At 39.5% G+C, this 288,358-nt stretch overlaps 9 protein-coding genes across 10 annotated transcripts in view; 6 read left to right on the top strand and 3 right to left on the bottom strand.

The window, feature by feature from the left end:
- The window catches only part of tusc3 (tumor suppressor candidate 3), a 67,856-nt gene extending 34,942 nt beyond the window's left edge, over positions 1 to 32,914 (top strand). The window contains exons 5-10 of the mRNA XM_054603891.1: positions 3,640 to 3,780; positions 4,181 to 4,270; positions 17,615 to 17,678; positions 21,244 to 21,318; positions 31,169 to 31,259; positions 32,666 to 32,914. Of these exons, the coding sequence (XP_054459866.1) occupies positions 3,640 to 3,780; positions 4,181 to 4,270; positions 17,615 to 17,678; positions 21,244 to 21,318; positions 31,169 to 31,259; positions 32,666 to 32,681 (477 nt within the window). The 3' untranslated portion in view covers positions 32,682 to 32,914. The remainder of the gene's footprint in view (positions 1 to 3,639; positions 3,781 to 4,180; positions 4,271 to 17,614; positions 17,679 to 21,243; positions 21,319 to 31,168; positions 31,260 to 32,665) is intronic.
- Positions 32,915 to 97,807: 64,893 nt separating this feature from the next.
- On the top strand, positions 97,808 to 104,576 carry LOC129096235 (erythroblast NAD(P)(+)--arginine ADP-ribosyltransferase-like). 2 transcript variants are annotated; one of them, XM_054604955.1, is made up of 3 exons: positions 97,808 to 97,895; positions 98,016 to 98,113; positions 103,577 to 104,576. In XM_054604955.1, exons 2-3 carry the CDS (start codon positions 98,039 to 98,041, stop codon positions 104,402 to 104,404), a joined length of 903 nt encoding a protein of 300 aa, XP_054460930.1. In that variant the 5' UTR covers positions 97,808 to 97,895; positions 98,016 to 98,038; the 3' UTR covers positions 104,405 to 104,576. The 2 variants fall into 2 exon arrangements, with proteins under 2 accessions (XP_054460930.1, XP_054460931.1); XM_054604956.1 differs by lacking the exon at positions 103,577 to 104,576 and adding an exon at positions 98,510 to 99,447.
- Positions 104,577 to 110,451: 5,875 nt separating this feature from the next.
- tppp2 (tubulin polymerization-promoting protein family member 2) lies at positions 110,452 to 112,165 on the bottom strand. The gene is made up of 3 exons (XM_054605153.1): positions 111,975 to 112,165; positions 111,146 to 111,299; positions 110,452 to 110,643 (listed from the first exon to the last, which is right to left on the bottom strand). The coding sequence occupies exons 1-3, from the start codon at positions 112,163 to 112,165 to the stop codon at positions 110,452 to 110,454; spliced, it is 537 nt and encodes a 178-aa protein (XP_054461128.1).
- A 2,836-nt stretch (positions 112,166 to 115,001) lies between these two features.
- Positions 115,002 to 118,185, top strand: ftr84 (finTRIM family, member 84). Its single transcript, XM_054605113.1, has 7 exons — positions 115,002 to 115,574; positions 115,701 to 115,796; positions 115,990 to 116,223; positions 116,821 to 116,977; positions 117,078 to 117,134; positions 117,362 to 117,415; positions 117,644 to 118,185. The coding sequence occupies exons 1-7, from the start codon at positions 115,002 to 115,004 to the stop codon at positions 118,183 to 118,185; spliced, it is 1,713 nt and encodes a 570-aa protein (XP_054461088.1).
- Positions 118,186 to 127,694: 9,509 nt separating this feature from the next.
- LOC129096236 (NAD(P)(+)--arginine ADP-ribosyltransferase 1-like) lies at positions 127,695 to 129,035 on the bottom strand. Its single transcript, XM_054604957.1, has 3 exons — positions 128,982 to 129,035; positions 128,705 to 128,804; positions 127,695 to 128,611 (listed from the first exon to the last, which is right to left on the bottom strand). The coding sequence occupies exons 2-3, from the start codon at positions 128,768 to 128,770 to the stop codon at positions 127,868 to 127,870; spliced, it is 810 nt and encodes a 269-aa protein (XP_054460932.1). The 5' UTR covers positions 128,771 to 128,804; positions 128,982 to 129,035; the 3' UTR covers positions 127,695 to 127,867.
- An 8,405-nt stretch (positions 129,036 to 137,440) lies between these two features.
- On the top strand, positions 137,441 to 146,172 carry vwa10.2 (von Willebrand factor A domain containing 10, tandem duplicate 2). Its single transcript, XM_054604581.1, has 18 exons — positions 137,441 to 137,667; positions 137,835 to 138,247; positions 138,811 to 139,018; positions 139,136 to 139,221; positions 139,350 to 139,443; positions 140,018 to 140,146; positions 140,245 to 140,431; positions 140,812 to 140,981; positions 141,189 to 141,301; positions 141,467 to 141,583; positions 141,700 to 141,903; positions 141,992 to 142,127; positions 142,279 to 142,431; positions 142,574 to 142,666; positions 142,789 to 142,898; positions 143,065 to 143,229; positions 144,446 to 144,769; positions 145,171 to 146,172. The coding sequence occupies exons 2-18, from the start codon at positions 138,059 to 138,061 to the stop codon at positions 145,600 to 145,602; spliced, it is 2,910 nt and encodes a 969-aa protein (XP_054460556.1). The 5' UTR covers positions 137,441 to 137,667; positions 137,835 to 138,058; the 3' UTR covers positions 145,603 to 146,172.
- Positions 146,173 to 152,545: 6,373 nt separating this feature from the next.
- Positions 152,546 to 218,634, bottom strand: LOC129096021 (cytoplasmic phosphatidylinositol transfer protein 1-like). The gene is made up of 10 exons (XM_054604665.1): positions 218,333 to 218,634; positions 166,786 to 166,934; positions 163,832 to 163,920; positions 162,406 to 162,413; positions 160,898 to 160,969; positions 155,696 to 155,791; positions 154,923 to 155,078; positions 154,530 to 154,593; positions 153,114 to 153,253; positions 152,546 to 152,637 (listed from the first exon to the last, which is right to left on the bottom strand). Exons 1-10 carry the CDS (start codon positions 218,378 to 218,380, stop codon positions 152,632 to 152,634), a joined length of 828 nt encoding a protein of 275 aa, XP_054460640.1. The 5' UTR covers positions 218,381 to 218,634; the 3' UTR covers positions 152,546 to 152,631.
- A 9,005-nt stretch (positions 218,635 to 227,639) lies between these two features.
- Positions 227,640 to 234,269, top strand: psmd12 (proteasome 26S subunit, non-ATPase 12). Its single transcript, XM_054604424.1, has 11 exons — positions 227,640 to 227,905; positions 228,098 to 228,157; positions 229,107 to 229,235; positions 229,569 to 229,676; positions 230,059 to 230,163; positions 230,409 to 230,558; positions 230,762 to 230,896; positions 231,358 to 231,470; positions 231,682 to 231,856; positions 233,509 to 233,586; positions 233,952 to 234,269. Exons 1-11 carry the CDS (start codon positions 227,783 to 227,785, stop codon positions 234,159 to 234,161), a joined length of 1,386 nt encoding a protein of 461 aa, XP_054460399.1. The 5' UTR covers positions 227,640 to 227,782; the 3' UTR covers positions 234,162 to 234,269.
- Positions 234,270 to 237,115: 2,846 nt separating this feature from the next.
- Positions 237,116 to 288,136, top strand: helz (helicase with zinc finger). Its single transcript, XM_054603906.1, has 33 exons — positions 237,116 to 237,188; positions 245,243 to 245,488; positions 245,932 to 245,968; positions 246,319 to 246,443; positions 248,117 to 248,173; positions 248,515 to 248,563; positions 248,798 to 248,873; positions 250,121 to 250,319; positions 251,023 to 251,130; positions 251,310 to 251,451; positions 251,627 to 251,782; positions 252,077 to 252,347; positions 254,450 to 254,576; positions 254,742 to 254,954; positions 255,420 to 255,550; positions 258,291 to 258,470; positions 260,781 to 260,882; positions 262,535 to 262,713; positions 266,844 to 266,962; positions 268,849 to 268,994; positions 269,865 to 270,012; positions 271,393 to 271,576; positions 272,377 to 272,605; positions 273,370 to 273,670; positions 277,150 to 277,195; positions 278,107 to 278,294; positions 278,786 to 278,990; positions 279,114 to 279,196; positions 279,310 to 279,826; positions 280,398 to 280,653; positions 280,912 to 281,692; positions 282,687 to 282,978; positions 283,776 to 288,136. The coding sequence occupies exons 2-33, from the start codon at positions 245,261 to 245,263 to the stop codon at positions 284,249 to 284,251; spliced, it is 6,351 nt and encodes a 2,116-aa protein (XP_054459881.1). The 5' UTR covers positions 237,116 to 237,188; positions 245,243 to 245,260; the 3' UTR covers positions 284,252 to 288,136.
- The last annotated feature ends 222 nt before the right edge of the window (positions 288,137 to 288,358 follow it).

Raw genomic sequence — 288,358 nt, 5'->3', positions numbered from 1 at the left:
TTGCTTCGCCTTTGCACCTCAAATGAACTGCATCAGATTCTGCTCGGAGGTGGTTAGAGACCCACCTTTTTAAGGTGGTTTAGGCAGGGTTGATTAGTCCATAACACCGTTTGATGGACAGCTTCCATACAGCCCTTAAAGGTAACTCCACCAAGTTTAGAGATCAAAGTCTGTTTACAGGCCTTGGGGAGTGCTGCTGCATGTTATGGGAGTCCAATGCTAAATCTGTGGAGTACTGCTTTAACAAACCGATCCAAACTGCCAAACCCATTAGAGTCCTTTTTTTTTGTACCAAACAGGTAGGTCTGAAGGAATCAGTATTCTTTTTTGAGGGCAGATACAATGTTGACCATGTCATAGGAACACTGTGTATCACAGGAGGGCGTTAGATTCTTAAGTTACTGGCACCTGAAGGATCAAACCTTCGACCGTCAGACTACAATTTCTTCTCTCCTGTAAGACTTATCAGCCAAGTACCGGCAGACAGAGTCCAGGCTTCCTGCTGGCATCCTGCTGATGGATTGGGATTCAAAAAACTGCCTTTCACTGAAGGCGATGGGGAGCACTTACACAAAGTGCTAGCTTTCAGGAACTTCAATGTGACTTAAACACGTAAATTAAGATTAGAACAGAAAAGGAGAAGAGAAGGACACATATTCAATAGACAAAATGGTCAGACTAATACCTGTGTGGGATGGAGTAACTCAAATGAAATCGGTAGGAGAAGTCAGTGTTTACATGTAATGCCTATAAGGGGTGTCGAGATTGAAAACGATTGAAATGAGCTTTCGATTTCGACCTTCGAAGTCAAAACCAGGCGATTCTCACTGTATTTTTTTCTACTTGTGGACATTAGGAAAAGAAAAACACTCAAAGACAAAACTGCATAGTTTACCGGTAGCCTATGGCTGCACTTTTCGTGACACCATGGCAACTGCCAGAGACAGAGATGACGGAGAAACAAGTCAGTTAAAAACATAACAACTTAAAGTAGATAGTGTTTTTATTGATTCATTATAAACAAGCCTTTTTTATGTTTGTATGAAATCATTTTAAATGAAGAAAAAAAAAAGGAAATATTGTGCCAATACATGTACCTTGTATAACTGGAGGAGATGTATCTTTACATATTTCCTCAGTCTCGGGCTAGGCTGCTGACTCGAAACAGTATGTGGCAGAGACTTTTACCAAATCTCTTTTTCTTTCTCCTTTTCTGCCTGAATTCTGCCGACTGAAGTTTTAATTCAATAACACTTAGCAGAAGCAGATGGTCAACACATTTTCATCTGTGAAATGATCGGTGTTGGTGACACACGTGTTCAGTCTACTGGACCATTTTACCCTTGCATCTGTTAATAGCAAACACACCATGTTGTCAGTTTGGCTTTATGGCCTCACACACACACACACACACACACACACACACACACACACACACACACACACACACACACACACACACACACACACACACACACACACACACACAGATGGACGGAATAAGAGAGTGATAAAAATACACAAAGGATGTCATATAAGGACGAGGACTATGGTTGTTTAAATCAGTAATTCTGCAGTCATTTATTTGTTTATTTTATACCTTCTTAAAATGTTTCTTCCCCTCATTTTCATTTAGTTCCCATTGTGCTTCAGCTTATCCCTGATTAAACACATTATAGTTGAAAAATAGTTTTTGGTTTTGATAAGAACTAACAAATCACTTTTTTTTAAACCGTTTATTGAAGTTATTAAGAAATGGCTGCTAGCCATACGTTCATCATGTGATTTATTGAAATGAACTTTGCTAATCATTTTTTGCCATAATGACCACTTCAGGGTTCATAACAAAACCAAATGAACATTTTTTTCATTTCTGTACTTCTACTATAAATGGGATTATAAATATATTTAAACTGTCTTTTTAAGATGTATTTTACTTAGGAGTGTGGAAATCAATTGAATAGTTCTTTCAGCCACCTTTGTATTTACAACCTAAAGATTTAATTCGGGCAGCTGTGGCTCAGTGGAGAGCAGGGTCGTCCTCCAATCAGAGGATCGGCGGTTTGATCCCTGGCTCCGGCAGTCCATGCCGGTGTGTCCTTCGGCAAGACACTTAACCCCAAATTGCTCCCGCCGGCTGTTCCTGTGGTGTGTGTGTGTATGTATGTGTATGAATGTTAGTTAGGGTTCTGATGGGCAGGTGGCACCTTGCATGGGAGCCCCTGTCATCAGTGTATGAATGGGTGTGAATGGGTGATTGATTGGTAATGTCAAAGCGCTTTGAGTGGTCGGAAGACTAGAAAAGCGCTATACAAGTACAATCAATTATTATTATTATTATTATTATTATTAATGGTACTGAATTTGCTCTTTAGTTTACAGTTATCACATTTTAACATGAAATAAAAGAGATCTTATGATTTGTTGGTGTGAATTGCATCTGAATTCCACTAAGCCAATTGTTTTTATTACAGATGAATGTCTTTTTAAGGTACTTTAGCAAGGCAAAGGTTTTTTGATTCCAAATTCAGTCTGTCAAATGTGCCTGAAAGTGAATTGATGTCTGTTCCTGTGATGCTCAATAGTTCACCTACTTTATTTTTAGAGCTTTCAACCACATAGGGGACCTTTGACTTTATTTCCTGCTTTTTCTAATAGCTCAGCTCATTTTGATAGCTCATTTAATGTCCAATAACAAGAGTTTTAACATTTAGTTACTCAGAGCCTTTGGGGGAAAAATTTCATTCATTTTTTTGCTTTGAGGCTGTACTCAAAAGTTATTTACTTATTATGCAGGCTGGGACACACTGTGACTGAAATTCAGCTTGAGACTTGAGATGTCAAGGCACGAGCTGGAATTTTTTTGGCTGTAAATTTTACACTTATTCAGTTTTTGTGGTATAAAGGGAATCTGTTGATACTGAAGACCTTCAAAACACGATCCAGTTCCACACATTCACATTGAAAATGATAAATGGAATTTCAACCTTGAACGAGTCGGCAGTTTACTATTTGTGATTTCTGAATTTATTTCACAGGTTCAAGATTTAGACCCTTCGTTGAAAACACATTTGCCTTGGCATTTTGTAAACGGCTTTGACATTAGACATTTTAAGTCATTCTTCTTTCTATGTGAGGCCAAGGTTATTGGAAAATCTGAAGCTAAACAAATAAAATAACACAAGTACAAAAATGTCTCAGTATATTTATATGTATATACAGCTCTGGAAAAAATTAAGAGACCACTTCAAAAGTATCAGTTTCTCTGCTTTTTACTATTTATTGGTATGTGTTCGACAATATGTTTATGTGTTTTTGACAATATTTTTATTTGAAATTTGGGAGAAACGTTGTCAGTAGTTTATAGAATAAAACAACAATTTTCATTTTATTCAAACACAGCTGTGTATATATATATATAAAAAAATACATAAATGCATACAAAGATTCATTGATTTTTTTCTTATTTTTATTCAGTCGTCAAGTTAAAAACATGAATGCGGGATGTTCATTTTGCAATCGTATTGACATAATCAAATATAAGTATACATTTATACAATCGGACCATGATATATACAGTAATTTAAGAAAGGAGATTGATATGCTCCTCATCTGTCTCTCTCTCTCCGTCTCCTCCAGATCCGTGTCTTCCGTCCTCCTAATTATTCAGGCACTATTGCTTTGGCTCTGCTGGTGTCACTGGTTGGAGGTCTGTTGTATCTGAGGAGGAACAACTTGGAATTCATATACAACAAGACTGGATGGGCTATGGCTGCACTGGTATGACGCACCAATACACACAAACACAAACATTGGGTTTAAGGTGGGAACCTTTTTTAATCCACCGTGAGAAGTTAAATAGTGTATATGCTCTACCAAAAATATCCACCATTACAAGCCAGGGACATACTGTAAGTCAGGCAAAACTGCTCTGGAAACCTATTGAGTGGAGTAATGTCTCCTCATTAATAGAATTTTCTGCCTTTTATAACATGACTTACATTTTTAACTCTCAGTCTTACGTTGAGAGGAATTAATATCACAAATTCATTTAAGAATCAGGTTTATGTTACTAGCTTATCAGTGCTAAATTCAAACACTCTCCTGTCTGTCTTTGTTATCTCTCTCTCTCTCTCTCTCTGACTCTCACTCGATCTCTCTCTCTCTCTCCCTGTGATAGTGTGTCGTTTTTGCGATGACATCCGGTCAGATGTGGAATCACATCCGAGGTCCTCCCTACGCCCACAAGAACCCCCAGAATGGACAAGTGGTATGAGTCACATCCGTCTATGCATTTCTTTTAGTCCTTCAACCAACCTCCCATCTTTGCTGTTCTCTTTTTAGCCCCTCCTCTATTTCCTTCTTTCCTTCCTTTCTCTCCTTGGTCGCTGTCCTCCTTTCTTTTTTCTTGCTTTCTATCATTCTTTTTTCTTCTTTACAATTGGTTTGTGTGTTTTCAACGAAAAACTTATTTGAAAGGGGTAAGATTAATCTGTTTTACAGTGTGGTGAGTGAGGCTGTATTAGATCAACGGTAGGAACATCTGTAAGGCGGTTGGCCCAGAGTAAATAAACTCTGTACCATTACCACCTGCTAACAGGTTAGTGCTGGAACAGTGTGTGTGTGTGTGTGTGTGTGTGTGTGTGTGTGTGTGTGTGTGTGTGTGTGTGTGTGTGTGTGTGTGTGTGTGTGTGTGTGTGTGTGTGTGTGTGTGTGTGTGTGTGTGCTTGTTTTACTGGACAGCTTTGAGCACTCATTGTGTGTTAATATCAACTCAGAGACATGTCTGTGTCATCTTGAAACCAAACAGAGAGGACCAGATAAAGTTTTTTTCTTTTTTTCTGTCTGTCTGTCGTTCTGTATTTTTCTCTTTCTCCTTTTCTTTTTTTCTTTCTGTCTGTCTGTCTTTCTGCCTGTTTTTCTTTCTTCTGGTCGTTTAAGTTTGCTCATAGAAAAACTGAGCAAATAAGGGAGGAGGGAGGGGAGGGGATGGGACGAGTTAGAGAAGGATAGAGGAATAGAGTAAATTAAATTTGCCATAGAGAAACGTATTTATGTTTCTCAAATATTATGTTGTCTGATCTGTGATGTGTGCCTTTGCCTACACACTCAAACATACCCTTCCACAGTGAGTGATGCATGGGTCGTAGGAAAAGTCAACTCAGCTCATGCAGAGACTGAAAAGGATTGCTATTCCCTGTAGCCAGCACAAATACACAAACACACAACAGAGTCAAAAGGAAAATCATCACAACCCTTCTCCCATCCTCTTCTCCTTACAGCATGCTCCCTCTCTCTTGTTCCGTGTACAGGTCACTCTATTTGTCAGGCTCTGTTGGCTCTCTGTCATGTTGTCTGTTTGACAACAAATAGGTTACACCCTCATCCTATGTAGCTCCCAACTGGAGCTCCTCCGCCTTCACCCCGTCTCTCTCTCCTCCCCTGTTACTTCCCTATCTCTCCACTCCCATCCCTTTGCCACCTTCTTGCTTCTGAACCACTTTTATTATGCAAAGAGAATCGTCTACAGGCGAAGAGGCTGATGTTGTTTTGATAGAAATTATGACTACTTAAATCCTAATTGATTTTAAAAATGCATGGACTTGCACACAAGAGGCATCCTTTTTTTTTGTTTTTGACCTGATCAAATCATACAATCACACAAAGAATCACACTCTTCACACTAAATCGGAGAATGTCCTGCCGTGTCCTTTTTCTATCTGCTCACCAGTTTTTCTCCCTTTTTCACCTTCCACTGCTTCCCCTTCTTCTCTATGTCTCCCTTATCCTCTCACTTTCACACCTCAGTCTATCTTCAAACCATGTTATAGTCTTCATAGGAATGAGGTGCAGTCAGCTACTTTCCTACCTGCATGCCACTTCTGTTCTCTCTTCCTCTCTTCTCCTTGGCTTTGTTCGAGCTGAGCAGAGCGATGAGAGCAGCATTAAAGCTTTTGACAAAGTGAAGTGTCGAAACAGCATTTTAGCTAAAGACAGAAAATGAATTCCCTAACTGTGGGGAGCAATAGCAATATGCATCTGATTCAAATGTAAAGGTGAGCAGGTCATAAAAGATGTATTACTGAGCATGCAGAAAACAAATTATACCACTAAGGAGTAGAAAGGATGAAGAGCTGGAGGGGCCTTTGTTTGGTCTGTTGAAGTTTGGAGACAACTAGTTTACCCAGAAAGTTAAGGTTTTATAGGTTGGGACAGAAAAGGTTGTTTCTCAAACTGGCCTTTGTCCTCTTTCAAATACTTTCCAGGAATCCTATGACTGATGGTACCCATTGTCAGGTTAACAGAGGTTATCAACTTTCCTACCAATAAGCCGCCTATATATGTTAACCACACCACGTTAAACCCACACTCCCTTTTGTCAATATACCACTGCTTATTTGAATATTTTTGTCCCGATAAAAGGCAATACAAATAAGTGGGAGATAAAATGGAAAAGCTAGTGACCCAATGACATTCCCCGAATCATAGTGTGGCGAACTGCAATAAAGCAACAAAATGGACGGTGTGGAGAATCACCATTGCAACACTATGTAGTATAAGCTTTTTGGGGACAGTGCCTGTGGAGTGGCAGACCGGGTTGGTGGTTCCCATGTTTAAAGAAGGGGACCAGAGAGCGTGCTCCAATTATCGGGGTATCACACTGCTCAGCCTCCCCGAGAAAGTTTAATCCAGGGCTTCGACCAATTGATGGACCTCGGATTCAGCAGGAGCAATGCGGATTCCGTCCTGGCCGTGGAACAGTGGACCAGCTGTTAACCTTTGCTGGTCTGTTGGACGGGTCATGGGAATTAGCCAGTCTACAAGTGTTTTGTGGACTTGGAGAAGGCCTACAACCGTGTCCCTCCGGGAGTCCTGAGGGGGGTACCGCAGGTATGCAGAGTACCTGGTTCCATGCTACGAGCCATACCGTCTTTGTATGACCAAAGTGTGAGCTTTGTCCAGATACTATAAAATCCTGTTTGTGATTCTCATGGACAGGATTTCCGAGCACTTCTCCGGTGTGTGTTGCACTCGTGTTGTCCCTTGTCACCAATCCTGTTTGTGATTCTCATGGACAGGATTTCAAGGATAAGTGCAGTAAACAAATACAAATTCAATAAGTGGGGGTAAGTGCAACAACTAATACGAGTGCAATATTGTCCGATTTGGGAACAGGAGAATTGCATACCTGCATTTTGCAGATGATGATATGGTTTTGTTGGCTTCCTCCTAACCTTACCATCAGCAGGCCCTGGGGCAGTTTGCAGCTGAGTGTGAAGAGGTTGGGATGAGAGTCACTACCTCCTAGTCTGAGGCCATGGTGGTGTAAAACAGTGGATTGCACCCTCTGGGTTTGGGGAGATTCACTGCCCCAAGCAAGGGCGTTCAAGTATCTCGGGATCTTGTTCACGAGTGAGGGTAAAATGGAGCTTGAGATGGACAGGCGGTTCGGTGCGGCGTCAACTGTGCTGTAGGGGTTGTACCCGACCATTGTGGTAATAGACCGTTGTGGTGAAGAGGGAGCTGAGCCATAAGGCGAAGCTCTCGATTTTACCAATCCATCTACGTTCCTACCCTTACCTATGGTCATGAACTTTGGGTAGTGACCGAAGAATGACACCGTGGATACAAGCGGACAAAATGAGCTTCCTTTGGAAGGTGGCTGGGCTCAGCCTCAGAGATAAGGTGAGGATCTCAGACATCCGGAGGCAGCTCGGAGTAGAGCCGCTGCTCCTTTGCGTCAAAAGGGGACAGTTGAGGTAGTTCGGGCATCTGATCAGGATGCCTCCGAGACACCTTACTTTAGAGGTGTTCCGGGCATGTCCAACTGGTAAGAGGCCCCGGGGTCGACCCATAACACGCTGGAGTGATTACATATCTCGTCTGTCCTGGGAACACCTCAGGGTTCCCCAGGAGGAGCTGGGGAGTAGGGGCGTCCCATATGCTTATTAGGTACACTTGTACAGTCTAATGCAATCCAGTACATACATACACACACCTACAAAAATGGCCAAGCTGTCGTATTGGATTACATTGGATTTTACTGCTGTACATTATGAGACCACTGAGTCTATGTGAACCTATTATAGGAAATTATAGTATGCAAAACCATTGAGGGCTGGCTTTATTATGCTATAACGTCCTGTTTAGCCCCCTACAGCCCCATCCTCCTAGGCCTTATAGCCTTACCTTAATCATTCCTCTTTAACCACACTAGGCTCATTGATAACCCCAGTGACTTACATGCTTTAACCCAACCACATTTTCTTCATCTTCTAGGCCAGATTGCTATTTTGTAGCCACTCAACCAAAGTAGCTGCGGAGATAGCCTCATTAGAGCTTGTCTAAATGGCCCTCATCTCTGTCTTATGTCCTCGCTCCCTTCACACCTTACCCACCTTTGTCTCCCCCCCCCATCCTTTAAATCCTTCTTTTTCCCTCTCCGTCATCCAATCGTGAATAGCTTAAACTGGGCAGATGATATTGAATAGATAACAACCTTATCTTTGCTGTTCTACTTCCCTCCTCTTTTCGTGTTACTGCCTCTCAATGCCCTCGCTAATCTCCCACTCTCCTCCTCTCTTTCTCTCTCCCCAGACAGTGTAATTCCTTTAAAATGATGAGCGAGCGAGGCCAGGTAGACTATATTGAAAGGATTTGTCAACTGATGAATGGCACGACGAAGCAGATGAAATTGTAGTCAGCGTCACACTGTGCAGCCAAGAAAATACTGCTCGCTCATTTTTGCTGAGACGCTTCAACACATACAAAATGGGACATAGATACAGTTGTGCTTTAAAAACCTATACACATACACACATTGGCCAAGCCTACATACACAGTAACTACATACATGCACACACAATTCAGCCAAACTCATACATATTTCAAACACAATCATCTACACAAAAAAGCAAAAGAAAGAAAGTTTTTCAGGATAAAAGTTGTCAAGTGTTATCTTGAACAAGTTATAATAATAACAAACTGTCTGCCTAAAAGGAAGGCGCTCTTAAGGAAACAAATGGTACTTCTCTTTTTTTAAAGCATTTCAGCCAGTATTTCTTTTTTAGCATTCACCATGACCAACCACTTACTTATTTCCATACTAATTGCTAATAACATTATCATATTTCCAGCTAATTTCACATCGATGGCTTTTGGCGGCTGTCCCCTTCTATATTATTGCTAATCTTTCATATTTTAAAGAAAAACAGCTGTCACTTTTATTGGTTCTCTGCAAATATTTGACTTTTGGCTTGCAGCGGGTGTCATTGTGTGGTCGATGTTGGTCTGTGTGAGTGCTGCTTTAGATATTGCTTTACATGCACACCTCTGTGTGTGTGTGTGTGTGTGTGTGTGTGTGTGTGTGTGTGTGTGTGTGTGTGTGTGTGTGTGTGTGTGTGTGTGTGTGTGTGTGTGTGTGTGTGTGTGTGTGTGTGTGTGTGTGATTTGATTGAGTGAGGGGATGCTTGTGTGTTTATCTGGGTGTTTTGAGCCGGTATGGAGAAAATTGAACAGTGTACTGAAGCAGAGAAATAAATGATCCTTTAGGCTGGATATTTGTTCACATATATTCATTCAGATTTGTGTTTGTTTATGTTATCTTAGCAGAACACTGTAATTAACAATGGTATAACCATTTAAACATACCATATATTTAACAAATATGTCTTTGGCTAGCAGATTGTTTGTTTGCAGGCTCGGTCTCTAATGGGACATGTTCTCACACACACACACACACACACACACTTTATGTAAAGGACATATTTGTACATTGACGAGACATTCCTTTTTTTGTTGAACATTTTTACTCCAAAAAGGGTTTCAAAGACTGCTTGCCATTTGTAAACAGCGCAGATTCCTTGGTCAAAGTTGACCTCGATGACCCATAACAGAGCAGCAGCAGCTCAGAAATTAATTTTGGCCCTAAACTATCCTGAGCTATAAAAAACTAACACTAATACTTAAAATTATATTATTTGACACACAAGAAGCCGGTGTTTAGATCCAAGAACTGGACTGATGTGATCCACTCCTCTGGTCAGCCAAATAGGCTGCAGCAGTCTAAACAAGTTTGAACCTACTGAAACTCTTACAAGTTTAAGTCCTGAAGAGAATGAAGCCCTTTAATTCTAGTTGCTGAAAGCAGTGGTTACAATTCAATTAAATGGGTATACTTTTAACAAGACATGCGTTACAACCTAGTATAGCTTTTTGTGTGTGTTTTCCCACCAAATAAGTTCTATATTAAAAAGCACACAGTTTTATAATGAAACTGTGCAAAATGTCCTAGCTTTACTTTCCTTGAAAAGTCTCTTGAAATGTACCTTGCCTATGCAACCCAAGGTCTAACAGAAGGACATTTGGGCAAAATCCAATTATGGATTTGTTTAATGCACCAGCTTGGGACTGTAGTCACCTGGTGATGTCGTTATATAAATCAGTGTGTTGTTTGCATAATTATGGTAAGATTTACTTTACCCTCAAAAACAAATCCACTGTTGTTCCACTTTTTTTTAAAGAAAGAAAACAGGTTTTAAATGGTTTTAAATGGTTTTAATTGACTCATGGGTAATTAAACTGAACTCTCCATGGAGTATGCAAACATTGAACTGCATAAACAGTGAGTAGATAATGAGATTTTAAAGCATCACCTGAATCCCTAAAATAGACTACCATACTTGTTCAAAAGAAGGGTTCAGTGAACCTGCCCATAGTCCCTTTGCTGTACCGGATAAATCACCCCACCATATGCTCTCAAGTCTGGTTAGTTAGACATTTAATCATTGATGTGTTGCAGCCTATTTCTCTTTTAACTCAGACATATTTAAATTCTTATATCAGATACTAGTTATCAATCGTAAATAATGAATTGCTTTTTTGTACACTGTATCATTTTCTACAACTCATTTTTCCCAACATTTTCCATTGACTTATGACTTAGCTCCATGGTGCATCAGTTTCAGTGCTGTGTGTCGTGTAAAGGTCTAATTCAGTCTAGCTGTATCATCCTGCAAACAATCATTCTCAACCTTAGTTTTCACTTTCATGCTCTTGCTCTCATTCTACACTGTAGGTATTTAGCCGGAGTACCTTGCAAGGTTCACTTCCTAGATTGCCTATCATTGTATCCAACACACACAGACATACCTATCCTTTGTTTGTATAAACGAAGAACATGTCTCCACTCCATCTCTCTTCCTCTCTGTTACTTACTCTTTCTCCTCTCTGTTCTTTCTGCTTTGTTGACTTTTCATTTATCCCTCTTCCTGTCTGAGTGCCTCCTGACCTTTACCGAACAAAACACACACACACGCACACACACACACACACACACACACACTATACCCATACACACATGATACAGGATAGAAAAGGATGAATATAGCTATTTATAAAGGTTATCTGGCCCACAGCTATTAACAGCTAACACTACAACAGTTTGGTGGTTTTAGAGCGAGCATGGTCAAGAGAAGAGAAGTATGCACAAGGTATGGTCATTGCTCATATACTTTGTGTTATCAGTGTTGACATAACTTGCCATTGATGCCAACTATTACATTTTTATTGCTACTTAACGTTCCTGTCACGTATGTTTTCCGTGACATGTAGCACACTGGGATGTGAATCATTGAGGGAGTCAATGACGGCCACTTGTAAAAGCCCGTCCTCATCCTTATTTTAATACAGTAATAAACATGTGAGATGCCTATGACCTTCCCCTGTGTGTATGCATGTGTAAATGTAAATGCATAGTGCATGCCTGCATTGGTGCAAAGACCTAATGTGCTTCAAGGTCTGACAAATGGGCTTATTTCATGCAGGTCTTATATAAACAAGGCTTTTTAATGTCAAGGTATTCAAATGAGTGCATGAACGCACACACACACACACACACACACACACACACACACACACACACACACACACACACACACACACACACACAGGCAGTTCCCATCTTTGTTCTTGTATAAGAAAGAATGTAAATAGTTATTTTCCCGAGATCTTGAACTTAGAGCACACTAATGAAACAAATACTACAGTAAATTATCCTCAGGGGAGGTGTTTGGTAAAGGTCTGGACATATTTTAGAGTTCTATCGTTGATATTTAGATTTTTGATTGAGTTAACCTTTTACCATTTATTTTCTTGAGACCCTCTGGAGGACTAATCTCATGACTGAGTTTACATTTTGCATAGACCTTTTCTTTAAGTTATTCAGTGCATTCAGTGTATTATACCCAAGGATGTGGTAAATAAATTGCCTTAGACAACCCAAAGTAAACATGCTTTTAAGGAAATTAACAGTTTTCCCCTGGCATGCAGTGCATTTTTACTGTTATTTATGTTGATAATGAATAGCATAATAATTCATATTAGCCTTAATAAGTGGTAAAATGTATGAATGCATTGTTGTGTAAACTGACTAACATCCCCAACAAAAGAGGAAACATCTATTTTATTTACCATTTGGTCAGATTCTTTCACATATACATGATTCCTTGTTTTTGGTTTTTTTTAAGAAAAACAGACTTGATGTTTTAAGCTCATTCACAGACATGGGTCTCTTAAAACACTAATCCATCAGATAAATTGTAGCAGTAGCCAGACATCTGCACAGCGTGAACCTGCCTGAATTTATGAAGGTGAGCCATAGTGAGGCTATTTCAAATAGGAAAGACATATACTTCTATATGTCAGCATGCTGTGTGGTAAAATGACATAAAAAAACGGTGACATGTAACAGCATTTATAAGTAGTTAAAATGTCAAAGACAGACAAAATACTGTTGCTTGTGACTGAGGAAGCATTTTTCCCACTGGCAACTTTAGTAAACTATTTTCATCATAAAAAATAAGGAATATATCAACCATTTCTGCAATACACTGATCAAACACCTTCCCAAAAGGCAACAGGTTATACAATCAAAAAAAAATCTTATACTATGGAATTGAAGTTTTAAAACACCGTTTGCATTTTCCTCCTTCCATCTGGATGATGCCGTCAAATGTGCATTAGCATGTTCAATGTGTTTCCATTCCCCCTAAAATGGTAGATTTTTCACACATTTTTCACACAACTTGCCACAGTGTGACTGACTCACAATCAACCTGTTTATACACTTTGACACTAAAACGGCTGTTTAAGGCAAACACATCACACACATTGTTGGTTTACATCAGTGAAGGCTCTCTTGTTTAATGGTTAAAGTTAGCCTTAAATGTTAAATGTTTTCGAAGTATTTATATTCAGTAGCAGAAGCATTGGAAGCTGTCTTCATCTATATGTTATGTAGATCCATTTGTCTCAGTCCATTGTAATTCAAATACATGTAAAATAGGTCATTTGTGGCATAATATCCTGCTATATTCAGCACTAAACCAGATTTCAAAGGCTGCGTGGGCTCATTCACAAGTGTCTAAGTTGGTCTGTGTAGGTAACCTGTGTGTTAGAGAGAGTTATAGAGTGTGACTATTGCGTTAGCTTCCATTCAGCTCCATGTTAGCTTAACGAGCTGTGGCTGCTTTTACTTCCAGACCACCACCATGTCTTACAACTTTCTAATGAGCACACACTTCTTTCACAAAGACAAATTCTCCCTAAATAGTCTCATTCACAAACACGCATTTACTTACTGGTTTTCAGTATACACATGCAAAGCTACATACACCGAAACACACACACACTCTCAGCTCTGCACACTAATGAATAGAGCTCCTGCATTCTAATCCATCAGATTAATTGGAAGTGCCTGGCCATGGATTGAGGAATTTTTCATGCCCCAAGCACTGCTGGTGCTCCCAGCCTCTATCTGCAGTTTCTAGTTTATATAACATGCAGAAAGCAGCGCCTTGGAAAATAGTATGACGTTGTGTTTGTCCAATTTAAGTAATGAAAAAAAAATACACCCTTGGATACTGATGCAGTTGTCTCTTATTAATCTTTTTTTTTTTTTTCCACGCATTTTTACATAAGTTATGTTTTTTGCAATACATATTTTTTTCCCCACTTCCTCTTAACCTGCTTCATCTAATCATAGTGTACTTTATTTAGCAATCGTTTCCGAGAGTGACTTTTCAAAAATCTCCTTAAAAGGGGACTGAGCTTGTCTCATTCAATTAAAGTATGGATATGGGCCTTTTGTAATGTGGCACAGCCGTGCCATTTTCTCAAAGTACTTGTCTTTCATTGCTCTGTATTTTAAAAAAAAATCCGGTAAAGTTATTGAACATTATACAAAGATACCCTTGCACATTGAATCTTGGATACCATTATGGATAAATTCACACAATTCCAGTTAGAATCATGATGTTTAAGAGATTTCAACATCTCATCTCGAGCCTAGTTCCTGTTTGCTTGTTTCAAAATGGGGCATCTTACTCAGTGTTTCCCACAGGATCGTGTGAGATTGTGGTGGGTGGACCTTGGACCCTCTAGGGTGCATGTTGATTTAATTTTGTTTAAATCAACATTAGTTGATTAATCAAATGTTGATCTTTTCATTATGAAACTGTGGCAGGACAAATTACAACTAAATGTTTCTTTGCTCATAATCTTTTAAACATCTACTGTCTCAATCCTTGTTCTAGCGGGTTAGGGTTAGGGTTCCTCATTACATGACATATGTATATATGCATATTGTTGATGTGAATGACAAAATATTGAGTACAGTGTACATGATACACCCCACATAGTAGACATCTGATCAGAATGTGACATAAGTCACCAAATTCTATTCAGCAGTGATGTTAAGCACCTTGCCTTCAAGACTGTATATGCCTGCACTGCCATATTCAGGAGGATTCTACAGCAATATTTCTACATCTCTGGCCTCTACACAGTTGAATTGAAACGTACAGTTTTTGCCATCCATTATTTCATTATCAGTTCACAATGGTTAGAATCAGTACCACCTAGACTCTACCTCAGATTGTTTACCGTATTGATATATTGAAATAGTTTTTAGCAAAAAGTGCAGTTGCACTTGCAGTTTGTCATTTCATGATAAGGAGTGCAAAAACAATCACTCACCAACTTCAGAAAAAAGTGCAGTGCAACCAAAACAAACTTTTTCATGACGTTAATACAGGAGCCTTGATTCATCCCCCCCCAATGCAAAGCAAGAGTTTTGTCCTGAAGACAAAAGGATCTGTTTCAGCATTGAGCCTTTGTCGTTTTTATGTCTGCTTTCAAGTGAAAGAATTCTTCATTTATCTCCACTGAAGCAAGAACAAGCTGTCCACCCTTTACTCCTCCTCCTTTGTCATCTTCTATTCATCTTTCAGTCCTTATTCCTGTCTGATAGGGAAAGAAATGAACACTGGGGCAGTCAAGTGGAAAAACAGACCCTAGATGTGCCGTAAACCTAGACGCTAATAATCTGCTGGGATTCAACAATGTGAAACACACCGAAAGACCTTCCTATTTGTTTCATTGCCACAAGACTTCCACTTTGTCTTCCTTTGTCCTTCTCTCTGCTTTTCTCCCGTCACACACAAATGGATGCCACTCGAATTGGGCCTCTGACGTCTTATCAGAGAAGCTTGCTTGTGCAGCGTTTGAGCTTTAACCATTGTGTGGGAGACTTTCTTCAAAGGTTGAGACAATGGGTACTGACTGGAACAGAGATCTATACAGAGCAAATTGACACCTCAACTGGGTTTGTGCCAGACTGGTTGGCTAGTTGGAATGTATTTACATAAAAATACATTGTTACAGTCAGGTTTCAAGGGTTATTGTTGAGATTTAGGAAGACTAAATTGATGTCCATGTCCAAACTGTAACCAAATACCAGTTCTACTTTGAATCCTCTCAAAAACTCTCAAAAGAAGTGTGGAGTGACTAAAATGAACTCCCTTTGCAAAACGCCATTAACTTTAAGGTGATAATGACACTCAGACTGGTAGCGACAAACACCCTTGCTTATACATGTTAATACTAAAACAATACTTTGGAGTTTAATGGTGCACACAATTCAGGGTTGAGTACATAGTGGTGCAATGAAGAAATGTCTCCGCTTAACAGAAAACAACAACATTGTTTTGTGAGGCTAGTAAATACATTCATTACTAATGTTGAAGTACTTGCATCAAGCTTGCTAGCATCGAGTTTATCTTGGTTCCCCATCTTCAACTAAATCTCAACAGAGTATGTGCTGTGGTTGCATCATCAGTCCCTGCAAATAAACATAAGGAGCTCTAAGGTAGTAAAACAGGGGGGAGAAAAAAAAACAAAAAAACACAGCACTGGGAAATAGGAAAGTTTGGGATTCGCAGTGGAAAGGATCATAGCGATATGGGGGCTTAGTTTTGCTGTGATTTATTTGCACTAATTATAAGCATTCTGTTTGAAAAGACTTGAAAGCAACCTGTTCAACTTTGGTTGTTGGCAAGTAAAAAGAGGTTTTATATGTTGGGAGTATCTGTACATGAGTCAGTCATACAGCAGGTCTGGAAATGTATTATCTTAAATCACTTGACGGAAACTGTTGGTACACTCTACTCCCTTCTTCCTTCACTTTTGCTCCTCTGCCATCCGCCCTCAGACCGGCTCATATTTACTTAACGACTGCACTCTTAAGAATCGGCAAACAATCAAAGATGACTAATGACAACCTGTGACTGCGGCATTACTGACTTCCGGTGAATGAACGCTATCCGTTTCTTCTGTAACAAAACGGATGTTATGAGATCTCTTTGACTGACTTTGTCTACTATTTTTTTTTTTTCTCTGAAAGATTTGAAAGCAGCGATCGTGCTGAAAAGATGCATAAAGAAATGGTTGTACGCTACCTACAAGTTTAACAGTTCTCCATTCAGAGTTTCGGCAGTGAATGAGGGTTAATATAACCTTTTCTCCGTCGAGTGTTCCTGTAAGGTTAGATTGACCTCTTTGCCCACTCAGTGAAAAGGTAGCACCTGTACTACACCTACGCACTACAGGGGAGACATCTTTATGACTCGCAATACAAAAGCAAGCACTCATGCATCATGCAACTGATGTGCACGCACACATAAATGACATATTTGAACGTTTGAAAAACCATTTGTGCTTGTCTCAAACACACACACATGCACACACACAAAATAATATTGTTGCATTGCTGAATATAAGACATATCCTCTCATAAAAAGTATTGACCACTCTAGATCTTCAGTGTCCATTAAAGCAAAACATGAGAACAAGCCAGATACTGGATGCCATTTTGGCTCCAACCAAGCCCAGTTTTGTTTATATTGGGGACATTTATGAGAAATACATTTGAGAAATATTTTATGCCAGGTTCATAAGTCTTTAAAAGTTTATCTCTCAGGATAGTTGCCGGGTTACTCTTTCTGTAACTTAATGTTCAAGCAAGAGGTTTTAAAAAAAAAAAAATGGACCTCTTTATTGAAACTTTTCCAGATCCCTTTCTCTTCTTTCCTGGTTTTGCCTACTGCACAATACTGTTTTTCACCATTCCTAACTCAGCTCTCCATTTCCTTTCTGGATTGTTCTTTATTTCTTTAATTCAGAAATTTCACTAAGGGTGTAACCTACTGTGACCTTTTTTCAATTGAAATGAACAATGTTAATCTAATATGTCTGTCTCTCTTTCTCTCTTCAACAGAGTTATATTCATGGCAGCAGTCAGGCTCAGTTTGTGGCTGAGTCTCACATCATCCTTCTTCTGAGTATCCTTTCACCAACGCGATTGTGTTTGATTGTTTCACGTGTTGGCATAAATAGAAATACGGTGCAAATAAAATGCTAATCATACACAGCAATTTAACTATCTGAGAAATCTCGGGGTACTAATTCCTTTAATTCTCCATTTGCTGACACACACCACATTGGAAGCCACCTTATACGTGTCTGCATTGTGTAAATATATGTGTCTGAGCACCGTATGTTTTGTCATCTGTGTGCATTCTCCATAGGGAGGCTGCCCACTGAACTGAACAAACAGACAATACAGAGACCGGGGATTGTCCTCGTTTAACTTCACCTCCCTGCTTGAGTTGTCCCAAATGCAACCCATGATGATTGTGTGTGTTTGTGTGTGTTTGTTTGTGTTCTTTTGGCAGGATAGATTTTTCTGTTCTCTGTTTGTCTTATTTTCTGTCTGCTTGTATATCTGTGTGTTCTTGCACTGGTGCTTTCGTATCTGTGTGGGTAATGATACCGTTCATTGCTAGCTGTTGTGTTTGTCCCGGTGGGAAATAGCAGGTCCAAGGTCGCACCTGCTGCAGAGCAATATTTGTTTGTCCACGCTAACACGGTTTATTTTTTTATTTTCTGCCCATCTGATTACATCTAAATGAAACACACATTCACACCTGCTTTAACGCTGTTGTCTGTGCAGGTGGTGTAAACTCATTTTACGACTGTCGTAGATGCAGTTTCCCAATGGATGTAACCTTGTATAATTCCTCACACACACACACACACACACACACACACACACACACACACACACACACACACACACACACACACACACACACACACACACACACACACACACACACACACACGTACCTAGTGAAGTTGCATCTCTATTTTAGGATGAAATAGAAACAGATAAATGTATTTCTCTCATCCTGACATGTAGACTGACTGTTGCTACTGTTGAGATCTTGCAGGAGTTTGTTTGGTTATTACCAAGTATGAAACTTAAATTATTGACATTAATGCAAGGTTAAAAACACACTATGATCTCTGCCCAGGCAAAAGCATCCTACTTGAGATGGCTTAAAGGTGCATTCTTCAGTCTTTTAAAGCAAGTCTTGTTGGGTCAAGCAGCAAACAAATCCTCTGTGTGGCAGCAGGGGTTTGTTCTTCAGATTTGTAGGCGGGATTTCTCGAAGCCTTGATCCAGGGACCATACCTCTCCAACGGTGGGTTGTCCAGCACGCTGAATCCTTTATGGCTGCAGAGAAAACCGCAAATGTCGACTTAAGCAATCAGGGAATTCAGCATTCTTCCTTCTGCAGGTTAAAATGCCGGAGCAGGGGGAAAGTGATCCGCTCCTCTTTCGGGATCCAAACCAGTCTGTTGTTCGTCCAGCGAAGTTTAGACCATGACTTAGGATTTATTTATTTTAAAGGCAGCAACGTTGTTTTTACCTCTTTTTACCCAACCCACAGTGAAGGTAGCACAGGTTTATATAGCCTAGGTGACATCATGGCCGTGTCACAGGGACTCCCTGGGGTTCCTGTGGCTCTGGTCCAATGAGGAACCAGTGTTTTGGTTTGAACCAAATCTCACACATAGGGGAAGTTTTGACACCTGACAGGGGTTTGCACAGTTTCACCCAGTTCTGGCCTTCCACTTTACATGCAGGCCTCTTTCTTTGTTAAAGCTTCGTTATGGCTGAACCGTCTGCCATGGTAAAATCCCAGCTGGTAAAGACACATAGGGTGGGATTCTCTCTCAGGAAAATGTCTATATCCTATCAGCCTCTTACCGTATAGCTAATGGACTGTTTTTATCTAAGTGTCTTCATAATGGAAGCTGCTCTCTGTTCCTTACAGGTCTTCAAACTCCAGCAAAGATTACATCAAACGACATGTTTCTGAGGAAAATGTTGCAAAAATGGCTCACAGAGCAGCTCACATGAAAACATATTATTTTTTGAAATGATGAAGTTAGACAGCATTAGCAATTATCTGAAAAACTTTCTTAATACGGCGGATTGAAAATGTCTGAAATCCACCATAGAGAGAACACCGTTAACTGTATACTTATCAATGTAAGAATATCGATATTAGCTTTAAAGCAGAATATTAAACATTGAGGGCTAATATTCGTTTGTGTTTCAAAGGACACAATGCTCTAAAAGCGTATGAATTTGAACAAGGTGGGCTTGTAGCCAATCATGGTATTTCGTGTCAACATGCTAGAGTTGAATTACTTGCAGATTCTTTTTTGCTTCGTGCCAATTTGGTATTTTGATGAAATCTCCAAAGCAGAGCAGTTTCAATGAAGTGGTTGGAAGCACTTGGTTGAAATGTTGGTCTCAAGGAAAACAAGTATGAAAGCTTTTGAAGTTTTTGTTTTGGTCATGTGCACATAAGCCAGTGCTGTCCTGTTGCACTTTAATATAAATCAGCCTCACAGGATCAATATATATTTTATTCTAATGATATGCATGTGGATGTAGTGTAATTTCCCAGAGTGGTTATGGTGCACCACGACAGATATAATATATGCCTGTGGTGTATGAATGGGTGTGAATGGATGAATGACATGTAGTGTGAAAGCGCTCTTAGTGGTCATAGAACTAGAACAAGTCCGTTAACTATTTATCATTCGTGTCACGGCAGCATATCATGTCTTTCGCATATAGGCCGATGCCTGAGTTTTAGCTCTGCATCCCCCCATGCGGCAGCCTTTGTTTGTGCACCCCTTCAGGTTTTCTACAGTCATGTTGATTGGTATGCAGCGCACGCTGAAGAAAGGAATCTGTAATTATAAGCCACCTGAGACTGTGCTTTGCAGTGATTTTAGAACAGTGTTGAAGTGTTGAATGGAGCGCTGCTTGCTACAAAATTGTCTGAACTGTTCATCATTAATGGTTTATGTAACACTTTCAACAGGTCATATAACTTAAACAATAGCTAAATACTACAAGTGCATAATACAATGACCGATTGATTTTTTCGGTAAATGGCACACAATATCTCAATGGGCTTTACAGGCCCACGACAGCAGTGTAACCCCACCTCGTCCAAGCTCTCTACATAGACGAGGGGAAAACGCTTCAAAAACATCAAAGAAATTAAGAAAACCTTGCAGAGGAAATATGTTCTCCACCTCTCTATTGTCAGCTTTATCAGCAATAACCACTGCAGTTTTTTTTTAGTGATCTCTTGCCCTCTCACAAAACTGTTTGTGATCCATTTAAAAACACCTTTTCTCCCTTTCATAATACTGTTCAACTATGGCTCCTCCACATTTGCAGCTTAAGGATCTCCTCTCTGACACAGTCCCAACAAAACATGATGGTTGTGAGATTTAATTGAAAAGTATTTATTGTAGGGATATTGTACTGGATTGCCAAACCTTTTATATAAACTCAGTGCGGTCATACGGAGACTGATGTTCTGGCTAATCTGTTTGAGTGCTCTCATGCACATATGTGTGTATCTGTAAGTGCATATATGTGTCCAGCCCTTCTTCCTGGGTCAGTGTGTACTTCCAGCTTCTCCCACTCCTGTATCCAAGTATGTTGTTACCTTGACAACCTTGTCCCAGATGCTGCAATCACCATGGGGATGGTGCTGCTAAATGAGGCTGCCACCTCCAAGGGAGATGTTGGCAAGAGGAGAAGTAAGTAATACTTTTTGTTTCCCTTTTCGAGCTCAAGTTCTGAGTGAAGCAATTCTCAGTAATGTAACAAGGTATGTGTGTATGTGTGTGTGCGGCATTGATGCCAAGGCCACCTTGTGACTAACAGGTAGGTGATTTATCGTTGCAACACCCAATGTTGGAAGCACATGGTTTTTCATCCTATAAAGCCTTAAGTCTTTTTACTGTAACTGAGAAAAGCTAGGGTCGTCGATCAATTGACAAACAGTAACTAATGCGATTCATCGTGATTAATATTTTTTGTTTTCCATAACAGACTGAAGCTTTTAATGGACAGTTAATTGTAAAATGATGGAATTAATGTAGAATCAACTCATAAGAAATATATTTAAACTCAAATGCTATTTTTTGATAGCATCATTTAAACTTCTTATATGCACTAACAGAAGTATTATTAAAAACCAAGCCTATGAGTTAAAATGCCAGTTGAATTTCAGAATAGGTCACTATAGTCCATTCACATATGAAAAAAACCAAGGTATGATTTCTGTTCATAATGTTGAATCTTCTACACGCCATCCTAATAAACAATAGGGCTTAGTCCTTGACATTCAGCCAGTAGCTGACACAGACCAGTCTGTCTGAACTATCAGGGGAAATGATCAGCACATGCCTCACTATTGTGTCGCTCTTCTGTCTTACTCACAATAAGTGCAAGCAATGGCAGGTCCCATTCATTATCTATGAAGGCAAATCACTGTCAGTATCCACGAGCACAAATGAGATCCATGCGAGCGCTTTCACATCACTACGCACAGAATATCTCTGCTCTCGCGAGCAAAATTGAAGTCTGCGTGAAGAAAACAAGCTTTGAGCGTAAGGAGCGCCCCCTGGCTCACAACTTCTATCGCTGCTCCTCTGTTTACAAGCTTTCACATGCTCGCTCGCTCCAGTAAGTGGGCGGAGCCATCGCAATAAGTCACAATCAAATCTAGTGACATCTTTGGATTGGCCGGACATTACCCCCTACACAGAGGCTAGGTGGCGGTATAAAAGTGGATTTCAATCTGCCACTAAACACTACAGCACTACATATCAGAGGTAAATATTGTACTTTTTACTGTACTACATATCAGAGGTAAATAATGTACTTTTTACTGTACTACATCTCAGAGGTAAATAATGTACTTTTTACTGTACTACATCTCAGAGGTAAATAATGTACTTTTTACTGTACTACATCTCAGAGGTAAATAATGTACTTTTTACTGTACTACATCTCTCATACTATCAACAATAATTTGGACCTGGTCAACGATCTGGAGATAAGGTTAGGAACAACTCTTTGTACATTAACTGTTTGCCAAGTGGGTTCTAAAACTTAAATCAGTGACAAGTAATGAATGGATGAAAAATAAGTCAGATATTTTCCTGCAGTAAAAGTACTTATACAATAATAATCCACTATGCATAAAAGTCCTGCATTCAAAACCTTTGTTAAGTATGTTATTATCAGGAAAATGTACTTATTGTAAAAGTTCCTGTGCAGAAAAATGTTCACTGTCAGTGTTTTACTATTACATCTGATGTTTCAGGATATATATTATTGATGCATTAATGTTTATGTTGCATGTTTGTAACTCCTTTATATACTGTTGGCTAGTTTAATCTACAGCAAGCATCATATTCTATGAGATCATCGTATGTTTGTAGTGTCACTATAGTACAGTACTATATTTACCTCTGAGATGTAGTAGAGTAGTGTTAAGTAGCGGATTTAAAACCACCTCATACCAATGGTCACAATGGTGAATGGGTCCGCCCACTTACTGTCAAAGCGCAAAATCGTGAGCGAGCAGGTAAAAGCTTTGTGAGCAGAAGAGCAGCGATAGAAGTTGTGAGCCAGGGGGCGCTAGCTCAAGCATGTTTGTCCACCTTGCTCTTTTGCCTCCCAATGCAATTCTAATAATTCCTCTCAGTCCATCATCTTTGACTGTGTTAAGCTTTCCATTTCAGCCAAAAGCATTAGTTAACGTACCTTCTCACTGCAGTTTTTTCTACCACAAATACCATATTGCTGTAATTTAGATTGGTGAAGCTCTGTAGTTTGAGTAGTGTGTTTGGCTTTGAGGTGAAGAGGAAACTTTCCCGCCATCATTGTCCTTATCCATCTTCAGCCAGGTTGGTTTGGTTTGGTGGGTTGACTCAGTGTCAGTTGTAAGAGAAAGTAAACGAAACACAGCTGCGTTAAATAGATTCATTTCAAATTCATCACAAAAAAATGAACAAGTTCATTTTGACAACACTAAGAAAAACACATTTCCTAAAGTAGAAGGCAAACCACAAGTTCAGATATTAATAAGAAATTCTCCCGGCTGCTGTTTACAGTTTGGCCTCATTGATCTCTTAGAAAAGGCCGTCATCTGCTCTAACATTAACCTCAGATATAAATAATTTTTCCTCTCAGTATCTTATTATCTGTTAGACTTACCGTGAGTGCTGAGAGGATTTCTTTTTTTTGAGATTGGACTTTCACACTGCAACCTCATAATCAGTTATTTCTTTGCAGGGCCCCTTGCTTCTACTTTCGCTCACTGGAAAATAACATTTCATTACTTTCCTCCCCAACCACTCAAGGCTCCACTGATTAGGACAAAATGTGTTTGAGTCACCGCTCAATCTTTCTGCTCAGTAGCCTATGATTTGTTGGAATACATGCCCTATTTCTTGAGCGTACTGCAATTTGCACAAGACAACACAGAGGGAACCAATATGTAGAAAAACTGCTCCACAATACTACTTAGAGATCGAGAACTCCACAGGCTACTTTTAAAGTTGTTTGTGTTTTATTTCAAAGTAGTTGTAATACTACGTTGTGAGTCTGCATGTGAGTTGCCAGGTGTTTATATTTCTATTTTCTGTCGACAGCTTTTGCCTTAATATTGAGATGGGACTCTCCTGCACACATGTTCTCACACACACTATGTGTAAATGGACCATCATCGCAGTAGCTTCATTAGTATGAAGTGTAATTGCATAACTGCCAGTTAGCTGGAGCAGCTCTAAAAATGAGAAGCACTTGTTTAACTTCCCAGTAAATCACTGAGATGACCCCTCATCTGCCCCATACCTGCCTCTGAAGACACAACTACAGTATTTAGTTTTAACATTTAGATGTGCTCAGTGAATGCTTAATGATTGATACACTTTAACTAGCAGGTAGATGTATGTGGTATAGTCAGAAAGAACCTGATATGCTCTGTCAAGAAAATGATTTAGATAGCTTGTAAATAGTCAAGATAAACTTAAAATATTTAAAAGTTGATTATCAAACACTCTCTAACTGGCAGGCTCTCATTTTGTTCTGATAATCAAAATTGTTCCTTTTCTAAACAAATACCACTTAAAATCCCAAATCATGTTTCTGTGCAAATCAAACTCATTTTGCACTCACACTCTGCGTGAAATTAACATCTGATTTAATAATGCAAGAATTAATAATGCTAGTCACTAACTAGTCACAATTTGGAAGTGACGGAGAGCTTAAACACACTGTTAGCTCAGAAATCAAGGAGTCAAATTTTAGTCATACCTCACATTTAAATAGTCTTATTCTTATTGAAGGAAAGAGATTCTGAAACATTTACCAAGGCTGCACTTCAGCTGAACCATGAAAAAATGATATGTGACTGTTACTCACAAAATTGTCAGAATATTTCTTTAATCTTAAAATGTATTCTATTGGGGAATAGTACCCTTGAAACATTAGTTAGCTACTTTATGCTTGACAAATGGAATGACAAAAAAACTCAATGCTCAAAAGTAAGGAATAATACAAATCATCTCAACAGGTGGTGGACCACCACAGTAGAGGCAGCAGATCAGCTCTTCTGAGTCCACATACCACACATACCAGAGCAGGTGGAAGATATAATGCATGTGGCTAATATATCCCCGGATTACAACATTACCAGGAGTCAAATGCACTTTTGTAAAGGTCTCATCAAACGCGTTAAAATCCCACTTGTGCAGTAGCAGCTCTTTTAACATATGCATATTCATTCATGCTCCTCCCTATGTTTGTTTGTCATGAAATAATTATTTTGCCTATTCATTATCTCTGCTCTTTTACTTTCTCAAGAGGCTTTTTTTTTTTGTTTATTTACTTTTAGAATATAAATGTCACTCAGTGAATTAATGTTGTCTTACGTACTTATATAGCTCAGAGCATTTTATGATAATAATAATTTTACATTTTATTTGTAAAGTGCCGGAAGACAAGTAACAAAAACAAAAAGGATACAAATTTGGCATGAAAGCAAAGAACATTGCAGGCACAGGAAGTGGTTGCTTACAAGATTCCTTGGGTGACATTAAAAACGTGTTTTTAAAAGGTTCATTTTAAGTTTTGTTAAAACAATGGAGAATGGCTGCATTCCTTAGTTCCTCAGGCAGGTCATTCTAAAGTCAGAGATACTGCAGCAGAAAGGCTCTGGCAGCCATAGTTTTCATTTTTACACCTGCTCTTGAAAGTCGAAGAAATTTCGATGTAACCTGACCCCCTGTAAAGGCATAGTCAGTCCAGCATAGTGCACATTCAACCACAGGAACGGTAAGTGGTAGATTTTGCACAAAGCTGATCACAGTGAAGGTGAATCTCAGATATCATTCAGACTTCTAAGCCAGTGTGTCTCTGGCAGCAGAATGTGACTGGAAGTGAAACAACGTTGGCTTATTTTACCATAGTTATTTTACATGACTATGATACTTATTTTAACCCAAACCAGGAACCTTTCCTAAACCTAACCAAGTAGTCTTGATGCGCAAGTACATCTAAGAACTAAGTAAACATATGTTTGAAGTCTTTTTTATTTAAAAAGACTATGCATGTTACAACTATGCTGTCGCTCACATGTTCAAATTGGCGCTAGAAGTGTATGTGTAGCGTTTGAAGCATAAGGCCACTGACCAAGCGGCGGTATTTGACGAGTTGGGACTGAGAATATGTTGACAGAGAACTTTAAAATTCTTCATGCAGGACCATTGACCTGCTGTAATTTGTTGGTCCAAAGGAAATACAAATGTGTGAATCAAAAAATCTCTTGATTGAAGGACAGACGGTCCCTGAGCGTCGAGCCTGCAACCCAGTTTATCATTTGAAATAGGCGGTGGTCTCTTAACCACACTAATGGGATTCTTGCTTTCAACCGTTTTTCTTTACTGCCCAAGCATAGTTTCTGCATAATCTCTAGATTACTCGAAGGGGAGTTAGATATTAGATGGCCCGTACTGATAATTACCTCAAACACAGAGACACTGTTACACACAAGTGGATTTTAATTAGAGGGAGTCTGATGAAAAAGAAACTCCAGAAGCCTTTCAATGCCTCTGTGAGGCCACAAACTCATGCACACACACCCAAAAAAAAACTGAAGGCAAGATTATCAACTTTTTGTTCCACTTTACGCACAAGTTCTCCTTGAGATGTTAAAGCTTGGCAATTAAAATGATAATGACTTTATAACTACCTCAAGACTTGTTCCTCAGTATCGGGCTGAAAAAGAACACTTGAGTACCTCCACACACACACATGCATACGTGCTCGCATAATTGTCACCTGTGTAAGGCTGACATATCACGTGTACATCAAAGATTACTCATTTATCAATTCTCTGTCTGCTCCATCATTTACAACAGGTCTCTCTCTCTCCTTTCCCCTTTCATCCAATTATTCTCCAGCTCACTCCTTCTCTTGACCCGTCTTTCCCTTCTCTTTTTATCTGCAGAAATGTCTATTTTGTTGTCTATTTGTATCAGCTACTTTAATTGAACCTCTTTGTTTGTGTAATTTCTGCCTGCTATTTTAAATATACTGAAGCAAAGACATCATGCAGATAAAATGTTAAGCGCAAGCATGCTAATGCTTACAGAGGCCTGTTACGTAAAGCACACACAATATCCAGACACGAGCCTGGATAAAATAAACAGTTATATATCCCACACGCCGCTGTCACTGAGTTGACACACGCACATACGGACACACAAATTAAATAAGTGCATTCTAAAGCAGCACAGCGAATAGTCGCCTGTCAGTAATGGAGAGAGGATTAGGCTTGAATTGTAGTGTAATCACTGAATGTGGGTGTTAAATCCCTGGCATATAGCTTCCATACTGCTGAGTGCAGCTACAGGAAGTTATCTGCTGCTTCCATGAGCATCTGCCCCAGAAATCACAGCGCACACGTGGCTTCTCAGCAAGGGAGTCACTGAACTAGTAAATGGAGTTACAAAATGACTACATATGCAATATCAGTGGATGATGGGGGGGGGCTGTGATAGACAGAAGGAAGCTGGAAGTGTAAAAGGAGTGAAACATAAAGGAGGGAGACAACGGAATGGGAAGGAGAAATTGAAGAGTCAGGAAAAAGTGAGATGGTTCTGTGAAGGAACAAAATACAGTAGAGGAAGGTAAAGTAAAGCAAGGCCAGAACTCAAAATTTACCATATATGCCTGGCGAAATGCCAACGTGCTGTATAGCACAAAAGTTAGTACCTAATTTCAAGACATGGGAGAATAGGATTGTCAAGAGGTCTGATACTTTGTTACCGAGTCAATGCCAAAAATCGGAAAATGTGACGGCACTTTCTTATGGTACTGTAGGCACCGAGCATCAGGGCATCGTCTCGAGGAACGTAGATATTTTCCCTGATATTGCTTCATTGTGAACAACAAATTTTGGTTGAAATCAGCAGGAGGGCTAGTAATCTGTACCAGGTCAATGCCAGAAATCGGAAAATGTGACTGCACTTGTTTTCTTATAGTACCGCAAGTACTGTAGGCACCGAGCAGCTGTTAGCTGCCGGTTGGCGACACCAAAATCGCAAAAATTCTGCTTGGCTAAACAGCGGAGCTTACAGCATATGTACGGAGGATACATTGAGTTACATTATGATGTGTTCAAGCTCTATTCAGTAAAAATAAGTATTGGGTCAAGGTCAATTATAATGTTATCATGATGTGTCAAATGTAATCATGTATAATGTAGCTCTTGGCCAGACATTTTCAGGATTAATATTAAATCCACAAAGACCAGTATGCAAACGGTAATAAATAAGTGTATATTAAAGCTATGGGATTTATTGTATTTGGTTTTTTTACCGTGCTTTTGAATTGGGTATCGAGAATCGTGGAATTTTACTGGTATTTGTATGGGCTTCCAAATTCATGGTTGCATGACATCCCTTATGGAAATATATTGGCGACCCAATTAAATCCAGCCAACTATAAGACATGACCCCAATATGCAAAGACTCAAAGTATTTTTTTATTATCTGTCTAGCTGTGATAAGTGATAATAAAATGCCCCAAGAAAAAACACAATTTACTATCAATGTAGAGTTATTTCTTCATTTGTTTTCTTTAATAGGGAGAGCTAAAGGGGGAGTATTAGTTTTCACAGCCTGCACATATAGATGTGCCTCACTTCAATGTGCAGTATGTGTGATACTAGTTTGTTTTTCTGGTTGGAATAGTAAAGAAACAGGTTTACCAAGAACTTGAGCCCATTAAACATTTATCTACAAGCCCTTGTTCAATTCTAATTGGGTAGTGTGGACATTAATAATCCAAACAAAAGAGGCAGCAGCTTTTCTGTAACAGTTTTGCATAAATATAATCAAACAATTGTGGGTGGTCGTATCCAGAGGCTGAGTCAGTTGATGTCTCTTGAAGCCAGTTGCTAACCAAATAATTAACTGTGAAGAACCATTTAGCATCTATTCATATTTGTCCTCCTAATGAGGTAGGCTTAACTTAATATGTTTATTGGCTCCCCCGTGCTGGGGAAAGGTACATTTATTTCTACCATGCCAATATATCAGGATTCGAATGGAGCCAAGTCATACAGTCAAAAGACGGATTACCACCTTTGTCACTGAGGGAAATCATTGGGCTTAAACAACTTGTCATTTCGCCAAGGTCATAAATCACTTTCATTAGCATGCTTAGTGTGTCTGTGTATCTGAGTGTCATTATCCATGGAAGCATACTAAGATAAAGATGCCTCTCAGTCATAACTGATGAGCTTTGGGAAATACATCCCACTATACTTAATGAAGATGCACAGACTCACGTCCTCGCGGGCACATATGTAGATGTGGCAACTCAGGGGAACACAAGGCCATAAGGGCCCTCCCTGGAGACGCACACTCAAATATGCAGTGCTCTCAATCAAGTCACTCGGTCAATGTCACACACACACACACACACACACACACACAGGTTTGTATTGCATGTCAGGACATTGTCTTGAATTAGTCATCAGTGTAACCTTTATTTAACCCCAGATCTGTCCTCTCACCTCTCAAAATTCTTCATTCAAAGTCAAATTTGACAAAGTATTTCCAACAATTTACCCTCTTGGCTGATGCCCTTTGATCCTCATATGACTAGAAGGAAAAAGAAAGCGCACACATACGCTGATTGCTGAGTGGGCCCTATTGTGTATTTGAGTATGTAAGTGTGTGTGCCTGTTGTAGGTGCATTAGGACTTGATTGTCATATTGATTGCTGCCATTCTCTCAAACACACATACAAGCAGCACAATACAGCCGCTGAGGTTCGTGTGTGTGTGCGTGCGTGTGTGTGTGTGTGTGTGTGTGTGTGTGTGCAATAATTCCCAAATTTGATTGTAAATGTGTGATTTGTTTATAAAGTGACAGAAAGAAAGTAGAACAGTCATGTTGGAACTGACACTGAGCAGGGACAGTCTTATACACACACCCCAAACAGATCATAGGACAACACACACACACACACACACACAACACACAAACCATTGGAGCCCATAAATATGAATGACAGCACATACACACAAGCCAAACCTTTTGTTCTGACGTTGCCTCCTCGCTCTCGCTTTCTCCCTTACACACATAACTTTACACACACATCGAGAACAAGCACATATCTCACTATTTAGTCTCCAGGAGAGGTCCTCATCCTAATCCCTGATTAAAAATATCAGTCGGTGGTGACAGTTTAATTTAACACAGTCCCTCTCAAGGATTAGCCGCTACATGAGGGTATGTGTACACACACTCATACACCCACACACGCAGACACTCACAATTCCCCTGCAGATTAAAGATCATGCTTATGTATATTTCACTTTAGAATAGCCACTGAGGAATTAAGAAGATAGTAGTTGCAAACACACTTTTCTGCAGCACAGCAGGGTTGGTGATGAAAAAGAGGCAGTGGCACATACATATAGTGGATTGTTTAAATCAAATAAATATTCAAATGTGTTGCCATGATGAAGAGCCCCAGGAAACGGTTGAGACGTCCTTTCAATCAGCGTTTTAGCAAATGTCAAATATTAATTTTCTCATAATTTGGCTGTGTGTATGTAGGCCTGTGTAGGTGCTTACATGTGTGTGTGTGTGTGTGTGTGTGTGTGTGTGTGTGTGTGTGTGTTTGTGTGATCCACCAACATGAAGAAAAGAGGATGTTTTCAGTGTGTACCATGTCTAAACCTTGCGAGCACATTCAATTTGAACAGAGATCAAACAGAGAGTTGCATCAGCGGTTATAATGTGCATGAAATGATTTAAATGCTTTGCCTTTAGCCAGGAATCAAACATTCTCACGGGCCATTGTCTAATAATTATTATGCGTATATCAGGGTGTCTGCAGGACCTGCAAAAAGTTGGAAAATATGGAAGCTCAAAAGCATCGAGTGTAATTGTAGTAACTTTTACGTTATAAGACGTCACAGAGACCATGTCGAAGTATCTTATTTTATTGTTTTTTTTAACTTAATGACAATCTGTATGTGTGTGTGTGTGTGTGTGTGTGTGTTTCTCTTTCCAGTCATCTGCCTGGTTGGCCTTGGCCTGGTGGTGTTTTTCTTCAGCTTCCTGCTCTCCATTTTCAGGTCCAAGTACCATGGATACCCCTACAGGTAACTATAGCAACCGTACAGTAGCACTGTACAGATGCTCACACAAGTTTCATCCAACTTACTCGACGGTTTTTCAAACACAATATACAATGAATCTTAAAATCATTGAAGTTGACATAAAATCGCTACAAAGTTATTGCAGACACAGTGAAAAAAGTCCAGGCCAAAACCGGATCCATCCATTCCCATTATTTCATTGATCCTAAGACAGCTGTCCGATTGGAAACACTCCCTTGAAAATGTACAAGCCACATCGCCAAGGTTCTTTCTCTAAAGACCAATCGGCCAGCTAAACCTTCAACGGGGATTTGCAGTCTGTTTTATCGCTGCAGTACACTCACATTCACATATATTTTCTTCTTTAATCCTGAATATCAGAAATCATGGAACTATCATGGGTGTTTTCTGTAGGTCATCATATAGTGAATGTGTTTGGACACTAAAGCCCTTCATCTTGGCGAGCCAGAACAGCAGCAATTTGGTCCCGCTTTGAGCTAAAGGTCGCCACTACATAAAAAAGATTTAATGTGTGACAGAAAACACTCCACAAGTCCTCAGAGTCTGGGTCCAAATCATCCCCTCTAGTGCAGCTGTAGGATATTACGGCACATCATCAGAACACCTTCGGCTGCAGAAACTCACCTCTGGAGCTGGAAGGGATTCATGCTGTTGGGGGCAATTCACCGGGGCAGATGATTCTCTATCATGGGGGCTTTAACCCTGTTGCGACCTGTAGCTTGAAATAGGATCAAATTGCAGTGTGCCAGCTCAGTGGAGGGTCTTAACGTCAGATGATTGTTGTCTAGTGACTTTGATAGTACGTATTTGTGTGGTATGAAACTGGTAATGCTTTATTTTACAGGTACGTATTGACTGAATATTTTTCTGATTTTACCGGATGTTTCCTGAAAAGAAGTCTGTCAATTCAACTAAAAAGATTTATAGAGCAGTAAAGTTGTGAATGGCTCTTGAAATGAGAATACAGCTTCAGAATAACTGATTGATGCATTTTTAATTACTACAAACCAGGCCAGTATGGTGTTTGTTTTTTAATTTGAAACATAGAAACATTTGGGTCTGTTTAGCATCAATAAAAACAAGACAAACTGTAATAAGGAAGCACTCAGTGCCTTCTTAGAAGTCTATTGACAGATGAATAATCAGCAAGTATTTAATCTATTTTTCCTGATTAAATGCCTCCAGAAACTGTCTGAGCCTTCAGTATCTAGCAGGAAAATCAACAACAGCCACGGGTTTTTATTTTTTTTGTAGCCTCTGCTAAAAACGTGATGTTGTGCAACACAAGCCACAACTACAAAATGCCTTTTTTTCTTCTCTCCTTATTATCTTCTTTGTTTCTCTCCTGTCCTCTTCCCTCCTTCCTTTAATGCTCCTCTGTCTCTCAGCTTCCTTATTAAGTGAAAAAAAGGCTGAAGAGGAGGTCAGCAGATGGCGAAGAGGCGAGAGGTTAGAAGAAGAGGAGTCGACAAGATACTTGAAGAGGAGGAGGCAGCGTCAATATTAAGTCTAGAGGGCATGGTGGAGTTTCTTTTTTTGTGTGTTGTTTTTTATTCACTCCTATCATAAACTCTGCTAGTTGAATAGAAAATAAATTATTCCTTCTTACACTGGAAAATAAAGGTGTTTGGCATGTCTATGTATTTGTTGTCATTTTTTATGGTCCCCTTTGGGGGGTGATTGAATATTCTGTGCTTTCTTTACCTGTGATTGTGCGATGCTGTTTTTAAACCATGTATTGTATTTTATTTATAAAAACTCTGTTGCAGGTTTAGGGAGAGACAGAGACACCTGAAGTCACAGAGAGTGAAGTGTGTGCTGAGAGAGGACAGGAAGTTAAGCAGCAGGTTAGAAAGACGGTGTATGTGCTAAAACTTGAACACAGAGGCAGAGAGCTAAAGTTTATTCATTAGAATGTTAAAAATCTTATTAACGAGGTGTAAAAACCTCTGTTAATTAGATCTTCCCAGGTGTGTTAGTCACATATTTGTCTCTAATTTCAAAGATAAAGATGCTAATCCCCAATTGGTAAATTCCTGCTGTGGGTTTTGAGCTCAGTCAGACTCAGTTTCACGCTTCAACCAGTTTTGTATTGATAAGCTAAAATATGTATGGCTCAAAAAATGAACAGTGTGCAGATTTATACACATATAGAGTAAATCCAATCAGGTAAGACTTCTTGAGCTTTCTCTCTTAGACTGCATGTTTACACCCTTTGAACTCTGTGTTGTATATATTTTATTTTGTATATCACTTTAAAAAATGATCGTTAGGTGTCTCTAAAACCCTTGGATGAGGTTGTGCAAAGACTTTGGTCAATGTTTAATACCAAAAAATAGTCAAAATTGACCAATATGAGACCTAAGATGTAAGTTTTATACAAAAACTCTGCGTTCACAGTCTTAACTTTTTGCTACATTAAATGAGCACTCACTTCTCCCCGAAATTGCACATATCTTAAACCACTAATGCAAAATAGTAGCACATGAACTGAGTTTACAGAAGGCCGGCTGCGAGTGCTGTAACTTTTCTCGCTGAATGTGAGAAGCATAGGTCATTTAGAGAATACATACATTTCTAATTCTTTCACTTGTGGACTGCCCACTATATCACTGAGTGGGCTGGAGCATTGAAACAATTTATGTAACCCATCTATGCGTGGGCAGACAGAGGAATGGTGCCGCACATAGACCAGTTTTGAGAAATGTAATAAAAATATTCCCTCTTAGAGATCCCATTCTTGTCTATTTTTGTTTCACTGTTGGAAGACTGAACCGTTGTGAGCAAGCTGATCTTACCAAAACACAAGCTGTTTGAGGAGCTTAAGACTTTAAAATGAGTTGGTCACTGTATTGAACTTGAACAGAACTTTAAGTTTTTCATCCTTTTCTTCCTTCTTTTCATGTAATCAGAAACTGCAATACACTGACCATACTGAATATTAGTACATTCAGATGGCTGTTGACTTGCTGACTAGAGTGTTTTTGCCACTACATGCAGGAAATGGAATTGACTTAAAGGTCGCAAAGAACTCTTTCTATTTTCTGAAGAGAGTTACTATAATAAGAATGACTGCCTAGTAATCAGTTTAGCCGCTTTGTAAGAGATGAGATGTTATCATAAAGGGTACCACCTGCCCTCCTTATGCTTGTAGATAATGTACTTTCTTCAAGTGAGTAGAATAGTCACATTAATAACCAACTTCAGCTTATTGATTGGCCCAGGGTAAGATATTTATTTTTGTTTCCACTATGTACAATTGCCGAATAGTGTTTAATCGTCAGTGCTGAGAACAGAATTTCCCATCTGTTTCCCCTGAAATGTTGGCCTTTATGGTGTGGAGGAAATAAACAGAACAAATGTCACCTTCAGTGGGGGATAAGTATTGGCAAATTAGGCGAAATCAATGTGTATATTAGTAAGAGGGAGGCTGTAGTACAGAATACATAATGACATATAAAACAATCTCTCCAATGCTTCAAAAATATTCCTCTTTTTTAAATGAATTGCTTGTCACAACTAATGTTCAATTTATTACACTTTTTAGTCTGAATTGCTTTACAGTTATATTAATCTGGCTTGCTTAAAGGAATACTTTTTTCATATTTTTTCAACCTGCACCCTATTTTTCCATTTCTTTGGAGCATAGTTTTGTTGTTTTGGAGTACGGAACGCGTAGCTTAGTGTTTTCTGAAAGATTTTCAATGTCACTGCCGGATATCTAGATGGTTTCAACAATGTGGTTGAGGTCTTTGAAATAGATGGCCGTCCTTATTAATATGAGCCCGAGTATATCCAGATATCACAACAAGACTTTTCCTTTAGCCCCTTCCCTTTGCTACAAACTGAGCTTGCACATTTGATGAAGGTGGCGTGACTTATGTTTGTGGTGAATTACACCTCAGAGAGATCGCACTCCATTTTAGACTTCCTCTGACAAACTCCAGCAACAGAAATCCAATCTGGGAGGAGTAGTGCTGCATACAACTTACTTGGACTTGAACACATTCATATATTTTAAATTCTAATTTTAAAAAGATTATTTAGATACAAAAAAAATGGATTGTATAATGCAAAGGCAATATCTGTCCCCCTGTATGAGCACAGTGGCTGGTCCAAAATGAAATCATCTTGGTTAAGTAAAAATAGATAGGCTTTCAGAACAACAGAGGAACAAATTCACAAGAGACAGAACCTTTCCAGAGTGCTTTAGTACTGTGTGCTTAGTTGTTGTCGTTCTTTTGTCCCTGCTAATGTCTATTTCCATGCTTCCGTCGGAAGAAAATACCCAAAGAAATGCAATTGTTATTTGGATGGTAACAGCAGGACTGGCATTTGTGTGGGTCATGGTGGAAGTGTTTTACAGATATGCAGGAGCCTCTTTGACATTTCTAATATCCTGTTAAGGAGCTTCTCTTTTACAGTCTGACTTAATCACAGCCTTTTTAGTTTGGTTTTTAAACCTTTGCTTCCATCTTAGTTTTAAACTTCAAATAGGCGCTGAGGAAGCTTTGCAGTGTCACAGCACTTATTCAGTGCTTCATACTTGTAACTTGCAGTATATATTGGTTTGTGCATTTGGGTATTTAGTGACCTTTAAAAGTGCTCCAACCCATCACTTACTCAGAGCACTGTCATTCATGAACTGTTGAAAATAAGCGTTGAGGAACCTTTCAATTTCCATCCTTCTCTGACTTGATATTTTTTGGTAAATCTTGAATAAATCACAGCTACTGGTGCGTTGTTTCTCAGCAGTGCTGCTGAAACCTGCTGTCTGGTCTGATGTTCCTGTCTTGCCTGACCTCTGTGTCGGCGTCCTGCTGTGCTGCGACAAATCTTGAAGAAACTCTTCTGCTGCCTGTCTGTTTGGGGCATGATGCCACCTCACTGTGGACCAAACCTCCGCTCTCTTCTGCAGTCCACAAACATTTTCTCCAGGCATCCACACCACAGCTACTGCTGCTTCAGTTGTTGCTGTTTTGTTGCATCAGTGTCTGTATTTGCTCGTATACATTTGGGCTTGCATGTGTGTGTACATGTGTCCGGGAGTACATGCAGGTTTTTTATAAATTGGATGTGTTTGTGTGATTTTAGAGGAAACAGTCATATGATAGGAGAGAATAAGACAACATGGTCACATCTCTCCGTGTCCCTCTTGAACAACTTTTAGTTAACATAAATGGAGATTACGTCCAGTCTCAGTTCTTTTCTCTCCTCTGATGATGCCCGGCTGCCTCTGTACAGCAGATCTATTCTCAACATAATATGTGGATGCTGTCTACGGTGGCACAAAGTGAAATAAAATGTGATGCAAGGCCCTCTAGGGTGCTCTTCCAGTGGAGAAAACGTGATGCAGTGCATTGATAGGTTCCCTTAAAACTCTGAAAACTATATGCAAGGACCTCTCGGGTTTCCATGTGGAGAAAATGTAATGAAGTGTCCCCGAAAGGGCCCTTCTAGTGGAGAAAACATGATGCAGAGCCATAAGGCTGCCCCACCACATGCGGTTGACACCACTTATATTTTCTTTGCCACTCTGTGGAGGTCAGGTTTTTATGTGACCGATGATTGATGATCCTTGTTTAAATGCATTTTTTTGTTATACTTGTACCTGTGAACAACACTTTCAATCTAAGTTAAATGTAATTCAGTAATTTATTTTTTTGGTAACAAAATTGAACAGATGAACAACTGTGTTCCTTATAAAACATGTGAGGCTTTGAGTTAACTCATGAAGGCATCGGAATGTGTCGTGTACAACATCAGTCCTAGCCGTGTTTGAAAACTCATTTACTTTTATTTGAACCAATCTCTGAAACATCTTCCAGGGCCTGCCAATACCCTCTACAACTGCCTACAATAATCATGCCACTGATGAGAAAAGGTACTTCAGGAAACTCATTGCAGGAAGGATAATTCAGCAAAGTATTTCCCTGATTCCACCCCCTACCCGACGCCAGCCGCTTACGCCGACATCACCGTAGAGCCAGCCTGTGGATAAGCCGCTCTGTGCCCTGAAAGGAAATAACTAAGATTTACAGCAATCACAGCAGCATTACTAGAGAGAGGGGGAGGCAGGCAGGGGGCATGCAGAGACTGCTAAGGGAACAAAAAGGGCGTAAATAAAAATGATGCGTTTACTGTTAATACTTGATCATTCTGTGGCGCTGAGGTGCAAGATTCAGAAGTACCACCTACCACATATGATATTACCACTTCTTTTTGCAGGGGAACTCATTTTAAGGAGAGATTCAGCTCAGATCTGTTTTTCTGATGAAAAATACATCAGAATCTTAAGAAAAAATCTGCAACTGTGCATGTGGGTGTGAAATAGAGGCAGGAGGAAATGTAATCTATTTTTTCTGAAACTTTCATTATCATTCATTATTCACAAAACATCTGCACGTTGCATTGAAACATATCATAGCTTTAACCTTCTCGAAAGTTCAACTCATGTTCCACTTTCATAAGGCAACAGGGACATTTATTTATTTTTATAACCAACTGTGCAATCAGGCAAGATTTGTACAATGCTGTTTGTCTTTGTACTGAAACATTCTTCAAACAGTGCACCAGTGTCTGCCAAACACTGAGCCTGCCCAGGTTTTAGTGTTTATGTGTCAACGCATAATCTCATTAAGATGTGCTGAGAACATACATTTGTAATAATAAGCTTCCAGACAAAGCCGGCTTTGCTTGGACGTGAAATAGTAAAGAAAAAGCATGTTAAATTAAATATAAATATAGTCTAAGAGTTAAGTGCATTAGATATGCAAAAATAACAGCAAACAGGGAGTCAAAACAAGCAGGAGTAGAGCTGCCGGTTCAATGTGCATGTTTGACTTTTAATAAGCTACAATTTTAGTGAGTCTGTTGAAGAAGTTTAGTATTGAATTGTCTGGTTTGCAGTTGTAGAAAATGACATTCTTAATTGTGCCACTTTAATGGAAAAAAGTTAAACGTCTATTGGAAATAATTACTTTTGGTAGTCTGAGGTACACCGTTTTTTCTGCAGTACTTTTAATTTTAAAACTGGCAATTTGTACTATCACGATGCATACCCTATTCCTACTGTGTTTTGGACACATATGGTTTAAAGTCATAGGAATATACAGAACATACAGAATGTGCATTATTCTCTCAAAGCACTGTTGTTGTCTTAAACCAGCTTTACCCGTCACTTCTTCACCAAACAGCATCCTGAACCTGTCAGAAGAGACAGCAGTCAACTTCCTCGGCAAGTCTGAAAGTTTCCTCTCGCAGAGATCTGAAGAGCTGCTGTCAGTCAAGGGCTTCCACCTTGTAACGCCACAACACTGTCTCCATGGCAACAAGTACCCTCAGACCTATATGAAGTGCATTTATATCATGGAAACAGCGTATGAGAATAAATAAGTGTGTCTGTATATTATTTAATTGATGTGTACGTGAGAGACGCAGGGAGAAAGTCTGGGGATAAACAAGGTAGTTACACAAGTTGCCTGACCAAAACACCATTTGCATTTTCTTCAAATGTTTGCTAAATATAACTTTTACAGTTTTAATTATGTTGTGTTTAAACAGGATTTCTCTACATGTTTTTAATTTTCTTCCTTTCATTTTTTTAAAACACAGCCCATTTTTCTTTGCTGTCTCAGACTTGCAGGGGGTCCAGTGTTCAACCCATCAACACATGCTTTCAGACTGTAATTACATGCTGTTACAGTGACGGCCTTACAACTTGTCAGGCTGGCGTAAGATGCAATACTTCAAGTAATCACTCAGAAATACAAGTCTTACACACACAGTCTCACTGATACGAAGATGGAGCGTGAAAGTTAGGTTTCAAACTTAACCTGTTTCATTTTCAGTGAAGCGTACTTGTCGTACTGCAACATGTAATACACAGTAATTGTCTCTCTTTACTCACTCACTCTCACTCTTCCCACTATCACTGTCTCTAAATCTCTCTCTCGACACGTCTTCTTTCCTTCCCTTTGAGCATTCGGAAGAAGACAACAATCAAGACTCATCAAATCCCCATCAGCTCCCAATTAACGTTCTAATTGTGTCTAATTAATCAATTGATTAAAGTTCCTGGGAAAGAAACCAAACAGACTCCACCCTTCGTTTCTCATAGGGCTGACAGCGTTGAAGCCTCCGCCACCACCCAAAACACAAACAGACGCTTTCTCCATGACTTCAAAGGGAGGAATTAGATAAGTCAGTGGCCATCATGCCAGGGAGCAACAAGCTAATTTTCTCTCACAAACAAACTGTCAAAAGACGCGTTTTATACGACGACCGGAGGGGTCTGAGATCATCATCAACATTACAACTATAAAAAGGGAAGTGCATTTTTAGCTGCGCAGTGGCTGGGTGTTGGGAAAAGAGCCCTTCAAAGGGTAGCCTTCAAAGGGGGTTTTAATTATTACATGAATACTCTCAGTTTCTGTTGTCATCTCTCTCTCTCTCTCTCTTTCGCTCTTTCTCTCTATATATATTTTCCTGTTTCTCCCTCAGCAACAAGCTGCCACATTTAGATTAAATCAGGTGAAAACGCAATAACCCTCAAAATGTGTGTTTAATTATATCAACACGCTGTATCTCTTGTCACCAGCCACCACCTCCTTCTCTCACAATTGCCAGATTCACTAACAAGGTGGAAGAAATATAGTGACACTTAAATGTATCCAGCCACACTATCCACAAGTCTCACTCTCTCTTGTTCACTCGCAGTGCAAGAATAAACTTTCAGAGACACTTGCTTGAGAAGAAATATAACGTCAATTAATTAAGTTAATTACATTTTTTTGCCATCAGTTATTATTAGTAAGTTATAAGAGCTGAATTACAATGAACTTGGGAATTTTATATGACAGATTGATGGATTGATGCTCACCATACCTGGCTTGTTAGCTTAGCTTAGCTCATTAAAAGAAACCCTAAGAGTCAGCTGTTTATTTTGTTCTTAGTAGGTACATTATAAACTAGCGTGTGCTAGCGTTAGCTGCTCACTTAGCATTTGTTATGCTAACGGGACCTGCCCCCACCAAGCCTCGCTCTTCCCCAGCTCCAACCCATTTGTCCATATATGGTCACTTCTGGTTCAAAAAGACCAAGATGGCGTCAACCGGAGCCACTTCACTTTGAGCTTCACTTTGGCCCTTCAGACACTTAGGTGACGTCAAGGAGAGAACGTTGATATGTGATATAGATCGTTTGGTCTAACTTGTAATGGCAACAACCAAAAGGTTTGTTGACGCGTTTGGGAAGAATATGAAGAGTAGCATTTTCAATGACGGTCAAAATACAATTTCTAAGCTACTGGATTCAATTTCATAATATTCTATACCTTTTCAATATACTAACTTCTATTTAGATTCAGTTTATGAATGCAACTATTCAAGTTGAGCAATTCATATTCAAATATTTATGATTCAAATTCAGTGACTTGTTACACATATTTCTGCCTATACAAGGACCTTTACTTACAGTGCAGTGATTTCAGACTGTTCTTTAACATCTACATATATCACATTTTAAGAACATATTTATCTTACTTTTCTGACAACAAACAATGTCTCCCTTCTGTCCCTCAAGTGTCTTCCCCAGGTCTTTTCCTCATCTACTCCTACTTTAGAAAACATTTCTGAACTCTCTGGAACCCTACCCTCATGCCTTCCTAGCTCTTTCCTCCGGTTTCCCTGGAGATGCTTCCTTAACAACCCCCTGAGGCGATGGTAACCGAGACAGCTGTGGTTGCAGAGACAGTGCAGGGACAGTTGCTGTGCACCTACAGCGAGATGCTGAGCAAAAATTGTTTATATGCCAAAGAAGTCAAATCCAGTTAAGGCCACATGCTCACCCACACGCACACACAACGTATAAAGGAACACCCATGGTGTGTCACCGCCTAGTGACCACTTTAAAAAAAAAATAGTTGTCTCATAGGTTACCACAGTTACAGGAAGCCCTGGCTAATCAGGCTCATTTGCATTTGTTTGTAATTTTCATATCACCCGTGTCATTTACTTTTGATGCTGATGAGTATGAAACTGTTTCTGCTGCTTAACACACAAAATAACACACAGGAACACACATAGGCTAGAAAGAATTAAGACAGACTCAGAATAACACACACATAGACAATCACACAAATAAATAAACAAACTCATGCAACGGAAGAAAAATAACCACATACGGTACATAAGAACACACAGGCAGAGGAAAAACACATCCACAACCATCTTGGCAGTGATAACACAGCCTAAGCCAAAAGTGGGCAAAGACATGGAAAGTGGGTGGAGCTGGGTTGGGCAGAATGAAGCCTGATTGCTGAAACATTGCCCAACTGGCTCAAAACTACCAACCTTAATAAGGCTAACAAGCTTTGAAGTAGCCTGGTGTGAACACACACGATTGTTTACTTAGGATGACATTGTAGTGACTTACATTCATTCTCTGGTGACTTATCCAAACCTTAACAACTACAAATCCTGCCTTACCATAACCTTTACCCTAACTTTAACTTAACCCCTCCAATTGTAAAAGTTGTGGGGACATAAATCTGGTAACATAGACACATTGTGGATACGTCTTCCTTTTCTGGACGATCTTGTAAAGTAACAAACAATCTCACTATGGTGGCTGTCACTCAAATAAATTACAATCATTCCAGAAAAAAATATGGCAAAAATCTGTCTGCAGTGAAGAAAATCAGACATTTTGTTATAATCTAGTGGTGATTTGTGTTTGTGTGGACAAAAAGAAGCATGAGTACAAACACATTAAACCCCATTGATGAACAGAAGCTAGAACTCTAGAAACAAATGAAAATGACACACACAAAAACGAGAAACAACAAGGAAACCACAGGGATACCATCTCATACTCCACATTAATGATCATCCACCCACACACAAACATACACATACTGTGGAACGTTAAACACAGGCTAAGAATATCTATATGAAACTATATAAATGAATTAAATTTACATAGAAAAACACACTGTGGATATGATAATCTTGACACAGGCCCAGAAATACATAAAGGTACACATATACACTCGGAAAAATTGACTAAACCCACACAGTGCACACATTTCACACTCAGGAGTATATATGCAGACTCATTATGGAACGAATACTGCATCATCTCCTGACTTTATATCATTCTCATTAGTTCAAATATCAGTTCAGTGAACAGAATGGTAATGGAGGATATAGCAAGTAGGTGAATGTCAGATGAGTGGGAAGCGAGACAGCAAAGAGTGAAGGGGCCTCGAGAGGGGAAAGGAGGGGGAGAAAATGGCCCCTGCTGGTAATTTAACACCTGTTGGCAGCCATATTCCTTGACAAGGATGGCTTAGATGGGCTTGTTGCATTCATAAACATAGCCTACTAATAGGATGTCCTCACAAAACCCATCGTAAATGCAGACATATGTGCTTTTATTTGGGACTCATATCTCACAAGTGATTCTGTGTGGAGGAATTGTCCAGTTGTATCTGGTTAGGTATGTCTATCTACCTACCTAGGATGCATGTCGAAAAAAGTCATAGTATAGTATGTCGAAAAAAGTCAAAAATAAGTCACAGTATAGCATGTCGAAAAAAGTCAAAAATAAGTCATAGTATAGCATGTTGAAAAAATGTCAAAAAAAGTATAAAAAGTCATAGTATAGCATGTCGAAAAAAGTCAAAAATAAGTCATAGTATAGCATGTTGAAAAAAGTCATAAAAACCTCAAAGTATGGTTTGTCGGAAAAAAAAAGTCATAAAAACGTTATAGCATATCCAATAAAAAAGTCACAAAAATTCATAGCTTAGTAAATTAGATAGTCATAGTATAGTATTTCAAAAAAAGTAATAAAAAAGCCATAGTTTAGCATGTCCAATAATGTCATAAAAAAGTCTTAGTATAGTGTATCAAAAAGAATAGTAAGACGTAAAAAATCATTGTATGTCGAAAAAGACAAAAACATAAAAGTTATCGTTTGGAATGTAAAAAAAACTCCACAAAAAAAGCATTTTGAAAAAAACAATAAAAGTCAAAGTTTTGTATGTAAAAAAAAAAGTCTGAAAATTTAAATCATTGTATAGTATGTCGAAAAAGTCATAAAAAAGTCATGGTATAGTGTTCCTAAAAAAGTTATAAATAAAGTCATGGTACAGTAAGTTGAAAAAATTCATAGTATTGTCTGTCGAAAAGTCATAAACACTTCATAGTATAGTATGCAAAAAAAAGTATAGTGTTGTATGCTAAAATAGTTAATTATGTCAAAAATTATTTGTGTAGAGCATCAAAAAAGTCCCTTAAAGTAAAATTATAGTTTGTAGAAGAAAATCATGAAAAAGTCATAGTATGTCAAAAAAGTCATAAAATAAAGTCATAGTAAAAAGTGTCAATGAAGTCAAAAATGTAAAATATTTTAATTCAACAAAAGTTATAGTATAGTACGCCGAAAAAGGTCATAAAGAAATCATAGTATAGTATGTAAAAACGTGATGCAATTATATTGCGTCGAAAAGAACTCAGATAAAAGTCATAACATAGTATGTCGAAAAAAGTTATAAAAAAGTCAGTATTGTGTGTCAACCAAATAAAAGCCATAGTATTGTTTGTCAAAAAAGTCATAAAAAGTCATGCTATAGTATGTTCCAAAAAATCATTATAAAGTCATGCTATAGTATGTTCCAAAAAATCATTATAAAGTCATCCCATAGTTAGTCAAAAAAGTATAGTATGTTTAAAAAAATCAAAGTAATTTTATTGTGCGTCGAAAAAAAGGCATGGAACGGTGGGCCTAAATAAGTCAGTATATTATGTTGAACAAAGTAATTGTGTAGTATGTCATTAAAAGTTTTAAAAAGAAGTCTTGAAAGTCTATGTTGAAATAACAGCATCAAAAACTCTTAGTTTAGTATGCAAAATAAAATATTGTTATTGTATGTTGAAAAGCCATTATTATAATGTCATCATAAAGTCATAGTATAAAAGAAACCATAGAGGGTGCGGGAGGGAGTTTTTTGTTCTAGAAATATAGAATGCGAAAAAAATATAATTAAACATTCATAGTATAGTATGTTGACAAAAACAGTAAAAAAAAATCACAGTATCGGGTGTCCCAATATTTTTTTACAAAACATAATTAAAAAAAAAAGTCATTGAAAACCTGTTGTAGTTGTTGTTGTACTTTTATTTGATATTGTATATGTTGTTGTTTTAGTAGTAGGTAAACACATAAGTGAAGTTATCTTGTCCTTCTCTTCTTCTCTTCCCAGATGAGTGCAGAGTTCTGGTAGACATCTGAGGATGGAGTTTCTTCACTACTTCCACATCGTCCAACGTCTTCTAATGTAATGCTCTCTGAAACTAAAAGTAGACTTCTCCATTTATTAATTTAACTTTTGAAAGAAAACTGTCTGATCTTTTGTACTGAGGATTTGAAGTTTTAAAAATCCCCTAAATAATATTGTTCAATAAACAGGATTTTAACTGGACTCTGACAGAATAAAACATTACTTTGTGTTGTGATCCAGAGTTGGTAAAACTGAAGTTATTAGTAACTTCTTGTTTACTATTTTGTATGAATGATTTGTTTGGCGAGAACATCAGTGCAATATAATTTCTTACAATATGTAATTCTATGGAAAAATTGTGAGGTAAACTTACTTTGTTCTCTTTGTTTAACACATGCAAGGCTGGCACACATTGCACACAAGTAACCGTCAACCCCTGCAACTACAGTGCCTCGTGAGAGGTTGTTCTCACTCTCAGGCCACATCATCCGAAAGAAAAGAGCTGCTTGATACCCTTATAATGTTTGGTATGCCTCACTAACTGGCTGAATGTAAAGGAATTAGCACAGTTGTTATGGAGTGAAAGAGACTCAACATTCTGAACGCTGCAGAATACTTCCATTTTTTTTATTTTTTATATAGTTTGAATGGACTATTGTGTTGCCATTTTTGGGCCTTGACACATTCCTAAAACACTTAAAATTTGGTTTGAAGTTTTGTTATTATTTCTTGAAATGCATGCTAGAAATATGCCTTTCACACTGACAGTTATTTTCGATGGCCTTGATGGTTTTATTGTAAATATGCAGTTAACAGGATTTAATCTGTGCTTAAAGAGGGTCACTTCCCTATCCCATTTATCATCATGAAAATATAATAAACATTAGTAGCATTAGGTACTTAGGACTAAGGGTGGAGTAATTGCTCTGCCTTAGCCTCTCATCAAGAACAAGTGTCGACTGTAGTATTACATTATTACTGTAGTAACATTATAGCACAACTAGTGTGTTTTTATTTTATTTTGTAGACTAACGGGACAGATAGTATGAGGATGTAACATAGTTAAACACAGAATGCCAACAACGGCTCTGCTGTCACAAACTAGTGTCTTAATTCTAGGTTCAACATATGGACGTTATGTGAGGTAGAAAGCTACTCATAAATCGAGAAGAGCAGTGTCGGATGAATATGAAGTTCAAGTGCCGCTGCTACCCAAGTGAGGAAGTGACGTCCCCATTGAGATGACTGACAGACTGCGTTCATGTTTTAATTTGACCGAAAGAGAACGTGGTGACAATGTAAGTGTAAATGCAATAGACAGGGGGCGCTGTTTGGTTTATTGAGTTGAAATATAGTCCACTGTACAGCAGGTCTTTGAAAATTGAATGTTGCATGTCGCAAAAAAGCAACATTAGGCTACATTGTTTATAGTGCATTTTCATTTGCAATTTTTACTTAACATTTGAGTATTGTCCGCTGTACAATAGGTTAAGTAATTAAAAATGAAATGCCAAAGGCTCTTTTCATTTTCACAATATTAGAACTTTATTTATTCATTTTGAATTGCTTTCATAAATGGAAACTGTGGTTTAATTGTTTTATATTTCATTTTCATGTGCAAATTTTAAATACCATTTGAATATTGTTCACTTTACAGCTTTGAAAATTAAATGTCTCATGCCATTGTCATTTTCATTATCATTTCAAAATTGTTTGAAAATTGCATTTTGCACGATTCAAATAGTGTCCACTGTACCTGGTATGCCTTTGAAAATGAAATGGCAAACAGCTTTCTGTTTTTATTTTATTATGCTCTTAGAAAGTAAGTGAAAATGAAAATTGGCTTATTGTATTTTCAATTAAATTTGTATTCAAATAACACAAACATATGAGAAAGGGTGGTAATAGTCCATTGACTCCTGTGCCCCTCATGGTTATTTTACTTTGGCATTTATTAACTGACTTAAGAGTTGCCTTAATTAGGAACAGGACGTTGTTTTGTTTATTTGCAGGTGGCAGCAGATCTATCAGCTATCAATCAATCACTTGCTAGGTGGCCTATGGAAACTAAGCCCACCCACATTTTCATGAAGTTATGTTTTTCATTTACAGGAGCATTTTCCTGCCTATGATTTGCAGATTTATTTTTAGTTTATTATGTATTTCTTTAAGGTATAATTTGCGGCCTCCCCTGGAGATTATCATGGCGATCTTGACAATATTAACCTCATAGTTCATTCATACATGGTAATAAAAAAGTAGATGTCTGCACTACATTTGGATGGGAACATATATGGTCATTCCTCCACCTTGTCAATCAAGGTAAGTCCAATTTCGCACGCAGGTGATACACCAATCCTTCCGATTACTGTAGCTTCTGTGGAGAGCAGTTGCATCCAAAAAACACATTTATAAAGAAAGACCTATCTGTTCTCTGGACTGCCATGAACACAGATTTCAGAAAGTAACGATAATAAAGATGAAATCACATAAACAGTAGATGTCAGTGGAGATCCAGTACAGTATGAGAAAACATAGTAGATACAAATTGTTGTCCAAATTAAACATTCCCCTAAAATGTTTCTGTTCATGGAGTTTGAGCAATTAACAAAGCTTAAGTGTGTTTTTCCTTTTTTTTTTTTTTTTTCTTTCATTTAGGTTAATGGTTTGCATCAAATCACCCTTTGTGTGCATTTGTCAGAGGAAGCACTAAGTTTGTTCTTTAATGTTTAATGTTTTCATTGCTTCACAGACGATGTCAACATTCACACCAAGAAAAAGCTCATAACTTATACCTTGCGTTGGAGAGAAGAAAAGCAAATCCTTTTAAAGGTTGAGTCAGGACCTCAAGGACGCGCTAGCAAAGGTCCAGTTACTGCTGCTGCAAGTTTCAGTGATCACACAGAAAGGAAAGTGTAGTCAGACTGTTTCTTTATGCACTTTTAAAATGCATAGGTCAAACCATTTCTAAGTGATAAATCAATCATGCTTGTATTGGCTCAAGAGCAAAAAGCAATCCAATAATTACTTGTCTAATTTGACTTTGTATTCAAAACCTGTCTTAACATAAATAAGTTATCTCTGAAAAAATATTTTGTGTGGCGGTAAAACCATTACTCTTCATTCATCATCATCTCTTCTTGTGTGGACTCTATAATTTATAGACCCTCCGTACGGATTCACAGAAGAGGGGTCCAAGGGCCTCATTGGTCTACTTTAGAGAAGACTGTAATACCTTTTTTAATTTGCAAAATGATCTTTTCACAACCAAACAGAAACAGGCTTAAACACATTGTTACCCCTCTTCATATAATGAGGGACAGCTAGCTGAGTAGAGTCGACATTTTTGACATTGTTTCTCCTGAAACAACATCAACTTGTGTAAATGATTTGATAATTTAAATATGTCCATTATTACAATGCAAATAATGAAGCATTTTTAATTTTTCTAAAGATTTTGGGTTCATGTTCTGATAAGATAATATTTACACAATATATATACATATATATATATATATATGTATATATAAATATATATATATATATATATACATATATATATATATACATATGTATATATGTGTGCTCTTCTCAGTTTGTTGCCATAGCTATCCCTGCTCTCCCACCACTTCTGCGCCATGGTAATAACTAAACTCCTATTTTTTGTGAGTATTTCTTTTTCTCTTACCTTCTCCTCTTTACATTTATTTTTCAAACATTCCTAAAACATTCACTTTTTCTTCTTTTTGATCTTCCTAACCTCCCAGCTGGCCCTGTGGCCTCTCATTGTGGTCTTTCTTTGTTAATATTCTGAGGAACCCATCAGGTTTGACCTCAGGGCTAGCCTCTGAAAAGACCTCATTGTGACTGGGAGGTACCAATAATGCCCTCCTAGAGTTGTAAAGTAGGGTCGGTAATAAAAAAAATAGTCTAGGCACACACCACATACATGCCCAGCATACAGGGCAAATAAACATGTTTACACAAGCTTACTGAATGTGCACACATACAGACGGGGGCATTGAGCTGTTTAAATATGATTGCAAGGACATGTCAGAATCAATTATGCCCTGTTTGTGTGTGTTTGTCAGTATGTTTCTGTGATGATACAGGAAGCGTGTGGGCGGATGGTGGTGTTTGGGGATGTTGCATCAAAATCCCTTGCCTGGGTATGGTAATCACTAACAGCTCTCAATTATCAGGCTGTGGTGTTGCCAGGTTACTAAGCCTAACATTTATAGGTTTTATAATTGTTCTTCATAACTACAACCCAGGAGATATAATCAGTAATCTATACGATCATTTTTGGTATACGACCAGATCTCACTACCAATGTGTCAAATACTGCAGTTTGGTCAATGTTCCTTGGCGTCTGACGACAAAGCACAGAGGCACCTTTTAGCCATGCAACAGGCTTTCAACCAACTCAAATGTAAACACACTGAGGTCCTTATTACATTAGTGTTGTTGTGCTTAGTGCTTAGTGACAATAGCATTGTTGGCTACGGACACCTGGGGGCTCGTCTCTGTCATGTTGTATACACCTGGGTGTAACTAGCCACATTGGCTATTTTGCCGAGGGCCAAATAATATTGTTGACTTCTGACATCTTGTTGCAAATATCATCTGCCTAATAATTCTGAAACCTTTTGACATTAGACATACATTTGATCCAAAGTCTATCAAGAAATTTCAATGAATGCGGATGTAATTGAACAGATTTTTTACCACAAGAGAAAAAACAGATAACAAATTCCATTAAATTATTTTTTTATTTTATTTTGATCAGTCCAACAAATTTTCCAATCTCCTATTTTTAAAAAAAAAATTCTTGAAGCACGATCTGAGAAAATTAGCGTCAGTCAATTATTGCAACTTGTCCAAAAAGGAAAAACAAAAAGAGAAAACATAACAGCTTCAGTCTAAAGAGGATATTCCCATCAAGTCTGTAGCGTATTGGTTTGGAGATGCAGTGAGAAGAGAGAACTATGTGTGTATGTGGGCGTTGAGATGGGTATCACTGTAGGCCATGAAGGTCTGGGCCGTTTATTTAAAGAGCCACTAAAAATGTTGAAGCAGTGATAATGGCTGCGGGGCCGAGGGATGACATTTTGACAAACACAGCTTATTATAGAAATGGTTTTATCAATGTGTTTATAGCGCCATCCACGTTTCTGATCGTGTGTGAGTGCGTGCGTGTGGATGTGTATGAAGGGCTGTGTATAAGTGAAAATGTATGTGCTGAACTGTGATGGAGTACCTCTGCTTGTGTGTGTGTGTGTATCATGCCACAAGCCCATTGAATTGCTAGAACGGGGAGTGAGAAAGACAATAACCACTAAATGTGCTTGTTTTCCCTCATTTATTTCCTGAAGTGGGAAGATGGAGGGGGAGGAGATGGAGTGAATAATCTAATGGCTAAAAACTAAAGATAAAACGAGGGAGGGATGGAGGAATGGAGGAGGAGGGACGGCCAATTGAAGCATAATAACTTTTATAAATCTTGTTTTTCTTTCTGTCTGCAACTTTTCCACTCTTTGTTACTTGAGCTATAAGAGGCATTGATTGTACAGACAGTCCTCTAAGTACATACACACACACACACACACACACACACACACACACACACACACACACACACACACACACACACACACACACACACACACACACACACACGTACACAGCCTCACAAACTTTTAGATAGACGTGCAGGCAGTCACGTTCCCACATACACAAACACTGCATGGATCTTGCAGTAACTGCTATGGCAACGTAAATACAGAGCCATTGCTGCCAGCTCTGTTAGTGAGAGTGTCATATCGTTTTAATGTCTTCTCCATTGTGTGTGTTTATAGGAGGTGAGGTAGCATTAGTATTGTTATCGCCACATTATTGAAGCATCATTACCAATTATCACAGTGCAATGTCAGGGCGTTGCAGAGTGCTTGTGTGTGTGTGTGTGTGTGTGTGTGTGTGTGTGTGTGTGTGTGTGTGTGTGTGTGTGTGTGTGTGTGTGTGTGTGTGTGTGTGTGTGTGTGTGTGTGTGTGTGTGTGTGTGTGATAGCACACACATGAATTAGTCTCCCATCTCTGTGGAATGGCTGATCATTCATTTGTGTTGTGACTGTCATGATTTCCCCTGTTGAGCTGTCAAATGATGTCAAACACAGTCAGTCACAGGTGTTTGGGCTCCTAATACTGACAGTGTTTTTTTATACTGGGGCTTTTTCGGGGCAATTAACCTGTCTACGTCTTTGTCTTTTTTCTTCTTCTTCTTTCTTCTACCTGTCACTATCGCTCATCCACCTGCATTCACTTCCTCTGCATTCCTTAAAAAAGTTCAGTAAACACTATTATTATGTTAGTTAGTTCAGGATCAGTGATGGTCACTGGTGGCAGACAGATCACTTTCAGCATTTCAGAAACGACCATTTAACAGCCTCTGGCGTTAAATTAGAATAACTGAAACATATCTGCACAGAAACAGTCCTCAAGGCCAGAATGCATCGCTTGCAGAGGTCAGACAAGAATGGAGAGAGTTGTTCAGTGAACAGGTGGCCTGCAAATATTAAAAGAACAGCTATATACAACAATGATGCTCTGAAGGGCATCTCAACGCACACAGCTCATTCAATCTTAAAGGAAAGGGGACACAGCAGAGTTCTGGTCCGTTCAGCGAGCAACAATAAGATGATGCTTAACGGGATACACAGGAACTATGGCTAAATTTATTTTTGTTATCCTATCTGGTGTAATAATTATTTTCTAGGAACACAATAGGTGCATGTGTTCTATTTAATTTTTCGATGCACTGCTCTTTAAAACAGGATTGCACCAAAAAATTGTGTGGATATGATATCTCATTACAAAGAAAAATTTAATGGGGCAGCTTGACCGCCCTTTACAGTTAGTTTAGTTTGTCCAGCCTGTGAGATAAGGCTCTTAGACGGTAAGGAGAATGTGGTAACAATTGTTGGCTTTGGAAGGCCAAAACCCTGATAATATGTGAGCTAGTGCATTGCAGCAAGCAAAGAAATAGACTTCAAAGCAGGAGAAACCAGACTAAACCCAGCAAGGGGTCAAATGCTGAAATCTTTTGAAAGGGTTAAATGGGAAAACAACTTACTAAATGATACGTGTTTAATTTGTAGAGCGAGTTGATATTTTGATTTGAGTATCCCAATAGGATTAATAATCTGGGGAACATGAAAAGGCTAATTTCAACCATTTCATATAAACTTGTGCAGTGCCCATTGGCGGCATGCCCATTTGGAACAACCCTATAGCTTGGCTCCCGTAAATGCTGCTTAGACCCTTGTTGGAGGGGCGTGGCAATTCAATGACATGGAAGTCCGCCCCCACTGGTGCACAGAGCGCTGTTGACTTGTTTATTGATATTTATATTTCAAACAACTCATTTTATAGAAGTGGACATTGCACCTCGTCAAGTGTTCATCGATAAAAATATTTGACCTGACAGTGACCTCAGAGAAAAGCTTAGACTGGTCACCAAACACTCTTTAGGTACTATGATTATCAACAGTAAATTTGATGGCAGTTGGGTCAATACCTTCTTGTTTTACAGACATGCGGATCAACATCATTATCTTAAAGAATTTTCATGAGCATTAATAATAAGGAACACAAGAACTGGATGCTTTTAAAACTAAATGACTAATAAAAAAAATAAAAAATGTTAATTCCCCATTTTGGATGTTAAAGGTAAGCTTGTCCAAAACTGAAACCATAAAGCTTCAAAATTGCTGTTTCTTTTGGCAAAAGTGCAACTCAAGTGTATCACATAAGGGATTTCAGTAGCATCACATAGCACAGAACATAGTTAAACAACACTTTAGCATTTGTGTTGAGTGGTTCTGTATGTATTTCTCCCCGCCTCTCTCTTTCAGCTCTCATCCTCTCTGTTGTACATACACACAAAAGCACATGTGCGCACACACACTACAGAAGTATGATTAGCTGTCAATTCTTCTTTTCCCATTAGATTATTAGAAATAGATTTGCATTTCCCTGCAGACCACTTCCTGTCACAGTGTCCCACAACAGTAGCAGGATAGGGGTTTGATTTGAATTTAGTGTACTGCCTGTAGCTCTTTTTGTGTATGTGCTTGACATCAATGTTTTGTTTGATGTGTTTTTGACATCGGTTTTTTTTTTAGGGTCTCACCTCATCAACACACTTGTGGTTCCCAAGGGTCTTTGCCAGATGCTACAGGTAAAATACCCCCAATGCAGCCAAATCACAGCTTTATACATCTGTCACTGCTGGAGGCTACAAATGTCGTTGTTTGACTTGCAACTAGAAATATAACTTGATGGGGGAAGTAATGCAGTTATGTGCTTTTCAATGCAATTGCAAATACAAATCTGCCTTTCACACACACACATACACACGCAAGAGCAAAATTAAATGAAACTTTGGCCTTTGGACTGTAAAATATAAACTGTCCTCATTGATGACACAAATACATTTGTCTATAAATTTTCACCTCCAAATCAAAAATACCATGTTGAAGTGATTTAGCTCAGGTTGTTCGAGAGCTGCTGATAATTACAGAAAATCCATAGACAGAATTTATTTAATTCGAGAAAACAAGGTTGTGTAATAAACGTATTGAGCCAATTACAATCAAACAGAGGAAACATTTCGGTTGTTTCAGGATTTAATGCTGTGAAATACTAGCTTATGGACCACAGTGGAGCTATAAGCTTTTAATAAGTGTGTGGGCTTATGTGATTGCTTCCAACACTGGTTGCAATGAAAGTCTGTTAGCAGCACAAACACCTGGATCAGGTTTTGGTTTATTTTCTAGTAGCCAGACCTATCTCCACACTTGGTTTTAGCGCTGTGCAAGTGCTTGAGAAAGGGCTGGCTGAACCCATCATAATTCCACAATAAGGGGAAAGAAACGCTCTCTGTTATTTGTATTTCAAAATCATCTGGGGTGGTGCTAAGCCCAGGATGCAGCCACGGTACCCTTGCAAAATATTGTGGGGAGGAACATTTGCAAGTTGGAAGGCAAGCACTAGGATGGACTAAAATGGCTTAATCCCCTAAAAATAAAATGCCACATAAAATGTGTTTGTCAACTATGTGATACAACTTTTGCTGTTAAAAAAAAAGAAAAACATAATTCGATCATCGGTGCCCTAGAGATGAAGCAATCCTATATTTGGACTCATTAAAACAATTGAATGGCAGTATGTGGCTCTTTACAACCACTGACGCAAAAGACCAAGCAGGCTGGCCTTATTGCACAATCCAAATCTTTCTCAAAACTTTCCATTTTCAGTGTTGTTTCTAGCTCGGAGGCTGTTGTTGTTGTTTTTACATAGCAAAGTGAAAATGAGAACACGCAGATAAAGCAAGAAGATGAAAACTATGTCTGAAATATGGCTTATAGGCACAGTCTATTCATCCTGTGAGTCAGACTAGGGTATCTGTAGTCATAACACTGGCTTCACAGTGACCCAAAAGTAGCAAAATAGCAGCACAAAACCTCAAGGCTTGACTATGCGATTGCATGTCATCATGTGAATGCACATCATGGTAGTGGCTTCTACGCGGTAATTCTGGGGTGTTGAAAAGATTTCCTCATCTCCCCGAGAAGGGGACATTGTTAACCTATGGATTTAGACACTGAACCCATTTGAACCATATGTAGTATAGGAAGACATGAATTTATCTTGTTTTCTATGAATGTTCTGAGAAATTAATATATCATGTGTTTTATGATTGTTCAATGTTGTTTCATAAAAAGTTTGAATATTTCAATAATATATTTAGAGAATGTTTTAAATGTATTTATGTTGTGATAAAAATGTCATAGGCTAGATGTTAGCATAAAGCTATTAGCTGGTTGCAGGAATCTTAAACAACTTCACTACCACTGCCTCTTCTTACTGGACATGTTTTACATTGAAACCTGACTTGCTGAACCTGATCAGAAGCTCTTAACCCCTATGCTCCAGATCTCATCTGTCCAGATCCTGCCTCAGTTGTCCTGTCTGTTGAAACACCAGGTTGACCTTTAAATCGGCTGATTTTCGGAGAATCCTTCACCTTCGCCCTGTAGAGATTTATCCTGGTAATAGGCTTCAATAAAATTAAGAAAGCAGTATCCAAGATTCTAATGATTTATTTAACCTTAAAAAAACAAAAGCCTTTGCTGGCAAAAATGTTGCTATGAAGGATTTGGTGTTTTTATTTAATGTGAGAATATTTTATCCACTTGCAAGTCTACCTGTGGCCCATCTGTTTGACCTGAGGTATGGTGGGTTTGAGAACTTTTTTTTGCGTATGATAGGCATATCAAGCTGTTTTTTAATGGTCATCATTAGCTCTGACTTTTCATCACAAAGTTGACATTTACGGTTTTCTGTAAGATGTCCTAACAACTAGTGGATGGCACTCCAATCCGCCTCAGTTTTACTTTGTGTTACGTGATTAATTAGGAAAATGTTAGCTTTATTAAGATGGTTAGCACCACAAACATTATATGCTAAAGATCAGCATATTAGCATTGTCCTTGTGGCCATTCAAGCCTGCTCACATTATCATTTCACACAAAGCACCACAGCCTCACATAACTGAAAGCATGGTTGCAGAATAGTGTCTTGTTGTTCAAGGGCTATCCTTGACATTCACTTTGCCATGTAAATTAACAATGTTCAACTTGAATGAGACACTTTAAATTGATGTTCAATTTAAGTGCAACTAGTAAAAAAGCCAAATTATTATCTGACAGTGTTAAAAGAAAATTGTTTTCAGACTCAAGCACCAAACTCATGTTAATTACCATATTGAGAATATCAAAACAGACTAAATTAGATCCCTGTCTAAAGAACAGAAACTACTCTATGATTATTGAATGTCACCAGTGTAGCTGGCAGTGGAATAATGCAACAAAAGATGAATAAAAAAATAAAAATCATAATGTATATATATATATATATGGCGACTTACCAATTGAACATGTATTGGTTTGACTGAATGTGCCATAACTTTAACTGAACCTGTTAACCCTTATCTCAGACAAGCCAACGGATCACTGCTATAAACATTTTTATAGCAAATAGCAGCAAGGTAGAGGAACAGAGGGAGAGAAAAAGTGTCTATTTTGCTTCACAGGTGACTGCAGTTCCCCCTTTGTTTCCTGCTCAAAGCCTGGTGGATTGGAAACACATTTTCACCCAAAGTCTGCACCTCATCCCTGAAGGCTCACACACAAGCACACCCACACACCCAGACACACACAGGCTGAGACCCACACACACAAATGCACAGCAAAAAACACACACACACACAAATTTACTTGACTCTCTTCTTTTCTCACACAGACTAAAACAGCCAAAGGCCAGTGGTAAACAGACATTTGCATTGGCCCGCCGTCCTGATAATCAACCTCGAATCAAGGGCTTATAGGATCGTTAAGGCTCGTTAGGGCTCGTTAAGCACTGATTTATACACTGCTTATGGATGTTCCAACCCACTGCCTTATATTCATTGGGACATTAGGAGATGGACATTGGCATTTGTATTGATATATTGCTCTTACATCCGCTAACTAGTTCATTTGGTCTGTATATGTGTGTGTTCCTGTCTTCTTCCTCAACAGCTCTGTGTGGAATAGTAATCTTGATCTTATCCTGTAATTTGCTAATTGCCATAATCACCCAAGACACCATGAAACACACACACACACACACACACACACACACACACACATGAACATTTGAACAAATTTTTTGAGGTGACATGAGGGCAAACTTTGGATTCTAGAACCAGGAGGTACTCTTGTCAGATCCAACAGTCCTACATATGTAAAAAGCTATGTATAAACCGTACGATTAACAGTTACAATTAAATCTCTAAAAACTGCTTTTATTTAACCCCTTTATATGCTACTTGCAAATCACTATAATTGGTCTCAACATGAAAATAGCACTGTGATGAAAAAACTGGTTTGCCATTTTCAGATTGAAAAAGATCACTATGTAGTTAAAAGTGGGACCCTAACATCGTGCCAACTTTTTTTATGAACTTTGTCTAAAAATCCATTTTGGCTTTGGTATCAAGAGACCTAAACTTAATGCTAACTGATGTGTATCACATTGAGGCCTGGCCAGTGCACTCAGGGGTGCTCTAATGGCCTTTTAAGCATAATGACGGAAACCAAGCATAACTGAATGTTTATAAAGCCCTCATTTATCAGTGGAGTTTATTCGGGCGATCCTAATGGATGTCTTGTAAAGGCATGCTAAATGAGGTGGTTGTTCTTTAAATGTGCTGGTTAAATGGTATTCGCATCTTCCGTTAAATGCAAAGTGGCAAAGTGAGGGAGATTTTGTTTTATTTGTTTGCTCTGTTTGTTTTTCCTCCCATTAGTTTTTCAACAAGAAATTTCTCAGAGTAATGAGGTTGTAGAAGCAGGTGAAGAAAGTGCTAGATACAGGTAAAAGGGAGAGGGAAACACTCCCGTGAGTTGAAAACCTAAAATCTACAATGATAAAAAATAAAAAAGCAGCTGAGCGTGCTAGCAATCCCAACATCATTTTGGAGTGGGCGTCACAAGGGTCCTGGGGTCACAAATCGTACCCAGCGCCGTTCCACTCCCCGAGGACTACCTAACCTTTTTATTCATCAAGAAAAATCAAAAAACCATGCTCTTACCAAGCAAAAGGGGATAAGAGAGATGTATGTCTGAGAGAATGTAGAAACCCACGGAGAAGAAAAGCCCTTTCCTCCATAGCTTAACAGGATTGCATTGATTTTAAGCCACTCTTCTGCGAGGTGCAATCACAGCAAGGAGCTACGAACAAGTTACTTCTTTTTCACTTTCCTTTTAATGGAGTTTCAAAGGGTAAGCAGGTAAATCAAAGGGGGAAAAAAGGTTGATAATAAAAAAGTTGTAATAAAGCATTTGGGGGAAAAATAGAAGGCTTAATTGGCTGGATGATTCATTGTTGTTCTCAGTTCTGTTTCTCTCTGTTTCTGTCTATCTCCCCAACATGATACAGATAAACAGAGCAACAGAGACATGGACAGGGAGTTACATAAGGAACTCCAGTCTGTCATGAGTTTTTAAAGCTCCCCAGCTGTGCTGTCTATGTCTCCATCTCTGCCTCTGTCTGAGCGTTCCAGTCAATCAGTCGCTGTATGATTTTTGCTCTCCTTTCTTCATGCTAGGGGTAAGACAAAGAGAACATGACCAATAAAAAAAGTATACAATAATTATTGGTCTCCCTGTGCAGTTGTATTCCTCTAAAACAGCATTAAGACTGTTATGAGACACTGAAGTATATGGATGTATCAATGGATATCTGCAATATGATGGATGAAAGTGAGGTTGTAGTGTTTTGTGGTGCCAAAGTACTTCAAAGCCTCAGCTTGTTACATTGCCTCTCCTCTGATGTTTACTGGGTAGTGTGCTCTCTGTAGGTGCAATAATGATGAGGTTTTGAGGTCAAGTTTGGACTGCACCAAGGTATGAAGTGGCTAATAGTGAAAGTCTTGCTTTCTATCAAGCAGCACTAGAACTGCAGTTATAAGTACAGAGCATAAACAGGTTGTTTATTATGACTAAAATATGTGATGTAAAATATGCAATTGGTCACTGACATAAAAATAACACGTGAAAAAAGCAGTGAGTTGAGGGTCATCTAAAAACCATGATTAGTATATTATTGTGTAGCCAAACGGCTTCTATTTCTTTGTCTGCTTGCTTTACTATCTTGTTAATCATCTTGCAGCCCTTCAGATCCGAGGCAGTCAGCTATTAACACAAACAAACAGTCCATAATTCATACTTGCAATCGGATATTACCAAATGTGAACCCATGCAAATATGAATGTATGTTTGCTATCCACAAATTTTTATTATTTCAATAATGTTTGATTATTGATTGATTGATTGATTGATTGATTGATTGATTGATTGATTGATTGATTGATTGATTGATTGATTGATTGATTGATTGATTGATTGATTGATTGATTTGATTTGTATCTACAAATACTACTGCTTCGTATTACTCTCATGCTATTGCAGTAAACGTGTGAAGTGAAAAAATCCTATTGCTGAGACCCTGTGTTTCATAGTGATTGTAATTAATTTGCTACTGATTGAACAACAACAGTGTCTCAGGCTGCTGCATTTTCAGACTGCTGTCAAAAAATGGATTCCAATGAAACACAAGACTCAAACCCATTTTAGTTTATTTGACAAGAGAAGTAAGGCACCACAGGCACTTTAGCTTAATTGGCAAGTTAATAAAATCAGGTTTGTATCAGTTTTGGTCTTTTACCTTTCAGTAGCAATGGTGATACTAGTGGCAATACCAGAGAGATTTCACAGCAAGCTTCTTTGTTCAAACATAAAAGCTAACACCACTTTTAGTGTGCAAATATGACATGCTCTAGATCAGGGGTCTTCAATGTTTTTCAGGCCAAGGACCCCCAAACTGATAGAGAGATGGAGCAGGGACCCCCTACTATATATATATTGTATAAAATTGTGTTTTATATTAAACTGGGCCTAGTGCCATGTATAAACATACCTTGTTATTGTGCATTCAATACTAAGCTATTCAAATACATATTCACTGAATGTGTGCATTTCTGACTGAGAGATAACTTCTTCTGCCTCCATTTATCCACTCCTACAATATGTTGGATTCATGTTAATGTGTATTTAAAGACATTTAAATTTGTGGGAAGAAATATTAAAAAAATATGAAAAATTGTCTAATCAACCAAATATTTCACGACCCCCCTGCAGGACCCCCTGTTGAAGACCTCTGCTCTAGATCACAGCTTCACTAAACCTATCATAGAACATTTATTTCATGTTGGTCCTAAGTCTGTAAACACAAGTCTACCATGCCAGTATGTCATGTGTAAAAGCCCTTTGAAAATGATCCTTCAGGCAGCTTGAGGTGCAAGTAGCAAATGGACTCACCTCACCTCTCCCTGTACAACAGTCTGAGACTAGCAGCATCAAATGCACTTCTTAGCTGAACATGTCCCCCTAATCCCCCTAAACCATACTCTCATCTCCCAGGACCTAACAATTAATTCTGATTTGGCCATATGAAGAGCTCTTACTGTCTATGAGTCAATTTCATTCTCGTCAAATATGTCTCAATGTCCGGATAGCTTGCAATATAATAGCATCCTTGTAAAAACTATAACGATTGAATCAATTGACAAATTGCATTTTCACTGAAACCCAGCCATCTTCGTGTTAAAAAAAATTAAAACAAAAAAATGACCCAAGACACTCTTGCAGCATTATAGATTCGGACCTTTAAAAAATGTTTTTGTTGGCAACATGCATCACTCATCCCATGTCTATGAGTAAAAGCAGTTCCATTTGCACATGCTGTAGTTAACCTATCGACTTTGTCACTGCTGCTCAGTATTTTCTCCTATTCCCTGCCATTAGAGGTTTCATAGTGACTTCCAGTATTTATCTCTGATGACTCTGCAATAGTCGGCCTCATCTCCGCCGATGACGACAGGGAATACAGAGAACTGAACCAGGACTTCATTGGATGGTGCCGGCGGAACCGCCTCCAGATCAACTCTGGTAAAACCAAAGAGCTGGTGGTGGACTTCCGCCGGGGAAAACACTGTCCTCCGGAACCAGTGAACATCCAGGGACTGGACATTGAGAATGTGAAATCTTACAAGTACCTGGGTGTTCACTTAAACAATAAACTGGACTGGACTAATCATTCAAAGGCACTTTATAAAAAGGGTCAGAGCAGACTGTATCTGCTGAGGAGACTGAGGTCCTTTGGAGTGCAGGGAGCACTCCTGAAGACCTTCTTTGACTCTGTGGTGGCATCAGCCATTTTGTATGCAGTGGTCTGCTGGAGCAGCAGCATCTCGACAGCCGACAGGAAGAGAATAAACAAACTTGTCAAGAAAGCCAGCAGTGTGCTGGGGTGTCCACTGGATACGGTGGAGGTGGTGGGAGACAGGAGGATGATGGCCAAGCTATCATCCCTGATGGACAACACCTCCCACCCCATGCGGGACACCCTGGCAGCTCTGTGCAGCTCCTTCAGCCACCGGCTGCTTCACCCCCGGTGTGTGAAGGAGAGGTACCGCAAGTCCTTCCTTCCTGCTGCTGTCAGGTTGCACAACCAACTCTGCTCCCAGCAGACCACATGACAATAATACACTAATACACTAATACATCAATACACTGTGCAATACAACATTTATAATAATTTCTGTCTGTATATACATTTTTACTGTGGATCTCTACTGTTCTTACTGTTTTTTACTGTTTTTATTGCTCATTTGCGTATTTATAATACTTATTTTGATCTTGTGTTTTTTATTTTAATTTTATTTACTATGTCTCTTGTTTTGCACTATCCTCTTTGCTGCTGTAATCCTGTAAATTTCCCCGCTGCGGGACTAATAAAGGATTATCTTATCTTATCTTATCTTAATTCTTTAAGAATAGACACTCACTGGTAGAAAATTAAGCAAAATAGGCACCGACTTTTTCTTCAAATACAATCGAGGCTAATCTAACCTCTACTTCAGCTCTCAACAGTTTTGTTTTGCCTTTCATCTGTCCAATAGTTGTAAAGCTAATGATACAGTAATACATGTATATGCACATGTATATTGCCTCTCTGTGTTTGTTTACATAGTTGAACCATGTTAATGAAAAGGGTCTACACTGGGAAGCAATGAAGTTACTTTAGGATGTACATCTAGAAGATGGGCATATACCTGCAACATATAAAATAAAGTATTACACAAATGTTTCCCATATTGCAAAAGTATTTTACTTATCAGCCTGATGGCTTAAACAAATCAGGTCAGCCACATGTGTTTGATATCTCTGTTACATTGAGCAGAACCTCTATCATAAATAAATAACCGTATTTAGTTCCATGCTCCAATTACACTGCCTCTTTGTCCTTTTATGTGATATATACGTCTGGGATCAATCCATCAAGGATGCCCCAACTGTCCTGTGTGTCTGAGTGTGGATCTTTAAATAACACAGTTGTTAATGTGATTGGTGCTAATGACTGCAGGAAATATGGCCAGGCCGAGTCTAGACCCCTGGGAACAGAGGACATGCCTTGTCCTCAACTGTAACCATGAGAGTTAACAAAGCTGAAAGGAGGGGAAAGCTGATATACACATGCTTAAGATTTTTTTTGTTCCCCTCGGATGGCCTTTCTCTCTCCTCACACACACTGACTCTCTGCCCCACTTTCACCCATGACCTGAAAAAAATCTATTAAATAAGGAGCTATAACATACCAGTACTCAAGATTATACTGCATATATGATCTAAGTGGCTTATGGACATAATTATGCATTTAGCCACTAAAGAAACAAATATTTCCCTCAGAAGTTGGAGGAGACCAAAACTGAGCTAAAAGGAGAGTAAAATCTGGACTTAAAATTGTCAAGAGGCCAGAAATACGACTCTAAATAAATGCTAATGTTGTTCTCTCTGCTGTATGTATGTTTCATACAGGCAAACATGGTCTTCTTGGTCTTCAGTAAATTTAAAATACATGTCACTGGCATTTGAAACCTCTGACTAATTAAATTATATAGGTAGGTTAATAATACAGTGAACTCTATTTGCAATCTACAACTTGTCAGTGGTGTAAAATTTTCTTTTTCTCCACCCATTGAGGCTAAATCCCACTCTGCAGTTTGTAGACTTTAAGGCCAAGTGTAGCAAAAGAGAACACTCACACATCTTTTACCCCGTTGTGGCAGACTGGTGTCAGCACTAAATCTCAAATCAAAGTTGCTCTGAAACACCCCCAGCAGAATGTATCTACCATAACCAGAGAGAAAAATGGGGATGTGACATTGTTGTCACTGGGGATGTGACTAAGGGTTTGATGTATCCCTGAAGGAGTATGGAAAAGTAGTGGGATGCAGCAGGCATGAATACTGGGCTAGAGAGATGCCTGATTGGTGATACGGGAAGAGAAATTATGACATGATTGGATTTTACCTGCCTGGTGTCTGTATTAAAGTGAGCACCCCACCCAGATGTTCTAATACAGCAGTTCAGTACGGAAAAGGACTGCACACACTGACGCACATGATTCACACACTGACAAATATACACATTTTTCCCAAAAGCCCCACTATGATATATTAATTCTGGAGAAAACACTGTTGATTCCATTTTTCAACTGTAGAGCTGATGAATTCTGATGAAACCTTCACAACTGTGAGCCTGACACACTAGATAAATATCTGCACATCCAATACACAGACACCCAACCACACACAGGCAAATGTGTGAACCGTAAAAGTCTAAGCCAAAGCCGAGAGCCTCTGTTTAGAGTCGTATATCAAATAAAGATGGATTTATCGTGAAACCATGCAAATGTGAATATGTGTTTCTGCATTCATGCACAAACAAGCACACCACAAACATTAAAACCATGCTGCATACCCATATCCATCAATCACCATAATGTGGCACGCCACTCTCCAAACAATATTACACCATCACATGGTCTTGAATGGAAGGCTCTGATTGGTTTCATCTCTTGGGTTGCCATTTATTTCATGTTGAGATATGACCTTAAGCCATTGCATTATTTGCATTATAACAAAGTAATTCAGAGCCAAGACGGGAGAAAGAAATATTGCTAGATTGAAGCGTATGAGTAAGAAGTGATTCGAGGCAGGTGACGTGGCTGACATTTGTTGAAGTAAATTATATTAGAGGATTCACTGGCCATGGTAAGAGAGAATTGGACAGTAATCACCTGGACTCCATTTAAGATGCTACATTTGGATAAATTGCCCATTGTGTAAGAATAATAGAGCCATTTGGATAACAATGAGCATATTTTAGGCCTCATTACAGGCCGACCAGGGTGGCTCTGTAGGTACCAACCATCAACCCAAGGACCCCCATGTATCAGCCAACATCCACCCTCTTTAAGCACTGCCAGATCATTGTAACAGATGGGAGGTGTGACATCAAGTTATTGTAAATTGGCAAAGCAGGTTGGAGTGTCACATGATTTTTATAAGAATCATTCAACCCCCAACGGACATTGACAAGCCAAAGACTGGAAACAGCCCACTAATGAAAGAGGCAAAAGGAAGCTGGCACAAATAGTGCCAAGCAACAGATGTCAGCTGGCAGACCAACACAACATTGGTTATAAAACAGCCATGAAGGAATCTGCAGCTTGTCGTGCCCTGACAGAAATGTGGTAAGCAGCCAGGGTTCTTGCAGAAATTCCACTTAACTCAGCAGAAACACAGGACTACCCTCGGCAAAGGAGTAATTACACCAGGTAATGGAGCATTTTTGTGAAATAGTGTATTCAAGGTTTTCCTTTGTAATGTTAAAAGGGTAACTTGTATTGTTGAACGCAGAGGTAATTAGCTTTTTGGCATCTCTCAGTAACTTCAATGTTTTGGTTTAGTCTCACTGCGCTCATCAGTGTCATTGCAAGACACTGATGGCACCAGTTTTTAAGTTAAAAAGCACTGATGAATCTACTCTTTAACAAAAAGACAAAGTGAGCAACTAGCTGGTGAACATAATAAAGCATTTAGCAGCTAAAGGGACGGATATGTAAAACAGCTAAAAAAAAAAACAGGGAGTGAGTATTAGGATTCGATTTGCCATGTGGCCTCAAAACACAGCTCTAAATAAATGTTAATGTCACCCCGTCCTTGAAGGATAGGATATGGGCAACAGTTTGCCAACACATTCGCTGCAACACCTTTATGCGATCATTGATATTTGTTTAATTTACAGTTTGTTCTGCTTCCCCTAAGCGGCCAAAATTCTAAATATTGTTATTGTACAATATCATATATTATTATTATATTCCTTTATTGATCCCCATGGGGGAAATTCAAGTGTTGCAGCAGCTCAACTACACAGACACAGACAATAAATACACATACTATACAACTACACAGACAATACATACACATACTATACAACTACACAGACAATAAATACACATACTATACAACTACACAGACAATAAATACACATACTATACAACTACACAGACACAGACAATAAATACACATACTATACAACTACACAGACACAGACAATAAATACACATACTATACAGCTACACAGACAATAAATACACATACTATACTATACAACTACACAGACAATAAATAAACATACTATACTATACAACTACACAGACAATAAATACACATACTATACAACTACACAGACAATAAATACACATACTATACAACTACACAGACAATAAATACACATACTATACTATACAACTACACAGACAATAAATACACATACTATACAACTACACAGACAATAAATACACATACTATACAACTACACAGACACAGACAATAAATACACATACTATACAACAAAATAAAGATAGAACAGGAATAAAAATGTACATGTATATCCACATGGGGGGGCTGGTCAGCATGTTGACAGACTGTGGTCTCCGCTGTTGTTGTACAGTCTGATGAAGAAATCCAAATCCACTGTTTGATAAGGATCACCCTTCTGTTGCTGATAATGTACTATTGATTCCATCTGTACAAATGATGTGTGCTTTTAGGTGATTTTGTGCATACCTAAGTGGGCCATTGTTTATAAACTGTGGCAAGACATACTTGTAATTGCAAGACAATGCATTGTTAGCCTCTGGCCATTTCAACCTTGTATGCCTTTGGGGGGTGGAGAGAATTTATCAAATGTTGTCATCGACAGTGGCATCTTGGCACGGTGTGTTTGTGTGTGTTTCCGACATGTTTACTTTCCCCCAGGCAGACAGAGCAGAACTCCTGCAGACCCATATGGCCTGGCATATGGCTCACACCCCGCCGTATCCTTTTACTTGCAACACATACACACACACACACTCAAGCATGCGCACACAAACACGCACAAACCAACTGCTGGAGAAAATGTAATGGAGCCACGCGGGACACCGTGGCATGATGCAAACAGGTAGACAGAACAACCCGTCCTGCCCTGAATCCACCAGCAATATTTGGACTTAGTGGGTGTTCAGAACAGAATCACACACAAGTTCATTTTTTTCTTTCTTTCAAAGGAGATGAAACGTTTCATTTCATGTCTTTCATTGATTCAGGTAGATCTATCACTGACTTTGGATAACACTCTCTCTCTCTCTCTCTCTCTCTCTCTCTCTCTCTCTCTCTCCCAGTTTGATCTTCACAGCTGCCTCTTCTCTCCAGTAGTTCTGCATAACCAGTGAGTCCACTGGACTTTGATGACTCTTTGGCAGCCTTCTAGGCATGGTAACTGCTGCTACGAAAAAATTCTCCTGTTCAGAATTTGGAGGGAGGCTAAGTACATGACATGACACACACACAAGCAAACATAATTTCCCACTTCGATCCATTACTCTGCAGGGTGTTAATGCTTTCTCTGATTCAAATGTGTAGCAAACCCCCGATGTGTGCGTGTGCGTGTGTGCGTGTGATCCTTCACTGCACGTGCTGCTCAATCAAAAGTTGACTTAACGGTAAACACTTACAACCCACACAAATACACATTGACACACATTTGTGGTGATCAGCTTTTCTTTCCATTTATTCAAACTCTCCGATTGAGAATAATCACTGAGTGCATTATTTGCATTCAAAACCACACACACACACAAATACATACATACACACTATTTGCAGGTGACCTGACCATACATCACGCAGGTATTTTCCATTGATCATGAATACCACAAACGGTGCACCACATTTGAACCCCATCGGCTGACTCTTACCAGCTCAAATTATATTGAAAAACAAGTCAGTGAAGTGCTCTTTACTATCTGATGTGATCACTCTTTCACCCCTCCCTTGACCATTAAAGCATCTTTTCTCTCATTGCGGTTTCTTATTAATTATACTTGACGGAAAGCCTTGCTTTTTGCATAATGTATTTTTTATAATTCAGTAATAAGTGTCGGCTGTTTTTCTGATCTCTATCCTCCTGTGGGGTCTTTACCGCGCTCCCAGTTGATCTTCACATGAGGCTCGAATTCCTTTGGGTAGCAGAACCTATTCCGCCATATCCAACTGTGTAATGATTTGTTGATTTAAACGATCTGATGCTAAATGAGGGTTTATTACTGAACACGTATTGGATTCTTTAAGGAAATTACATTAATGGTAATATTGCATGGAGTCTGTGAGTGCATAATCTGTCTTGATTTGAGTCGATTTTATCGGGACCTCTTCAAGCCTACCAACCCTCATTTAATTCATCCATTGAAGTGTTTTTCTTTTCTGTTTGTCCATGTAGAAAAAAACATGTGTGTAGTAATGATGCATATGTTACTAACATATATATATAAAAATAGTATGAAATAGCATTTTCATTTTCATTTAGAAAAACAAATCACACTATGCTGTCAATCTTTGAATTCAACCACTTTTTGAATGGTTGGCAGAGCAACAGTACAGAAGATAACAGAACACTAATGACAAGATAATCTCCTAGAGCAATGCTGAAGATATTATGTGAAACACTGGAAATTAACTAATACACACTGTAGTGGTAGATGCTGTCAGTCTTTACATAAATTCTCCATTTTTTTAACAGTAATTTAATGAAGCCTCAAATTTGAAGGAGCAAAATTTCATTGATGGTACAGTAATACACTCGAGGTTTTAACAACCTTTTATGGAAACATGTGAAATGGCAAAGATTTTATGGTAGAAAATTGGCAAACATAAGTTCAAAGCTGTATTCTTTGCATACTGTACAGTCAAAATGTATTCTATATTAATCCGAAGCAATTGCTCTCTTTACAAAATAAGTTGTTACAGTTCTTAACACCCTTTGTTGCAAAATTGTCCTACAGTAAATTTATGTTCGATAAATGCCACTTCAGCACAGCTTGAACTATACTTTTTCTAGATTACAGAGATGACAGCCATTTTTTCCTCAGTGTTAAACTTCCTCTACAGCATTTAAACATGCATCTCACTTCATTTGAAAAACAAAATCATTTTCATTTAATTGAAAGACCACAGTATGTAAATCACATCAAATTGAGGCTCCAGGGCTCTTTGGATTGAGTCGAGCATGTTGTCCGCAGCAGACCAGAGCTCATTGATTGCAGTAGTTCACTTTTGCTGCTGGATACTGGATTTACTGACGTTACAAACAAACTCTTCTGCACTTCCCTGGAGTCAACAAGTGATGAGTTTTCTCGACAATGCTGGAAGCAGCACTTCTGGGGGCAAAGTTTTCGGCCCGCTCCAAAGGGGCATCTGCTACGTACAGTCATGCCACGAATGGGTACTGCAATAGTCTAACTGTAAAGCAAGGATTCTCTGTCCGTCTGTTTGTATAACTGTTTGTTGTTTGCATATCTCATGAACCGATGTTTCGGAGCAAGATGGTACCTGGACTTTGGTGTGGTTTTTCCTTTAAATCAGAGTGTATTTTACTGCTTTACTGTGTAGCCGCAACTTGACTGTGTGAAGCAACTTTGTCAAAGCAGGTGTGTGGACCCAAGGAAGCGCGGTGTAAGAAGATTTATGTGTGAGCAGTTCTCCAGAAAGCTGAAACCCAGTAATTCATATAAATGTGTCATAAAAATTGTGAGCAAATTGTCATTCATATTCTTTCAAGTCTGTTGTATACAGCTAAACCCGTTGTAATCTCTGTTTCGCCGGTGCGAATTCGACAGGTAGCATTAAGTACTTTGTTATATGTTTTTAACAGATGCCTGCCAGCCAATCAGGCATTCTTGTTTTCTGTGGACATAGTATGATGGTTATGACTGTCAAACATACGCTTGTGTGCAAAGCAGAGGACAATAGATGAATAAATAAAAATGCTCATCCATTGTCCTTCGCTTATGAAACAATTAAAGTAAAAAGAAATAATATGTTTTATTCATCAAGCCATTCTTTCTGGATATACTTGATTTTTTTGTTTTCATTTTAAAGAAACCACCTCAGTGGTGAATATTTATAGTCTGATCATGATGTCAAACACCAGCATGACAATAGCATACTTACTAACTCATTTGCTACGTTTTTTTCAGATAGTAATTGCTGACTACAGAAAAACATAAATCTTTTATCAGGTTCAATGTATCTTGTATTTTATCTATGTTACAGCATCAACTTTATTGCAATTAAAACCTTCAAACTGCTATTATAGTCAGCCCTTAATGGATTGTAATTACCTGCTGTGAGATTACAATTACTTATTGAATAATCAGGCCCTATAGACTGATATACCAGACAGTGATTGCAATTATTGTCATTCGTACACCTAACAGTTTTAATATATAAAACCCAGACCGGCAGTGTGATGAACAGCAAAGTGGATAAGTTCAGTCAGCTCATTACGGAGTTGAGGACCTTGAAAAGGCCTTTCATCGAGATGAGCTGGGAAAACAAAAGTGCCTTGGCAGGGCTGTGTTGAGACTCTCCTGAGGAAGAAGCTTATCACCCTTCTTAGAGCCAGGCTGCCAGACAAGATGAGAAAGAGAGGAAAAAAAACTCTAGCGCTGTAATGAAATGTGACTTTCTTGAAAATTATGTTTCTTACACCTAACAGATGGATAAAAACAAGAAGCACACCAGAGCAGGTGTGGATGCACTCCTTTTGATTGTGAATATGATGCAGAATGGATTTAAAGTTCCACCAACAAGAGGTGGCAGAATAACTAATTCACTCTTTGACTACAGCAGGAGGGAAAAAACATGCTTGTTACTCCAGTTGTATTGCCTGGTGTTTGTGTTTGTACCACACGTTGTATTTCCATATTACACAGGTCTCATGAGGCTCCACATAAGAACGCATAACTACCCTACTCAGTGTACATATACCGTGATGAATAAATGCATACACAAAGTGCAACTCTTATAGAGGCACTCATGCTCAATACTTAAAATGAGATGGATGATCACTTGTGTAACATCTACTCTTACGCAGTACAGAGGAAAAGCACCTTGGGAACTGATAGCTGATGCAGGAGCCACACAATGAATTCATTTAAGAGGTGCCATAAGATGTGCAGTATGGTTTGATCTGTTATGAACGTATTATGTTATACATTACAGGTTGTATATTATATTATTGCCAATTTTTCCACCTCCCTCAGTATCACTGGCATTGCCTTCCCCTGGTTCAAATCATACCTATTCGGAGCTCCACCTTTACTGGCCCCCTCCCCACAAACTGCCTCAGTGATATGAATTCCTGAGTGCAAGCTAAAAAAATCTCAAATCTTCATCATTGGCCCTAAATCCTCCAACAAATCCTGCCATGATTTCTCCTCAACATTGATAGCTCCACTGTTCTACACACATCCGGAATCTTGGTCTCATCCTTGATCAAACCTTCTGCTTTGAACGCCACCTAAAAAACTTTACAAATGCTGCCTTAATCTTTAAAACTGTCCGCCTTCGCCCCTCCCTGTCCTTTTCATCCACTGAAACACTCATCCACGCCTTTATCGCCTCATGTCTTGACTGCTGCACCAGCATTCTGTGCACATCCACCAAAATCCTCATCCCTCCTTTCTCCAGTCTTTCAAAACCTCCACTGGCTCCCTATACAGTCCTCACTGACCTGCACCAGAAGAAATATCTTATTTTCTGTCATTTGAGTTTTGTGGAATCCTAGGGCCATAGTGGTTGAGTGAATTATAAAGGAATGTTTCTAAGTTAAATAACTGCATAACTTGCTTGACTCACGGTTACTTCCTTGAGTGCCAAATTACTCTCAACTTGCTTAACCCTGTATCTTAAAATATGTTGATAATCCTTTGATCTCCACCCTGACTGCATGTCAGTCAAAAAGCCTTTTTAACCATTCTTCCAGTATAGATTTAGAACTTTTGAAAGCAAGGCCAATATCATTTCAGAGTCCTAACTGCTTAAGAGATTTGCAAAATTGGTATCAATTTGATGAATACTTGACAGAGAAAATGTAATGCATATGAAATGAATTGATCAAGGACCAAAGAACATTCAAAGTAAAATCACTGACTTTATCCTGGATAGGAAGACGGATTTATTCAAGGCATATTTTATGTAAATTGCTTTGTAATTTATATGACAATTTCCACAGAATTTTGGTTTCACAGTTAATGGCACTTAAATGCCAGGGGTCTTATTTCTTAATTTGTAATTTCAGAAATGTAAGAGTTATTTCTTTAATTAATGAAAAAGCCTATTTTGATGGGACGTTCTGTTTGACTCTATGTCTGGTATTTCGGAAATTCTTCATTTCTTCTCTTCTCCCATTTCTCAAATTTCTCTCTTTTCTTGCAGTGATAAAAATGCATTATGAATCACCTGCACTTTTGAACCCTGCAGTGTATGAAAATGCACTAAACTTAGCAGGAACAGAAGAAGGCAGACCAAAAGAAAGAGTGAAAAAGAATGAGGGAGGGCAAAAAAAAGGAGGAAACCTCATAACAGTGTATCGTCGGCAGAAGGCGAACTGCAGTATATCATACATATGTGTTCGTGTGTGTGTGTTTGTGAAACCTGTATATCATGATACAAGGTTGACTAGCGGATGTATTCTAGAGGATGATGAGGGGAAACGTTGCAGCAGGTAATAACATTCATCAGCACAAGCACACACAAACAAAAACACAACTGGTTAATATGTATGTGGATTCATGGATAAATGTAGTAATATCACACCTCTTGTGGCACACTTATCTGACACTAACAGGCACAATAAACTTATCCATAGGGTACACACACACACACCCACACACACCGTGGATATTAAAGATGAATAGTTACTTCATCCTTGACTTTTATCTCTCTCCCCCATTCTCTCCCATATGAAATGTTTCAGAACTCATTCCCACTTCTTTTATTAAGTCAGTCTCTCTAAAAAATGTTATCATGGTCTTGCTGCCCCCCTTCACCCTTTTTTTCCCTTAATCTCAATCTGGAGTTTGATCCTTACCAGTCATTTTTTCAACTATAAATCAATGTGCCATCCTCCCGTTCTCCAGGATATTTCTTGTGCCATATGACCTTTGTCATTAAAAAACTAGACAGTATTGTTGGGTGGCTCAGGTCCTCTACCTGCTCCTTGGATCCGCTCCCTAGCACATTTTTTTAAAAACTGCTCCCAACTACTTACTACGTCAGGTATTGGGGAATTGTTAAGTGCTCTTTTCAGTTAGCTATATTTCCTACAGTAGTTCAAACAGTCATTAAACCACTTCGGAACAAAAGAAACCTCGGTGCAACAGTTATTGCTTACTATAGGCCCATCTCTAACTTATTAATCATCAGAAAAATACTTGAAAAAACTGTTTGCTCTCAGTCCCCAAGCTGCTCTTGACACTGTTGACCATTACATTTTACTGTAGAGGTTAGAAAAATGTGTCAGATCTGGCCCAGTTCTAAATTTGTTCAAAACCTACCTACAGGACATGCAGTTCTTTGTGTGGCCATTGGAAACTTTGCCTTGGACAGACTGGGCATAATGTGTGGAGTGCCCCAAGGTTAGGTTCTTAAATGACTGCTATTTAGTCACTCCTTATGCTCCTAATCACATATGTTACAGAGAAACACAAAAACAATTACTGTAGTTATGCAGATGATTCACAACTGTACACATCCCTTTCTACTGAAGAACTAGATTCTATATATCTACTAAATCTATTAACTGTATTGGTGATATGTATCTATGGATGTCAGAGAACTTTTCTGTACTTGAACAAAACAGAAATACTCATCTTTGGTGCAAAGGCTCAGATACAGTAAATTGCACATTATCTCAGATGTCTGTCTCTGGAGAGCATAAGTAAAGCTAGAAATCTGGGTACAATCGGCATACTAAACCTGAAGATCCATATTCATGATCTCACAAGATCAGTCTCCTACCATCTAAAGACATTTTAAACATTTAAAAACGAAAGACCTTCCAATCAAAATTAGACTGAAATAAATCCGTAGTGCTACAAAGCATTTGACATGCGGCTGCACTGGTTCTTACCACTTTTAAAAAGTATCAGCACATTGCACAGATTCTTAAATATCTGAATTGGCTCAAAGTCAAAACTAGAATTGATTTAAAAATTCTGCTGCTTGTATACAAAGCTCATATAGCCTTGCACCTCATTTTTTTAAAAGCTCAGGTCCATAGGCAGCGGTCTTTTCACCATCCCTCATACTAACTCTAAAGCAGGCTGCCTTCTGTATTTATGCCCCAAGTAGATTGAACGCTTTGCCTGAGAACTTGAGAGAAAAGCCCCCCCACTGAACACTTTTTAAAAGCAGGTTTACATCTATAGCTAACCTCTTATGTCTTGTATATTTTGATATTTGTATGTTCTGAAATGATTAGTTTTTTTCTGCCCTCTTTTTATTATTACGTTTTTATGTAAAGCACATTGTTGCATGCTTTAATGTATTGTATGTGCTGTATAAATTAAGCTGACATTTGGTGAGGCTATTTCTGTTGTTTGCATTAACTTTCTTTAATAAAGTGTTGTTGTCTTAGTGATGTAGTTATATGCCTTACTGCATGGTTTGATCAAAATACATTTAATGGACATACAGAACAGGTACATTCAATGTGGTTGTTCTGAATCACTAAAGAAAAAAACGTTGTCTGATTTGCAAAACAAAATAGAGCAGACCGTAACTCATACCGTAGAAAATAGCAGTTTATCTAATTTTCTTTTAAATCGGCCTTTCTGAGCTCTCCACCCCAACACTTTCAGTAATCCATTCACAGCCCTCACAAGTGAGTTGTGACAAATTCGTATCACATTAAATGACTGATGTGTCTATGAGACTATAGCTGATATCAGACCAAACCATCAGTTTTTATATAGGCTCTTACTGTACACATTATCAATGATTGATATTCCCCAGTGATTAAAAAATAAACAACTTTAACACTGTTTACTTAATGCCTCTCCCAATGCTTTCAACTCCATTTTGTGGCCTCTATGAGCAAATTTATTTTTGCAGAGTTGCTCAGATGGCGTAGTTGTTATCATGTGTCAAAGAGTTGCTTTTAAAAGTCAAGGTTTCAAACTCAAATTGTGTTGCATTTTTGGAATACTACTCATTAAATGTAGCTAGAATTGAATGGCCAACACAAATCTTTCAAGAGTCTGTGTCCCTGATCTGTCACAGAAGCTTTTATAATGAGTAAAAGTGTGTTGTGAGCAATGAATAATGGAAAATATCACATATTGAGATTTTATGAGTTTTGAGATTTTAGATAGCAGAACAAATATATTCATTGGTGTTATCATATTGTTATTATACCAATGTTTAAAACATAGTTATAGTCTTTTTTTTTTTAATGAAATATCAAATACTCTGTGGGTAAAAGAAAAACAGCCATGGCAGGGGAATTGCTGCTTTCCCTGTTTTACCAAGGCCTCCTTTACAAGAGAAAATCTATTTGCTGTTCTGTAATATCACTTTACAAATATCAATCAGCATTCCCTCGCACACAAATAGCAAGAATCCACATTCCATCTGCAAATGTACGTAATGTTTGTGTGAGCAGGCTTGGAGGCTTTATGAAAATAGGTTTGTGTGTAGGTGTCGGTGTAGGTAGGTGTGCAAGGGCATTTGCAGTGCATATGCACTCGTGTGAGTGTTGCTTTTCAAAAGTGATGCTCTGCAGCCCCATAATCACCATTCATACTCCCAGAGATTTAAGCACAGAGTGGCAGAGTCATCTCAAAGACAATTAGAGAGAGAGTGAGCCTGTGCTCAGGTCTGCGCATTATATGTAATGTCTGCTAGTGTGCGATTGTCTCTCTGTTACTGTGGATGAACTGTGTGAATGAGGGTTAAGGCCATGAAGGCAAAAAGCGCCAGCATACTGGTACAGGCTCTGAATTTCTGATCATCTATCTTGAAGAAAATGATCTCAACAGACTGATGTCTCCATCAGCTCTTGTTCCAAAGCCAGATCATGTAACATCCTCCTGCACTTCTAAGAAAATCAATGCCACACCATTTTCTGAACTTTATAATTCCACATACTATTTCACACAAGCTACACCTTATAATGTCTCTTGCCCACTCTTCTTTGTTGATTAATCCACTGAATAATGCATGCGCTACTTGTTAAACCAATCAGGACTGTCTTCTTGGAACTATTGCTAACTAATAATGGCAATAAATACTTCAATATACATTTTTGAAAGAACAAAGACATTCCTTTCTGCTTGGTTTGCCACCATCATTGCTATGCTGGCTCTAGTCACAATCTGTATATGGCAGATTTAGCTGAACATTACATCCCTTCAGGATAAAGATTGGGAGGTTGGTTGGTTACCAAGTGTTTCCAACTTAATGACAGAGCACCATGTTTCATTGACATGCAGAAATACTCCCAAGCCATCCTGTTCCTATAAACACATCAAAACAGTACTTGATTAGATGCCTGAATTGGTTCTTGTCCTGGCAGTCATTGCATTTTTCTTAATAAACATAATATGGCCAGCTGAGGCTTGGCTACATCCCTTCAGAATTACAATATTCAGCTAAGCGCATTCCTCTTTCCATGGCAAATAGACTTTTGGGTTCCCTGGACTGTGGTTACAGAGGGATTGTCCACACTGTGAGAGAAAAAAAATTATTACCTCATAATTCCCGAAAATGTTTACGTCCAGAACAGCTCCCGCTGTGCGATAAACCTCAGGGCTCACAGGTTCCAGTGTAATAAGTGCTCCATAATCTTGGTGCTGATGCCACAACTTTATGGCCCAATGTTGCTGATATGCATGCCCTATCCTGCATCAAGTTTCATCTTTATTTGGTGGCCCATTCAAACTCAGCTCCAGCGGCGGATACCTTATTTGTAATTATTCACAATCACTTGCTAGCTCTCCCTCCATAACTGGTGCTATAAAAATGATGGAAGGACTTGCTATTCCTCTTAATAATCTGTTTTGCCACATGATGCAGAGCAGACATTTCTGTTAACAATTTTAAGCAAATAGAATTTCATAACATAAACAGTTCGGGGGGATTTGGGGATTTAATGCCATCGTCGGGCACCATAACAAAATCAGATATGTCCTTTTGATTAATCTTTCACTTCTGTGCATATGTGAGCCATTCACTGTTCCAAGAGAGCAGCCTTGCTTGTAGTCAAATATGTACCTCTGCCATGAATATATAAATGGCAAACAAGGAGTGTTAACTATTATGAACACTATGTCCTCTTCTCTCCCTCCTTCTTTATGTATTAATCTCCTATTTATGCACATTACTGATTTTGCTTCTTCCCCGGAGTCCTTGTGCTTTCTCGCCTCGCAGGTTCCCAGGAATCGGGGTTATATTTGGACTGTCATCGTGCCACCTGCTGAGGCCTTGCTGACACCCACTGCTACTACCACTATCACTATTAGTCACATTACTATTATTATTCCCTGTACTATTACGCTTATTGACTTTGCTTCCACCCTGAAGCCCTTTTGCTCTCTCGCCTCGCAGGTTTCCATGAACCGTTGTGGTTCCTGGACCGTGGTCGTGCCTCCTGCTGTGACCCGGCTGGAACCCACTGCCACTTCGATTAATATTATTAGTCACATTACTAATACTATTCCCTATATCATTATTTTAATTCTACTATAGTCATTGCTGCTTTTATCAATATTCTTAATGTTTCCTTCATTACTCTGCTTACTACTGTGATTATATGAATAATTTATGTCATATACATTGAATGTGTTGTATCTCTGTTATGCTGTTCATTCTGTACACATGACATCTATTGCATTCTGTCCATCCTGGGAGAAGGATCCATCCTCTTTCGCTCTCCCATAGGTTTCTTCCGTTTTTCTCCCTGTTAGAGTTTTTCCTGTGCCGATGTGAGGGTTCCGGGACAGAGGATGTCGCATGTGTACAGATTGTAAAGCCCTATGAGGCAAATTTGTAATTTGTGATTCTGGGCTATACAAAATAAACTGAATTGAATTGAATTGAATGTCCTCTACAACCTTTATGTGTTTGTGTGTGTGTGACTGTGAGTCGCTCACTCCATAATGTGACAGCAGGACAGTGAATACATCCCTGCTGAGCAAGCGCCCTTGTCATTTAGCCACGTGGATGGGATCTTGAATGTACGCAGGTGTCTGTGTATGAGTGTGTGGCATCCCTCCATCTCTGTGATGACTGTCGCCACGGACAGCTTGACTGACAGCAGCTGCACCTCACCAATATGGATTCAAGCAACGTATTAGAGTATAGCATGTGTGACGGGAGAGAAGAGTGAGAAAAAGCTGACCACGTCACTTTAACTTTAGCTGAATTTTTGTCATCCGAGCATAGTATAGTAATTTTTAGGTATTATATTGTATTCAGAAACAAAATGCAAAACCTTCTAATGTGTTTCCAATGAAAATTCAAAAGAAAAAATAAGATGTATTAATCGCTTTGTCGGTTCAACCTAAAAACGTGTTTTTTATCAGATATATAAAGCTGAGTATACACAAACCAGAGTTCTGCTCCAAAACTTAATCATAGAAGGATTCAGACACACCCTTAATCATATGTGTGCATATTAACACCTTGTTAAGCTCCACAAGACAGCAAAGCAGAAGAAGGGGGACAGTTTCACAGATCGGATGTGTCACACTGGCAAATCCTCCAATAATGTTGGAGCAGTTGTCCTTTGAGATAGCTATTATAGTCAGATTTGGCACCAGTTTTATTGTAATTCCTCACACCTACCTGTAAACCATCACCAGCAGTCATACAGGTTTGGTGCCGTTTGCATGTTATTTAATCAGAGGAGACACAATGGACGGTAGTGCATAACTGACCCCGCAGTGCTATTACTATCAAATTGTAGGCTGCAGATTTATCAACATATCTGCCCTGCTGTCTTCATACAGTATAAAGCACCGTGGATAACAGATCTGTAAGTTTCACCTCTAATCTTTGATGAGATCAGTGCAGATGCATTTTGTACTGAAATCAAATCCATCAAGTAATTTTTTATACAGATTTCAATGCATCTACTAGTTGGAGAGCATTTGATTAGAATAGTTTATTTGCCTTTTAAGCACTATTCCATTATTGCTGCGCATTTGCAGTGAGTGTTAAGTTTGGCGTTGTGATAATATCTCACCTATTCTCAGCACATCATTTAGGACCAAGCTATCAACAACAAATCTCTTTGCTCTGCCTCATTTGTATGAAACTCCCAACTGTGAGTGCCTTGCCTCCCACCTGTGCACCATTTGTTCTGCACTGGACACCCAGATACCACATGAAAGCCAATTTCAAGGCCAGAAAAATGCCAGACTGCTACATGCAAACATGCATGGTCAGGTTACAGATAAATTCCCCTTTGCATGAATTACAAAAGATTACAAATGAGTTCATTCAATGTATTTAAACTTCAGAAGTAATCTGGAAAGTTGAGGAGATACAGCTGTGATGATTTGAATGTTAGAAACAAGGACAGAGAGACAGCAATGCTGCATGCATTTAACATCATTAATACGTTAAATCTCTGGTTACCAAACCGAGGTTTCTCTGCAGGGTGGCAGGGCTCACTCTTGTTTACGGGGAGAGGAAGCTGGAGTATAATTGAAGTAAAAGCTGGAGTAAATGCCTGGATAACATCTGTATCAGCTATCTGAGATTTTTTTGATTCACACATCTGCTGAGAGGATGTTTTGGACAAAGTTGCAGGGGAAAAAAAATAGCATCCGAGTTGTTTGGCTTCCCAGCCTGAAGCAAGACCTCGGCTGAATGTCTAACAATGTCCAGCCATTACTTGTGAAGAACGAGCTTCCCAACATCTCAGGAATAGCAATCACTGAGATAGAATTTTGTTTTAGTTTGAGGATGTGTGCTGATTGTTTCCACCATCAACTATGAATGAGACCCTGGTCTGGCTTTTAAACTATTGACCACAGCACTGTTTCCATACAATGTGGTTTTTAAGTGGTACACTAATGACCCTGTAATCTTCTTAATTTTAAAAAAGGTAATGTTTAGAGATACCCAACAGCAACTGAAAGGAAGGATGAAGGTTGCACACAGACTGAACCAAGGCAATTACGTTTTTTCTTACCCACGTTCAACAACACTGAGCTTGCTCACAGAGATAAAAAACATTCCAAGGTTGTTACAGGGAGAGGCTGAGAGTTAAAGGGGGGGGGCTGATGGAGACAAAGACGGAGACAGAAAAACAGAGGGAAGGGCAGATGTCCACAATGTTGGAGCCACTCAGCAGTCGCTCTCATTAACTTACAGTACAGTCAAGTTGAAAACAAGGCACATATGGACGCACACCCACACTCACATGCTGCATGCTGCTAACCTAGAGCTGTGATGCTTGATGGTCACAACATCTATGTTATTGTGTAATTGCACTTTGGTTTCCTAATTAAAGCCTAATTTCCCTAGTACTTAAGTACCTTCCTAATTAAGCACTAATTAACTCTGTGTTACTATACTAGATCTTTAATGACTATGAATCACAATCAAATGATATGATGATGAATGTATGTGAATGTGAAATACCATCTGAAATGACTTATTTTGCATTTAAAACCACGAACCATCCAGAGGAGGGTAGATAATTAAACATATGGGTTCCTGGAAAAGAATAAAAAGCGTGTGAATGATGAACTATGCTAAAGAGTCACACATGCTGAGCTACATTTCTTCATAATTTACAAAGGATGTCTTTCACAGTCTTTTTCATTCGACCAGGTGTGATGAATGCACAAACTAATTAAGTCAATGAGGAGAGCGCTGAGGAGAGGAGAAGGAACAAGGGATAGGTAAATGAGCATACCTTACAAATGAGCATGTGTGAGTAAGTGTGCTTTTTACGTGTGCTTAAATGTTATGTATGACTTAATGTTCTCATTTGGCTTTAATGGACAGGTGCATCATCATGTGCATGAGAAACTTAGTTAGAAGTTAGAAGATTGCACTTTTCACTCCTGGACAAAATTCCCTCCAGGTTCTTTACGCCCACACAGTCAAATCTGGGGCAGAGAAAACAGCCAGCTCTAATGTTATTATAATGTGATGAGCATTGACTAGTGAAGAGCCCATAAAGTAGAAAATGGCTTGTGTTCAGCAATACACCTCACCCTAAGATCCTCCAAGGAGATGATACAGACTGAAAGTTTCACAAAAAGTTTACCTTTTAGAAATTTGCACATGAAAAAGACCCAAATCATTTTCTTTCAGCTGTATGGTAAATGTACTGTGAAGTTCCGATGTGATGTGGTCTGCTGCTCATCAGCTTGCAAAACCCCTGCCTATTTCCTTTTATCAGGTCCACTTGTCATAAAGTCAGCTCCAATCTCCATTTCATGGGTTCTTTAACAAAGCATATTGTTTTGAAATTCTTCTTGAGCGACTGGAAAGTCATTTTTTATTCATGCGTTCCCAATTTCAACTCAATTTCCATCTCTACATATTTAAAATATCTACATAGGATAAAGATGCTTCATGTATAGGAATAGATCGCTTATTAAGTAATCACAGCATTTCAATACTAGTTCAAAGATTAAGGTATTGTAAATTGATAAATACTAGACTCAAATCAAACCATGCTCCATTGATGGTTGGTGGCAAACACTGCTATTTGCTGACTCCCAAGTGAAGAGAAAGCCTCTAAAGCAACAATTCTCAACCTTGAGGAAAGACATACTGTGACAGTTGTATGGATTTTTTTCTTTATGGACAAATTTCTCTACCCATCACATTACAGTGTAGTTACTGATCCAAGCCAAGATCCAACCAGCCTCCACTCTAATTCATCTTGTGTTTGGTACCTGTACGTTGGCATTGAGACAAAAGATGGAGGGAGGCTGAATGAAGTAATGCAAACCCAGTAGGCTTGTCAAGTGATTATTGTTACACTCCCCTTTTTAGCACCCATCTGCAAGACTAGAGGAAATTGTCAAATCTGTACACACTCCCTGAACGTTTTAGCTCTATGATCCAATCTCAGATCGATGCAGACACCAATGTATTTCACAATCTGGACACCTTATTTCTGTGTCAATAAAACATATATATAAAACGTTGTATATACAGTCAATGTATGGGGCATGTTGCGCTTTTGACCTAATAGAATAACCATTACATTGCATCATCCTGCGTGTGCTGTATTCATTTTCAGGAGCCCACTTATACATATGATGCTGTCAACAACAGTGAAACACTAAAGCAAACAAAATCCTAACATGCTCTAAAATTAAATTCACAACCTTCTATGAGTAAGAAACAAATTTTTGCAGTGATGAAGACTCGTCAAAATGTTCAATAATTCATTTTTAAATAACTTCAAATTAACACATGTCACTCTTGTGCAGTTGCAGGCTCTGTTTAGTACATTTCTATTCCTCATATCTATTTCATTGAGGCCTTATCCTTCTGGGTTTCTGCTTATCAAGAAAACGGTTGTACCCCATGCATTACTGCATGGCCCTACAACAGCATTAGCATTTTCTAGAATTCAAGCATCTGTTCTTTTATGCAAGTGCAGTGCTTCTATTTTTATATGTTGCTTATTATGAGCACGATGTCTACGATGGTGTGGCTTTTTTCAAAAATTAGAAGCAGGGAAATGTGTGCAAGAAAAATGTGGTAGTGTGTGTGTGCCCACACACACGTGTGCACGTGTGTATCTGCAATGTGATTACTCATCCCTGACTGAATTTACATTGTCCTCTAAGTCAGCAGGGTGGTGCAATAAAGGTGTGTATCTGTGTGTGGGTGTGTGTGTGTGTGTGTGTGTGTGTGTGTGTGTGTGTGTGTGTGGTGTGTGTGTGTGTGTGTGTGTGTGTGTGTGTGTGTGTGTGTGTGTGTGTGGCGGGGTGGGTGGTTGGGGGTGTGTATGAGAGAGAGACACTGCGCTCGCTGTACTATGCAGATTCACTATGCATTATCTTGCTGTTGTGTGTCCATATGTGTGTGTGTGTGTGTGTGTGTGTGTGTGTGTGTGTGTGTGTGTGTGTGTGTGTGTGTGTGTGTGTGTGTGTGTGTGTGTGTGTGTGTGTGTGTGTGTGTGTGTGTGTGTGTTTCACTGTAGTCTACTTGACCTCCTCTCCACCTTTCCCTGGTCCTACGGCTTTCATTATCAGCAGCATGCTTCACACTGCGGCTGTCTGCCCACACTCATGCATATATAGTACACAAGACACACAGAACGATGCAGAAGGACAGCTTCTCTCTACCGATCACATCACCCTCTGTGATCCAAGGATGGTCGAACCAACAGCCAGCAGGGCCGCTGTCTAACTAATCATCCACAAACAAGACGGTGAGAGAGGACAGAATCAGAGGCAGACAGAGAGACCCCTTACAAAGAAAAGGGGCGAGGATAGGTAGGGAGGGGAGAAGGAAATAAGTGAGCTCATAGAAGTGCAGGTGTGACTTGAGATAGATCATAAAGAGAAGAGAAGGTCATTTGAAATGTGGAACTTCTTGTGCAGTAATGTTTCATACTCACATTATTTATTTAAATTTACACTCAAGTTAGTCATTTACAAAGTAAAAGTAAATAAAAAAATATTTTAAAAAATCAATTAATAAAAAAAAGATATGGTTGTTATTTTGTTTGGTCAAAATACAAAAAAATGTAAGTTCCTTTTCTTGTTAATAGTATAATGATGTCTGTCAAATTGTCAAGGTTTAATGGCATGAAAATGCATGTGAAACTAAGACAATTAGGAATCAAGGTTGTTAAAGGTACACCCCCCTTTTTTTGTCCCTCCGGAGAAATTTTACTCAACGTCATATTTAATTCAAGCCTGTTTTTATGCGAGACAATGAGGATGTTGGACAGGAAAACTTGATATGCACAGTGAGTCCACATGGAAATAGAAGTTAATGTAATTTTTCACCCTTTAATGAATGAATGCCACTGATAGGGAAAAAGCTGGAAGGCAAGAATACCTACCACTGAATCAGAAGAAAAATCATAAACTTTAGCACCTTAAGGATTATATCATAAAAAGTTTTAGAATTTGAGTAGTCAATTTTTGGCAAGAAATAGAAAATCTAGATAGGGATACAGATTCAACATATTTTAAGTTAAGTTAAATTAAACTAGAATGACAAGGATTATGCCCACCTTCACCTCGGAAATACGAAAGGTATCTGGCATCTGTTTTAACAGAGGGAATTCCAGGTTTCTCTGGTGAAAGACGGGACATCAGATAAATGTGACTAAAAGAAGATCTATCATGAGTGGATAATGTGTTTTTAACTGAAACTAATGGCATCAAAATCAGGGCAATAAGTCAAAGTCAATATGTACTCGCTACATTCAAAGTGTCTCTTCAAAAATAAACTTCTGTCTTCAAACAAAGTTAAGTTCAGGTGCAAAACCACTTAATCAGCTCCAGGAAATGTTAACTTGACTGAGGAACGACTCACGTCACTTGACTAATATCAATAACAACTGAAGCAACAGTCAAGGTTGCACTTTTGTTTCATATGGGACACGAACAGTGGTCACCTGCCTAAAAGCCCTTCGTTGTCTGACCCATCACCCTCCTCTTGCCCTCTCCCTCCCGCCCTGTCCCTTCCCATCCCAGGCATCACAGTTTATTCAATGACAATTTATACATTTTGGATTATTTTAGATGACAAAGAACACTGACCAAGCTGTGGAATTTAACACATTGGGAGTGAGAACGGGTTGACAGGGAACATAACCAAATCATCTGCATACATAAGATGATTAATATCATGATAACTTAAATACCGACCAGATTTACAGTCGACCACAAGTCACCACCCTAAAATAAACTAGAATTCTGAGCAGATATTTAACAAGTCAATACTATTCAAACAGATGTTTGTTGTCAATTTGACCTAGAGCCTTAGAAGCACATGACAATTATGAAATTGTGCAATACGGAAATCTGGCATTAGAACCCCTCATCAATTTCTGAAGACGTCCTATTTGTGTGTGTAGTATGAAAAGTAGCAGTAGTATTAGTAATAGTAGTATTTCCTTTTCTTCACTGCATCATTGAAATATCTTTGTTTTTTCCTGATCCTTATTTACCTAGTCTGGCTCCCAAATGTGTGAATGTGCGTGTGTGCAAATGCGTACTTGTGTGTGCTTTCTTTATGTGAACAGATGAGGTGGGCACAGCGACTCCCATTAACCTGCCATTTCACAGTCCACAAAGTGCAATAATCTAGGGGCACACACGCACACAAACACACACACATTCTCTTTCCACACAGTGAAAAAGTGTGGGAGGTGATTGCTGTGACTACACCTGCAATCACCCCTCTTTATAGGGCCTCAAAGGCAGTCCCACACTCACACGCACACACACACACACACAAGAACAGAATACTGTATCTGATCTGTCCCACTGGATGTCATCATGATATCACATTACATCTGATTAAAGTTATTAAAGATCAAATGTCTGATGTCGCGTAGCCTCCAGAACATAGAACAGAACAATATCTAAATGCGTCAGTAGGCCTTTGACATTTTCGCCGGGAATACATGCGTGTACACTGTATGTGTGGGCGCACCTGCATATGTGGGTACCAGTCTCATTACTTGTCTGGCATGTATGTAGGAGGTGAGCACAGATGCAGCAGCCGTCCTGGTATAAAAACACAAAGCCAATTTTCATTCCTCTTCTTTCTCTCTCCGTGCTTTATTTAGTGGTTTTCCAGAAAATTGATAGAATTGCTATTGCCCTGTCAGTGACCTATTTTTTTCCCAAGGGGATGAGTAATATGTTTAACAATTAATTTCCTGGGTTGGTGCAAGACAGAAGAATGGAAATGAAAATGGAGAAGAAAGGACACAATAAGAAATCTTGGAGTAGTGGACAGTCCGCAACATGAGAAAATGATGCTCATGTAGGACTTCGGATATACAGATTGTATGTACAGATTGCTGCAAATACAGTTTACTTCTGATGGATTATCCCTCCCTACCAATGTCCCCATAATTCATATTTGCCATTTTAAACATATGGGAAAATCAAAAACTATAAAGGTGTTTTTTGGCTGTCATGCAGAAGTACTAGGAAAAGGTATCAACTATTTATTGCTACCATTTATTTTCTTGTTATTTTACACTTACAGCAAATTGTTTGCCACTTTTGGAAAAAAGTCCAGATTTGTAAGACTACTGTTATTGACAGGTCACTCATCAGGGTCCAGGGGTCTGATAAGTGCCCAATCATTTTTTGACTACACACACATGCATACACTATAACGTCTTCTCTCTTTTGCACATGTATCTGTGAATGTGTTGGAAACATGGACTATATATAAGAAGCGGAAGTAGTCACTGGACGTCAACCAATTGGTTTGTGGTCTACGGTTTTGAAGCTACGATTCTCGCATTTTGGCCGTCACCATTAAGTTTTTAAGTTCTGGCCATCTTGCTCTTTTGCAACCAAATGTGATCGTAGAGGGTGTAGCTAAGTACAACCGAACGCTGACTAAGCCATTTTTAGGCAACCAAAACAGTTAGAATTAACATTCATGAAATTAAAACACACTGTAAAAGGGTCTAAGTTTTAATACAAAAAACACAGACAAACTCCCAGACTGGACAACGCTGTGGTAGCGCCCTGTCAATCATAAGGTAGCCACACCCTAAAGCATACCCGGCTTTATGGTTTATTTTACTCTAGATGGGACCATAATTTACTAAAAAAACATCATGCTGTATCAAGGAAGACTTGCAACTTAGACCATAAACTCAAGTTTACAATAATTGCTGAGGTAATAAATCAAATGAGAAGTAGGGTCATTTTCTTATACACTTCTATACAATAAGACTGATTTGCAACCAGAGAAGTCATCCCCTGATGGACATTAGGAAGAATGCAAATTTAACGGACTTCAGAATTGGATTCACCCTTCAAACTCATAGGAAAGAAAGAAAAAAGATGTATGAAAAACGAGAGGCAAAAAAGCAAAAAAATTGGTGTGGAGAGAAAGTAAACAGAGGGGAAAAAGATGTAAGAGATGAGAGGTGACGTTAGGTTTTTGTCTCCCCTTTTTTTACTCTTTGTTAATTGGATGAGCATGTTCGCATGTTTCTGTCCCTTTGAATAAATAATCCTAAACTTAAATTTGCATGTTCCACTTCACGTCCTCCATGAGGACAACAAGCAGATGCCTCTCACTTGTCCTTTTCTCCCCTCGTATAAAATGGATGATATTTCAAAACAAAAAACACATAATCCCAATAGTGGAAATAAACACAGAACTTGCCAACTCAACTCCTCCCTAGACTGGAGGTGCACTAGGTAATGTTTTAAAAAACTCTATTTACCCTTGCTCGAAAAGAAACTGCCTTTGAGCTGGTTCACTGGCAATGAAGAACTGCATTTTCATAATCCATTGCACTTTCCAATCTGTTCACAGTTCTTCTGGTAAGGATACACATGTGGCTTCACACCCTCTCAAAATAGTAGGATGGCACATATACGCTGAATGAGTCTTGCTCTTGGCAGTACCATGGAAACATGATAAAAAAAAAAAAACGCGTCGATTTTCACCATGCATTTGTCTGCTTACCATGACAGCTCTTTTTGGACTTGTTCTTAGGAACTACATTAATCAATTTCTCTTTCTCTCATCAGATTCTCTCAGTGGGGTGTTGTGAATGCATGCCAAAAAAACAATAACACTGCCTACAAATAAAAAATCCAGTACTCCCTGTAGCACTGGATCAGTCCAGAGTAGAATATAGGCTGTGGAACACACTTAAAACTAAACACAAACCCGAAATAAATCCCTTGGACTCTTGAAATGAAACTGCAAATCCCAGTGGAAGTCACTGTTGAGAAAAGTGTGCTGATTGCGGGACACATTTCAAATTAGAAAACGAGTCAATACGGGCCAGACGAAAAACACTTTACCTCTTGAAAGTAGAATTACTTTCAATGCTCGAGTCATACTGACTCTCAGCATGCCCTGTTTCCTCCACTCCAAACAGCTCTAACAATCCAGAGGAAGTACATTCCAGATCAAACCAAAACATGTTTTTGAGCTATAATGACAATTGTGGCAAGTCTCAAGCAACTCTCAATGATTCCAGAGGTCAGACACAGATCCTGGGTGCTGATGGATTTTATTGTGTGAAGTACTACAATTGTTTGTATAAGAAATGAATACAAAAAGATCTGTTACATCTGTAGAACCCTGCCATGGTCTCAGAAAATTCTAGCCGTGCTTTTTTTTATGTCCAGGTGCTGAAAAGACTTACACTGGTGTTTCCTCGCTCTTGGCTCCTCATCTTCTCTCCTGGCTCCTGTCTCCTCAAGTCGCATTTATAGGATTGGAAGATCCTCCATAATGGGAAAATAATTTCCGGGTCAAGCGAGGACAGAGGACGTGAGGAAGCATAAATTAGTGTAATGAAAAGTCTAGTGAGGGTTTTCACTTTTGGAATGATAATTTAGAGGAACGGTGTACAGAAAAGTGATATGTAATGACATGCTCACTGATAACATCCTTCAAACAATACAGATTTATTGACTCAATTCTTTGTTTTTCACATAATGAAATCATTTTGAATCCAAACAGCTGCACTGTAGATCTAAAGCTAAATATTTACCTCATTATTTAAATATTTTCTGCTATTGTTTACTGTGCTAACAGTCACTACAGTATTAGCATAATATGTTGCCTCAATTGTTTCTTTTTAAATATCCTTATTACAGTAGAGAATGTTTCAAAAGTAATAAATACATAGGAGACAGAATTTACATTCCAAACATGCCAGGATGTTATCGTTTCACTTCTCAGTTGAAATTAACCATGTATAATTAATTAACAAATTTAAATATCACTTATAAAACGTCCTTGTCATTAAGCAAAAGAGGCTCCGACACTCATTTCCTCAGCAGTCAGCAAAGAAGCAATAGAGTTGTGCAATCAACTGACATGCCTGTCATTAACTTATGATGATAATGACAATGATAATGTTTTTATGTCTGAGCGACTTATTTAAACTTACTTTGTATAGTTTTGGCTTCCATCTGTGTTGCTTGAGCAGACTTTTGCTGAATATCTTTCATTGGCACAAACCACACACACTGCAACAATACAAACTTGAGAGTCTGCGATATTACCTTGTAATCCCTGTAGACCATCCAGACCACTTTAATGCTGGTTGCAAAAGAATAACACCATAGCACAATCCAAATGTCAAAGTTAATTTTCCAAAATCAATCCTGTTAATACTCCAGGCCTGGCTCCAGGCTTGACCAAAAAACACTGGCTTGGAGCAAATATGCTGTTGAATAATTTTGTGTTCTATAAATCAAAATTAGCTGCCTTAAGCTCTAAGGGGGATCTATATTCTGTATTAACAAAACTATATTGCTGTAATCACAACAAAATCACAAAACTCTAAATGGAAAATTGCAGTGAAGATATTTACAGAGAACAATAATTAGAGCGATAATATTTTGGCTCTGTAGTTGTTAATATCAAAATCTGCTTCCTGCTGGCGACAAGTTCTAACACACTCCACTGAGGGTGGAGTGTTCCTCTTTTTTAATGCTAGACCCATGCCGGGCCAAATTTAACCTAATGGCCCCCAGGCCCCAGCAGGGCAGCTATACTCTACAATCTCATGCAAAATTTGAGCATTGGGCTATGTATAAACTGAAGTAAAGAGGAAAAGCAGACTAAACCAACTCCCCAAGACCTGTAAACAGACATTCAGTCTTTCAATTGTTGGAGTTCCCCGCCTATGCAAACAGCGTTTTTTTGAGATGCTGTTGGGAGCCTTCACCTGTTTGCCTACTAGTGTTTTGCTGAGAACTTTTAAGCCCATATATTTCCAAATTAGTTTCCTTTTCGGACCAACCCATGCAAAAACTTTCACAAGAATCACTTCAATGAACGCCATTTGGGTTGGAATCTGCTTGAGCTAACGAATCTGGCTGATGCTGCCCCATGTAACCCCGAAACAACGCACTGCCAGAAAGCCTTTCAATGTCTTGACTTTAGTCATGGCTAATTTCTTTCACACACACACCCACTGCTAATGTCAGGGAGTGACTGTTGCCTACACACTAGCCGATTCCGGCAAGAGTGACTGAAAGCATTTAACTCTGCAAACAACTGATGATCTCAAATCAGACCTAAAAGACGAGGTGCAATGTCTAACATTTCTCATTCTCATAGAGTGTTGTCATGTCATACTCATGTAGGTTTTAAAGAGGCACCAGCCAATCTGCAATTTGATGACTCCTGAAATCCTGTTAGTTGATGTCAGTATTCCTATAATGGCACGGTCAGTGATGATTTACTGAATACCAAATATACCACATGGAGGAGAGATATTCAGTTCATCATCTTCAGCATTCTTGGGGCTGAGTGCTCACTCTCCATTTAGGAGTCAGGACTGTTCAGTTTCAAATTGTCACTTCCTGCTGGCTCAGAATACCCAGTCTATACCCAGCAGAATAATTTAATTTGGGTAAATAGGTCAAATATACAGGTTCGCCATTAGTGGAGTTGAGATGCTGTTGTCTGCTGTATTTCACCTTTTAGATTATAGGATGGGGCTATTTTCACATAAAATGATTGCCTACTGCAGCTCAAACCTTATACCTTATGTCATATTTCATGTTTCAGCATCTAAATCTTTTATATCCAGGAGCAACACAATGCACTCAGAAGCCATCTGTTTCGAAGGTGGTTGTTTGCACGTCCAATCTATTTGTTGTGTCCGTCAATCATCATCTGTGCTGTCTCCACCTGACTGTGGCGTGTCCTCGTGTCCTTTTTCATCAGTTGCAAAGCCGGTACGCCTCTGTTTCCTCTTGCAGCTCTATCAATCTGTACCAGACTGTTTGGAAAAATAAACACGAGCACACACACACACACACACAGGTGCACAGGTACCAACCGGGTACACATTTGCGTGCACAGTGTCTTCATTACTATTTTTGGGAACTTCAGTGTGATTCCTGACTCCCAACCACTGTTACCGTCAGAGCAGTTCATTTGAAGTACAGCTGGAAGCGAGAGTGATAGCACGGCACTGGGGACTACTGCCGCAACTGCTGACACTGTGTGCTACCTGATAGTAAACCAGAGAGAGAAAAGAAGGGCAGAGTGACAGAGGAAAATAAGTCATAAAGCAGAGGGAGGACAGAGAGTGAAAATTAATGCGACGGAAAAGCTCAAGTCACTTGGGATTAGCATTACCTTTGGACGTCCACTGAATGTAGCAGGTCTGCAAGAAGCTTGGATGCGGAAGTTTGTTAGTGGGAGTGTGATTTTAAAGCCAAATCCCTTCACTTCTACTTCTTACTTTTGCCGAGGTGTCCTTGAGCGAGACACCTAACCCCAAGTTGCTCCCCGGGCGCTTCATTGCAGCCCGGCTCCTCCGGGATGTTAAATGCAGAGAAATAATTTCATTGACTAATAAAGGAAAATTATTATTATTATTATTATTATTACTTTTTAGCGGGTGTACAGAAAAAACGCAGGGTCATTCAAGAAAAAGAAAACATGGCTCAACTGTAACCGTTTGACCACAAAGTAATTCAGGCAAGGTAATGCAACGGCCGAACAGATATCCGCACACCCACATTGCTTGTCCTGTCAAGTCATGTATCAGAGTATTATAAACTATAAACTACTACTATAAATAAATATATATGTGTAATTCAAGCACAGATTTTTTCCAGTGCATTCTGAAAAAAACACAGAGCCACTAATTGCTGAAATATTCAGCCTTGAAGCTTTATCAACCATTCGGCCTGGTGTGCAGTTACATTTTCTTTCTTCAATGTTTAAAACCTTACTGTTATTCAGAGCGTATGAAAAAGCAAGCAATGGCAGGAATGAGTCAGTGAGACATTGTAGATACAGAGGTTGAAAATTCTCAGTGATGGTCCTTAGTGATGGCTTGTAAAATTAAAATCCAACAACCAAGAACTTCTATTTATTCTCAATGTAATTTTGTGTTCTTACCCTACTAGATGGTTAATTCCACTCTCCTGTCAGGAAACCAAAGATAAAGATAGTGTTTTATGCTTTGAATAGGTTTCACTTTACTCAACTGAGAAGTGACACGCTGCTCTAGGCAATTGTGACAGCAAGTCTGAAATTCCTTTGTAAATGGATTTCATGAAACTGAGATGTTGGAGGGTCATTATTTTATTCAGTACATAAGAACACCCACGAGAACTTGCCTCATTTAAATAACCCTTAAGATAAATGTATAAAGGAGGGAAAATGAAGAAGAAAAAGTAAGGTTATTGTACTTCAAAATCCATGTTCATTCAGGTCTAGTATTTCCTCTTCTGTGACTTGTAACATTCATGGGGATTAGAGGTTACAATACTTTAAGTAATCCTCCAAGAGAAAAATAAAATCAAGTACCCAGTGCCTACCATATTTCTAAAGTGAAGAAAATAACAACCTCTGCTCCTATTTGGAGGTTATACTTCTGGCTTTCTTATTTATTTGTTTGGAGGATTCTCTAAAATGTCAGAAATAAATATCGAAGACTTTGTGGAAAGATTAGTCAAAGGAAAAGAAGTGTGAGACTCAAGATTGATGATGATCTACAACAAGATAATAAATTATTCCCACAATAACTGGATTGTGTGGTGATAAAACCTTGTTTGCACAACAAGGTGCGGCAGAGCGATACCTGAAATCTCAATACTGTTGATACTAAATCTTGTTCCTCGGGTCATCCATAAAACAAAACACACAAACAAAAAGTAAAACAGATACATCTCACGTTCCATCACATGGTGGACATTGGTATAGCAACCGGCTTGTTCTTCAGAGAATTAAGTAATTGACAGAAAACTAGTGCAGTGCTTATTCGGAGCAGTCGCCAAGAGGTTGCTTGCAGCGATGTTGAGAAACGCTAACTGACCCCAGAGAAGTGAAGAGGAGTGTGATTGTAATGTTAGCAAACCCAGCATCCAGCAGCAAAAATGTCATTCAGGATTTCTGGGGTAGTATATAGTACCATGAAACATAGCTATTTGGCCAATAAGATCTGACAGTGTTAATCTGCCTAAATGCTTAAACCCATAGCTTCGACAGTTATTTAATGTCTAACATCAAAAAGAAGTTATAAGTTGTGGTTGACATTTTGATTTATTTAAGAATTACCAGTGCTACCTGTAATATTTCTATTTTAGGTCAGCCACAAATCTATTGCCTTTTGAAGTTGTTTTCTTGACAGTGAATACAGTGCATTTTGTATTTTTGGTGTATTCTATTATATCACAAGGTCACTAAATAGCACGGGTCATATTGAAATAGACATTACAAGAGTGTGGGCAGGAAGGAAAGAAGAAAAGAAAACATTTGAAAAAGACAAAGGAGAGAGATGAAGCAAAGTGGTAATATTAGATAAGAGAAAGCAGAATGTAAAAAAAAAAGAAAACAGAGGAGCAAAAAACATGAGTGGGGAAAAAGAAACAGTCTCTCCTCACCTGCTGCAGCATCTGTGCTCTGTCAAAGATGCTTGACTTGCACACACACAAATACACAGACAGACTCACACCTCTCGAAACTGAACTGTTAAAGCGAGGGAAACAATGGAGAGATCTACACACACCAACACACGTATACACCATGCTCGCTGTCATGTATGATGAATGTCTGTTTCTGCAGCCTCTGTGACCCACTTGAAGTGGATCTTCTACTGCGTCTACTGGCACTAACTCAATGAAACATATTACCCATATACCTCCTTTCCCTCCTCTTTTGTTGCCTCTCTCCTCCACGTATCTCTCCCTCCTCCTACTCATCCCTCTGTTCTCCATGTATCTGCAGGATATTATTATTGTGTGAAACACGTCTTTCCACTTCGCTTTTGGCACTTTTCCTCCCTCCATCATCAGCTCTACACACATCAGTCCATTTCATGTCTCTCCCAACCATTTCTTTTTTTGTTGTTGCTTAAACCCATATGTCCTTGTGTCTACTATTGCATTACTACAGAGTTACCTTGTGGAAAGAAAGTGGCTAAGATTTCCCCTATTGCATCTATTTATGGTAATGTCTGTAAGCGAGTCTCAATGCACTGAAAACCCCAAAAGACAATAATAACCATGCAGTTAAACACATTTTCTCTTTAGAAAAGCCAATTCAGTATTTATAAACTGAATCATATTGCCTTGTCACCTCAACATGCCTGCCTCTCTCTGCAGTCTCTCTCAACCTGTCCTGTCATCCTTTCATCCTTGTCAATATCAGCTTAGGCAAAATCACAAAAAAGTATCCTAAAAATATCAATTTTCAAGTCTCACTGGTTACTCACTGATATATATCCCCTCTACTCTGTAGCGTGTTGACTTACATTTACTCAATTTATACATCCAGCACTGCGTCCATCCACATCATCTCCATCCCTCCTCCTTGCCTGCTTCACTGAAACTAAAATCTTTCCCTAAATCACCTCTGCCCCACCCATGTTAACACATAACCGATGCTAGGTCAGTGGCCGTGCATACCCTATAGTGTGAATGTTCGTGCATGTGACGATGTGGCGCCAATGGCTTGATCACAGACCCCACTGTGCCCTGCAATCGAACAGCGCTTACAGCTGATGAAGCTGATAAAGTCGCCCCGACCGATTGTTTTGTCATGGATCCATAGCGCCCGCCCTCCAGTCCCCCCTTCAGGTAAACAAATTTTTCGCTGTTAGCGCTGTTGTCTGCAAGCTGCGGGCTCAGCCAGCCCCATTTTGGGAACAACATGAGGCAAAAGAAATGCTCCCGGATTCAAATTCAGCACCTTTAACCTTTCTCCCACAATCATTCAGTGTAAATAACACCATAGATGGTACTTTGCCTGTAACGTATCCATCCATCCATCCTTGCTGCAAGTAACGGTAAATATTATACTCCCAGCTTCACCTCCCATTCACTCCCTCCCTAATCCCTCTTTCATTCAGCCTTCTTCTCACTCAAATTGAGCAGGAGGGCATGCGTCTCTGCTCCCTCTCACCTTTCACACATTTTGACTCTTCCTTCCCCTTGTTCTTTCTGTTCTCTCTACTCTTTAGATCTCTGTAATCATTAACCTTCTCTCACTACTCGGACTCACAAAAAGCTGCCCTGCTGGCTGATTTCCCCATGCTTATTTCACTATTTTAATCCCCCCCCTGACTTTCTTTTCCTGTTGCATCCTTTCCTTTTGTTTTCTTTACTTTCTTCACATCGTAGTTTTCATTCCTTCCCTTGTCCCATAGCCTCCTTGATTCATGCTTACTTTCCTCCATAATCTCTCCGTTGCAGTCTTCCTCCCTCCCTTCCTACACTCTTACTTTCTTAAATTTCTCTCGAACCCCACTTTTGTAAATCACTCACACTTCACACTCCTTAATCTCTCACCATATATTCCACACTACCCCTTCCTTACCAGTTCTCTCTTTCCTTACATCCCTCTTCCTTTTTTGGTCAGTACTTCACATCCTTTTGTCTTGGAGTTTCCCATCCTCCCTATCTCTCTCCGTCTATCTTCCTTCTTACCTCTCTCTCTCTCTGCATCAGTGATACAGTATGTACCTGGCATTCTGACTCTCCAGTCTCTTCCTCTCCACCCATACTAACCCTCCCCTCTGTATTTTTTTAGCTGCATTCATTTCTTTTCTCTCAGCTGGGAATGCTGGAGATAATTCACTGAACAATACACCCTCCCTACCCACACACACACACACACACACATACACATAGACTCCTATCTTGCTGTGTATACTTTGTACAGCGCTCATTCTCCACTGGGTCTATTCTTATTCTACCTTTTTCCTCTTTGCTGCATTAAGGTGTTCCTCTCTTGCTCTCCCAGTTATGCCACAGATAAGCCAAACATCTACTCTCCACCAATCCCTCGCATCTTCTTGTTAGCTTCATGTTCCCGGTGTGTGCTCGCACTCTTACTTCACCCTTTGCTCCTATCTTTTCACTATCTCCATATCTGGCTCTGCCTGTCTTTCTTTCGTCCCTCTGCTGGGCCTGCAGTGTAACAGGAGACTGATGCCAACCTCTCGCGTTTTATTTTTTTTATCCTCTCTTCTTGAAAAAAACAACCCACCCTTGCCCCCGTCTTTGCATTTTATTGGCTCTAAGAGCATCTTGTATCTGCTCTCCCTCCCTCTGTTTTTGCAATCCATTTGTTCCTCCCTGCTCTCCTCTCCTGTATCTCTCTAACATGCCCTGCCCCCCCTCACCCCCCCAGTTCTCACTGTGTTGCCTTGACTGAGGATTAAATTGAAAAATAATCAAAATGCCGAAGGTTGTGAGGCACACCCGCACATGCTTTGCACACAGATACTTGCACACACACAAAAAAGTAGCAGTGTTGAGAACAGCTCAGGCAGGTTAACAATTGGACGTAGAATAGTAAGACAATGCTGCCATCTGCTGAAAAATCATTGAAATATCATACCAATTAATCTGTCTTTTAAGGCATCAACAATAAATATAGCGCTAGGCCTATCAACCAGCAAACCTGAAACACACTCTCTATTTTAGATGACCAGAAACATAAATAGCCTATGTATGCATTTAAAGGCTTCGAAACCCAACTGCAATACATGTGCAAACAAATACACACACACACACACACACACACACACACACACACACACACACACACACACACACACAGACATCCTCCTCTTCCACAAAACACTATTTACTATGTTTAATTTAATCTAATACTCTACATTTGGCAGGATGGGCACTAATGACTGTTTAGTCAATGAGCCATCAGAAACTTGTAAAATGAATTAATTCATACAGTACTTTTCTTCTCCTGCTGTCTCTATCAAGTGTTTTTAATTAAGTTTTCTAGCTGAATGGGGTTCAAACACAAATATATCCATATGACATTATATTTAACATGCTCATGCTAAAATAGCCAGTAAGCAAATAACCCAAACCTTGCCTTTGATCACCGTAAATGTGCAGGCTAGCTAGCCAACATTTTTGAATATTTTGATTCCTCTCATGGTAACATGTTTTCCCTCCTACAGCACTTCCCCACTCACAAGCTGGTAAATTAGTAGATGTGGAGATGCAGCAGTTTAACAGCAATAAACTTCATGTGTGTTTTGGCATTGGGTTAACAAATATTTTGTAGTTGTTTTGGATGCAGAAACAATATTCAGGACCATCCAGGTAACTGGATAACCTACATTACCATTACATTATTGTTCAGACCTGTTTCTTAATGTGTTGCCATTCCCATAAATCACTATTACAATCAAGCTAAATTGTAATGTCTTTACATTTTGTTGCCACTCGCAGCACAGTAGATAGAAGAAAATGTTGTACATGATTGGCTGCATGATTGACTTTGATGGCTACGAGTGAAATACAGCAAAGAAACATTATGTGAAAGTCGGTTGTGGACTTGAGGGCCTACTCGTTTTTTCTTCAGATTACAGCAGACTTCAGGGGTCTTGCATGCAGTGGTTTGTTACCACTTTGGACCCCCGCGTGTCATAGGATGCTACCTTAGCTACAATGTTTGGGTTTTTATCAAGGTGCCTGCTGCATCTTAAAATGGCAGAGATGATACTGGTGAGACTGAACTAAAACTGTGAAGCTGTAACATTAGGTTACAGAAGCTCCCATGGATGACTATGCCTTCTGAAATAGCATGCTCATTAACAGCTCTATTCAAAGGTGAAAAGGTAAACAAAACAAGTTACATGGGCACATCAGTGGTGTGACCTGTGCCATTTCCTTAACAGTCAACACATCCCCTGTGGCACCATAAGATGATAACTGTTATCATATTTATATATCAAGAAGCAGATATCATGGAGAAAACCAACGAATGATAGGTTGACACCGAATATTTTGCCGATACATTCATTATGAACCTCTCTACATTGACCGTGATCAGTTTTCAGATAGAAACAATATGAATGTGTACTTGTTAATTAGATTCCTTTTTTAAATGCAGGGTCTTCACATACCTCTTTGCACAAGCACATTTACAGTGGTGTGTGAGTTCACACATTTCACATGTGGGTTTTGCAGCTTGCAGGAAATTGAGGTGAGCAAGAAACGTGAGACAATGTTAAAACTACTGAGTTTGATTCTCACACTCAGGTTGACTCAGTTGCTGTTGAATAACCTTTTATTGTGGAATTTTTTATGGGGCTTAAAACTTCCCAACCATTTGACAATAACTTGCTTACTTGCATATTGAATCACATATAAGAGGTTGGAAGGACAGTAATGTCACTGGTCAAATTCAGGTTAACTATCATCCAATAGGGTAAACCCTTTTTTTCTGTACTTTAGATGTCAAGTAGTTTTATCTTTGTAGAATAACTTTCCAATCCCTCTTCTGTGTTTACGTGTTTTTCTTCGTGTATAACATAGAATAAATTAATTTGGGAGGAACTTTGAAGAAATTGGCAAGAGCACTGTAGAAATTAAAACAAACTGCCAATCACGTTATTGCAATTAACTCTAAAAGCAGGCAATGGTTTAAACCTAGACTAGGTAAAATGTATTGTAAAAATGATTGTGTCATTTAGATTGTAACAGTTACCTCAATTGCAAAGTAGCTAACGTTTGGACAATTGGTCCAAGTGGGGTCTGAATGTCAACTATGACATATATCAGCTTTGTGACTATTAATTTTTGCTAAAGCTATATACCACAAAACAAGTCAATCAGTTATGTTGCTTTGGCATTTAAAATTCTGAATCCCCCTTAATCCATATAATTAAAATCTTGCAGTAGGTAAAATTTTGTCTGGGTTGTGCTGATTTTAAAGATTGTTCCCTTTTGTCAGTTGCACCTCTGTTTTAGGCTCTGACTATGGCTCGCTTTGAAAACACAAAAGTATACTGTATAGTGCTACCTGCAATTTGAATTTAAATTAAGATGGATTACATCCTGTTTCTTTGGCTCTGAGTAATTTGGCTTGACTGATCTACCTGCAGCTGCACCTTGTAACCATATATGGTCCAGAAATCATATAGTTGACCCTTCAAGTCTAAGCACATTGGTTAGTGAGTCCACTTGAGCTGACAATGACACCATGGACGTGTCATTTGTCTTGTAAAAGTAAACCACTGACTCACATTTAATCATGGCAAGTGTGTATGTGCAAATTGTATATATATTTGTCTGTGGGTGTGGTGGTGTGTGTGTGTGTGTGTGTGTGTGTGTGTGTGTGTTGTGTGTGTGTGTGTGTGTTTGTGCGGATGTGGTATGTGGTGAACTGTCCGGAACCAAACAGGCTTTATATACAATTCTTCACACACAACTCCAAACCTTTTATCTGAAAGGTGCTGAACTTATTCTTCTCTGAAAGACCGGTGAGTTATTTCAAAATCCCACATTAAGTTTGAAAAAATATGATGTTTTATGTAAGATATATCCAGGCATTTTTTTATTTTCATTGCTCATGTCTTCTGTGTATGTCTATGTAAATTCAGAGACCGCTTGCCTACCTGCAGTGATGAAAGGTAACATGCTGACTTTTGCTCAGTTGTGTTTGCTCCTTTGCTGGATGCTGCCTGTATGCTCCAAGAAGGTGAGTGGTACATTCCAACCAGTTAAAACCTAAACTATGTGATTGACTTCTTATGACTTGACAAATGTTAACACAGTGTCTACACATATACATGTGGCTCAAAGTAGAATGCTTAAAGTTCTTAATTTGGTGATAAAGCACATAAACAATAAGAAGTAATCTGGTGAGCCCCTGAGACCCCAAAGCAGTACTCCAGTATTCATAAGTAGCAGTGTGGTCCTCGAGGCACACAAAATGCACATTCTGTGGAAACAAAATTTCCCCTTTGGGGACAACAAAAATCTATCCATCCATGTTGTTCTTCTTTATCCTGGCTTTCTCTGCAGACACTCATGTACAGTGGTACAAACTGCATATAATTCATGACCTTTACTCTCATCTTGTTCACCCCTCTAGATCAGTTTTATCGTCAATCTACCAGAGGCAAAGCAGGGCAGGGACCAGATGAGCATGGTGGAAAATGCTGTTGATGACATGTACTTTGGCTGCAATACAACTATGACAAAAATGATCAAGGAAAGATACTTTAAAAAAGAGAACACTAGAGAATTTGCAAAAGTCTGGAAAAATTCAGAAGTCTGTGCAAAAAGGAAACTCCAAAAAAGACGTAAAGAGGATGAGGCTCTAACTAAAGATCACATGCAAGCAATCTGTGTTTATACAGCTGGTAAAGATTTTTATACCATGTTCAATCATGAAGTCCGGAATAACAAGAGGACAAATTCCTTCCGATTTCACTCCTTACATTTCTGGCTGACGTCCGCTATACAGATCCTCAATAATAATAAAAACTGTCACAGTTCTTACCGCAGAACCAATATTGAGCTTAGTGGCAATGTCAACCAAATAATCCGGTTTGGTTCCTTTGCCTCCAGCTCTTACAACACAAATCTGACCAACTTTGGTTACAAGACCTGCTTTAAAATTAAAACCTGTGCAGGTGCTTACCTTAAAGATTATCCCATGCTTGGTTATCATGAGCAAGAGGTGCTCATCCCTCCTTATGAGAAGTTTAAGATAATGAAGAAAACGAAGGGTCTATATGTCGAAGGTCTGGGTGACTGTGAGGTTGTGTATATCTTGGAGAGCGAAGGCGTTCAAAGCAATCTAAACTGCAACGCCGCCTATGAGAGCCCTATGGTTCTTTAACTGGTGGAGCGAAGTGAAACATTTCAGTCTTCTAATGCAAACTGCATTTAATGCGTCTTAAATCAAACTTCATTACCACATCTCTCTGCAGTTTCCTTAACCCTTGTTTTTTTTGTGTGTGTAAAATGCTGTACAACAACATGAGTTACAACTCTCACCAATCTTTCAGTGCCATTATTTGCCTCTCTATATGTTACAAATACTATTTTGTGGAAGTTTTCTTTATTATATGTATTAAATTTGTCGCACTGCAAAAATGTTTTGTGTTCCATGTTGATTAGTAGTTAGTGAATCTACCAACATATAGGTCAACTGCTGTCTAAAATACCTACATGTAAAATTATAGAGTAAAGTAAAATAACGTGCTCTGAGAAATTCTGAGAACCATATTTAAAACCCCTCAAGTAAGTCTAGGATTATAAAAACCCTCCTGCTAGTATCAAAAAAAGACACTGTAGACAACAATGGATCCAATTACACACTGGATTCGCTATAGCAACACAGAGAATTCATATTTGTAAGAAAAGGTTTTTGCGGAACTTTTAGACTGAAGTAGGAGGAATCAACAAAACCACTTGTGTATAGTAATGACTTTGAAGTTTGAACCAAAAGCCATAGCTTTAATATTATACTGGTTAACAAGTGCCTGCCAAAAAATGTTGGTGATCCCTGAGATCTGATCTCAACTGGTAACAACATGTAGTGTAAAAAAAATCATAGTTAAATAGTGTAGGCAAAAAGGCTTTTAGATATATATAATTTGTTACTCTTTAACATACATGAAAAAAACAAAATATCCTCAACTTTATGCTAACCTGGATGTAGATAATTAATTACAGAGTAAAACCATTGTCACCCGGAAACCCATGTCCAGACAGCTGCTGTTTACCACGGTGTAATTCTTAATATGACCATCAGATGGAGCCAAAAGAAAGAGCTTTCAAATCCTACACAGAGACTTTACTTTCACTATCACTTCTTATCCACTATTGATAATTGACCCTTCTTAATAAAGCCAATATGCTGGAGCTCTAGTTCATCTGGCCAAACAGTATAACATTAAGTCAACATTCAACAACACATAACTGTTTAGTAAGTCATTTACTGTACCCACAAAGTAAAAAAGTGCAGAGTTCCTGGGCCCTGTTTCAGAAAGCAGGTTTTGTGAAAACAAAAGTTAACCCTCAGATGAGGGAAACTCTGAGTATTAAGTCTCAGGAAGATAGGTAACTTTAACTCTGGGTCTGTTACCGTGGTAATCATTTCTATACTAATGGAGATTATAAGATAATATTTCAGTGACCAGGATCGTGGTGCGGCTGTAGAATGTAGTTTGAAAGTGAGTTTTATAGGCTCCGTATAGTGAATGTGTTTTAGCATTTTAGAAAAGGTGTTAAACTTCAATACATTTGTTGAGGTAGCTGGAATAAAGCCATTTCAAATCCACTACATTTTAACCTTTAATCTCCCAAAACATTATAGTTTTAAATTTTCAACTATATTTTTCATATTCAGTTGAGCCATCAAATTAAGGCCAACATATATATTCAAAATGAAAACCCCAGGCTAATACACAAACTACTGTGTTTTGGGTTTTTTCCCCCAAGAAAGCAGTTAAAAGTTCATACTAGTGGTTTTGTAAAGTGGTGACAGGATATTAGGCTGTTTCTACCAGATAAATGACACATCTGCTGCAGCTTCAAGGAACTGACACAATCCCACCCCTAAAGTAATTCAACAACCACTGATTCATCACCAATATCTCATTGTGAGGCGGTACAGATTCTTTATTTATTTATCTTTTTATTATAATTTATCTGTTATTTTTTGTCCAAACTGTCATGCTTACAGAAAATGCTAATATGCCTTCACTCTGTGGCTGAGGAGAAGATTGCATGTGATCACAGCTGTAACTTGTTAAAAAATACACAAAGTCTGTTGCTGATTTAAATACCCCATAAACTCAACTTAACTTAAATCCTTAGAAGTTTGTCATATTTAAGAGCTGATTGTAGTTTTTTGTAAAAAACGTTTTTTACATTTTATCTACTGTCATGCAACAGAGGACAAATTCACCTTTGCAAAGTAGTGGAGTAAAATGACTTGCTAAAGCAAAGTCGTACTTAAAAAAAATATGCTTAAGTGCAATACTCAAGCAACAAGTATTTTATAACTTTACATCAAAAAACAACCAACACAAGAAAGTTAATGCACTAAAATGTAAAGCAAGTACTTTTTGACAATTAGACTACTTGTTTATTTTTATTTTTTTGGGGAATATTTAGAATGAAGCTTCAGGAGGGTTGAAACAGAACTGCAGTCACTATATACCTTTAATCATACATCTAATAGCTTCACAGTGAGTGAATCCATAAACTTGACCTTAAAGAAGAATTGTATCATGTAGGAGACACAAGAAAAGATTACTGACATGTTACACACCTTCTTCTGTGACCACAAAGGGGATGCAGAAGGAAGTCATCAGTGTGGTTAGAGTGTGAAAGAGAAAGACTTTGTGTGAAGTGGTGTGTGCAAGATAACTTCCTCTGCTATCCTTTGAGTCCTATGATGAGTCCTACACTTTTAAAAATGCAAAGAAAATGCACCAATCCCTCTTTTTGCTGAATGAATACTCAAGTAATTAAACTGCTATATACATTAATGCAGTGTATATGCTCTCATTTCCCTCTGTAATGTTTTATTAACCTGCTTACATTAAAGCTCAAAACCTGAACACCTCGCTCCTGTTACAGCTACAGTAGAAAAATCATTTATCTTATTTCTAAATGTTAAATATAGAAGTTGTAATGTGTTGTTGTAGCAGCTATTAGGAGGTCAATATATGTAAGAGGACAATGTCATTTTTTTGCTGTTGAATAATTCAAACGTGATTTAAAGTAATCTGGCCAACAATGGTTGGCAGATGGAAATAATAGCAAGACTACAAAAACATATTATTACAAAGTGCATCACCAATGAAGTTCATGTGATATGTCAAAAAGTAATTTTTGAAGAGTTTGAGGAAAGGTAATATGAAGATTAAAGGATCAGTCTGTAACATTTAGGGGGATTCCTTAGAAGACATGGAACATAATATTCATAATGTTTTCATTACTGTATAATGACCCAAAACTAAGAAATGTTATGATTTATTATGCTTACTTGTTTATTTTTATTTTTGGGGGGAATATTTAGAATGAAGCTTCAGGAGGGTTGAAACAGAACTGCAGTCACTATATACCTTTAATCATACATCTAATAGCTTCACAGTGAGTGAATCCATAAACTTGACCTTAAAGAAGAATTGTATCATGTAGGAGACACAAGAAAAGATTACTGACATGTTACACACCTTCTTCTGTGACCACAAAGGGGATGCAGAAGGAAGTCATCAGTGTGGTTAGAGTGTGAAAGAGAAAGACTTTGTGTGAAGTGGAAGTGGTGTGTGCAAGATAACTTCCTCTGCTATCCTTTGAGTCCTATGATGAGTCCTACACTTTTAAAAATGCAAATAAAATAAAGTAGGCAAAATAAATTTAGTCCAGAGTTTCCTCTCTTTGAAAAAAAGAAATGTTAAAAAATGAATCTTTTCAAAGATTAATGAAGGTTAAAAATCTGTATTCATTCACCGAAGAGGTCTGAGCAGCTTCTGTTGGGAAATGTTGGGACTTTAACAGCATTTCATGAAGTTTCTTAAGCATCAAAGATAAGCTGTGACATTTTTTTTTATATATTTGCTGTAATGGAGGCCTTGAGATAGTGTGGAGTTCATCTAACGAGCACACACGGTTAAGTTGTGGCTCGTTTCCAGTGAAGGTTCCCAGTGAGCATTTTTCAATGTTGTTCAATCTTATGTGATTTACTAACTTGGTTGGCTCAGATTGTTGTGGTGCTCTGCTTTTCCAGTGCCTTACCCAAACTGGGAGGGGGAATCAGTTACCCAGTTAGGCTGTACACCTTTTCAGAACAATTAAAACTTGTCCAATTGTCCTAACAAATTTCTGAAGACCTCTCTCCATATTTCTGTCCTAGATCGTAAGATGGCTGAGTGGAGTTGTTTTGTTTCTGGCTTGCAACCTCTACTTCTTCTTCTGTTGTTTACTGGTGGATTACAGCCATAAGTAGCCTAACTTCTGACCAAATACACTGTAGCCATATTTATTCCCTCCAAAACAGTTGATGGAAACTCTCTTAATTTGCAATTCTTTATTTTGCGACATTTCAAATGTTTGCTCAAAATTAACTTTAATGGAAAAACGGCTAGTGTGTTTTAATGATGTATTATCTTCTACTTTCTCTTTGTTTCTCTTTTAGATCCATTTGAACCTCACACCACGAGGTAACAATGAAGGCATCCCATTGAGCATGGTTGAAGATTCGGTTGATGACATGTATTTCGGCTGCAATGAAGCAATGATGAAAGAAGTCAAGTACAAATACTTAGAGAACGAAAAGAGAATGTATGCTTGGGATAATGCAAAAGATTGTACTGAAAAAAAATTCAAAGAGAGATATGATAAAGCTCTAACCAAGGATCACATACAAGCAATCTGTGTTTATACCTCTAACAATTTGTACGAGAATTTCAATAAGGCAGTCCGGACAGAAAGGAGCATCTATCGCTCCTCATTTCCATACCATTCTTTGCATTACCTGCTGACATCTGCCATACAGATCTTGAATAACAAGAACTCCTGTCACATTACCTACAGACGATCCAGGAATAAGTTTACTGGCAGAGTCAACCAAATAATTCGGTTTGGCACCTTTGCCTCCAGCTCTTTCAGAACAGACTTGACAGGCTTCGGTCAAGAGACCTGCTTTAAAATAAAGACCTGTTCTGGTGCTTTCTTGAAAGATTATTCATTTTATGATCAAGAGGCAGAGGTGCTCATCCCCCCCTACGAGATGTTCAAGATAACAAAGGAAATTCATTTACCGGTTAAAATCAAAGGTCTGGGAGATTGTAAAGTTGTCTTTGTCTTGAAGAGTGCAGGAGGAAGGAGCAATCTGAACTGCAAAGCTGTGCATCAAGTCCAGAAGTTCTTCTCCAACAAGTTGGAAAAAAACAATCTTCCATTTTTAAACTTTCTAACTCGCTTGTCACAGCTCAATCAATTAGATGAGCAACAGCATAGCTAAACATTATTCATCCTTAAGTTCCTGCTTACTGTATGTTTGATTATCGTGGGCTTGTGTTTTGTTCTCCAGCAACATATGGTTGTTGGAAATATTTTATAAGAAAATGCACCAATCCCTCTATATACATTAATGCAGTGTATATGCTCTCATTTCCCTCTGTAATGTTTTATTAACCTGCTTACATTAAAGCTCAAAACCTGAACACCTCGCTCCTGTTACAGCTACAGTAGAAAATCATTTATCTTATTTCTAAATGTTAAATATAGAAGTTGTAATGTGTTGTTGTAGCAGCTATTAGGAGGTCAATATATGTAAGAGGACAATGTCATTTTTTTGCTGTTGAATAATTCAAACGTGATTTAAAGTAATCTGGCCAACAATGGTTGGCAGATGGAAATAATAGCAAGACTACAAAAACATATTATTACAAAGTGCATCACCAATGAAGTTCATGTGATATGTCAAAAAGTAATTTTTGAGAAAAGAGTTTGAGGAAAGGTAATATGAAGATTAAAGGATCATTCTGTAACATTTAGGGGGATTCATTAGAAGACATGGAACATAATATGCATATCTATGTTTTCATTACAGTATAATGACCCGAAACTAAGAAATGTTGTGGTTTATTGTGCTTACAAAAAGCCGTTTATATCTACATAGGGAGCAGGACCTCTTCCATGAGTCCGCCATGTTACACCCCCATGTTTGCACAGCAGCCCAATAAGGACAAACACTTGTGGTATATTTTCAGGTCTTGCACAATACAGCGAAGGCCCCAAGTGTCTTTGTCTTATATAAGAAGCAGATGTGCAGGATACCAGGGGCTGAAGGGTAGATGTGTAGAATGACGGAGCCCCATACATGGTCTTGACTTCAGCCCAAATGTTGCAGAACATGTACCCTATATAAGGAGGTGCGAGAGCCCGAAAGGCAGGGCTTTCAGATTTGACTCGAGACCTCCGGGCGCTCTAGACGTCCGTCATGACATGTGTTGCTTGTTTGTAATAAACTTTATTATACCAGCAAGAACGGTGTCCGCGGAGCATCCTTCCTCATCACTTCAACAGCACTGTCGCATGAAAGATACGACACACTTAAGAACACTGGCTCTAGCGAGAGCCGTTCTTGTTTTTCAATTACATAAGGATAAGGATTGCTACCGAAACTCTGTATTGAATGTTCCCTGGATTATTAAAGTAAACTATTGATAAGCTCCGACGTTACTTGTGCTTTTATTCGTAGTTTTGAATGTTTGGTGTAATTTAATATCATGATAAAACAAGCATTTCCACTTCTTTCTCTATCGGGCTGAATTCCTCCAACTACACACTAGACACAAGCACAGACACACAATGCGTCAGCTAGCACAGATTCCGCGGTGTTGAAGTGAACCAGGTAATGTGAAGAATACTTTGTATACTTTACTTAGTTGACAGTAACTATACTTGTTACTGTTAGTTCAATACAACATTTGCAAGTAAGGAACTAATACTACATTAATACATCTGTTCAACAAGCATGAATATGATTACGAAAGTTAAACATAATTAAGTAGGCCGCTCTCAAAAGCTTTTTTTTTCTACAAACAAGCTAAAACAGAAGCGATCTGTCTGAAGTTTACTGTTAATCTTAGTTTGTACTTGTCAATTTATTGCGGGCTTAGAAAAAGCAGACAGAAGGACAGGAGGAATGACTGACACTATCTGATGTCTGTGTTCTTCATTATTGATAATTATTATTCATTGATTTATTTACATTTTAGATTTGTTTCAAGTGAGATATTTATGCCTTTATATAGTGACATCGTTGTTGTCCGACACTCTTGAAAAGGGACTTGATGCGGAGTCATCTTGTTGCGTGCTATCTGCAACCTCACCACTAGATGCCACTAAATCTCACACACTGTTCCTTTAAGCAAATGCCGGTGTCAATGTCGTCAACTACTACCCATGCGTACGAACATTTTGGAGACAGGGGGAAATTGGCGATTCCAATGTTCAGGAGGTGAATTGAAGCCAGACTGTAGAAATTATATGTAAGAGGCATCATTACAGGTATAATGATGTATATTGCCTTGATCATGAACATTAAAGCAAGCAGTGTAATTTGTGCATGTACTAGTGAACCAAGCGCATACTCTGGCACTGTTATGACTGCATAAAAGAAAGAATTAGGAGAGAACGAGTGTTCAGGGATCCCTTCATCCTCAAGCTCTTCGATTTCTGTAAAAAAAAAATATTTTCTTGGTCTTCCTCTCGGTAGTTGCCGTGATTCACCGTAAGAAACAATTGATCAGCTGGCTCATTCCATGATCAACATTCATAAAGTGCTATGCCTTGACTGCTTATGATTGAATTTGAACTGAACTGAGCCAGCTGCTCACATTGACAGGTTGATTTTGATAAAATTGAGACTACAATGGTGTTAGCTATCCTCCAGCCCGCTTGCTCCAAGTCTGCTTCTCAGTTGACTAGCCTCCAGCCTACTGATCCCCAGGCAGCTAGTCTGCTAGTCATCTGCTCTCAATACGGCTAGTCTCAAGCCTGCTTCACCGCCTGCCTGCCCAAGCCCCTAACTTTGGCAGGCAGGGGGTCCGCCTGTCTCTTTGGTTATCCCTGTGTCCAGCTCCCCCCATTCTCCAGCTCTCTGGCAACCTTGTCCCAGTCACATATTAGCAAGCCTATGCATGTATTTTGTGTTCATCTTTTTTTCACAGGATAATTCCAGCTTTTGAGCAACAACAAAGTAAACACATGGAAGCTTTGGGTCAGGCAGATATGTTCATCTTGTGAAATAAATCAATATAGACAATATTAGGCCCGTGTGGGTTGGATTAAAAAGCCAGAGAATGTGTTTAGGCCCTCAACGTTCCCACATAGGAGCCTGCCGCTCTGTAGCTCTACATAGACCTGGCCACCCTGCTGCAGCGACAGCAGTACTGTCTGGGAGCTCTCTCTCTTGTCTTCCCAAGTGGATGCAACCACCTCCCCTTTTCTCATGAGTTGCACCTTGTAGTACATCCTCTCGCCTTCCCCGCCAACTTTGGAATAGACTGACAGGGAGAAGGAGTACAGTCCGGAACAAGGAGCTGTGAATATACCTGGAAAGAAAAGCATTTTTTTAAACTGAATTTGCGTTAGGCACCTCTGCACTCAAAGGTCAGTCGGGGCTAAACAGAGAAAGAGTTACAATTAACCAAACAACATTTAAGAAATGTGTTAGGTGACATCGGTAAACTGAACAAAGCACATTTGTTTGATGTGAGCAGTTATGTTGAGTCCATTCTTGTAAAAATAATTCCTTTTCATGTTTTATTCCCAAAGTGGGCGGAGAGATCCCTGTGTCCAGTGAACTGGCAGCCCACTGGTCCATTTCCCTAACTTCATTCCCCTCCCATACATACTTTCAACCCTGTGCTCCACCATAGCTGTGACCTGTGAGGGAAGGTTTCAGCAGAGCCCAGCCTTATAAGCTCCCCAGTGTATATCAAAATCTCCTAAAGATTGTATCGAGCCTGTGTGTGTATAAATTGGTTATGGGGTCAGAGGTGTCAGGTTGGCTAAAAGAATCCCTCATTTTGTTATCTATGATAAGCTTACAGCACTATCCCTCTCTCTTTCTGTCACTCATGATTAGATTGCGAGGAGTTTGAAATGGAAAGGAAAACATACTTTGTAGGCCATAAGAGCTGAATGAGCTATTGCAAACTTTCTTACCTACATTTAAGGAACCATACTCCTGTTATACTGCACCGTTTAGTGTAAGACTTGTGGAGCTGCACATGACGAAAGTTGTTTCACAATATGTAAATAAGTGGCTTTTAAATTTTGGTTTATCATGAGCCTCTTCAAAATAAATGTCTTTGTTCTCAAAGTATTTTGATCATATCTCTTTACTGTTACTCTGCTGTTATCAATATATATATATATATGTTACCAGCAAGTCAGATATCACCATTTAATCTGAAAGGTTTTGCTAGTAATGTGATTAACCACACAGATAATTAACAAATTACTATATATAGTTCGGCAAAAGGTGCTTCTTAGCATTTTTTTTATTTTTTTTTTACAGCACATAGTTTTAATGTCTTTATTTAGTCTTGACACTCTCATCTGCAGTGTTCCCAGATGCAGCAGACAGTTGCTCTCATCGAAAAACCAGCTGCGTGTCCAGCACCAAAAAACATACACAGTTAGCAATTGGCTACTGAACATGACCAGTATTTTGTCGCTAAAAAGCAAGACATGTGGTGGAGAGCGAATATTGGACTTACAGTCATCAGGTGGCCTTAAGCATGGTTCAAAATGAATGATAATATTGCTCAAAATCAGCTGGATGTATTTCTAACAAATTAACCTTAATGGCTGACATAATGTCAATGATTTTTCACAGCTTGTTGTGGCCCCACAATTACTTAATGCAGGTTTAAATGTCTTTAAAGAATGAAAAAAGAGTTTCACCTCAGAAAAACAGCTGTGAATTTGAATAGATGAAAAAAATGTGTTGGATTTTTTTCAAAAAAGCAATCATTCCACAAAAGTTCTACTATATAGCTTGAATTTATTGGATTATGTAAACATTATCTATTCAGATCAAAGTATTTATAGTGAATCATGAGTTGTGCATGGCAATGCAGATATTACAGGCTATTATGGAAGTCAATGGCACTATCCACACAAAACCCATGTGATGCTTATCAGCTCCAGCCTATAATGGTAGATATGGAGGTGGTAAACTATCCTTTAACATATGACGAGCACTGTTAATATGGACCCTAAGAATCCTCCATAAATAACATCTGCTTCACATTACAAGGAGGGTCCAGGTAGCAGGATGAATGTATGCTTGATCTGTTTATTGTTCTACAGGGCCCCTTTATGTTGTGAAATTGTATCCCAGGTATTTCTGAAAATCAGCAGGTCTCATGTGATGGTTATTAGCTTAAATCTTCATGGTTTCAAACCGTCAATGACAATTTATGCTTGATAAATTACTTTCTTATATTTTCCTATACTGTAAATTCACACATTTTTTTCACTTAGTCTATTGTATAAGCTCAATGAAGCTTGTTGTGAGTAAAAAAAAGTTTACAGAGTTATGGGTAGAATGGTTCCATCAAACAAGTATATACAATATATATTATAACACAGGGATTAATTGTACAATTGATGATACCACGCAGCACCGTGTCTGTTAAAGCTGACATCAGGGTCTACAATTTGGTTTTGAGAGGATTAGATAATGTATACTATGTATACACTATATATATATATATATATATATATATATATATATATATATATATATATGATGGTGCACTTTCATTACATTCACAATACATTCATTTTTCTTAAAATATGCTTTCCAGCCTTTAATTCTGGGGGAAAAAGGCGATATTCTTATTTGATTAAACCTTGGAACAAAATAGAACAGTGTACAATATATGAGCATTAAGAATCACAACATAATGTTTTTAGTCAGTTACGAATGAGAAATAGAGATGATTTAGGCTATTTTGTACTATAGCTTCATCAATACAGGATCATTCTGTGTTCTTCACTGCTTGTTTAATTTATGACCTGTAAATATAAATTTCCATTCATGATATGATTAAGTGCCATTACAGGAAAAAATTATTGGTCATTAAGCAAAAGGCACTCAACTATAAAGTGTTAGGCTTAGCGAGTGAAGGAGTAACTACTGATGCAGCTCCCTTTCTTGAACCAGCTAAAGTTCCTCCATTGCATCAAGGTAAATAAGATTAGAAGCACATTACTGTTTATCACAGCATTCACGCTAGCGGCTACATCGATACATTGAAAATATACAGTATGGGTTGTCCATGCTACTGTACAACCCATTAATCAGTTCTGTATAACTGTAGTTAAGTTTTTCTATTATCTTTGGATTTTTTATGGAAACAGTTTCTTTTAGTTACTCATCCTGGGTGTTTCTTAAATTGTTTTTTAATGGATCCAAAAGTTGAATGCTAGGCCCACAAGACAGCCATCATTTTAGTTATTGAATCTCATAATCTCTCTGCAGAATTATGCCTCTTTAACTTTTTCCTCATAAGTGCCGCTGCCCTTGTAAGCTCCCACATAGCCACTTTTGTCTGGGAGGTCCTCGCGCCCGACTTTTCCTTTTCCTTTGCCTGACTCGTCAAACCGCTCCTTGTGTGCTCCGGTGTACTTGGTGGTATCAGTCAGTCTGTCCACTGCTGCTGCCTTTGCCACTTTCTAAAAAAAGACATACACACAAAAACACACACATATGCACATTTAATCCCGTCTGTCTGCTTGCTTTATTTTCCCCTCACTCTCAACTATTTATTTTAAAAAATCCAGCACTGTTATTAATTATACCAGTAAAAGAATGTCAGTTTAATGCCACAATGCGTTGGATTTGAAATTTCTGGAGCCAAAGAAATTCAACAATGACACTGGCAACAATAATGCACATAATTATTTAGGCCATGGCGCATAGACCAGATTTAGCCAATAAAACCTAAAGATATGTGAACACAATGTTGTGAATCTCACTCAAACAGAGCGAGAAGTCCTTCTGCGTTCTCACCCCAACCTTAACCAACCACAAACATCCCTAAACTTAAGTACTTTCTGGTGGTTGGTCAATCTGAGCATTAAGTTATCCACTAAGCAGTTCAGTATTGTTGGTTGCTGTGTGCCTGAGGCTGGTAAAATGGGAGTATGTTGAGGTTAGAACTGATGAAATACTCACAGTGACTCCGACGTTGGCAGGCTCCTTACCAACAATGAGACCGTAGAGCTGCTGAAGCGACTCCTCTTTGCTTTTGCCTTTAAAACGTTTGGGAGCCAACTCTGTCAGGGCCTGGTTGAACTGCTCAAATGTGATTACGCGAGCTGACTTCGCCCTGAGGAAATGCACAGTGTTGCCAAATGTTTTCTGAGGCAAGTGACAAAATTATACAAATAACGCCATGTTCCTATTTGCACGTCAATATAATGCAATGTGGCTAGCTAGGGATGGGCTACAGTGTTGGCAATATTCCAAATGTCATGGCTCTAGGGAATAAACCAATCTTTTGGTCAGTCAGGACTAAAATGTCTCAACAACTATTAGATGTATTGCCATGAAACTTTTGTACAGTCACTCATGTTTCCAAATGGATAACATCCAAATGTCTTGAGTGACCCCCTGACTTTTCCTCTTCACAACCATGAGGATAATATTTTGTTTTTTTAGAGAAAGGTTGAATTGGATTGCAATGAAACTTGGTCATTATATCCATGGTGCCCAGGGGATGAAAGTGCTTTGGCAATCCCCTGACTTTTCAAATAGCATCATGAGATGATCGGGTCAAATTTTTTATTTATTCCATGCTTTGGTTTCTGACACCTGCAAACTAATGGCTTCCCATCACCCTAATGTGTACAGTGTTAAGTACTATGTTCAGTGCTTATTGGCATAGACACATTTGTTTTAAAGACCAATTGATGATGTTTTTGACAGTTGGCTTGTTGTTATCCTGTGACCAGGTTGTTGCGTTTTGAATGTTTTCTCTGTGAAAAGTTGAATGAAATCTTACTTGACTTTGCTGAAAACTATGTCAACATCTGTAGTGGTGACGTTCTTGCCGTCGATGATGTTGCAGTCCTTGCAGATCTTCACAAAGTTCTTGCCGTTCATCTCCTTCCCTGTGGCTTTTGTGTCTCCATGGACTGCAAACTTCTGGAAGGAGGTCTCCACCTCTGCTACAGACACTGAGCCCTCCGCCATACTGACAGATACACAAAGAGAATACAGTATCAAACTGATAAAGGTCCACATACCAGCTTCATTTTTACACATGGTTGCTTTGTCCTTACCCTTCAAAAAGTGATGACACAACACCCTTACTCTGGGTGCTCATTAACTTTATCTCCTTGTGAGACTTTTAGTGAAATTAAAGAACGTCATGACTCTATTAGCTGATTGATGTTCAGCCTGCCAGGAAAGGGCTGCCATCGCGGTAATTCTAAGTGAACGTTTTCTCTCTCGCTCTCTCTCACACACACACACATACACCCAGATACACACTTTCACATCCATCATTATATTCCTCTTACTAAAGCTGCTTTCAGGCCAATTTAATTCAATCAGCTCTGCTGTTAGCTCTAACAGTGAATGACCAAACATGCTCCTTCTCTTTCTGTTCTCCTGGTCCACTCAATCTCTCTCACTCACGCACAAACACACACCAACACACACACTTGTCCATAACTTGTTACTGCCGTTTGCTGAAAAACAGTAATAAAACAGTATTAAGTATGAATGGTTAATTAAAAGGTATATAAAAACCTGATTTATACGTAGAAATAAAAGGATTGTTCCTTTTATTTCAACTTTTTTTAATAGTATAAAGGCACTTTTCATAGATGCTAAAGTAGCAATGTTATATGTATTTGTGGGACATTTTATTGGTGAGCTGGTGGATACAAATACAAAATATGAGAATGATACCAATCATTAAACCATAAAAATCATATAGTACATAAAAATATGTATGTCACTTGAGATCCGGCGTTGCATTTCTGCATTGCTATAAGCACTTTTGGGATTGACATATACCAGGCCCTGACAAAAATATAATAAAGCATCTTATATTTTTAATAATATTACACATTTTTCATCTTTACGAGGACATAAAATATTACATCCAGTTATGGCAACTGTTAAATACCTAGACTTGTTTTCTTGTTGCTGCTGTCTCCATAGCCGCTTTGTTGGATTGCCTGTTAGTGCATTAAATGGTGATGCTGAAAAAGAGAGAGTAAGGTGTACCTGCTGCCGTAAAGGGAAGGATGCCGTGAAAATATTCAGGAAGATCCTGATTAGCGTACAGCTGCTCGACCTCTTCGTCTTCCTCCTTTTTCTTCTTCTTCTTCCTTCTCCTCTGCCTCTCCTCCTTCCTGCCACTCCCAGGATTTCTCACAATGACGACGGAGATGGAGAGATACAGAGACGCAGGAGGAGAGAGGGAAGGGGGGAGGGAGGAGGGCGAGAGTACCAACCAGCACAGTCAATGACATCATAGGCACTCAGCCTCTCTTGTGTCTATTCAGTCTGATTAGCTCCTCTCCTCTGTGCACAGACTTGCTTCTGTGGGAAAATCCATCGTGGTCTGTTCTATTTCAATTCAGGATTGTATTTATTTGTGCTACATCTCTTGTGTTGTTTCTCTCTAATCTCCCCTCTAAAACACTAAACTATGCTCACAGCTGTCTGTGATGCCTGCTCTCCAGTGTTCTCCCACCCTCTGTCCTCATCTCTTTTTCTTTTTTTTCTCTCTTACTGTCATTGTCACAAGAGACCTCTTGTGTGGAAAAAGATGAGAGCGGCCCTTCACAGGACAAAGAGTACTGACAGCGTAAAGATGACACATTACAGAGGAGATTATCCCTCTCAAAGCTCCATATCAATCAAACTGAATATCAGAACAAAACAAAGAAAAAGGGTGTCTTTACACAGGTTGACACAACTGCACGATAGTATATCAGTGTACATATATTATAGTATACATTATCTAATCCTCTCAAAACCAAATTGTAGACCCTGATGTCAGCTTTAACAGACACGGTGCTGCGTGGTATCATCAATTGTACAATTAATCCCTGTGTTATAATATATACTGTATATACTTGTTTGATTCAACCATTCTACCCATAACTCTGTAAACTTTTTTTTACTCACAACAACTACTGCTAGGGTTTAATACCATCAGTATATATATACTTATAGTATATATATATTTCCTTGCATTGTTTGTCAGGTTTTCAGCATACTCCTGTGGGAACCCACATAGGCACACTGATACTGACGCTCTGTCCTTTGTTCACAGTGTAAACAGAACAAGGTGTTTTGACATCATGCACCATCATGAAACTCCCGTACTCAGTCAAATGGAAAGCTGAAGGGTGTGAAGGACTAAGTGCCATCCCCCCATTGTACACAACTAACAAGTACATCCAAGTCTTCACCTACAATAAACATTGGTTTTAGGGGAACATTTAAGTAAAACCATCCAGTAATGCTAATCCCTGAACAAATCAATGGTTTCTGAGACTTCTGTGGTTTGCATTCAGCAAACACTCTGTGCTAACATTAGGTGGTATGAACCTTGTTTTGTAAATATAAAAAATGTTAATGCTAAAACAGTGCAGAATCAAGTAGCATTTCAGCTAAACACCAATTCACTTGATGGAAGGTGTTGATACTTCTTTAAATGCTGATATTTTGCTGACAGCTTGACCTTACTGTGTGAGTTTCTCTGAAATTCCTGCTTGTTTAGCTGTTCTATCATGGTGGCGGATGGCATTAGTTTCACAAAGAGGTGATACAGGAGGACATCACTGTGTGTTTACAGTAGAAACAAAGCCTTTCCTTTAAATATCACCAGAGAAAAGCATTGTCTCTGGTTTGAAAAAGAGTTGTAGGCTGAAAGGAAGTTGTACTCTCTGGACAGCATACTGACTAAGAGCTGGGATAACCATCATTTAGCCAATTTATATTTCTGATTCTCATCCTAAATTTCGTCCAATCGTCCAACATCTCATCCAACTTATCCAACATCATCATGGCTGAGTCCAGTTTCCCTTCACCTCCAGAGGATTACTGTCCACTGTGTGTGGATACGCTCAGAGACCCGGTCACCATCCCCTGTGGTGACACCTACTGCCTGGAGTGCATCAAGATCTACTGGGACCAGTTTGACCACATGGGTGTGTACAGCTGCCCGCAGTGCCGCTCCACCTTCACACCAAGGCCCGTGCTGAGACGCAATCTGCCCGACGTACACCGCGAGCCCCGGCGCCAGCTCCCGGAGCTCACCCCTTTCCCATACATGCACCAGGAGTCCTTCTGCGACTTCTGCGTCGGCCGTCGCAACAAGGCCGTGAAGTCGTGCCTCATGTGTCTGGCCTACTACTGCGAGGAGCACGTCAAGCCGCATTACGAGTCATCCACCTTCAAGAGACACAAGCTGGTGGATGAGACGGGCCACCTGGACAGGAAGATCTGCCCCCAGCATGAGAAAGGCCTGGAGCTGTTCTGTCGCTCTGACCAGATGTGTATCTGTGTGCTGTGCACTGTCAGAGAGCACCGCGGCCACAACATCACCTCAGCGGAGGAAGAGCGCACGGATAAACAAGTGAGTCTAAAAGGGTTGTGAGTCAACATGTGTGACTCTGCCTGACATTTAAACAAAACAAAAAAAGTGTCAGTTGTGAATTCTCTCAAGTGACTGTGGTTGACAAAAGTCTGATTTTTCCAACAGAAAGTCCTGGTAATCACCCAGACTGAGGTCCAGCACATCATTCAGGAGAGGATGAAGGAGCTGCACGAGCTCAAACACAATGTGGAAGTTCTTAAAGTAAGTGGCTGTACATTTTAAGATGCAATCCGACACCATGTTTTTGGTAGGAGATACAATATGACCTGAGACATTGTACAATAAAGCCACTATGAATATAATTTATAAAAAAAAAAAAGGCCTGATCGCCTGATGCAGATATCAAATAGCACACCCTTCCTACACCTATTGATGAAATGGTTTTCCCCTTCAGAGCGGTGCCCAGCGAGCACAGTCAGAAAGTGATAAGACCTTCCACGAAATGCTGCAGGCGGTTGAACGCTGGAAGGCTGAAATCCATCAGATGATAACGGCCAACATGCAGTCGGCGATGTCGCAGGCTGAGGGCTACGTGGAACGTCTGGAGCAGGAGATACTGGAGCTACAGCGCAGAGATGCAGAGCTACGGCAGATCCTCGAAACAGAGGACAACATTCACTTTCTGCAGGTGCTGAAAAATAATACAGGCCTGCAAAAAATACAAGTATTCCTGTCTTAATACTTGTCGTCCAACGCCTGCCAGAGATGTTTACACATAAGACACTAGAATATATGAGTTGTTTTTTACATGACAGGATAGTTATAATGTAGGCCAAAATTAGTTTTACAACAAAAGTCACAACAACAAAAAAAATCACTTCACATTTGTTTTTCCTGTTTCACAGATAAAAAATAAAAAAAATGGGGCTTGGAAAGATTACCCTGAAAAAAAAAAATTGTTTTCACCAGTTCTAAGTGATAAACCCGGGAGAGAAAACAAATGAGATCAGACTTAAAAAATGGATACCCAAAATTGACTCTTCTCACTTTCAATATGAAAGTATGCACTACTTTGAAGGTGGCATTGTATTTACATATTCATGTCACATGTAAAAAAAAATCTGTGCTCCATGTGCTGTTTAAATAGCAGATAATAACTGTAATTGTGAATGAAACGGGGCAGTAACTGTTGATATTGATTATATTATTTTTGGTCAGGTGAGGGCACTGTTTGTGTTTCTGACTTGTTGACTGGATTATGGAGCTCCTTCTTCTTGTTGAATAGAATTTTCCGACCCTGTGCGTTGCTCCTGAGGCCATGGTGCCCAAAGTGCTCATCAACCCTCAGTTCTCCTTTGGAGAGATGAGCAAGACGGCCACAGAGATGAAGGCACATCTGGACGATATCTGTAAGAAGGAATTGAGCAAAATCTCAAAGACAGGTTTGTGTATAGCAGATGATTTTGACAAAATATCTTCATGATATGAAAACTATAAAGTGAGCCAGTAACACACTAACCTAATGCTGCATCATCCCCACAGTTAATGAAACCCCCGTGTACATACTTTTGCCGAGAAATGGAGACAAACGACTCAAAGGTAAATGAATGTTAGGGAAATATCAACAACCTCACCTTTAAGCAGAAATTAATTTACATTATATAGATTATTTTTTGGGGTAGAGAGCAAGAAACGTGGAGAGAAATTGTTTAAAAGTTCCCTCATTTGATTTTTATAATCACATAATTCCCTTAGGTTGACTTTTTTTTTTTTTTGATAAAATGTATCACAAAATAATGTGTGTCCATGTTTATACATACAAACAGTTCCTTCCAGAGTTAACTTCGAGGAGCCAAAAACCAGGACAGACTTCTTAAGATGTAAGTAAATTGTTTTTAGTTCAGTCCATTCAGTGCCTTTGTCACTTTTTTCAGACATAAAGAGACGACTTTCACACATTTGCCCTTCCTCGTAATAGCAATATATGTTTAATAATATAGTATTATCAGATAATTGGTTCTTGTGGGTGTAAAACAGAAATTGGGAGGGGAAATAAATGGAAATGACTTACTCCACATCTAAAAATGTGTTTGGCTGTCTTTGCTCAGACTTCTGCAAGATGTCCTTGGATCCAAACACAGTTTATAAAGAGCTGGTCCTGTCTGACGGGAACCAGAGGGTCACGCGGAAAAAGGCCGTCCATTTACCCCCAGATCACCCAGAACGCTTTGATGGCTTCTCCCAGGTGCTGTGCAAAGAGCCTCTGTCTGGTTTCAGATTTTACTGGGAGGCAGAGTGGAGCGGGGAGTTTTCCATTGGGGTGGCCTACAAGAGCATCAGTCGCAAAGGGAAGAACTCGCACAGCCTCCTGGGCTACAACGACAAGTCTTGGAGTCTCCTCTGCTCAGACTCGGGCTACTCCGCCTGGCACAACAAAGTAGACAGAGACCTTCCTGAAGCTCCCAGGGCCACACGAATCGGCGTGTACCTTGATTATAAAGGCAAGACATTGGCCTATTACGCAATATCAGAGACTATGGAGCTCATCCACAGATTTAAAGCTCAGTTCAGTGAGCCTTTGTATGCTGGCTTTGGTGTGGGCTCCTCTGTTACCCTCTGCCAGCTGAAGCAGAATGCCACGCCTTACTAAGATGTATTGTGGTTGAGTATTTATCTCACAGGTACTGTTAACCCCTACTAGCTGAACAGTACAATGTAGAAATAATTGTCTGCAAAACATAATGTTTTATACTCCTATCTTGCACAGATTTCCGAGTTGTTGTGACCATATTTGCCATGTTCCTGTGATGATAATGTTTCGTTGAAAGTTATTTTAAGGCTATTATTTCAGTGTGTTTATTTTATGTAAGATCCTGTTGGTGAAATATATATTGATGTACACCTTAAGTAACAACACAACCTTATAATGCTAAAAACATAAGGCCTATATTTAACTGTGATGAGCATTAAAGTGCTGTGGCTGAAACAATCTGCAGATAAATTACCAAAAATATGCATGTGCTGTGTGTGTGTTGGTATTGTGTATATGTGTGCTTGTGTGCACAGTAAAAATAAAAATGTACATGCTGTACATTTTCAAGTTTTAATTTTCTTACAAAGAAACTGGTGGGATGCAATGACATAAAACACCAATAAACACCTTTCTAACATTTTATAATAAAGCAACTTAAGGACATTTTATAAATATATATCATATCAAACACATAATGTGTATCACACCAGTATATTAGTAATTTTAAGACAGATGTTCTAAACCAAATAATTAACAAATACCAAAATATCTGCTTACTGGCAATTGCATTTAATGTGCAGTTTCCCCACCCTATAAAGATAGAGCATGGGTTGTAATAAACCTGTTATGATAAATATACAGAAGGGATTCAACCACAATCTGGTAGAGAGGAATGAAATCAGAAACTATTTTCTCTTGTCATCTGATAACTATAAGCCACAGGACGTAGCCATTGGCAGGAAGACCAAAGAGAAGGTTTGCCACATATGCAACTCCTATCAGAATGTCCGTCACGGTCTCCATGGACTTTTCTTCAGGTGATACCCATGGTGGAATTATGGCTGTTTGGTTGATGGTGCAAACGTTCAAGATCAGCCCGATGATAGATACAGTAATGAACATGGAACACTGAACAAATTATTGATTTGGATGTATATACAGTAATACACACACTGTCACTCTCACACTGTAAATGTTTAAGTCATAGTATGTCATTAAATAACATAAGCAACCGCACACACAAATGCTGTATAGTGCAAAACGCAAAATAAAAGTAGTATAATAGTCTTTTATTTAATTAGATTAGATTTTTTCTATTAGAAGTTTTCTTAATTTTTTTTTGTTTAAAAAAACAACTACCTAACTGAGAATGTCATTATTCATGTAATTAGTTACATTGAGCGTTCAAGTCATTTTTCTATTACTTAAGATACACATACCATGCATTATTTAACATTCTAATAGTGTAAAATACAGTTTCTACTACCTGGAGGTTGTGAGTGCTGAAGCCGCTTCTGTTAGGTTACAGTTTCAGCACAAGGGCGGATGCATATTTTTACATATTCATACACTTAAACATGTTGAACAGACCTCATAAATAGACACTCAACTCTCATTTTGTGTTGATTTTGGCGGACAAAGGCGGTAATATTTCCAGATTCCTTTTAGTAAACCTCTTATTTTACTGGGTCTGACCAGTCCTGGTTCTGGTTCTCCCGTGCCTACTGATACATCAGTACTGAATTGAGACTATTTCATTACCATTTAAAAGCTCCTTGTAGTATCTTTAACACACTTTATGACTTTCAACAAGCTGCTCCAACATCTTTTTACTACCCAACAAGTTGGAGAACAATATCAACAGCTCTTCAAATAATACAATTTCATTACTTGCATAACTGCAGAACCCAGATATTAAGCAATCCCTTTTTCATATTTATAAGACACTGTGTACTGTTATTGCTTTCCCATCAAATAAATTGACAATTGACCTAAGGCTCAACTCTAATGACCTTTCCTGGCAAAAAAAAAGTGTTTAAACACATACATGATATCAAGAAACGTCCAAATCAGCTGACTTGTGTACACTGAATGTGTTTAATGAGAGCTATGGGATCTCTTGGATCGGCTCCTTCTACTTCTGCCATAACACTTGACTTAAAGTGTCTTATACTCTAGTTGTCTAGCTATACACATAATATTATCTTTCATATCACATTAGAAATGCAATTGATCACTTCATATGGTGTCTTCATAATGATATTTTTTAATTATCCAGAACTGTCACAGCGACTCATATGAGGTGTCTATTTTCTCTTCGCTGACATGATTTGCAAGAGAAATGATTCCAAAGGTACGTGCAACACTGCTTTACATGTTCACAACAGAGATGAAGCACGGCCGTGGTCCTATATGCAAACCTACAGGTGTTGGAAGCAGTCAACCAAAAAACTACAACAGACACTGGGCGGCTGTGGCACATGAGGTAGAGCGCTTGTCCCGTAACCACAAGGTTGGTGGTTCAAACCCCTCTACCGGCAACATGCCCCAAGTTGCTCCCCGGGCGCTTCATTGCAGCCCACTGCTCCTCCAGGATGGGTTAAATGCAGAGAAATAATTTCCCCATTGTGGGACTAATAAAGGATTGATTATTATTATTATTATTAAATGTCTGCAGCTGCTGTAATGGACACATTGAGTGCAGTAGTACTAGTGTATGTCACGACAGCCGAAGCTTGTGAAAAATAAACCCTGCAAATGAAAAACATCAGCTGACATGTATTTCTGTGGCAGGAATCCACTTGCTAAATGGACTACAAATATATAATGAGATGAAGGGTGGAGGACTCCATCATCTACACACAAGGCCCTCTCTCACCTGGAGAAGCAGGGAAGCACTGTGAGAGTCATGTTCTTTGACTTCTCCAGTGCTTTCAACACCATCCAGCCCTCCCTACTGAGAGAGAAGCTGCTGGAGATGAACCTGCACCCCGACACCACTTCCTGGATCACAGACTACCTCACAGGCCGGCCACAGTACGTCAGGGTGGATGGCTGTGCCAGCGCCCTCTTCTTTGCTTTGGTGTGCTGGGGTGGTGGCATCAGGACTGGAGATGCCGACAAACTTAACAAGTTGGTGAGGAAAGCCAGCTCTGTGGTGGGTCTGGAGCTGGACAGTCTGGAGTCAGCGGGTGAGAGGAGGATGAAGGCCAAACTCAGAGCCATCCTGGACAATCCCTCTCACCCTCTCCATGAGGAACTGTGGCAGCTGGGCAACTCATTCAGTCATCGGCTCATTCCACCAAAGAGCAGGACGGAGCGCTTCAGACGCCCATCTATTTTTCTTTTTTTTTATCACAGTGGCTGCTATTATTATTATAATAATTATTATTATTATTCATATTATTATTATTCATATTATTATTATCAATATTATTATTATTATTATTGTTAGTAGTAGTTGTAGTAGTAGAAGTAGTAGTAGTAGTAGTAGTATTGTTATTCTTGTTATTAGTCTTATTATTATTTTTATTCCTTTTTTTATCTATCACATTTATATTATTAATGCTTGTATTATCCTTATTATTCTATCATGTCCAATGCTGCTGTTATCATTAGTAGTCTATTATTACTTCTGTTATTATTTGTGCTAATACTGCCATTACTTCTTCCATTATATGTACAGTATCTTTATATGTATCTCTATGTATATTTATTTCATATGGATTGATTATGTATGTTGTTCATTCTGCACATATAACATCTATTCCACTTCTGACCATCCAACTGATCCTTCCTCCGTTGCTCTCCCTGAATTTCTTCCTTTTTTCTCTCCGGTTTGGGGGGGGTAGCTTTTCCTTTTACAACGCAAGGGTCCAAGGAATGAGAATGTCATACGCTGTACAGATTGTGAAGCCCTCTGAGGCAAATTTGTGATTTATGATGTTGGCCTACACCAAAAAAACTAAAAAATAATTGACTTTAGACCAGCAAACAGAAGGGAAAAGTCAGGGCACAACCTGGAAACATTTTGTTATGGAATAAAATTTCCCTGCCTGTTCACTGATTGTTGTTTTTTTTGTGTATTTGATTATGACAACAGTAAACCAAGTAATAAGAGCTTCTAATGCTATTCGGCCATCATTTCCGAACTTCACTTCACTGCTGCTTGACCAGAACACTGCTCCACTCTGTACCAGGTTTGAATCAAGAATTGTGTAGCTCTAGTTTAAAGTTGTAAATTTGTTGAATTATCTTAAATTGTTGTGAAGTCTTGTTGTTGACAAACGGTTATTGTGCATTATTTACATTGTAGTTATAATCACAAAATCAAAGAAACAATACGTCCAGGTTAGAACCTCTGAAGTTGTCTCTTCCTCTTTACAGACAAAAAATGAACACCACTTCTTCTCATCAAAGACCTCTTCTTGTGGATTTAACCGTGGGTTCAGCTACAGCCAACAACATCCTGGGTCTTCCTTTGAATGTTTATGTCATGTGGCTGATATTCGAAGGAGCCAGAGAGACTTTGGCCTCAGACTTCCTCTCTCTCAATCTGGCTATATCTGAGATCGTTGTTGCTGTATTCTGCATGTGCTTTTATGTTTATTTACAGTTTGATTTAAACTTTGGTGTTAAATTCTTAATGTTCTCACGTGGCCTCCTCTTTACAGCCCGTCCCCTCTTCTTATGTTGCATCTGTGTCGACTACTATGTTGGGGTCGTCCACCCTGTGTTATATCTTGGGTTTAAACACCTGAGGTACAAGGTGGCCTGTTGTTGTGTTGTCTGGATGATTACCTTGGTTTCCTGCATCTACTCAATATACACCTATGACAATAATCTGTATCTTTATGGGTTTTTCATCCAGAATTTTATCATCTTCTCATTGATACTTTTCTGCTGCTGCTCGGTTCTCAGGGCTCTGAAACGCCCCGGGCCGGGAGAAAAAGTCAAAGAGAAGAAGAAGAGTAACACAATGAAGAGGAGGGCCTTTAAAATAATTTTGCTTAACATGATTTCCCTGTCCACTCATTTCTTTTTGGCTATGGCTGCTATTCCACTGCAATGTTGCTTGACGACCAATCAGTTTTCAAAAGCCTTCATCATTAGCACAAGCTTGGCTTTAGCTACTGGGTTTCTTCAGCCCCTCCTCTACCTCCACAGGGCCGGAAAACTGTTCTGCTTCAGGAAGCTCTAACTATGACTGTCAGCATGTTTATACATGTATATGTTCTATGTAGTATAATGTAAAGTGTGGCAGTGCAAAGCACACGTTTGCAAGAATATACCATAGCTCTCTTATTTTAACTGATGTGTTGATGCTCATGTCTCAAAAACTGCTGGATCAATACTGTAAACAGACGTAGTGGCGTCTTTTTTTGCTTAAATTAAGATTTTTTTTTATTGGATGTATCAGATAAACTGTACAATAAATTGTGTGCATTCCTACAATAGATTTTAGTGCTTCATTTATGTTCGTGTTGGCTAATGATGTGCTAATGATGAGAAAAATAATTGTTTCAACTCAATGTATTTAATTTGAGTTTAATGAGCGTGCAGGATTCTGCATAGGGTTACACCTGCATTGGCTCTTAATGTTGTCATTGGATATAAATCTTGAGATGTGAATATTACAATATTGGTGTAATTATATATATAGTTGGCTGAGATTGTACAGCCGTGCCTGGAAACCCAGTGTCCATGCAAACAAATACATTAATTTGAAGATTTCTTCTTCTATTAAGATGTTATTAGGTAAAGGGTAAAGCAGCTTACCAAACAGGTGGTTGTGTAACTCTGATAATAGCAACTGACCATGCAAAACTTTATTATTCTTGAGTGATGTTTTTGCATAAAGCTCATTGTAATTTCCATGTTTAGTTAGAGAACTGCAGTTGATTACAAACACAAGGACTTCCCATCTGATGTACATTTGTGCATTACCTTACCCCCAGCAGGACGTAAATAACTGTGGTCTGTAATCAGGTATATTTCTTGAATATACTAAAATATTAATATTTATAATGCAATTATATTGCACTACATTCAAAGTTGTGATCAGCTCAGTGGTATTCTCTTTTGGCTTTTGATGCTGATCTCTTTTTTTCAGTTTCTCCTCTCAGTTTGATTGGGAGTTTAGTTTTTACTCTGAAAGGCTGAACCAGGAGGATATGCAATAGATTAGCTTTATTTTGTGCATGAATGTTCATTACTGACAAGTGGGAGTAACACAGGTATTTATACTTCAACTGGAGTTTATTCAACATAGTATAGCATGCTAACATACTGAAGATGTCTACCATTGAATGACTCATAGTTAAGTCACCAGCTAATTATTTTATCTACAATATATATTATTTTAACATCATACGTAAAAATAAGTCAGTCAAAGGGTCACACTTTATATCATCTTCATTTGATTAATATAAATATATCTTCTCTGAATTACATTTTAGAATGTATTTACTTACATGGTCAGTTTTTACTTTATAGCTTTATATATATATTGTAGGCATTAAATAAGTGGTGAGTCTTGTGAGAGTCTAAAAGGTTATATAAAAGTTTTGCTCTAATAAAATAAATTAAATTTCAATTTCTGTTTGGTTTTACAACTGAGTTGTATTTAGATGGTTACAGTTACATACAGGTACATACAATAGACTTGACTTGTCTAAAACTGACCATTCTATCCAAATTTGGAAAGATCTGAACTTTAAAATAAGAGGAGGCTGAGAACTACATTTTCAATGGAACTATCATAAATAATTCAGACTATCTAATTTGCTTTCTGGGGTTTAGATTTTGGGTTTATTCAATTTTACCTCTGCTAATTTAAATTGAATAAGTTACATTTTGTAGGCCTAAACTGCCCCGCAAGAAACTCCAGTTTAAAACTTAGCTTGGATTGAAGTATTTTATTAATTTTGAAGTGACAGTGTGAAGCATAATCTATTGGCAGAAATGTGACATAATATTTATTATGATTTTTTTGGGGACTAATCATATGAAAATAAGAATTCATCCATGGTTTGTTTCGGAGCTAAAGCCATTCCTACTTGTGTCCCTGTCTCTCCTTACTTATATTGTGTGTGTTTGTGTAATCCACTCGCTGTGCATTTGTGGATGTAGTTTGTTTTGTAATTGATTGCATTGCATTGCCAGATGTTTCTAATATTATTGTTTCTCTATCTATAGGAAGATGAACAAATTATAGAAAAATTATTAATGCGGACCACCACTACCATAGTGTACAGCCCCAAAACTTTCCATAGAACTGAGTCAACACACAAACAACTGGTTTACGCTATCAAACATTTTCACATATTTCATGTTTTTATTTAGAGTGTTCAGTATATTGTATATAAATTATACAGGTGTTTCTATTTGGTGTACCAGTAGTGTAAAATATGGAGTCAATGTAGATATGTAGCTTTTAAAAACAAACTGCCATGTAATATAATGTTAACGAAATGTAAGTGATGAAGAGAAGAAAGTATAACTTCAATAGAAACACTTATATAACTTTATTTTAAAAACTACTTGCAGTGCACATATATTGGTTCATCTGATACCAAATGTTTACAAAGAAAAAGAAAATTATGTGGCTGCTTTCACATGACATCGTATACACACAGCTGTAATGCAATCTTGATTTGTGACTGTTGTTTGCTCACTTTGTCATTTTGAAGGCTGTTTTAAAAAAGCACAAGAGCATTCAAAGCTTCTTAATAAAGTGCAGAGCAGGGCTGGTATCTACTCAATGTTCCAAATGTGTCCCAGTTTATTTCCTGTTGCAGTGTATGTGAATGACATCAGCTTATGGGAAGTAAACATGGACCCAAGCTGTTGCCTAGCAATTACAATTCCGTTGAAATGATCAATGGCAGAGAAAAGGCGGAACAGCAACCTCAGTTACTATAAATTATTTCAAGTGAAGCTACACCTGAAAACAATTGAGACATACATAATTTCTCACCTGGGGTTTCCCAGCCCTGCGAAGGTAGAGGAGAGGATATATAACCCCAAGCCAAACCATTACAGAGTAAGCAAGTGGATGCAAGATACACAGTGTGCTCCACTTTATTTTAACTTGTGAAAAGTCAACTGTACATTTAGAAAAAACATCCTTCGTGTATTTCTATGGCAGCATTTTATTGAAGTTGCTGTCTCTGTTTATCTCATTTCTCTGAACTGTTATGAGCCTCGTCCATTTGAAGGATGCCATTTAACCCAGGTTCAGCGGAGTGCTTTAAAAAAAATAACTGACATAAGGGCAAATTATGTTGCGGTCATTTTACCTCCAGATATAGTCTACAGCAGTTACACTTAAGCAAGCCATCATTCAGCATATACGCTACATATGGAATATTGCAGGTGATTAACACTGCGGACTAGACTTTCACCATTGCCACCCTCAATTAAAATAGAAACCTGGAAACAGTGTTTCCAGGAAACAATTTGTGGAGTCACAAACACCCTTCAATGTAGCGGCATAGTTTGTCTCTGCAGTGTTCACTGAACACATTGGGTGTAAGACACAGTAAGATGCCTTATTAGGTTCCTATAATAAGGAGGAACCAGTTTTGCAAGAGAATCATGACCATACCACGGATCATTATGGGGAGTATTAATGCATTGAGCTGGAGATAAGAGCTTGACTAAAGAATCTGTGCAGTCAGACATCTTTCTGATTGATGTTTGAAAGTGTTTCAAAAAATACACAATATTCCCAGTATTGTATATTCATGTTCTGTATTTTGTCTTGCACAGATAAAAAAAAAAGCCAAAGAGTTGAACTTCATAAGTCAGAATAAAAGTGAAGTGCAATGATTACTGAATTTGGTCCCATAGAACTCTGGGTTCACAAATGTCAGACAATCACAATCAACAACAGAGTGTTTCACAGAATAAAGTCTGGTAGGGGCCACAGTTAAAATATTTATTTATTTTAGTTTTCAGTAAACAATACTTTAATTTTCTGTGCATATCATTTGATTTACAGTGAACATATTTGACTCTTTCTTCCTCTATTACTGCTTGAGAATGCAAATAGCAGGAGGGAGGACACTTATACATTGGTAACATTTTCATTTGATTTATTTGATGTTTTCTTTCACCTCCCTTCCTAAAACCAAAAGCAGGTTTCCTCCCACACTTTTTGCTTCGGAATATGATCAAACAAATAAGGGAAGAAATAAAGACTATGAACAGGTTATATTTCACATACTAATACCGGTGACTTGTGTGCTACATTATTTGCATGAGCTCATGCAACCCCTAGGGTTGGCTCATGTCTGACATCAGCTTCAGGGCATTTCCTATCACAGCTGGGAGCTCAACCTATCAAGTCATTTTACTTTGACTATGTATGTCTATATGCAAAACAATATAAAACACATTTGACCAACAGGCACAATTGGTGAACACAAAGGATATTTTATTACATTTGACAGGATTTTTACAATTTTATTCTTTGATAGATTAAGTTAAGTTCAGGTGAAATAGACACAACAGAAAACAGATCAACTATAATATCGATTTTAATTCCAATAATTTTCTAAATCTCTTCACATGTAACTATTTGACTTTGAAATTTTAGTCATTCAAATGTGAAAATACTGCGGTTTCCTATGTCTATATCAAGAAAAATCCCATCACGCATTATTTAAATCATATCCAAATGAATTTTGAGCATAATGTGAAATCACTGTTCTGGTTTCTCAACCCATTATATTATTTTGCATGCTTTGTTATATGTTAAATGTGTAGGACTGCTTATATCAGAAAAGAGCACAATTCAAATTTGAAAGTGTTTTCCTGTGCTTTTCAGTTTATAGACCACCTCACACAGAAGACTCTTCTGGCCAGATCTCCTCTCAATCTTTGTGACTTTAAATACCTCATAAGGAGGAATCAGGGCTTCTCTCTCAGACTCCCCGAGCTTAGAGAACAGAGAGACGTCTGCTCCAAAGCATGTGATAATCTCAAAGCATGACTTGTCTCCAAATCTTTCAGCACTGGGGTACCAACCCATTGAGCTGGAGGTAAAAGAGCCAAAGCGTATCACCTTGTTGAGAACATCTTGGCTAAAGTAGCTGTTGACTCTGCGGTAGCTAGTGAGACATCTTTCCTTTTCCGGTTTGCGAGTGTTGAGAGTTTGGAGGGCGTCAGTCAGGAAAAAGTGAAGTGTGTGATACCTAAATGTGGTCTTGTACTTAGATTTCTGGGTTCGAACTGCGTAGTTAAAATCAAGATAGATTTTTGGATTGTCGAGGGTGTAAACATAAATAGCCATGATCTGTTCTTTCCCCAGAGAGGTGGAAGGTCGCTTTCCATTCTTACGCTTCCATTTTTTGTTGTAGTATTTTTCTGCTTCGCCCCAGGCCAGGGTGAAATTTTTGTCTTTGTTTTTCTCATTCGCCAGAAACTCCTTCTTCACTCTGTACTCCATCTTTTCTTTGCAGCCAGCGTACATGTCGTCAACAGTGTTCAGAGCCAAATCCAGTGGAACTTGACCTTTTAACCCAGGTTCTGCAGAGCTCTGAAATAAAAATCTTACTTGGTGACATCTTACCCACAAAGGCCGTACACAATAGTCACAGTAAAGCAAGCCACTACCCTCTTTATACACTACCTTTGATATTCCTATGGAGACTCCACATGTCATCAGCACTGCTGCCCAAACTGCCATCATTGCCATCGTCCACCAGCATAGAGACCTGCACACAACAATACTGTCCGGAAATGCATTTATGGCATTTTCTGTGTAAAACATTCCATTTTCAGTTACCGTATTTTGGGGATTCATTTCAGGTAGATTGAAATGGGCCTTGACGTGGACTCCACAATAATTGTTTTCAATCTAGCTAAAAACACTGGGGAAGAAATGAAGATAAATTGTTTCCACTTACCACAGCTCAGTTCTCACATGTAGCACTATTTTGGTGACTTGCAAGTTAACTGTTAAGGTGAGCTCCTGTTTTGCTTTCACCAGCTGCAGGACGTTGCAATCAGAGGCAGGACTACAAGGCCAACTCGTTTCCTCTTTGATTGTAATGGATTATAAGGGTCTGTGCATCAGGGAATCATGCTTTTGTAGCTAAGAAAATAATACCTCAAAGCTGAGTATTGTATTAGAGAAACATGTTTTGTTATAATTGTTCAAATTCCCCTTACATCCTGACAGCAATCAATAAATCAAAAGCTCTGCGCTGGTGTCATTGCAATCCATGTCACAAGAAACCAGACCAGATATACTGTGTGAAATGTATGAAACACTATTTAGACTGTCATATACAGAAGTCATGCTTTTGATTTGTAGAGGCATGGACAAACAAAGGGCGTTATCTATATGAAATAAAGCAAAAGATTGCTCCATCAGGTCTGTGTGAATGTGGCTCAGAAGAATTAACAAATTGCCACTGAAACACATAAAGAAAAGTGGGCTGAGAGTGTTGATTCTTATGATTTATAAAGCATTTAGGAGGGGAAATAAAAAGCCCTGTTTTTAAAACAAACTTAATTAGTATCATTTTGTTTCTCACATTCCAGCATAGTAGGTGGCGATAAGTCACCTTAATGGTTGCCAACCACAATGCCTGTGGCACACGAGGTAGAGTGCTCGTCCTGCAACCACAAGGTTGGTGGTTCGAACCCCTCAACAGTCAACATGCTGAGGCGTCCTTAAGCAGAGACACCTAACCCCTGGGTGCTTCTTAGCAGCCCACTGCTCCACCGGGATGGGTTAAATGCAGAGAATTTAAATTTCCCCATTGTGGGACTAATAAAGGCTTAATTATTATTAGTAAAACCGAACGAAGAAGAAGAAAGGACGCGCTGCCACGCCTGCCACGCTTATCGATGCTACCTGCCTGTCTACCTACCTGCCTGTCCTTCAACCCTGACTGCACACACACGCTCTGACACATTGTGCGTCACCAGAGTCTTCCACAAGCTTAACAGTAGCCGTGTTTGCTGTTTGGGTTCATATTTGATACATCTACTTTCATCACGATAATTTTTTTTGTGGGCGGTGACTTTGGAGGGAGGTCTGAAAGCATGGGCTGCCAGTGTTGCAAACCTGGCAACCTTCTCGCTACATTTAGCCACTTTTTAAGCTGTTACTGCTAACATTAGTTACTTTCAAATGAAAGTCGGTTGTATTTTTTCAAATGTAATGAATTTGCAATTTTTCCCAGATTTGAGAGTGTTTAATGTTCCATGTAAGTAACTCAAAAATAAGCATTGGAACAGATGGAATCAGCTTCTTCATTTGCAGTCCAGTATGTAGGCCCTATAGTAGTCCAGCAAGACATTAGACGCTATACATTACACAGGCATTGCAAGAAATGAAGACAAAATAAATCATACAAATACATGTAGAGAGAGTCTCTACTCTAGCACAAAACACTGTTCATTAATGACATTCATTTTAGAAAGCGTGGAAAACACTGATACATTATTGCCAGAGGATGAATTACTGTATTACTGCATACTGTGTGGTAGTTGGTGAAAATGTGTTGAAATGTTAGGCTACTTTTAATACCTTTTAAAGTCCATTTGGCAAGGCATTGCATGCCAAGTGATTTATTGATTTGTTCATTTCAGTGTCCTGCCCATATAGGTTGAAAAGACACCAGATGGCAATGTCCAGGATGGCAGTATGTCAAAATATGAAATACAGTTCCACAAATACAAAACAAGCACATTTTAAAACTTTGAATTTCTGTGACAGAGATTTCTATTATGATTGATACAATGGGTTCTTGCTTGTTGCCATGCATTTTCTATTATTCCTGCTAAGACAAAAGAAATCCCCTCATTAAGGAGACAACTTAACATAGTACACTCCTTCAGTCATCCAAAGCAAAGAAGAGTTTCTCAAGTATTTTTTTTTCAAACAAAATATTCAATAAGTGAATTTACATGAAGTTCAACACAAAATGTATTATTCCTTAATATCCCCTATTTTTATTCCCTTATATTTATATAACTCCTGAAATTACCTCCCCAAAATGTGAAACCAATTCTTTTTTTTTAGGTAATTTAGAACCACATTTCTTTGACCTCTTTTTTTTTATACTTTTTGATACTAATTTTTAAGATAATAAGTTGTGAGCTGTTTGGCATTTATTGTGAACAGTGTTGCCTCTGCAAACAGAGCTAACAAAGGGAAGATTTATATTTCCTCATTACTTTCAAAAACATATTATCTGATCTCTCAATGACCAACACCATAACAAAGTGTCCCATTAACACAACAGCACCCCTCTTTGATTATTGGCTAACTCTCACTATCACCAGAATAACCATAAGCAGCAGCAGAGCTCCCAGCACTGCAGCCACATAACGCTTCAGCCTGGGTTTTACAAGGAGCCAAGAAATGAGGACCAACAGCATTAAGCATACTGAGATCATCCCATCACTGCTTTCATGCCTGCTTGTTGAAAGAGCTTCAAAATATGTTTTTATTTGCCTTTGATTCAATTTACAATTTAAATCGCTCCTCGTCTCCGTGGTGCTCTGTAGCTTGTAAACCACACTGCACCATGGGTCATTTGTCAGGACATCAGTGATTTTGAACACCTCATAAGGAGGAATAAGCACCTGTCCCATTTGGTTTGTGGCAGAGTAATATGATATATCGGCACCAAAGCATGAGAAGATTTCAAAACAAGACACATTGCCATTGAAATCAAACAACTGCTTGCTTGAAGTTACCCAGGTGAAAGCACCAAAACGCATGTCTGTGTTGATTACGTTGAGGTCAAAGTGCTTCCATGTCCTGTGATAGGTGGTACTGCAGGATGTCTGATTGTAACGCAGAACTTTAATGGCATCAGTCAGGTAGAAGTATAAATAATGGAACTTAAATCTGTATGTGCTGTAGGTGTCTTTCCCTGTTTTCACTGCTTGGTCAAAATTTTGTTGGAAATGTTTCCACTTTGTGTACATGTAGATGACTGTGGAATGTTCGTCTTTCAGTAGCTCGTCCACAGGTTTCTTTGCACCGCTGTCAGCTGAAGCCCAGGCAATGCTGAAGTTTCCATTGAAGTGCCACTCAAACACGCCAAACAGGTCGATCAGAGAGGCTGTTTCAGAATCGCAACCATCGTACATGTCATCGATGCAATCTGTCGCCATATCCAAAGGTAAGCTTGCAGTTATATTCTGCAGATGACAGATGAGAGACAGCTACAGTGAGCAAAATAAACAATGGCATTTGGCCATGGAATATTTAGTCCAAATATATTGACGCAAGTAACAGATAAAAAGTGTAAAAGAAAGAACTCTCATTGGCACCTTGGCAGGTTTCTGAGGCCCCCAGGGTAGTAGAGACGGGTCATGATACAAAAGGAGCGCCAAACCCAAAAACACACAAAGGGTTGCCCAGTTTCTCAGTGACTTCAGCTTACATACTGGCCCTTTGCCAGACTTCATATCTGAATGAAAAGGGAAAAAAAGTATATTTTGTACCTATTTCAAGACCAGGAATATGCATCAGACTTTGTATAATCATTCTACTTACATGCACATTAACACATTTTGTATGCTTAAATCTGCAAGTAAAAGTATGACCCTATTGGCTGACATGTAAGAGATAAACCATAATCAGGATCCACATAATATTTATTTGAAGACTGATCCATCAATAAACATTCTCATAATCTCCACAAACAATGTATGTCATCTGATTGTTTTTGGCTTACCTTTCCAAGGTGCTTTCCACAGCAGTATGATATTCCTTTGAAAGAGTGCAGATGCATTGCTTGTGAGCAAGGAAGTTCAGTGTTTCAGGATTTACAAGTATGATCACACAGCACAGACATTCTACTACAGCTGTGCTCAGAGGCTCCAGAGCTAAAATGGATCTTAGCTTGCATGTAATGTTTAAACTGTATTTAGTACGAAGAAACACAAGTTTTTCTCCTTTCCTAGTCTGCAGCGTAGTCTTATATCATGTATGTACGAGGGTAAATAAAACCCCTTGCTCCACACTGGCCCTGTCATTGCATTTCTTACACTACCAGAGGAAGGTTTCACATGTGGTACCACTAGTAAATCCTGTTTGGTAGCATGCTCAGGTTAAAACAAAGATATTGCATGTCATCGGGTTGTAAAACACAAAACTCACTGACTAAAATAAGAAAGTGTTTTTCAATATGGAAAAGATTCATAGCAGCTAATCTCGTCACATAAAAGACAATACTTTATGATAGTCCTGCTCAGGATCTGGTAAATTATAAAAACATGTCAGTTTTTTAAAATGTAATGCTTTCTTGTCACCAATACTGATTTATTCACATCAACTTTTACATTTTTGCAGATTGGAGAGTCAATAGTTAAGCACCAGATAACTTTAATATGCAGTTCCACACCTTTTTATTTGTATTAAGATGAACTGCTTTTATTAGTAGAGATTGATATGATGTGATTTACAGGGTTTTATAATCTTTTTAAGTAGATTAAACTGAAATGATTCAGTATGATGTACCGGATGAAATTATATATGTTACAGTACAATGCTCAGTTCCAGTAGGTGTGCTGCAGGTTTTTGTTCACATTCTCTCTGATCTCAGTTCTTCTGGGTTAAACAGCAGATTTCCTTTGTTCCAGATACACAATGCCTTCCTGGGAGAGGCAAGAATTTCAGAGAAAAACTCTGCGTGTGCCATTACTTCTCTTGCTTTTTTGGTGGGACTACTGATGTTTCTTGTTGTGTATATCACGCTCAGCTGGCAGGATATCGTTGGAGAGGTATTTTTACACTTATCAATTAACACCACATATTTGACATTTACAGGAATTAACCATAACATATAAAGAGTAACTTTGATCACACATAGTGTTGCATATGTCATTTTTAAGTATGCACTTTTTAAATAACTCTTGCTAGAAGACCTAGAAGAAAGTACTGGAAAACGACAAAAGGAGACATTTGAGCCCCTCTCCCTTTTATTCAGATTCTGATGTTTAAGCACGAATTACAGAACAGAGACACCGTTAGATCTGAACATCTCTAACAAACTGATTCGCTTCAGTACCTTTTGTATTAGGTTCTGACGGGTGGAACTTTACAAGAGACAGGTGCTGATTCCTCCCTATGAGGTTTTCAAAGTCACAGAAACAGAGATGTATCATATCTGCTGAAATTTCAAGCATGTTGCAGATCAACTAGCAGCAATGTTGGGTGTGGTCTGAGGGATACAATTGCTTAACTGATATCATAGTCTACTATGATATCAGTTAAGCAATTGTATCCCTCAGACCACACCCAACATTGCTGCTAGTTGATCTGCAACATGCTTGAAAATTCCATTCCAGGGCCCTTGAGCATGTTCTAACATGCTCAAGGGCCCTGGAATGGAAAAAAAGTTTAAAAGAGTTTTTTGTTTTTTTTGTATTTTTACAGAAAAAGTTATTTCAGAACAAAATTGATGGCCCCTTCCTGACTTCACACCCACCACTTCTGGCACCCATGCTTGGACCACACCCATTTATTTCAAAATAAACACCTGTAACGTTGCGTGACTGTACCTTGTACAGTTGTGATGCTATCATTGTAAGAACAATATGTACTTAGAGAAACATAAAAAAACACCTGGCAAAGTACTCAAAACTGTTTCTGTGGTAGTTCCTAGTAGGTGTCTCCAGGACCAAATCTTGCTATGATGATGCATATACAGATTCACAAGGTGAAAAAAATGTCAGCCACACTTGAGGTTGCTAAATATATTTGAGGCACTCCCACTCAGTCAATGTATGACTCCAAGGTCAAAGTGGCAAAATGAGGCCTTTCTAATTGAAATTGGGTCGGTGTGTGATTTACACATATTCATCAATGTGGTGTGTGGTGAGTTGGATGTAATTTCGTGGTTCAAAACTTCTTTAGCAGCCCTGTCGACAGAAAAAAATGTTTCCCAGATGCATTTCTGCAAACTACGGATTGGTTGAATGTGGACGTTTTTGCATACGGTCAGAGCACGACAGAGCAGTGACGTAGCATATAAAGTGACCATTATTAAAAGTTACCTGGTTTTAGAAAACGAGTAGAACAAGCAACAAAGTCCACCCAGGACGGGTGGGATGGATGGTGAAGGTCAAACAAGCACAGGACTTTTACCCAGGAGACCGCTGTTGGTGTCCCGTGTAAAACCAAAAGTAAGCCGACACTTGACGCCTGTTACGTCCGTTGTTACACTTGCTACTAAAAGTTATAAGGGTGGTTATTATTCATTTACACTTAACCCAAACAGAAACCCCTTCGTCTAACGTTAAGCAAGTAGTTTTGTTGTCTAAAGCTATCTAATTGTTTTACGATGTCAACCACGTGGCATTGTACGTTTCTGTGAACATGATTAAACATATTTATGAAATATTTTCCGGCAGTTTGCAGAAACTTAAAATGATTGATGTGTTTAAATGCAGTTGAATGAACATGTGTGTCCGCACAGTTCTTGGTGACACCCAAGTTCAAATCCAATCCAAATAATGGTGTGCCCTGGCTCAGTAGATTAATGACGGCACATCCTGATACCCATAAAAGATCATGTAACATGAATACATGGCTTTCACAAGGATAGTTACTCAACTTCTGGCACATTTGACTGTCTCCATAACTGAAGCAAGTGAATCATCACATTGTCACAAAACTCACTTGTTGATGAAGTAGGACATGACTCCTTTTAAAAGGTCAACATACTCCTTGATGGAGTGAAGAGGGGAAAGTATGTCAGCCACTTAAGCACCCCGCCCATAGACAGAAGAAAGTTAATCTTCTTAACCATGTTGTTTGTGTACAGAGCCTAGCACAGACTGAATATATCAAATAAAGGTAAGGTACAAAATATGCTGTTAAACAGGATTTTGTGATAACATGCAGACGGGATTCTTACCTGCAATCCACCAGCGGTGCCCCTTTGTACATGTATGGGTAAAAGTTCTCTAGTACCTTTTTTTTCAGATTAGGTGCTGTTTGGTCCAATCAGAATAACACAGGACTGACATTTCAGTAATGAAACAAAATTTTATGTACATGAAGTTCATGTTGTCATGTATATGCAGAAATGTTATCTTTTTTTCTTTTTTTTTACACCATAACTGCTAAAAGAACAGCAACAACAGATTACAGATGGTTTTTTTTAGATTTGTAGACTAAAACCACTTCTATGGAAGCCTTCTTGCCAATGACATTTTGCTAATGTAACATGGGATTTTGAGGAAAAGGTTCTTGTGAAATATCCCGAGATGATGACACATCAAATACGTATAACACTGATAATATCAGGCCTGTTGGAACACAGCATACAATGCAAAACAAACAAACAAACAGTATGTGGGTGTATTATGTTAAGATTGGGCTGACGACGCCCCAAAATGTAAGATGCTATTGTAAGAGGCCTGAGTTGAGCATGGCTGCCATTTGCTGTGTAGCAACAGAGGACTGGGTTGATAAACATAGATATCTCATTATACTGAAGAATTCATCCTTCTTGGTTTTATTATCAGAGGTGAATTCCTTTGTCCCTCTGAAGTATTATACAAAATATTCCACCGGAGCAAATCTTAAAGACAAAAATGTTCCATCTTGCAATTCTCTTGCTACACTTTACAGACTTTAATGGGCCACAGTGTCTGTGCGATTAGGTTTAGTTGCCATTTTGTAGAATTATCGTCTCTTACCACACATAAACTTGGCTCTGCTGCTAAAAATGAATGTCCACTGAATTGTGTGTGTGTGTGTGTGTGTGTGTGTGTGTGTGTGTGTGTGTGTGTGTGTGTGTGTGTGTGTGTGTGTGTGTGTGTGTGTGTGTGTGTGTGTGTGTGTGTGTGTGTGTGTGTGTGTGTGAAGGTATCGGCTTTAATCTTACAATGAATGTGTTTTCCTCCTGTACTCTTTTTGCACTTACATTACTTTGCTTGCTGGGTCTGATTAACTCTACAAGGAAGCATTTCCATGTTGGTCTCAGTTGATTTCATTGGTTTGACTTGGTCTAATGAAGAGTTTGTGCGCTTTAGAGGTGTTAGTAGATGTGTTTTTAAACTTTTGAGAAAGCAAGGCTAGCTCATTCTCCCTGCTTCCAGTCTTGAGTAAAGGGCTCTTTATGCTAAGCTAGGCTAAACGTGTACATGTTCAAGTTGTCCTTTAGCTGGATACAAATTGCCCATAGACGTGAATGTTGGCTAACTTTTTTAGCCATGTAAATGGGTGTTTTGCTCGGATTGATAGATGGACGTTGTCAATCAAGATAAGGGGTTGTTTAATAATAATGTGGCATAGGATGTATATCATTTAAAGATAAGCACAGCCACACCTGTGTCTTCACTGTAACACACGGACACATGCAGAAAAAATGCGAGGTGTGTTGGAGTTCTATTCATCAGCTCAGCCACTGAAGACGGACGCAACTATAAGAGGAAGCAATGAAGGCGCACACTCACACATGCTTGAAAAACTTCCAGATAACACAGGAACGCATAGGTCTAACTGTTTGCACAATATTATCTGAGTGTAAACTGGTAAAGCTGAGAAAGGAAGACTGAAGTGGTGCAAACGTCTGTATAAGGCTGGACTGCTAAAACGCAGAGTGCACACAGGTAAGGTATTTTTGCATTTGGATATTGTTGATTGTTGAGTAGTTCTAGTGATCTTGAGTAATCTTACACATATTATATAAACTGTATTTGTTGTAACATGCAAACAATTTTAAAACAGTTTTTTTCCCCTTCTTTCAGTCCTGACTCACATTCTATTTCTTCCTCAGGTGTTTTCACTTGCCTCATTACACCTGGTTCACAGTCAGTAACCACCCATTGTGAAGTTACTGAAAACAGTGGAGGAGATTTTCTCCCACTTCTGCTCAGTCTGTGTTTGCGGTTGGCAAAGAAGTGAAGGAAAGAAAACAGGTAGAGGGAGGAGTTGGGACAGTTGAGAAGGTTTAGAGAAAGTAAAATTCAGATTTCTTTCTCTCCGGCTCCGTTGCCCATCATGGCAGTCTTGTTCATGGTGGCGGTGGTCATCTCCCTGCCAGGCCTCATTCATAGCTTCCAACCACTCTTCTCATTTGATGGGAATTCCACCACTCACCGTGACATCACACAAAGGGCAGTCCTCAGAAAGACAGCTGAGGTCTGCAGAGATATTGCTGCTTCTGAGGGACGGGACTTCAGCCTGATTGTGAGTCGAAAAGCCAGAATGAAACAGAGCTACTGGAAAAACTGTGGTGCATTCAAATGTCTAGATGATGTATTATATATATATTTTTAATTTCTATTACATGACATGCAGACAATTTTTCGACATTTAAAATTGTGGCGGTGTTTTAAAATAATGTTTCTCCAGGCTAGGGTCAACCCTTTGTACTCGATTACGGCAAATCATGAATAAATTATTTAATTACAACCAAACCAAGTGCAAAAGTACAATAATCTTTACGTGCAGTAACTTAAAAATTCCTAGTAGACATCCATGGAGGTATTATTGCCTTTTTTTTTTTTTTTTTTTTAGCAACCTGCTCCCTTTTTGAGCTCTGGCTCCCACTTTGCCTTCTGTGCCCAGATCTTTCACATAGTTTTTCCTCAGAAAAACTACAGGAAGATGGAGATACATGAGTCTCTATTATTGATTATCTTAAAAATTGTTCAGTGCAAAACTGCATGAGGCTGGAACACAAGAGTACGGTGTGTTAAAAATCAATTTTACTACGGGCACTCAGTAATTTGTCACATCTTTGTCTCCAGATTGATGACAGCCTGTCAGCTGACAATGTGCAAAGGGCCTGTTCCTCTACAGGTACCTCCACCTTTCTCCTCTCCACTGTCATGTTCAGAACTTCTATTGCCAATATGTACTTCAGCAACGCAAAAGTGGACGTGGTATATGCGCTTAGTGAGGAGCACCATTTTGATGATGAGACCTTCCAGGGAGGACGGGATGTCATTACAGCAGGTACACATCAAACAATGCTTTCACACTCAAAACATCCGTGAAACAACAATTGGACTTTCTGCAAAGTGTGGGTTCAGTTTGCTGCTAACTCTCTCTGTTCTCTATTCTGCTGCTAAGGTGTGTCTGCCGTGAAGGCCAGTGTGAAGCTGGAGAGCTTTGTTGCAGGGAGGTGGACTCTTGGAGGAGTCTTTCATACCCTACAGGTGAGATTTAAGAACATTGTTACAGATTGTTACATTGACGGTGGTGTCATTTTTTGAGGTGAGAGACATGATCAAAACAACAAGCAGTAATAGTGTGGTAAATTATGTCTCTGGTTCTGTATGTTCAGGATTTCTACAGCCACAGTAACTGGGTGGAACTAGGGAACAATGCTCCTTTCAGCACTCTGATCAAACCAGACCAACCTCTGGAGAACTTGGCAGGTAGGAAATATGGTTACATATAGAGAGGCTGATTACAGCAACTCTTGCTCACAATACAGTTGACTGGTTACTGTTAACTGTATCTGCTTGAGTGAGAAATCACACTAGGCACATTGTCAGTTTATCTGTCACCTGTCAGTTAACAAATACCCACCCTGCTGTGGCATGCATTCACTCACACAATCCACACATGAAAACCAATAGAATGTTGCTCAATATTTCACTTAACACACAAGCCTACAACTTAGCACCCGCACAGTACATGCTTGGTATGTAACCACATCAAACTCTCATAAAGAGCCCTTTACTCATCATTCAAGAGGGATTTATACATTTTTTCACTGCTCACTGATAAAATCAACAATCCCAATTTAATCAGTAATTTAAATTATAATTATTTATCCAAGTTAACAGACATACGTTTGAATACAATAATAAATATTCATAAGTATATTTCTCTAGTGTAAGGTGTAAAATAATGTGTTTGTAAAACTGATTTGTTTTGAATATGTTTCGGATGAGTTAACCATGCCAGGGTTGATTTTTTTTTTATTTTTTCTTGAATTTGCTGCAGGCCTAAGCACACCAACATGTAGAAACTGTACAGGAGGGAACTGTGATAACAACCTTCTGCCTGACTTGCTGCAACAGGGGCTTCTCACTTCAGGGTACTTCAACGTCTTCTCCTCAGCGAAACCTGCAGGTGACTTTAAGGAACCACATTTTTGTTCTGTCACATTATAAGATCTCGTGAACAGATGTATGTACTTAACATGACAAATATAATCCCTCTGCTGGAAGGTAAATGCAGCCACGGTGGATCATTTGACCTGACGAGCAGACATGACCCAGTGGGAGGCATTAGTAAGGATGTTGTTGCGTCCAGTCATGGCTCTCTTCACCACAAAGCAGCTGATTTGGCTGTGAATGCCACTATGGAGCTACTGGAGGACATCAGACTAGCTGTCGGAGACAAGAACTTCCTGCGGTATGGGCCAACCACACGTGCCATTTTGAGACTTACACAACCACAAAAAAAACATGGCAACTGAAGGATGAGTCTAGGATGGAGGGAGCTGTAACACCAAATTAAAGCAAAGAAAAAGCTTCACATTGAAATAAAGTCAATGATATTAAATGTCTCCCAGATGTCTGTAAAGCTTGCGCTTTTCAAACAATCTATTTCAGCTTTAATCAGGACGATTGAAGTATTTTGCCTTGCAAATCAGAAAAAAATATGCTTACTTGGCTGCCTTAAAAAACTTTCTGTCCGCAAGGTCAAATGGTAATCATTGATTACTGACGGAGAAATCCCCTTGATCAGCTGTATCAGGTAATGCTGTTTTTTTCTCTCTAACATTCACACAGATTGATGGGCCTCTCCCAGTCCTCTGTGCTGTGTTTTGTCATTGACACCACAGGCAGTATGAGCGATGACATAGCCGAGGCTAAGAGAGTTTCCTTCGCCATCATTGACAGTAAGAGGGGAACCCAGCAGGAGCCCTCTGCCTACATCTTGGTACCCTTCAATGACCCAGGTACAGACACAGTCTGTAGTTCATGAGTGAAGTTTCATAATGTTTAAGTAGCATATGTTGCTTTTTGAAGTAAAGATGTTGCTGTACTATGAACATTGAGAAAAAGTCCTGCCAATATAAACTGTGTGTACTTTAGCCCTTGTCAAAGTAAAATGTATGTTAAAATGAGTGACGGTGAGTGGTGATGGTTTTCTACTCTTTATCCAGGTTTTGGACCTCTAATTATGACAACCAATGCAGACATCTTCAAAGACAACATCAACAAGCTGTCTGCAAATGGAGGAGGAGACATCCCAGAGTTGTGCTTGTCTGGACTGCAGGTGTGATGAATGATAAATTATTACTTTCTTGGAATGCAATATAAAATCTCAAAATGTTTATATAAAATCTAATTTTCATTCAAATCAAAGTTTGTCATGTTGGTTTTTGTTTATTTAATAAAAACTATTTTTATTAACAAATAATATTTTTCTTGTCCCTGACAGCTTGCATTGACTGCTGCTCCACCCTCCTCTGAGATCTTTGTCTTCACTGACGCTCCAGCTAAAGATGCTTATCTGAAAAGCACCATCACAGCCCTTATAGAGAGCTCAAAGTCTGTGGTAAGAGTTTACATTCCATAAAGAAATGATGAAATAGTATGTACACAACTGTGGACATGAATCCAGGTTTTAATATAACTTTTACAAGTACTTTTTTTCCTATCCGTATACTTTAGGTTACTTTCATGTTGACAGACGTCCTCGCTAGTCGACGGCGCCGCAGAAGTGCTGTGGGTGTGAGTTCACGTTCAATGAGCCAATCAGATGCACAGCTGTACCGTGACATAGCCCGAGCCTCTGGAGGTCAAGCCATTGAGGTCTCCAAGTCAGACCTCTCTCTGGTTACAAGTGTAATAGAGGATTCATCAGCCAGTGCTGTGGTAAGACACTGTACACGATAATCACACCTGTTTAAAGATGCTACTGACCATTATATAAACAATCTGTTTTTGTCCATTCTTGTTTCAGGTGACAGTTTTTCAGGTTGTGACGAATCCCGGACGGCCTGATAATTTCACGTTTACTGTTGATGGCTCACTAAGGAACATGACTGCCTACATCACAGGAACATCATCGCTCACTTTTGATCTCACCAGCTCAACAGGTGTTGTCATTGCTATTGTCCTTCAAATTAATTCTTGTTTTGGTTGTTCCATCTGCCTTTAACTCCCTCAATTGACCACCATTAGAAAATCTTTAGCTTGGTTTTTGCCGGTAGACCAAAGTGCTATTTTAATATATTTTTTCTCCTCCAGGTGTATCTCAGAGTTCGAGTCAGTCCAATGGTCCTCTGGCATCTTTCACCACAGCAGGAAACCTACGTCGTTTAAGCCTCAACATTGACAATCAAACCGGATCTTGGGTAATTAGAGTTTACTCTAATAACCCTTACTCTGTAAAGGTCACAGGTCAGTAGTAGGACAGAGATCACTTTTTAACCCCTGAAAGTTATGAGAGAACATTTTCATAACGGTTTAACATGTTTACAGATGAGTTTGCCATTGTAAATGGTAGCCCTACTGATCTTTTTGGTGTGTTTATGTGCATCAGGTCAAAGCTCAGTGAACTTCATTTTTAATCTTGTGGAAGCTCATGAGGGAGCCCACGGGGACTTCAGTCTGATGGAGGGACGTCCTCTGTCAGGTCAGACCACATTCATAATTATTCTCATCTTCATTTTTACAGTTTGTACAATTCTCTTGTGGTCTAATGATCAAGCAGTCACACTCATCTGGTTTCCCTTTCTCTCTTGTCTCAACTTTCAGGTGGTAATGCCAGCATCTTGGTCTCTGTGACAGGAAGTGACACAGTAAAGGTCACAGAGGTCACTCTGTTTGACAGCTCAGGGCCAACAGAGGTCAACGGATCACTGCAGGCATGTCACATATTACACTTGATAAACTTAAAGGGCCATAACCAGTAGCTAAAGTGTATCCTTTACTTTTCTGAATACCATTTGATTTTCAATATAAAAATATGTTATTTGTTATATTTCATTCTGACCATCTCATGCTCTTCCTTTCTCTATCTGTCCTCCACAGTCGGTGGGAGGTGGTAACTTCCTGGTGACATTCAGTGGAGTCCCGGCAGGTGACTTTGTGATACGCCTAAAAGGAGAGGACAGCAGCTCCACCTCCAGGTCAACAGACAGTAGCTTCCAGAGACAAGCCTCCACACATATCAAGACATCCAGCATCTCTGTTACTGTGAGCTCAATCTCATTCCGTTTTCCTTCTCAGGTCTTCACTTTGCCTCAGCATTTATAGAGTAAATAATCTTGACAGGGCTTCATGACTGCTGGACTAGCTTATGGTTATTCCCATTCACAAAAAATAACCAGCGTTATCCCCATATACTCAAAACATTTTTTTTACCAATGTAATCATAGTTTAGTAATATCGAGTTTACAGTCATGTAAGGGTCTCTGAGAGGCCGTTTACAGTAGTGTTTTGAGCAAACTGCTAATGTCAGCCTGCTAACATCCTCCCAATAATAATAATGCTGTCATGCTGATGTTTAGCAAGTATAATGTTAACCATGTTCACTATCTTAGTTTGGAAGTGGTATGCTTATACTGGCTAGCACTAAACATATAATGCTGAGGCTGATGGTAGTGTCATTTGTTTGGTCATAAACCAAAACTAAAAGTGTTGGAAAAATGTAATTTCTGACTAGGATGTTATAATAAGGGAGATGTCAGGGGATCACTAACAATATAAAATCCCCTTTAGGATGACACTAACATTTGTATAAAATTTCATAGCAATTCATCTAATGATTGTCGAGACGTTACACTCAAAACCTCATATGTCTACCGAATGGTGGCGCTAGAGAGAAAAGTAACCTTAGTTACTAGGCTTCATCCTCATGGGACCATGAATTTCCTCACAATATGTGCTGCCAATTTACTAAGAAAATAGAAATATTTCAGTCTGCACCAAAGTGATGGACAGTCCGTTCAACATTGCTACTCCTAGAACTGGTAGCGTGGCTAAAACCAGCATCCCATTTGTCAGATAATATCATATTTACAATAAATGGCTAACGGCTTTTGTCTGCCTCTTTTTCTACCTCCTTCTTCCATCTTTGGCCATTAGCATAGTTGGATATTTTTAGATTATTGTTGGTTGATTGGAAATGTAAAGACAAACTTGCCCAAACACAGGATTTTGCATTAATCTAATGACTCAAGCTTGTTTGGGCCTGCCATCATTTATCTCTCCTAATTATTTTAAGGTCCAACATACAGGTAGGAAAGAATTTTTTCAATTTGTGAAGTGTTATTACAAACAATCTTTCCTTTTGGCTTCTTTTCACTCAAGGCTACCAGGGTACAGTTATACAACATGTACTGTTATTCCATACAATACAACAAGATATGTGTGACTTTACCCCCCCCCTATTTTCCCCTCACTTTTTCAGGGCCAAGCCAACAACACCAACATTGAACCAGGCTCCACCATCTCCATCCCTTTCACAGTCGCCACAACCACCAATGGAGTTGTTAATGACTCTGCAACCGGGACGTTCACAGTTCGAGCAAACAATGACCGTAGCTATACTTCAACTTCCCCCAGCACCGTTACCATAGCGGCTGGCAGTGGAGGCAAAGCCAACGGCACCATCACCTTAACAGTACCAGCCAGTGCTGCATCAGGAACAGACGTGACCCTTACCATTGAGGCAGAAAATACAGCTGCCAACGACATCAACTACACTGTCCTCAGGTTGTCTGTGGCTGCCAAGGTAAGAGGAAAAACTTTGGAATGAAATAAAGCAGGATATGGAAGCAGTTTGTTAACACTCATTGGAAGAGTATGTATAACATTTTCCAACATAATTGTATCCCAGTTAAATTACTTATATTGAATAAAGGTAAAATATAATACATTACTACATACTAATACATTCATGTGTTTGATTTGTGTTTCATCTCTTTTCTTTGATTCGATGGTGTTGTTGGTGCTTTTGGGTAACAATATATAAACTAATTTGTCAAAAGTTTGTTGAAAGATTACTGATAAAATCCCATTTAAAGTTGATCAAATGAAATACCCATTTCATTCTGGTTCTTTTTCTTTTGTTAATGATGTCCCAATCCGGTCGTATTTGTTCATCTCTCCCACTTCTTGTTTCTGTGTCTGCAGGTGACAGATATTACCCGCCCGGTGTGCCAGGTAGTCAGTTCATCCACCAGCTGTCCATCCTCTTCATCGCTCTGTGCTTCCTCCAAGTGGGAATTCATCGCTAATCTCACCGATGGCATAAATGGAACTGGCATTGAGACCGTCACCATCCGCCAAGGGAATGGTACCCTAAATACCAGCACAGTGGCTGGAGCAGGGGGTGAAAACATTACAGTAGCTACCTACAGCGCCTCCTGCTGTTCACAGAATGTAGAGCTGGCTCTTGTAGACATAGTAGGTAATGTGGGGACATGTGTTGGACAGGCTAGAGAATCTACCACGGCTGCCCCTGTGACTACAGCTGCACTTAACACAACATCCACTGGAGGACACACAGAGAGCATATCACACTATCTCTGGATCAGTGTTGTTGTTTCTCTCTTTTGGAAGTAAACGGGATAAATAGAAATTAAACTGTTAATGTGGAATTATAGCACAAGAATCAAGTATCCCCCTCAGAAAGCCTTTTATAGCTTTTTTTTTAATGCTCTTTTTTTATGTGTTTGAATTTCCACAGCTTGAAGAAAATATGATTTTCTTTCAATTTGAATTATACCATTGTTACTGACATCTCTTTAAAAACTAATATTAATTTCTTCATGTAAAATATATATTTTTAATTCAATCATTTTATTTTAATTTGTTATAACTGAAAAAAATTGAAGAGTTACTTAAACAATTTATTTATAAAGCCTTGGGTGTGTAGATTTGCGGCAGCCATCATAGCTGAGTGATGCTAATGAAGAAGTGCCTGAATCTGAAATTACAGCAATAGCTGCTAGATGTCAGACGAAATTCAACGGACTACACTCACAAGTTGTTATTAGGGTTTCAGTAGATTGTTACATCATTTCTTATTTAATCTTGATGGCAAATTTGAGTATTTTTGTTGTATGAAGGGGATATTCAGTTAAAGAGAAGTGTTTGTTGATTGTGGTGATCAATAAACTTCTGTAAACTACGGAGGCCTTAGCCTGACTTCAGACATGCATTATTACTGGTACAGAACTTTTCATTCCGACACTGTTATATACAATTAATCTCCAAAATCCAGATAATATTTAGTGATTATTTTCCTTCTCTGCCCTGTTTACTTCAAATCAAGGACCTGAAAACCTTTTTTCTTATGACTTTATATGACTTTTCTCCACATACTATACATTCACTATTTAAGACTATTCTAGGCATACAATATGAGCTGCTAGGTGGTGTAGTGGCTAGCACTGTTCCCTCACAGCAAGAGGGGCCCTTCTTTGTGGAGTTTGAATGTTCTCCTCGTGGCAGTGTGGGTTCTCTCTGGGTTCTCCGCCTTTCTGGTGACCTTTTGACATACATACTATACCAAGACCTTTTTCAACATACTATACTATGACTTTTTTTCAACGGACTATGGTATGACTTCTTTTCTACATACTATAATATGACAATTTTTCGACATTCTATACTATGACTTTTTCAACTCTTTTCGTCATACTATACTATGACTTTTCTTTTACTTTTTTCGACATACTATGACTTTTTTCAACTTTTCTCAAATTACTATACTATGGCTTTTTTTCAACATACTATATAAAGTTTTTTTTTCACTTTCTTCGACATACTATACTTAGATTTTTTTGTCAACTTTTTTAGACTTACTATTTTTTAAATGACTACATTAAACATATTATACTTTGACTTTTTTGGACAAACTATATTATGACTTTTTGTTATACCTTTTGGACAAAATCTATTATGATTGTGCTAAGCATACTGTACTATTATTTAGTTCTAACTTTTCAATGTTTTTTTTAACATACTATACTTGTCACGGGTGTGGTGTGGGCAATTGTCACGGGTGTGAGTGTGTGAGTGAGTGGGGCATTTATACTGTGAGTGCAGCAGAGTACTCAGGTGAGAGTGATTGTGCTGATGGGGTGGGTGTGGCAGACAGGTGCACTGCATGAGGCTGATTAGGTGAGTGAGGGAGAGTGCAAATACACATAACTGCATGTCTGTGTTAATGTTAAAGGTATGTCGTTGTAAAACTTCAACGTTTTTTGATACCGAATAATCACAATTGTGGCAAAAGTTTTTGCAGTTTAATAATCAGGCATGATATTTTCCTGATTGAGGCAACGCTATTGATTGCAGTATGTGTTTTAATCCCTGTTTAAAGTTAAAAACTAGCATACAATTATATGATTTACAGATGGGTTATAGAAATGATCTCTATTCCAGTGATTATAGCACCTACCTTGTCACTAAGAGGTTATTTATGTCTCAAAAATACTTTATTTCATTCATTAGAGTTATATTTGACAGATTATGGCCCATCCAGCCCTTTTTACCTGTTGCATTCTTTGTTGTATATTAACATGAAAAAACAAGTCTTTCTTTTAAAAAGGTTTCTGTGTGAAATTTTCCACCTATGACAACTTTGTATTTAATGGCTTTTAGGCTCTAGTTTTATAAAAATGACATATTTTGATATTATCTTTGGTTTGAAAAATCTTAATTCCGCCCCTGTATATCCCTTACATGTTGCCAGGTCACTAGGAGTCACATCTAATCAAACCACACCCACATGGTCCCGATGAAGAAGATTAGCTGAGTTTTTTTGAGCGTTTAACTCTTCATTTATGAATTGTTTCTGAGGATGTTTTTTTTTCTTAAAGCTAGGGTGGGCGAAAACAGCCGTTGAGATTCCGTCGCGTGCTCTCTGGCCTCTCCCTGCCACGCTACCTGCTGTAGCTCCTCCCACCGAACGTCAGTTATGCGCGTTCATGTGAATTCAGTTACATTGATAGGAAGACGAAACACGCAGGGACGCACCAACGTCGTTGCCAAGGTGACCGGACAGTCCCACAGCCAATAAGAACGGAGAATCGGAGCCTCGCTCTGATTGGTCAAAGTGTACATGAGCGGTGGCAATTTTTGGGTGCGGCCCACAGAGGCAGGGGAGAGCAAAGTTATGAGCAGATATTCTCAGAGCACTTCACCTACATATAGCTGACTGGCTATTAGGACAGTTTTGCCAAATATTACAGTAAAGAAATGACCCACCCTAGCTTTAACTATAACTAGTAGTAGACTTTTATTATTATAAAGAAGTACTTATCTGTGAGAGCAACGGAGCAGTAGTTTATCCATCTCTGAACAAGTGTTGAGTTATACAACTTGATCAATTCAATGTATTTGTACTTTACTTGGGTGTAACCATTTAATTCTATTTTATACGTCCACTACATCTGATAGAAAAACATTTTAACTTTTTACCCCACTTCATTTATCTGCGATAGCTACTTTACAGATTCTGATTTTACATACAAAGCATATGGTCATCTTATAAAATATGATGCCTTAATGTGAGACCAAACGGGATAAATTGATTTAAATTAGCTCTACTTCGGCCAACATCCGTATAAAAGTCTGATAATATATTATTACCCTAAAACAGGATGCATGTTGAGTTAAATTCAGCATTAGCTGCCGGTAAAGAGGGCAAATATAACATTTCAATAGGGCCAATGCAAAAAATACATAAGGGGTTATGTAAAACATGCATGATAAACAGAACGAATAACACTGTTGCAATAGCTAGTAAAGTTTATTTTTCTGTTTCAGCAAAAGTAAACAATAATTACAACAAATAACCAAATGAACCTCAAAGGGAAGTAAAAATATTACAAACACAATAATAGATAAAGTGGAAGAACTGAGAGCGACTTCCAGCAGCCGAACACGAATGGCACATTTAGGACCTGTTTCACAAGGAAGGATTAAGGTAGAAAGCTGCAAAATCCAGAACCGCACCTGATCTACAACTCTGAGTGAAATACACTAGGCTGTTACTGGTTTCACTCAGAGCAGTTCAGTACAGCTAACTCAGTGATCCTGGTTGGTGAGACAGGTCCCAGTTATCTGGAGACAGCAAAACAGCCTGGTCAAATGCAAACTGTAATAATGGGAGGGGAGGGGGAGCAACAAGCTTGGTCCTTTAATCCAAAGAATAATGATAAACCAAGTAAGATTTTCCTTCAAACAATACAGCAACCACAAATCTAAGGTACAGCAGGTTTACTACCAAAAAAAACAACAGAAAAGCATATCACCTCTCAATTACCACGGCAAGTAATGAGAAAGCAGCCATCCCACTAAAAGAAAAGCTTCATTTAGTTTTACGTGTACAAATAATTTTGAACTGCAGCGTCACCAAAAGCAACTGGAGAGTCAAAAGTGCACCACTATAATGAGGATTCTTGATACTCGATTGAGAAGAGTAAACTCGACCAAATCCAGTATCCTCAATAGATGACAATGACTTCACAGATAAAGACACATATTATTCCTAGATTTAAACAAACTTTTAATTAATGTCTGTGAAGAAGTCATCCTTATCGCACAAACACTAAAGAATATCCTTCTCTGTCTATGTGAAATCTTTGAGCACATTCATTTCACATCAGTAATGAAACTTGAAACATGTTTCAATGCAAGAAACCATATCAGTCATTAACTATAGTATTTACAATACCTAATATGTTACTCTTTTAAACAGAGCAGTGCTTAATGTTACATAATTGGATATTATTTGCATTATTTTTGATAGTCCATGGTAGATCAAATATATCCCTGGATCTATGTATTCCTGACGAGATATGGTCAATACCAGAGTTGTAAGTATGATCTATACATAATAGATCAATACAGAGGGCCAATAACTGGTATATAACGTTGTATCCTCAAAAGGCAAAGACAAAAGCTACAGTTACAGATAATCAGCTACAGTTGTTTTGTTTTTTTAACAAAAGCAAGTGAGAAACTGTACATAATATTAACATTTTTTTATGGCTAGACCATTAAGGACTCTTTTCTGGAACTGCTCTCTTCGAAGTCACTATGCTGTATTATAGGACTTTGGTCCAACAAACCCAACAATACTGTTGTGTAACACATTTCTTCATTGTCAAATAAGATGTCAAAGACTGGAAAGTGCAAAATGCATTTGCGCTGTAAGGTAAGAAGTAATTTGGTATGAATAGGGGAACAAATAAAAAAAAGTTAACCCTGATTCTGAGTGATGGTGTAGTTTGATATGATTGATTTGATTAGAATATCTCGTAGCTCGTAGCTACTGTGCTATGGAGCATTAGCAATTTTTAATTCTGGTTAAATGCAACATTTGAGATAGAAAACAAGCAAAGAAATGCAATGGAATTTTTTGATTCTATTGATGAAATATAACAGATTTTGGTTTACTCACTTGTAGGTGATGATACAATAGTTGCATGCAGAGGCACTGAGTTGAAAGAGTTTTTAGGCCTATATTCTCTGGGCATGCTTACGTTTCACTCAAAATCAGCTTTTTCTATTATAAAAAAATTAGTACAGAGCTTTCAAAGTTTTCATTCACTTTTTTACCAATACAGTTGCATCACCAAATATACTGTACCAATCTATTCATTTACAGTATATACATATATACTTCACATAATATGTATATATGTTGTGAACATTCCATGCAGCATATAAAACCTGTTATTTGAGTTATATCACTGTGTGGAAAAAAGGGGGTTCAAAGAAAAAGTTGCTGTCCTTCTGTATTTGTTTCCCCTTAAAGGTCTTAAATGGTAAATAGCAGTAAAAGCCCAGCACAAATAAACGGACACTTCAAAGGATTTCCCCTTTCCAAATAATTTTCCACGCCCACCAGCACCACCTCAGTATAACCAACCAGCACTGGCAAAGTAAAAAGTATCAGTACTTCTGCGAATGAGATGCAGCCAACAAGGCACATTCTCAAGTCAGCTTGATGCATGTGCCCCTCTCCTCAAATCAAGCTTTGAGTTGTCGTTATGTCCATGTGCACAAAGATCAGCAAATGTTTAAAAACTACCCAAATGGCCTTGTTCCTACATATGACAATAATGTGATTTACTGATTTTGATCAAATTGTCCAGCATTAGTTTCAGGCAACATTTTACTTATGATTTTTTTGTTGTTGTACTGACCTCTCAGTCAACTTGAGTAAGATATATGCAGTAATACAATTCCAAAATATTCTATTTTAGAATCATTAAACTGTCATGCTAAAACCACAAGTGCAGCTATAACAGCAGCTTAAGGTACAACGTTACTGCTATTATGCAAATGCTCCAAGGTTTCTGATGTGTAAACATTCCAAGGGTTAAGTAGACTGGTATAGTACATACAATAGTTGCTGTATTGTAATATCTGTGGAGGTATAAAATGTGGCTGTTTGGCAATAAGCAGGGAGAAAAATGGTACAGTTATATCCCTGCCTTTGGTGTGTGAGCCAGGCAGAGTCGGGGAGACCTGAGGTGTAAACTCTCTATGATTGTACTGATCTTGCATCTGTTGTATAACTGGAGTTTTGGATTGAAAGGATGAGTGCAATCTGATCCACAGGCCTGCTCAGGAAACAGTTGCTAAGTGGCTCTGTTTTGAGGATAGTTTGCTGTCCTTCTGGTGTGTGTTACTCTAACATATTAGTTCTACTGTGCTGCTCTAGTTTGTGTGATTGATTTCTAATTTAATAAACACAGCAATTTTACAAAGGACAATATTTGTCAGGCATTCATTCCCATACATTGTCAAAACTATTAAGCACCCCTGGCTCTGTGGTGCTAAGGCAACTACTTCTGAGTTCAACAGCTTGAAAGCAATCAGCTTGTCTGATTGAAGAAAACATAAGGAAACACTAAAAAATATTTATTCATATGCCGCTCAACAAAAAAGAACTAAAGATGCACTTTGTTTTGATTAAACATCACAGGTGGTTGTTATAATTGATGAGACATGTGGCTGGCTATACTCACAGGCCAACCACAACAAGGTGGCTAAGCCTACAGCTGCCTGGAAGTTATCAGTGACACTGATGTAGACTTCAATGGTATTTGTTGCTGTTGTGTGTCCAGGTTTATGGCAAATCATTAGATATGGCTAGAGAACTTGAATGTCTGGCCACTGGTGTTTGGAGGTTAGGCTAGTTTCGTTTGGCTACTAAGACAACGGGGTTGGGGTAATAAGTAAAGCACGGGGTGGGGGAAGACATCCTGCGGCCCCTCTACTGCTCGTCTGTCTCAGCAGTATCAGTGTTGGAGGCGGGTGGTGTGGATGACTCGAGGTGGTTTGAAATGGGAAGTGGGCTGATGGAAGAGCCCTGGGGAACGCCACTTTTGGCAGGGTCAGGAAGGGTCAGGGTTTCTGGAGCAGACTTTTTGCGGGGTCGGTCCTTGGGGACAGAGAGGGACTCAGGCGCATCAGTGCACATGGGGGTGGTGGGGGCGCTGGCAGGGCCGGTGAGGGAACAGGAGGACAGGGGCGTCTCGCTGATGGAGATCGACGGCGGAAAAATCCCTATCTTCTGGTTGGTGGCCTCCTGGATGGTGCGCTCAAACTCTCTCACCTCATCCATTGTCATGTCTGGATTGGAAAAAGATAAATTGAGAACAATGAGAGGAAGAATTGGGAGAGTAGTTTTGTTTTACTCTTTGTAGACAATTGCAGACACCAAAAGGCTGAAACTGTAGCTTGCCATAACTTCAAGTCAATGTCACGGGAATGCCCAGATAAAAAGCCAAATCAAAGTCAAAACAATTCTTAAATGATTCCCCATATTAAAAAACAAATATTTAATCTGCTCGCATTGTTTTATTTCAATTAGCAACATGTTCATATGTTCATTTCTCTTGCCTTATGTTTCCTAGATACCTTTGCAAACCTTTAGAGAATCTTTGAAGACACATATTCAACAATTCATGTATGCATCGTTTGCAGGACAGAATGAGTAGATGTAGGTGGACAGTTATATGCAACTGTATTTAGTCACCAACGCAATGGGTCAAGTATGAGACAGAGCCAGGGCAATAGAGTCAAGAAACAATTAAAAAGACACATACGCTTGCTTTGTCATGGATCTCTATGTCATCCAGTGAAGATGGTTTTGTGGTGGAATGCTCTTGCTGCTCATGGCAAACTTTAATGTTGGTTTTCTCATGCATTTGTTTTTCGTAATCCCGCACGTCATCCAAAGTCATATCTGAAAGAAGGGGGGAGGGTGGATTGGGGGTCGAAATGTTGTGTACTCCTCTATAATACGGCTCCAGCTGACAAACAGGTTGGGAAGGATAGGATAAGTTGGCAGCGGTGCATTCCATGGGTGAGTAAAGCGGACTTAAAGGATGATTCAAGCTTTTTAAAGTGAAAGCTTTGGAGGTAAAGGGGTAGCTTCCCATGACCCAGAGAGTTTAAAGGAGACAGCTAGACAAATCAGAGCCACAACCAGGAAGGAGGGAGAAGGAAGGTCAAGGACGTTCAAGATTGAAAAAAAGCATGAACAATCCACACCCACAATAGAGGTTGTATCATTGGATACATACGTAAGCAACACCTATTCTCTGGGCAAAATCATTCGACAAGTGAAGATATTTAGGGGTTATTTCAAGCATCCGGGCTGTTTGGAGTTGTATGAAGGTTAGTGGTTATAGAGAGGAGAGGAGAGGATAATGGGCTTGTTATCTTAGCCACTTAGGTTGCAAACAGGGCTGCCTCTTGTGCGACCACTCTCAGAGAAACAGACAAATTTCATGATTCAGTAAGCGCATCATTCTTCACAGATTTTTCAATTTAATATTTGACTTTAAAATGAAATTAAAGTGCCAAATACAGTTTGAATTATTAACAAACTACTACACTTATACCAGTAGTGTTTCAACTCTTGACTCTTAATAAACTAATTTCAACAAATTTTCCAAACATGAAGGACTGAAGGTTGCATTTTTATCATGCAGGTTTAATTGGAGAACAAACAGTGACTGTGCCCGAACACGACAGTGCAGTGTTTGTCATTGGTGGGTTAGTGGTGATACCAAGAGGAGGATCCATGCTGTAGGAGAAGGAGCATGACTGGCAGCGACAGGGTTAGATGCAGGTGTAGTGTTTTTTCATGCACACTGGTAAATAAACAATAATCACCAAACTGTGATTTGTATAATAAAAGTAGGTACAAAAGTGCTAACATTTCAAATAATAGTAGTAACATAACAATTAAAGCAAGGTTGTATATCTTACAAGATACAAATACATGGAAAAACTAATTATGTATTCCTTAGCAGTTACTCACAATTTACATCAATAAAAAGAGAATGCTTTCATCTATGAATTTATAGAATGAAGATGTCCCATACTTATGTATAGAAGAAACCTAAATGCTATTCTCTAGCGTAAATAGTTGATGACTGAAGGGTTGAAATGTTCAAATCGCTGTAAATAAGTTGCAGAGTATATAGACTGTAGAAAAGGGCTGATAGACCTACCAATCCACTCATCCACCCAAGCAAATGCCTGTCTGTGTCCCAGCAGCAACACATCCCGAACCACCTATAACACAAAGCGATGAAGATAAAAAAAATGGTAACTCACACAGTATCTTTTAAAAATCAATGCTATTAGGTTTAAAAGCTGCAGGCTGTAGAAGTAAGGTCATGTAGACTAAGATACCTAGTACTAGATAAAGTAGATAAAGTACTTTAACCAGCTGCCCCTGAACAACACCATATAAAATTGCATTTTTAATAACAATGACCAAATGGTTTAGCGGTCTGGACCAAAGAAGCAGATATAAAGATTTAATCATGCAACTTAAAGCCAAGGTTGAACTAAATGTTTGACTAAAATGAAAAACATTCATCCCATGTACGACCTCTTACCTTGTGTACGAACTGCTCCACACGGGTCTGCAAACCCCACACCTCAAACTTGACGGTGACCAGTTTGTATGAGCACATGATGGGGTCCTGGGTGTCTCTCCAGCCCTCCTGAAGAATCCCCCGCGACGTCTTATCCGACTTGAAATATCGCAAGTCCTGCAATGGGGGAAAAATGAACACACGCATGTTTATTATTACAATAATCAACCGAAACCTTCATGCATCTTTTTTTCTGTACACCAGCGGAGTGCAAGGCAGAGCCTTGAATTAAATGCCAGTATAAAATACCATTCACATTAACCCCTCTGGTCCTTGGAGAATCTTAATACAGTCTCATTAGAGCTGAAGCAATATGTTATCAAACAGCTTTGAAGACAACTACCAGCTCTCACACTTCACAGACTGAAGTATGAAAGGCTTTCAGACTCCAGATGAATGATGAATGTGATATGGGAGAGGCATATAAAGCAGCAGCTGGTAGACAAGTCCCTAAAGTTTGCATTAGAGCGAGTCTTTAGGCCTCAATGTAAACTTTAACAGACAATTATAATAATAATATCAAGTATATTGTTATGAAATTATTGGATATAAAACAAGTTAGACACCATTTGAGTAAGTTCACAACATAACACAAACTGAGATCCTACAGTTTCATCTCAATCACATTGTTTTACTAGAGCATTTCCAGATTTAACACTACACTTACACCTCTTTAGTAGTGTTAACTCCCAGTAGCCATGAGCGACTACACACTCGCACCCCCACAAGCTCACCTCAGACTCTTTATAGTAGCGCTCGGGGATCTCATCGTAGGCGATGTCGATGAAACACACCTCCCGGTCCTGCTCCTTCAGCTCGGTGTCAAAGATCTGAAAGCAGAACAGATGGGTTTGCAATTGCTCACTGCAGCCTCTGCCAATCAGAGTAGCCTTCTCACAAATAAAAAGAACATACAGCTCCGAAATGTGTCTTTTCCATGTTACATCATCACATTTATGTCTGGCAAACCTGCCTTCTGCTTGAGTCAAAAGTTGGAAATTGTTCATACTGTGCATCTCGTCACTCTCTGTCCCCACGTCTCTCAACCAAACACTAGGAACACATGTTGTACTTACTTATATAACCATTAGGTGGTGCTCTGAGCCTATGTCTTATATTTGTTACCGTGCCAAATGACACAGTGCTGATTGCAATGACTGTGTCATATGTTAAGAAGACAACCTTCTTAGTTTTTATGATTCTTCTTCTTTTGCTTCATTAGTTGTCATGATGTTGATAATACATTACAAGAATAAATCAAGAATGAATTAATTTTATAAAGTGTATATATATTCATAAAAATGCATGAACAGAGCCCGCCGTATAGCTGCAAGGGAGTGTGAGTCTGTTTGTGTGCGTTTGTGTGGTGCGTTTAAAGTGAGATTTGAGGTCACAGGCTTCAAGTAATAGATTTATCTTTAATTTAACTGATGTAAAAGAAAATAATAAAGTGTATTATAACAATATAAGTCTGAAGCTGTTATTCCTTCATTTTAAATCTTAGGATCATAATCATAAAATCACAAAAGTAGTAATTTTACATCATAATTATAGTTTGTAGTTCTGCATTACAAATGAATACATTTTTCTAAGTATTTCACATAAACATCTCGGCTTATACAGCTTCCGTTTTACTATTAAGTACATCAGTCGGTACATTCCTTCCCATCTTTCTTGAGCTTTGCCTCTCAACTGAATGTGAACTTTCTCTGTCCGCATATACATTCACTCCTTCCCCTCCCTTCTCTTTCCCTACTTTTCTCCTCCTCCACTCCAAGTGTGCATTCTGTCATTCACAGTGCGGATGAGCACTGCTGGCACTATAAGGGTGATATGTCAGCATGGATGAGTGCAGCCAAGCGACAGGAATGGAGACTGGATGAGCAGAGAGAGGGAAGGAAGAAGAGGTGGATGAGAGGACAAATGGAAACAATGAAAAGGAGATGCATTGGTGGTGGTGGTGGTGGGGGGGGAGAGAGCAGGAGCAAGATAGTGATAAGAGTAGAGGGAAGGAGTCACAGGGAGCGAGAGAAAAAGGGAGGAAGCGGTGGGGGAAACAGTGGAAATGAATGCGGAGAAAAGCGAGGATAAGGAGGGAGGAAAGGTAATAGGATGAGAGAGGAACCATGGGTGTGTGTAATCAGAGATGAGAATGGAAAGAAAAAATATCTACAAACAGCACGTACGCATCACTACGTACGAATGAATTGGAAGGGTCTCTGGTTTTACTGGAGCACTTCAGAAGAGCTTTCATCAAAAGATCATAATAATACACTTCAACTGGAAAAATCTTAAATAACTTTCACATTGTATGATGCAAAAATAACTTGAACCTTGTTTTGACCAGTAAAGAAGGCCATTCAGTGTCATTTTGAAATTGCCAGAATGACACAACCTAAAAAGACATTTACCTTCTCTTTTACTACTTCTAACCAACATGGACACATTTGCACAGGATCACTACTAAAGTATTAATACGGGCAATCCCAAAGTCTATATGCCCTGAGCTGCAACCCAATGCAATGCATTATGCTTATGCTATGCACTATTCTACTGTGAATGCCAGCATTTGTTGGTGCATTTCATTTTGTCAGGTTTCCTGTGTGAATACACTACAAAGTCAACATTGTAGACAGTTTGATCATTTTAGACACATTTTTGTCTTAAAAGGCTCTGCACCTAAGGCATCTGAAGGCTGATAGTGAACACTGTCTAAAAAAAAATAAAAATGGATTGGACCAAAATACATTCGCCTTAAAAGGGACAATACAAACAAAGTGGATCAATCCTCTCTATGGCATGCCTAAGAGATTACCATTAACTAAATTAAATTAGGTTGATAATATTTTCAAAAATACAATCTTAACAAGCTTCATTGATATTTGGATGTTGGACGAACAGGAGGGACGCAGCATATTACATGTTACATGTTGAGGATGCTCTCCTCATTTATTATAATTAATCAAACTACTGCAGTGCCAGTTCCAATTGTGCCTGTTCGGAGCGGGCCGATTGCTTAACCTTCAGTATTGATTGCTGCTTTTTTGAGACCTGTTCATACAAACAACCTCACACTCATAACTGTTCTTCCTGGGGTCCTCAGCAATAAATCCACCAAGTGTGAAGTTGATCTGATGAAATGTGGTCGAGAAAACCAAATGACTGATAAACAGTGGGACAGAGACTCCTTCTATTTGAGTAAGGCGTGTTATTTCAACAAATGGCTCTTTTGGAGGTTGGGATCTTGAATGGCCTTATAGAAAATCCAAGATAATGAGAGACATGTTTCTTTTGCAGGCAACTCCAAGGATTGTCATTTAAGATCACAGTGTACTTCACTGGTTTCATGAGACCGACACCTGTGCAGGTGTAGGGCTTGACCATGATCGCATTTTGTGATGATCACTCACAACTGTCTCTAATTTCGGTTGGCTTTGAATGTGCATGACCGGTCATGTGTGACCAATATAAAAAAAAGCAGTGTTTTCTCATTCTGCCTGTAGGTCAGAAGTCCTTGGAGAGATTACAAGAGCAACATGGGCCTCAGGACAAATGTTAAAGCTTAATGTGCGAGTGTGTGATCGTGTGTGTGTGTGTGTGTGTGTGTGTGTGTGTGTGTGTGTGTGTGTGTGTGTGTGTGTGTGTGTGTGTGTGTGTGTGTGTGTGACTGACACTGGATAGTACAGTGGAATTCTGCATGTCATGTACTGTTACTGCAGCTTCCATCCAAACGGTGCATGATGTCCACTCACACACCCACTCATTTCCCGTCCACGCATCCACCACTTTCCTCCCTCAACTCCTTCCTTGTCATTCCTCCATCTTTGAATCCTTTCCACTCAGAAAGTCCTTGCTTTTCCAGATGTTCTTAAGGACTTAAACACAGGGTCACGACGCCCAGAGTGCGCAGATGTATGTTATGCCATTAGAATCCACACATGGGAAAACATGGCACTTGCTCAGAGAGAATGTTATATAAAACACAGCGGCAGTCATATTATTTCACAGCACCCTTAATTGCAAATACACCTCACATACTCTTGAATTGGTTATACAATGTCAAAAAACATGCAAAGCTTCTTGTTTTTTTGCCCTGAAGATGTTGATGCACAAACTAGTGCAGCGGTATCATTGAATCAATGATAGTAGTGTGTGTAGACGATAAATTACGCTCTCATACAGCGGGTAAAATAAGTATTGAACACGTCACCATTTTTTTCAGTAAATATATTTCTAAAGGTGCTATTGACATGACATTTTCACCAGATGTCGGTAACAACCCAAGTAATCCATACATACAAAGAAAACCAAACAAATAAGTTCATAAATTGAGTTATGTGTAATAAAGTGGAATGACGCAGCATACGGCACTGGCAAACTTCATATAATTGAAGGAAGGATAAAAATCTGCTGCCATCTACCAGGATGATGAAGATGAAACGAGGGTGGACATTTCAGCAAGACAATGATCCCAAACACACAGCAAAGGAAACTCTCAATTGGTTTCAGAGAAAGAAAATAAAGCTGCTAGAATGGCCCAGCCAATCACCTGACTTGAATCCAATAGAAAATCTATGGAAAGAACTAAAGATCAGAGTTCATAGAAGAGGCCCACGGAACCTTCAAGATGTGAAGACTGTTTGTGTGGAAGAATTGGCCAAAATCACACCTGAGCAATGCATGCGACTAGTTTCTCCATACAGGAGGCGTCTTGAAGCTGTCTTTACCAACAAAGGCTTTTGTACGAAGTATTAAATAAATTTCAGTAAGCGTGTTCAATACTTTTTCCCTGTGTCATTCCATTTTATTACACATAACTTAATTTCTGAAATTATTTGTTTGGTTTCCTTTATATGTATGGATTGCTTGGGTTGTTACCGACATCTGGTGAAAATTTCATGTCAACAGCACCTTTAGAAATATATTTACTGAGAACGTGAGTGACGTGTTCAATACTTATTTTATCCGCTGTATCTCATATGAACACTTTTCTCAAACTGTCTGAAGTCTATCTAAAGTGCATTTGCCCTAAACCATTTCTGTTAGATTACATTTTTAAAAAACTATTTGATTTGTCACCTTGTCGTGTCAAACCCAACAAGCATCAATCTTAAACATCACTACATGTCTAATGCTCACTGACAGTCTGTCCATTTCTGTCTCCCTCTGCGCTTCATGAGTACATGTGTGAACAACTCTGAAACACATCAACATGATACTCGAGTGAAGTTGGGAGCCATTCCTCCCCTAAACAATCACCACTGACAATGTGAAGCTAAATATGAAGACACAGTAACATTAACCTGCTGGCCAGCCCACCATGATATATTTCAAGCAATTTGTCTGTCGCACTCTACCCCACCATTCCTCTTCTTCACTGTCCAGGCACTGGCAGCCTTTCATTTGATGACTAATGCTCCTATAAACTGGAGAGTGGAGTAAAATATAGAGAGAAAGAAAGTGAGGAAGCTAACAGCCCAAATGAAATCAGCTGTCCAACAAACTGAGCCGTTCTTGGCAGACTCTCAAGGCCCATTGTATAGTTGGCATTATGATATAACGGGAATGCAAATGAGGGTCTGTGAGATGCCAAATCTGCCCGGATGGTTTTACTCATGCAGCCTTTGCAGAGGTTTTCGACCATATGTCTGCTATGTATGAGATCATTTGTGTTTATATTGGCCTATTTTGCTGTAAATATTACTGAATCAGAGGGACATAAGACAGGCAGCAGATGTATATTAAGTATATTAATATTGAGAGATTTGTATGGGAGTTACAGCCTGACTGATTCATTGATATTGCAAAGATATCAGCATAGGTCAATCGATCTAACCCTCCTCCTGGATAGATAGACATGGTATGTATAGAGTACTCATACCGCACCCCAACTACTTAAAGCTCTTATCAAACACACACACAAACAGTATACTCACATTGTCATTGCATCCTTTGTTGTCCTCGTATTTTGTCTCTATGTGGATGGAGAACTTGGGCAAGAATGAGCACTGTGGATAAAAGGCAAAGATGTGAAACGACAAAAATAATACCATGGCTATCATTGTTGTTTTACTGCCTTTTAAAGAATTTGAAGAGTAGACATAGAAGTGGTGAACATGAACACTTTATCCCCCTTCCCTCTGGTGGTAATGTAGAAAACGTTACTTGGTTTGGCTTTATGTCTTAACTCTAGATGAATGCATACAGCTGTCAAAACAGGCCACTTTGTAATACGCTTTGCTGTGACTTCTTTCAAAAGAAGCATGTAAAAGAACACTTTTAAAGCACTCTTATGGTATTCAAACTAACTGTCTAAGCAGCTGTTGGAACTATCTGTCTCGCTCTTTCTATGTTCTTCCTCACTGTATAGTACAAAACAAAAAAAATACAGGCTGCGATAGCGCTTTATGTCAAATTCTATCTCCTTGTCAAAATTGACAAAAGCCAAGACAATTCTTTGAGGGTTTTGCAAATCTTCTGCCCCAACGCTAATCTTGACATGGGTGTATCCACACTGACTCATGAACATAAAACGCCCCCACACATATACAGAGACAATATTGAGCATTCTGTCGCAGCAACATTGTTGTCTTTCCTCTCGTGTCCCTGCACCCTAAAGTGGGGTGACTCATGCTGTTGACATTTCTCGCTCTGCACAAGAGACACCCTATAGCTATGCCTATTCGTATGCTCGCGTGTCTAAAAAATGTGTCAGTTTATTCTGCAGATGCTTCATGTGTTTTTGAGGGTTAATCGCGGGTCACATTTAAAAAATACACGCCCACTGGTGTGTGCTTGTGCGTTTGTGTGTTGGACATGGAAGATGCAGCCCTTAACTGATCGACCTAATCCTTTTGTGCTGAGATTCTGCAAGATAATGGGCCTGCACTTCAAACGGCAGCAGACTCAATTACTGCTGTAAACAGACATTATAGCTTTCTAAGAAAGAGTGAACCTTCATTCTTTAAATAAATGTCAATGATGCTCTGTGTCTGCTGGATGTGTAAATGGCCATTTGCTTCAATAAGGCTTTAATTGTCGATGTTGCTATAAAGTGGCCAAATACAAATGTATTAATTTTAATTAAAAACTTGTAAAATAATTTTCCATGCCACCATATCCAAGTAGATTCAGCACTAGATTTACTTCCTGCCATTTCATGTAAATGTGTTAATGTTGTACCATTAAACGTTTTTAAATGGAGTAGAAAAAAAAACGGTGTCCATAGCTTTCATAAGAAAGTGCAATGCTGACGAGTTTCGTCTGGGCACAGCCTGTGTTTTGTGTGCATTTACAGCTGTAACGAATCAAGATTCTTGTAATTCTTCCTTTTGGAGACACCTCTGATCATTAGCAGTCATTTGGTTGTTTTGCACTCCATGTGGCCACTGGTGTAACACAACGCACTGATAAAGACATGCAGAGTTAGATATAGGATACTTACTGTATATTCTACAGACCGGAGCGGGTTGACACGGACATCGGGGTTAGAGTAGGAGCACAGGAATAACACAGTTAGTTATGTAACCTCTTTAAATTGTCAACAGCATAATGATAAGGCTATGATGTACAGAAAAAGAAGTGTGCGAGACTAACAGGGACTGCATAGTGGCTGTCATGTAACTGATACCTCACATCTTTCCCTCTTTAGTGACTTTCCCCTCTACTTTTTCTAATTTGCTCTCATCAAAGATAAATTCTCCTTCATCTGTACACCTCAGCTTGTAACACTTCTCCCTTAGATCAGGATCATTAAAGCATCACATAAATATGTCCTGGGCACTGCAGCTCTGATCGTTGCACTCCTGACTACCGGTTGCTTGTAATGTCGGGGATTTACGAAGCAAAGCTTATTCTGCACTTATTGTAAGTCAGCGTGAATAAAACAGCATTTGCTTCGTGGCAAAACTGTTAACTTGTTGGCTTTAAAATGTTTATATGTCAATAACATGTTCGTGCTTTCTCGCCACATGGCTTCCTGGCACACTGACAAACGGAAAGCTCCGAAGGTGCAACTGATCACTGTGATCAGTGTGTCAGCATTAAGGGCCCACAGAATCTACAGTGTGTATCGTTGTTTTTCCTAGAGCCACCGTCACATATCAATACAATCACCTTTTAGAGTTGACGGTTATACTTTTTTGATCCATGTTCCCCGTCTTCAGAGGTCATTGATTTTTCACATCAAATTTGCATCTTGCTTGGAATGCTATACAACCGCTTATTTCCAATGTTGCTGCTTGCAGCTCAGGATCCATGAGATAAAAAAAGAATCCTCTGGTCTTTCAGAAATCACATATTGCTGAATAGTTGTATCAAAGATTCCTGAATTATACAATACACGAGTGAAGTTGCACAGGGACTTTGGTAGAAAAGCTCTTTCCTTTCCTATTAAAAATGTGTTAAAAAATGCAGTGGAGATTAGCAGTCCTGGACCATGTGCTAGACTCTTCTCCAATGCATCTTGAAAACTCATGCTTTCTTTTCACACGCTACTCCAACTCCATGAAAGCATCCAGTAAAGTGTTTGTACCAAGTGTGGAGTGCTGAGTAAACTGTTTTTTTAACTGAAAAAAGCAACTTTCGGCCCGCTGAAAACCAGTTGAGAAGCTGACCTTTAAAAGAGATGTTGTGCAGTACTAAACTATTCCAGCCTGAACTACTGTTGGCTCTGTTTCTACACAAGACAAGAATAAAAGAGGGAGAGTGTTACAGTAGGGCTCTCCTATTGTTACAGTAGCTAACAGGATATGATATGATGCGAGTATTGAGAGTATAAGGCCTGTTTGTGGTATTGGCAACTAAAAAAAATAGCTACAAAAGATTGATTAGCTGACAGTCAGACAAACACATTTACTCTGTATGCTCACCTGTTATGGTGTAAGGGTAGTAGTTCCACGCTTTCTCTGTCACGTAGAAGATTTTGGGAACCACTGCTCGAGCCCAGCTGGGTAATTTACTGCAGAGAGACATTGAGACAGAGAGAGACCAATGAGGAGCAAGACTCTGAGAATGTAGCAGCAAAGCAGAGGATGAGGGTTTAGGGGGGCTGAAATTGCTTCCGCTATCACAGCAATCATGAAAAACTTGTTCCACTTGTGAAAGAAAAATCTGTTCACAGTAGAAGAACATTGAAACCAAAGGATGGTGTTAAAAAGAACACTTCCAAAGGCTTTAATTCGGAGGAATATGCTACGGGAGACAAATCACACATTAATCTGCACACCAGGTCATCTCCATGGTACCTTAATACTTTTAGGGCCTTTTGAACGTATTTGGGACAAAAAAGTCAACCAACCATAAATGTGGTGGGGCCGTGTTATGTATTGGGCTATTTAAAAGCTGAACGCAGTAACTTCCCAGAGTGTACTCTGGATAAGACTACAGGCAGCGCCAATCCAAACAGGATATAAAATGTTAGTGAGTCTTTAGAGGTGCTGGCCAATTTTGTTTCCTTTGGATAGAGCCAGGCTGGCTGTTTCCCCTTATTATTTGTTTTTATGTTAAAATAACCTGCTGCAGGTTGTCTCTTTATATTTACCATGCAGAAAAGACAGTGGTATCAATCCTCTCATTCTCTAGACAAGAAAGCAAATAAGCGTAGTCCCCAAAATGTGGAACTATTCCTTCTAACATCTACCATGTGTTCATAGAGGTACAGTAAACTGCCAATATGTGCACTCGGGGACTTTGTGCGTCATGCCTGACATTCTCCAATCTTGAACCCTGAACTCTGGTAAGACTGTAATTGAAGCTGCATTGAGAACTTATTTATGAGGCAAGTGAAACACAGAAGTGTACAGGCTTTCATGTAGCCTGCCTTCATCTGCGCTCACTTTGATTGACATGGTAAACGATTTCCTAAGGAGGACAAAAATGGCGCCCACTGCATCGTGACAGTCATCGACGATCACATTGTGTGAATCCTGGCAGGCTCTCTCTCTCTCTCTCCCTCTCCCCCTCCCGACAAAAGAGACTGACACCCCTCCTACACCTCCATCTGTTGATTTATCCCATTCCATCCTTGGTCTTTTAAAGATCTTTGCAAATAGATGCTGCGACAGGGGCCCACGTTGCCAAGCATGCAAGTGTGGTGGGTGGTTGCGGTGGAGTTTTCGTGCCAAAACCGGCGTTTGTATTTAGAAAAAATAAATTAATAAAACAGCCTAGTTTAGTTGAACACATCCAAGGAAAAGCAACACTTTACTCAATCATAATATCAACCACCCCCTCTCTACTCTTAATGAAGATTATTGACAGAACAAGCTTGGATGGGAAAAAGCCAAATAGTGAAGCACAGCTCGAGGCAGATTGTGAGGGCTAATGGGGAGGTTGAAGCGTGACAGAATGAGTCCAGATTGACTTCCCTGCTGGGGAATCAGTTTTTTGCAGAGCCAGATGGAGGGCCAGTTGAGTGCAGTGGTTAGTAAAATCGTATTAATCTAATATAACCAAATCTAGCTTGAAGTAATGTCACAAATATTAGTTTAATTCACTGAATATATATCTCATGGTTTGGTTTTTTTTTTTATCTTACACTGCAAATGTTGGCTTTACTCTGTTCTTTCGTGCACACGTCTTTCTTGCTTTTTTCATTCAGGATTGAGAACTTTTGATTCATTGCACAGGTTGTATGGGACTGTCCTATTATGTGTTCATCGACATCAACATGTTTAGTTTGCTTCCCTGACAGAATGCTAAAACTTCTCTTTAACAAATCACCTTCAACTTTTCATGAGGAGGAGACTTACACATAGAACGTGTAATGGTTTTACACGAGGAGGTCGTCAAGGAACAGTCCATACAACAATTGCAACTGTATTAACCGTTTTGGTTTTTTTGTGAAATTGTGGAACTTGTTAATAAAGATTTATTCACTTATTTTATTAAATAAATTGCAAATTGCCTGCAAATACCTGAATTTAAGCCCAATTTATAAGCTCCCTCTCCTCTCTTCTGAAGAACATAGCTGTGCTGACTCAGCATAATTAGTTCTCTAGCATAGTGAACGCTGGCACAGGTATTTGTGCTTAAACAAATGGTCAACAGCAACTCCCCCTCTGTATTCTCCCGCTCTTACTGTTTTTTCCATCTCTTCAGCTGTTATTATCATCTCTTCACCAATTCTCCATCATCTCTCTTTGATTCATGTGGGTCTAACAAAACTGTGTGAGTGTGTGTGTGTGTGTGTGTGTGTGTGTGCAAGGTTCACACAGAAGCATCAGTATGGGGTTATATACAACTGTGATGGAAACCTGCTATTAAAAACCTACAGTGATGAGCATGTGTGTATATGTGTGTTAGAAAACCTTTCAGCCTCATCAAATGGCTCAATGTTATCTTAGCCAGTTGATACGCAGATTTACAGAAGAATGTATGTTTTTCCAGCTTTTGGAAAAGTCATTGCCATGGATAAAAAAATGTGTGGATTTGAGTGAAACAGATCAGAAACAAGAAATCTAGTCCTAGAAGGAGAATCATTTAAAGTACCAGTTGTTAATAAGCTCATAACCGTAGTGTTTATCTTCTGCAGTTTTGTGATCTCTCTTTTTTTTTATTTAAGTTTTTCGGTTGTGCTTTTTTCTTTAACTGTTCAGCCCTGGCAGCTTATGATTATCTATCCACCTCCTCTTTCTCAAACCAAACACAAAATATTTCCTGTGGACCAGAATATTCTGTCCAATTAATACATCACGTATGGAAAGCATCATAAACTGGCTAGAGGCTCAACCAAAACTGCGTTGAATGAAATGCCAGTAGAGTGCAACAGTTAAACGATTCATTTATGTCTGACAACAAAGTAGAAATGAGGCGTTCCACTGACCTGTTGAGGTAGACACGTTTCTCTGTGAACTGTCCTTGGCCGTGCGCCGGGTCTTCAAACGGTTCGTTCTGGACAACCTCCACTCCTTCCCCTCTATCACTCTGCTCGTGGCTGTGTTTACTGATCATGTACAGCTGCCCAATCCGATACTGTAAGACAAAACAGTCAGACAGGATAAGTTCACATACTAGTGTCAGGAACTGGATAATGATAAAGGACTCACAATTTAGAAAGTAACTAAGCGCTACTTTTGTGTATGAACTCGCCATGGAATTAAAACCAAAGCAAATGAAGCACCGACACTAAATTTTATTATAATCTCAATCATTTAATTTCATTAGCAGCATGTTTTTGTTTTCATTGTAAAAGCAGAACAGAAATGTATTCATAACAAATAATGGTAATACTAAAAAAGAACTGAAGCAATGCCATCAGGTTTAATAATAATCATTGAGATATAACTTCACTATTTGAGAATGTAAATGGTGCAGTCTTTAATCATAAATATAATTTCAGGGTTCAGTTCTATGAAATTCCAAATTACTTCAACTGCGCTTCTTTCTTTATTCCTGCCCTCAGGCTGACAGAAATGTGGGAACTGTACAAAAGTAAAAAGCAGATGTTTGGATGTGTTTGACCATGAATGAATGTCCGTCTGCTTGGCTCTGAGTCAACACTCATTCTATATTTATTGGCTTGTATTCCAGACTTAGCTGAGAAAAAGGTCAGAAAACAAAACAAAGTCATGTCAGCCTCTGCAGCAACAATGCTTCTTCAATGAAAGGCCAGACTAGCTGTTTGTTTCTGTCTGAGCTTCTTCTGTTTTAATTATTGTGACTCTGTGACATTTGTACACGTTGGAACATGTTCAGTAGATGAAATACTCTGACCACGCATTAACAGCTTAGATACCCTTCAGCACAATCACTTTATTCACACAATAAACCGTGAATTGACCTGAATCTTAAACATTTTAAATCCAAAGCTTCGGTTGGTGACAAAAGACCCAGAAAGCAGCAGGAAAGATATGGAAATGAATGAAGGATTTCAAAGATAGAGAAAAGGCGCCGACTGAGGAGCATCAAAGGAGGGCAACTTGAGGAGTTTTAATGAGAAGGAGGTGCTGAAATTAAATAAATCAAAGAAACAGAAAAGAAACACAACTGGACAGTAAGAGAATAGGAAAATGAAAAAAAAATTAGGTGTTATTGGCAAGAAAAAGATGGTTTAATGATTACCGGTGATGTTCATAATCCTTTTATCTTTCATAAGGCTGTGAACAAGTGAAGCGGTTTCTTGCTCAGTCACCATATGCTCCTCTCCTCCACACATGTGCTTCAGTTTAAACAGAAATCTCAGAGGTGAGATGTGGTTGGCACTGGTAATGAAAGAGAGCTAAATCAACCCTATTTCCCCTGGATTCCATATTGCCTCTTTTCCTGACCTTTACCTGCCACGGCTGTTGGCTGAGCTGCAAAATACTGTCAGGGGAAAATGTGAGGTGCTTTCCAAAATAGCACCGGGGATCGTCAGCACCTAGCCTCATTAAATGCAATACAAAAAGTATCCAAATAAAGAAACTCTTTTGCATGCAATACAATATGCCTAGTATGTTTAACACTATACATTTGCCGATATAACTAATGATCTAAAAAAAAAAAATCCAATCATCTTTCCTGATTATTTACAATACAAATAAATGTGTGTTCTGTCGAGGTGGTTATTGGAATGCTCAACAGAGCTTTTAGTGGCCGGAGAAAAGAGTGTAATCATCTGAAAATAGATGCTCCCATCAGAGCAAAGAGGCTTTAACCTGCTGTAGGACAAGGTTGATGAATTAGAATAGCTTTAGATTAACCACTGATTAATTTAAGTATGGTGCAGGCAATACAAATCACCTTTTTTTCCTGTTGTCCTAAGTCCTGCCATTTAATGAAAGGAAGATTCCACAGCTTACAGTAATCTAAAACCATCAGTTAATCATGGACACGCATGCACATTCAAACATGGGCCTGAAAGGCACAATCCTATAGTATGCAGACACAAAGATAACTTACTATTATGTGCATTTACTCTCTCACAATATAGCAACCACTCATTAATGCAATGCTTAAAATCAACAAGCAATGAATGTGGCATAAAAAAAACACCGTCAACCTGCTAAAAATGTTTCCCAGTACCACAGAGCAGAGGCACTGCAGCTGGGTTTGTGACCTTCAATGCAAAGATCGTGTACATAATAAGGCAGAAGTTTGTTTGGAGATGTATAGGGGACGATGGTGTGTTTCAGAATTTTCCACACATTTTTCACCAGCACGTCACCAAAACTTCTGCCTTATTATGTACACAATCTATGCATTGAAAGGTCACAATACAAGCCGTAGCACCTTGGCTCTGTGTCCTCTACGGTATGTATGAGTTTCACTGTGAAACTTTCACTGTGAAACTTTCACTGTGAAACTTCCAAAGGGCAGCAACGCAATGACTCACTTCCTCTGTATCTGTTCCTTCCAAGGCCGCCGCTCTCCAGACAATGGTATACGTGTAAGATTGCGGTGTCAAAAAAGGACACACATTTAGAAAAACACACACACACACACACACACACACACACACACACACACACACACACACACACACACACACACACACACACACACACACACACACACACACACACACACACACACACACACACAACACCAGGCCTGAAGAAGGTTGTCTGTGCACAACATTCCTCAAGCTAGACACAGCAGTAGGTTGAGATCGGAGACGAACACGCAGTGTTTTGCTGACCTCTGCCACAGTGAGGAACGTGTTATAGAAAAAGTTGGGGGGTTTTGCAATTTTGTACCAGTGTGCAGCGTATTTTGCAGGTGCCTGCTGCTCTACATTGTTTACACAGAAAGAGCAATGAAGAGCCACAATAGAAAAGAGAAATAGCTGTAAGTCTGCTTTGGCTTGGAGTGAGAAACAACCGGTTGAATAATTGATTGGTATAATCACCAGTAAAATAAACTGAAACTATTTTCATAAATGATGGTCATTTGCCGAGCAAATAAACGACACATTTGATATACTTCCTTGAATTCTTAAGCTTAAAATGGCAAATCGAACATTATATGTTGTTTAAAGACCGCAGGACGCATTAACCGTTGCACCTCAAAAAATAGTGACAGCACCAGTAGTGTCACCCCCTCAAATCACAAATGATCATTTAACATATTTTTGATTTACATCACATTTTAATTATTTGGCTTCGAATGTGCTGGTGGTAGAGGGCAACCGATCAATCGGCAGGACAATTAATCGGTGCGATAAATACCATTTTGTTATAAACGAGATCAGCCTATGCCTGCGCTTGCGAGGCAGATGAGAAAAAATGTCTGCAGACATATCGGCAGGCAGCCTGCGTCAATTTCACCATTCTACGAGCAGATATCAGTGGGTTTCGTGCTCCGACAGTTAAAGTGAAAGTGAAACACTGGTAAACGTTTCAATGCTGCTTGGTGTAAAGTTACCTGAGAGAAAACAGTCGGACTTGAATCCTTTCCTTTCAAAGCTCACTATATTTAACTGGCCCCTCTTAATAACATTATGTTTACTCACACACTGACAAACTGGACCTAAAACTGAATGTTCATTAAGTTTTGTCTTGTCTATCAATATCGGCATCTGCCAATGAAAAACCCATATCAGTTGACCACTAGCTGGAAGGCATGTTTTAGGACTTTGGACAGAATCAGGCTAGATATTTCCTTTTGTCTGCAACATTAGAACTGTGAACCTGACCCCGAGGTGACGCCTATTCACTTCAACAAGAAGTATTTTGTTTGCGCATACGCCAATAACTGTTTTTAGTTCTTGGGGTCATGCCGAAAACTGAATATGCGCATTAGTGTTTAATCCCATGCCTCTGGCCAATATCTCTTCTAAATGACTGGTGTAGCTATTCAAGTTAATATAAGGTGATGTGGAAATGGAAGTAAAAAAGGCCAGGAACATTAATTTAAGCACAAATTCGCTCTTCTCACAATTTATAGATAAGGCCTATTGGGAATTGGGTCTGAAAAAAGTTAGTAAAACCCTGATACATATTATATGACTTGCACTTTAAATTTCCAAAACTAACTTGATCAGCGGTGAAGCAAATTCAAGCAGCCACTAAAAAAGTTTAGCAGTAGTTCAGTGCAGTGGAGTGGAGGTCTGGCATGTAGCGAGTATATGAAATGCATCAAGCAAAAGGACATTTTCAGCACTAATGGCACACCTAAAGTGTTTTATAACATTTTGAGTGTTGGCAGGATCAGCCCTGAAATGACCCGCACCAGTGTTAGGTTCTGTACAGCACAGCCAGGACGCAGTTCTGACATTAACGTCCTCCCAAGTGTTATCTAATACTGATACAGGGGTAGCCTGTTTGTGTTTTAGGTACCAGACTTGGGCGTTTTAGTAGTTGAATACGGTCAGCAATGTGTTCACTGATTGTGCTGATCCTGTCCCAATAAATACATTATTGGGAATGTCATGAAGATCAGCAGTGAAAATGAACATGCTCTCAAATATGTGTCCAAACATGGTATTAAATAATATAAATTCAGTGTTGAAAATGGAAAAAGGCCTCTGCCCATATGTGTGTTCATTTATTAATGCATGTGGTTATTACAACACAACTCTTACACCTTACCGAGTATCAGCCAGAACAAATTGCATAACATGTTCTTTCAACATCACCTTCTGTCGATTCAGCCTCCTTTCTACTCAATCGAGCCACATGAGCTGCATTAATAAAAGTTCACCTTTTCATTGAAGTCTCAAAAGCAAAAGGCAGCGTTTCTAAAAACAGCTCTGGGCTGTGGTGAGCGCCAGCCTGCTAGGTTAAGAGCTACTGTAAATAATGCAGACACTCTCCATCCCTCCTATTCATGCTACTTACAAAATGAGCATGGTGAGTGGGGTGGATTTAATGACGCTGAGGCAGGGGACAAGCTGGAGGACAAGGGAGCAGAAGGATGCTTTTTGTGAGTCCGTTGCTAAGGTTGCAGAAAACAAGAGAGATGTGCAGACAAACATAGAGAGGCATAAAGGGTTGATACGTGGTTAAAGAGGCAGTAAAGCGTGACATCGGTTTAATTTAATGTCAGTTTAGACAAGAGATGTCCTTTTCCATTCGCTTAGTCATCGATGAGCCGTAGCGATCATCAACTTCTAAAAATATCAAGGACGTGCATACATTGTCTCAGCCTCTTAAGGGGGATGGTGCGATTATTTGAAAGGTTTGAGGACCCCATGATTCATATTTTTCAGCCGTGAACCGTCAAAAACAGGCGTATTAGGGAAGGTTTGCACAACAACAAATAAACGATTGTACTGGCTGGTTGAATAACCCTGTTATTCCCCCCCCCCCCGTTGAAGCAAAACAGGCAATCACTTTAGACAAAGCCGCAGCGCTGAAGTACTAACTGTCTCTTGTCTGATATCTTCACAGCGTGGTCGATCATTTAGCTACATGACGCAGACGGCACAAAGAGTCCAGAACTTGCCTCGTCTTTATTTGATTTGTCTGATGACGGGGCACTCTGGTTTGTTGTTGCTCATTAATCAGTGCCAATAAATTAGAGTGTGTTGTCATCATCAGACTCTATAACAGGGTTCTGGTCCAGGTCGGTGAAACCAAAAATCCACCGCTGCGGTCTGATGGGTGTGAAATCACAAACTATGACTGGCTGTCCTGCTTGGAAGTGTGATCACAAGCAATTCATTTTCCTAAAATAGAACCATTGTGTAAAAGATGCCCCTGGTGTTTTCCCATAATACAAATACACTTAAGGACGTAGAGGTGGAGTCTGGTTTTCAGTTTAAGCTACATATACTCATCTGGGCTCCTTGTGAAGTTTAATACTAAGGTGTCTGTTTATCAGATGTCACATTTCTCTTTGGACACATACTCTTATCTGACATAATTCACATTTCATTTTTAAATTTTTAAATAAGTTCAATTTCAGCTAATTTATTTCTGCCCACCTGAAGTGTTGCTATGTCAAAGCAAAGGCCTTGCCAACCAGGAGAAAGTGGTTAATTCACTGCAATCTCACCAAGGCTTTGAGCACAAAAAGCTTCATTCATTAACAAAAAAAGAAGGAAAAAAAAGAACGGTGAAGTACTGCTCACTTTTCCAAGGGCTTAAAAAGGTCTAGACTTCTTGTCAGACGTACGTAATATGAATAAACAACATTGCAGCTTTAAGCTGTATTAATCAATATGTAGTCTATCTGGACTCCCTCAGCATTTCTGTGCAGTCGATAATGCTACAGCACCATCTTCAAGAAAGTGCAGTGGTCAGTAAAGCTACAGAACTGTTGTTGAGGGGGACGAGAATGAAGAAAAATAGAAGAAAAGAGAGCAAAAAATATTAAGAGGATTAAACAGTGGATGGTAAAAATGGTGAATCAGCAGATAGAGGAGAGGGTATAGGAGGAGGCGGGAGGAAGGAAAGAAACAGTAGAAAGGGAGAGGAGGAGTTGATTAGCAGGCTGCACATCCCTGTATAGCACTACATTGCCAGACCTCAGTGTTCAAAGGATGGGGAGAGGGAACTGAAATTAAAGAGAGCAATAAACTAAGACAGATGAGTTGGATGGAGGAAGGAGGGGAATCATTTTCTCTCCATTGAGAGATGATCTCTCTCTCATTATTCTGTGCGACAACCTCACTCGTATCTAAAAGTAAGGGTAACCCATCATCTTTTATACAACCTAAATATATTGTTTACTTGTCTCTGTTGTATGCAATACTTGTGTCGCGAAACGATATATTGCATTATATCTAGTCGACTAACAATCAGTCAGGACTACTCCCTCTCTGCAGGGGGGAGGTTTGTTTGGACACATTTCTTCAACGCTTTGTTAATCCTGGGCACTACACTGCTACATCCATCTTGTGTTTGAGAGTCCGGATCACGTTGTACAAAATTAAATATAAATCACTTCAATGAAATCCCCTCAGTTCAGCACCAGTTTCTCATTCAGCGCAACCACCTAGTGCAGCTTCAAAGTGCTCGTCCGCTTGCTTGTGAGTCGACATGTTGTGCTATTGCCTGGATCATGTGACAGGTCACTGGCCTTAGCCTAGAAGGCAAAAGGCAGCTACATCTATTGCTACAGGAGAGGAGAAGGAAGTTGTTTGACACACGTGTACACAGGGGTTCGAGGACATTAAAAGGACATAAAAAAATCGGTTTAAAACTGGATTTATATTTCTTTTAAGATGTATTGGTACTTGTCGCAGTCATATCGATGCACTCACCGCGGAAAAAATATCTGGTAGTAAGCTCTATCGATATTTTAGCATTGCCCTACTGAGCAGAATAAATTACCTTCTGCGCACACAAGTCCTCAACATCAGCCAATGACTGAGGACAGTGAGGACATAATGAACCCACGGTCAAACACCACTGCACCTCAGCACCCAGGTCGGCACACCTCTCCATTTGAATACCACTGTGAAGTAGGCTAATAGCTTCTCTAATAGCTCCTCTAATCACTGTGTTCCACTTGTAGAGGGGCCACGCTAATGCCCTTCGGGTGCACCATGGCAGCCCAACAGAGGGATCCTTTTGTGCTTGGCAGGTAAACACTGACAACTTATAAGAGCATCTTTGGAGGGGGAAAAAAGAAACCATTCTTGCAGCAGAACTCATGTGATTTTACTTGCTGATGTTATTCCTGAAAGAGTGAAACTGCTTTGGAGAGGACTGTGAAAGCATAAAAATAATCCTCGACTCAGAGCTTGTTAAAATGAGCTCAGTGTGCTTTCCTTGGTTACCCAGTGAATGAGTCTGTGTGGGAAGCAGGTATGTACATAGTGCTATTACTATCACACACTGACGACCTGTGGTAACGCAAGCAGAAAGGAGATTTTTTTCTAGAAGAAAAGCCCACACAGGAAGAAAAAAAAAAAAGAAAGTCCTACCTTTGTATTACTCTTGATGATCAAGACTGAGAGCAGTCAATGGAAATCTGAAGATCTGCAGATATTCTTTACTTTTAATAGTCGGTATAAGCCCCGGGGCTCATATATTTATCTTAAATTGCTACCGGTGTCAGAGCAGCAATCATGATGAGCCCAAGGGGAGTTGATGCTCCTTTCACTGTTTGAGTATCATTCATTCATTCGTTCTGTAATTGTTTACTTGCCTTCTATGTTGTTTGTAGCTGTTCTAAATTGTTGTGCTTGCGGTGCCGCTCCTTACAAACTTTGCACCCACTGTCTCAAAAAAGAAGTTGCAAAAACTCAACTTAATGGACACAGTCTCGAGCCATGTAAAAGTTATTACTGCTGTATCAATAGCTGTAGCTCCAATACCTCCTCTAGCAACTACCTATGCAACTATAAAGCTGTCTGCAAGTACAAGTACCTAAAAGCAGTACTGGTATGAATCAAATTGTAACAATGCCAACCCCTAGGTGAAACCTATCACCTTAAAAGAATAAAAGTGCACCTCCTCTCCCCCTTTCTTTACCTGAAAATGTAACATTGCCACACAACGTAGCAATATCTGATTAGTCTCTCATACTGTTTGTGTCATGTGGGCTGGATTGATGCTGGAGCTGTTCGGGGCACACATTAACAAAAACAAATGAGTAAGTCAAATTCTGGGGAAAATCTAGAACATCAAATAATTGGAAAATATCCTGGTGCTCTATTACCTCTCTCATCTAATCAGCTCTTCCCACCTCTCATCCCCACAAACACCCAGCCCTTCATACTGATGGATGGATGCATTAGCAGGGCAATATTGGCTTGAGTAATGAAGGACTGTGGTGTGAATGTGGACAGAGGTGCAACATTAGACCAGACTGAGTTGACCGATATAAGGAAACACGAGAGGAATAAATCTTCTTTCACACAACAGTATCTCTGTATGATGACACTTATTGGTTGGTATTCATTCACAGGTTTCCACACAAACTACGATTGATTTTAAAATGCATGTTGCAGCTGATTAACTGTTTATTCCTCCTAAGATTCCGACATGTAAATTGGCAGAGATATCACTTAAAAGGAAAACAGCATGCTTTGACTTTCCCTTTTGACCTTATGTGGCACAAACAGGTGATCCCAGAGTTTACCCATGGAGTGAGTGACCTTGTTAGCTCCAAGAACAGGTAAATTGTTCAAAAATCGCATCCATGTGTTGTTTTACCCCGGAACAGTGTTGACATCTATCCGGCCAGACGTGCGACTAAAGACTGCGTGGGATCTTTTGTGAGCTAACTGCCAGAATATCTTTCCAAAGATTCAGCCTCTGGTCCATCTCACGCTTTTTATAGCAACATTTACAACACACCTACATTCAACACTTCTGTCACTAAAATATAAAACAGGTCTGTTTTCAGCACTGTGCACATCTCAGATAATCTGATGGGTTTTGATATTGTTTATTTATCTTAAGAAGAGGTAGAATGAATTCTCTCGACCTATGAAGGATCTATTAATCCTTCACTTTTGTTTTCCAAATCAATACATTTCCATATACACGGTTTTGGCTGGACATGATATACACCCTGAAAATAAAAAAAATGATATAAAACTTTAATCTCCTCTTCTGCTCTGTAAGGTTTGTAGCTAGGATTGCATTGGTTCATAGCCTTTAATGCATCCATCAATAACACAAAGGTAAACACACTTTAATGCATACATACACAATCTCATACTGCTGGCACTGCTTTGGGCCCATCAATTTGCAATTCATTCAAACATCATTTATTACCAATGATGGCAAAGACACACACACACAAAGACACACACACACACACACACACACACACACACACACACACACACACACACACACACACACACACACACACACACACACACACACACACACACACACACACACCATCTTCTTCCCCTGTTCTGTGCACATTTAATCAACTGGTCAGCAGTCTGCAGTGCACTGGGCTGCTCTCTCCAGATAAGATTATCCTTTGACAGTCAATAGGTGGACCAGGAGTGTAATTATTAGTGTGTGTGTGTGTGTGTGTGTGTGTGTGTGTGTGTGTGTGTGTGTGTGTGTGTGTGTGTGTGTGTGTGTGTGTGTGTGTGTGTGTGTGTGTGCGTGTGCGTGTGCGAAGGCAAGAAAGAGTAGACAGAAAGGACAAATGAACAAGACAACACAAAGATGTTAAAGATAGTGATTGAGTGAGTGACAGAGAAAAAGACAAGGAGAAGTTATCTGTGTTGCCCAGGACAGGGAAACATCTGCAGGAAATCTCTGTCCTATCCTCAACAGGAAGGATCACAGTTCTCCCTCACTGTCTGCTGCTTGTATGGTAACAGCATAATTCCATAAAACCTCTTCAATTGCGAATAAAGTTTTAAGTTTGCTTGCGGTGGATTTTGCCTTTGTAAAATAAGAGTTAATGCGCTAAACAGATTATGGAAACGCCTTTGTAGGATAATTCTAACATTTAACTCACATGACTGATCAGCTGTTTCTGCTCTTTGTGTCTTCTTGGTTAATCCCATAACGTGTGAATGCTTGTCTTTGTCTCTAGAGAGAATTAAACGTACAGTAGTAGTAGAATTTTGTCATAAACCAAAGTATTGGACAAATTAATACTTTTACCTGATGATGGTGTATATAATAATTTATTCTGAGGAGGGAATGAATGTTTGTATCAAATTTTCATGGCAATCCAAGAGATCTGGGTACCATGAATGTCTGAATTAAACTTCATTGTTATCCATGAAATAGCTAATATTTCAGTCTGGACCGAAGCGGTGGATGAACCGCAATAGCAATAATACTCTGGACCTTACTGACTGTTCTAAAAATTCTTACACGTGTGTCTTTGTAATGGATTCAGGCGGAGTATTGTCTAACATCCTATAATGGCTAAGTATCAACATGTTATCTATAGTGAAAGGGAGATATATATATAAAAAAGAATCCAATTAAATCCCACTGATAATGGATTACTTGTCAATTTCCATGTTCAACCAGATTTTGAGGCAAAACAACCACTGAAATTACACATTTCAATAAGTCAAAAATGTTTCAATTGTTGTATATTGTTTTTGACGGCTGCCCCGATGACCTTTAAGTGAAAAAAAACTGTGCTGAAGTGCCCATCTGTGACTCAACCTGATACCTGTCAGCTTCAAGCTCCTGCTAATGTGGGATAAAGTGCCGGCCAGCTGAGGCACACACCCAAGAACGTACGCCTCCCCTTGCATAGAACTATTATTATTCATCATATCATCACACGTGCAGACAGGCCTGTGCACACACAGATGATGCACAGTGCACATTTATATGGACAAATCCAATGCCAGAGACAGTAGGAAGGATGATTTCCTGTGACGAAGATGTTGTTCCTGCGTCAAAGCAAGTACTGGCAAGAGAAATGTTTAATCCTTGATTTAGACAAGAGTGTATTTCATCGGGGACCTTTCCAGGTAGAGGTCTGCTACAACTTGAAAACAAAGTGATGAATCTTAACATTTGTATTAATGCCAATCCGTCATTAAACCGATAGAATAAAAAGACTGATAAGACTTTGCATCATTATACCACGGTCATTGGAAACACTTGATTCTGATTGGCCAGGAGTGTGGATTATTTTCAGATAACGGCACTGCTCTGACGCAGCATTCAGATAAAGGCTCTAAATTGGTATGCACAGGCATGTGGATGCAGGTTGGCAGATCTGCATGGAGTACAAGAGGTAGTAATCTATTACTGGCAACGTGCTGTCCCAGGAGCACAGGGTGAAGCATTCAAGACACTGTTTGGCTGATAATTCCACATTAAAATTTCCCTCAACAGCGAATTCAAATGCCGGCCTGTCAGGCTGATAGTACACCTGTCCTGACTGAAAAATGCTTGTAACAGCAAAATAAAAAATCAAGTCATATCCCCCGGTCTGAATGGAGCTGGGCTGTTGGCATTGAGGTGAAGGTCATGGAAGTGTGCGATGAATTGCAGATCGGCGCCCACAGCTGCTTCAGCCTGTGTGTGCAGCAGGAGAGTGGTGTGAAGAGCACTCTGCAACATGCCACCGTGTGTGTGTTTGATTGTGTGGTTGTGTGTGTGTGTGTGTGTGTGTTTCTGTGTGTGTTTGGAGAAGGGTGAACGGGGGCAGAACATATGCTCAACGTGTCACTTTCTTTTCAAAGTGGACAGATGTACTGTACATACATCGACTGTGTGTGTAGGTGAAAGGGGGTGTAGTTACTTTACGAGTTATATCCTGTATTGCATTGTATGCCCACACAAAAAAAAAACACTCAACACCTTTTACTCCACGCACCTCCATACAGCAGCAGCACTTAAACAATCATTTACATCGGGCCGCTTCCGCTACCAGTTGTATTCAGCACATTTTTCCGTCCTTTTCACAGTATTCATTACTCAATCACTGAGTCTGCATGAAGAACTATTAATTAATGATAGCCCACATGTGCTTAAAAAAAGAGGGATGTGGAAAGCCTTTTGGGAGAAACATGAATTGGGGTAAGTGGTAGGTCAAAGCAGCCTAATATAACAAACTAGTTACAGGTAAACGTTTCTTCACAGTTTAGATTTTTCAAATTAATAAAAATCAGTCTAAGCCTGTTGCTGAAAAAATGATATCCTGCTGCCATGGTTTGCTTCCATATAAATAAACATGACCTCTGAAATGTTACTGTGCTTCATAGCACAAGTTTATATCCCTGATCAACAGTTTCACCACATTTTATCTTCAGGAATGCCTGTTAAAAAACATACAAAGAGATAAATGGGAATGTATAGGGAAGGTCAGAAATATCAGTAATTTGGGAGAAGAGAAATTGCAAGATAAATTTGAGTTTTAAAAAAAAAAGTATTTCTGCTACACAATGTTATGTTTATCTTTTCATGCATTACTCTAATTAATTCTTGTTGATGACTGGATCCTTTTACATCTTTAAAAAATCATTAAACTATCAAAACTGGTAGACCTATACTGTTGGTGACTATGCAATAATTCCACTGGCCACAAACCTGTACCTGTAGAACATTGTTATACTGATCACTGATTACTGATCACTTTTATACTGAATATACAAAAACAACATTTTCTTATATTTTTTAAAGTTACAATCTTCCCTACAAGAGCTAAGTGCAACCCTCGCTGTGGAATTGCACACAATCATCTCATGATGAGAGCTCTCAAATGAACTCGTCATTCCATGAAAACATTTGAACTGAAATCTTATTAGAGGGCGAGGATGATAATGCCTGGTTACTGTATAGGCCTAGTTGCGGGTGCATTATGATTCAAGAAGAATGTGAAAATGTGGAATAGATTAAAAACTTATGATCAGGGCTCCAGTATAACCAATTTGTGAAAAGGCTTGATTTTTTATATCAGAGGGAGAAATGAAGCAAATAAAAAAAAAAAAGAGGAGGAGTAGAGCCGCAGGCACATTAAAAAGAAAAATGGCAACGAGCAGAGGGGGAGACAGGTGATAATATGAAGAGGAAGGCAGGTCCAAACCAAAAAAGAGAGAAGTCAAAGAAAGGGGGGAGATAATGTAAGAGAGGAAAGTGAGAGAAGACTTGGAACCCCTGTCCGGGTTCAAGGTGGGTCACTCGTCCGTCAGAGACGGCCCTCTTGCGGTGAACACTTCACGCACGCTGACTACCTGGGGTTCACAAGGTCCTCCTCTCCAGTTCTGGGCCCTTCTCCCTTTCGCTCCTATCACAACATCTCTGGGACATTCTGTTATTCGTTCTCCCCCTTCTCTGCTACGCTCTCCTACAACATCTGTTAAAAAGAGAAGTCAAAGAAAGGGGGGAGATAATGTAAGAGAGGAAAGTGAGAGAAGAGGCAGAGACCAAGACAAATGACAGGAGTGATGGAGCGGAAAATTATTTGAAAAAACAAACTGTAGAAAGTTAGAATGCTCAATAAATGTGGAGAGAATAAAAAGAAGAGCGAATGATAAAGAATGGCACTCTAACATAAAGGTTGCAAACGGGAGGTAAGTACTTGTGTGTGGGGAGAGAATACGACAGGGAAAAGGAGGAGAGGCAGGAAATGATAGAGAGTAAAGACAAGGAGTGTGAAAGAGTAAGACAGAGACTGAATAAAAAGGAATGGGGTTATAGAGGATGGTCCCTGACTCAGTAGATCCTGCCTCCTTGTCCTCTCTGGCCCACACAGGGACTGTAAATCCCCACGAAACTTGAGAGGACGTAAACAAACCATTAGCCCTGGTCTGCCAGAGGGGGAACCTGCCCTACACACAACACACAACACACACACACACGCACACACAAGCATTATACATGCAACACATGCAAACAGGTGTGAATGTGCAGACATGCTCACCTTGGTAGTACACGCATGCAAATTAGAAGTGTGCAAGCCTACAAGAGACAGTTCATACAGCACACACACACACACACACACACACACACACACACACACACACACACACACACACACACACACACACACACACACACACACACACACACACACACACACACACACACACACACACCAAGGAGAGTGTAAATGCAAGCACTCTGAATGCATTCACCTCTACAGAGCTCATCACTGCTACTCTGCCCTTTTTGTAAATGGGACAGGGACATATTACAAAACCCTCTCATGTCCGGCCACTTGTGGAGTAAATTACTCACAATGTGTCCTGGAACACGGTTGGCCACCAGCTCAATAAACAACACATACACCAAGCATATGGTTTCCCTTGCTCGACACGCCTAAAATGTATTCAATTGAGTCCCATTTGAGTTACTTTCCACTCGTGATTTGTTTTTGTTTTTATGTTCAACCTTGAGACACAGGGACATAAGATCTGCTTTGTGTTTAAAAGAAAAAAAGTCAGTTGAAAAGGATCCACAGGTGAGGTCACTTCATAATTTCTTCACAATTTCCTTACAATGATGAAAAAATTAAAGCACGATACATAACTTTTTATGCCTAAACCAAGTAAGTAAAAAAGAAAAAAATCCAATGATACGCCAGTAAATATTAAGTTACAGAAAAACATTTTGAAAGACCAAATATTAAGGGAGGAAAGAGGAAAATTTTACAGTTGAAAGATGAAGATGTCTGTGGTCTTTGCTGGACAAACCAAATCGAATGCAATCGAATATATATCTCACTGCAATTTATTGTTTCTTTATCAGCAATGCATTAAAATGTAACAGATTTCCTAGGGTGACTTGAATGTTAAGGTTCAACAAAGAAGTGAAAGCCTGGTCACATGCTGAAAAGCACACTAAGAGATGGGCAGGAGAGAAAAAAAGGATATTAAAATATGAGATATTAACCTGCCTCGTGTGCTTGCAGGTGTATATAGAAAGCTAATTGTATTCATCCCACCGAGCGACAGAACTACAAAAAGCTGCGATTTACAGGAAGGCAGCGAGAGGGGCGGTGAGTGGACACCAAACCCATTAAAGAGCCATAAAGCCTGTAGAAGAATAGGAGGGGGAGGGGCCTGTGTGTTACCCTCTGTAGCCACGAGCTGAAGGCTTTTATATGCTTTTACACAACCAAACCCCATTTACCACATTCTCTTCAGTTCTGTCTGTCTTCTTCTCAAAGTCTCATTCTCCCTCCTCGTGTCATCGGTCTTTCAATTTCGCCCTCTCCCATTGTACAATTTTCCTTTCACCTCCATGCCATTCTCCAGGGATCTAAGACTTTCAATCTGTCTTCCATTTTCACACTTTTTTCTTTAATGACGAAACAAATTCTACAATTTCTCTTTCCGCTGTCACTGTGACTGCAGATATTTGAGAGTTGAGATCCTCACAGAAATTGTGGTTAATTAACTTTTCAGAATTTGGTTTGGATTAAAAGTGATGTTTAAGTTTTCCATTGCAGCTCTTGAAGGCAACAACTAAGAAGTCAAGATGAAAGCTTGCGGTCGTCACTAAAGCGCTTCCTCTATCTCACTGCTCAGAGTTGTTAAAATAAGTACACAGCAAACACACACACACACACACACACACACACACACACACACACACACACACACACACACACACACACACACACACACACACACACACACACACACACACACAGGCAGTGTAAGTGCAGAGTGACCACAGCGGGCAGGAAACAGAGACTATGCAACACAGTTATAGCTCATCGACGGACTCTCTGCTGGTTGGCTTGCAGTTACATTGGCATTTAGTGTTCTTTTCCACCTCCTTCGCTCCACTTGAAATACTCACTTACTGGACTTCTTGTATTTACCTACCCTCTCTACTAAGCCCACCTATAGGACTGTCTATACCCAGAATTTTAACATTATATAATGTTGTCTTTATACAATGCCACGGTTTAAAATAACAACAAGTTCTATTTTTGAACACAGAGAGCGTAACTTATCTAGTGGGGTTTTCCGGAACAGCCATGTAATATTGAGCATCTGCCCAAAACCGACTCTTGATTCAATACTTGTATTTTCCTTCGGCTCTCGGTCTGTTCTGCCCGTGGTGAAACACTGTGCAACACCATAGAGTGTATATTGCACCATAGATGAGGTCTATGAGATCTATTAGGTAAATTCGATTTTTTTAAAAAAAAGGTACCACAGTGTGTTACAGCTGTAGTAGAACAACGGATCAGACTGGGCTCAATTCAACCAGATAAGTTTAAATTATTATAAAATTCGGTTTGCACGAAAGCCTGGTTAAGAGCTTCAAGGTCCCAGCACGTACACGCAGAGGGGCTTGATTACCAGACCAAGATTACACACAAATTCACTTGCGGGTGGAGAGAGACACACACACACATACACACAGGTGTTAGGCCGAATAAACAAACAGGATCGATTACACACCCTTCATCACACACTGCAACCTTCAAAGGTTTAAATGCTGTATAATGAATAATAAATAGTCATTATCAAAGTGTTGAAAATAATGTGAATGACTGAAGGCTGAAGATCATGTGATCCCAAAGCTTCTAAATTAACATGAGAAATTGAACTGCCAACTGCCGTCTACAAGGTCAAGAATGAAATCTCAACCCAAACAATTGCTGTATAAAAGAACAACAGCAGCTCCTGAATTCTTACTAAAACACATAATTTACTTTTGCTGAAGCCAAGAATTGAGTTTAGGATTCAAAAAAAGACGAACTTTGAAATATCAATGAACCCCTTTATGCCTGCGTGGTTCTGTTGTTTTTCTTGGCTGCACATCACTCAGTGTGCTGTGTGCCTCGCACAATGCCATTTATGTGTCCTTTGCTGCTGTGCTTTTCCTTTTCCTTCACCTAATTGCCCAGTTGGGGTTGCAGTATAATGCATGCTGAGGAAATTCATAGGAAAGTCGTATAACAACATTTTCAAAGAGCAGCTGAACACCGGGTAAATCAGAGGTTACTGATATAAAGAACTGAATGTGTGCGGGAAAGAGAGATGAATAGAGGAGTAAGAATGAGTCTGAATGTGTGTCTGTGTGTTTGTAAGTGTTTATTAATCTAATGGCTCAGTGTAGGAGTGCAGGTGAAAGGTTTATAGCGCACAGGGATGTTGTGAACAGCGGAGTGAGAGGGTGAGTGAACATGATTTAAATGAAAAGGCCAGGATGGGTGATGGTGGCTTTGATGGGAATCCCTACTGTTACTGTGTGTGTGTGTGTGTGTGTGTGTGTGTGTGTGTGTGTGTGTGTGTGTGTGTGTGTGTGTGTGTGTGTGTGTGTGTGTGTGTGTGTGTGTGTGTGTGTGTGTGTGTGTGTGTGTGTGTGTGTGTGTGTGTGTGTAATTCTAGCAGCAGGGCCACTACTGTGCTATTTTTAGCCGTGCTGGTTGAAGTTTGACTTCATCATCAGGGACTAAGGACAGTCAATTTCCTCCTCTTTCCTCTCTTTCTCTTCCTCCACTCCCCGTGTGTCCTCGTGTCCTTGTGCTTTACGCGTTTCCTCTCTGTCGCCAATTGCTGCTCACAGACAGGAAAATACATCATGAGATGTTCCAGGATTTTACTAGCTTACCTTCCAACTTTGTCATTATCGACTGAACCTGATGAGACTACTTGTCTCATATTCTATGAATGAAATGATGTCAATCAATAGCCGTATTTACAACCCACTAATAATCAGAATAGGCCTCTTTCACAGCAGATGTGTCATGTGTCGCAACGTTATTCATAACATTAATGATGGATTTCAGCATATGCAATAGCAAAGCCCTAAAACTGGTAAACAAAAATAATTACACACTTGCTCTTTCAGCTCTTTGCAAATGCTCTACACACGCCCTTCCACCAACCTCTCAAATGTAACATAGGGGGAACACAGCTGAAATTAATTTAATGAATGAGTTTGATTTAGGTGTGTCAGTTAGCAAGCATGAACACCAATATTAACAATGGCACTGATTGTCTTGACCATAATTAATTCTATTATTAACAGATGTGTGTTCCATGCTGTGTCACCTCTGCCACAAGGGCAGTTTATCCTTTTATCTTGCTTTACAGTACAGTTAATCCATTTTTCATGAAGTCTTCATGGGATGTCAGAGCTAAGAATCGGGTCACAGTTCTCATCAGTGTCCCAAAGCTTATTAGCCAAAAATCCAAATCAGAGTATACAGATTAACTGCGTACGTCACCAACCAAAGACCAGTTGGAGACACATCCTGTGCAGTGTCTAATTGGACCAGCTGTGCAAACACCTGCAGGACAGGGTTATTTTGGGACTACAGTTGGATACCACTGTAGTGGCTGACCCCTTTTAGCTTCAGTGATGTGAAAACCAGACAGTCAAAACCTTTGGAAATGAACTATTGCATTTATGTCCTGTTTGATAGAAGTTGGGCATGTGATATGGACGACATTTGACTATGTGGGGTTCAGTAGCCTTGTCAAAGGACACTTCAAAATGACAACTACAGGGGCCACTCACAACTTTGTACAAGTTTCCTGTGTTACTGATAATGTGTAATTTACATTTGGCAGATGAGCTACTGTTATTGGACAGAAATGACTCAGTGGTTAAAAATTATTTGAATCCATTGTGAGTCCATTGTCTGATCTTGCATTATAAGTGCAAGGTTAGTTCTTTTAAGGCTTCCATAAAAACACATGATTATCATTTGTTAGTATTACTGGGATGAAGAGTATTTTACAGGTAAAAAAATGTATAAATACAGCAACTTCCATCAGATGTGAACACAGCATTAGCTATGGAAAGTCACGGAACAAATAGCCTTCCCTGCACCAATCCTGACCCTTACTTCACCCCTCCTCTGATCCTTGTGCCTTTCTCAATAATAAACACACAGAGGTCTCCTTACACTACATATGCTTCTCTCCTCGCTTTACTTCTTGCCATTTTCTCTGTCACTCTTACTTTTATAATCTATTGACGTCTATGCCACCCTCATATGACCTATGCATAACTGACGCAATGTACGTGTGAGTGACACGGTGGGCTATTGCATAATGAAAGCTCAGATTGTGTTACTGTCCACGGTGGTGTAATTCCACACACACTAATGATTCTTGACGTAAAGCGACAGCACCAGGCAAGTCAGCTGAGGTTGGTTTCTCATCAGCCGTGCTCACAATCGCTCCTCTGGCATAAAGCGTGTTATTAGGCAAAGATAATGAATCCCTAAAGAACAACTACAAAACCCTAAATTCAAACATTTGTCTGTATGGTTGGATGCAGAACAGCACTGACTTAATGCTGTATTGATGTTCAATAATACGTAAGTGATTTGTTTAAGATTGTGAGCATTATGGACCCTGGTGTGAAACTGGCTTGTTAACAACAAAAGGTTCGTTATATTGACAAGCTGAGAGAAATCAATGGTGTATTATTGGGACAGCAGTGGCTAATGGATGCAAAGCTCGGGCAAAATATATTGCAATATATATTCACATTTTTATATTGACCCCCACAATAGACAGTTCTGGCAGTGGGGAAGAAGGGAAGGAGAAATTTACACCTTAAAAAAAAATCTATACAAATTCAACTGTGTGGCCGAGGCAAAGCCTGTGATATTATTTGAATAGATTAATAATTAAAGTTTAATTTAATCATTATCATTCCCAAAATCCATTAGGCAGCAAACATCTTGACATTTTAACAGTTATGACCACAATGTATCCTACTTGGACAATGTCCTTTAAGGGGAAAAAAAGACCATAACCACTTGTTGGCAAAGAAGCCTGTGAACGAGTCAGTGACCAGTGTGTTTTTCCCCCCTCAAATCCAAAAGGTCAAACCAGAGGATGATTACAAGTGTAAATCAAAAACACTAAAGGAGTCACAACAACTAATCTCTGTGGTCATAATCACTCAGCTGATTATGCATCCCTGTCACAGCAAGCGGTAGTTGCAGCTTCCCCAAATTAATCCAACTGTCCCCCATCGCAGTGTTTTTTTCCCAGAGTTCCATCAACATGACAGCGTTTGGTGGGCGCAGGTGTACTGAGGCTGTGTCACAAATACTAAGCTGCTTTGACGGATGGAGATTATTCAGATGCATCTCCAGTAACTAATGTCCAAGTGGTCTTGAGATAGGAATCTAATCTCAATATGCTCCAGTGAGGCTGTTGCGCAATGAAAACGACTATGCGCTCTATTTTTGTAGCAGTGCAAATACTAGATAGAGCAAGAAGCATGTTGCCACCAAGATTTTGACATTACTAAGACAAAAGATGACAGAGGGCCGGGTGTATTATTATGTCATTAATTTTCCTACTCTTAAGAGGCCGGACCTTCCTCTCCATTGTCAAATTCAACTGGCCAAACAGGTATGACATTAGAAATGGGACTGGCTAAGAGGATGATGATTAATCACCGCATCCTTCCATTTAATTTTCCACTTTAACCAACCCTTGATGCATACGGTGCTGCACTTCTATAAGAAGAAAATAGAAGGTATGCTTGGACACACTTGCATTTCACACCTGACCTGGTTATTTGCCTATACGGCTCTGTAAGTATGTGTGTGTGACCAAAAGGAAGACATCTTTAGGAGCTGAAACCCTTTAAAGGAAGTGGAAACTAAACATTTACCAAAACAGGTTTTCTTCAATAAAAAAACGTTTCACAGCATTCAATATTTTACATGGTAATTGTCAGAATAGATTTAGTATGAATTTAGTTTTAAAAAAAAAAGAAAAAGTTGCTCTACAAGTGCCTCAAACCAATATATACAACTGTATTTACTGAGGGTTTGGTGGCACACAATGTAGACCACAGTGGGTTTTATTTTTGTACTTTGTCTCGATTTATTTTATAGTCACACTGCCTTGATAACGTAAACCGGCATTATATAAATACTGTCTCATAAACTCACAGGCAACCAATTTATGGGACAGCAATTTGGCAACCTGTTTTCCTGCCGGGGTTAGACATTTTGGCATCAAACTGGCAGATCAAAACAAATCTGCCTCCAGGCACTCTAACTTAAACTAAACTCAACCGTCTGTCTTGTCTCTCTTGTCATTTATATTATTTTGGTGTTCATACCAGGTAGAAATGGCTATAAATCGCTGAGCATCCGTCCAGAGTGCAGTTTACACTCCTTTTTATTGTGCAGTGGAACTATTGGCAGCTGCTCATGCTCCAGCATTTGCCTTGTGACGCCCATATGACCCTGCGTTTTGGATTAGGTTTTGCGCTCCAAAATGCACTGCGGTTCTCTTGGGTGAGGACCGGGAGTTGCCTTTTATTTGCTTTGTTGTCATCAAAGGCAACCTGAGTTTAAACGCCACTGTTCCAAATGAACTAAAGATCTGCTCCAGAGTTCAAATAAACTGCTACAAAGAGTACCGACGTGAACACACTGTCGGTTTTACTATTGCCGAATTAGCTCTGCTGGAAACAATTCTTATTGGATCTAAGTAATCTAATTTTGTGCTTCTACTCTTCTTCAAATGAGCAATGTGTGCTGATCTGAGAGCAGCCCACTGTGCATTTTATGCTTGTGTGACTCTGTTAAAACGTGTCCCTTATGCCACATCTATGCAGCTATGCAGTTGACCGAAAAATGCCACTGCACACTTGTGAAGGGAAATTCACTCACACATTTACCCACACACAGCCACAATCACAGGGACTTAGTGGCGCTACCAAGGCAACCAAAACACAAGAGCTAATTATAGTTATAGCTGTAGACTAAGGGACACAAACGCAAACTCTGGCACTCTCATATGGACAAAATGCGGAGAGCAGCAGGGTAAGGGCAAGGTTATCTTCAAGGAACTGTCTGAATCCACTTCCTTATAGGTTTGTCTCAACAGAGATCTGAGCAGGTCTGTTTCTTACCTGCTTAGAGACAATTTTTGGCCCATTAGAAATTGTAAATGTGGGTTGCCAAACTGAAATGTTTTGTCAGTTAACCCCTGGAAGAATGTAACAGCTATAAACTAGATGTGAAAAGTTGCTCACAGTTGTCAGTAATCGAACCTTTACGTCTTACGGTAGGTTTTAATAGTTTGGGTTGTCATGATATGTTTTCCATCTTTGCTCTTTGTGTGTGTGATCTAATAGTAACCATTCTCCGACTCTCCGCTATTAAGAAATATTCGTTAGATTTGTCAAATGGCACTTGCCCTAACATCCTACATCAGTAAATAATCCAAAGTAAACAAATGTCTTTAACTGTTGCAGTTTTCCGAGTGTGTGAAAGCCGATGTGAAAAGACGCTGGAGGATGTAGAACGCACATTAAACGGCCTGACTGACAGAACAAACAGTACCCTCAGTAAAATATTTCCAAAATCAGGCTTCTGCTGCTGAATTCACACAAGTATTCCCTTGGGTGCTGCGCCAACAATCATACCGCTCAGTGGTTTGTGGTATGAAGCTCGCCAGAGAGAAGAAAAAGGATGGAAAGCAAGCCGAAAGCAACGATTAAATATATAATTAGGCTATTCTGAAAACAATCCTGTGTGTTTTATTAGATGCAAATTCCTGCATTCTGCCTCAACACAATTACTTGGCCTTTAAAGGATGAACATTTGCTCACATATCTATAAATAAACTCCCATTATTTTCTGGAACTGCATTGCATTCTCCCTGCCTTTCATTATCGCATCTCTCGAAAATCTAAATCCATGGATTGACCTTTTCTAGGTACCTTTTTCAACTTCCTCTTAATCCATTTCCATCTCTTTATCTTGAGAAAATCTTCCTTTTACACTCTTTTAAGTCTGAGCGACACACATAATGTAAAACAACACCATGCCTCTTGATATTAAAGACACAATATGCTATTTTTTCCCCTTGAAGCAAGATGTAAACTGTCTGTACTCCTCGGCCTCAGTTGTTCACGTATGCACTTCAGCACTTCTCACCCATCATGGTAAATTGCTTACATTGAAAAAGTTTCTAGCCTGAAGCTGAGGTAATTGGCATCTATAAATTCAGCATTTTTTCCAGAAAGGAAGTGTTGCCAAAATGACAACACTTAGTGTTTCCCATTAATATAATCCTCTGTGGCAGCCGGCCATAATCTTATTTGTCTTGCCACAGTTAGTTCATAGAAGAAGAAGCCTAATCAGATCGTTTATTCAAGTAAAAGTATACCGCAAGAGCATTAGCATCAAAATACGCTTAAAGTACCAAGAGTAAAAGTACTCATTATGCAGAATGGCCCCTTTCAGAATAATATAGGTTGTATTTTAAATCATTATTAATGCATTTATGTGTTCATCACTTTAATGTTGTAGCTGGTAAAGGTTGAGCTAATTTAACTTCTTTATATACTTGATAATTAGGCTATATAATACCTAATAATACATCATAGTCAAGTAAAAAGCACAATACATAAAATGGAAATACTGAACTACAAGTACCTCAAAATGATACTTAAGTACAGTACTTGAGTAAATATACTTAGTTAAATTCCACAAGTCTCATAAAATCCTTTGGGACACCCTGTCGCTACACAGACCATGTAGACTTGCATTGCTGACAGACAAAGATTAACAGTCTGTATGATACCCTGGCAACGTATCATAAAGGTTTAGGGTTAAGACTTAACATTGATATTAATTTACCTATTACTAATACTGTAAGCATAAACAATCCTCTATACACACACAGGCACAAGCAAATTGCACACAAGCACCGTCTCTCTGTCACACACGGACACAAGTCAGTGCTTTTAGCAATGTGCTGCCGCATCATGTGCCCTGCAATTGCTTTCCACTAAATAGAAAATTAGGGGTATGGCAAATGTGACATACTTCCTCACATGACACACACACACACACACACACACACACACACACACACACACACACACACACACACACACACACACACACACACACACACACACACACACACACACACACACACACACACACACACACACACACACACACACACACACACACACACACACACACACACACACAATTAACCTCTGACTGCAGTGAGAAAAAATAAATGTTTGAAGAAAAGATTAAAGAAAAAGGAATGACATACTTCACATGACACAGTCAGTTAGCTGGAGGCTCTTTGGGACGTAGATGTCAGCATTTCTTCAAAATGTGTGTGTGTGTGTGTGTGTGTGTGTGTGTGTGTGTGTGTGTGTGTGTGTGTGTGTGTGTGTGTGTGTGTGTGTGTGTGTGTGTGTGTGTGTGTGTGTGTGTGTGTGTGTGAGCATGCAACGTTCCAAGGCCAACCACTTGGGCTGCAAACACATTTCAGCACCTTGGACAGATACAGTTTCCTAACAATGGGAAAGTGGGTACAGTCATTTATAATCTGTGTATGAAATGCATGTTCACATGACACCCTTCAAACCCAATCAACTCTAATGCTATGTGTGCTTTATATTCACAGTACAAACTTGCACATTACCTACCATAATGAGAAGTACATCTACATTATTCCAGTGTGCTAAAATCTCAAAACATTACAGCATACATTTTCATGGATAAAAACGCTGCCCACCATAAGTACAACACATTTCTGCATTAGGGAGATGTCAGTTTGATTGTACTTTTATTATTAGATGACCCCTGAGTTCACTGAAAACCAGTAGGTAATTTGCCCTGAAGTTGACATGGCAGACGCATAGAGGATTACAACTGTGGATGGATTGATAATAATTAAAATTACAGAGCCCATCACTGTGCATTTATTCCGGTTTAAATTGGACTCCAGCCTGCAGTCTCTAATGGGCACAGAGTGAAATGAAACAGCTGCTCGCAAAGAAATAAATGAAAAAAAATTGTGGAAACGTGAATCCTCTGGCTGCAGAATGATTGCACATATGCTGGGCAAAGTGCAGTTATGTGGTTTGAATAAGGGATGGAACGAGTAAATGGATTGTTAACTAGAATATGAGAATGCATTAATGGATATCTTCCCCATCGATATCCAGCATCCTCAAGAGAGCAGAATGTAAATGGAGCCATAAGACTAATGGTGTTCTCACTTGTAAAGAGCCTTTCGAAGTTATCACGAGAGAACAGGGTGATGAAATCTGGAAACAAATATTATTTGATGGTTGCACAAAAACAAATAATGTGAAGACACAATTTGTTGGCGTTTTACAGACTAAACAATTACTGTATTAATCAAAAACAAATATTAAGCACGATAAACCCTTTACCTTTAAACTTAGTCCCAGAATAAACCGCACAAACTGATAACCGGTAGGGGAAGCAAAATCACACCATAGTTTCACTTTGTGATCCTTTACACATTTGAAAACAAGCTTCCATCGCTGTGCATCTTTGTGAATGAGGGCACAGAGTCTGCTTTGTGAGTAAAGAGCAGGAGGTTGGTTAAAATGAGGTCCGTACGTACGATAACACAGACCACCTTTCTTTAGCTACGCGCTCTTACGCTTAGATGTTCGCCGTGGAATTTAACAAGGAAATGTTAGCAGTCAACGGCGTTGAGAGAGGGGGAAAAGTCTTTAAAGATATGGGACAGGTGGGGTCTCAGGATGGCAGTGGGTTAAATGGAGGTAACATTCACACTGACAGTAACACACGAAAAAAGACAGACATAGGCACGCAGCAGCACAGTATAAACACATAATTATGATACATTTTGTTATACCACTGATAAATGTTTTAATCAAAATCCCTTCACTCATCCTCATTAAACTGTGAAGAGTTTCCGATGGATTTATACAAGGGAAATAATTACAGTGCCGGCAGTCTCATCCTAACACTGCATTATTAAAATGCTTGAATCACGGTTATTGTATTTACAAGGGGAAACAGTTTATTAATTAAAACAAGTTCCCAAATAAAATTAGACCATGGTTAAACTACGTACTGCAGCTGTTAGACATGTAACACACCAAATCTTAATAACTGAGCCAGCATTTTCCATCCATTCATAAATCTTCTACCATAAGTTCAGTGCATCATTGCCAGAATCAGTCAAACGAAGGAATCTGTTTTTAAATCGGACATTATTAAACCTATATTGAATCATTACTGAGCATAATACCCCATTGATTAAAGAAAAACATTGATTAGTTGATAATGTGTGTTAGTGCTTCACACCAAGATTCCCCCAGAAAACAAGCTGCAGCAAAAGAAACATTGGCCACGGTCCTCTAAAGTGTGCCTTGTCCCACACTGGTGGAAAAAAAGATACATTTGCCAGTTATTCTCTTAATACCTTATTATCTTTCTCTTTTAGGTCAAGTACTTAGTGAAATACGGTGGCTATGACAGTGATAAAAAAAATCTACGTTGCAAGTTTTTGATATTAATTTGGGGTAGATTAATCATTATATTCATCCACTCATTCATTTAGAATAATCAACAAATTATTTTTTAGATTCATCGGTTTATCAAATAGAATCATCAGATTAATTGTGAAAAAATAATAATCATCCACACTAAACAGAACCGCTCTGTTTACTGCTAGAATTACTGTTCATGCATACTTGACTTCAAATATTCTCGAGCCTCCTGTTCATTTCTGTCCTTCAACTATTGCCCTTTTTTTCCCGTAGAGGCAAACCAAGATAAGAAGCAGCGAATGATTCAACTCAAGTGTTCTCTCTGGTTGCTTCTCCAACGCCTACACTTTTTTTTACAGGTGACCAACAGATCCATTACAAACTTCTGAGCAACAAACCCTCTGACCCACTGCCTGGATTAGAGAGACAACAACACATTAGACATCACAAACAAACCAACCAAAGAGTGAGAAATAAAAAAAAAAGGCCTAAGGTCCCAGGAACAGTGGAAGCATAGAAATGAGCTCAGCTGGCCCTGTATCAATATGGGAACCAAAGCTTTTATAAATGGCCTCTCCCGCTTTCCTTTCTTTCTTTCTTCTTTTCTTTCTTTTGGAAGACCACAGAGCTTTCCGGGAAGCAAAGAATGAACTTCATTTTCCAGGAACTGGCTAATTGGAGGTTGATGCCGATTGCCATGGTAATGGTGATGGGTAACGGTCAGAGGTGAGGAGACGTACCCTAAAGCATGTCTGAATGTCAAAATGAAGATGCAGAGAAATGTGATAACAGACTTTTTAAATATTAGGTAATGATCACCTTGAGCATTAATAATCAGATATAAGAATTACACAGAATGCACACTACTTCAAGCATGCATATAAAGGCCTTTCACCAACCAAATGAATGGCAGTCAGCAGGGCTACAGTATGTAAGGAATGTTGAGCAACACGTTAACACACTCCTTCTCTCCCTTCCCTGTTTTTCCTGATTTCTCATTTCTGACTGGGCTCATTGTTAGCGGCCTCTACCATTATAGGCTACTGATACATAAGTGGCGTGCCTTTTTGGTTTAAATAACATGAATCCCATGATCCCCATTATGTGCAAATACTTTCGTCTCAGTGTGTTCGTGGGGGGATTATGGTCAATTCCATCAAATTTTAAAGACATATGATGCTGTGAAAATCCACAGCGCAGCACGCTCCCAGAATATTCATTCGGTTCAAGAGTTGTTTTAAAAATCTGCTGAAAATAGCACTGAGAGAAAATGTAAAATGAATGAAGCTGCCAATTTCTCTCCGGGTTCTCTCTCATAATCCATTAGCATTAGAGAGACTTTTAATGGAACCGAGTGGCTTGTCGGCTTCAACTCACACAAACTGTATTTCCATGAAACGACTGACATTTGAAAAGTCATTGGCAAAAAGGGTTTTTTAAATGTCAAAAGCAGCATTACACAAGAAAATCTTTTAGTATTTGGCAAGTTTGGCAAGTAAATATTGATCTCTACTGTGGCAGCTCATTGTAGTAATTTTAATGTTTCAGGCATAGACAACAACACAGAGAAGGACTTGACAATATTTAACGAAGTGCTTCCACCAAACTCAGGTCACATTTACGGTGGTGAGTTGAGTCCGTTAGCTGCTGCGTCATGACAACAGTATCGGTGTCGGTCACATGCGATGATGTGCATCCCCGCAGGCCGTGTGACAGGACAGGCGGAGGGCTGCAGAGCCCGTATGGCAGGCAGACACAGAGGAAAGTGTGTTATTAAAGCAGCAATGGGCTCTCCTCTACCGGGCCACCTGCAGGTAGATCAATAGAGCCCTCTTTATTGAGTGTCCATAACAGTGGCTCCTTGAAGGGAGATGACTGCGAAAGTGTGTGTGTGTGTGTGTGTGTGTGTGTGTGTGTGTGTGTGTGTGTGTGTGTGTGTGTGTGTGTGTGTGTGTGTGTGTGTGTGTGTGTGTGTGTGTGTGATTTAGATTATTTGTACACATTTCTCTCAGCTATCTTGGAGTGAAAACCAATGCAACAAGAATCTGAGACATTTCCATCAAGGCTCAGCAGGACTTTGCTGAGTATAGAGCTGACACAGTGCTGAGTAGCAAGAAAAAAATCACCAGTCTGCTATAATCCTGTGGACCAGTGATACACAGTGGATAAACCACTAAAACTGCATAAAGGCCATGTCCAAACATAGGGTAGCTTTCACATTTGAGTATGAGCCAATAGCAGATTCCATAAACCTACATTAATAAATGGTATCAGTAAATCAATTCTGTGTTATGTAAAAGGCATCAGTTAAAGTGCCTAAGTCATGGAGAGTTATCACTCAACTTTTCAGCTTGACAGAACTTTTTGGGCAATTCTTTTAGCCTTTTAGTTGGTTTGTTTTCATTAGAGTTCAATGGAACTGCCTTTATAAATCCCTATACCCTGCAAAAAGCTTTATCATAAACTGTATAAAAGTAGTAGATGTAGTAAATGTGATGTCACCCATTGGATTGTATACCAGAGTCGTCATCTTGGTTTTTTGCAGCCGGAAGTGACATGAGAGGGTGGAGCTAAGTACAAAAAGAAGCTGAATAAGACATTTTCAGGTGACCAAAAAAGTTACAATTATCCGTCACATACAACTCCCGGACCGGACAACGCCGTGATAACAACCTGTCAATCACAAGGAAGCCCCGCCCAAAAGCATACCCTGCTTTACGGTCTATTTTACTCCTAATGGGACTGTCATTTACTAAATTAACATCACGCTGTATTGAGGAAGACTTGAAACTAGAGATTGAGACCATAAACTCATGTTTAAAAAGTTAACCGAGTTAAAAAAATCAAATCAGAAGTAGGGTCATTTTCTCATGGGCTTCTATACGATCTGACGTCTTCTTGAAACTAGAGGAGTCTTCCCCTGATGACCATTAGAAAGAATGCAAGGTTAAGGCACTTCCGCGTTGGCCAAACAGTAGATATACAAAGTTAAGCAAACGGCAAACAATTACATTAAAGGACAGTTAAAAAGGACAATGACTAACAGTACCGGTCAAAAGTTTGGACACACCTTCTCATTCAATGGTTTTTCTTTTCTTTTTTTTTCAACATTGTAGATTAATATTGAAGACATCCAAACTATGAAGGAACACATATGGAATTATGTGGTAAACAAACAAATGCTCAACAAACCAGAATATGTTTTATATTTTAGATTCTTCAAAGTAGTTGAATGAGAAGGTGTGTCCAAACTTTTGACTGGTACTGTACATTCCTAAAATTGTTTGAAAAATTAAAATGCTAATTTTGTTCAATATCTGCTGGATGTAAAAATTGGCAACTGTTGACTATTAGCATGAGCCATAACAACTGTATAAGGCCATAAGATTGTAGCAGTGACTGTCAGCTTGTGCTGATGATTTGCTGCCTCGTGTTAGCCAAAACTCAGCTAATGCAGGCAACTTTGCTCCATCTAAGGGCAGTCATCTGCTGTACCACAAAGAGTGACATTTCATGTGTTATAGGTATGAAGACCTGACAGTCCTGCTGTAATATGGCCTGTTTATAGGCTGGCAGAGGGAGAAAGAGAAAGAAAAGGGGCACTGCAACAGAGCAGACAGCTACTGTCATAAATGGATTTGAATGGACTGCAATTGACTTATGCAGCCAAAGAGAATTTCATTACAGGAAGTCAGTTTTTGTTTTTCTAAGGGAGGGTAAAATGGTGCATGTGGACCATTTGTGTGAGTCAGAGAGAAAGAGAGGCCCGGAGAAAGTAGCGGAGAGAAATCGAGGCACGAGGTGGCGTGGCCAGAAAGGCAGCCAAGACAAGACATTTCAGTCCTTGTAAATCACTGGAGACATTTATTACTTAATGGCTGGCACTCCGTTCAAAGCCAGGTTACTTGTACAAAAGGAAACATGGGTTTAGCAAACCCCAGGTTGAAAAAAGAAGCTGGGATGTTTTTGAAGAACCTTTATCTCTTGAGATATGGAACTTTTTTTTATGACCAGCTCAAATAAGTATCTACAGTATGAGACCAGCTGGTACTTCCTGGTAGGCAGCTTTTCTCAGCACTTGTTTATCGAGATGAATATGACTATTGAATGTTATCTTATCAATGCTGCTTTGCTATTAACTGCTCAGGCTGTGGAGGAAATTGGACACAATGACACTACCTAGAAAGAATAGCTGCAAGTTGAGTAGGATTTAAGTGTTTGAGTATTGATTAAGATATAGACACATTAACAAAGAGCCAAACAGGAACATCCAGGTTATGTTCCTGAAGTAAGAAATCCTCATTGACAATTGTAAAATAACTAAAAATCCAGCCTTGGAACACAACCTTGTTTAGCAGTGTCTGCAGATATGGTAAGTTGGGGGGGAAAAAAAGAAATTAAAAGAAATTCTGTTTTTAGAAGCCTTTCCTGAATACCATTTCCCACAGGCCCAGGCCCATGGTTTAAATCGCCAGCTTTACAGACTGAATTTACCTGAGGGGTAAGCGATGAAAATGGACAGGAGGGTCAAAGTAAGTATAAAAAGTAGTTCACACGATTTATCACCTGACAGTTTCCCCGAACGACCACACTTGAAGGCGAGGTGAAGAGGCTAAACAAATTAATCTTGAGGTGAGCATGCTTGTCGAATTGTTGGACCCGAAAGCACCTCAGCTAAAGCATACCGACAGCAGAGACAACAGCTAAGGTATTGACAGTCGTGGATAAGTGATAAACCGCTATGATCATGTATACCGTGCACTGGAGCGCTGGCCTATGAGGGGTTGCTTTTTTAATTTATTGTCAGCCTTTATTAAAACCACAAAGGTTCAAATTACAATAGCACGTGCAGTAGATACTAATTTATTCTAGAAAAAAAGAAGAAGAAAAATGGAGAGTAAACCCCAGGGCCATGTTTAAAGAACTCAATGAGAGATTGCATTAAGATTGCTAAGATAATTAGCTTAGACCCGTCACTGGTGACCAAATGTTGAAGAAGTAGACTTTTTCACCTCAAAAGCAAGGGCAAAAGAGGACACAAAAAAGACAAATTGTCTCGTCTTTCTTCACAGTAACAGGTTTAAAAAAACTCCAGGAACACACCTGCATCAGCCAGCTGTTATTCCTTTGTTTGGTCAACAAGCATTAGAAGCTGACTCTTCAGCAGTCGAAATGTCAAATCAACAGCCGCTGGCACAAATTGCTGATCGTCAAAAAAAGGTTTCTGCCCGTATGTCCTTCTGTCCATCTGCGTTTCTGTTGCGAATGGAAAACGAACTGTGTTTCCATAACAGGGTTGCTAACCGGGACCATTGATCCAAGGCCAAACACACAGCGGAAAGGAGGCACATAAGAAACAGACAGGTGAGCAGACAAAACTATATTAAAAGGAGATGGAACAGACTGGAACATGTGGAATATGGACATGTGTAGGCAAAAAAAGCATAAATGTTAAATAAAATAAATGTTCTATTTCTAAATACCTGATGATGATTTTCACTCCACATGAAATATAGCAAGCAACATTACAAACAAAACATACACCGACTACTTACACACAACACACTGTATATTATCTACAAACAACCTTCAAAATATGGGCATGGCATGCCGTCTCTGTTTGGGCTAAAACAACGGGCAGTTATGTGACTGGAAATCATTTTTACTACAAACACAGAGTGCAATTTCCTTCATTTCGCCTCAACTTTTTCAGACAGTAAACAACCTTACAGTGTCCAAGACTCGACTGTGTTCATGTTCATGTTTCACAGTGAGTTTTCCTGTGGTGTGAGGAAAAAAAGGGTTTGTTGCAGAATATGCAATGATGTTTATATGTGGTTTGGAACCAGACTGGTTTAAACCCAAATATAGCAATGCATTCCACAATATGTAGTGATGTCACCATGAGGTCTGCAGTCAAAGAACATTTAGCTAACTCTGGAGAGAATGTTAACCCTAAATCATTTCTACAATCATTCCTATATACTTTGTCATGAAAATAAATTACGACCGTTGCTTAATAACTGACAGTGTTTCATTTAGGTCCTATTAATAGTCGATGATGATGGGCAAATGTTTGAGGTGAATAAATAAAAACAAAATGGTTCTCCCTCTCTCTCAAACACACAAATGTGTGCGCCCATAACTGCATTTCCATGGCACTGAAGCAATTTGTGGCTAAATAAATATAATCATAAATCTATACAGGGCATCAAATCCTCTTAGCCATTGTTTTGGTTTTATGCTACGCGACTGTGGGCCAAAAAACAAGCCACACATGAACGATTATTGCTGAAGGCACGTATCTCATTTCTCCGATCTTCATTTGTTTTTCGAGTAATAAACAGGAGATACTGATGTTTTAGCAGAACATGACACAAAACATTACTTTGCCTACTGCTTTATATTATTATGATCTTCCCTTTTCTCCAAACCCAACAGCCGGAAAACACAAGATGTGTTATTTCAGCTGTACATTCTATGCAACATTCTAGGCTAGAAATGTACTCCACCTGTACTGTGTAATATACCGTATTTGAGGCCAACTTATTTTTTGACACGGCCTCAGCTTTGAACAAACTACCTCTGCCCAGCTGTCAACGTCGTCAGAATGGCTGTAACTATTTTCTTCATCTCTCTTTTTCTCCCTCCGCCTTCTTCTTCCAAACTGAAGTTCCTTTCTTCGACCTCTCCTCCTCCTTTCCTTTTCTTTCTCCACATGTCTTCACTTGGAGCAGTGAAGCCGCCCAGTGAAGGAAGGGGGGGAAGGTAAATAAACAGAGACGGGAACTTGACGTTCAGCCTAAGCACAGGATTTAGCCCTCTGGACCAGGTCCCACTCTGCTGACCGACTGCTTGCGTCATCCATCTGCAAACACGCCGCAAATGTGCTTTTTCACACACACTCATGACTAGGGTAATTCCCAGAGACAGATATGGTACGTTAATCCACAATGACAAGCACAAGGTCAATACTAATCCATCCAGCTGACTATGGAATGTTATCTAGGCATTGAAGTTGGTACATAAATATGTAATGGTATTCAACAGCATAAGGTTTTTAATAAATAAGTCGATGTAAAATGAGTAACTGATATGGAGGTAAGCTATAAAACTTAATTCATTTTAAACATTTTCATCAGATGAAAGAAATGAAGATTACTACTGCAATTTAATTACAATGTCTTCAAGCTACATCAGATACATGTAACAGCAAAAAGCTTTACAGTTATCAGTCAACTCCCATTTATACACTTAATATATAACACGCAGAGAACAAAATTTGTCCAGCACAAACCCAAAAGAGCCCCGGGACGGAGTGCCAAGAAATCAACTTCCCAGTAAAAGAATGCAAAAGGTCCTCTATTAAGGCCTCTCGAGTGAGGCTTTCAGAAATATGCGCCACAGTCCAGTTTGTCTCCCACTGACGTCAAAGCCCTATTAAGGCCGAATCAGCCCAGCAGCACTGCCTCTCTCCCCCTCCTTTATTTTCGAGGAAATCACCCAGCTTTTTCTCCAAAATATCTGCACTGTTGATTCTTGGCCAGCTTGTGTGAGCGTGTCGATCTGGATGCATGTGTGTGCGTGTGTGATGACATCACTAGGGGCGCAGAGGGGTAAGGAAGTTGGAAGGAGAAGATGTTTGGAGTTAGACGGAGACAAGACAGAGCCATATCTTATTAATTACCCGGCAAAACATTCCTGCCTCGGAGAAAGGTTAAATGCTGGCTTGGCTCAGTTTTACTACCTTCTCGTTCTTTTCTTTCCATTGGTCTGTCAAACGGAGAGAGGCGCTCCTTAGATCTGTTATTCTAACCTCAACAATATAATGTCAGAACATCAGCATATTTGCCATAAACACTCGGATAATTAGCAGCCTATAAAGTGTGTTACGTCGTTCACGGGGGTCCGATTCAACAGGAAATGGACTTCAATGCTATCAGCAAAGCACAAGGTAAAATGCTTTTACGCAACAACAAAAAAAAGGAAGCTGCTCCTCTTGGACAATTCAGCTAAAATAATTTTCTCACAATTAGAGTTGACAGATCAAGGGAAAGGCCTTGGAAGAAATGACTCACAACGTCATCCTCTTCTGGAAAACTAAAGACACCATTGAGTTTGAGGCAGGGTGTGTATCTATTTCTCTCAGGTCACCAAGTCAGAAGGTGTTTGTCCTCTTTCAAAAGTGGCACAATCTTGCTTTACCCAAACATCAACATATGCAGGTATCACACTTTGACAATTGTCAAGTGGATATAACCTTTCATGTTAAATTGACTGTTATCATTTTATCATTTGTGAACAACTATTGAAGGGTTAATAACATCAACACATTATTACAGGTCATTTGTACTAATATATTGATGTTTTAAATTTACGTTTTTTTGAGTGAGCTTCGCCAAAAAGCCTCAACGTTGCTGTTTGCCCATCTCACCAAAACAACACTCAAAGACTAAAGTTTTTGGTCCGTTTCATCCTCCAATCTGTATTCAGCCGCTGCTGCTGCAATTCTGTCTGTCAGCTATCCCACATGAAGTTTGCTGTGTCTTGCTTGTTAATGAGCCTTTTTGAATTACAAATGGAGAGTCAAAACCTTCAGTGGGACACTGCTGCAAAAAAAGAAACAAAATATAACTCGCACTAGAGGATGGCTGGTCTTTTAATGGCCTTGGCAGGAAAAAAATGAACAGAGACCGGTGATAACTGATCCAGTTATTTAAAAAAAAGTATAAATAGGATTTGTTGCAGGGATTTGACTCAACTCTCACTCTTGAATTTGTCTTTTCCTCTGTAACATCCTTGTTTCTCATTGCATGTGCAAACATACGCCCACACACACACACACAGGGGAAGGCCTGTGCAATTCAGAGGTCAAGATGACAGGAAAAGCTAACTATTGGGCTGGGAGAGGGTGTAACTTTTCTTTACAACACTTCACTCTGTGTATGTGCATCTGTCAATGGATACTGCACTACCTGTATTTGTGTCTGGGGGTCTCCATACAGTACTGACTAGTTTCTTTGAAACAAATTTCATAAAAAGGCACTGCACACACCAGAAAAGGTTTCAGTACGCCTCCCCTCCCTCCACCCCTGGTGAATTCTGGGATTGTAGCTCAGGCCTTGTCAAAAGGGTCGTCCTCAGGAGGGAAGGAAGTGGGATGAAAGTGATTCATGCGCACACAAAAACACGCAAGCATGTACACCAAGAAAAGAAACGTGTGTGGGAAGTGATCAGCAGTGTGTGAGCAGCAAACAGACAGAAAGCAACAAGCAAACGAGCAAAAGATAAAAGCACTGGGTGATCAATACCAGATGAATCATGTTGGTGACTCTACGTAGCTTGTAGAAGCTACAGGGGGAAAAAAAGGTTCAGAATCTTAAATCACTAGACTACCATCATCACAAATAGGGACTGACAAAAAAGCAAAAAGAGACAGGTGCTAAGTGATGTGAAGCATTATCTATAATCCAGATTATGCTGCTGTAATAGCTTTGATTCTTGAGCCTTTCATGCTGTATCTATAAAAAATAAAGATTTGCATGTGGCTGTTTGGCGTGTGTGAGTATTACATACAGTACATGTTGGTTTGTGTATATGTGCTGACTCTCCTTTTGTGAAAATGTTTCCATAGTAATAGCAACAGCAGTTCTACATTAGACGAATAACAGAAATAGCCTCATATAAAAAGGGAAATAAAATAAACCCGAGAATACATCTCAGTGAATATATGTGCTTTCTGGAATTTCTGAGGGGTCTGTGAGGGTCAGCCGGACTCTAACTGAGCAGGCTGCTTGTTAAGACCTCTTTAGGTCTATTTAAAGAGCCAGCACATCTGCCCCCTGTTTGCCTTTCCAGGGCTGTAAAACCTGGAAAGTGAAAGGACGGTGAGCCATGATGAAAGAGAGGGGGGGGGCGGTCTCTTTATGAGATACACACTTTGATTGTTTGCACCACAGACTTCAAATGGACAGAACGGGACTTGTATATACACAAATCAACGTTCTCAAGTGCTTTATTCTAATGCTTTCCTCTAGCTGGGTGCACTTAAGATGGCTGTCGAGAAACATTACACTGTTGTCATGGAAAATCCGTGAAACTGAAGCACACGCAGTAAAGCACCTTAAAGCCGTATTATGCAATTTTTTGCATGTCAGTGGCTCCAAATAGCATCTGTTTGAAATCTGAGGACTTTGATACTTAGAAATCACGAGTCGACTGCAACCCAGCACACTTGTGTTCGCCTACCGAAACTGGGGCTTGATGTTTTATATCGAAGGATAGAAGAGAAAAAAGAAACCTTAAAAATTCACAAGCTATGGGAAATCTACATATTACTTTTTAAGAGGCGGATAAAATATATTTTTTTAACCCTAACCCTTTTAACCTATTTTGACCCCTCACATTTACCACCAGTGGTTGTTCATGATCACATGAGCTCATATGGACAGAGCCACAATATTTAAATAAATAAAACATCTTTACTTTAAACTCTTTACTGGTCTCAAACAGGAAATTAAACTGCTGAACTGAAACAACATTAACATGTATGTTATGTATTGCTGCATACGGTATAAAAGTTAAAATAGTTCATGTGTGTGTACCTTGGCACACACATGTTGAATAATATCGGCATGTTTTTTTTTTCGGGCAGGAATTAATAAACCCAAGAATCCCTAGCAACATTCAATTCTTGTTGCATCGTATCAAACATCACTGTGTTCACCTACTTTTGATACTCTGGCATCAAACGCAGAAATCAAAAGTAATATTATGCTCTGTAATATTTCTCTAGTAGACGGGCTTCAGCCTTCCAAATGTCAATGAGTGTGCAAGAATCAGGCCAGAGTGGCGGTTGGAAAGGAATCATAAAGGCTGCACTCATGAGACTCCACTGACTCAAAGGATGGACTAGATTTTTCAAAGTAAAAAGGACCATTTATGAGGTGTGATGTTCAATTTAACTCTGAAAGCAAAACAAACATTATGCTAAAGGTTAAATAAGTCACTTGGGCCAACTGGCTTTGAAACCTGACTTTGAAAATAAAATGATAAATTAAAAGCCCCCCCAAAAAAGTTGAGAGATATTTTATTTTACTTAATGGAAACATTTTTTATCCATGGGCCAGACTTTCTTTATTTCTGTAATACTCTTCTAACATGTGGGCTAATAGAGGATTATTTTAATGGGACTCTGGGGGGGGGGGTCAGGAGGGGGTCCCTGTGGGTCAGCTGGCTACAGCTATGTGTATGTCATGTGCTATCCTTTTTACTTAGTCAGGGGATTTCATCATTACAACACACCACTAGTCTGTTACCATGTTGTACCGTGTGAAAAACAGCCCCCATTGGAGGACTGTTGCCTGTGAACACAAACACACACATTTTACTGATAGGAGAAATGTTGGTACATCAGTATCACCATCATTGTACAAGAAATACTGAGAAACTCAGCTCAGGACTTCCAGATTGACAGAAACGATAAAATAGTCATTAGTAGTATGCAATATATTTTTTAGCACTTTAATGGATCAAAGCTCATGCCTCAAAATGTTAAGATTCATGGAGACGAGGCAAAACACACACAATACAAAAGTCATTATTGTCTGATTAAGAAACATGGATTTCAGATAAACTGACTGCCTGGAACCATCAGTGTGATTAACGCTCCTGTTATCTAAATGAATAGATAAGAACATCTCTCTTCTTGCTCCACCTTGCTCCCTTCGTTTCCCTGCGCGCACAGGGAAAGCACACACACACGCACACACACACACACACACACACACACACACACATGCAAACACACAGACACACTTCCGCCCGTCAATACATCTTAGCAGGCATTTTCGTTCCCTAATCCTCTAAATCACACTACAAATCAGCCACGGTCAGGGCTGACTCAGTTGAAGAGGACACTAAAATAGGGGAAAAACACACACACACACACACACACACACACACACACACACACACACACACACACACACACACACACACACACACACACACACACACACACACACACACACACACACACACACACACACACACACACACACACACACACCAGGCCGACAGTAGGGAGGAAAATAAATCCTCGCTCTTATTTTTTTAGAGGAGGGTTGAGAACATGACGGTGGCCGAGACTCACTGAACATGAACCTTCACTGTAAAGCCATTAAGATAAGACACAAGTTGATTAGCCTCATTTCAACCAGCATTCAGGGAGCTGATGATCTCCGTGTTTCTTCATCACAATTCCTTCACATGGAGGTAACATTGACCGTACATCTTTCCCCAGGCTTCTAGAGCACGGCTGTCCCTTGAAGACCCCGTTCCTTCGAAAAACCCAACCTACTGGGAACTGAGACAAACTGGCTCATTTTCCAGCTGACACCAACACAGTTCTGAATCGGTGCAATTGCCCTAGAAGGGCCGTCGTGGGAGTTATTCAGTGTTTGTGTGTTAGGTAGTACTACCTGGGAAAAGAAAATGCACTCGAGCTGTTATCCTCAGCAAACACAGGATGCACTGTGAAAATATCAAACATGTCATCGCAATCACTCGAAGGTCATGAAGTCTTTCATGTTAAATCCAGATGAAAGCTGAGAAACACCTGAGTGACGACAGCAGAGCAATGACTGAAAAAAACATTTACTGTAGCTTTTGTGATGGAATTCTATTCATTCTTGCTATGTTTTAATCAATAGATTAACAAATACATCTAGCGTTATTATCAAAGGTTTCAGAGGTCCGGATATGAGGTCTATCAGCTGAAATATTTCAAATTAAAATAACCTTGTTCATAGGTCTTGAAACATGTGTGCAGCGCGGCCCGTTGGCATCTTTTTTTCTCCTGACTTAAATACATTTGCCGTTGCTGGGAGGCTAATTGCTACACAATGGGGTGAGAGCCATCAAGGGATGAAAATCATGATTTTTGCTTGCCTCTCAGTAGGAGTCTTGGGAAAGTAACATACAGCACTAATTACGCTACTTTTAATGGACATAGCTGGAAACGGCTATAGCTCTCCATTTGAAGGTCCTTTTAAAAATATGTCTTTGCAAATGTCACAAATATTAATAAGTAGTCATTAAGAATATTTTCAGCCATGCTAATGGAATTGCTGTAGAGGTGGCAATGTCAGTATGTCTGTCCATCTGTCTGTCCACTGCATTGGTCCATATCTCAACAACTATTGGATGCATTGTCGTTAAAATTTGCACTCGTGATTCATCTTACTGGTTTTGGTTATTCCCAGATTTTCCTCCAGCATCACCAGCAGGTCAACGTTTTAACTTATCCTGTCAAATATGTCAACATCAACTGGATGGATTGGCGTAACATTTGGTGCAGACATTCATGGTGATTCATGGAGATGATGTATCCAGATGACTTTGGTGAGGCCTTCCTCTAGCGCCACCACGAGGTTGATGATGATAACGGTGGTGTTTCCCCTTCAACTTCAACTGTACTTTGTCTTTAATGCTAGAAACAGTTAGCACGCTCACTAGCCTATCAATGTTAAGCATGGTAAACAATATACCTGCCAAACATCAGCATGTTAGCATTGTTGTTGGGAGCATGTTAGCATGCCAACATTATCATTTAGCTCCAAAGCACTGCTGTCTTAGTCTTGTTAAAAAACGCAAAACATAATATGATATTACTAGTGTCAGAAAAGATGTAGACATCCCCTGAGACATATTATCCACATGGATCATTCTAATCTGGTGCATTTGGTAATATGTGCTGCATTTCCTCCGTTTTTAAACCAAATTTAAACCTTATTAACAAAAAATTGCCCCCTGAAATCAAACTCTGAGCAACATATTATTAGTTCTGTTTACCTGGAATACTAGCACAGCCTACTTACCCTCATTACTGTGTCAACGCTGAAACATAGAAGGAAGCGCTTGGTGCTAAATCTAAGGCTTGAGGGAAGGTAAGACTCCATCATCTGCCTCATTATTTAACAGTTATCCTAGGGATGGTCTTACACTATAATCACTATAATCCACTCCGCTATGGGGGTAATGGTAGGGATGGAAAGCACTGGTTACCATAGAAACGAGCAACGATAATGAAGTGTGTCAGCATATAGCTATCTATAGCCAGTCTAATTTGTGTTTGTGTGTGTGTGTGTGTGTGTGTGTGTGTGTGTGTGTGTGTGTGTGTGTGTGTGTGTGTGTGTGTGTGTGTGTGTGTGTGTGTGTGTGTGTGTGTGTGTGTGTGTGCGTGTGTGTAGATGTGTGGGCTGAGCTGATAGTTCTTCCAAAGATGTATTGCACCTGTGTGTGGGCTGAAGGCATAGCAGAACGGCATGATGACCAGTGTGTGCGAGTGTATTATTATCCCGAGTGTAAAAGAATCCACCAGTAGCACACAGTGGAAGCAAAGCTTTCGAAACTTTCTCACAGCAAGTAACACAAGCAGTTTACATAATAGATTATTTGTTAAATAGCAAACTGCATTTTGTGCACACCTGTAAGCATCAACACAGCTGAGGACGTAAGCCTTGACCTGCTTCACTTTAAGAGCCCAAGTAATTAAAAGAGCTTCAGAAAAACAAACACATAATAATTACGCATGTACATTTACTCTCTTTTAAAGCTGCTGGGATTAGAGTGGCGACCTGTGACATAATGTTAATGCGTCTGTTAAGACACGGCCTCAACATTAAAGACACGCTCAGAAACCACATGCTGCAATAAACCAAAGATGACTTCCCTCTCAACTCTTCCCACCTTCTACATATTTCATGCGACTCCAGCTTCTCTCCACCTCTGTCTACATCTCGTCTTTCTCTCCCTCTTTCCATTTGCATGTATTTTACAGCCAGTAACCTCGCACGGAAGCATCTGCCGAGCCTCCTCTAACCATGTCCATCTGTCGGCCCTCATCCTGGCTTGGTAATATCTTTTCCCTCTCAATCTCATCTCTCTACAGACTAATCGAGAAAAGAAAAAAAGAAGCAGGATAAGAGGGGAGAGACAGCCGCACATTTCTCCTGCTCTGTCTCCCCTTGTGCTGCACTTGTACTATCTTTCTGAGTCTCTCTGCGGAGTTAAAGCAGGGACTCGCTGCTACTGCACAAGTACAGGTTGTAAAAAAAACATCAGCTCTGTGCCTGTGAACACGTACACATGGGCAAATACACACGAACAACGCTAGTGAACCTACAGCGGATGAGAAAGCACCACCAGAACATTGAATTAAATTTGATCTGATGACAACTCACTCTTCATAGCCTCCAGTGGTAAAAGCTAGTCAGGAATAAGGGCAAACTGTAAACAATACAGCCAAAGCACTAATCAGTGTCAGAGCACACACTACATGGCTGGCTGCTGATAGTGCAGCCAAATAAACACAAGGCCACTTTGAAGCCCTTTTCACGCTCAGGTGATAGTATTATCGATGTGACATTTGCTGAAGTAATGGAGATATTATAAGTCCAAATCACGTTTCAGCACCACAACGGCTTTTTTTATGCGGACCTTCTCCTGAGCCTCTTCAAAAGAGGATCCCATTCTGGGCTGGCCAGAGGATTACAGTCCAATAAGTGTTTGATGTCAAATACCAGTGTTTGCTGTGTGCACTTTTAGATGTTGAAGCCACAGAAAGTCTGGGTCTTGTGTAAATGTAGGCTTTTTTTATTCACAAGGTCACAGTGAAAAATATAAAAGCCCTATATTTGGGTGGGTGGAGTGCGTTATATATTTAGACAACCTTGAACACATAAAAAGCGAGGCCAACGGTCCTGGTTAACCTTCACACTTAGAAAGGTAGCATATAGCTTGAGGAGAAATACCTTTTGAAGATATGGTTCTATAAGATAGCTGCTCTGTATTCACTGTGACAATATTATAGTCATAAAATACATTCTCTGTTATCAGTGTATTGCTAGATCAGCAATCTAGTATTGATACAAGGCTTTACAGCACAATGTCAACTCTGTTTACGTGCCATGCAGTGCGGAAATTACATGAAGAACCCCTACAGGCGAAGAAATCATAACAGTGCTCATAATGTCCCTTTCCAAACCATTTCTCTGCATCACAGCCATAATCCAAATTCACTTATTGCTTTGCTTGTTGTATTGTAATCTCCAACACTTTGTTTTGACAGCAAAGTGTGGCATTTACTCTTTCCCCCCATCTGTTAAATAATTCAGGGGTTGTGGAAATTTGATTGTGGTGGGACAAATAATAATAGGATGGAGCTGTTGTGCCTGAGGCCCACCAATTTTTAGATCAGTCATTTGTGAGAATTGTGAATTATTTTTGGTTACTTCTTGAAGCCAGAAAAGGTAAGTATGAAACCTAACTTCTTGTAGAAGCAAAAAACTACAAGTCTGTAAAATCCACACCATTTTTCCTCTATGGTCCGACATAAATCGAGAAACAAACCGCATTAATGGATAATGACAATAATCCTGGTTCAACCCTAATATCCAGTGATAAAAGACCCAAGAAAATGGCATTGACAAAGGGTGTTTTGAGCAGTGTTTAAGTGTGTTAAGGGTTATTTTGCATTGGCGAGGTTTCTGCGTGAATAAACTGAATATTCTCAGTACACATTATCCAGTTGGAATTCATTTACATTTTTTTCCAGCACTCAAGGATCCAATAATCACTTAAGTGTAGCCAATGTCATGCAAGAGAGCCCAAAAAAAAATGGAATGGTCAAAGTTTTACCTGATATGATAGCTTTTGAGAGGCACAGTAATACCATTCATAAGGTCCGTCAAACATTTGATCATGTGGTCATTTATTGTGGACTTAATTGTATAAACTTACCGCTATAGAAACTAATATTGAAAATGAACCACAACTTCACTGTGCCCTCCAGTACAGAACATATAGCACTACATCCCCTGCCTTTTTTAACACCAACTATCCAAACTCTGGACCGTCAACAAACTCAAACCTGCTGTTGTAGAGCTATTTGCCAAAAGAAAGAAAACTATGTTCACATGACTCAGCTAACATTTGCTAATCTAAAATGTCACTATGTGTCCCACAAAAATATCCCACATCACTAGATCTTTGTCCGTCCCCCTCCCCCACTAGTTTCATACGAATCGTGAGTATCATATCACTACGCCATCATCAATTTACAGACATTACTTCTGACGCTACATGATTTCCCTGGGAGCGTGAGCTCAACCATGTTGACATTGGCACTGAAATCATTCCACGCGTCACTAAAGAAAAAAAAAAACACATGCAGGCAAAAAATATATATTCCATGTCATTCCTGGCATCTGCTTAGCTCAACCAAAGCCTGTGAAATCTCCTCTGATAAACAACAAAGAAATGTGCTTGAGTCCACTTGTAGGTGCTTGGCTGAGTGCAGCAAATGAATGTCTTTAATGTCAAACGCTGTGAAGAGGCTGTGAAGCTCCATCTCTCACATTAACGCACAATCATCTTCTGTCCGGCCTTTCAGCATTTTACCATATTTGCACGTTTCTGTGTGACAATCATTACATACAAAAGGTCCATTCACATGTATACTAAAGACTAGATATAAGACCCAAATGTTGATGTCGGAAAATGAAAGTGAACAGTTTTAATCTAATATCAGCATGCACTTTCAGCCCTTCCTGAGATACAGTAAAAGCACATGAACCTGCAATAGAAACAGTGAGAAGTTCCAGTGAAGATGTCCATATTGAACACGGCAAGGAAAGAAGTGGCTTTGGTCTGAAGAATCAGCTGCTTTGTCTCTATTTTCAGCCCCACGTTACAGATTTAGCAGCCGCCTTCAGAATGCTGGTAGAAAACGGCTTTTATCCCTCCTGTGATTTGCTGGTGCGGCGAAGAGATGGTGGAAGAAAAGCCCCTTTTTCTCCACGGTGACACAAGGCAGTTTCATGCTATAATTGTTAACTTTGAAAATCGTTGCTATTATCCACAGTGGATGAACGGTTAATGTGGTTAATGTGGACTTCAAGTTATTATATTTTTTTTAGTAATAGGCTAAATATGATAAGACAAACACCTGTAGCAAATCAGTGTTTTATTAAAAGAGAAAAACACACACAACATGCAACACTCCCAGTGAGAGCCGACTGGTTATTTTCCCAAAAGTCATCGTCAGGCTTTTATGCCTAAAACACTCCAGGCAGCGGGGCGGGTCGACGCAATAATTACACTTTTCTGCAGCAAGGAGGCGTGTTCATGTGTTTCATGCGGGAAAAAAAGATTTGTACCTTAGCTTAATGTGTCACAGTAATCACATGAATTAGTTTACTGATTGGCTGTTGGTAATCACTAACTGAACTTCGGACCAGAATCCAAAAAAGGCCGACGCAGCTTTTCTTGGTCATTGCACGGCAGCTTGCTGCAGTCCGCAAACTCATCATTTGCCTCATCTGAGCATCTTGGGACTGGAGTGGTTGATCGAGTTGATCTTACAGGATAGAGACAATGATGTTGTGTCCCCTGTGTGTGTGTATCCACGTTACTGTTAATTAAAAGATACGAGCACACTTCTACTCAGAGTGTGGGAGTGTGCGTGATAAGGACAAACAGAAATATGTTCCACAGACAGATGAGTGTCAGAATAGCTCCTATGAAACAGCCTTTCTTGTGATGCGATACGCACACACACAAGCACACCGACCCATAAGCGCACACACAGACATCTAGGAAATGAGAATGGGCCCCATCCGTGGATAATGGTCCATCACAACCCATGATGGTTTCCTCTAGAAGAGTAAATGGTAGTAAATGGGATGTTGATTGAATCACAGCGCTGTCATGTAGACCAGATGGCAACAAAAAAAAGGCCTTTTCGCCTTACCATGACACCAAAGACACAAATAGCGTCTAACAGGCATCCCATTTCCTAAACAAACCCTGGAGTGGAAGGGAGGGGTCTAAACACGAAGAGAGAAAACTATATCTGGAATGAATGGGTAGCTGTGCTTATGAAAATAAATGTAGATGTTGCTTTACTAGCTTGGATATTGGAAATTTTATATCATATTCAGACTGGGTCCGGTGCTATAAAAGGGCAGCAAGATGGTATAATAATCAGGGAGCTAAGAGAAAATCAAAGTTTGGATCCCCCGTGTTGGCAAACATCCAGCTACTTGACCATAACCCCCGACCTCCCTCTGTGACCGGGGACAAGAGGGGAGAATGTCACTACACGGGTCAGTCAAGTCTCACTTAACACAACTTTATATTACATTTAATTACATCATTATTTCGAATGAAAATAATGGAAGACACGGTCTTCTTCAATTACCTTGCCTGAAAGAAACAGTTGTATTTGTCTGGAAATAAGCCTCGCTGAGTTGAAACACATTTGTTCTCACCAGCTCTCCCAGCCTGTGGATACGTGAAATTAACTGCTGGCGTCATGGAAACATGCTCCAGGATTGAACAAAGGCAACCAATCTTGTTAAAGAGGCCTTATTTTTTTTTTTTTTTTTTTAAACAGGGGGAGGGGGGGGGGGGGGGCTTCAAATGCTGAAAAGTTCTTCTTTTTCTCAAACATGAATGCAGTAACCAGGGGGAAAAAGACCCCACTGCCAACACTGATGAAATCTTCAACTGCCTTTTGTGAACATTTGGCTTGAATAAACAATTCTTTTCTTATCCACTTATTATGCCATGCCTCAAGCCATGGAAGGTAGTGGTGCTTAAAAAAGGGTTCAAATTGTCGCTGTCACGCTTGAGGGCTAAGATGATGTCTCTGCAACATGGACACGTCTGTGTACATCTGTGGCAGATAGTCCTTTGTGGGTGAAAGCACAATACGCGAGTGTGACAAACAGGTTCCAATCCTGTTACGGTACTAAGTGGGCCCACTACTATACAATACCAACACATCTGGTGCTGACTGCACTTCTGCATGCCAGCTAATTTCCTACGAATGGTTGTCTGTGTTGTAAAAAAGCATGTTGGTCAAATGTTTTACTCCTTTTGGTGTTACTGTGAATATGTGACAAGGGTCTCAGAACAGATTTAAGTCTTTCACAATCCGATGCTGCCATAATCCTCCAGTTATTGCCAGAGCTAACACCCCATCAAAAAGCCATTTGGCCAACGGGTACGACAGTCTATTGAGCACATCAAATTTGAAACACATGGATGTTCAGTTAATTAAGCATTCAAGGGGTCTTTCATTTCACTGGCCATCGCTGAATGTAATTTTGCTCTGGGTCACGACGGCTGATGGAAGAAATAAAAAAATATATATATATAACAGTCTGGCCTTCAGTTTTGTTTTCCCAGTGAAAACCTTATGTTACCCTCTGAGTCTGAGCACAACCCTGAGTGATCTCCGCTGCTATTTTCACCGTACAGATGAAGTTGTGATCAAAACTTCCGATTCATCATCCAAGGCCAGGAGTCGCACAATGACTCAGGTCAGCCAGAGGTTGGGCGATGTCAGCATTTTGGCTCGTGAGCTTAAAAAGGGAAGCATGTCAGCCAAAGACAGAGAGGTGCAAGTGAGAGCTGCTGCAGCGGAGAAAGACATAACGGTTGATAGACACGGTGAGAGCAGGAGAAGGAACACATTTATCTGTGTCTCCTGTGATGCATCACCTCTCTGTCCTTCGCAGGGGGAACAAAAAAAAAAATGGGCACGGTGGCTGATGAATGGCCGCGCTCACAGGAGAACAGAGCAGAGCTATCCCCAGGGGACTGAAAAGGGAAAATGATTATTTCTCGGCTAAGTGGTTCTGGTTAGAGTTACAGCTAAATCTGAGATGGAACTTTAAACCTTTACTCAGACACAGAAGTTATACTGTGACAGAACTCCTCCTAAGTTACATTGTTTGTCCAGACCTGAATTTCTTGATTTGGTTACACTGAGTCATCCTGGCCCGTCTTATTACACAGTGAACATTAAACTTAATAGCAGCAAATGTTTTCAAAGTGTGATGATGTCTAGACCAGAGAATGCCTATTTTTCAACCCAATCTCATGGAAGTTCGTGAAATAGGGAAGAAATTTAATCATTCAATTTCCAACAATCATTCAATTTCCAAAAACACATTTCCAAAAACACATTTCCAAAAACACATTTCCAAAAACACTTCTAAGAGCGGGTGGACCGGGGTTCGACACTTTGTTGTTGCCTGAACCTAAGAGTTGGTTTTGATGCCTAAACCTAACCGTCTACGGATTTCTTGCCTAAACATAAGCCCAACCATGATGTTTTACTTTAAATTAACAAAGTGGTTTTGTTGCCTAAACATAAGTCGTCACAAAAAGAAAGTTGTTCCGACTGAACACAAAACCAATAGATTGTATTTAATGTGTATTTCACGAATTGCCGTGACACTGTGTTGTATATTTCCATGTTTCAGAATTTAGCAGGAAGCAAAATGTATTATTTTTGTTAAATGTCAACAATTAAAAGTACCACATAAATAATTACCAGCTCAGCAAGCTTGCCAGTGGATCATTTTTAGAATTTCCTTGGTTTTCACATTGATGACTTAAAAAGGGAGCGCAGAATTTCCTTAAAATGGAATATTTTCACATTGTGGAAAACATGGTCAAGTGACAAAATCGATGCCACACACATATGTGTCAATTAAATAATACAACCAGCTACCAGTTAGCTTAGCGTAGCCTAAAAACTGACAATAGAGGGAAACAGCTAGCCCACTAATATCTGAGACTATTTCCTGCCCCCGGAGCGGTGACTTCCCGGTATCTTTGCTGCTTGCCTAGCAACCTCACTGTGACAACAAGACTCCAGATGACAATAACCCCCCCAGTGAAACCACAACTCAAGTTTTTTGAGGTATAACATGTTAGATTAGAGAGCTTTAGAGGGGTTAATAGTCAGATTTTTCACCCCGATTCCAGTCTTTAAGCTAGAGTCATTTTTCGACTGAAGAATATGGAGGGAAAAAAGGCAGCAGCGGCATGCCGAGCACACACCCAGACAAGCCAGAGATGACTCAGAGGACAGAGAGAGACGCGGCTCAAAGAACTGCTCGTGCACTCTGGTAAAATGATTTCCTCAGTGTGTATGACGTTTGTTAAACTTGTATAAACACTGCATGGAGAGCCGCTCCAACATCTGCAGTAGTAAGGCTGTGGTGACGCAACACAGCCGAGCAGCAGGCAGCCAGCTCTTCCCAGAGACAAAACACAGAGAGACGTGACCTTGCATGTCCCCATGACTCCAAATCGAAGCACACACACACACACACACACACACACACACACACACACACAAACACACTATTAGTGCATGACCCTGGGGAATTTCAAAGAAAAGATATCTCCCAGAACTTCCCGCATTACCCCCACTCCTCCCCCCTTCTGTCCTCGTCCCCTAAAGCCTTCAGCAGTCGGCACCAAGTCATTTATCCTTACCTTCTTTTATTCCGTCCTTCCTCTCCCTTTGGAACGGACAGGAAACTTTGAGACAACTTTTAGGAGACAAGAGACCACACTCACTCAAATGTGTGCGGCCATGATAAGAAAAAAATAAATAAATAGAACCAACACCCAGCTCCTCTGCGTATGGAGGCAAGGCCTTAAAGCTTAACAAATCTTCACCAGCTGATAAACAGACACCACAAGCAGCTTCAACTGGTTCTTTGGCTTAATCATACATTGGACGGGCATATCCCGCTGAAGGTTTGGCCTGCATTGTGTAGAAAGTGATTGTCTCTGGTGTAATTTATAGTAACAGGAAGTTGCAAACATAGGTGCAACAGGAGGTGAAGAAAGAAAGAAAGAAAGAAAGAAAGAAAGAAAGAAAGAAAGAAAGAAAGAAAGAAAGAAAGAATGAATCCATGTATTAACTGGCATGTCAATTTTTGAATGATAGTGGAACGCTATATTTACTTTTTATTTTGGTGGTCAGATACCGATTTTGCTCAATCTCGAATGCAGATAAAGCCTTTGATTACACGACTCGTGCATCTCAAGACAGCCATCAGTTCACAAGTTCAACGGATGTGTCGAGAAAAAGCTTCCGCTGCTCCTCTGGGCTGAAATAAGCGCATGGTGAGTGCTCAAGGTTGATTTACCGAACGGAAAATGCATGTGTGAATGCAAACACCCACACAAGACACACACACACACACACACACACACACACAACACAAAAGCAAAGCTATTTATAAAAAAAGAGCAAGAAAGTCTACACAGACATTCTCCACAAGACACCCTTGTATTATGTTTCCCTTTTGACCACAGGTTTCTGTATGACTCAGTGTGGTGGAACACCTTTTGTCTCTGCTATTGTTCTTCTTTGAACCTTCGCTCGGCAAGAGTTTCAGTGTAAATGCGCAGCCACTCTGTCAGCCCTGTAACACAACGCAGGGATGCGTCCCATTCCACGCTGATCACAATTCCTAGATGCCTCTAACTGTCCTTTGAAGAATTAGCATACATTTGGTGTGAAGTGGAAAAAGATGTGTGAAAGATTTGAAAGAAATCAGTCCTTTTGTCAGCCTTCATGGCTCCCTTTCCTTCCTAAAAATAACTTAGTTTGAAGAGAAAAAAAAAAAAACACCTGGGTTTTCAGTTTGTCATTTAGAGAAAAAACTTACAAAATTCAACATAGGTATTCAAGAGAACTGTCACCAGGTTTTCAAACATCTCAGCATCTAGAATTGAGGAGATGCCAGTGGAGACAGTGCTCTGCGGCCACACCATCATTCCATCTGACTACCAGCCCTCGGCTACAAGAAAACCCAAACAACAACCCCCCCAACACAAGCCGTGGAGACGAGGGAGAAAACAAGGACATGGGTGATAATTGACGCTGTAGTGCTGTGTAGCATGCATGCCAGGACAAGAGAGCAATATTCTTCACCTTCTATTTTTAGACTTGAGTCATGAGACCTAATAAACAAATGGGCTGAATGCAGACAATGCCCCTTTTCTGTCTGAAATCCACCAGTGCTCACAGGTCTTATAAACACAACACAGCATGTGGCACACAGGCCACTGCTCTGCACTGTGTTGGTGCCATCATGTGCAACCAACAGGGCATCATTGATTTAATAATTTACATGGAACTGTGTATGAAAGAGGAATATATGTGGCTTCTCAGATCAGTGAGGACAGTGAGGACAGCACTTTATATTATCACTACAGCCAGGGGCGCCGCTAGGGATTTTGGGCCCCATGAAAAGAATCTTTACAGGGCCCCCAACACAGCGGCAAAAATTTTTGATGCTATTTTACATACAATTATGCATTTTAATGGTATTTTTGACTATCATTACCATATTTGTGAAAGAAGAACAGCATGACAGTTGACATGTACAGTAGGGGAAGAACTGAGCACTCTGAATACTAACTCACTAACTCTGAATTTTTTCTGTATTATAATTTCATCATCATTAGGGGCCTCTCTGGGCCCCCCTCCATCATGGGCCCCTAGAATCCGTCTCCTTTACCCCCCCTTTTCGGCGCCCCTGACTACAGCTGATTATACGAGCTATTATACCTACAAGCGGATGTTTTTCATAATAGTGACAAATGAGTTAAGTGTAGGCAACAGTTTGTTTAGTATATTTCTGAAAACGGATTTTGACAATAAGGTTTTGTTGTTGTTGTTTTTTTTGAAAGTGGTGCGTGTAGTCCAACAAACCATTTATGCGTAAAAGGCTCCAGAGAGATTTGAAGTGAAAGAGGAAGAGGAGAGGAGAGCGGACCATGAGGGGAGAGATCAGGCTCCAATAAAGTGCTTCATATTCATCTGGACTGCTTTGGGTGCATTTCTCACACTCATGCGTAACCCTCCTGCCGTCCGACGTCTCTGACCATCATCTTGGTAAAAAAAAAAACACATGAAACACAAACCAGCAACAACAGAACGAGAGGAACACTCACCTCCTCCACCGTGAGGGGCATGCATATCCTGTACTCCTTCAGCAACATCTTTCCTCCTCCTTTTACGCGCGTCTCTTGTCTTTTATTCACAATGTGTCAACCCAGAGCCCCAGTGGATGATGATGATGATGATGATGATTCCCTCCCGCCGGACAACGACGGGGATCGTGCGTAATGATCTGGAGACGTGTCAGAGCATGTGGGAGAGGATGGTCAGCTCGGGTTATGAAATGCACCCCGAGTTACGGCTGAGGTCGTTCATCGGAGCCGGCGGACGCTCTCTGTGGCTGGGGGGACGATCAGGGCAGTAATGAGCTCGGCGCAGGAGCGTCTCCTCTCTCTTATCACGCTGGTGAGTCAAGCTGAGAGCACAGAGCCGAACGGGACCGGAACACGTGGGAGGTAGGGCTTCAAAATAAGAGTGGGGGAAACTATGATTATAGAAATATACACTGCTGAGCTCACTGGTGTCTATTGTAACACTTTACAGTCATGTACATTACATTACATTACAGTCATTTAGCAGACGCTTTTATCCAAAGCGACTTACAATCAGTAGTATATTACATATCATTCACCCATTCACACACTGATGACAGGCTACCATGCAAGGTGCCACCATCAGACTCTAACTAACATTCATGCAACATCCAGTCCACACCGATGGTAAGCCTTCGGGAGCAACTTGGGGTTAAGTGTCTTGCCCAAGGACACATCGACTGCCGAAGCCGGGTATCGAACCACCGACCCTCTGATTGGAGAACTACCTTGCTCTCCACTAAGCCACAGCGTAAATGATTATACATCCAATCAGAGGGTCGGTGGTTCGATACCCGGCTTCGGCAGTCGATGTGTCCTTGGGCAAGACACTTAACCCCAAGTTGCTCCCGAAGGCTTGCCGTCGGTGTGGACTGGATGATGAATGTTAGTTAGAGTCTGATGGTGGCACCTTGCATGGTAGCCTGTCATCAGTGTGTGAATGGGTGAATGATATGTAATATACTACTGATTGTAAGTCGCTTTGGATAAAAGCGTCTGCTAAATGACTGTAATGTAATGTAATGTAATTTATCTCACCAAATGGTTGTCTGTATCCGAGGCTGGATTAGAAACTGAAGCGGGCACCTGCCTGGGGTCTCAGATCCAGCGGCCCCCAAAAGTGTATTATGGTCATTTAATTAACTGTACATTTGTTAGGTAGCCCTGTGTCAAAACCTACTTTAGGACGTTTTTTTATTGGGGTTTATGTGCACACACAATGTAAGGTGTTTTGTAATAAATTACCACAAACTAATATTTTGTATTATTCCAGCACACAAGTATAACAGGCTAGGTTATGTGTGGGGCCGGTGGGGGCTCAACAGCAAATTGCCAATTACAATGCCTAATTGCTGCCCAGCAGGTCAATACAGCCATTAATGTGTCCTTGAGTTTTCTTAATGTTACTTCTCTTATTACTTCTTATTACATACAGAGATGTATTATGGAGTTCTATTTGCAGTTTGATTTGAAATTTGTAGAATAACATACAGATCATATCTATCTATCTATCTATCTATCTATCTATCTATCTATCTATCTATCTATCTATCTATCTATCTATCTATCTATCTATCTATCTATCTAACTATCTCTCTGTCTATCTATCTATCTATCTGTCTGTCTGTCTGTCTGTCTATCTGTCTGTCTATCTATCTATCTATCTTTCTATTCTATCTATCTATCTATCTATCTATCTATCTATCTATCTATCTATCTATCTATCTATCTATCTATCTATCTATCTATCTATCCATCCATCCATCCATCCATCCCATCCATCCTTCTATCTATCTATCTATCTATCTATCTATCTATCTATCTATCTATCTATCTATCCATCCATCCATCCATCCATCCATCCATCCATCCATCCATCCATCCATCCATCTATCTATCTATCTATCTATCTATCTATCTATCTATCTATCTATCTATCTATCTATCTATCTATCTTTCTATCTATCTATCTATCTATCTATCTATCTATCTATCTATCTATCTATCTATCTATCTTCCATCCTATCTATCTTCTTTCTTTCTATCTATCTATCTATCTATCTATCTATCTATCCATCCATCCACCCCATCTCTATCTACAGGCCGATTATTGACTGACATTTCCAGTCTTTCTCCAACAACGAATGACTACTATTTTGAAAAATATCTGACCGGATGTGTTATTGCCTTATATCAAATAAATTCTGCAACATTCCCGCTAGAAATAAAAATCCAATTATCTGATAAAGAAAATATGTGTTTTTCTCAAAGAGGAGTTCCGTGAAACAGTCATGCTTTATAGAGTCACACACTAAGGTTGTTGTCCTCAAAGTGATCAGGCACGAAACAAGTCCTCTGAGTGTGTGTGGGGGAGGAGGAGGAGGAGGAGGAGGAGGAGGCTCTGTGCTTCTTCTTCTTCTTCTATACTTAAAGCAGCTTGCATCGGAAAATGTAAGCGGTTAACAGGAGCCCCAGCCCCCCTCCCCCTCTCTCCCCCTGCTCGGCCCGCTGAAATACGACGCGGTAGTCTCTGGAAACATGGGTCGACTTTAACCGCAGCGCAGGAAACATCAGCTCTCTGCTGTGAACTCCCCCCTCTGTCATCTGTCTCACCCATGCATCTGTCTCACCCATGTCTCACCCATGTCATCTCACCCATGCCTGTCTCACCCCTGCATCTGTCTCACCCATGCCTGTCTCACCCATGCTCACCCATGCTGTCTCACCCCTGCATCTGTCTCACCCATGCATGCCTGTCTCACCCATGCCTGTCTCACCCTGCATGCCTGTCTCACCCTGCATCTGTCTCACCCATGCCTGTCTCACCCCCTGCATCTGTCTCACCCCTGCCTGTCTCACCCATGCCTGTCTCACCCTGCATCTGTCTCACCCCATGCCTGCCTGTCTCACCCCTGCATCTGTCTCACCCATGCCTGTCTCACCCCTGCATCTGTCTCACCCATGTCTCACCCATGCCTGTCTCACCCATGCATCTGTCTCACCCATGCCTGTCTCACCCATGCATCTGTCTCACCCATGCCTGCTGTCTCACCCATGCCTGTCTGTCTCACCCTGCATGTCTCACCCATGCTGTCTCACCCCTGCATCTGTCTCACCCATGCATCTGTCTCACCCATGCCTGTCTCACCCCTGCATCTGTCTCACCCATGCCTGTCTCACCCCTGCATCTGTCTCACCCATGCATCTGTCTCACCCATGCCTGTCTCACCCATGCATCTGTCTCACCCATGCCTGTCTCACCCATGCATCTGTCTCACCCATGCATCTGTCTCACCCATGCATCTGTCTCACCCATGCCTGTCTCACCCCTGCATCTGTCTCACCCATGCATCTGTCTCACCCATGCCTGTCTCACCCATGCATCTGTCTCACCCATGCATCTGTCTCACCCATGCATCTGTCTCACCCATGCCTGTCTCACCCCTGCATCTGTCTCACCCATGCATCTGTCTCACCCATGCCTGTCTCACCCCTGCATCTGTCTCACCCATGCCTGTCTCACCCATGCATCTGTCTCACCCATGCATCTGTCTCACCCATGCATCTGTCTCACCCATGCCTGTCTCACCCATGCATCTGTCTCACCCATGCATCTGTCTCACCCATGCCTGTCTCACCCCTGCATCTGTCTCACCCATGCCTGTCTCACCCCTCTGTCTCACCCTGTCTCACCCATGCATCTGTCTCACCCACAATCTGTCTCACCCATGCATCTGTCTCACCCATGCCTGTCTCACCCATGCCTGTCCGCCTCACATGGGGCCTGCACACGCGCATAGTTCTTCTCAGGGCTATGAAAGTAACATGTGACGCTCTCTGACAATTTGACAATAACAATATATATAATACACTGTGCAATATATAATAGGTTCTGTCTGTATATAATATTTCAGTTACTGTGGATTCTGTATGTGTCTGTGCAGGCAGTATAGGAGGGCATTCACACGTGTAGTGTCCCTGTAGTGTAGGCCTTCTCTGCACTTATATACTGTGCAATATAAATACACTGTGCAATACAATAGTTATAATAGGTTCTGTCTGTATATATAATATTTCAGTTACTGTGGATTCTGTATGTGTCTGTATATATATAATATTTCAGTTACTGTGGATTCTGTATATGTCTGTATATATATAATATTTCAGTTACTGTGGATTCTGTATATGTCTGTATATATATAATATTTCAGTTACTGTGGATTCTGTATATGTCTGTATATATATAATATTTCAGTTACTGTGGATTCTGTATATGTCTGTATATATATAATATTTCAGTTACTGTGGATTCTTTACTGTTTTGTTTATTGCTCATTTGCTCATTTATAATACTTATTTTTGATCTTGTTTTTTTTTTACTATGTCTCTTGTTTGCACTATCCTCTATGCTGCTGTAATCCTGTGAATTTCCCCGCTGCGGGACTAAAAAAGGATTATCTTATCTTATCTTATACTGTAGTCCTCCCACAGTTTTAGGAGGATTCAGCACCCCCCAAACATCCACGTAGACATGGCAAGAAAAAAGTTTTGTTGTTGTTGTTGAATGACCAAACTGTGAGATATTTTAAACTCGCCAAATCAGTCACCTGACCTCAATCTATGCTGAAGAGCAGAAAAGGCAAAAAGCCCCTGAAGCGAAAGAAGAACTAAAGACGTATCCGGAACAAGCCTAGCAGGGACCCACACAGTATAGATGTTTCCACTCTGTATTATTTACTACTTTCAGTCATTCACCTCCAAGTGACAAATGAAGATGGCGTCTGCTGAAATGTTTTGCAAATGTCCCTTTATTTCCTACCTGCTGTTCTCAGGTTTTGGTCTTAAGTAATACACCATTTAGCAGGTTAACAGCAAAAGAAAATACTTTCCTGTTTGGTCAAATACGTACTTAAAAGGACAGCTGAGTGAAAAGTGAGATTAGCCTTTATCTGTGATGACATCACTCAGAATTAGTCACACTTGCTTGTTTTTCCTGACAAAAGTAGAGAAAAAAAAACTATGTAAACACATTAAACAGTCCTTTTTAATGAAGGCAGGAGTTGCATTGCTGACCTCATTGACACATGTGATTTACTCGGGTCTATACTCAGCGAAATTCACGCTCATAATTCTGCATTGAAGATGCTGACACACAGTATTTTGCACTGTCAGCACGCATTCAGCGTTTCCCCAAGAAATATATTCATGCAGGGCAGCAAGCCCTCCGAAACGCCTTTTGAATTTAAACTCTCCACTTAATCCCCAAACTGATGTGTGTGCTGCTCCTTAAAGCGAGGTCACCGACACATTTTACTGAGACTCTAGGAAATATTTACTTGTATTTATTTGTACACATAGTTTACAGAGTAATTAAATAAATACATGCAACAGAAATAAAGCATCTCTCCAGATTTGACTAGTTGTTTGGGTTTGTATTACTAGTGGCAACTCACAAGACTGAATGACTGACAAATTTGACTTAATACATAATCTGCATATCACAAAGGAAGATACGATTAAATTATCAGTTAAATTAAAATGATGTTGTCCTTGGTGTGTCTCTAACAAAGATACAGTGGATTTCCTCAGGCAAAGTGTTTTAAAGCCCTGATTGATTAGTCTCATTAACTGCTCATCAGTCTTATATTGAGGTTTTTCTCATTTGTGTTCTTCTAAATGATCTAACAAAGTGTAGCAGCGCATTAAATGGCCATTATGAATTCAATGAGTCATATTCACAATGAAATGATTTAAATGATAGCACCCCATCGCCACAGTATAGCAAGTACATTATAGATCTCAGGACGCTATCAGAAATAAGTCACTAAAGAGCCACGTTTACCAGAAAATAAATGCTCCTTCAATTTAAATACAGCGATCATTTAGCATCGTAACATTTAGCATGGTTTAAAATAGAAACAATAAACCTGATGACTTGTATAGCCATCTAGTTGCTAGTGCGTGTTAGCATCTAGGCTAACAGGTGCAATAAACATTTATTGAGTTATCTTATCATATCAGTTAGAGATAGCGTTCTATGTACATTGATATAGGCTAACATACGGCGTACTAGACCGCATCAAATGACTTTATTGTACAGTAAAGGCTTTCTGTTTGCACATAACATATTTCAGTGATGTTCGTGCGGCCTTATAAAAGGTTGAACTACACTGCTGATTCTTAAAATAGCGAGTAAACAATTTCAAGAAAGGGACAAAAAGGAAAAACCGAGAGGTCCATGCACATCATCAGTAACAGATCTTACAATTGTCCATATGTTTTCTAGTCATGTTTTTTGATCAATAAGATGTTCCGTACTTTTTCCTGGGATATCTCAAGACATGATGATATCTTTGTGCATTCAATTTAATCTGATTCATAACACAAGGAACATCTCTTTTGAAAATGCCAGGGCCGTGATTAATTTCTGACAGTCTGTGTTTATATTTACATTTAACCCTGAAGCCTAAGGGCCAGGGGAGAGGAACAGGCTTTCATGTGAGTGGTATCTCGGAACCAGCTAGCCGTGTCCTAATAACCTCACCATTTAAATAAGGTCTGCATTGATTAAAAAGGGGCTTATAGCCTGATGTCATCTGAGCTGCTGTGTCGGAATGATCTGTCTGTCTACATCAACCGAGCTAAAAGTAGTCAATTAAGGTTTACTCAGAGCCTCAAATATATGTATATATGTGTTATTCATCAATGATATTGAGGATAATATTGATGATCATGTTGGAGATGATTTGAGGCTTCAATCAGTCTCCTTCAGCTGAGCTCTTCCTGGTGTTTTTTGCAGTCAGAAACATGTGCTCAAAGCGCAAAGATTATTTTTATGTCTCTGCAATCAGAGTTCTTGTTCCCTCTTCCTCTGTGTGGATCCGAGTCATGTGCAGTTTATTGAACTTGCGTGGCCTATGCTGAGCCTGTACTGGGATCAAACTGATTCTGGCTCAGGTCTTAGGGGCTTTCTCTGCCACGCTCAGCAAAATCACTGACCTGAATCACCTAAAGTGGCATTGGAGCCTTTCAGAGCAGTGAACTGTGTGAGGATAGGAATGAACAATGCAATCATTCAAGGGACACTTACTGGTGGGCTGTTGTCATTGCACTCTGTGTCCATTCATATGATGACCATATCATGACCATTCACAAAGTTCTTCATTCACCCTGACCATTTGATTGGAAAGGTGTAACACTTTCAAAATATGTTTGTTATCATTCTATTTTCTTTATTGTCATCAACCCCTCCTTCATAATCATCACTATCATTATTGCCAACAATACTCTGACATTTGTATTTTTTATTCAATTGGAGTCATATATATGAACTCAAAGCTCTTAGATCAATTTGACACCAGATCGCAAGGATGTCATCCTTTGCCTCTTCATCATAATCACCTCCGTCATCAATAAAACAAAATTGAAATGTGAAAGTCTAAAAGGGACAGTATCCACCCAATTGTTGTGTTTGTCTTTTTTTGTTGTTGTACAGGCATGAAAAAGACATTCAGGACAGTCCCTCCAAATGAAGTGAACTCCTGTAGGCCTGCCATAGCTCCCTATGTCGATGCCACTGAATCCATAGCTCACTTTTTCTACTTCGATGCTATAAGGAGCACAGAATCTCTTTTTGGGCCCTTCAAAATTAAAATGACTTTGTATTTTCTGCACAATGTCACTTTTTCTACTTGCAGACCGAACAATTATGTCAAAGAGAATGGTATGTCTTTTTCAAAAGTTTGGACACACCTTCTCATTCAATTTTTTTCTACATTGTAGATTAATATTGAAGACATCCAAACTATGAAGGAACACATATGGAATGATGTGGTAAACAAACAAATGCTCAACAAACCAGAATATGTTTTATATTTTAGATTCTTCAAAGTAGTTGAATGAGAAGGTGTGTCCAAACGTTTGACTGGTACTGTATACCTATATATTACAGCACACCTATTATTCCCATATTACCATTTTGTTCATAATATGATTTACCTATGGTTTATTTATTACATTACATTACATTTCAGTCATTTAGCAGACGCTTTTATCCAAAGCGACTTACAATAAGTGTATTCAACATAGGTATTCAAGAGAACTACTAGTCACCAGAAGTCAAAAGTGCATCTCCTTTCTTAAACATGCATCTAAGAGCATAAACCAGAGCAAAAGTACCATGCAGAAAGAAACTAATGCGCAACAAACTAATTTATCTATTCAACTATTCTATTTCCTCTTCATATCTATTTACAGCTATCAAGGAACAACACACATCCTGTGTTTTTTCCGTGGTTTTGTCTGTGTAACTACATAGAGGAGTCACAACATATCACCCCAGTCCTCCACTCCCTCCACTGGCTTCCAATAAAACAACATATCATTTTCAAAGTACTTCTCCTAGTATTCAAGGCCATAAACTGTACCGGTCCAACCTACCTCCTGGACCTCCTCACCCCTCAATCCACATCCAAGACACTTAGGTCAGGCAACTCCAACATCCTTGCGGTTCCCCGGACAAAGCTGGCAACCATGGGAGATCGTGCCTTCTCTTCGCTGGGGCCATGCCTATGGAATAAGCTCCCGGAGAAGATCAGGGCCTTAGACTGCCTCACCGCTTTTAAATCAAATCTTAAAACTCACCTGTTCCTCTCTGCCTTCCCCTAAGGTCTTGGCTTTGTGTAGTTTAGACTGCGTTTTCTTGGGTAGTTGTTTAGTTTTAATATACAGTACCAGTCCAAAGTTTGGACACACCTTCTCATTCAACTACTTTGAAGAATCTAAAATATAAAACATATTCTGGTTTGTTGAGCATTTGTTTGTTTACCACATAATTCCATATGTGTTCCTTCATAGTTTGGATGTCTTCAATATTAATCTACAATGTAGAAAAAAAAATAAAGAAAAACCATTGAATGAGAAGGTGTGTCCAAACTTTTGACTGGTACTGTATATTCTTAGATTTTATTATGATTAAATTAATTCATATATTTTATTTTTTATTTGTTTTTTAGCGTTTTATTATTATATTTGATTATTGTGATTGTTTTACCATGTACAGCACCTTGAGATTTCATTGTATTTTAAAGTGTGCTATATAAATAAAATCCATTATAAAATCCATTATTATTATTATTATTATTATTATTATTTTATGTAGCACATTTTACATAACGCATACCAAACGACCAGCAGAGTCGAGCAAAGCAGCCCTCCCTCCTCTTAAAAGCAGTCTTTCCTAACGCCTGTCTGAAATGCTCAGCGGGGTCCTCACTGGGTCCTTCAGGCGCCGCGGGCAGCCGTCAGCTCCTCTCCTCTGATTGGTCGACGAGGGTTCCCGTTCCCTGCAGTGCGAGGCTGGTCTACCGAGAGGAGAAGAACTGCAGCGAACATTACCCCAACCCGAGCAACATGTCTGACGCAAAGATGGTGGAGGACCGGTCTGAAAGGTCCGATGGGAAGATCGTGAAGATGGAGGTTGACTACAGTTCAACTGTGGACCAGCGCCTCCCGGAGTGCGAGAAAATGGCTAAAGTGAGCGTGGAGGAGGCGCCGGCTGAGTCATGGTGCTCCGTGTCACCGCGCTAGCATGCTAGTAGTCAAGTCATTAGCCACATCCTGAGCTAGCTTAACTCTCGAGGCAGGCAGAGTGCCTTTGATTCATTGACCTCCTGTAACGTGTTGCTAAAGATCCACGCATGTGTTGTTGTTGTTGTTGTGTTGCAGGAGGGCAAGCTGCAGGAGGCCATCGAGAGCTTGTTGTCATTGGAGAAGCAAACCAGGACGGTAAGTGGTCCACAGCCCAGGTGGTGTTTGTTTACAACAGTCCAAGTAAATATGAATGTTTAATGTCCAAGTATGAGTATACCAGTATTGTAGCAAACACACAACTGTATTTTGATAATTCAATGTTCAATTCAGGGCAGATTGTGATGAATATTACTCCCATATTACCATTTTGCTCATAATATGATTGACCTATGGTTTATTTATCTATTCAACTGTTCTATTTCCTCTTCATATCTATTTACAGCTAACAGGGAACAACACTAATCCTGTGGTTTTGTTATTAAGAGTATTTTATGAAGAACATTTTACATAACGCATATCAAATGACCAGCAGATTTGAGCAAAGAAGCCCTCCCTCTCAGCAGGGAGAATTTAATGTCCATTATTTCAGTTCCAACATCTGGGAGATTAAGCCCCAGATGTGAATGTCATCCATTCATTCGATTCCTGATATGAGTTGGCATTATTTCTCAGCCAACCCCAAAACATAATGATTTGCTTAACCTGCCTCATTGTCAGTATTTAATGTCCAAGTAAATATGAACGAGTAGCAGACATACGACAGCATTTTGATGTTAAATAATTTGATAAAAAAAATGTCCAATTCAGGGCAGATTGTAAACTCTGGTTTCTGCTGAAGTGATCTAAGCAGGGTAAAGTGTCGTAAGTTAGAAAAACAAAGGGTTCTTGCTTATTCTGGTAAACATGAAATTCTGGAGTTCTGCTCTTTTTTTTTTTTTTTTACCAAAAAGTCCTGGAAAACCAGTTTCCTGGTACCCTGAAGCATTGTGTTTTCCTGGATTAATTTAACTTGGGCGGGTCCTCGGCATCAAACGTATGAAAATAAGGAATGTTTTAAGTAGTTGTATTAATGAAATAGGTCATTCATTCATGCGTTGTTTTTTTTGTGTCTTGTTTTACCTATTCACCTTCAACCCCTGCTTAGGCATCAGACATGGTGTCCACTTCCAGAATCCTTGTGGCTGTGGTCCAGATGTGTTACGAAGCCAAGGACTGGGATGCCCTGAATGAAAACATCATGTTGCTCACCAAAAGGAGGAGTCAGCTGAAACAGGTCAGATACTTTTTTCCCCTGATGTTCTACCAGTTGTCACCAAACATATTCTTATAAGTCCAACAGTCTGAAAATAAATGTTAGTGTGCCACCAAAGGTAATCTTGCAAGCCATACTACTAACAAATACTGTTATTTGTAGTCAAGATATCAAACACACATTGTTCACTCAGCAGTAATGACACCGTAGTATATTTTGAAGCCTTGGATTCCTGTTTTGAAATAATCGCTTTTGGTTGGAAAATAAACTTTTTGGGAAAGTACGCACACCTTGCAGCCGTTCTTATCGAGCTCTAAGGAAGACTAAATCTATTTTTGTTTTGCTCTCTATCAGGCCGTCGCCAAGATGGTTCAAGAATGCTACAAGTATGTGGATACTGTGACCGATCAGCCCATCAAGCTGAGACTCATCGACACACTTCGCACCGTGACTGCTGGCAAGGTACAGAATGTGTTTATGTGTTAAAACAGGGCTGTATACTAGAGACAAAGGGAAAGTTGATGCCAGATGTGGGGGAGCTTGAAAGTCACAGGTTAACTATGACTGAGGCCCCAAGAAACGTGTGTATTATCAGACGTATCAGCCTAGAAGTGCATTTTGTTTGTTGATCTTAGGCACTCTTCAGAGTGAGGAAACAATAGAACTTACCAGGGTTTTATGACATTTTTGAGGTTCTGATGGGAAAACTCACTACTTCTGAGTAGTAAATGCAAGTGTGCTCAGGTATATAAAGTGTATGTTGTGGTAACTAATACATGACCATTCCACTCAAGACATAAGCCCCCTCCTCCCCTCTGATACACTAAACCTGTCCTCCTCACAGATCTATGTAGAGATTGAGCGTGCCAGGCTGACCAAGACCTTGGCCAATATCAAGGAGGAGAGCGGAGACGTCAAAGAGGCGGCTGCCATTCTTCAGGAGCTTCAGGTAAGAGACTGATGACCTTTTATTCTAGGATAAGAAAAAATGCTTTACAGTTGTTGTGGAGACGAATGGGGGCACATCTCTACTTTTAAGAGATTTGAAAGAATTCGATTATTTGGGATATTTTTGTCTCCACATTTCTTAAGGGGAAAAGATACACAAACTAAGTGAATGGAAAGTTGTATGGCCTGCTGTTTTTGAAAATCCTTTGAATATGTATTTTTGTATATATTTTGTTGTTGTCTCAGGTGGAGACATATGGCTCCATGGAGAAAAAGGAGAAGGTGGAGTTCATCTTGGAACAGATGAGGCTTTGCATTGCAGTCAAGGATTACGTTCGCACCCAGATCATCAGCAAGAAGATAAACACCAAATTCTTCCAAGAGGCGGGCACTGAGGTAAGAGAAGGAGGCCAGGAGGAGGCCAAGCTAACAACATGCTGCAATGTGGTGTTGGCTTGACGACCACTGGCGATGAAGAGCATTTGGTGCCGTGACTGTGTGTTGGCTTTTACAACACTGTTACTTTTGGCTGATCGGAACTGAGCAGGTTGGTTGTACCGGAATACTAACTTTTCCATTTGGTCTCATAAACAACTCAGGAGTCCAAGCTGAAGTATTACAACCTGATGATTCATGTAGACCAGCACGAGGGCTCCTACGTGTCCATCTGCAAACACTACCGGGCCATCTATGACACCCCCTGCATCTTGGAGGACAGCAGCAAGTGGCAACAGGTACAAGGGCTTTCTCTCAGGGCCACAGCGTTTTATTATATAGTAATAAATTCATACATTTAGATTTTTTTTTTCCTGTGGTCAATGTGTTTTTTAAGGAATGCTTACGATTACATTGTATGCAGTAACAATAGGGATTGTGCTGTACTGTTTTTCTTACTGTTTTAGATTTCTGTACAAACCCTCATTAAGACTTAATGAGCATTTTTAATATTGGTATTTATATTGATACTGAAATCTAGACCTTTGCACTAACTATGCTCATGATGGGATTTTTCATCAGAACATTACTGTGAGTGTATAACGAGGTTGTGAACAAACATTTGATTTATGCCCTTTTCTATGAACAGTGACAGTCTCAGCATAGTTAGCAATAAAAACAAAGCTATCTGTTTAAAACTTTACTTTGCTTGTTGCCATTTGGGTGTTCTGAAAAAGCCATGCATGCATTTGTATTTCAGGCCCTGAAGAGCGTGGTGCTGTACGTGATTCTTTCCCCTTACGACAACGAGCAGTCAGACCTCGTGCACAGAATCAGCGAGGACAAGAAACTGGAAGAAATTCCTAAATACAAGTAAGACAAACTGCCCCTCAGACTCAACGGGATGTGGGTCCCAGATACTTTGTCCTCTGTACTTGGGCTACTATGAATGTCACTCTGTGTCTGCAGATGTTGAAATGTGGCCAACAGATGAATTTCCTGACACATACTGGATACAGCGCATGTAGCGAGACCACCTTTTATGAATGCAGGAATTTTCACTATGTTCCTCTGTCATTCCTAGGGACCTCCTGAAACAGTTCACCACTATGGAGCTGATGCGCTGGGCCGCCCTGGTGGAGGATTATGGGAAGGAGCTGAGAGAGGGCTCCCCTGACAGCCCTGCCACAGAAGTCTTCGATTGTTCAGAAGAGGGGGAGAAGAGGTGGAAGGACCTGAAGAACAGAGTGGTGGAGCATGTAAGTCCCACAGTCAAGTGAAGGCTCTTCACAGCTGGAACTGATGCGTACATAGTCAGATGAGTTTTAATGAGAATTTGTTGATGCATGGCAGCAATGAAACATCTAATTAAATACATTTACGGAGATGTTTTCAAATGCCTTGCTATCCCAAACTATGCTAGTAGATTCAAACCAATGATTAATAATAAAGAAGCATTTTATTAGCAAAGAAAAATTGGAGGTTTCGCTAGATGTTATGAAACAGACAATCTTTTCAGTTTGGCTGGGCAGTAATGTGTGGACGTTGTGAATCAAGCCTTTTTCAGACTGCCACCTCAGTTCCGTTTTTTGACATACAGTTTTTGTCCAGATTGATTTTTAGAAAGTCTGGACAGCAAAAAAAACAACTTGAAAATATATTTTTGCAATTCGTTATCCAAACCTCATTTGGAGGTGGTTTGAAATAGGATTTCAATCAGACTTCTAAAGATGCGTCTCAGTCCGGAAGTCACAAACTCAACTCCCTCATGTCGCTGGTCACCAAGACCACACATCTCATTGCCCTCAAGTTAAACATTGTCCTCAAGTTAAACATTGAGGACAACAGCAGTCTGTGGACGGATGCCAAAATACATGTCTTTTGGCACTTTCACTCTGCTTTCACTTTCTGCTGCTTCCCCCTAACATTGTAATGTGAACCGGCCTCCTAGAAAGCCGGTTTAGTGTAAACTCTGAGTTACTGTTTAGAATCTAAATCCTGGTTGGATATTAGTTTGTTACTAAGGAAAATCTAAGGTCAGTGCTTTTACGGGTTCTCAGTTGTTTTTTTGCCCTCACGTTAAAATATTATACAGCCTCAGTTCAGAATACAAATCTTAACAACTATCTTAATTTTTAATGACTGTAATTTCTTTTATAAATAATTAACGCTGTGAATCTTTTCACACAGTTGATGTCAGCTGTCACTGACGGAACATAATTCCTATAATATTTTAAACTATATGTTCAAATTTCGGAGTGAGCAGGATCGTGGTGCAGCTGCAGAATGTAGTTTTAAAAACAGTCTGCATGTAGTTGAAATGTGTTTTAAATGCCTCAGTGACTGTGTTGAAATGAACTACATGCTTTGTCACCGGCAGATTTAAGATGAACAAATATGTTTAAAATGTAATGTAGGCTTCGGCCTAGATTTCACCACAATATCATCCATTAAGGAAATATAGCTCTGGGTAATGACGAATGAATGGACAACAAGGAATACAACTTTATTGTGTTTTACTTATTGAATCTTTCCCCGCTCTGACTTAAATGATGTGAATGATGATGAATGTATTTTTAAAACCCCTAAAACGAATCCATCTAAGTGGATGTAAATCAAATTGGATTAAATGGAGCAAAAATAACCAGAGAGCAGTAGAAGTGCAATGCAAGCCAAATGGTTAAATTCTGATTTTTAGGTTTAAGCTCTGTGCAGATTCATTGGCTAAACTGGCAGACTGTTATGTGCAATATTATAGTACGTTCAAATTGGATTCGTAATGGATGGTTGGATTTCGCTCATAATTTTCTTTTTCAGCTGTTTCTAAGTGTTGATGTGACCTGAATGCACCTCTGTTCTAACCTGATATAATTATCATATTATATTCTGCAATTCTCCTTATTCCCCCCAGAACATCAGAATAATGGCCAAATATTACACCCGAATCACAATGAAGAGGATGGCTGGACTCCTGGACCTCTCTATTGACGTAAGCTACAATTTTACTTATTAGCTGCCTTTCATTCAGCCAACATCATTTGACTTGATGTTCAAGATTCAGTCTCACTGAAAACGATTTTAGACGTAGTTATAGAGTACTTCATCAATCCCGGTGGGAAATTAGTATTAACGACAAAGAAAAAGATATTTAAAAAAAAAAATATGCACAATACATTATACTTATAAACTGTAACTTCAATAAAAAAGTGGGAGAATGTTTTACATAACAAAGGTGTAGTACAGTTATGGATCAGATAATTAAGGACAGATTAAAAACATTTGAGTCCAGGGTTAGGCTGTTTGTATTATAGAAAGTCTAACATGATGTGTGTCTGCTTTCAAATACTTCACCAGGAATCCGAGGAGTTCCTCTCCAGCCTAGTTGTAAACAAGACCATCTATGCCAAGGTCGACAGGCTGGCCGGCATCATCAACTTTCAGAGGCCTAAAGACCCCAACGACCTGCTCAACGACTGGTCGCACAAACTCAACTCCCTCATGTCGCTGGTCACCAAGACCACACATCTCATTGCCAAGGAGGAGATGATCCACAACCTGCAGTGAAACAAGAACATAGTGTGTTATTTTATGTTTGGTTCATATTTGTTTTTCGTTTTTTTTTTCCTTCTGTGGGAATGTTTTTGAATAAACAGTACATAAGTGGTCTTTGAATGCAGCGTTATTACAATGTCTTACCATTGAAGATAAATCTGCAGCAACCCCAACTATGTTCATTTTTTTTACTATCCAGTAAAACCTTGACAATAAACACATGAGCACCTCCTTTTCTTTGCATCCTTTTCAGTTACTAGATCCTAAATATGCTTCCTATTGCCATATAATGGATTATAAACAGTAGATTGAAATGAATTGCTGTATGAAAACAAGACTGAAAAATGTATCTATAGTAATGTAAACAACCTCCTCAAACATAGTTAACAGATGTATGTAAGTTTGAAACGGTATTCAACCTGACTATAATACAACAAATATTAAGCTTCACTGCATTACATCATCCATGTGTTATCTGTATAAAAGATTATTATAGTACAAGCGGAAATACAGTTATGTGAAACTTGAGATGGTAAATCAAGATAGTGTAATCCAATACAGTTCAATGTAAGAACATTGAGAATCAGATCTCTTCTTGTATGCTATTAATCTTGACCAGTGTTACCTGTCTGACTAAGGTGGACTTGTCATTGTCGTGCTATGCTATCAATCTAGTTGAAAGGAATTCCAGAACCGGAGGGCCTTATACTCACATTGATTGAGTCTGCCCCTATTTTTTGTTGTTGTTAAACTCTTTCATTTCCCTCCATCCACCTTAGAATTACCCCTGTGATCAAAACCAGGTGAAAGTTTTAACAAATGTTACACTGAAGCAACAACTATTAGCTATTCTACAATTTCAAATTGTATATTGTCTTGTAAGTTTGGTGTTCAGCAGTGGTGTTTGAAACATTTCAGGTCGTGATCAAACTGAATTTCTATTTTAATTGATAGCACTACGATGTTATCTAGAATGGATAGCCCAGTTTATTGTACAAACTTAAACTAAAGACGATTTAAGTCAGAATCACACGAAAAATCCTACTTGACAGACGCTTGCCGCCATCAAAATCTCTCGCCGTTCACCACCAACGGAGGCAGCATCTGCAGATGTGACAGCAGGAGGCACTGAGAAAGCAAATACACTACAGTGCCATTCATTCACCCTTATGCTAAAGAGGAAGCCAGGGACCAGGCAGGAAATTACAGCACTATCTTGACCTTTCTCTGTGAGTGAGCATGCTTTGACATGACAAAAGTTTGGTGGAAAAAAGAAACCTCTTTTGCAAATGTGAATACATTCCTTTGCATTAAGAACTAGAAATACAGCATTGTCTCCATCATGTTACCTGCTTGGTTCCTTTTCAGATCTAAACTGCATATAATCTTAAAGTTCATTTATTTGTTTTTTTATTTCTTTGATGGCACACTTTTACAGACATAGGCCCATTCTGCAGCAGCCATTTTTTGACTTGTCATTGAAGGGTAAACACAATTGTAATTAATAACATTAATTATGGCCCTGTTCCATTTAGGTGGGCCAGGACCCTGGTTTGTGCACGCTGGCTCACTGGGATGGCTGTGACTCCCTAAATAGAATGTATGATAGTATGATCTATTGTGTTTTATCGTATTAGTACTGTAATTGCTGGGCTATAATAACAACTTGGTTTTTGTTTTTTGCAACTTAATGGACGTTACAGTACACAGTGTCTCTAGTTCGAAACTGACCAAGAATGTTTGTAGCGTGTCACCCCCCTCTCTCTGTCATTTATACTCTGATCTATCAAATAAAGTTTTTTTGCACTCAACGACCTGCACATACTTTGGCTAGAAACCTCATTTAAACGGCTCTTGATGGTTGTTTTTGTTTTGTGGCAGACATTTTGACTGTCCAAACACAGGAGCATTTAATGACATTAATAATGGCTGCATTCCAGTAAGGTGGTTAGTTCCAGGTCCCGGTACTGCATATGTTACCACAGGAATATAGCGGTCATCAATGTTATAAGTTACACTGGGGCTTTTCCTGCTGACAGGTTGAATTAGGTCTTCAATGGATCTTAATGTGTAAAAGCATGAGTATCAATCACAATGAAAGATCTCCCCTCTTATAGCAGACTGTGATAAATATGTTTGAACTGTCCTCACTTGCTTTCTCCAAAGGAACCAGACACACCTGCTTTTATCAACAATCAAAGTTTTTAATGTATCCATTTAACATGCAGCTTGAGTCTTCATTGTTTGGAACATTTCTAATAACCCTGCATACACATATGTTACACACTATAGTAACATGCCTATTGAGTTATTGTAGCTTTACTTAATATTTGTTTCACCTTCACCGATTCTCTTTTGTCTGTGCTCTAAAATATTGCCTTACTATTTAGTCAGTTATTATGATATACGGTATGTTATGGTTATAATATTTGTTTGCATTGATCATTCAGGACAAAGCCAAGCCTGATGATGATTGGATGGATGAAAATCCCTTGATGGCAAATACACTGTCAACAGTATAATTCCCTGTTATTGTTTGGCATGTTTTGAATCAGAAACCAAAGCAAGGTTTGGAAATATTTAAATATATTGCTGCATTTCTTTCAGTTCTCATAAGCCATGTTCAGATCCAAATGAATAACGCTCTGTGTTGTTTATGCCTTTATATAAATAAATAATAAGTGTAAAATCAAGTGGCTTTTTCCATTCTCCCCTGTTATGAGTAATGTAAAAAAAATGAATCATTATAACTTCTATTTGTTCATAAATCCAGGAGTTAGTTATGTTATGTGTTTAAAGGGGAATTACATCAGAAACACGTGAACACGAACGCTTATTGACAAGGAAGATCCCTGCTGCCATCAGAGGCCACACACACACACACTCAGCTACACGCACACACACACACACAGCTACACACACACACACACGCACGCACGCACACACGCGCAGTCCTCGCAACCTTCAGCTCAGAACATCCCACTATGCTTTGCGCTGGTCTGACAAGTGGATCCAAGATGGCGTAGAAAGTAAAGCTAGGTAAGTGTTGACTTCCCATTTTCAGCCCTTTCGCTCGTCTTTTCCGCCCTAAAGCCGCTGACACGAGCCCCGCTCCGCCCGTCAGCGCGCTAACACCGAATGCTCCGAGTTCACGCGGAGATACCGGCGCGACGTCACGTCAGATACATTGGCCTCAAACACCGTGGCGACACACAGGCCCGAGCCCCGTTTTGTTTCGGCCGAGCTAGCGCGGCTAACTAGCTAGCATGCTAACTAGCTAGCATGCTAATTAGCTAGCATGCTAACATGCTAACAAACCAAGCCCAGCTATTCTATTGCCTAGAAAAATAATAAATAAAAAGGCCCGTGTGTGTGTGTGTTTTTGTTTTGTTTTTTGGTGGTGGGGGTTAGCATGCTAACTAGCTAGCATGCTAACTAGCTAGCATTCTAACATTAACCATCCCAGCTATTCTTGTTGTGAGCTCTTTTGCCAGTTCGGTGCCAAGAAAAAGGGCCGTGTTTTGCAGCTAGCATGCTAACCAGCTAGCTGCGCATACCCTGGTCAGTGGAGCAAACTCTGTGTTTACCCCCCGTGCAGGTTAACCCACGTTCACGGGGACACGTCCAGGGCTTTGTGGCGCCGCCGTCATGGCTCTGAACAGCTCAGCAGACGACCAGCAGCATACCGTGATCCCTCCAGCTGGAAGACTAGAAACAGACATTTTGCATCGTTTGTTGGCGTGATCTCTGTCCAGTCGGACTGTGAGACATGTGCACGTTTCTCCTGCACATCGATGTGTCTTTTGTTTTTTAAACAACTGTCCTCAGCTGTACTCTGAGCCTTTCTCCTTCACTGTGCTGCAGGAGAAGCTGTAGCCTCTGTAGTAGAAACCCCCCCCTCCCCAGGACTGGACACTGAAAAAAAACAAAAAAAACAAGGCAAGAGTCCAGCCTCTGTATCCCGCCAAACTATTTGTTGTGGCTCACTCACGTTAGGTAACAGCTATCAAAGTAGGAGTGTAAAACCTCGCATGGGTTTCCAAATAACCTCTGATCATTTGATAAAAAGGCACTGTGTTAAGATCAGTCATATGTTTGCTTTCATCTTTCTGTTTGCCATTTCACAGCAACATCACCAGTGTGCAGGCACAAGCAACATTCAACCCTTCATTTTTCCAGGCCTCGCATACTGTACATTTGCTCACTACATTCTGATGATTATGTTGTGAAATAGGGACATTAGAGTATGTCTAAGTTGCAACTACAACAGTGATGCTATAAGGAGACTACCTCTTTATGTAGAGCACATGTTTCAGTTATGGTTTTGACATTAATCAAGTAGGATCCATACATTTCCCCGAATCCACCTGTATCTGTCTTGTGGGAACAGGGGTTACATTACATTTACATTACAGTCATTTTAGCAGATGCTTTTATCCAAAGCGATTTACAATAAGTGTATTCAAGAGAACTACTAGTCACCAGAATTCATAAGTGCATCTCCTTTCTTAAACAAGCATCGAAGAGCATAAACCAGAGCAAAAGTACAGAAACAAACTAGTGTTTCTTGTTCAAGATGCTAAAGTGTTTTTATTATGGCATGGCTGCTACAACATTATTTTCCAGGATTGGCCAGTTGCCACATGTCCATAGTTTACGAGCATACATTACCATACAGCCTACTCATAACATAACGTATTGTTCCGCATCTGAATCTTGAGTTTTAGAGGAAGTGAACTCAACAGCAGTTCACTTTTTTCTTGTGGAGAAGATGAGATTGTTGTGGAGAGAGCTGTAATGTGTTGTGAGATACTTTACGCTGAAGTGTTACCTGTTTGGGAAATGCGTTGGTTCATGCTCAATTTGCGCAAACTCGTGTTGTGTCTGTCTGAGGAGATGGAGATTGGTGCGCTGTGTTCACCAACATTGGATTTTTGTGGGAACAATATAGCATGTTGCAAATATTGTATTTTTAGGCCTCAGTGGTAATTATTTGTGGAATAAAAACAGTGTGCACCCAACATGTGCTGTATGTTAGCTAGGGAATTTGTCTATACGTTTGGTCCTAAGGGACAGCAACCGGCTGACTCGAAGGCACTGCCAGTTGGGCTAGAGCAGCTGCTACAAGCATAGCTGCCTGTTGATGGGAATTCAAGAAGTAACTATCTGAAACACTTACTGCAGGGTCAATATGCTCTTTATTGAAAAATAACGCTCAAGTGGCAGATGTACTCAGTTTTTCCATCTTCTCGCAAAGCAGGCTATGAACTGTTCTTTCATGCAAAGCCAGTTCCCTACCATGATGTGATATTATCTGTTATTTGATATTTTCTTTATACTGCTAATGCAGCCTTATCATATAGGCCTAGTGGCTGTCTCCCTTTTAAAGGACAGCTGTCACAAATATACCCCCAAATACTGGGCCGCAGGCCACAAATGCACTGTTCCTTTTGAGCCAGTCATAACCAAAAGCTGAATTCCAGGCTGTGGTGAGGGCCAAGATGAAAATTCAATTCAGTGGAAATTTAATTGGCAACCAAAAGTTAGTTTTGCCTGCCCTCTTGGCACATAATAACTCTAATGCGGCTTTCCAGGCAGCATTTTTGTTGTAAAGGTTTTTTTTTTCTGCCTGCCTGAGATGAGCTGCAATGCTAATGGTGAAGCGTGTAAGGTGTAAATAGGACCAAAAGTTACTTTACTATCATCCAAGGTTGAGCATTTGTTGCCATGGTGTTCCCAAGCAGGTCACGGTGTACCATACATATCCAGATCTGTGCTGGTTGGTGTTAAGGAGGGCATGCTGCTTCTTGTAATCTCAGACTGAGGTTTAGATTATTTGATGCTTGGCTCGATATCAAAGTAATGTTGGTGATCCCGCAGAGACTCAAGGTGGGCATTGTACAGTATACGGCTATAATAGTTATCTTGCATCAACGATAGGTTAACATATTTTCAATGTCAGTATTTAAGAAAAGGTAAAGCATCCCCTTTCAGACCAAACCACTGACCTGGGCTTATCTAGCTTTTTGGTTAACAAATGCTATCTGTCGGACGTCATGATCCTTCTTCCAAACAAGGTTTATCTCGGGCCAGACTCTGCTGTGCTCCGATATGTAATGGTGAATACACGTTTCTGCAGTATTCAACTATTGAACTAGTGATCCTAAAGTGCAATACTTAGTGGGCTAGACTTCTGTGAGCATCTCTTGAGTACTGCTTTGGGATTTAAACAGATGAGGATGCTACTTATTTAACACTTTGGGGCTTACTTAGCTTTTTTGTTACATGTAATTTGATTGCTGTAATTCTACTGTGAATAAGAATATTGGATGCTTGTTCCTAGACATATTGCAATTCCTTACATTCCTTAGGGTGGATTTTCAGTGGAGGTTTGTCTCAGTTGACTGTAAAATGCTGCAAAAGTATTTTGACTTGTTGAAAACCAGAGACGATCAAATAGTAAGTAAGACCCTCCTTGTACTAGATATACCCTAATGTGCATAAAAGTAGCCGGATGTTGTAGCCTGTCATCACCACCTACAACCAGCCTCCTCCTCCACACAGAACCAAAGACTACTTACACTTGAACGGGTTTATGTTTAAATGTAAACTTATTAGTGACACACTTTCCTGTACTCAGAAGAAGATGACAGCAGGTGAGCTCCAGAGGATGCTGCTTGTCCAACAAGGCCTATTGTTGGCTTAGCAAACACTGATTGTCGAAACATGTTGTGATCGACTACCTGCTAAACTGAGTACCCAGAATTTTTTCTTATTAACATTGTGTCTAATACATACAACTTTGTAGACATTAAAAGGAAAAAAAGCATTAAAAAAATGATATCACTTATGAACAAACTACAGCGCTACTGGGACGACGTATTTCTGTAGGTTAACCTAAAGTCTGCAAAAGCCCATGTGGTCGCTCTATTGAAATTTTGATTATTGCAGAAAAAATGAGCTCTGTGGCAAACACACTTTTATGATACTTCTTGTTAAGCAGGATAATCTTTTATAAATGAACACCACTTTCACTCCACTTTTCCTAGTTGCAATTGGCAGATGTAAAATGCTAACATTAAGCTGTAAACAACTTACACAATGGTCACATGACTTCCCGTCACCCACACTAAGCTAAAGGCAGACTTGTGTTGGGCATGATGACGTTTAGTAGTTAAATTTAGCCACTTGTTAGCAACTTCAGCATTCACAAGTGGGATATTCACTGACTGGTGTCATAGAACCAAACTCTAAAATCTATTAAGCTCGTGTGAACCACAGACCTTTTTTGTAACCAAAGACATATTTAAAAAAAAAAAATGTGACACATGACTTTGAGACGAGGGAATTGGAAGTTCCACATTTCGGGTCTCATTCCTGCGCCTCTCTATAAACACACCTTTTGTGTGGATCCACATTGTATTGACCTGTTTGCATAAACATTTTGATGTTTCTAAATATACTAGTGTCATCATTGCATGTGATGTGAGCAGGATGCATTCTCTGAACTATAGAAGATGTAATGAGGCATAAGTAGATGCTCTGAATTACAATCCACAGTATAGATTCAGTAGATAGGCATGTGTACTCATTGGCAAGTAGTTGGTGGTGACCGTTTGGCTCTGTGGCTACGAAGTGCCACAACACACCCATTTCCTTCTGCATACTGTCTAGTCTCAATAAAGGCTTCATATTCTGTATTATCAATTATCATAAGGCCCTTAGTCTAAGCAGTCAGATGACGCCAGACAGTTGACGCCACTGTTTTTGGATTGTGCGCTAGAAATGATAAAAAAAAATACGTGACACATAGGCTAATGCCTTAGGCCTCTCATGTGATCATTGCTCTCTCAGCTTGTTGCAGATGTATTTGAATGTACGCTGTGTGAGCAGAGGCCGAGAATAAAACAGGGGCGGGAATCTCTAGGCACCTCCACAAGTTGATTAAATTCCGATTCAAAGGGCTACGTTGAGATTATAAAACGATTATCTATTCATCTTGATGCATCAACATTTTTGAATTCTATACATGATGTCCCCCCCCCTCATAGTGACAATCTACTATTTTTAAAACACATCATATTTATAAGGATTCATAATTAAAAGACGGACAAATTGACTTCCATTATCTTTGATTAATACAATATTAGTATCAAATCAGAGAGATGTGTCGACAGGAGGGTTACATTTTCCAACATATTTCCCAGGATTGCAAGGAGGAAAATAAATTAAATTGTGCCTGTAAAAACACACCATGTTCTCAATAATTTCACATAAGTGACGGACAGCCTGTGTCACAGAACTATTACAGGCGATCATAATGTTTGTGGCTGTAACAGACAGACAGAGGGTCACTATATATATTTTTTTCTCTCCTGTCTGACTTTGCCCTCCCTTCAACCTGCATTTTGCTGCCAACATACATTTTTCGATTATCGATTTTCCCTTCATCAAGACATAATCTTTTAAGAGAGAATCACTTGCATCTAAGAATCAATTTCTTCCCCCGGCCCTAGAATAAAAGGTATAGCAGCCACTCTGAGGAGCCTCAGCCTCTCTTCCTGTTGATCTATGACACAAATTAACCGCATGAGGACATGACTCTTGTGAACATGACATTCACATAGCATGCTAAAACCCAAAGACATTCAATTATCAATGATATAAGAAAGATTAATGCTGCAATGTTTCACATTTTGCTGGAATAATCCAATGTTCCTATCCCTAAAGATTTTTCAGTGCATACCTCATATAAAACATAGTGCTAGGTTTTAGATACAAACATATTAAAAGCATAATATTGGATTGTGTTGACTATTCTATTTTATACTTAAGTTTTGAGATATTAAATTTAACCGAAAGGAAAGGCTTCCAACGATACAGATGAATATTAAATATTTTTTTCTTTGACTAAACTTTAGTCACATGTATTAAATAGTAAGTTCTACCTATGATAGTGCTGCACGAATATAGCCAGAATTATGATCCTTATAATGTTGGTCACTATTGAGATCAGGAATATTTATCATTATTATTCATTGATTTAGGAACAAATATTTTTATTGCACGTTCGATTTCAAATAAACAGCACTGTTTTCACTTCCATTGAGTACTACATTCCTACTAATGTAGTGTAATATTGGTACTGTTTTTTTAAAAAAAACATTTATACTATTGAAAAATGCAGCACTACTCACGCTAAATGTGGACTACATTTTATAGTTAAATACACTAATCTGGTGCACTTTGAGAACAAAATCAAGAGGCTAGATAGATTTTTTTTTTGATTTTTAACATAAAGACATTGGTTGTAGAGAAATGAAAGGTGATGACATGGCAAAACCCCCGGCCCTCCCCAGACCTGCTAGAGCCTGTTGCTGCACACATTGAGGAAATGTGCTCAGCGAGGGCCAGCCAGCATTGGGGAGAGGATCCTCCCCCACAGAGACCCTCCCTGATCCACAGAGTTGAATCCTCCAGGCAGACAGGAAAAAGGAGTAGTATAAAGTATATGACTGTGCTACTCTGGACCGCTGCCGTAACATTTAGCAAAGTTTTGCTCAGGCTGCAGCTGTACGCACATGGTGGCTAAAAAGCATCTCGATCCTGGTTATTGATGGATTATTAGTGCAACCCTAACCCACCAAACCAGCAGAGAGGGAAATCCCTTTTCAAGTTAGGATTTTAATGAGAAACTGATCACGTTTACAGTCTTTGTTTGTATAGCAGATTCTGCTCATCTTGTTCCTAAATCGTCTCAACGGAGAAGAAGTATTTCCAATTATATTTGAGTCAAATATAGTTTCCGGCTGACTTATGTAGTGACTTTTTTTTTTAATCTCATGGGGAGACGTTTAGACTAAATTAGGTTTATGTATGACATTAAAATGTTTAGATGCTAAAGTCATACGCGTGTATACCACTAATTCAAAGTAATTTCTTTTGACCGCAAGGATGGAAAGAGCCCTGACTTATTCAATATACAATTTACTTTTGTCCAACCTTTAAATTTGTTATCTTTCAAGATACATAGAGTGGAGCCCATCTCTCCATTTCTGTGATTTTCCCTTTTCTCAACATTTATCTCTCTAAGCTGGGGAACAATGTAGTTATTATAAGTTAATTTCCTGTAAATTCCATCTTGAAGCATTTATGAAAGCTTATCAGTGTTCTTGTTACAAGAGGTGTGAGAAAACAATCCGACTTTAGGCATTAAAGCACTTTGAAAAATATGCAATGTGGTTCAAGACGTTTCAGTCAGATGCAGAAGTGATTGCAGAAACCTGGTCATTACATCAAGTCTTGAGTTGGAAAGTGAAGCAAACAAATGGGAGGTGTTTCACCAATAGTTGTGTGTGGGTGTACTGTAGGTTTTTATTTTCTCAGATTGTATAACCTGATATGTTTTCCAATGGTCAGAATAATCTGACCTATTTGCATGTCTCCTGTTAGACTACAACCTAACATAGAGCCAGTGAGCATGCTGAAGGTAACAAGAAACAGTCTTACTCACTGAAGTATGCAATGCACTGCAATGGCACGGGGGAAAGGAAAGGAAAGGGTTGGGAAAGTGAGAAAAGGCGTAAAATGTCCCAGTTTTAGATTGTTTTACACTTTTTCTTTGTTATTTCAGTTCCTGTGGCAAAAAGAAAAACCCTTAAAAGATGTTGTGATGTTTTCCTACAGTCCTAGAGTTTTACGTACAATCCCTGGTGAGAGGAGTGTCAGTCTTGAACTGTTGGCAGGGAGACTTTTGGAAAGCCTCTCTTCATTTTCAATATGGGCTAAAGAAAATATTTTTTGTTTCTAACCAATGGCATTGTTTAAGGCATGGGAAACCTGAAAATGATGCTGAACCGGAAGAAAAATTCCAGTTTACAGCACAGTACATGTTTGGCATGTTATTGTGGTGTAGCAGTTTACTGTATTTTTTTTAATACAGCCCAAAAAAGCACTGTCTAAAAAATGAGTGCTATACTGCAGCTTTGTGGACATGACAAGCACCCCTTCCTTCACCCACAAGCAAAATGTGTCACTTTTGATATGAGTGGCAGTGGCTGATTGTCTTTCTTCTTGTCTTTTTCTGACTCTAGACGTTTTGTCCCTGAGTCATGGCGGACAGGAGAGCGGAGAAGTCATGTGAAGAAGCCAGCAGATCGTTAGCCAGGCGGGAGTACGAGGCGGCAGTCAGCCACAGCACGGACGCCCTGGTGGTCCTTGCACCGCAACCCCCACCTTCGGGTGCCCCTGTCCCACCGAGCCCTCCATCCCTTGTCGCTGCCGCCGGACCCCTCCGCAGCCGAGCCCTGCTCTATCGAATTGCTGCCTTCTTGCAACTGGTGAGGACAGTGGCTGACTAAGTATTGTTGCTGCCCTAGAAAGCGTACAATCTATAGTCTTTGCCTTTCTCCCCTTTTGCATAGCAGTCAACAACAATTATTTGGGGGGGGTCTTGAAAATCCTAATATTGAGACAGAACTCTGAGCCGTCGTATCAACAAATAGAAAATAGACTTTTCTCCAATTCTGAAATGTATTCATTACGCTGAAATTACCTAGGCTGATCTTTGTGCTTTAAATCCACTGTTGTACTTCTTCTACTTAGAAATGAGAACAATGAACCCAACTTTCTTTCTCCATGGTGGTGTTATATTATCGTCCCATAGCGCTAAAATTACACCAGTTACTTAAGCCCTAAGATTATAGTAACTACTTTGACCTTTAGAACACAAAGTATTCACATTTGTTATGGTTTTCAACTCTTTTTCTCCTGCTGCCAACAGAAAAACTATGATGAAGCAGATGAAGACTGCAAACATGGTGAGTAGCAATTCAAGTTGGAACCATCTGCTGACTCTGTGTCCAGTTGTCGTTTTCTTTTTTTTTTTTTTTTTTTTTTTTTTTTATAAACCTATTGGCAGACAAAGTGTGTGTTTGTGTCAGCCAGGGTCAAGAAAGCACCAAGTTCTGACATGCCTTAGTCTCAGTGTAGCAGAAGAAATCTTAAATTTGGGCCAATTTATTAGCTTTTTTAACTGTCAATTGGGTCAGTGTCATGGCTTCATTACTACAATGTTGTAGAAAACAGACTTGAAAACAATGTATTGCATATATTGAAATACACCTACCTCAATATTTTGAATGAATTCTCTCCCTTCATCCTGTCCCAGTGCTGGCAGAAGAGATTGCCAGAGGAGACGGATCGCTACAGGCCAGCTTACGCTTCATGCTGTTGGATGGCAGCCTGCAGGAGGTGGCCAGCATCCTCTCTAAAGCCTTGTATGGGGAGCCAATGGTATGATTAATGGACATAATATACATTGTATACACCATATGCATTCCGACAGCCAACGCATTGACTGAAACTAGAGTTTAATGCCAAATTGCATGTAAGGATAAAATATTGTACCTGTTGAGGTCATATTTTCCTTCTTTAAAAAAGGGGAAACCTCACTGGATGTTTTTAGGACATGGGAGGGGTTTAAATATTGAATGTTAATGAACCTGCATACTTTTTTTTTTTTAAATATTCCACAGTGTAGTAAATTGGTATTGATAAAAAGGTCCAACCTAATGTTAGAATGACTAAAAGGTTTACTCCTACATTGGAAAAGTCCCACATGAAAATAATTGTCAGATGAAGTGAGGTGTTGTACCGTACCTGTAACTATACTTTAAATATATAGTATAAAAATACTTTGGGTGTAACAGACAGACAGACAGATGGTCACTTTTTATATGTTTCCACTGTTTATCCTCTCTGACTTTGCCCTCCCTTTAACATGCATTTTGCTGCCAAGGTGCCTCCCCCATTTTTGCAACCTCTTCCTGCCCACTACAACACACGCACACGCACACACACACACACACACACACACACACACACACACACACACACACACACACACACACACACACACACACACACAAGCAGGTACTCAAAGGTTGAGCTTGTCCCCAAGGTCATCCAACATTTTATGCAAGTGGGTACAATCTTGTTTGCTAGGCAGGTCTCTTATCTTGCTTCATCCCTCACAAGCAAACATTATTCTTACACAACTTGGGCTGATTCCCTTTTCTCATTTGACTTGACTCCTTTTATTGTAAGCTTGTTCTAAAAAAAGAATCAGGTCACTAAAATCAGGTACCAATATATATGAATTTAAAAACCAGAGCAGAGAAGCTCTGACACAGCTGCTCATTTGGAGAGGGTCAGTAATAAATAAAAAATTAAGCCCTATTGGAGACATTATGTTAGTGTAAGAATCAAAAACAGGACAGCCAGTCATTTGTGACTCAAAACTTTTTATTGACATGCCTACACTACATATTTGAATGCTTTATCGAATTATCATCCAAAGCTGCCCTTCATGATAGTAAGAGGACAAATACACATCTTTATTTGGCCTTTTGTTTATTAAAGCCTTGGTCTTTCAAGGAAATGCTTTTAATCATAAAATGCATCTGCAATAGAAAATGTCCTTATTAATCAACACCACTGAAAACCTGAAGAGTCACCATATGAAGCTACATTTGTGTGTTTGGTACAGTTACCAAAGTTGCTGGCAGGAAATCCACCCACAAGTGACAAATTTGAAAGAGCAAGATACAAACCGAAAGCGCTACATCTAAATAATGCATGAGGTTAGAAGTTTCTTGTCACTTGTGTCCCTTTGGCATTTCTTTGACGCATAGCGGGTACAAACTGTTACTTTTCAGTTGACATCTCTCGCTGCCGTTGTTGCCTGAAATATTCACAAGTGTGGTGCAGCTTTTAAACAGTGCGATGGATTTTAATATCGCCTATAGATCTAGAAATGACATGATCAATATGATTACACCAAGCAACATCTGCCAGCTTATTCCAAAACAATGGGTTGAGTGTTATCATTAACATGTACTGAAAAGCCCAGAATGCAGTATGTTGTTGTTGTTGTAATGGAGATCCTGTCCTTCCTTCTTTCACAGAATGGCATCGTCGCAAAAGACCTAAGCAGATTAAAAATGCTCTTCTCAGAAATAGAGGTAAGTGGCTCTGGTTGCATGGCTGCACGCTTTACTGTTCTGCTTTCTAACGTGTTCATGCCCTTTGGTGCTTGCTGGTTTTTTTTTACAGAGGATTAGTTAATGCTTGCAGGCAAAAGTGTCATAAAGATGACAAAAGGCCTTATTTTAACACTAACTTAATTATTTTGTGCTCCTCTGCTCGGCTTTGTAGCTAGATTTGTTGTCGATTTATTACACATTTTTCCATAATAAGTCCAGTGGTCAAACTTCTTGTATGGCTATGTTAGTGGTTCACATAATAGCAATGATCTTTCTGTCCCCACTTCTACCCACTCTAACCGATCTTTGTCTCCTGTCAGTCAATAAATAGGGAGATGGCACCTGAATACACAGATGACCAGGAGGAAGGTGAGCAAATCTCGTTTTCAGTACTTCCGTCAACTTAAAAAAAAAAATGTGTTTGGCACCAACAATTCACATTTATTGATGTGCACTAGATATCATTCACGTTTAGGAAGCTTTCCATCAGTTGGCAGCACATTCTAAACGGGTTACAAGCTGGCCGAAGCTCATTTTTTGTCGTTTTTTTTTTAAGGTTTTGGCTTGGTGTCATATTGACCACTTGGCTGTGTTTTCTTACAGAGCTCCAAGATGGCTGGCAATTCCGGCCTCCTCCCCGAGGAGTCACCAGCAGTGAGGAGTACACCCTCTGTAAAAGGTAATGCAAACTGGTTGGTAATTTCCACACAAGTTTGCGTAATGAAGAATGTTTTTCTCGTCCAGAATATTGCTGAGGGAGATTAATATGTCATGTCTGCTGTTCTGTGTGAACTCCAGGCATTTGATAATAAAGTGACTAATATAGCTTTCAGGAAGTAATGATGTTATCCAGTCACACTGAAGGATATTAAACTATGGTTCTCAATAGTTATCTGCCATGAATTTTAATTTGATCTCTCTTCACTCTTACGTCATTCGTACACATCCTGGATCTTTATGTAACATTATACCAATGCATCTGTTGTGCCTTAGACCTAGTCCTGGGAACTTTCTCTGATTATGAGTTTGTCTGTATTAGCTCCAGTACATGTCCCACTGCAGCACCACCAGTATAATTTACTGCTGCATGGGTTAGACAGTTGTATTGGTCTGCTGCTATGTTAAGCTTGTATTTGCCTTTTTTATCAAATGTTATACAGTACCAGTCAAAAGTTTGGACACACCTTCTCATTCAACTACTTTGAAGAATGTAAAATATAAAACATATTCTGGTTTGTTGAGCATTTGTTTGTTTACCACATAATTCCATATGTGTTCCTTCATAGTTTGGATGTCTTCAATATTAATCTACAATGTAGAAAAAAAAAAATAAAATAAAGAAAAACCATTAAATGAGAATGTGTGTCCAAACTTTTGACTACTACTGTGACTTGTGTACTGTATATCCACAAGTCAGCTTTGGTAGGTCTACAAATTTAGAATTTTAAGACTTCTAGTCAATGATTGTGCTGTTTTGGAGATTTTTTTGCCGTGTTAAAACACCAATCTATTATATTAAAAGCGCATGAATACCATTTTGGCATAAATATTTAAAGATATTAATTTGTTTTATATTTTTTATTTTAAAATATATATTATTTTTTCATCATATGAATCTAATTTCTAGTATCTTTTTGTTAAATTGTGAAAATAAATGAGAAATGCCTGCCACGAGTGTTATATATGTATGTACATCTTCCGATGCTTATTTTGTCCAACATAACTTTTCTTAATTCACTATAATACGAAACAAAATAAATTCTAACACTGGGGAAACTATGAATACCAAGTGTTTGATATTCTTAGTGATTTCATAGCGTCAAACAATTAGTTGAAATTGTCACAGAGTTTTTTTTTTTAAAGTTGATTTAATTGATTGATACTTTTTCTAGTACCAGTTCAGCACACAGTTTGTCTCTTCTGTAGGTACTTGGAGCAGGGCCTGTGTCGGTACGGGGCCCAGTGTACGTCAGCCCATTCTCAGGAGGAGCTGATGGAGTGGCAGAAGCGCTATGCGTCACGCCTCATCCGCCTCAAACAGCAGCAGGAGAGCAAACACTTCACTGAGAACTACATGGAGACCCTGATAGAGAAGTGGATGAATTCCCTCTCCCCAGAGAAAGTGGTGAGTGCATGCAAGTTTAAAAGTGGCTCAACAGATAGAGAACAGACAAAATACCTAACAAGGTGAGGGCCCACTTCCCAGAAAGGCCACCCAAACACAAAGGTGTCTATGGTACTGTGTTGTGATTTTATTAAAAGCCTTTCCAAACTTTCATAACCCTCTCATCTTGTGAATCTTGTAGGGGGAATGACAGTACCAACCACTTGTACAACCCAGCAAATTTGTATATACACACACCAAACATTGATTACCCTGACTGAGTTTTAGTTGTTTTTTTTATTATTTACTAGTATAGCTGTTCATGTCCTTTCCTGTTAAGGTTACACATAGATACACACCAAATTGTTTCTCCCTGTTTGCATATTATTTAATAACATAAGGTAATGAAACTGCAAAATCTTACTATACCATATCTGCTGGGTCAAACTATCCACACTTACCCCAGTCAGGACAGTCTAAAAACCTCTTGTCTCTGATGACCAGACAAACTGACAATGAAGTGTCATGAATCATGCATTGTCTCTTGACTGTTATGAAGCATTATGCGATACAGATTAACTTTTCAAGGTTGCATTCATATATATTTTGTGCAGCAGTGAACTTAACATTCACCGCAGTTTGAAAGACAACTTCTAGTGAAAGATTTCTGAGTACATTTGCAGTGATAGATTCTGTCTAATCATGTGTGTTTTTCATTTTCTAGTTAAGTGACTATTTAGAAGGAGTGAATGTAGAAACCAGCTCCAGCCTCTCCGTTACCGTCACCACCAAAAAATCTGCCCACTCCTGGACCTTCTCCTTCTTGTGCAAGGTAGGATACGATGTTTAATACCAAGCATGTACAGATTCAAATGTTTTATTAGTCCAACCAGATTTTTTTCAGTGAAAAATAAGGCATTATTCTGCACTGCACACCTGCCAGTGCTAGTTGGTCCTTATCATCTTGTGTGAGTGTTCTGATTGCCTTCCCATCTCTGTCTCTTTGACCAGCCGGCAAGAAAGCTGTTCCGCATCGCCCTGCTCTATGATGCCCACCGACCACACTTCTTCATCACAGGTGTGTCATCTGGGGAGCGGCTGCAAGCCCTCCCCAATGGGTGCCAAGAGTGGACTCCAGGAGAGGAAACAGGAGGTACGTCCTGTTCTGTTTTTTGGTGTTTAGTTATTTATTGGCCCTACTTTGCATTGGTCCACAGCTTGTGATGTAGATTTTGTTATGAGGCAAGTTTAACCTCTGTTGTTCCAAAGTTTCTACTATACATAGTCTGCTATACATGCATTCACACTAAACTTTGCTCTTCTTACAGTGGCAGCAGACAATGGCCTGGACCACTGTGTCTACCAGGTAGCAGTGGGCTTCAGCACAGAAATCTTCGGTACCTTCAGACAGACCGTTGTTTTTGACTTCGGCTCAGAACCTGTGCTGATGAAGCGGATCATGGTGGATGCTGCCTCAATTGAAGGTATGCTAAAAGCAAGAAGGTTATCTAGAGGTCTTTCAAAACTGTTGTCAATGTATATAGAATTATTTAAAGCGACACAACTGTAAAACTAACTGTCAAAATCTAAATCGGCCAATAAACTGACATTTGGTGCATCTCTACAATTGGTTAAATAAGCATGTACATTGGTAAATGCTTTCTCCCACCCTCTTGTTCTTTAAGATGGGTCTTTGTAGTTTGCTGGATGCACACATAATTGTCGAAACAAATTTCCCTTTTGGAGACAATAAAAATCTCTCCATCTTTTATTCTCAGACTTGGAACACCTGATGGCAGCCAGGCAGCAGCTCTTGATCACTGCAAAGCGCTGGGACTCTTCCTGTAAGACCATCGTAGAGTTCTGTCCCAATGAAACGATGGCCGATCTGGAGCGCAGCCTCCTTTCTCGCTATCAGATCCCTCTGTCGGCAGATCAGCTGTTCACTCAGTCAGTCCTGGACAAGACTCTGACCAAAGACAACTACCAGGCCCGGCTGCATGACCTGCTCTACATAGAAGAGATTGCACAATACAAGGAAGTTAGCAAGTAAGTAAACCGGTTTCCATGGTTTCTTCTTACTGGGATAGAATATTGGATTTTCAATAACTCTACGTAATGAAGCCTGAATAACGCTGACTGACATCTGAATGATTAAAAACATCTACAATCAATATATCAGTAACATTTGAACATAAAATGTAACTACATATAAAGTAGTGTATCTGTAATAAGTCAGTGTTCAGGCTCTATATTGTAAAGAATTTACAGCAAAACATTATTGATTTGGAAATTGAGGAAGGATTTGACCAAGATTGGTATAACTTTGGTATAAGATTTAAATAATCATTGGCAAGACATTTGCAAGCAGGGAAGTTAATGCAGATTCAAATTAGATGAACACGTATATCCTTAACAAAGACAACCAACAAAAAAAAAGTATTGAATAAAAAAATATTATATTAAAATAACTTTAATAATTATAATCATTACCACTCTGAAAGAACAGTAGAAACAAACAACCTTCACTGGAATATAGCTTGAAAAGACAAGCTTACTCAATATCTTATAACACAAAAAATATTTTGTGTTATAAGATATCAACCCACCACAAGGTGTCAGACTTGACCTTCATTGTGAATTTACTCTGTGTCTGTGTGTGTGAAAGAGAGAGAGAGAGAGTATGTATCTCACACACAGCTTTTTTTTTTATTCATTACCTGCTGCCCCACTGGTTTAATTTAATGATATGCCTTTTACAGGCAAAATCACAGTATATGCCTAATCTCCCCATTCACTGATATGAGTACAGTTCCTGTAAGTCGCTTTGGATAAAAGCGTCTGCTAAATGACTGTAATGTAATGTACAGTGCTCTAAGTTTTTCAGCTTTCATCGTTGCTAATAGATTGGTCTTGTCTCATGACTCACACAGTCATTTGGCTTGGTAAGAAAGTACCTACAGTATGAAATGATCTGTCAATCTGCTGAATTCCCAATGTGCATATGAATCATCTCTCTGCCTTTTAAAACCATCCATGTCCTGTCAGGTTTTAATGCTTTTCATGGCTGGTTGGGTTTCAGAAGGAGATTTTCGAGTTAAGTGTGGATTCTCTAATTTACAATATCTCTATTAGAACATCTCTCTGAATAATCCCACATTAGATTTATGTCATCAGATTTATTTCTTGCTTGATAAGAATCATGTATCAGTAGGTTAAGCGGCATCACCTGATTATCTAAAACGAACAAGGAGTGAATCACGGAGAACCAAGAGTGTCTCGCTCTGAGAGCAAAGCCAATACTCTGATTCCAAACCATAACAAGAAACCTCAAAACGCATACATAATGTGTTAACTTGTCTGCATATGTCAATCATCCATCAGAGTTCATCACCAATGTTGCTTTCTATTTCATCACTTCAAATCCAGCAGAAACCAGAGAGGCAATCTAATACAATCTGGAACTGAAAGAACCCAAAAGTGCATCAATTTTCCACCCAATTTGTGCATATTTATGCTTTGAGCCAATTGTTGTTTTTCTTCGAAGCACTGGCATATCAAAATAATTTCCTTTGAAAGTTCCTTACTGGCAATTTTTTATTTAGATGACCCTTTAAATGTATTGCTCACCAGTGTATAGGTGATTTTGTTATGTGTGCTGCCTATATCAGTGAATGGTATGCAGGTTAGTTTGGAGCCACTGTGGTGAATCAAAACTAAGAAAGCTGAAATGCCTTGAGGCACGCATACATGATGCACTTGTGTGGAAATGTGGTAAGAGTAAGAGAAACCTGTTATGATACTTTTTCACTAGGTTAATAGAGGGTTGGTATGGGCCAGTAAAACTCATGGCAAATATAATAAACTACTCCTTTTATCAATAAAAAAAAAAAAGTCCCCCGCCACTTCAATGCACTGACGGGTCATTAAATGAGTCCAGACCAGCTTCTCTTAAGAGAAAAATAATGAATGCCTGAGGGCAGAACAGTTCCAGGGTTAGAATGTTTGCTGTAAAGGAAGGATAAACAAGGGCCTCAGTCACAGGAGAAACTACTTTGAAACATTATTGTGACTGCTATCGGTTTTTACATTGATTTATAAGCTAGAGGTCTGAAACAGCATAACCAAATGTCCATGTTTTTTCCCGCCAGGTTCAACATCAAAGTGAATCTCCAGCTCGTCACCAGCTTCATGCTGACGGGCATCTCTGTTGGAGCCAAGTATGCCCAGAATGGACAGCTCTTTGCACGCTTCAAACTCACTGAAACGCTTTCTGAGGTAACGGGATTGGTTGAGTTGGAAACTGCAATAAACAACAATGATGTCTGCCTTTACACTCTTCAGTAGTGTAACTACATATCGGTGCCGCATTCAGCCGAAAGGTGTCAGCTAGCTACCTCTTCTGAACTGTATTTATTTCTTTTCTTTTTTTTTTTACCTCAGGACACATTGGCTGGACGGCTGGTGATGACCAAGGTGAATTCAGTCCTGCTGCTGCCATTTGGCCGTGAGGGGTTCAGCAGCCATCCGCCTCCCGGGGTCAAAGAGCGTGTTTACGAGGCTGTGATCGAGGAGAAGACCAAGGACTACATCTTCCTCAGGATCTGCAAGAACTGCTGTGATGAGCTGGGGCTACTGCCTGACAGAGAATTACAGGTATGATCTGCACCAAGGGACAAGTATACACTTCTGCTCTGAGGCCCTGTCGTGGTGTCACCCCCAGTTAGTTATTAAATAAGAGCGGTGGATTGACAGTAGTGGAAAAGGCAGGTGAAATCTCTCAACACGTGTTGCCTCGAAAAAAATTGGGAGGTAAATGCTCAGCTATTGATTAGCATTTGAACAAAAGGTTACAGGACTGAGTTGGGCCATCTTTCCAGGAAAACCTGTGTGTTTTTAGGGCTTATTTTGTTCTGAGAAATATCCCTTTATTGAACGACTCAACCTTCTGCCCCAGTTGGTATTTATCTCTCCTCCTGCCTGAATGTCGGCAGATGAAGCAAGCCGTTGTGTTAACATTTATCCCAACAACCCACATCCTATCACTTTGAGAGCATAATCTTCTTATTCACCTGGATACTCTGCCCCCTTACTAAGCGTTCTGTATTGTTTCCTCGTAAGGTGGAGCTCCAGTTCCAGCTGAACAGACTGCCACTCTGTGAGATGCACTATGCTCTGGATCGCATCAAAGATAATGGCATCCTTTTCCCTGACATTGGAATGGTCCCAACCATCCCCTGGAGCCCCAACAGGTGTGTATTCCACCATGCACACACTATCACACACACACACAGACACAGACACACACACACACACGTAACTGTTAAGGGCTTGTTCAGAAGTTAGTTTTACATTGAAAGCTGCCATCAATATTTTTTTCCTGATTATGGTTTTCACCTTCTGTGTCTCACTTCATTGATTTAGTGGAAACTCTTGGAGAATTTTACTGCCTTGGTGGGATGGAGAAAAGTCTCATAGTAATACTAATAAATTAAGTCAGTTATTATAGAGAAATTCCTTTTAATACCCGCACATCACTTTAGCTTGACAAATACCCTGACGGAGGGGACACCACATCGATTTGGGAGTTGAGAGAATATCCCTCGCCTTGCTGACATGTCGGTCACTCTGAAACGCTGGCAGCTCCTTGCAGCTTTAGAAGTCTCCCTCTGAAGTAGGACAGGTGATGGGAGCCACGCAGTAATCTTTATTGACTACAGACAAACATAATCCCCTGTGATTTTATTTTTTTCGTGGCTGCTGCTTTATCTAGTCTCCAAAATATGATTGAGTTAGACTTTTGGTTTAATTGGAATTTAGATACGTGAGAGTGTTTCATTAAATGTGGTTCAAGAATTTAGCTGAAGTTTTAGCACAGTGTTTTCACAATTTCTATATGGGGGTTGTTTTGGGTTCTGACGGCAGTGTTTAGGAAGATACACCCTGCGTGGTGGGGCCCTTAAGCTGTTTGTTTTTATATATATATAAAAAAGAACACACACACTTTTGCAACCACAAATATACAATACAAGATGGTGAATAAAAGCATTGCATCTTGGTTTTGTGGTTTTTGAGGTTGCACCTTACTAGTATAAAACACTAACATTTTAATGGTCATTTTGTGCTATGATTAAAAGTTTTACCTTTTGCATAAACGGATGATGTTAAGATGGGCATCAAATACCCATTTAAAATTATACCTATGCCTTGTTTTGACCATTTACATTTTTAGATTTAGCGAGGTTATTATAGTGGGACAGTAACCAAATTTATTTCATTTTAAAGTATTTAAGGTGTTTATATGCTCACAGTTGCATTCAAATGATTAATCACACTTTATTTACTCATTGAATTAAAAACCTTCATAAGCCAGATGTGGTTGAATTACTGTAATAGATGAGCTACTATGCCTCTAACTTCAGTCATTGATGAGAATTAAGAAGTTCTGATAAGATAAAGGTGGAACCCAAACAAAAGGATACTAAGGCTGTAAATGATGCATTATCAACACCTTGGTGTTAGATGTTCCACCAGATCTATCAGCTTGCACTATTGTCTCAGCTTTGTGTCCCTTTTTCTTAGTTCGGATGCCAAAACGCATTAAATAACCTCGAGTAAGGAGAGGGTTGATTTGCCTATCTCACCCTCGATTGCATTTGTAGTGAAAGTATAGTCGGCATAAAAGAGTTGAAGTTTCTCGCCCCTCCTAACACCTTGATCTCATCCATCCACCTCTGTTGTAAACACACACACACTTGAACACTGAGATATCTCGCAGCCCCCCAAACTAGAGCTCAATCAATTGCTGTTGGTGGATTCCAGCTTCAGAGGATGCGGTGTTCATAATGAGGACAGTGATGCTAGGAGACAAACACACACACACATGCAACATGCACAATACCCTCACACTTTTAAGAGTATGTGCAAGAAATCATGTATGTGCATCCCTTTGTTCTACCCATCTGTATTGTTTGAAACACATTCACCCACCTCTGTGTATTAGTCAATATGGGCTGGTCCCCTTGACGGTATTTCTCGTTTCTTAAGTGCTGCCACTATTTATTTTTATGGTAGGAAGGTAGCCATGCCTGTTGCACATTAATGTAAAGGTGGCCATAGATGTGTTTTTTTTTTATGAGAACAAAAGTGAGAGTTTGTGACATGGTAAATGGACTTGTACTTTACACTACAAGTCATTAGCCCATTCATAAACTGATGACAGGGGCTAGCAATCGGAACATTCTAACCCATTCACACACTGATGGCAATTTGGGAGAAAATTTGGGGTTAAGTGTCTTGCCCAAGGACACATCGACATAGTCTAGAGGAGCCGGGGATTCGAAACCGCCGATCTTCTGATTGAGGGACGACCCGCTCTCCCTTCTGAGCCACAGTTTCCCCATGCAAACATCTAAATAGGGGCCGACAACCTGTTTTTGTGCAGTGCCAATATTCTTGTAATCTATTTAATATTCAACCAGATTGCGAGATAAGAAATGTTGTTTTTTTTGTCATCTTGAATCAGAAACACGTCATTAGGGAAGTCTTGTGCTTTTCTTAACTTGATCCTCTTGAGTAGCGTCTTTCCTCAGACGGACATACCTCTTTACTTGCTTGTGTAATGTTACATCTTTCATTCACAACACAGTCGTACCAAATATTAACAGGTCTTGTACAGATATCCCTGAATATCCATCCCTCATCCCATTCACACATGACCCCATCCAAGAAATGTTCCTGAACATTTTAGCAAAAGACTGCATACATTTCCTGTCATTCTGTGTAAAAAATATTCTAACTTTATCGCTGTCCCACTGAGGTTAATTAGAAAAACAGAATGTTTCTTTGTGTCTCTCATGTTGAAATGTATTACTTGTTCATAAGGTGATATTTTATCTTAATGCTTGAAAACAGCTACTAAAAAAAAAAAAAGAAAAAGTTAATTAAAAGTTGATTTCTCTAATAATTTCCTCGCCCTCCATCCGCCCTCAGGCAATGGGACGAGCAGCTGGATCCCCGTCTGAATGCCAAGCAGAAAGAGGCCATCCTGGCCATCACCACACCCGTCACTATTCCCCTGCCCCCAATCCTCATCATTGGACCCTACGGCACCGGCAAGACCTTCACCCTGGCTCAGGCTGTTAAACACATCCTCCGCCAGGACACCAGCAGGTCTGTTTATGTGTTTTCTTGTTCTTTTTTTTTTTCAACATTTGTTGCATATTATTTTACCTCTGTTGGCCACTTGTAGGATATCTGCATCTCCTTTACGAGTCCTTACCGGCCTTAAACCCCCATTCTCTCTAATTTCTTTAATATCAACCTACCTATTTTGTGACAGATATCGGGGTTTTCTCATAACCAAGGTTATCTGGTGTTTTGGACAATACAGCAATGTGTCTCAAAGCGATTCCATTTCTAATAACACTGCTTTGTGTTTTGCTTTTGAAAATGATGGTTCATTCTTCAGGAGTGGCATGTTTACCCTGATAGCTGGGAGCACTGTCCTCTTTCCTTTCAGCACTTGAGAGGTGTTTGGTGTCGAGATGGAAAGAAATTTGGGGTGTTTTGTCATGTTAATGGGTGTCGGCTTAAGTGCTGGAAACTCTGTACACGTGAAGTCAATTTTCAGTTTTTGGTATTGATCAACAAACCTGTCAAACCCACCGATATTATGGTCATTTTGTGCTTCATGGGGATTGAAAAAATGTTTACCCATGAACTCATCAATCTTCTCTTTATTGCCAGTTTATTAAGATCACCAAGAGGAGCCAAAAATAATATAGTCTAATACAGCAGTCCTTCAATACATCCTAACTTTATGATATTATAATTTATAATGATGGGGGTTGTCTATAGAATGGAGTGTATGTTTTTGGATGAAAACAAAACAAAAATGAACACCTCTCAGTATAATGTAGTAGAATCAACATGTTTTAAACATTACTGATTTTATTTTTCTTGCCCATATGTTTAAAAGCCTCCCTCTTTGAACTTGTAGACTGCTACCAGCCGCTGTGAAATAATTGGTGCTATTGAGTTTTTTAGGGATGGAAAGGGGACTGTAGATGTGAGCAGGTGGGTGTTTGTGTCGGCATAAAATTGGCATCAGTCATTAAAGCTTCAGATGGCAATGGAGGTCAGTCAGAGGGTGTGATCGGGGTGGCAGGGGGCGCTCTGCTGTGCAGTGGCCTCAGTTTCTTACTCCAGGGCAGAGGCAGCCTTGGGTTTGACATTAAACGTTCAAGAAAACACTGACTGAAGTGTCAAGCTGTGGTGTGTGTGTGTGTGTGTGTGTGCTGTGTGCTGTGTTGGCGTATATACTTAGTGGTGTGCATTTGTCATCATTCAATGACAAAGAGTGCTGGCCATTTGGATGAATTTGTGTCATTTGTGGTCGGTGCACATGGTTAATTTGATCATCTTTCCTGGGCCGGAATGCATTTTCCAGCAAACCATAATCCAACCAATCACATTCTATCACTACAATGGGCCACATGGTTTGTAAAAATAAAACATCGCAAGGTTTCCTTCGATTATCATTTTTCATCATTAGTTAGCTCCCTCACTGTGTTCAGATACCCACAGGAAATTCTGCAATTTCTTGCGTTTGAAGCGAAGCAATATAGCACAAGCACATACATGCATGGCTCCCTCGTCTTGATAAAAAATGGATGTAATACCTCGGACAGTGTCCCCTGGACAGAAGTTCACATTTGCTGTATGAATAAGGGAGACAGGGTTGTATATATGAAATGTTAAAGAAAAAACAGTGTGTAGCAATGTAATATTCATTCCTCATTTCACTGTGAATGCATTTAATATTCTATCTTTAGCATGAATTATAGATATTTTAAAAGTCAAGACAGGGGGATGTGACCCCTCTGGACTTGTGTCAGCTGCGCTTCATACTGTTAAGTGATGAAGATGTTGTATTGACCGTAGTCAGGTGTACCTAATGTGTGTTATTGTACATGTTAAATGCTCCGAGCTTTCTCTGCATATCTGTCGCTCGCAGTGATGTTGCACCAGCGTTTAAATGGGTAACTAAAAAAGACAGTTATGCGAAGCTCAATTCTAACTAACTGGCTCTGCTATCCCCATCACTGTACACGCTGTGAGGCTTAAAGGGACTTGCTTTAAATCTACTGTTTTGAGCAGTCCAATTTGAGATTAACATCTGATTCAAAGCCTTTTAACATAATATATTATATTAAATTGCATGCGTTGTCTCTTAAGACAGATATTCTTTGATAAAACAGCTGAAGTAGAGCTTGACGTTTGAAAAAAACGTTTGTATTCCAGTCATACCAAATAAAGGAAACCAGCGCTTTAAACATTAAAATTTTTATGTGGTATCTAATTAAGCAGATAGTTTTGGCTTAATGTGCCATGGTTTTGAGATCTCTTCCATTGAGTATTGCAGAAACTGTGCATCATACTTCAGCTCTGACTTTTTTTTTTTGTCTTTTGTCTCCACAGGGTCCTGATCTGCACACACTCCAACAGTGCAGCCGACCTTTACATTAAGGACTACCTTCATCCTTACGTCGAAGCAGGCAACGCGCATGCCAGACCTCTCAGGTAAAAAAAAAAAAGCTGGATAGCTACGGGAAGAAACAGGTTTTATGTGCCTTGTGTATGTGTGCACAGAAATGTAAACATGCAATGGTGTCTTAAAGCAAAATAGCTTATAAAGGTATATTTTAATATAATCAGTTTGAAATTGTATGTACTATTGGCTGCCATGTGATCAAAGACCCACAATGAGCCACGTTTTGATGGTATATACTGTAAAGGCATTAAGACCCAGGCTTTACTCCAGACTCCAGTTGAAAAAAACACTTGCCACATCCCGTTAAAATACAAATCACTTGTTCACTCATGTATATTTGAAGTCTACAGCCCCCCAAAGCACACTTTTGTCTAGTAGTTAACCACATTCATGACTTAGAGGAGTTATAGCTTGTCTACTATGAGCCATTTAAACCCTTTAACCTTGTATTTAAATGCTCGGGTATTTAAAAGTGGCTTTTTACAGAGTGAATTAGCATAGATGACATATTAAATACCATATTTTCCATAAGAAAACAATAGCCTGCCTTTTAAATTGCCTGTACTTAACATAAACTGCAGTTCAGTTAAATTGGATCTCTTGTATTCAGTTGCTGTTGCTTCTCTGTCAGCTGTGACCATCCTAGCCGGAGAGCATCCGTATGACACTCACTCATCTATACATCAACTAGGTTAACATTATTGGAAGGCCTGCGGTCCGAATAATACATCCATATTATACAGAGATTGTTTTTGGCCCACAGCAGTGACAGAAAGACATTTCCTAACTTTTAGAGACACCACGAACTCTCCTGCATTTGTAACTCCACCTTAAGGCAACAAACCCACACACACTCACGGATACACACAACTTCCTTGCTCTGCATCAGCGATTCTAATCGCATTTCAGCAACCCCAGAGGTCACAAAGGACAGGAAAGCAGTGTCTGCCTTGACCAGCCAGGCCCTAACGTGACCGCCGTTTTTTTGTTAAGATCAGGGACAATGGGCAATCAAACGACTTGATTCACACGAGTAGGTTGTCTGATTTCTGTGGATTCCAGCGTGAATTGACCCTTAATCACCGTAGCAACCTCCTCTCTTAACTCCCCCTTGTCTCCTTTTGGATGAGTGGGCTCAGTCAAGAATAAAGACCCTGTATGAATATTCAGGGCCCTAGTGTTGAAAGGGACCGATCAACATCAACAATTGTAAAATTAGGCACAATAAACGTTTAATTGTACTCACTGAGCCCTGGTGATGCTTTTGTTCTCCATTGCAAAATATCAACATCAATACTAAGTCGGCCTTGTGTGAAGTGAAACCGAGGCATAAAAGATGCCAGATTAGGTCTAAAAAATATATATGTAGCCGGTCCTGAAACAACGGAGTTATTTGCAGACTCAATTAGTAGGGTTGCACTCCCTAACCTCAATCTTTTAATTGTAAGAAGACCTAAAAGTAGATAAAGCAGGGTAAGGGAACTGGTCACATCAAGCAAGAAACAATAGGGACTGAGTTCATTAAAATGTGAATCAAAAGTTGCCTTCACTGTTCATTTCATTCACAATACAGGTTTATAAACCCAAACAAGATCCGAATGTGAACATCAGAGTGATGAAGTAGTCCTCCTCTGGTTATTTCTCTCCCTTCTGACAGTCCTCCTTTTGTCTCTCTCTCCAGGGTATACTTCAGGAACCGCTGGGTGAAGACGGTTCACCCACTGGTCCAGCAGTACTGTCTCATCTCCAACACACACTTCACTTTCCAGATGCCCACAAGGGAGGACATCCTCAGGCACCGCGTGGTGGTGGTCACCCTCAGCACCTCCCAATACCTCTGCCAGCTTGACTTGGAGCCCGGTGAGTCACATGACAATATATGTAGTCATCTCAAGTGTGGGAGCAGTCAAAATCACCTTTAATTTCCTGAGGGGTTTCAGGATAACCGACAAACACCATTCACATTGTTCAAAGAACATGTGAAGAATGAGCACAGGTTGTCAAAATATTACAATTCCTTGATGTAACACAATGATAGCCTCAAAAAATAGAATTCAGTCAGCACATACAAATAATCAAAAGGTGAACAATTTAAGTAAAGGTAGTCTCTAATAGGATATACTGCATTATGTGAAAATATATTTATGCAAAAAAAAAAAAAAATCCTCAATATAAATATGTAAATTTGATTCAGTCTCTGTTCTTGGTCATCCTCAGTGACTCTCATATCCAGTGTTGGCAGGAGCCCAGCACAGAGAAATGGAGCTCATTTAAGTTGTGTGAAAGACATGGAAAACAACCAGTTTGTCATTGCAGGCTAATAACTGACTTTAATGTGTCAGCAGAGGGGGCTTTGTCTGTTGCTTGGGAACACCATCTGCCTGTTTCTAATGTATTGTACATTATTAGCCCTCTCCCCCACGCTTCATCTCTCCGGCTCTCCTTGTGTTCGGCGGTGATGAAAATCGTCGGGAAACGAGGCAATTGGGAGCCAGCGCGTCTACTAAGTAGCAATAACAAATCTCCCACCCCAAACACACAGATGCCCCCCAAAAAATCTATTATATATCTGGTTAGCTGATGTTCCTCTCTCTTTGTGGCCTAGGTATGGGATCTGGCATGTGGAAATATGCATGGTTTGGTGTGCCTGTAAGACTAATTCCATCTTCAGGAGTGAGACCCACAAATGTTATGCCCTGCTCATGTATGCAGTTGTGTGGGTGTCCTTCTTTAATATATATATAAATACATAATTTGGTTGACTGCCTATAGGTGCACCCTTAGATGTCTTTAGCTACATTAACCCCTGAAAAAGAATAACTTTAAGCATTCATTCTTGCTCTGCGTCCAATCATCGTAGAAGGCTGTTTTCTGGCAACCCAAATAATGGACAGTAAAAGCCTTTTGCACACCACATTGGTTAGTCAAAAGTTAAAGAGAATAAAACAGCCTGACATTCAGTCCAAGATGTTTACATATAAACTCCAAACTGTCATACATGTTACTGTTCCTAGGGCAGTCCTGATGTCTTTAACTGACTTAAGCAGGCAAACAGCTTTCGGGAAGACATGCAGTTTACCTTTTTGTGTTTGTCGCCAATACTGCCAGCTACTGCTCAGTCACAGGACAATTATACAATAACAATACAAAGAATATCACATTTAATTATTAGGTCTAAAGCGCAAGCAAGTAAAATTTGTCAAACGAACCACTCTTAAAAGGAAAAACTGTAAATTAGCTTATTTGAAGGTAAAGGAGAGGCGTGTGCACTAAAGACGATGCTGTATTTTCACTTTTTAGCCGACGTGTGCAGGTGAATATGGATTTGTCTGGAGGCTGCTGGATCTTGCAGCCTGTTGATAAAGGTTCAAGATTATAGCTCATACTTTGGTCAATAAGGGAATGTTGTTAGCTGTGGCTCAGAGGTATAGCAGGGTCGTCCTGATGTGTCCTTGGGCAAGACACTTAAACCCCAAATTGCTCCTGCAGGCTGGTTCTTCGGTGTATGAATGAATATGAATGCTTAGACAGATCCTGATGGGCAGGTGTCACCTTGCATGGTAGCCTCTGTCGTCAGTGTATGAATGGGTGTGAATGGGTGAATGATGACATGTAGTGTAAAAGCGCTTTACACTACAGTGCCGGAGACTAGAAAAGGGGGCATACAAGTACAGTCCATTTACCATTTATTTGAAAGGAAGTCAGCTCCTATTGGGTTCACATTGTCTGGCAGGCACCAAAACAATGTCAGATTATCCTAAAATAATTTCCCAACCAAAATTTGAGCAGTAGCCACATTTTTAACATGGTGTGACACAATTTTTAAACCCGATCTTTACCCGGTAGTTAACTTTTTCACAGATCACAGATCTTGCAATTCACTTTTAAAAGTGTGAAAAGGGTAGAAAGACAAAGTGAAAGGGAGAATGTGAGAAACTGGGGGTGTGGGGTGAAGCAACCGCCATTTATTATTAAACTGCCATCTTTCCCCGAAATCACTCGTGCAACACTGGGCCTCTGATCCCTTCCACCTCTGCTTATTATCCCTTCCGCCTCCTTTCTTTTACCACTGTTTCCCAATTCAAACACCATTACTAGCCCAAAGACAGATGGCATCACCAGTAATGTAATTTGGATCTCTAGTTCAGAGATTGGGTTCCCCCCTAGGCGGGCAGCTATCTCCCAGGTGAGACATTAAGGTCATTGTTCCTTCATGACTGCCTCTGTGTCAACTTGGTGCTCATTAAGACCGTCTCTGCCTCCCTCCATGTCTTCACCTCTCTGCATGGGGAAACATTTCCATTTGTTATGACCCATGAACATTATTTGTGAATGTTGCGTATTCATGTGGATCGAAGTAAAAGAACATGTAGGCGTGAAGCAGTAGGGATACTGTTGACTACAATTCATGGATGAGGTCAACAAAAGTGCCTTGCCTCAATAATTAACTATGTGATATATGAGGGTAGCACATACACATGATTTCAAGTCCCGTTGGGAAAAAAATGACATTACCACAAATGCATTGCTTTCAACACAGTGACAACTGTGCAGCTTTGATTTTCATTCATCCTCTATATATAACCTATTCAGGAATCATTTGAAGTATATGCCTATTATCCAGAGATTACTCATTTAGCATTATTTTATGCATATTACATCCCAACTTTGGAATCAGTGTGACCTCTGTGACATCTAGCAGTATGCTCTTACCATCTAACAAATCATACTATTAGGGATACATAATGGAAAAAGGAGTAAATCTAGCAATGCTTTATTCCATATTTTTATTTTGGTTTGAGTTCCACCTGTGCTAAACTCTCTCCTTGAGTAAAACTTTGTTTGGTTCACCATTTTCCAGCTGTGATGGGACATTTCTCACTTCATAAGCTTAAATGGATACATATTATGTAAATGTGTATGCAAAAGTATGGGCCATTGTAAAGGAAAAAAAGGTGTATGCCTTTTATCAGCACCACAGGGGAGGAACAATGCTAGTTTTTCCTTGAATGAGTTGCACACAGTTCAGAGAGAACACTGGCTTGAGGCTTTTTAGTTTGAGGGAAAAAAAAAAAATAAATCAATACGTTTTGCAGGCATTTGTTCAAAGGCTGATACAAAGCAGTGAATGTTTCCTCAAATCAATTTGCTCCACCTCTTTTCTTGCCAGCCTATGCTTCTGCTGTTTGTTTACTTCTTGACAGTCGCTGAGTTTATTTTGTTATTTTTCTGCCGTCATATTTCATATCTGCATATACTTTCCTGTAGAAATTCCGCTTGGGCTTCAGAGGCTGTTTGCTGGTTGTTGTTCAGCCTCTCTCTTCCCCGCTCCCTGCTCCAGCACTCATTTGCCATGCCGTTTCATCCCTTCCCCTCATATTGCCGAGCACCGTTTGAGCTTTTTAAATCAGGGTAGGGCTACTGTTCAATCCCTTTCAAAACGTCCACAAAACCCTGCCTTTTGGCTTGCAGGGCTGTTTAAAAGAAAGAGAAGAAAAGTGACTGAGAGGATGACACAGTTACAGGGTTTTAATGCTCCTGGTGAACAAAGTGATTGGTTGTTAATGTGCCAATGTAGGTAATCTTCCCTGGGCTTTGATCTGACTTTAATACATTTTGAAACTTATACTAAACATAGCAATGTTTTTTATATGAAAGTATATCTTTCTAAATTATAACCATAATAAGTACGATATAAGTTCCATCTTAGCAGTATCTTTTCACACACACACACACACACACACACACACACACACACACACACACACACACACACACACACACACACACACACACACACATTATCCTACCCCCCTGGATCCATTTTCGTAACTTCTTGGAATATATTCTTTTTTTCTTCTATTTTTCTTATCAACAGGATTCTCAAGTGTTAAACAATTGTGCATTTTGGGTGTCGGTACAACTGTTTTTGTTTAGCGTCAACAACTTAAAGTTCTAAAGTGATGTTGTTGTGTTTTCTGTTTTGGCAGGGTTGTTCTCTCATATCCTCTTGGATGAAGCCGCCCAGGCCATGGAGTGTGAAACCATCATGCCTTTTGCTCTAGCTAGCAAGTCCACCCGCATCGTGCTGGCTGGAGACCATATGCAGGTAACCACAAAGAGTTTCTCCAGTGGAAAAAAATAAATGCATCATTTCTTTGCTTATTTACCAATTAACAGATATATGTAAATGCACATCAAAGGATCTACGGTTAATTCTCCCAGACAATTAAAGACCTTTCTTTGAATTTCAAAATAAATGAATAGAATGTTTGGAAGGAGGGATGTAATACAGGCGCAGATAGTAGCTGAGACATCAAGTAGAAGTAATAACTACTCCAAATACAAAAGAACAGACAGCTGCCTCTGTAGAGCTGAGGTTCTGCAGACCACTTCAGCCACATATGACTCAAATATAAACTCGCATCAGTCAAGCTCTGTAAGAAAACGCAAGGAATTAAACCCTCATTTCCTCCCCCTGGTTTTAGACCGTGGCAGAGGATTACCAGTAGGCAGCGGATGAAGATGAGGCAGGAGTCTATTGTACAGTAGCTGCTCTAATTACTTGATCTCGCTCTCTCTCTCTTTTATTTCTTGGAGCAAAGAAAAACGGATTTAAAAGACAACGTCCACCTTTGTATCCATCTGTCTCAATCACTTTGTCTCACGCTCATCTCCTTCCACCTTTCTATCCTATATAATAGCTTAATTAGTCCACGGAAGGATGTGGCCTATTGTATTTCTCCGTCTCTTCACTCTCTCCTGTCTGCTCTCACTTTACCAGTTTACCTCCATTATTCAGCAGTGGAAGAGCAGACTGAATAGCCAATGAAGGCTAAGGCATCTATTGATTGTTTGCTTTCTTATTGACCTTGTGCGGCCTCATTAAAGCTAGAAGACCCTCTCACTTTCAGGCTTGAATTAAGATTTAAAAAAAAAAAAAAAAGGATAAATTGCGGTCTTGTTTGTGTGTGGTCAGTTTTGTAAATGTGTAAACTCATCTAAATTACAGCACATCAGGATGATGGTCACAAATCTAGCTCACTACACATTGAAGATGTTAATACTGTTCTAGGTATTGGTTGAATAACTGATTCATGCTTTATTTATTCACTTATTTGATTTATTGCTATAACAAGAGATTAGGTATAAAACGCCACCTGTGGTTTGGTATCAGACAATCAAATGCTATTGGCTGGAAAGCAGTGCCATATTGGAGCAGGTCTGTTACCAAGACTGGCTGCTGAATATATACTCCAAATCGATTTGAATTTGGCATGTTCTCAAACTGCTGTAAATTCACTGCGAGTAAGTTCCACTATAATAACTGCAACTCAATGTCTGTTACTTAAAGGCATATAAACCCAGATGGAAGAGGTTGCAACTTACATTTCTCAAAACAAGAACAGCCCTCAACATAGTTAATTCAATTTTTTTTTAACAAAAGAACATTGTGCCTGGGGGAACCAAAAATTGCATTATTGTCGGCAACAGTAAAGATTTAGCAAATCAGACTGCTGTGAACACGTTGAAGTAGGGGATTTATTCTGTATATTCCATCCTGTCAAAGTATGACATGCCAGGCAAATTTTGTTTAAAAAATGAAGCATACATGATTGCAAACACAAGATATTCTTGTAGACCTGACTCACCGAGCTACCTCATATGCCATGGAGTGCAAAATGACTTCAACCATGACAAGCACTACATGGGATTTCATTTGATTAGCAAAGTTTCAACAAGAGGTGAAAAAAACCTTATCATGAAACCACCTGATGCAGAGTTTGGTGTTTGTGTGTGTGAAAAAACTGTGTGCTTAAAGCTTGTGTGGTACATGGTTTGACACCACTATGTTAGACATGGAATGTATTCAGTGTACTGAATTGAAATTCACAGTTCAATAGAAAGGGAAACCGATGATGTGAGAGAATGGTAAACTACCTTCGTCATGCTTTGAAACTAACTTTCCCTCTCTCTCCGTTTTGTGTCCCTCAGCTCAGTCCATTTGTGTACAGCGAGTTTGCGCGTGAGCGTAACCTTCATGTGTCACTGCTGGACCGGCTGTATGAGCACTACCCCGCTGAATACCCTTGTCGCATCCTCCTGTGCGAGAACTACCGCTCTCACGAAGCTATCATCAGGTAGGTGTGAGCCCTCAACACGGCCGAGTGTTGAAACTGTGGGAGGAGAGACTGAAATACTCAAGAAGAGAGGGTGGGAGGACCGGGTCAGGAGGAAAAGGGGAAACATAGGTGAAGAATTGACGGACATGGGTTGTCCAGATAGGAAAGAGGAGTCATTCAGTAAAAAAGTTCAGACTGACAATAGCTCTATGACAAGTTGTCAATTCTAAGCAGACACAAACGAATGTTTACAAGCCTCAAAAATGTTCTCCACCATCTTAATACTTGTGGGCTTAGCAGTACATACCTTACCCCAATTATGTATGGTGCGAGTTATTTTACTTTTTCAGTTTAAGTGGGTTGTAGTGACTGTATTGGATTAGTCAATGCAGTCTAGCTGGGCCTAATGGCACCATGGTGCAGCAAAGGTCCCACACACACACACACATGCGCTAAAACTTACACCCTCAGGAACACATCGAAGTTTTCAGTTTTTAAATACATTTTATTTGTTATCATGCTCTGTTAACATGCTTGCCTGTAACATACACAATGCATCTTTTATCGTTCTGACATTAAACATGTTTGTGTTGTCATCTATTACAAACATACTATGCTCTGTAACCAAGTGCAGTTCATACATACAGAACTTTAAATTGTGGTCATGATTCCAAACTTCTCCAAAATATCATATACCCCAGCTTGTATTAGAGGAAAATGTGTATGCCATGATGAATGATGATATGATGATACATCTTAGATTATCAGTAACTTCTGATAGATATCATTGCACAAACATACTCCATTCTAACATTTCCCTCTTTTTGCGTTCCTCTTTTTGTCTTTTATGTCTTTCTCTCTCTGCTTCTTCCTCTCCTCTTCCAACAGCTACACATCTGAATTATTTTATGATGGGAAGTTGATGGCAAGTGGGAAGCAGCCCTCCCATAAGGACTTCTACCCCCTGACCTTCTTCACAGCCAGAGGAGAAGATGTCCAGGAGAAGAACAGCACTGCCTACTACAACAATGCAGAGGTATGGAGGTTATAGTTGGTTTAGTTGTTCTGCGGTGGCCTGGTGGTGTTTGCATATACATTTTTTGGGCTGAATGTTATTAGAGCCAGTATGAGATCTATCAAGTAAGCGTTTGATTTAATACAACTTCCTTTTTCTCACAAACTGAGAAGATGATATCTGATTTTTTTTTTTTAAAGTTTACATCCACCTGAGAACAAGTTGTATTATTCAGGCTGCATGGTAGTCGGTCTACATTGCATTTGTCTCTGTGCTTGTATAGGTGCATAATGATTTGATTAATTGTGTAAATTATCAATATTATTTTTTTTGCATGATGGTTTCTGGGCTGTAGACCCCTGTTTGTTATAAATAATTCAAGGATTTGATAATGATGACATGTTATTTAATTTAGATTATTAAAATGAGTTTAGTTGACTGAAGTCAAAAGCAGAATGATCAGCACTGTTGATTTGGCCTCATCACACCCACTCTCTTTTAATCATAATTGAAGTTGAAACCCATAATCTTAATTAGTAGCTACAATGACACCCATGGTGCATGATTCACTGACAGTCCTAGCCTTTGATTAGTTACTCTGAAGACTCATTTGTGGTCATTGGCTGTGTGTCTGACCCCTGACCCTTTGCTGACCAGTTCCAGCCAATTAAAAAACGGCTGCTTCTTCATTTTGCTCCCAAACTGTCAGCAATGCCAAAGGAATTAACTCCTGTCTCTTGGATACAGCACACATGTCAGACCATTGACAACATTATCATAATCTTGCGAAATCAAAATGTGGTATGCAAGTCAGCTTGATAGTCCTGTGCGAGTCTCTTTGATGGGTTTAGCTTCAAGTGGAAGACAATATTTACATGACAGTTCAAAGCCTCTAGGAGTACGCCAATTCTTTTTATAATAATTAAAAAACTACTTGCATGACAAAAGAACAATAGGGATTCAAAGCACCAATTCTTGCTTTAATAAGTAATATCCAAGCAAATCTTAAAACTAATACACACAATGCATTTAATTGGACATACAATCATAATCACCTGTACAGCTAAATAATGTTATATAATGTTAAAAAATTAAACTGTTAAGTATTAATAAGTAAACAGCAGTTGTGATATCAAATCCAGTGATCAGTAAACCACAAATACTGTATTTCATTTAGCAATGCATGATGGTATAGTGTTGGTCTGGAATACCTTGTTTTTCAAGAAAACTTGAAGCTTTTTTCTCTCAGAATACACTGTTGTCTTTTTTGCCTGGGTAAAAAATATCACTTAGTCTCTGACTTCCAACTGGTCTTTCTGTGTGGAGTGATCAGGGTTTAAAGGGAGCATGGAATTGAGCCCTGTCGTCACCTCTCTCGCTCATGTTCCTCCATCTCCGCAGGTATTTGAGATTGTGGAGCGGGTTGAAGAGTTGCGCAAGAAGTGGCCTGTGTCCTGGGGCAAGCTGGACGACGGCAGCATCGGAGTGGTGTCGCCGTACGCTGACCAGGTGTTCCGCATTCGTGCTGAGCTCCGAAAGAAGAGAATGCACGAGATCAGCGTGGAAAGAGTGCTCAACGTCCAAGGTGAGGAAGAAGTGTTGACTATCATGTCATCATGCTTCATCAATCTACAAGTTCATGAATATTTTGAGATTTAAATTGCCTTGTTGGTGTCTTGCATGTACTTATGCATGTATTGTGGGTTTTATCCATTCATTTGATGGTGTATTGACATAATTAAATGGGAAATTGTAAACTGGAAGAAAGCAGCTATTGTCAGACATCAAAACATAGTTACAGAAAAACATGTGCCAACATTTGAATCCCCAAAGGCCTTATTCTCCATGACGCTTGTCTGACATAAATCTGTGTGTGAGACGATATCATTATCCACCTTCGGTCAAAAATATACCTACAATGAGAGCTACATTGCCTTATCTTTATATACAAATCTCTATACATCTCACTGCAGTTATCAGTATTCATGTTAGCCTTCATATAATCAATAAGGATAATATGAATCAGGGTTTCTTCCTCAAATCTCGTGTCATGCTTCTGATCTCATGCAGTTCCCACTTGTATTGCATCCAGCTGTTTTCCACATTTCATGAACTTCATCATTAATCACACTTGAAACATGTGAACACACACACACACACACACACACACACACACACACACACACACACACACACACACACACACACAAGAAAACTACTCTTGTTAGTGCTTTAACTTGAATTTAACATGCATGTAGTTGATGTTTGTGTTCTATCAATGTGTTTCTAATTGAGTGAAATTAATGGATTTGCTTTTTATAATATGTTTTGCTTTGCTCTTTTCGGAGTACTTAATAAACTTCATAATACAAAACTTGTTTGCAGGTAAACAGTTCCGGGTGCTGTTCCTCAGCACGGTGCGTACGCGGCACACCTGCAAACACAAGCAGACGGCCATCAAACGTAAAGAGCAGCTAGTTGAGGACTCAACAGAGGACCTTGACTATGGTTTCCTCTCCAACTACAAGCTACTCAACACGGCCATCACCAGAGCCCAGTCCCTGGTAGCAGTTGTGGGAGACCCCATTGCACTGTGCTCTGTTGGGCGCTGCAGGTAAATAATGGCACTCTTCTTTCTAAAACCTTTAGTACTGTAACAAGCAGATCAATATGTGAAATGATAGTTCTGGTGAATGTCTTTTCTTGTGATGTGGTATCTATAGGATCATAGTTTTATATACAGTAGCTTTGAGGGGGAAATGCCATCGGCTGCCACCTCCTTTCTCTATTTTAATTTATTTTTCTCATTCACTCTTTGACCCCCTTTCCCACCTACGTTCTCCATAGCAACTGTCTGTTCTGCCTCCACTAGTCATCATAGCAAGTCAGGAAAAAAAGGAAATTAATCTTTTTAACACAAGTCCATTGTTTTCCATTTTCACATAATTAGTTCCTTGAGAATTATTTGTTCTCAAGATTGTATTCGTCCACACTGACAGCTCATTTGTATTCAGTATACTGAGAGATTATTTGCTATTTGTTCTTTTCATTCTTGCGTTCCAGCTTCTCCTGTTTTGCCTCCTAGTTTTAATTTTCTTTTCATTTGGTGTGCTTCATCATTTTGCTGATTTTCCATTTCCTCATATTTCCTCTCATTGAGCCCCTGCTGTACACATGCCTTTTCCACGTTTGCTTTGACAGACTATATTTTTTATTATTCGGACCCCAAATAGTAATTTGTTTCACTGCCAGCAATAAAAAATCAACAAGCTGATCCATGAAACACTCAATCCAAACAAGGAGAAATTAAAGAGAATAGAAAAAAAAAAAACTTAATCTCCATCTGTTGTTTCCTCCTTTTCTTTCTCGCCTTTTCAGAAAATTCTGGGAGCACTTTATCTCCATCTGCCATGAAAACTCGAGCCTACATGGCATCACCTTTGAGCAGATCAAGTCTCAGCTGGAGGCCCTGGAGCTCAAGAAGACCTACGTCCTCAACCCGTTGGCCCCAGAGTTCATCCCCCGTGCCCTCAGGCCACTGCAAGGACACCACTCTTCATCACAGGCCCTCCACCCCCACCATCACCCACATCCTCAGCATGCACAGCCCGCCTCCATCAAGCAGGGTCCACAGCAGCAGCAGCAGCAGCAGCAACAGCAGCAGCAGTCACCCCCTAAGGTGAGGTGTTTTGGATGAGGCAGAGTGAAAGGAATAATTGTTTCCATCCACCTCTTCTATTATGTGCATTTTCAATATGGGCATTACAAATCCAGACACCAAACTGCAGAAATGATTTAAACAAATAAAAGTCCAAATATATAAATAAATTGAGCCAACATTGATAATACTTGTTACTGGATACGTGTTCGCTATTTTTCTTCTGTCAAAATTGAAAATAACAATTTAGAATTGGGAAGGAAAAGAAAGAAACAGAGAGAAGGAAAACAGATTAGTGAATCCGAAATGAAAGAAAAACGGGTGGGACAGAGGATGTTTTGATAAGCCCACGGTTGCACGGTTTTCTATGTTAATATAATGTGTTGGATAACCACTTTTTGGTTTGTTGAAAATAGTAAACAAATTATCTGGAATAAATAGAGTGCCTCTTGCTTTTAGAGATGAAAAATGTTAAAAGCTCTACATGTGCAGGCACAAAGAACATCTTAATTATATATATATATATATATATATATTTTTTTTTCACCACGGGTAATTACTTGGCGGTCGTTCATTTTGACCCCAGAAAAACAACACAGATGTAAAATAAGCATTGCAGGTTTGGTGTAAGGACGTGATGTTTCATTGTTTTGCTTGGGTTGAAATGGCTTTGCGAGTCTGTCTGTCCTCCCTGTCTGCCCTGTGGTAAAGGTTAACGAAATCACCACAGCTGTCAACCTGCTGCCATCTCCCACTGGGCCTAATGAGCCACAGCTCCGCAGCATAAACCGGCTTCAGACACACACACATACACACACACACACACACACAGTTCCCCTCCCTCTCCACAGTCATACTTTGTGGCGCACAACCACACAGCAAACACAGACATTGTGCTGTCACTTTGCAGTATGTAATATATTGTTTCCTTCAGCATATCCAACATGTTGCTAATTCAAAGGCCAGACCATTCTTGGCAGCTCTGTACACGGTGGAAGCACCTACTGAAATGGACAGCCAAAATAATCCATGCAAATGTCATTTGATAACAGTTTAATTAGTTCACTTTTATAAGTGTCTTGCTATAGTTTCTATTAAAACCTGTGTTGTCAGGTTGAATGTAGCTGCCTCGGTGCAACGTTTTCACATTTGCCGCTTCTGATCAATATACACTAATAACTTACCTTGTGAGTATTATAAAGTTTCAGATAATCAGGTTCATTTGTCCAAACTATTGTAATGTTTACAGTGTAAACGCGAACATAAAAGAAACATTTGGAGAGACAGCTGATTATTGTGATTCGATGTGATAAATAATCATAAATTGGTATCCAAGGGCAGAGAGTGAAAGGGTAATACAAAGGGATTATAGGGGCCTATACAATATGTAGTTGCAATTACTTTTAAAACATATTATGTTAATCAGAATTTATAAAAGCATTCAACATGTTCACTGTTTGGCATCCAGTTTACCAGAAATATATGCTTTAGTTGACTTCATATTGTGAAGCGCTGTTTTCAGACACAGATGGTGTTTTGGTTCAAGTATGCAAGACTGCGACACATTTGGTAAAGCGCTTTTTTAGTTTTGGCTTCAGTCATTTTAATTGGGGAATGACGATGATTTACCAATATAATTGCCACTATTTAAAAACAATTCTATCATCATTTGGAAATAAAAAAGTGATACTTTAGATGATGTCAGGAACAAATGAAATGATTGGTATTAAGTCAGACTTGTGTGACTTCCTCTCAGCATGTACAGTATTCTTTTGTGTATTTCTCTCCATTACAATCGTTCTTGTATCTCTTCAACCTCTTGCCATTGATTGCCCAGCACAGTACACATCGCTATTTCACTGACAGACGGAGTGTCATTGAGAACCAAACTGTTACTGCTGAACCTCGACCCCTATAAGATCCAGTAAACATTATGGAATTCATGATGATTTCACGGAAACTCTTTGTTTTTTCTGTTGTTATGGCTAGCGTTTCTCTATCTGAAAGGTAAAAACTATCAGCTTTATATAATATCGGCATAGCAACATGGATTTCATGGATCTCATGGAATGGAGGATGTCATTCGTTTTTGCCCCTCCGAGGAAACATCCTCACTGTCGAGGTCTATCTGTTAACTAATCAGTCATCTGGGAGAGACTGCGTACTACAAAACCAGCCACTTACAGAAAGTAGATTGTTGTGTATGCTTGCCTTTACTGATGACATATAGATGAGATACTGTCCACCTCAACTCAGGTATGCGGACATCTCATGTGAGCCCAGCGTTTTGTACATGTGTGTGTGTCTTGTGTGCTCGCCCCCACATTTGTTATTGTACGTGTGTCACCACTGATCTGGCTTCAGTGCAATCTCTTTGTGCACACACATAGTAGATGGAGCTGTATTCTGAAGCTCCCTATAGAAAGAGAATGGAGAGGGAGTTACGTTATTGTCATACAGTAGTAGAAATAAAATATCTTTCTAGGCAGAGATGTTGACTTGTTTAAACTTGAAAGCGGTCACAATTCAGTCACAGAATTGATCCCAGATTAACCAAGATATGTCTTCCAAATGCAGTCATGTGGCTCTAAGGTGTTTTTGGTCAACTTTGGACACGCTGTATCAGGATGCAACTGTATATAGCAGATGTTGATTCAATAGGTTGGTGTTTTTAGGGGATTTTTTCGATTATGGCTCTTCCATAAAAGTGCCTTAATTGATTTATTAAATGCATCCGTGGTTTCTAAGTGTAGCAATCACTGAGAAAGATAGGCAGGGTATACTACACAGTTGGTGATCTGTCTAAACTATATTTGGTGTCAGCATGTGTCTTGTGTGTGCGTAAGCCTTAGACATAACTAAAATACCAGGAGGCCATATTATAGGACGGTAAAGAGATCATCTGAGATAGCCTAACAGGGAAAGTACATTACAGTACAGTATGTAGCCAACTGTAGAATAGGAGGATTTCCAACTCAGTCCCTGTTTTTGCAAGGCACCCTGTCTAATGAGTAAACATGGACTTAAGGCACATTTGACCGTCCGATTCTTGGCTAAATCTTCTCAAAGGTAACTTTATAGGGATGGTGCAACAATTTCTAATATGTAATTTATTAAATGTGGCATCAAAACTGGAATCCTTAACGTCAGCAAATGTTGCATTTATGAAAATGCAACATTTAACATTTAAATCTGCCTCTCTTTAACAAAACCACTAGCTTTACTGCAGCCTGTCCTGTAAGAACAGAAGAGGTCTCTATCACACTTTAATATTATGGATTACTTTACTGTCCACTGATGAGGTATTGCTCCTATAGCTGTTTTGACAAATATGGAATAGTCAGGAGGACGATACTACAACCGCTGTTTAACCAGTTGCTACTGTGTATTGCTTAACAATTGACATAATCATTTATTTACACTTTTCTTCTCCTTTTGGCCTTTATGAACTCTTGAAGTGTGCTTCATGACTTTTCTAATGATTTCTTTTTTTCCTACAGGGGAAACATGCAAACCACACAGAGCATCTTCCACCTGAAGGATATGGTGAGTTTATCCCTGTTGATTATCTGAAAATTAAAAAGTACCATTGTATGAAAAATGCCTTTCCTGTATTGTTACTTCTTGGTTGTCAAAAGTTCTTTTTTATTCATCTAAATTACATACTATTTCTCTGGCTTTCAAAGTGTTGTCTATAATTCATCCTGCAGTCTTTGGCATTTGCAAAAGTAGACTCACAGAAAATAACAATCAAAAGCATTTTCATGGGACCGTTTATATGTTGTAGCTCACTTAGGCTTGCTGAGCATGTTCGCTTGACTGGATGTAGATAAAGGAAAAGGAAAGGACTCTAATGCAGGTACAATTGGAGACAAACATTGCATCAAAAAGTCAGTGTCCTTGTAGCAGTACATTAATACAGTTTAAATTGACCAAGATATAGCAATGTCAATTGTATACACGCATTTTTCTCCAAGAGTTTCCATAGCTTATTTTGTTGTCTCTCTAAACACAAATGAGCACACATCAGAACAGCTTGAAAAGCGCCAGACTAATGCAGCAAAGCAGATGGAGGCTTCAAGGCCTGGGGCTATTGAAGCCATCATTACATTGCAGCCTTGAACAACACAGCAAGTAGTTGTTAATACGATGTTTACTACGGGAATACAGTCAGTTGGTTTCAGCTGCTGCAGATTGTCAGCCAGCTACATTAGCCTAAACTAAAAAAAAAAAATCTAATGAAATTCTATCCTTTCTTTAATACCGTTTGGTCATCTATTCATAGGTCGCCCTCCTCTCTGATACAGTGATAGAAGTTGTTACCTAATATCTTCCAAGCTATGAATAGTTAGATATGTCTTGGGTTTGTGTTTAGCCTACTATCAGTGTGTCTTCACATTAAGGTAAAGAACCATTTGCATTTACTTGTATTACTATGCCATCTTCTCTCATTGCAGCCCAACCCAACCCAGCTGTGTTGATGGGAAACCCTATCCGGGCATTCACACCACCCTTGGGTGGCACGCCAGCTGGCATGGGCAAGTCACCCAGTCCTGTTCAGAGGATAGATCCTCATACAGGCGCCAGCATTCTCTATGTCCCAGCTGTGTACGGCGGCAACATGGTCATGTCCATGCCCCTGACTGTAAGTTTCCTGCTTCTGGTAACACACTGCCAGATACATATGTGAGATTGTATGTTCAGCCTGTGTGCAACAAAAAGTCTTATATTTTGACTATTACAAAGGATTTTATCAAATTGTTTTTTGTTTTTTAAGAAAATAAATATATGTAAGATCCGCGAAGAAAATATTTAAAATATGTGTATATTTTGTCAGAGATTACATTTATTTAAGAAGGGGAGGATATCATTTTTTGTTCATACAAATTTGCTAGCCAAGGTTAATAAATATATAATCATGCATATACTGTATTAGTATATTACTGTATTATTATGTAGCCCACTTCTGTAAAATTACTTATGTGGTCCACATGTTTTCTAGTTAAAATAAAATCCAATAAAAGTATGCATGATTTCATGTGTTACTCTTTGTCATTATTGGTAATGTGCTAGTCATAAACCACAGTGTGTGTGTTAACCTCACTCTCTTCTGTCATGTTTTTTTTCTTTTCTTAGTTGCCATGGCCAGGTTACCAGAATCGTTTCCCTGTGGACCCTCGCATCATGAGCCACCCGGCAGCCATGGCTTACAACTTTAATCTGCTGCAGGCCCAGAACCGAGGCTCCCCCATCCCTTACAGTGGGGTGGCCCACCCCTCTCATCTGGGAATGGGCCAGCCCAGCCCTGACAAGGAGCTACAGGCAGACCCCATCAGAAATGGTGAGCCTCAACCAGCCAAAATCACAAATTGCTGTCATTTTATGCCATTAAATAGAAAGTAATTACTGTATACAATGGCCAAGCATTGGTTAATATGTTTGTTTTTTGGTTTTGACTTCTTAGGTAAATTAGAAGGATGTCCAAAGTCAGAACAGAGCCGTCTTCTGACACCAGAGAGGAAATCCACCGACATGAAGGAAAAACAGGCATGTAGTTGACATTTGTGTTTCATTGACCTTAAGCATCTTGTCTATGTTTTATGTAGAGCCACAAGTCTTTGCTCATGGTGTTTGGTTTGGTGTTTATTTTTTTTCTCCAGGGAGATTTAGACACAGGCCAAAGCCGAAGTCTAGACTCGCAGCCGGACGGGCTTGTCGGATACCCCAATGCGCTGCTCCATCGAAAAGATCCCTCTGCTGCCCAAAGACCCCTCAACTACCACCTTGCACCACCCAACCCAGCTTTTCCTCCACATCCTGCCAGTGGAAGAGCCTTCCCCCCACAGTATCCGGTCTCCAGGCTTCCTTATCGGGTCAGCCAGCCTCAACACCCAGGGATGGCCCCACCGAGTCAACAGCAGCAGCAGCAACAGCTCAGCCCTGCCTACACTGGTGGTAGCCACAACGCTTCCTTCTTCATCGGCCCCATGCCCCCTCACAGGGCTGTCCAGTCTCCCACTTTGGATGGGTCGGAGCCTGGAGGGGTGGAAGAGATGAGTAGCTCCATTAGGACTCCAATGGGCCACCCGGGGGGGCACCACCCAGGCCTGTCGCAGCATAACAGGGTCAACAGCTTTGGGGAGGACGTGCAGGACGGGAGCATGGGAGATAGTTTGGGTGAGTGGAGCATCATTTAATTGTTCCTTTATTAGGCAAATCCTTAGAGCTAGAATGGGAAATGGTGATTTGTTACAAAGTTTATTTTTTATTAACATAGAAGATTTAACGTTGCTCATGGCTATTCAGTCTAGACTTTCACAAAGTAATAAAAAATTATAAAAATAGATCAATATTTTGCTATTTAGTTTTATTTTTAGTTCTCTAAGAGACTAATCAGTAGCTGCCTTCGCTCCCTCTTAGTTAGTCCAGATGCATTGTCTCTTTCATGTTCGCCCATATAATCACTTGATATTTGTTCTATGTAACTAAAACTATTGTTGTTTATTACACTGATCAAGCAATGTGTTCTTCCCCAGTGAAGTCATTTATTTATAAATATATAATGTCATTAGATTGGATGGCACATTACATTAACGTAAATAATAGAAACTCAAATAAATGCTGAAAGCTGAATTGAGTTAACACGTTAACTCTGCATTGATTGTGATGGCACAGAATCATGTTTTTTTTATTGTATCGAGAACATTCAGTTAACCGATCACAACTAATCACACGGTTCCCCTTTCAGACCTCCAGGGTCCCTTGGCTCTAGAGGCCCTGAGCCAGCAGCAGCAAGCAGCCAGACTGGGCCAGTGGGGGGAGGCAGCGGGCCCTTTTCTCCAGGGTAGCGTCCCCTTCCCTCTTCCCCAGCAGCTTGCCCATCTTGCTCAGCCCGGCATGGCTCGCTTCCCTCCTCAGCTGCTCCGGGCAGCTAGTTGGGGCCTTGGTGCCAATATGGAGGATGAAGCTGTTGCTTCTGGTTCAACTGGGCCACCTTTCACCAGGTAAGACTAGTTTCTGTCATGTCATTTAAATTTTTTTTACTTTTGAACATTAACAATCTTGTGTAAGATTTAAAACTGAATGTACAGTAAAGCTAGCTAAAACAAGAAAACTGCTGATTCCTGTATCTTCTTGTTGGTTGCTCAATTAATATTAAACCTCGTAATTGTTGTTCTCAAATAGCGTTGTTTTTTTTCATGCTGCTGGTTACAAACATGATACAGAGTTCAGACGTAAACAAATACATTTTCTCTTCCCAGGTACCCGGGCCTCTTGAGAGAGATGCCCCCACAGGAACAGCCTGAACCCAGGGATGTAGTTGAGATGCAGCCCCCACCTCAATCTCGTCTCCTCCAGTACCGCCAGTCCCAGTCCCGTCCCTCAGGTGACCCTTCATCCTCGTTAGCCGCCACCCCCAATCATGCTGGCCCTTTCCCATCAGGACCTTACCCCCATGACGCAGGCCGCGATCTCCTTAACGACAACCCTCTCAACAACCCAGCTCTGCAGCAGCATCACCAGGGAAACCCCCTGTATAATACTGGTAGCTACCCACATCAGCCACCAGCCCACTCCACCAGCACCCCTTCCTCCCAGGTCAAATACCTGCTGCAAGAGGCCCAGTGGGGTCATGGTGGAGCTGCGTCAGTGAGCCCACCACAGCAGAACCACCTGTTGGGGAACCAGGGTCACGGCCTTCCATATGGACTTCCCATCATGGCTCACCCCAGCAGGCAGGAGCAAGTCCATCTGATGCAACTTCACCATCAACAGCAGCAGCAGCAGCACCAACAACAACAACAACAACAACAGCAGCAGCAGCAGCAGCAGCAACAACAACAACAGCAGCAGCAGCAACAACAACAACAACAACAGCAGCAGCAGCAACAACATCAACCACCACCACAACAGCAGCAGCAGCAACAACCACAACAACAACCACAACAACAACAACAACAAAGTCAAGGTCCAGACCAGGAGTCCTACCACCCACTTTCCCCCAGAACATCAGCAGCCACAGCCCTTCACAATGTAGATGAGGTAAAGTTTATTCATTTATTTTGGATCCTTATCAAGGTATCTAAAATCTCTTTATACTAACTTTGAATGACACAGGCTTCAGTGCAGGCTAAAACTACATGAGAAAGATGTTGTAGTAACTGTATTTATATCAATCAGTCATCCATTTACGTTGTTTGTGTGCTTGAAGGAACAAACTCTGTATGCCTTCAGGTCCCATAACATCCTGGATGGTGTTTTTTTTGGTTCATATATGAATGACTCGAGTGCAAGCTTTGTGCCTGCCTTAATATGGCCGACATGTTCAACCCTCAATGTTGCATTAAGAATTCACTGCAAAAGTAAGAGTGGACTGTTTTATTTCACAGCACTGTCTTCATATGCAAATGCCTGCATCAAATAGCATCAGGGAGAGAACTTGTTTATCACTCTTCCTCACTTTCTACCGGTCTGACATTTTTCTGTAAAGGTGCAAATTTGGCAACACCTGTTTTAACTGCTGTTAATGGTATAATTTGTCTCCACACTAATACACTTGTAAGCAATTATAATGGGATTAGCTGAGTCTGGCATGGTCCATGCTGACAGGCGAATGTGGATAATTCACATCAAATCTCCCAAATTTGATAGAGATGCAGAACAAACATTAAGATGTGTAGCTCAAATGATGTTCCATCCTCCTTCAAGGATAAGATGGATTGACACTAGAGGAACTAGTTATATTAATGCTGTGGGTCTTTACTAACCAAGTAAATTAACAGCAAAAGCAGAATTTAAATGTTATTTGACAAATATTTGCACAGGAGTGTTTTCTCTTTCATATATGCCTCCATCACTGAATCATTAAGTGCTGTGAAAGATGATGTTTGTGGACCTCTGCTGCTTCAAGGCTGTACGATTTTTTTTTTTTTTTTGATTTCTTTTAATTTTTATTTTTTTTAATTGCTCACCCTTCTGACTTAATATCTCATTCTCACCTTTTTCTCTTCCTCATCCTTCGGTACTGTCTGTGCAGTATGAACCCAGAGGTCCAGGCCGGCCTCTCTATCAGCGCCGCATCTCTTCTACCTACCCAGATGAATCGTCTCCAGCCAACGCCCACAACGCCCTGTCCCAACAGTCCCAGCCCTGTACGTCAGACCTCCAGGACCACCCCCATCCGCACATACAGCATCATCAGCATCCACATGCCCCCTACGGTTACCCTTCACATGACCTCTGGCCCAGTAATGGTGGGGGTCCCGGCCCGTTCCAGAACATTCCATGTAACGGAGCCGGTTCACTCACTCAGCACCGGGATCTTATGGGTAAGCACCGCCTAATATGCCGTTGTTAACCCTCTGAACCCCAAGCAGTTTCAGGCCATTTTTCGCTCCTGTCATATTTTTCTCTCTTTGGCCTTTTTGATTTTCACTGCAATATACCAGTCCTATGGAAACAGCAGAAGTAGAGAGAACTGAAAAATGTATTTTGTGCAGTATTACACAATTACAGTCCCATAAATCACAAAAAAGAAAAAAACTTAAGTTGAATTTCTTATACAAGTTATTTATATAAAAAAAGGAAAACAATGGAATCGAGATATATATATATATATATATATATATTTAAAAAAAAAAAAAATATATATATATATAAAAAAAAAAAGATTCCAAGTGCCCACAGGTGTTACCAATGTTGACTGTTGGTCTCAGCAGAGTCAATCATGGCTTCCTTGTTGCAATGAGGAGAGCAGAATGTAATGCTTTTTACAGGATCTGGTTAGAGCAAACAGTTTATTTGAGGTAAGATTTTGAATGGGACATGAAGAATAAAATGTTTTTGATGAAATATCTCAATTTTATTCAATTTAGATAATTGTCGGTGTCTTTTTCTGATAAAAGCGTCGTCACACATAATAAGTTCAAGGACCATCAGAAAGATGGAAATCTGAAAATTATGACAGTTTTTCCAGCTGCTGGCTTTGATAAAAAGTGTAGATTTTTTTAAGAAAACATGCTTTTCTATCCCGCAGGCGGGTTTTGGGGTTCAGAGGGTTTAAGCGATATGATCTTTTACAAAGAGTTGTTTTGAGAACTCTGTATTATGTTCCGTCCTGTTAAAGCTTCCAAGGCCCTTCGTCAGACGGAGGAGCAGGTGAAGGCTGAGGTCACAGCAGCACAGCAGACGCACCCACACCCACACTCCCTCAACTCCCTTCAGCATCTTGGACAGTTTCCTCCTCTCATGCCCAATAACAAGCAGCAGCAGCAGCAGCAGCAGCAGCAGCAGCAGCAGCAGCAGCAGCAACAGCAGCAGCAGCAGCAACAGCAGCAGCAACAACAGCAGCAGCAACAGCAACAGCAGCCACCGCCACCACCACCACCCCCGCCCCAGGCTCCCACAGAGGCCAGCCAGGGGGCTCCAAATTTAAGCAAACAACCGACCATGTCCTACGCCAGCGCCCTGCGTGCTCCACCCAAACCCCGAGCTGTTCGCCCTGAGCAGGTCAAAAAGAACAGCGACCCTCTCTCCCTCTTACAAGAGCTGAGTATAGGAAGTTCAAATGGTAGCAATGGGTACTATTCCTACTTTAAATGAGTGTCACCCCTCCCACATATTAAGTAAGTGATGAAATATAAAACTTAACAAAAAAAGGCAAAACTGTTTCTAAAAACACAAAAAAAAAAATAGTGCAAAGTGCATTTATAAATTGTTTCTATCCGTAGGTTTGTTTTCTGCATTTTGTTTCATTTTAACTTTTTATTTGTAACAGTCATCTTTTCTCCTGTTTCACATATCTGTGAAGAAAATAAGTATATAATGAATGCATTACTGGTATATATACATACTCATTATGTATATATGAATATATACTTATATTATCTACACTTGTATATGTACGTAATGCTAAAAAAAAGTTATAAAAATAAAAAATAAAAAAAAGTTTGGTTGACCACTTAGCTACCTGCATATTTTTCCTAATTGAAGTTGGTTTTGTTGGTTACTAAATAAGTATGTTGAAGTTTTTATCATTTTGTATTCCTCAGTTTTGAGTGGACGTTACGTCTTGATATTTCATACTACTGTAGTTGTGGTAACGGACAAAAGCTAAGTGGTCAACTGACACAGAAACTACATGGAATAGTGTATAGAAGTAGATCAAATTTCCTCTAATCTGTAAATATGAAGAAAATAAAAGACTGAATTGTATGCCACAGACATGTCCTTAAATTCCTGTATCATGCTAGCTTTTGCATTATGAATTATTTTCAGTTTGTTGGTTTCTGATCCTTAATTCTTAGACACCCTGGGAATAGCTGGTAATTATCAGAGATTTAGTAGTAAATGTGATTATTTACTGATTATTTACTAAAATAACAATATAAATATTGATAGCGTACTTTACTTTTCACCAATTTCTCATCAGCAACAAAAGATAGTGTGAAAATGTCAAAAAAAAAACGCAGCAGCCATGTCATTCCTCCTCTGTTTGTCTTAAGGATCAGAGTCCACCAGACATGCCGTCTATGATAAGATTATCCCAAACTGCTTCGCTTGTGGCCGATGCTCATGTCATTTTAGTTTATTTTTATGTATTTCTTTTCTTTGTGTCAGCAAAAATCTTCAACACAGAAATTGTTTCCATAACTGTTGAGGATATGAAATGTTTTTTGTTTTTTTTTTGGTCACTAATTGATATTGAGTTGGTTTTTTTTTTAAAAGGTTGCAGTACTGAAGGTTTGTGAAAGTGAGGAGAGAGTGGTGAGGTCAGAGTGATGTGTCATGATAGGTAAGTTGAAACTGAGGGTGTGATCAACACTGCCTGTCAGACGTTTTTGAACACGCTAAATGTATAAAAAAAAAAAAAAAAAAAAAAAAAAGGTTAAATCTGAAGTATAATGAAACTGTAGATTCATAGTAAATACACATTAATAATATAACTAGTGTTTGTGGCTTTTTATTTGATCGGAGCCTGGATCTTGGTCCCTGTAGCAAGCAGAAAACTGTTCTCATTTGGATCATTATGTACTGTTGGTCTCACATATGTTTTGCAGTCCTAGACTTTCACAGTTTCTAGATACCTTTTCATGTTTCAGGTTGCCCAAAGACCATTTGCCATTTAAGACAATCTTTTAATCTCTGAATAATATGGACATCATAATAGACCAAATCAAAAAAATCTCACACAAAAGCTAATATTCTAGCTCCAAGTTAAAAGCATTTCCATATTTTTTTCTGATTTCATGTCATTCAAAGCTAACCGATTCCTCGCTACTTTCAACACTGCTTGAGATTTAACCCAAAAAATAACAAAGTAAAATCGTACAATAAGCTGTTCAAAGACGTATGACGTATTTTTCTTTTCGACTGTGCTGAATAAGAACAAATAATTAATGAGGTGTCCGTTGTTACTGGTCATTCAGACAATTACATTATTCACCTTTTTCAGTCTGACCCGATCGATATGTTGATATTAAAGCAGTAGATTAATCTCCTTCCCTCTTTAACTGAATTGAAAAAGCTCTGACTGTGCTTTACATTCGCGACGGCCACACGACTTTCTTCACACACAACCACAGGATGAACATAACACGTGAACATTCATGTTCGTATTACAGTCAGTGACACACAGTATTAGTGTACACACAAAACGCCCACGGAAGCCGCATAGCTCTCATGCACATGGATCTCACTGCTAACATAGTGAGAACCTCTGTGATCTGAAGTCCCTTGCAGGAAAAATATAAAAATATGCTGATACTATATCTGCTTAGGTTTCTCCTTTTGGATGAAAGCAATACTGGAAACAGTCATCCAGTGCTCGGTCCTGTTATATGTAGTCCATTTTAAATGTTAAATCACCACTGCCCCATTTGAAAATTTATAAAACTGTAATAAAAATCATCCTGCTGTTTCATGGCTTTAATACGGCAGTTAGTCACATTTAAATCTCCTAAAATGTCACTCCCCCAGAGAGCTAGTGCGCCACAGCTAATAACTTAGATGTGTTTTTAACGGTCAGCGGAGAGCCTCATGGTTTTATTTGTGAGTTTTTAAGTTTTGACATTGTTATTCAAAGGTCCAGATTTTCTGACTTGGCGGAGAACAACACATACTTGTAAATATGCATTTTCTAGGTATTTACAAACAAGAACTTTGGGAGCGCCTCAATTTTGTAGAAGCTGTTCAAAGAAGAGGTATGCCCTTTTTAATTATGCAAATTCACAAAAAAATAATAATTCTAGAAATGGACAACAACAACCAAGTTGGTAGTTGCGACATCTTGTTGTAACTTTTTAGATTTTTTTTTTTTTTTTTTACTTAAGATGGTGTCTGGCTGATTTGACAAAGAGGAGAATTTCTGTTGCAGCTGTTATAAGATGACTTATTTCACTGTACAATACATATTTTAAAGTATATGTTGCTGGATTTGTCCTGTTCTGTTATCTCACCGCTGTACAACAATCAACATTGCTTCTTTTTTTTTTTTTTTTTTTTTTTTTTAAATGTGAAGAATTTTTTCTTTTTCTTTTCATGCATGTTGAGATGAACTGGCTGGTTTTTATCCCTGTTTTTATCAGTTTGTATTGATTTGTGGATGAAAAAAACAAAAACAAAAAAAAGCTTTTGTTCAACCTACAGAGTCAAATTTTGGTATATTATTTGATGTGTACAATTAACTCGTGACATTATCAACAAAACTATTATAATATTTTACTAACATGTCAATCAAATATGTAATGGTTATGTAAGTTCTTCTTTTCTGCAGTTGCTTAGCAGGGCTAAAGCTGAGGTTGCTCCCTGGGGTGTGTTGTATTTACGAAGCTTTGGACATGTTTCTTTGGGGGAATCATTTCTCCCAAATGCAGTCGTTGGCTAATCTCTGAAGTTGTGCAATACTAATATTTCACCGCTTCTTCACTTTTATTTATTTTTGAAGCAGAAGAGATTGAGCCAAAGACTATTTAAAGGGATTTTATTCACAAATCTTTGTCATTGCTGATTTGTTTTTAAGGCTTCATCTTTGTCCTTTCTTTGTTTCCAAAATGAGTTTAGCTGTGAAACTAAGGGTCGTTACTCTTTAAATGAAGTTGGATTTGAAATGTTTCACCTCCTAATATTGCACCATAAATCATCATATGATTTATTTTCTTTAAAAACAATTCTGTGTTGCCTTTTTAAAGAAAACAAAGTGAAACCAACATGTATGTTTGTGTGTGTGTGACGCACGGAAAGGGAGCAACCTTCTGCCCAGCCAGTAGAGAGAACTGTGTTCAGCCTTCTATAAACGCCACATCTCTTCCTGTTATCTGTTTGCTCTCCTCTGTTCTAACCTCGCTGAAGTGAATCAATGGCACACCTGTTCCCCCAGCCCCCCGTTCCCATTGGTTCCTCCCTCGTGGGTACAAAATAATGAATAGATCTGTTTTACTTTTTCTTCATTTCAATTGGTGGTGGTTATAATAAAGGATTTAGACTGTGTTTCAAAAGTTTATTTTCTTTTTTTATTTGTTTCTCTATTAAAGTGTTTTTATTGAAACTGCTTGAGTTCTGTATTTTTATGTTTTTTTTATCATCCTGCATGCATTACACTGTCGTACTATAGAGAAGCCCGTGTGCCTATATTGAATACCAGCCAGGCCACTGGGAACAGGAATTATTAGGGGTTTGAAGTTAATTAATTCAACCTCAAAGGTTTCCACT

Source organism: Anoplopoma fimbria, chromosome 9, assembly GCF_027596085.1.
Source record: "Anoplopoma fimbria isolate UVic2021 breed Golden Eagle Sablefish chromosome 9, Afim_UVic_2022, whole genome shotgun sequence".
In the NCBI taxonomy this organism is placed as follows: Eukaryota; Metazoa; Chordata; class Actinopteri; order Perciformes; family Anoplopomatidae; genus Anoplopoma; species Anoplopoma fimbria.
The sequence above is the reverse complement of the archived record's forward strand: the minus strand, read 5'-3'. Positions and strand labels throughout refer to the sequence as shown.

Excerpts from the sequence above, each read along its gene's own strand:
- tppp2 (XM_054605153.1), bottom strand. The coding sequence starts at position 112,165 with ATGGCGGAGGGCTCAGTGTCTGTAGCAGAGGTGGAGACCTCCTTCCAG. Across the intron at positions 111,300-111,974 it reads ATAGTTTTCAGCAAAGTCAA|GGCGAAGTCAGCTCGCGTAA; the intron begins GTAAGATTTCAT and ends GCATTTCCTCAG. Across the intron at positions 110,644-111,145 it reads CTGCCAACGTCGGAGTCACT|AAAGTGGCAAAGGCAGCAGC; the intron begins GTGAGTATTTCA and ends GTCTTTTTTTAG.
- ftr84 (XM_054605113.1), top strand. The coding sequence starts at position 115,002 with ATGGCTGAGTCCAGTTTCCCTTCACCTCCAGAGGATTACTGTCCACTG. Across the intron at positions 116,978-117,077 it reads GAGCAAAATCTCAAAGACAG|TTAATGAAACCCCCGTGTAC; the intron begins GTTTGTGTATAG and ends TCATCCCCACAG. Across the intron at positions 117,416-117,643 it reads CAGGACAGACTTCTTAAGAT|ACTTCTGCAAGATGTCCTTG; the intron begins GTAAGTAAATTG and ends GTCTTTGCTCAG.
- psmd12 (XM_054604424.1), top strand. The coding sequence starts at position 227,783 with ATGTCTGACGCAAAGATGGTGGAGGACCGGTCTGAAAGGTCCGATGGG. Across the intron at positions 230,897-231,357 it reads ACAGCAGCAAGTGGCAACAG|GCCCTGAAGAGCGTGGTGCT; the intron begins GTACAAGGGCTT and ends TTTGTATTTCAG. Across the intron at positions 231,471-231,681 it reads GAAGAAATTCCTAAATACAA|GGACCTCCTGAAACAGTTCA; the intron begins GTAAGACAAACT and ends TGTCATTCCTAG.
- LOC129096235 (XM_054604955.1), top strand. The coding sequence starts at position 98,039 with ATGAAAGGTAACATGCTGACTTTTGCTCAGTTGTGTTTGCTCCTTTGC. Across the intron at positions 98,114-103,576 it reads TGCCTGTATGCTCCAAGAAG|ATCCATTTGAACCTCACACC; the intron begins GTGAGTGGTACA and ends TTTCTCTTTTAG.
- helz (XM_054603906.1), top strand. The coding sequence starts at position 245,261 with ATGGCGGACAGGAGAGCGGAGAAGTCATGTGAAGAAGCCAGCAGATCG. Across the intron at positions 246,444-248,116 it reads CCTTGTATGGGGAGCCAATG|AATGGCATCGTCGCAAAAGA; the intron begins GTATGATTAATG and ends CTTCTTTCACAG. Across the intron at positions 251,131-251,309 it reads CCTTCTCCTTCTTGTGCAAG|CCGGCAAGAAAGCTGTTCCG; the intron begins GTAGGATACGAT and ends CTCTTTGACCAG.
- LOC129096021 (XM_054604665.1), bottom strand. The coding sequence starts at position 218,380 with ATGTTGCTGAAGGAGTACAGGATATGCATGCCCCTCACGGTGGAGGAG. Across the intron at positions 154,594-154,922 it reads TGGAGCAGTTCGTACACAAG|GTGGTTCGGGATGTGTTGCT; the intron begins GTAAGAGGTCGT and ends TTTGTGTTATAG. Across the intron at positions 153,254-154,529 it reads TTGGGTGGATGAGTGGATTG|ATATGACTTTGGATGACGTG; the intron begins GTAGGTCTATCA and ends CCCTTCTTTCAG.
- vwa10.2 (XM_054604581.1), top strand. The coding sequence starts at position 138,059 with ATGGCAGTCTTGTTCATGGTGGCGGTGGTCATCTCCCTGCCAGGCCTC. Across the intron at positions 140,982-141,188 it reads GGTACCCTTCAATGACCCAG|GTTTTGGACCTCTAATTATG; the intron begins GTACAGACACAG and ends CTCTTTATCCAG. Across the intron at positions 141,302-141,466 it reads TGTGCTTGTCTGGACTGCAG|CTTGCATTGACTGCTGCTCC; the intron begins GTGTGATGAATG and ends TGTCCCTGACAG.
- LOC129096236 (XM_054604957.1), bottom strand. The coding sequence starts at position 128,770 with ATGGCAATGATGGCAGTTTGGGCAGCAGTGCTGATGACATGTGGAGTC. Across the intron at positions 128,612-128,704 it reads TCTCCATAGGAATATCAAAG|AGCTCTGCAGAACCTGGGTT; the intron begins GTAGTGTATAAA and ends TTTTTATTTCAG.